General features: G+C 25.6%; 23 protein-coding genes and 1 long non-coding RNA gene across 33 annotated transcripts; 16 read left to right on the forward strand and 8 right to left on the reverse strand.

Moving 5' to 3' along the window:
- Positions 1-35,003: 35,003 nt before the first annotated feature.
- Positions 35,004-36,358, forward strand: LOC129607924 (dihydroorotate dehydrogenase (quinone), mitochondrial). Its single transcript, XM_055519183.1, has 2 exons — positions 35,004-35,212; positions 35,268-36,358. Exons 1-2 carry the CDS (start codon positions 35,009-35,011, stop codon positions 36,216-36,218), a joined length of 1,155 nt encoding a protein of 384 aa, XP_055375158.1. The 5' UTR covers positions 35,004-35,008; the 3' UTR covers positions 36,219-36,358.
- A 61-nt stretch (positions 36,359-36,419) lies between these two features.
- LOC129607925 (histone-arginine methyltransferase METTL23) lies at positions 36,420-37,527 on the reverse strand. Its single transcript, XM_055519184.1, has 3 exons — positions 37,424-37,527; positions 37,135-37,219; positions 36,420-37,055 (listed from the first exon to the last, which is right to left on the reverse strand). The coding sequence occupies exons 1-3, from the start codon at positions 37,514-37,516 to the stop codon at positions 36,553-36,555; spliced, it is 681 nt and encodes a 226-aa protein (XP_055375159.1). The 5' UTR covers positions 37,517-37,527; the 3' UTR covers positions 36,420-36,552.
- Positions 37,528-38,072: 545 nt separating this feature from the next.
- Positions 38,073-40,764, forward strand: LOC129608043 (DNA-directed RNA polymerase II subunit Rpb4). 3 transcript variants are annotated; one of them, XM_055519352.1, is made up of 6 exons: positions 38,073-38,251; positions 38,367-39,156; positions 39,214-39,341; positions 39,411-39,453; positions 39,514-39,746; positions 39,804-40,209. In XM_055519352.1, the coding sequence occupies exons 1-6, from the start codon at positions 38,188-38,190 to the stop codon at positions 40,037-40,039; spliced, it is 1,494 nt and encodes a 497-aa protein (XP_055375327.1). In that variant the 5' UTR covers positions 38,073-38,187; the 3' UTR covers positions 40,040-40,209. The 3 variants fall into 3 exon arrangements, with proteins under 3 accessions (XP_055375327.1, XP_055375326.1, XP_055375328.1); XM_055519351.1 differs by having other exon boundaries at positions 39,214-39,453; positions 39,804-40,206; XM_055519353.1 differs by lacking the exons at positions 38,367-39,156; positions 39,214-39,341; positions 39,411-39,453; positions 39,514-39,746; positions 39,804-40,209 and adding exons at positions 40,258-40,438; positions 40,507-40,764.
- Positions 40,765-42,198: 1,434 nt separating this feature from the next.
- On the reverse strand, positions 42,199-140,178 carry LOC129608042 (PP2C-like domain-containing protein CG9801). 3 transcript variants are annotated; one of them, XM_055519348.1, is made up of 8 exons: positions 140,081-140,178; positions 139,286-139,907; positions 91,635-91,704; positions 57,863-57,938; positions 46,521-46,949; positions 45,144-46,303; positions 44,720-45,037; positions 42,199-44,652 (listed from the first exon to the last, which is right to left on the reverse strand). In XM_055519348.1, the coding sequence occupies exons 5-8, from the start codon at positions 46,694-46,696 to the stop codon at positions 43,670-43,672; spliced, it is 2,637 nt and encodes an 878-aa protein (XP_055375323.1). In that variant the 5' UTR covers positions 46,697-46,949; positions 57,863-57,938; positions 91,635-91,704; positions 139,286-139,907; positions 140,081-140,178; the 3' UTR covers positions 42,199-43,669. The 3 variants fall into 3 exon arrangements, with proteins under 3 accessions (XP_055375323.1, XP_055375325.1, XP_055375324.1); XM_055519350.1 differs by lacking the exon at positions 57,863-57,938; XM_055519349.1 differs by lacking the exon at positions 139,286-139,907 and having other exon boundaries at positions 140,081-140,167.
- Positions 48,158-50,747, forward strand: LOC129608110 (transmembrane protease serine 11D-like). The gene is made up of 4 exons (XM_055519434.1): positions 48,158-48,168; positions 48,788-48,938; positions 49,330-49,486; positions 49,555-50,747. Exons 1-4 carry the CDS (start codon positions 48,158-48,160, stop codon positions 50,745-50,747), a joined length of 1,512 nt encoding a protein of 503 aa, XP_055375409.1.
- LOC129608111 (serine protease gd-like) lies at positions 54,473-56,127 on the forward strand (the record flags this gene model as incomplete). The annotated part of the gene is made up of 3 exons (XM_055519435.1): positions 54,473-54,583; positions 54,724-54,784; positions 54,968-56,127. Coding segments are annotated over exons 1-3 (1,332 nt in total), but the record flags the coding sequence as incomplete, so codon positions are not given.
- On the forward strand, positions 72,235-74,055 carry LOC129608045 (serine protease gd-like). The gene is made up of 4 exons (XM_055519356.1): positions 72,235-72,515; positions 72,578-72,689; positions 72,758-73,394; positions 73,458-74,055. The coding sequence occupies exons 1-4, from the start codon at positions 72,369-72,371 to the stop codon at positions 73,885-73,887; spliced, it is 1,326 nt and encodes a 441-aa protein (XP_055375331.1). The 5' UTR covers positions 72,235-72,368; the 3' UTR covers positions 73,888-74,055.
- Positions 76,984-79,410, forward strand: LOC129608044 (serine protease gd-like). The gene is made up of 4 exons (XM_055519354.1): positions 76,984-77,309; positions 77,836-77,998; positions 78,058-78,619; positions 78,685-79,410. Exons 1-4 carry the CDS (start codon positions 77,091-77,093, stop codon positions 79,106-79,108), a joined length of 1,368 nt encoding a protein of 455 aa, XP_055375329.1. The 5' UTR covers positions 76,984-77,090; the 3' UTR covers positions 79,109-79,410.
- LOC129608112 (serine protease gd-like) lies at positions 80,089-82,359 on the forward strand. Its single transcript, XM_055519436.1, has 5 exons — positions 80,089-80,107; positions 80,600-80,781; positions 81,069-81,209; positions 81,377-81,864; positions 81,936-82,359. Exons 1-5 carry the CDS (start codon positions 80,089-80,091, stop codon positions 82,357-82,359), a joined length of 1,254 nt encoding a protein of 417 aa, XP_055375411.1.
- LOC129608113 (serine protease gd-like) lies at positions 87,947-88,811 on the forward strand (the record flags this gene model as incomplete). Its single annotated transcript, XM_055519437.1, has 2 exons — positions 87,947-88,326; positions 88,394-88,811. Coding segments are annotated over 2 exons (798 nt in total), but the record flags the coding sequence as incomplete, so codon positions are not given.
- LOC129608114 (serine protease gd-like) lies at positions 90,634-91,577 on the forward strand (the record flags this gene model as incomplete). Its single annotated transcript, XM_055519438.1, has 2 exons — positions 90,634-91,097; positions 91,157-91,577. Coding segments are annotated over 2 exons (885 nt in total), but the record flags the coding sequence as incomplete, so codon positions are not given.
- Positions 136,136-140,087, forward strand: LOC129608046 (uncharacterized). The gene is made up of 3 exons (XR_008696866.1): positions 136,136-136,238; positions 139,813-139,880; positions 139,957-140,087. It is a non-coding gene; the product is annotated as an uncharacterized LOC129608046 (long non-coding RNA).
- Positions 140,179-141,152: 974 nt separating the features above from the next.
- LOC129607930 (myb-like protein D) lies at positions 141,153-145,161 on the forward strand. 3 transcript variants are annotated; one of them, XM_055519190.1, is made up of 10 exons: positions 141,153-141,306; positions 141,572-141,742; positions 141,933-142,054; positions 142,112-142,224; positions 142,287-142,599; positions 142,678-142,803; positions 142,860-143,395; positions 143,467-143,596; positions 143,654-143,734; positions 143,791-145,161. In XM_055519190.1, exons 1-10 carry the CDS (start codon positions 141,260-141,262, stop codon positions 145,071-145,073), a joined length of 2,922 nt encoding a protein of 973 aa, XP_055375165.1. In that variant the 5' UTR covers positions 141,153-141,259; the 3' UTR covers positions 145,074-145,161. The 3 variants fall into 3 exon arrangements, with proteins under 3 accessions (XP_055375165.1, XP_055375166.1, XP_055375167.1); XM_055519191.1 differs by having other exon boundaries at positions 142,115-142,224; XM_055519192.1 differs by lacking the exon at positions 141,572-141,742.
- Positions 145,162-148,104: 2,943 nt separating this feature from the next.
- LOC129608094 (uncharacterized) lies at positions 148,105-148,845 on the reverse strand. The gene is made up of 2 exons (XM_055519418.1): positions 148,543-148,845; positions 148,105-148,475 (listed from the first exon to the last, which is right to left on the reverse strand). Exons 1-2 carry the CDS (start codon positions 148,725-148,727, stop codon positions 148,118-148,120), a joined length of 543 nt encoding a protein of 180 aa, XP_055375393.1. The 5' UTR covers positions 148,728-148,845; the 3' UTR covers positions 148,105-148,117.
- Positions 148,846-149,703: 858 nt separating this feature from the next.
- LOC129607949 (ras association domain-containing protein 8) lies at positions 149,704-153,139 on the forward strand. The gene is made up of 8 exons (XM_055519221.1): positions 149,704-149,924; positions 150,020-150,330; positions 150,388-151,054; positions 151,115-151,231; positions 151,302-151,504; positions 151,570-151,726; positions 151,780-151,867; positions 151,944-153,139. Exons 1-8 carry the CDS (start codon positions 149,853-149,855, stop codon positions 152,042-152,044), a joined length of 1,716 nt encoding a protein of 571 aa, XP_055375196.1. The 5' UTR covers positions 149,704-149,852; the 3' UTR covers positions 152,045-153,139.
- A 2,475-nt stretch (positions 153,140-155,614) lies between these two features.
- Positions 155,615-172,413, reverse strand: LOC129607901 (uncharacterized). 2 transcript variants are annotated; one of them, XM_055519150.1, is made up of 20 exons: positions 172,299-172,413; positions 170,919-171,127; positions 167,498-167,734; positions 167,095-167,405; positions 166,419-166,945; positions 166,185-166,319; positions 165,954-166,126; positions 165,681-165,898; positions 165,156-165,604; positions 164,961-165,062; positions 164,767-164,878; positions 164,408-164,687; positions 164,214-164,329; positions 164,027-164,153; positions 163,756-163,968; positions 157,041-157,184; positions 156,792-156,965; positions 156,439-156,694; positions 156,009-156,375; positions 155,615-155,906 (listed from the first exon to the last, which is right to left on the reverse strand). In XM_055519150.1, exons 1-20 carry the CDS (start codon positions 172,327-172,329, stop codon positions 155,726-155,728), a joined length of 4,362 nt encoding a protein of 1,453 aa, XP_055375125.1. In that variant the 5' UTR covers positions 172,330-172,413; the 3' UTR covers positions 155,615-155,725. The 2 variants fall into 2 exon arrangements, with proteins under 2 accessions (XP_055375125.1, XP_055375124.1); XM_055519149.1 differs by having other exon boundaries at positions 165,948-166,126.
- Positions 159,869-162,719, forward strand: LOC129607902 (arginine kinase). The gene is made up of 6 exons (XM_055519151.1): positions 159,869-160,001; positions 160,082-160,332; positions 161,195-161,654; positions 161,823-162,087; positions 162,150-162,275; positions 162,479-162,719. Exons 1-6 carry the CDS (start codon positions 159,993-159,995, stop codon positions 162,706-162,708), a joined length of 1,341 nt encoding a protein of 446 aa, XP_055375126.1. The 5' UTR covers positions 159,869-159,992; the 3' UTR covers positions 162,709-162,719.
- A 2,518-nt stretch (positions 172,414-174,931) lies between the features above and the next one.
- Positions 174,932-180,118, forward strand: LOC129607911 (uncharacterized). Of its 2 annotated transcripts, XM_055519164.1 has the most exons (8): positions 174,933-175,133; positions 176,254-176,507; positions 176,613-176,749; positions 177,435-177,592; positions 178,915-179,056; positions 179,126-179,236; positions 179,328-179,550; positions 179,627-180,118. In XM_055519164.1, the coding sequence occupies exons 1-8, from the start codon at positions 175,102-175,104 to the stop codon at positions 179,902-179,904; spliced, it is 1,335 nt and encodes a 444-aa protein (XP_055375139.1). In that variant the 5' UTR covers positions 174,933-175,101; the 3' UTR covers positions 179,905-180,118. The 2 variants fall into 2 exon arrangements, with proteins under 2 accessions (XP_055375138.1, XP_055375139.1); XM_055519163.1 differs by having other exon boundaries at positions 174,932-175,133; positions 176,254-176,749.
- Positions 180,119-181,259: 1,141 nt separating this feature from the next.
- LOC129608030 (vacuolar protein sorting-associated protein 16B) lies at positions 181,260-183,461 on the reverse strand. Of its 2 annotated transcripts, none has more exons than XM_055519333.1 (10): positions 183,287-183,461; positions 183,086-183,224; positions 182,787-183,025; positions 182,597-182,733; positions 182,496-182,523; positions 182,294-182,441; positions 181,986-182,236; positions 181,803-181,906; positions 181,566-181,749; positions 181,260-181,506 (listed from the first exon to the last, which is right to left on the reverse strand). In XM_055519333.1, exons 1-10 carry the CDS (start codon positions 183,332-183,334, stop codon positions 181,462-181,464), a joined length of 1,323 nt encoding a protein of 440 aa, XP_055375308.1. In that variant the 5' UTR covers positions 183,335-183,461; the 3' UTR covers positions 181,260-181,461. The 2 variants fall into 2 exon arrangements, with proteins under 2 accessions (XP_055375308.1, XP_055375307.1); XM_055519332.1 differs by having other exon boundaries at positions 183,279-183,461.
- Positions 183,462-185,726: 2,265 nt separating this feature from the next.
- Positions 185,727-190,584, reverse strand: LOC129608115 (transmembrane protein 26). Its single transcript, XM_055519439.1, has 7 exons — positions 190,391-190,584; positions 189,094-189,395; positions 188,833-189,013; positions 188,301-188,538; positions 188,098-188,174; positions 187,708-187,917; positions 185,727-185,898 (listed from the first exon to the last, which is right to left on the reverse strand). Exons 1-7 carry the CDS (start codon positions 190,582-190,584, stop codon positions 185,727-185,729), a joined length of 1,374 nt encoding a protein of 457 aa, XP_055375414.1.
- Positions 190,585-198,274: 7,690 nt separating this feature from the next.
- LOC129608116 (enhancer of split mbeta protein-like) lies at positions 198,275-199,054 on the reverse strand (the record flags this gene model as incomplete). Its single annotated transcript, XM_055519441.1, has 1 exon — positions 198,275-199,054. A coding segment is annotated over one exon (780 nt), but the record flags the coding sequence as incomplete, so codon positions are not given.
- A 14,475-nt stretch (positions 199,055-213,529) lies between these two features.
- LOC129608117 (uncharacterized) lies at positions 213,530-220,858 on the forward strand. The gene is made up of 4 exons (XM_055519442.1): positions 213,530-213,553; positions 220,196-220,387; positions 220,473-220,637; positions 220,700-220,858. The coding sequence occupies exons 1-4, from the start codon at positions 213,530-213,532 to the stop codon at positions 220,856-220,858; spliced, it is 540 nt and encodes a 179-aa protein (XP_055375417.1).
- Positions 220,859-222,552: 1,694 nt separating this feature from the next.
- On the forward strand, positions 222,553-224,989 carry LOC129608118 (uncharacterized). The gene is made up of 4 exons (XM_055519443.1): positions 222,553-222,558; positions 224,393-224,584; positions 224,686-224,850; positions 224,963-224,989. The coding sequence occupies exons 1-4, from the start codon at positions 222,553-222,555 to the stop codon at positions 224,987-224,989; spliced, it is 390 nt and encodes a 129-aa protein (XP_055375418.1).
- Positions 224,990-226,675: 1,686 nt separating this feature from the next.
- LOC129608007 (enhancer of split mbeta protein-like) lies at positions 226,676-227,606 on the reverse strand. Its single transcript, XM_055519304.1, has one exon. It carries the CDS (start codon positions 227,467-227,469, stop codon positions 226,792-226,794), a length of 678 nt encoding a protein of 225 aa, XP_055375279.1. The 5' UTR covers positions 227,470-227,606; the 3' UTR covers positions 226,676-226,791.
- Between the last annotated feature and the right edge of the window lie 52,773 nt (positions 227,607-280,379).

Genomic DNA, 280,379 nt, shown 5'->3' on the forward strand with positions numbered 1-280,379 from the left:
ATCCGAATTTAACTATGTTCCCTTCATAGAACTCAAGCTAAGTGAGTCAAGTAACAAAAATTGTACTAAATAAATGCCCACTTTTGTAATTATTTCAGACATGACATACGTTCAATATTCTAAAAAGTTTTGGGTTACTGAGACAATTGAAACCAATTATAAAATTTCTTATGCATTCAACGAAAACTCTTAGCGCTAATAATATGCTAATTTCTTGAATCTTCGATTTTGGTATTTAAAATTCACATTAAAACAAACGTATAATTTATTTGATGTCATTTCTATTATTGTATGACCTAAAAAAATAAAACATTTAAAGCTTTAAGGTAAAAGAACTCCGTGATATACCCTTGTCAACTCCGTGACATACCTGTACAAATAAATGATTCTATGAATTGTATCATAATTGCTATATATTGCTTCCAACAACCATTTACGTTTCTTATACTTTTGCTGTTTATATATAGCTCGCATCCAACTTTATCACTGTATTTGAATTATTTTCTTAATATGATTAAACATCCTTAAAAATTTCATATAATTTCCGAAATATTTATCTAACACAATACAACAGCCTTATTAGTAATTGTTCGCTCAAATTTTTTATACTGAATCTTCAACAATTTCTTAAATATATGACTCTTGAAGTTCATAGTGGTTATACCCGAACTACTGTCTTAATTAAATATTCAACTTGAAAAGAATTCTTGAACTTACTATAATAATAAATTATTTATGAAAATATATTGAATTTAATTCCATTACCTCTTAAGTATACCTTCTACCTCTAGCGATATAATGGAAAGACGAATAGACAAGGCTAAATCAGATTCAACATTCTTCGACATTGATCAAGAATACAGACGTGATATACATACATATTTGTATATATCTGAGACCGTTATTTCTTCGTATTAAAAATATTGTGACAAATTTATAATGACTTTTGAATGTAAAAAATGCCATTAAATGGTTTAAAACCGCACAGAAATTAGAACTTGGAAGAAAAAACAAAAAAAAAAAAGAAGAAAGAAGAGGAAATTACAATTTATCAAAATGAAACTTAGAATTTTGACAATTACAAGAAATTTAAGGTTATGTCATTAATAAATCAATGTCAAAACAGATGTCATCTCTGTTATTTCATGAACGGTAAAAATATTTTTTTTCACCTACTTTTTTTATCTTGTATCTATTTTTGATCATTTCTGTTCTTATTTTTTTTTTCAATATTCATCCAAACATAAGGTGAGTATTTTAAAGCTGTGAAAAATTATTAAATTCAAATTTTTTTATGAGAAAAATTGAAATGAAATTTCGGATAATTCTCTATCAAGGTCATTTTTATCTACTCATATTCTTCCAGTATATAGGTAGTATAAAATTTTATATACATACATTTAGATACATACAAATACAATATGGAAATTTACATTTTAGAGTAACTATACTTTTTATTTTTATATGAAAAAGTACTTTGTAATAGACAGAGAGAGAGGACCTAAATAGGATTATAATTTTCTTTGTAAATGTCTTTTGAATTGAAATTTTCTCATTTTTTTTCTCTACTTTGAAATATTTAACTTTGTGAGAAAACGATTTTCTTGATCTATTTTTTACACTCATAGAATAGGAAATGTAGAAAATTTTATAATAGATCTTCTATTGAAAATTTCCTTTTAAGTCATTCTAAAGATGATTTTCTCTAAATTAAGGTTATAATTTTTTTTGTGTATAAAGTTGATTTAACGTCAAGTAAATATAGAATAAAGAAAAAAATTAGAAAAAAAAAAATGTAAACTTCTTAACGTTTAAAGTTAAATTACACACATACTTACAATTTTTTTTTTTCACAAAAGAAGCATTTTTCTCATCCTTCACATTCAATAAAGGTCATAATCATTTTTAAGGCTTTTTTTTTTACTTCATCATTTTTTCTTCTTTTGCTATATTTAAAAAAGTTATTAAGTTAATTTTCCTCTTATTCAGTTTTGTCAACACGTGCTGGAAAATATTTTATATGTGCATATACATACATTCATACTTGTATGATTGAAACAAAAAAAAATATATTTTCCTCGAATAATACAAAATTTCGTTAAACCATATTATTTGTATATATAGATACAGGAATAATTTTGTCTTTTATTTGATTTATATGAGCGCCAACATGGCTGCTAATACTAGGTATTTAATTTTGAAAGGGAAGAGAAGTAAAATTAAGTAAAAAGGAAGAGTCCATAATTAATATTTTGTATAATTTTAAGATTACGGAAATTAAAATTTATTAAAATAATAAATACAACATCTCCATGGAAAAAATGTGTATGGAAGGGACAAAGAGCCGATGGGAGTGGGTATTAAATTATTGTGCCGAATTGTGCAAATCTATAGGAATCTAGAGAAACGAAAATACCTTGAGCAGATGCTCAATAGATGCAAATGGCTCCGAAATAGAAACATAACGTATGCATCCAGGGAAAAAATATATGATAGTAACCCAATCAGAAGACAAGCAAACTTAAAAATTTCTGAAGCTCTCCAACTAACAGTGCAATAAAAACAGTCATAACCACTCTGAAACATAACAGGACGAAAGGGAGTGATGGCATAACAGCAGATTTTCTCCTGTCGGACACCATAAGTATGGCACTGTTGTTAGAACCAAACTTATCACGAGCTTGTGAATAAATAGTAGTTCAGTCTGAAAGAGTAGGGCAGTCATGGAATCACATTACCAAAAAAGGGCATTTATACTAACTACGATAATTTGCGAAGCATCACACTACTAAATCTGGTATACAAGATGTTGGAAACAAATATCCAGAATCGCCTAAGTGAAAAATTAAAAGAACAAACTGGATTCCAACCGGATATCAAGCCAATATTCTTCGAATAATAGTCGAACAGTCAATAGAATACAGAACACCACTATATAAGCTCTTCGTCGACTTCAAGAAGGCTTTCGACACAATTAAGCACGATGCAATATGGAAAGCACTAAAACGAAGACAAACCCCAGACAATATAAATCGCATGATTCGCTATACGAAAAATCCCATCATAGATAAAGAACAAAGCAGTTATTACTACCCACGCAGGAATCAAATAGTTTTGCCCAATAATTTCGCATTTGCTTTATACAATCATACTAAATAACAAACTACAAGTCCCCTGCTCACAAAAAAACAGGCACAATCTGGAATCAGTAGATGTAGAGAACACTTTTGTTATTTTTTTAACAACGGAAGACGATGATGGCGTAATCTGTTAAAGATGGGTATGGTTTTTTTGCAGCTCCAAAATTAGACTACATGATGTACGAGTACTATAAAGAAAAATTGTTATATAGGATTTTTAAGGTATTTATAAATCAAAACCATCTAGCTATAATAAATTCTTAATATTTTAACAAATTTTCTTTTTTCAAAAATTTCCTATAAATTTTCAATTTTCATGTATGTAAAATAAAGTTTTCATAACATGAAAGGAAAACTAGTAGCAAAATAATATTTTCTTTTTCATTCTTTTAAATTTTTTATTTTATATATGCATAATTCATCAATTTATTTGACCTCATTCTATAAAAATTGATTCTTTCACTTCCTATAAATATTAGTTTTTCTTTTTTATTCCTACACTTCTTTCTTACAATATTTTTTATTATGTGTGCATATAAATACATAAAACAACAATGCAACAGGTGCTTTTTGTTTTATATAAAGCCTTATATTTAAGTGTATCCCATTAAAAATAAAAATTTATTACTTTGATATACAAAATTATATGTTTGTATATATGGTTAACACAACAACTATATAATAATTATATCCTTTGTCACCAATTCTAAATATATTTCTATGAATATAATGTGTACATATATATATATATATATATATATATATATATATTATATTATACCCATTATTATTTAACATTATATTTGTAATTACAATTTACTATAGTGTCTACATCCTTTTATAATACATTAATATAAATGTAAAATAAATTCCATATAGAATATACGCGTATACATATTTATATATTTTATAATGTCCTGCTTTTCAATACAAATGCTTTATAAAACTTTGTTAAGCCCATCATCATCATTATCATCAGAAACATCACTATGATCGTCATCATCATTGTTGTCATTTATCATGATTATAAGAGTACAAATCCTCCCTCTCTGTTTATTATGATGGTTTATAATTTTAAATATTTTTCATTTTTTTGCTTTCATTATATTTGTTTATTTACATTTTATATATTTATTTGTATACATATATGTATATATTAGGTAAATATTTAAAAATAAAATCATATTGTAGAAAAACGATGATATTAAAATTTATATTAGAATTTTACTCATGAATCTTCTAACATAATTTTATTTTTTATTTTATTTTAGTTAAATAAATAGTATACTACATATATATACCTATTTATTTATATAACTTATATACACATTCGTATATACCAGGTACACAATATACTATATCAATATATACTTTCTGTTTATAACATACTCATTTTATGGCACTTTTTTTTTCAGTGTATACTCGCTAATATCTATAAGAAAATGTATTTACCTATATAACACATAATATTTAATCATATTAATTCAGATCACGTATATCATAATATGGCGATTACAGTGCAAGACTTAGACATATCTTTAAATCTCTTACTAAAGGATTTAGAATAAACAAGTAAAATAAAAAGAAGAAAAAATAAAATAGAATCATCAGCGAATAGAGAGGAGCACGTCAAAAGACACAGTCAAAAACATCGAATTTTTACATTTATATATACATATTTTTATTCATATATATATATACATATGTTCATATATCTCAATATATTCTATGAACTGTACAATTACGACTACTCAACTACTTCTTATGCCATTTACACCATATATATACATACTATGTTTATACGTGTTATTGAAATTTAAATAAATAATCATAACCGGGACTGACTTTACTTTTATCACTGAATGAACACCATCCACAGCTATACACATATTATTATAGTCCTTATAAATTTTTTTTTTTCTCTATACCACGTAATCATAAAAGAGTATTTTATTTATTTTACAATATGGCATTTGTGTCACGCTGCCATTAAAGTGTGCGATATAAAAATAAATTAAGTTATATACAAAATTGAAGAAGAAAGTTTTTAGGATGAAAGAAACAAAAATATATGTATGTATGTGCATATTTCTAAAATTATTTAATAACCATATTAATGTATGTAATACAAGTTGAATAACTGATTAATAATATTGAAATCAAATAAGAATAATTCATAGAACAAAAATTGCATACTTTTAGGATGTCAAAAATATTTTACTATGTTATAATTAAAATGATTCATAATTTATGATTAATTATGCTTAATTATAAAATATTTACGTTTCGAAACGTTTACGTTTACCTTTTATTAGATTTAATTTTGTATTCTTGGAAAACTTTACAAGTAATAGCTGAAAATTGTATAAAATTTTAATTTTCCAGAAATTTTCGGTTGTAATCGTTTTTTAAGCGCTAAATTCATTTTTGTCTACTAACTAAAGTAAGTAGTTAGGAAATTGAATTGAAATGAAATAATATTTATTTTTTCACTGTGTAATGAAAGAAAAATTTATTTTCTTTACTTAAACATACTTGAATAATTTTAAAATTTCCTTTTAAGAAGGCAAAAACAAAAAAAATTGAATATTTTAAAATTCGATTTTCATCCTATACTTACATCTATTTATGTCACAAAATTTTCTATAAATTCTCAACTATTTAGAGAGTAAAAAGAATTTAAATATATTGAGAAAGTGAAATTTTGTAATTTTTTTGGAATGGGGTGAATCCTTATCGCTATTTTTTATTATTTTCTTACTAAATTTTTTTCACAGTTTTTGTTTTTTTTCTAAAATATGCAAATTAAACTGAAATTTTTTATAATATTTTTAAATAAAGTGTTATAAAAACGCACAAGAATATAAATACTATTTAGTATCTTAATAATATTTTATTCATAAGGGTGTGAAAATTTGTTTTGTAGTTATCTAACACCAACATCATTATAAAATATAATAAGAATCACAAATATAATAAGAAAAACAAGAAAATTGGGGAAAATGTTAGTTGAATGAACTAAAAATGATTCCATAATGTCATAATGAGTCTGCATTACCCACAATTTGGTTTTTTTTGCTCTTATATCTTGATTCTTTTCTCAAAGAAACTTTTAGTTCAATGTACAAAAATCACGTTTAAAGTTTGTGCTCAAAAAATAACTTTACTTTTATAAAAATTGTTTCTATGGCACCAAAATAAGAACAGAAAATTTTTCTTTAACTTTTGTAATTTTCATGATTTTTTTTTTCTTTGTTTTCTTTTGGTAAAAAGGAATTTTAAAGATTAAACGAAAAACAAGAAAAAACAATAGAAAGGAACGCAAAGAAGAGCAATGTAAAATTATTTGTAAACATGAAATTTATTTTTTTTTTTGTTTTTTATATTAAAAAAGTTCTTAAAAATTAAATCTTAGGGAATGGAATTTTATTTTATAAAAATTATCAAAATTTTTTTCGCTTCAATTCATAATTTTTTTTTTTTTTATTAAAGTATTAACACTCTTGTATAAGAATTTTGAATTTTTTGGATGGTAAAATTTCATATTTTTTTGGAATTTTTGTTTTTCTAACAAATTTTTATTTTATTGTTTTCAACAATTTTAAATTTATTGTGTGCAAAATTATAAATATGAAAAAATATTCTCAGTAAAAGTGTATGTCAACAGCACTAATACACTGTGACAAATGGAGAAAATTAAATTCTTTCCGTTAGTAACGAGAGCCGTGATGAAAACAGCGCTTTTCTAATAGAATAATGACAACTTCAGTTGAAGCGGCTTCAATTGTTAATGCTGACAATTTTACTTTAATGCAATGTTTACATATATACACTTCCAATTAATAATAATGGTATAAAAATGAAAACAATTCTCACGATTTTTGGTCTCGATTAAGGGAATATAATCTATATTACGAGTAAATTAAATTTCCCATTTGCTCGCCCATCATTATTAAACTGATGACAAAAGTAGAAAAAAAAACTGTCTTAACAAAAAATTATGAGAAAGAGCACTAAGAGATCAACAAATCAATTGACATAATGGGATTTTAACCGCCGCCAATTAATACGGTGAAAATTTTTCAGCCGTAGTACCATTACGGGCGCAATTGTGGTCGTTAATCGATATTATTTAATTACATATATTCGCATCAAAATTTGTCACTGTTAACATTAGTGAATGTTGAAATTTTTCATAATTTTCAAACTGAATGCGAGATAAAAAAAATTTAAATATAAAATTTAAAACTAAGTAAAAGTTTTGCGAAATTAATGTTTTTACTCTACTCTACCAACTTCTCTAATTGGTCTCTCATTTTCACGACGGACAATTAAATCAACCAATATGAATTTCATTTAATTAGAAATTTATTTTGCCATACTTTTAAATTTTTATCAAGCAAAATGAAAACTCTAAAACAACTTATTTTATATGAGATTTGTTAACATAACAATAAAATTAATATCTGAAATTTAAATGGATTGCCAATTCTGTTCATATTTTAAGTGAAGAGCATTTGAAGTGAGAGATTCTGTTCATACTTTAAATGAAGAGCAACGTAACAATAATAAGGCATTAAAATACACAAATTAATTCTGTTAATGTACTCGAATCCCGATCCCATTTTTTTTATACATAACTATACTCGTATTTTATTACGAAAATACCCGATTTCATTATGAATTAAACATTTTTCACTTTCATTTTAATTTCTCTTTAAGAATTTTATTATTTTTTCTTAATTGTACTTTAAAATCTTATTTGAAATGAAAAAGAAAAAAAAAGTTTTTACAACTTTATTATTAAAATGTAATTATCATTAAAAACATCTTGAATTTTGCTTTTATAAGCCTACATACATTTCAAGTTCGATAAAATTTCGGAAACAAAAAAATAAAAACTTTTAGTATGAAATTTTCAAATTTTATCTTTCAAATTTTAAATTCCTTTTATATTAATTTCTCTTTTCATGTCATCTACATTATATAAGAGAGAATTTGTAAGATTATCTAAAATTTATTATTTTTTTATTTTTTTTTTTATAAAAAATATTCTTTTATGAATTATTTTCTGAATGTTTCGCTTTTTTTGTTTTGTGAATTTTTAAATATTTAAAATGAAAACTTCGAAGGATATTTTAATTAATCCTGAATTTATTAATTTTTATAAAAAACAAAATGGCCTTACTTTAATTATATTCCAATCTTAATATTGCATATAAAAACTTTTATATTGCCGTATAATTTAGAAAGAAAAGGTTATAGCATGTTACTGTCTTGAAATTTGTCCGAAAATCGGAATAAATTTGATGTTGACCGAGTGAAATCTAGAGAATTTCCTTTAAGATTTATTTCAAATTATTGCCAAAATACTAAAGAGTTTATCAACCACATTTAAGAGTAAAAAAAATAGAATTTTATGTTCTGAATTATTAAACTTTTAACTGGAAACAGAAAAATATAGTAAAATTTTTATATAAAGAAAAAAAAGTCTAAAATAAATTTATAGCTGATTCAAATCCCCGGACGACTTTATCATTCATTTCAAATGCAGTTCTTTGAAAAAAAATTACAAGAGATTGCAATATAGTAATAGAAAATTTTCTATTTCAATTGCATATTCTGTAGTATACGAAGATTTTACGTATACTCTTAAAAAAACACATTTATATAATAATATCCAACTTCAATTGAGTAAATATTATTTTTGTGAAAGTATTACAAAAATTGAATATTGTATTATTTTACTGGATTCATGATAGATATGAATAATATAAACGACCATTGCGATGATTGCATCTTTATTGAAAGATGCTATTAGAATTATACAAAAGAATCATGTGAATCGAGATCTGGAAGGACAGAAGGGCAGAAATCACTTTTGAACCGATTTTAAACGAGAAATATCAATAGTAATAAATGGCAACAAAATTTTATAAACATACTCGAAAAAGAATCTAATACAAGCCGGGTTATGAAATTTAGCTATGACGTTGGAATAATATCGAACTGTCCCCTTATTTATAGTTAGACTGCTCGTTGAAAAATGAGTATGAATAAATAACTTTTCATAGAAATCGGAGCATTCAAAACTAAAACTCTCTAAAGGTCTAATCAGGTATATTATTAAAAATATCTTAAAGCCTTACGAGTTATCAATTTTAAAATTTAAAATTAATTTATACAAAAAATTTCTACTCTCTTGTTTAAATTTTTAGCCACACTATTGCACATGAATGAAATAATTTTACATAATGTCATTCAAGCAACATAGAAAGAATGTAGAATGTGGAATGTTCAGAATTTCCAAAAAGTTAAATTTTTTTTTTAATAAAGTTTCGGACCAGAATCATAAATTAATATTTTTATGTGTACAATATTAAAACTTAAAGACAAAATTGAATTAAAAAAAATTTTTTTTTATTAAAAAATTTTAGAGAAAAACTTACATCTTATTTGAATGCAATAGAGTAGATAAAATTTCGAGAGTATATGTATATATACAAAATTAAAATATAAAATCTGAAATCTCAAATAATGTGAGTAATAGCATCAGATTATTCATTGAATTATAAATCTATTATAATCGAAATTGACACCATATTAAAATAAATTTTTTCATTATTATTTTATAAAATTGATTTTCAAATTTATAAAATTGAATTTTTCAATTTTATTCTTATTAAAGATGAAGATTTATTGATAAAGAAGAATCTGTGAAAAAAAAAAATTTTATTGTTATAATATTCTTTATATACACAAATTATTTGTTGATTTGGAAAAGCTTCCCTAATCAATGCACCATAATATAATGATATAATGACAGAATAAGTAACTATAGTTTTGGTACAATCTGTTGAACAAATTAAATTATAATTAAAGATGCATTATAATAGATTATTCGCATTCATTGTATACTCATTCCAAATGGTCATGTCGAATGTATTGCAATTTTATGATAAATATGTTAACATTGTCAAAGGTTATTCAAGGAACGAAAAGGTATTACTTTTCTCGTTCTTTAATTGATTAAGTTAGGTTGACGAGGCTATCAGAAGATAAGGTTAGGCCAGGTAGGCCCGTTGAGATCTCCATTATAATGGATTATCGCTGGATCTCCATGTCCCCACCGTCACGTGAACCAACCCGAATCCCTTATAAACCGGTTTAAGTCCCTGACATTACATTTGCCAGGTTCGTAACTCGCATAAAGAAATGCGACGCAAAAAATATCCGCCTTTCCTGGGCGAAAGCCGGGCATTGGCACAGAAAATTAGCCACCCTCCTCTCCACCCTCTCATCACAACAACTCTTGCGAAGATCATAAGCGAAGCATCACATTCTCCTTCCGTGTTCTCCAATCAAACAGTACCCAGTTATAGCTCTTATCCGAGCTCCTGTCTTGTATCTCCCCGTGGGAAAGACAAGACCAAAATGCTTTCGAATCAAATCGGTTTCGAATGATTGCACCATCTCATTGAAAAATAACTTGCAATCCCGGACCGTTCAAAAGGCAGGCGTCTTCGTTTTCAACGATACCTACCGTACCGCTACCTGTAAATAAAATAAATATAAGAGCACAACATCAAGAGTTTTAATTTATAATTTGTTAATAGCGGGATTCCACATGTTGTATAGATCGGGACTTTGATAATCTACTGCAACCTTAAACATCTCAGTCTGAAAGCTTTAACCTCAGAAGTGGATAGTGTACTATGAATCATAGATTATCACTAGGTTGCGGTAATGCGAACTATCCAACATTTATGCAATATATGGATGAAATTTTTACAACCCGCATATGGCCTAACACTTTTATATTTTAGATTCTCAAATTTTCTTAATAAAACTGAATATTTTAATAATCTTTGTCTCAGCTTTGGAAGTATTTCTTCACGAACTTATACAGACATAATATACAGACAAATTACGTGTACATATTTAGTTTGACAATAAGATGAAAAAAAAATTAAGATTAAATCATTCTTTTTCTTTCTCTCCCCCTCTTTCATACAGTTTCAAAATTATTTCTTATAAAACATAAAATGACCATATATCATGTTCCTACGTAAATACTGTCGAATTTTTCTATACTAGGTATAATACATAAAAACTGTCCATCGTACAAAATTGAATGAAATCAATTATATTGTTTTTCAAGTTCCATCTTTTCTACCCTTTTCACATTTATATATACACATACACATATTTAGTTTGCAACTGAATACTATTGACCTCAACAATTTTGTGTCGTTCCATGTCTTATTCACGAGAGAATTGTTTTGTTGACGTGCAAACTGAACAAATATGATAGTAAATTTTTAATATAATGTTATAAATATAACTATTATTTCATATACTGTTATACATATTATAAAATATGAAAATATGTATATAAATATAGTCTAAAACTATTTATATACTTTTATTTTATTAAGGATGAATATCAATTTTTTTTTTTCATATTTTGAAGAAACTTAACAAAATTATTTATTTTGTTTTGATATTTAAGAAACTCAGAAGAGATTTCAGAATGAAAGTAAAGGAATAAAATAAAAACAATTTTTTATGTTTTTCCGTACAAAGTCAATGGCCCTTCAGTTATACTCTTATATACGAGTATATGTACATTATAAATACCATAAAATACAATTTATATTCACTTTAAGTTCATTGCAATTAATTTTCTTATATCTTGAACAAATTTCTGTAGCTGGAGTGTGAAGATATTTTCTCAAAAAAAATGCTAAGTAAAAATAAATAAATTGAAAAAAGACTGGACTTGTTTTTTTTTTTTTTTGTTTGGATTTTTATGTTTATGTCTGGAGGAGTTTGTTTTTTTTTTTCAATTTTTATAATTAATTAAAAATTATATTATGATAGCATGAATTTATAAATTTATAGATCATAACGTACATATATAAGAATCCTTTTCAATTTAGAAAATTTAATTGATTTATTTATGTGTAAAAAAAAAATTTCAGATTTTATAATTTTTTTAAATTAGCAAACAGAGAACTAGCTACGTAGATTTTCTAAAATATTTCATCCAAAAAATTTGAATTTCATTTTCAGTTCACGACAACCTTTTCCATGTCAACCGGTTTTTATTCCCAGAACGGGTTTTTGTTCCCGCATAAACACAGTGAAAATGAATATACACAAACATTTTTTATCACGCTACGACCGCAAATGTAAAGCTCTGTGAGCCACATGCGAAACGGCAAGAAAAATGTGACCAAAATAATACCATAGAAAACCGAATGAGCCTATCGCGATATTTTTGGTGGGGACACAACCTGCATCACGGAAGACTGTCGTTGGAAGACGAAACACTGGCCGTTGGAAGACCATGCGGCTATCTTCATACGTGTCACAGTTGCGGTAAATAGACAAGAAGAAAAGGATTTTTCACTATCTCTGCTAGTGTGCGGGGCCAGACTACTGAGGTGGGGCAGGACAAGTCTGACGGAGCTGGATAAAATATCGAAAATTAGTATTGGGTATTTAAATAGGTTTCTCAAGAGAATCGGGTGGTTTAAATGGGCTACTTGCAAACTTATGCTCAATTGCGACCTGATGATCCCCGGGCAGTGATAGCAAAACGGCACATTTACGTTAATTGGAGTGCGATAAAGTGCGTTAACCAAACAGCCAACCAAATCTAATATTAAATTTTAAGGTTTACAACGAACTAATTTAAATTTTTTGATACTAATCTCCCAAATCTTTACCTAAACTTATATTAAAAACTTCCTATACCATTAAAACTCAAACCAGGAAAGACTCTTTGAACTGGTTAAAATATTGACTAATTAAATAAGCTTAAAAAGTCCCAATTTCGAAAATATCAATATATATGTAATTGGAGTATGAGAAAAACCAGAAAAATTAGTATAAATTACTTAAATATAGTTCTTTATAAAAATGTTCGTGTCTACAGAGACTTCGGAGTAATCGATAATTTTATTCCAACTTCTTCTTTTATACTTGCAAATATTATTTTTTTTTACTTATTCTTGTGTAACATCAATTTCTTAATATTATTTATTTTCTAAGAAAAAAGTATTTCCATACAATTCAGCATATAGACTTACATATACATTGCATGTACTTATTATAGTTCTTCATACATTTTCCTCGAACTGAACATTATGAGATATGTGTATGTAATGTTATATAATAAGTTATAGGTGATTTCGGTGGTCAGGAAGGGAAACATTCCTATTTTACCAATATTTCTCTTCGAAAATCTATACAATTGAATGTGTGTTTATACATTGTACGTATGTCTTTTAAGAATTTAAATGTTGAAAAACAACAAATAAATAGAGTACGTAACCGATCGATTTCTAAAAGGTTTTTGTGGTGAAACTACACCATAACTCTTCTATATCCTTTTTTTTCTGTTATACTACTTGTATAACTTCTATACATTGTACAATCTATATATATTTATAACTTATTCCCATATTTCAAGAAAACAAAAATAATGTTACAATTTTACTTTCTATCCCTGTTTCATTTTTCTCTTGTTTATTATTTCGTTATATAACGTATATGGTTATGAATAATAAGATATTTTTTGAGAAAATGTAAAATTCTGCCACGTTTTATTAGAAAGTAGCTGTGCATGTACACTACTTGTGTATCTTTAAGGCGAAACAGGCTTTATACCCCATATATTTTAAAGAGGAAAAACTGAAAAACACTGAAAACCATACAAGTATAGGAAAATAAAATTAGAAAAAAAAAACAAGTATGCATAATTTAAATTGACGTTATTTATCAAAACTTTAATCAGTCGGAAAAGAGGAACAAAATCTTCGATTCGATTTGTTTTTTTTTACAAAAATACTGCCAGATACACTAAAATTCAGACAAACGTTTTAAACAGTTTTGATAAATTATTTTTTCAAATGAAATTGTTTGGTATTTTCTCAACCCCATAGCATAGCAATTACGCACATATTTGCCCTCTTTAAATATTAAATTAATTCAGATTAAATCAATGGCTTGTAAAAAAGCACATTTACCCTATGAAAAAGGGTATAAAAATTGTTGACTTTTCATTGTTAACAATCACTCCCTCTAATCTCAACAACGCCTATATGTACGCTCAAATACACCAACCAATAAAAAAGTGAAGATAGCAGGAGTAGTTATAAGCTTTTATTGCTTGACATGACCCTAATCAAAATATTTTACAATGCTAGATGCTTGAATTTTATAAATACACATAAATGTCAAAAATTTGATATTATTGTGTTATGTCAATACTTTTCACTTTTGATTAGCAGTTTTATTAGACAGCTATGCTCAACTAGCTGCTATCAAAAGTATGTAGTACCGCTAAAATTTTTTTTTTTTATCTATTAAACTCACACAATGATATTCTACCCAGAAGAACATTCTCTTTACATCGTGCATACGTTTTATTGCATATCTTTAGGGAAAAAACAAAAAAATTAATGAAAGTGTTTGGGCTAAAAGTTAATACGATAAAAATACGATATATTACGATATAATACGATATTTTACTGTACGAAGACATATACCGTTATTTCTTTGTTTTTATAATTTGTTTATATAATTTCATAAAGTAACAGTTATAGCAGAATAGGTGACTTGCAAAAAGTTGAAATTTCTATAATTTTGAGAGTTTATAATTGAATAGTCGGTCCGGGAGAAGAAGATGGGATTAATTTTCTTTTAACGGTTTTATTCTGAGAATCAAACTACAGACTGAGTCATAATTATATTTATCAATAAAATTATATAAATACGATATTATATTCTTAATCGTTTTACGATAAAATCATTCATTTATCACTTTATCATTCGCTATTCTCAAAATTAGTCTCACTGATTTTAAAATATTTATTAGTGTCAGCATATATTGAACTTTTTTGGTTTTAAATTTAAAGTTAATTGTTTTACAATGTTTGTATATACTAAAATTAAAATTGAATATTATTTAAGTGTACATTGTAATTTTCCATTTTTAGCACTTTTCCAAAAAAATTTTTTGAAAAAAGTGCTTATTAGTTTCACTCTGTCCGTCCGTCCGTCCGTCCGTCCGTCCGTCCGTCCGTCCGTGGACACTTTTTTTGTTTACAAAACTTCTACACCCTTTAAGATAGAAAGCTGAAATTTCATACGTACATAGATCTTCACTAGAAACTTACTTCCGTAGAACAAAATTTTTACCTATCTCCCCCCCTCTAGAAGTTATACCCCCCCAAAACCCTAAAAATGGCCTTTTTTAAATATTTGTTGCAATGAAACCATAAGCATTTTTGAAATTTTGCAAACGCAGAAAGGCAGTGGCTTGCTTCCCCTAGCGCGATATACTATAGTTAAACTTTAGAAAAACAAAATGGCCGTTCAAATTTACCGTTATCTAAAGTCTTTTTTTTCCAAATTTTTGATGTCATTTTTCTTCTAGACCCCAGCCTGTAGAAGCTTGAAATTTTAGGAGCTTTTAGACATTAAGAAATAGTTCATTTCGTTAGAAGAAAATTTTTTTCCATCTCCACCCCCTCTCAAGTTATCACCTCTTGAAATTCGTAAAATTTGAATTTTTGACACCTTATATTTCCGAAACCGCAAGCTTTTCCAAATTTTTATAAGCGCAAAAAGCTAGCGGTAAATTCCGTGACATTAAAAAATATAATTATTTTTCTTAACTCACACAATTAACCCTTAAAATCGAGCATTATGTTAACCCCTTTTTATATTAATTTTTGCTTTATTTCAAACACTGCATATATGCGTCATCCTAATTATATGCAATTCTAGAAATAGTTTTGTATATGAATGAAAATAATTTTAATAGTTTGATAGGTATACATAGACTGTATTTAAAAGCAGAATTTTCACTTGTTGAAAGGAAAAGTGCTACAATACAAACCATTGGTTTGACCCAACTTTATTAATTTTAAATTAATTCAGTAGCATATTATAAAGATTGTTTTACTTTATAGACAATTCAACTATACGTATAGAAAATTTAAATAAAACAATTTAACAAATTGGACAAATTCAATATAATATGCGTCTTTCGATAAATAGTTTTAAGATAAACTCTATATTCTACCAATATATAGGAACATATAGAAGAATTAAGAAATATATACATATATATATATTTTGTTTCTCCCTCAGAATTACTTTCAAATTGACCTAATCAAATATTAATTTCCTTATTAAATACACACAAAGCAAAAAAAATATCTAAAAAATATACAAATGTTTGTATACTTATAAGCACATATTTAGGTATACATATACAAAATGTATATACAAGTACTTCGGAATGAATTGAAACCATTTTATTAATACAAAATATATTTATGTACATTTATTAACAAAATAATACATTCTATACACAATATGTACATACGTACATTCATGTTATATAGTTGTATATGGTCCTAAGAATTTCCTTAAAGTTAACAAAATTATAAGTATAAATTTTATAAATTCTGTTCTAGATCATGAAACAACAGAATAACAACGCGCTTCATTAATACAATATCGTTTTTTTTTCTTTTTGTTTAGATTTTTTTTTTATTTTTGTTAAGGATATTTTGTAAGGATTCTGTTTTTATTAAATCTTATTTTCGTAAGGGTTATTTAAATACTTATTTATAAATTCAAATGATATTGTACATATTCATATATTGGGTATATGTAGCGTTTATTAAATTGTATAGCTTTATATAACATTGTATAACATTATATGTCTGTATGTATATGGGAAATAATGGTTTAATAACAGTATATATAAAAATAATTTCTTTGGAATTCTTGTTACTAACTTCGAATATACATGCATACACACATGCACATATAGGTTACATTATTGTTGAGAAATACGTAATTTGTCTTGTGATTTTTTGATTTTATTTAATATTGTAAATATAATGTAACAATGTAACGTAAATATACTTATATATAAATAATATGTAGATGTTATTTAGCAGAAAATATGTTAGTAATTTGCTATTGGCTATTTTTTTTTTGAAAAATGATGGTATCAATAGTGTTTTACTCCATTTCATATCAATTGCTTTTTTTTGCAGAAAAACCTATAAAAATGGTTATTATCCTGTGGTTTAAATGGAAGCATAATTTTTGGTCCTTTTTGTTATTTAGTTTTCTTTCTTATTATTTATTGAATTTTTTTTTTCCTCTGTTCTACTCTTATTTTCACTAATTTTTTTTCTTTTTTTTTTTTATAAAAATATAGCAATAATTTTTATGATATAAAATAAAGTTAAATTAGAATTATTTTATTTTTATTACATGTACATATACATAGATACGACTTATACACATGCACTATAAAAGAGTGAAATTTTTTGGTGAGAGCATTTCTGGAGCGGATCTTGAATTTTGAAAAATAAAAAGAAAATTATTTCTTTCTGTGTAGATAAAATTAATTTTTTGTAATTGAAAACTTTAATATTTATTTTAAATATTCTGTATTTTTAATAATAAAAATATTAGAGTAAAAATTTTGTGTTAATTTTAATGTTTAAATAAATCAACAATATATTATTTTTGTATGTTGTAAGAGAATTCTAATACCCAAGACCGCACTAACAAAATTTCTGAAATTTATCAGATTTTGTGTAAATTAAAGCTTCTGACTCTAAACTCTCTAACCTTTTACAAATACTAACTTAACATTCTCTACCGCGCATTTTCCATTATACTGAATAAAATTTATCAATTTAACGATTATTATGATGGGGAAAACTCTACAAATACTATAACAGTGCTACTGCTATAATTGTGATATCAACAACATGATATTTGATTAAAGAAATATTAGGTCGCATTCAATGCAAAATATTTATAAAACTATTTGTGCTTTGATTAATTTAACAACTATTTAAACTTTCTGATTTATATGGTACATAATGCGGTTTGAATATTTCTGCCTAGGATATAACCTAGAATTTCAAGTACATATTTTCATATTTTTACACTCCTTATTGTTATATTCTTGAACAAACCACTGAAAACTGAAAATTTTCGATTTTTAAATTGGTTAATATTTTAGTAAAATTAAGTGACAATTAAAAAGGTCAGAATACCTTAAATAATTCAAAAAATTTTATGAAATAAAGAAGAAAACAAAAACGATTATGAATTGTGTAACAAAAATCATGATAAAAATTTTAAGTACAAATTTTTTGGAAAAATTAATTTCTAAAATTTCTTTTGCATTTTTTTTTTGTTTTTGATTTTGAATCAAACATCAGGATCAAAAAACCGCCAATATACAAGGAAACATACGAGCATTACAAAAGGAGAACTTCACTAACATCTTTTTCGAACTTGCAAACAGCAAACAATCAAAGCAAAAATTTATCAGATAAAAAACAAAAAACTTTTTTTTCTCATTTATTTTCAAAAAGAAAAAACACAAAAGAAAAGATGGAAAAATGAAATAATAATTTTCATGATTTTCCATTGAAATTTTCCTCATCATCACAATAATTTAACTTTAGTACTTTAGAATTTTCTTTTCTTTAATTTTATTTCTTAATTCTTTTCTTATTTTTTTTTTTTCTTGTTACATTTTACTTTTCATCTGTTCTAGCCATATTTTGATTTCTATTAGATTGTACTTATATGTTATTATAGCATTAATTTAATTGAGGGTTGCCAGAAGCACAAAATATTTAATTTTTATAATTTAAAAGTTATAACAATTTTATTAGAGATTTTTTGCTCTTACTGATACTTCTTGAATTAAATATATTTAGACTTCTTAATGAATTTTTCCTTGTCAATAAGCTTTGCCTTATCACTAAAATGACAGTGTCTCACCATTAAGCGGCCCATCTGATCATCACGATCATGTTACATTACAATGTACAATATACATAGAGTTTAGCTGATTGTGCCTGATATTTTATAGATTTTAATAAATTTAAAGAGAAATTCATTAAGAGCCCACTCGTGTTAACATGGAAACTCCTGAGAATACCGGAAATCTTAAGCATGAATAATATTGTAATATTTTAGTAATATGGGTTACCAAGAGATGTTTATCTTAATAAACATTTGAGAATTTTATTAAAACACTAGAATAAATCAATAAAAAAAATGCCTCTTCCTTTCTTCGGAGATTGCCGCCACGCAAGATGGGTACAGTTGTTAAATTTAGTTTGCATACAGTAAATATAGTTTTTTTCAAAGAATATTTTAACATTCTCTTCTTAAAAGATGGCAAACAATACATCGATCTCTTGATCTCTTGATCTTTAATACGTATACTATAATTCAATCTATATGAGAATATATGACAACCCTAGTACCGAAAATTCACATATAATTCTTAAAATTTACTTTGATAATATATATGCGTATGTGTATGTATACAGTATACCATTGAAAGTAACCCATCAAAATTCAAAGAGAAACTTTCTCTATCTCTATTGAATCTCATATTATTTTCCATTACTTTTATTTTTTTTTTATCAAAAGACATAACAATTTCATTTTATTTAAATAATAATGATGGTAACAATAAGATTACAAATGGGTACATACTTGGTAAATAAATGAGCATACAGTGTATTACACAAATAGAACAACTAATTTATCTTAATTATAGACCAGAAATTTATCCTGAAATCTATATAGATAATATAAGAAAAATGTTGGGCATTAAAAATAATTGAAATGAGTAAAATTAAAGTGTAAATTAATTGATTATTAATTGCAATTGTCATCTCTCACCCCATACCTCACACCAGTATACCCATAGTTCCAAATATATTGATAATGGATCTCACAAGTTGACAAAAATGAAATCAAAGTCCGGCTTTAATTATTATACCAATGAAAATTTTTTAATATTATTTTAATTTTTATAACAATTATGCCCTTATAATTTGAAACTGACCAATAAATTTATATGATACACTCTGTGTATGAACATTATATCTTATACTGATTATGTAGATGCTGAATGTCTTTATAGGCTCATTAAGTATTAACATTCAACATATGTACATAAGTATGCATTTTAAAATTTATATTGCGAACAGAAATTATACTTAATATTGTATTAAGATTATGTGAATAAAATTTTAATGTTCACTCGTAATTACAATGATTCCAAATTGGAAAATTAAGGCATAAACAACTTTAAAAATAAATAAAAATTCTTTATTAAATTTAAAAATTTTGTGAATAAGATTTTGAAAGTCGTTATAGAAAAAAGAAAAAATAGCCAAACAAGAAAGAAATTAAATTTTAAAATGTTTACTGTGAAATCAAGTGTTATCTTAATTTTTCACTTTGATTGTCCGTCAATCCACTCATATTTTACAAAACGTTAATGGGCAAAGCTAAAATTTTACATACTAATGAAAATTTTTGCGATTATTCCAGATTTGTATTTTAAATTCAGTTTTTCTTTTTATTTGACAAATCGAAATTTCTGAAGGCAGCAACATCAACAGAGAACCAATCGCCTAAATGCTTGATAATGTGTCCATTATAAAAACTGCTCCAGACTAATACCAATCCAATTCTTAAAGAAAATTTTAGTTAAATCCCTTTGATTCATATTGAGCTACAATATATTTACTTTAATTTCTCAACATGCTATTTACAAATTTAACAAATTTAAAAATAAAAATATAATAAAATAATTTTACAAAACTAATATAAAACTAAAAATCTTGTTTAATGTGTTCTAAGCATGAAAATAATAACAACAACAAAAACATTTTAATATGTATTAATTTTCAACGCATAAATATTGCATACGTGTAGGCGAAAACTTTTTCATTTCTGTAAATACGAAATAGCCAAATAATATATTCATGAGAAAATTATTCACAATTTATCCTTGAAAATAAACGAATAAATATTATTATATTAACTATATGTAAATAAAATCCTTTAATACATCCTTACTTTATAGTTGATTATAAATAATATTAGAAAATTTGATGTGTATTAAGGAAGCTCTACATATTCGTGTAGTTTCTCTCTATATTCAATCTTAAATCAATATATAAGATAAATAAATTTATACATACTCTTGGACTTATTATATAAAATCAACAATATAATATTGTGAATTGAAATAAGAAATTCATTTACAAAAATTCTGTAATTTTGCTTTAATTTGAAATTTTAATAGATTTAGATTGAAAATTAAAAATTCTACTCTACATTCGAATCACTCAGCATAAATCACAATGTAATGTAACACATAAGGTAATTTTTAGATTCCAAAAAATCCAAATCCAAAAAAAACGGAAAGTTTTCCTCTATGCAATCACCAATAGGCCATAAATTGTTGTTCAAGAAGTAAATCGGTTCTGAAATCTTCAAAAAAATTTCATGAAATTTGTGTTGCTTCGATTTTACTTGAGAAAATTTCGGAAATTCGCCAATTTTAGTAGAATACGCACGACAATACTGCTTCAATAAAATATAATTTGGAATTTTCTACGTTTTAGCCATTATATATGGAAGAATAAGAACTCACCAAAAACAGAAATTTATTTATAGCCCACATAATTCAAATTTTTTCCAATTTTATCATCCCTTCTTGTTTAAAATTAAATAATATTAATTATATTAAATAATATAATTAAAAATATCTTTTTATTTTTAAATTATAAATCAGAAAAAAAATAAGCAGCATTTGATTAAAATAAATCAAAAATTGTTGAAAATAATTCGCTTTTATTTATTATTATTATTTTTGTTTCGTTTCTTAATTTTATTTTTTCATAATTTTCATATAAAACACCTGTGAATATCCTTTATCATTTAATACATATATAAGATATGTGCTAATAATATTTATGTGTGTGTATGTGAGCATGAATATTCGTATATTGCAATAAAATTTAACATAAAATCATAAGCACTTTTATATGATATTCTCAAAAAGTAAGACAGCAAATTATATTTGAAATATTCGCTAGAATGTATTCTTGCGGTAGGTGTATGTATAAAGAAGAATCCTTATTTCAAGAAAAAAGAAATCTCAATTTCAAACTCTCATTTATTTTTTTTAAATTCATTTCAAAATTAATTATTTTAAAAATTCAATTATTCTTAAATATAGATGTAAAAGTCTTATAATATTTTTTCTTTATAACTGTAAATTTGTGGTTATTTGCAAAAATTACCAAATTCGATTTCATTCTTTTCTAAATTAGAATTTAATTTTCTTCAAAATAAATCTAAAATTTAATTATAATTAATACAAAATTACAAACTCAGCATTAATTACAAACTTAAATTTTTCCTTAAAACAAGCAGTTATTCAATATGTCCAGCGATTTTTAGCTACACTTTTTTCGAAGTTGAAATAATTTTAAAATAGCCATGATATTAAGAAACCGATCGAAAAATTTTTATATTTCAAATGTTTAAATTAAAATTTTAAATTTTTAAAATTGCATAATTTATGGCGCTTTAATATTAAAATTTATTTATCATGGTGCTATTTAATTGTGTTAATTTGGAAATAATAGAATCAATAAAATAAATAATTATTACTTCAAATCTGTATTAGTTATAAGAGTTTTCAAGACACATAACAAATACATATATGTTTATTAAATACAGGGTTAATTTGTTATACAATATTAATCTACCAAAATTAAGTATTTAATTTAAATGAAAATATTTGAGCCCAATCATTTTGTGTATGGGAAGAAGAAATTTAAGAGGAAATTACTCAATACTTGCAAAAACTTTAGTCATTTTAATCATTTACTTCCTTTAAGTTCCAATATAAAATATTAAATTATATAAGGAAGGATAATCCACTGCAAAAAACAAATATTGTACTTGTTCCATTGCTTCTTATTTATTTTTTTTCCATTTCCTCTTTTTAAATTATTCGAATTGTTCTCATCTCTTGGGACCGATAATAAAAGACTCGCCCCCAAAATAAAACTTATTTTTCTTAATTTTCCCTATTCCATTTTCTTTTGTTTTTTTTTTCTTTATTATTCTTTTATATTTTTTTTTCACTTTTAGATTTCCCTGGCTTTCTTTTCTTTATTCATAAAAAAAAAATTTTCACCTGTTTGGTATTCCAGATAAGTACAAATATAAAATAAAAGTACATATTAATATAAATTATGTATGAATATGTATATATGTATATGTATATGTGTATATGAATATTCATATTTGTATGCATATAGAATTTTTTTTTTGTAAATGTTTCTGTATTTATGTTTTATGCAAGATAAGAATAATAATAAAGAAATTGAAAGTAAAAAAAAATAAAAAATAAAATATTAAAAACAATTTTATTCTTTCGTTCTGTTTCTCTCTCTCCTCTCTCTCGCTCTCTTTCTCATTCCACAATATTAAATTGTCATTTTATTTTCTTTCCATTCTTTCACTGCTTTCTGTTTGTTTTTGTTGTTCATTTTTAGCACTTTTCCAAAAATTTTTTGAAAAAAAGTGCTTATTAGTTTCACTCTGTCCGTCCGTCCGTCCGTCCGTCCGTCCGTCCGTCCGTCCGTCCGTCTGTCCGTGTGTCTGTTTACAAAACTTCTACATTCTTAAAGATAGAAAGCTGAAATTTAATACGTACATAGATCTTTACTAGAAACTTATTTTCGTAGAACAAAATTTTTACCTATCTCCCCCCCTCTAGAAGTTATACCCCCCCAAAGCACTAAAAATGGCCTATTTTAACTATTTGCTGCAATGAAACCATAAGCATTTTTGAAATTTTGCAAACGCAGAAGGGCAGTGACTTGCTTCCCCTACCGCGGTATACTATAGTTAAACTTTAGAAAAACAAAATGGCCGTTCAAATTTACCGTTATCTAAAGTCCTTTTTTTCCAAATTTTTCATGTCGTTTTTCTTCTAGACCCCAGCCTGTAGAAGCTTGAAATTTTAGGAGCTTTTAGACATTAACAAGTAGTTCATTTCGTTAGAAGAAAATTTTTTTCCATCTCCACCCCCTCTCAAGTTATGGCCTCTTGAAATTTGTGAAATATGCATTTTTGACACCTTATATTTCTGAAACCGCAAGTTTTTTCAAATTTCTATAAACGCAAAAAGTTAACAGTAAATTCCATGAAATTAAAAAATATAATTATTTTTCTTAACTCACACAATTAACCCTTAAAATCGAGCATTATGTTAACCCCACTTTATATTAATTTTTGCTTTATTTCAAAGACTGCATGAATGCATCATCCTAAATATATGCAATCCTAGAAACAGTTTCGTTTATGAATGAAAATAATTTTAATAGTGTGGTGGATATACATAGACTGTTTTTAAAAGCAGTATTTTCACTTGTTTAAGGGAAAAGTGCTACAATACAAACCATTGGTTTGACCCAACTTTATTTTTTTTTGCACATCACCTTATATTTTTTTTTTGTTCCTCTTTCTTCTTCTAAATTTTTGCTTATATTTCAACACTTTTTTTATTAGCTTCGTTATTAAAAGGATTATCAAATATTGTCTTTTTTCACTTCCATTTGAATTTCTTATTTTGTTATTTTGCCTAGATATTCTACTGCAGGAAAAAGACAATCAAAAAATGAGATTTTTTCAATATTGAAAATTTATAAAGGTATTTAAAGAGAGGAAATACAATCTACATTGTTTAATAATAATTTTCATATAGTTTTGAATAATATTGCTTACATTAAATCATTCTAATCCTTTAAATAAAATTATAATATGAAAAAGATAAGGTTCTTCAAGGAGCGTTCCTCTAGAGAAGTGAAATAAGACAAGTCAACATGTTTACTCCAAATCTTAAAAAATAAAAAAAAAACTTAACAATTTTCAGCTAAAATTTTGTAACTTTCCAATTATTAAATTATTGTCTATTCCCTCAATTAATTTTATTAAAACTTGTTGAAAATTTCTTAAAAATTTCATATTATTCTTAATTAAAGTAGACATTAAATATGTTTATTTATTTATTTAGGTTACAGTAGAAATTACAAAATTTTTTTGAACAGATCATAAGTCCGTATAAAATATACCACTAATTAGCTTATGATCAGTCCAAAAGGATCTAGATACCACTGAAACAAATTATTCAAGCTTAAAATTTTATTGCACAATACCGTTTCTAATCCGGTTATAAATTTCATTATATTCTAATTAGACAATTGAAATTCTAGTCCATACATTATGTCTAGTGTCTAACACCTTATTACTAAAACATTTCTTAATTTTTCAATAAAAATTTAATAAATTTAAACTTAAAATTTCAAGAAAAATCAAGATTTTAATGAGAATAGATTCCTTAATTTAAGAAAAAAATAAAAAAGAAAATCTTTTATACATTCTTTTATTAATTTCCGGTAATTTCCTTTACAATAAACTTTTGAACAACTTTACAGGAAACAATTCCTTCATAAAAGATTTTGGTAACATTGGCTGAAAATTATCTTTAATAACATTTTTGAAATTTTTCTTTTTCCCTCTAAATTTTATTCTCTTCTTTGTTATTGCTTTGAAAGAGATAACAAAAACACAAAGGATAATTTTATTAACAAATCAATTTTTAACATTAACCCAATTTTCATTCAGAATATTATGTTATATTTAGCTCTATTTTTTAAGAAATTTTTCAATATACTCATTAAAAAATATAACAATACGAGTAGATAATAACAGATAATATAAAACAGAAAATATAACAATATAATAACAGATTTATAATAGAGACATAATTTTGAATGACAAAACTGAAAGGACATATTTTATTGATTCGTACAACAGGGGTAATAGCGCATCGCGACAACGGACAAGGTTCTATTTTGTCACACTCCCTAAGTACGGGGCATGCCCTATAATACACGCTCGAGATCCACCCTCCTGATGATCTAGAGCACCTTGTGAGATCTGCCCTTCCATTATAAAAGTCTTCGTAAACTATGCAATTAATATTAGAAATTAAAATTACTAGATCTCAAGAAATTTCAAAGAAATGCCTAAAATTTTAAATTTTTTTTTAAAATTTATAAAAATATTTTAACAAATTTGCTTTTCTTGTAAAAAAAAAAAAGAATATTATCAAAAATTTATCAAATATCAATGAAATTCCTTTCATATGTCTAAGTATTTACGTCTGTATTTGTTAAATTCATTTTGTTTTACTTTTCAACCGCATTTAGTAATAAAAACAAAAAACTTAAACAAAGCAACAAAATAAACCAAAAATCCAATGAGTCATCCGAAGGAATTGAAAATTCAGTTTATTACGTTGTTTCATACTACTAAAGGAAGACCAGAGTGTATAGCTATTTTATTTAAACACAGGACAAGTGAAAATTTATAAATTCTTGTGGTTAAAAAAAAAGCAAAGTTTTTCATATTTAATTTAAGTAGAGACAAGAATTTAAAGATAGCTACATACAATCGTAGTAGACATGTAAAATATTAGCAGAGTACACACGTTTACCCCGGAAAGTATGCAATTTTATTTTAAAATCAATCAATAAAAATTTTTATTTCTAAATAAATAACCACATAGGTAGTTAGGCATAGGTACTTTAGTAATTGTGGTATTTCTAATTTTAAGTATCAAATATAAATACTATTATTCAAAGTACCCATGTACTTTGTACGAAATTACTAAATTTTTTCAAGGTTCACTATATTAACATTGTTTACAGCATTTAATAATTTACATATTAACACTATTATGGAATACATTAGAAATTAATAGAATTAGTAGACAATTTTTTATGGCTATAATTGTATTAAATATCCTGTGAATAACAAGAGCAACCATTTTCCCATTCAGCAGCATTGCATTGCATGTAAAAATTTCATGGCTTTACCATGTGGTCCTCATAAAATTTATAATTTGTAATATAATTTGTAAAATTTAACTCATAAAGACGATAATATCCCAAAGATTCGTTCGTTTGAACCTATTTATAAGTTTATGCCTCAAAAACTAGAATTAAAGTATTAGTTTGCTCAATTTTCTTAAAGAAAGAAGGTGTCTTAAACAACTTGCCTCAGTGTTATGGAATTATATTCTGTATGAATGATAGAATATAATCCTCGATCATAGAGATAATATAGAAAGCATATGCAGTTCAAAAACTAATGGAAAGCAAAAGAAATCTTTAAAACTCCCCTGATACAGCAAAAATTTATTTCTTCAAAATTTTTCAATATTACTGCATAATTCTATATTGTTATAACTCATAATTACAACTGTAGACATTTTTTTTTTAAACAAAAATTTTAGTTTGATAACTTTTATTTGTATATGACATAAAAATATAATTATAGGGTTTTGTTTTTGGAGACTAAAGAAATTCAATAATCTTGGATAAAATACCAATTTAATTATTAAAAATTTTAATTTTTTATTCAAATATTTTCTACGTATGAAAGTTAATTTGAAGATAAGTTAAAATTTTCAATTTAAGGAAACCCTCTCTAAAAGCTGACCAACCATATTGTCATTTGAATATTATTAATGGATAAAATAAAAATTGTAAAAATAATTTATATAATAAATCTATAAAAGTATTCTGTTACACCCAAATAACAGGCCTGTAACAAAACAATATAAAATATTATAAAAAAAAATAATAATATTTTACAAAGCTACGTACATATGTACTTCATTATATTATGTAAATGCCTATATGTAATAGGTATATAAATGGAAAATAATTCACCTTTAAAATAAAAAATTAATTTAGTTTTGTAAGTAAGTGTGTGCACATATGACGAGTACTTGTATACTTTTTTATGAACTAACATCTACATTTATTTTTTTTTTTCTGTTATACTAATTTATTTACATATACTAACTTTTTTTGAACTATATATTTATTATTTTAACAACATTCTATTTTATTGTCCTTATTGTTATTTTTTTTTTAAGGGAGTGCTTCTAATGTGTATGTATATTTATTGTATTACAATTGTATATTATTTATTTTTATTAGTCGCATATTATAATATAGAAGATTTATAATACAAAATAAACATAATGTTTATATTTAAATACAGTAATGGTCATAAAAATTTGTACAAAATGATTTTCATGTTCAAAATTATTCTTTCTTTTGAATTGAATACAATATTTTAACAAAATTTTTTGAATTTCTGTGCTCGAAATTTCTTCTATGACTCAATTTTTTTCAAAGTAGCCTAACACTTGTGTGAACTAATTAATTTCACAAAGGTTTGAAATAATCGAATTGTAATATAAGTGAAAGAATTATTAAATACACTGAAAAGTAATTGAAATGTTAAATTGATCGATTTTTTAAATAATGTGACACAAAAATTACATGTTTTTTAGTGTGTATTATACGCACTTACATATTTTAAAATTTTATGTCAAAATTTACAATTGTGTTCATATAAATGGACATTAGTTCATAGATTACAGAGTAAATTAGTACAAATAATTTTGTTTGCATTGTCAAAATATAAGGGTCTAATATAATCATTATATAATAGTCTCTATAAGAGAATAATCTAATATAATCTAAAAATATAAGTGTCTATTATATCTACAATTAAAAATATTTAACTTTCAAGGCAAACTTTCGGGCTTTTCTAATTTTTTGTTTTATAGAAGAAGTATACATTAAAAAAAAATTTATTTTTTAAAAGAAATTTCAAACAACATCCGTTTCCAACTCATTTCTTTTAACAATAAAATATTTATAATTCTTACTACTATTAAAATATTTGGCAGTCTTCCTTAAAATTTAAACCTATATTATGATCAATAATATTTCACAATTTTCCCTTCCTAAATTTACTTTAAATATTAAAATATTATTTAAGATTTAATTGAAATTTTCAAAAATATTAATAAATAATTTAAAATTAAGAAATTTATAAGACATTTAAAACAGCATTATAAAAATATTCGTACGCAATATTTGATACGAAATAGAAATAGGGGGCAAATATTTATTCAAATTACTGTATATTTTTTAATATAAATAATAGGCATATTCTATTGTACTTATATACTAAAGTAATGTATTGTGAATATATATGTGTTTACATATAAAATGTAAATATTTTGACCAGCAATTAAATTTTTTTTTGTTTAACATTAAAAATAAGAAAAATTAAAATGAAAATTTCTTATTATTTTGTACCTAAATAAATAAATAAATTTATATTTAATTTATGTAACATTTTCTCATATATATATATGTATGTATATACGTACATGTTCATATTATATTCAAATGAATAACAATTTTCTTTCTATGTAATATTAAATTTTAGTCAAAATTTAAGATGATCAATCAATATATAGAAAGTAGGGCGACGCGCACTGTTATCTTCTTAATTGTGTCTAATAAAAAACAAAAACAAAAAATTACACCAACCTATAAGCAATTTTTTTTCTTCCTTTCTTTTTTATAATTAAAATCACAATGTTAAACAAGAACAAAAAATAAGAAGAGAACAAAAGACAAAAAAAAATTAAAAAACCCCGAAAATATTTTGAATTTTTTTTTTCTTCTTTTTTTTTTGTTGTTTTGCTAAAATTTCCTTAAAACAATAAACTGGGAGAAAATTTTTTAATTTTTCTTACTCTTAATATTTTTTTTTTGTTATTTTTTTTTTTTGTAGTAGAATTTCAGAATTTTTATTTAAAACTTGATTTTTTTTTTTTGTAATTTATTGTAAATTTTTTTTACGAATCATTCGAAAATTTTATAACAATTAAATTATATTTTAAAGTTTATGAAAACTAAAAGTAAAATAAAAAATAAAAAAAAGTTGTAACAAATTTTTTCTTCTCAATTTCAATTCACAAATTTTTTTTTTTTATTTTTATTCAAAATTTTTCATTCGATTATTAATGTTTTCCTTTTCTTTATTGTAAAATAAAAACAATTTTTTTTTTATTTCTTTTTGTTTTTTTTTTTTATTTCATAAAGTTTTTCTATTTATTTTATATATATATATGCTTATATATTTTTATTGTAAGTGTACAACCGCGCACCGTTTATACAATGGAGGCAAATCTCTTAATAAGAAAATCGAAGTGAACGATTTGAAATCTTCTCGGTGACTAACTGAAACGAGAAAAAAAAAACACAGAGAAAAATATTTTGTTTTGTTTTTTTTTTTTTTAATATTATTATTTGGTGAATAATTTTTGCACATAAGAACATTAAATTTCGCACACATATACAAAAAAATAAATCAAAATATAAATGAACACATAGCTATATATGAAATATGTAGGTACATTGATTTTGTTGTAGAAAATAGAATATATAGGAATATGGAACGAAAAATTATGTGAATTGGGAATATATAGACACATATACATATACACATAAACTATAATGCTGTATGTGTAAAGAAAAGGACTAAAAAGGAGCTTTTTTTTAAGTTTTTGCAAAATATTACAAATTTTATTGTTGTCCTCTCGATTTTGACTTCATTTTTTTTTTCTTGTTTTCAATTTTGTGGAATCTAAATTACAATTTTATTCTTAAAAATGAAAATGAAAGAATAACAATTTTTATTTTCTGTTTTTGTTATTTTTGTTTTTTTTCTTTTTCTTCATTAAAAAATTGTAATAAACGCGTATAAGAAATTTTTGTGTTTTTTTTTTTTTTTTTGTAATTTACCTAGGTATTTTTAATATTTTACAATATGCGTGTGTTAGGTACATATTGGGTTTATATACATATACTTGAAAATATAAAATATAATTATATTCATATATATGTATAAATTTCGTATATTATATAAACGATATAGTCAGGTGAGCATGAAAGTTTCTATTAGATTTTATATATTATATAAGTAGGCATATTATTATATATGAAAGAAATATGTTTATGGATACAAATGTTATTATTTGTATAGAAGAATGTATATAACATGGTATATATAGATAAATTACTAGATATAATAAAAAATCTCAAAATATTATGTAACAATTCTGTTAACAGTAATTAAAATTAAAATATTTGCAAAAAGAAGACTAGGTACAAAGAATTAAAAGATACTGTATTTTGTGATTTATATAATAGCAAGTCCTCCAGCCTATTATATGGTTCTCTAATCTCAAAAAATTATAAAGATGATATTAAATTATAAAAATGATATGCACGTATATAAAACTATAAAGATTAATTCAAAATAATTTGAAATTTTATTTAATACAATTATTTTAAATTATGTGCTTTTCCTTTCTGTAAATGAACAATATAATGTTCGCATATTTATTCCTATTGAAGGTTTTGTTATTGTTCCACATTTTATTTCCTCGTATAAAGCTTTTAAATTACACAAATATTTATGTACATATAGAAACTTACATACATCTTACATTAATTATATTCAAAGAAAATATTGAAATTTTTAAAGTAAATAAAAACAAAAATATAAATAATTATTTTAACTAACTGTATATTTATAGATACATATATGTATAATTGAAATAGTGTCAAACATAGCTAAAAAAAACATACATATTTCAAAAATTAAAATTTTTTAAAAATTTATGATTTTTTTTAAAAATCATGATTTGTCATGAATTATCAAAAAAAATTAATAATAATTTTTCTTGGGTTAATTTTTGACATTTTCTGTATATGATTCCGTTATAGTTGTGAATGTCAAATGGACTTTGTATTTTTTTGTCATTCCCAATAAAAAATTTTTGCACACCTCTTCCAAATATATATATATATATACGTTAATATATTAATAAATAAAACAATATACTAATAAATATTGAAAGTGATGGAATACATATAACAAACGTTAATAAATATTAATGCCTTCAGTGTCCAGTTGATCAATTTCGGTTTTTGCAGATCTGTCATCTTTAATTTATTACTTCTGTTCATACATAAAAGGCGATACGCGGACGCCGTTTAAGAAATTTTATCATTACATTTAGAAAATTTTCTAAAATTTCATTTAGATTTCAAAACTTCATGGTGGACTACTGTTCTAATATTAACATGAATATATAGAGAATTTTCAGAAATAATGATCATATTGACTTTTGTTCTCTATGGTTTTGACATATACGATAGTGTTTCAACATTGTTTTACAATTTTAAACATTTTTTTATATATTTTAAATATGCAAACATTTTTCTGTTCTATTGTGTTCGAATTTCATTCTTATGCTGTACAAAGCATAAATATTTTGTATAAATATAAAACAAATTCGCTTCATGAATAATTAAAAATTCACAACGATTATAATACCACTCCTATTACCTAAGCTTTCCTGTCTAAAATTCTAAAATTAACTGTACATAATTTTAGCTTTGAATTATGTATTATACTTCTGATTATATACATATACATATATAACAATTAGATATAAAACAAGCCTTTTTATTTGTTTCATTCCTACATGTATTTCACCATGTGTTGATTAAACATATAGATGGATCACGGTTAGATATATCTAATTTCAAGTTTCTCTTCATTTTTCAATTTTTCTAATATTTTTACGATATTTTTTTTATTATCATTATATATCGTAATTTAAATGATAACATTTAGACATAAGAGCGCATGTTTATGGTCATTTTAAATTTCCTTTTGTCTCATCACAATTATAAATAGAGCTTTATAAAAATTGGTGAAAAGCTAAACCAAAAGCTTTCAAACAATATTATCAATGAAATGTATAAATGATTTAAGGAATTTTTTTGTTCTCAAAAGAATATCTTATAATCTATACGAGTATTAAATAAACATGTATGTAAGCAATATAAGTTCGTATATATGTACATACGAACATACTTATGTATAGAGGTACTTAATTTCATAAAGTGACAATAAAAATTTTATACATAGATAGCCGCAAAATAGTGTATCATATAATAAATTATCTTTATAGCAGTTAGTATTTGTATACATACTTACATTTTATATAATATGCACATATGGACCAAGAAACTAGAAAATACTGAGTAATTCTTATACCTACATAATATACCAGTCGATTGGCATGTTTAGCTAGAAAAAGCTTATCTATTGTAATAACAATTAAATACTGTAAGCCCCAGGAAAATTATTAAATTAAGGATATATTAAGATGTTAATATACTAGTATGTATGTATGTACATTTACAATGTGTATGAGGCACATATGTTAAAAAATATTTATTGGTATTACAGAATTGAACAAAAATTTTTGGTTCAAGCTTTTGTTCTAGTTTGAAAATCATAATACACTGTTCATGATTTTCATAGTTAATATGTATGAAGATACACTTCTTTCTTTTTTTCTTAATGTTAATTATAAATTAGAGATAACAGGTATGAATTGTAAGTCTGGTATATTAGATTAGATTTTGGTAAGTCTAGAAAACCAAAAATAAAAGAGTAGTGTAAGAAAAGGTATAGTTTTGAGTAAATCGCGTTTAAATTTTTTTGCAAAAAGAAAATGAAGTTTCGAATCTAAAACCTTCCGGTCGTCATCTTTGACTATTCTGAAAAGTTATGTTAAACATTTTTTGGGGAATAAATATTTTGTTTGCATAAATTTGATTAAATAAACTTTTATAAATCTTATTAGAGATTTACTCGAAATTTCTTGGTACTTCTTACACTACTCTTTTTGGTATAAATTGTATGAAAAAAAGAGTAAAAAATTTAAACGCGATTTACTCAAAACTATACCTTTTCTTACACTACTCTTTTATTTTTGGTTTTCTAGACTTACCAAAATCTAATCTAATATACCAGACTTACAATTCATACCTGTTATCTATAATTTATAATTAACATTAAGAAAAAAAGAAATTTGTTTATTGTTTTATTTATATTTATCCTTTTTCTATTTTATAACACTCTTTTATACATATCAAATATACATACACATCACAATATTAAAAAAAAAACTGTATACATTACATTTGATATTTACTTTTTATCACAGTATGCCATTTTTTCTCTTTATATTTCTTATGTTATATTTGAATTATATATTTTTTTATTCCATTTTCTAATTTAATAACATGAAAGGGGACAAAATGAGAGGATTTGAATATTTAAGACATATTTTGTTAAAAGGTCACTTTTCTTTATTTTTTGTATGAAAATTGCCTTATTTTTGAAGAGTAGAGGTCGTTACTCTTGGAATGTGCACATTTAGTGGTTGTGAGAGGCATTTTTCCAGTGCAAAATGTACATTTTTGTGCACTTTGGTTTGTGCCCCTTTTGGACGAACTGTATGCCACTCTTTAGAATATAGTGGAATCTTGTACTGTAGCAGAATGCCTCATATAAAAAGTCGCTGAGTTGCTACATGTTATTTGATTTTTAACGCATCGTGTTCGGTGCAGCAACTTTAAGTTAAATTAAGTCAAACTGAACCAATATTGGAACTTTATTGATTCGCTTGATAAAATTAATTTCTAGACTTGACTGTTTTTCTCTTCCTGTTGAGTTGTATTCGGCTCTTCAAAAAATTCTAAAACTTTACTTCTTTATAATTTACCTCATTATATTTTTTAAGATAGCAACCCTACTACTGCTTCTGCATATACGGCGATTTAGTACACCCGGCGAGTCTATATCAATAAAAGTCAAAAATTAAACGTCAAAATAATAAGAAGTAAATAAGTGTTTGTTTATTAACAGGTTTTAGTAATCGAACAGGCTCATTCATAAAAATTTTCATATTTCAACGAAGTTGTTATTCAACTTTATTATTGGACGCAATATTATCTAATAAGACATGGCTAGCAATTCAAAATTTTTGGTAAGGCATAACTTAATATACCAAAAAACCTACCTTTGGTAGTTATACCATTATATGCAGACAAGCATTTATAGAAAAAACTCTATTTAGAACAGTTTGGTTATTTTAGAAAAAAATGAAATCAATTGCGCTTGTAACTTCCGCTGCTACAGTGTTTTTTGGTGGAATAAACATTTATAAAGGCAATGAAAAATTCTATGAAAATATTATCATGCCAATATCACGCATGCTACCACCCGAAACAGCACATATGCTAGCAGTCAAGGCTTGTAAATATAAATTGTTTTATGGAAAAACTCTTGATGATTTGAAAATTCTTGTAAGCTTTACATTTTTAATTTAAAAACTGTATCTTAAATTTAATATTTGTACAGGAAACACAGTTTTTTGGGCGTAGTATGTCGAATCCTATTGGTATAGCAGCAGGATTTGACAAACAAGGAGAAGCTGTCGAAGGCTTAGAGCAAATAGGTTTCGGTTTAGTAGAAGTTGGCTCAATTACACCATTACCACAACCCGGTAATCCAAAGCCTAGAGTTTTTCGGTTAATTGAAGATCAAGCAATTATAAATAGATATGGTTTCAATAGTGATGGACACGAAATTGTTTATCAACGTTTAAAAGAATTAAAAGATCGTAAATGCTTTAAAGGTGTACTCGGAGTGAATTTAGGTAAAAATAAAACATCAGAAAATGGGAATATGGATTACGTGAAAGGTATTGAGGTTTTTGGTCCAATATGTGATTATTTAGTAATTAATATCAGTAGTCCCAACACACCAGGCTTAAGAAATTTACAATATAAGAAAAATTTGGAAGATTTGCTTACAGATGCAATAAAAGCTCGAAATAATTTAACATCATATAAGCCGGTTTTCTTGAAAATAGCACCAGATTTAACAAAGGAAGAAGTAAAAGACATCACCAAAGTTATTTCCAAAAAAGCTTGCAAGATTGATGGATTAATTATTTCTAATACAACAGTAGATAGAACCAATTTACGTAATGAGTTATATAGCCAGGAAGTTGGAGGTTTAAGTGGAGCTCCTCTAAAGCTAAAATCTACAGAGTTAATCGCACAAATTTATTATGAAACCAGTGGAAAAATACCCATTATAGGAGTCGGTGGAGTTTTCGATGGAAAAGATGCTTATGAAAAAATTCTAGCTGGAGCTTCTTACATACAAATTTATACCGCTCTTATATATAATGGCCCACCCATAGTTAACAAAATCAAAATAGAACTAAATGAGCTCTTAGAGAAAAATGGATACAGAAATGTCAATGAAGCGGTAGGAAAAAACTATAAAAAATATTTAAGATAAAAGTTTGTCATATATTATCTAGTAAAACAATAAATTGTAAAACTCCTATTATTTTTTATTGGCCGGCTCCACATTTAAAATTCTGCCATCCAAAAAGTGATTTGTTTTATTAGCTGCAGCATTATATCCATCTCTTGTACTAAATGTAACAAAACCATATCCCTGAGACATAAACGTTTCTCTATCAAACACGACACTGGCTTTAGCAACATGTCCAAATTTCGAGAAGTAATATTTTAACTCATGATTCCCAACAGTCCAAGATAGATTTCCGATAAAAAGTTTGTATAAATTTCTGGTTGTAGTTGTAGCCATTATTATAAAATTGTTTTTTTTAATACTTTACAATTTCTAATAAATGTATTGTATGACCACCTATCAGATCGTTAAAATTGATTCCACTTCGTTGCCCAATATTATCTATATTAATATTACTAGCTTTTAGACCCCACTTTTTCAATAAACCCTCAATAGACCAATCTGCACTTCGCTCCTGATATGAACAAATGAATTTCGAATTCGGATTGTTCTCTAATAAAAAAGAAACTGTTACTAGTATATCTTCAAAAATTGCAGGATCATAAAAGCAATCTGATGCTATTATTAAATCTATTGGTCCTAAATTAAATATGCTATTTAACAAAAGTCCCCAGCTGAGACCAACTATATCGATATCTCGACCTGGACTCAGATTGTTTGCTAAGCAACACTGTCTTATGTGTTTTAAAGTTTTAGGCAACAAACAGTTGTCAGTTAAAGTCACTTGTGCTCCACACTTTGCAGCTAATATTCCAGGTAAAGCAGTTCCACAACCTAGTTCCAATACACGCTTATCAACTAAAATAATAAAAAGTTATTTCTAAAGTATATTTAAAATAAGAAATTAAACTTGTTAATATGTATATGTAATGGTTACCTAAACAGTCTCTTTTCTCCCACAAGAAATATGCTAAGAACGGGGCACAGGGCCAAGTGTAAAAACTGTATCCAGCTTGTAGGAGCTGAAAAGAGAAAATTTTAATATAAAAAAAATTAGCGAGACTAATATTTGTTATTAAATAGCTATGTAAGTAAACTTTAATTATTGCAGTTGCATGTTAATTTTGAAAAGCGTGCAACTATTTTCTGAGACAATTATGGCATAATTGCACGGTTTTCAGGTTTAAACTTTGAATTTTGTGTTTTCAAAATATTAATTGAAATACCTCTGGAATTAATATTTCAAGATTTTCTTCACTTCCCTTACTATTAAAAACAAATTTTTTTATATGTTGCTCTGGCCGAACAATTCCCGACATATCGAATGTCATATTTGTTATGAAACAAAATGTCAAAATTTTTAATGGCAATATTTTATGTTACGTTATTTTACGTTCACATTTTTTAGAACAAATTTATGTACTAAATTAATAAAACACCGTATGAGTGTGCTAAAATTTACAAAGCTACATTTTTTTTATAGAAAATAAAATCCACTTAAATTCATCGTTTGCTACAACAGAATATTTGTCATTTTTTGGAAAAATGTTGTCCTAAGGTCGTGTAATATAAAAGAATAATGGTCATACTCATCAAAAGTGTCATAGAAAATTGTAAGTTTCTCATCATATAGTAATTGATATTTTTGTGTAATTATTAAATGAAAAATTTCTGATTAAATGCTAAATTCTTTTCCGTTTTAGAACTAGTTACGTAAGGTTTCGTTATAGTTATATATTATAGATAAAAAAATGTAAAGCATAACTTCACTTCATTCATATTTGAAGAGGAAACATGGAACTGTCAAAAACTGAATTATCGATTTTCAAAATAAATTTTACCATCCCTGTTTGTCAAACTAAAAAATTAATTTAAACAAAGTGATACCTTCGGCAGGATATTGAGGAGAAAATTAAATTACTATTAAATATTGAATATTTTTACTTTTCCAAAATTTTAATCGGTGTGCTTTTTTGTACTAACAAAAACAATGTCATTTTTAAATCCAAGTGATATGGTGGAAGAAGATGCCGCCGATTTACAATTTCCAAAAGGTATGTAAAAAAATTTAAAGAAAGTAAATATAAGAACTGCGTGGCCTTTCGTCTAATTTATATTACCCCAAATCGCAAATATTTATCAAAAGTTGTTTCGCCTTTAAAATTTCAGTTGCAAATATTCATTCGGATAATGTGGTGACAATTCTTCCTGATTCAAATACAAAATTTTGTACCAATACTTTTGATATTAAAAGTTTTGAGTCACACGTTTTACAAAGCAATTGCTGTAAAAACAACTCGTGTATTAAAGATTTGTGCAGTGTTTGTCAAAAACAATTACAGCTCCCTTATATTAAGTGTGCTGAATGCCCATCTTTTCTATGTGTGAAGTGTTTTGCAAAAGGTAAAGAAACATTGATTCATAATAATTCACACAACTATATAGTGGTCCATGAAAGCCTAGAGTTATTTCCAAATAGCAACTGGACAATAGCAGATGAACGTAAATTATTAGAGTGTTTAGAAACTTGGGGTTATGGAAACTGGGAAGATATAGCTTCAGCAATGGCAAACAAATTCAGCAAAGAGGAATGCGCCCAACATTACCATAAATATTATTTTGATGGGATTTTTGAAAAACGATTAGGCCTAACCAACCAGTATTATTTTCCTGAAAGAATACCGTATTTTTACAAAATGGTTAGTGTCGATCCTCCTAGATGTGAAACGGTTGATTCGTTTCACTTTAATAATATGGATGGGTATCGTTGCGCGAGAAGTGATTTTGATATTCCTTATGATAAATCAGCGGAAACGTTAATCAATGAGATTAACACAAACGATATTAATATTAGTGATAATAAAGACGATGACGACGAAAATTATGAAATGAAAATTATCTCGAAAGCAGAAGAAAATTTGAAAATAGGAGTTGTTCAAGCATATAATAACAGAATTAAGTAAGTTAATCTATTAATCGAAATTTAATATAAATATAATTATAATCAACATTTTAGAGAAAGAAAGCGGCGATATAGAATAATGCAGGAACATGGACTGTTAGTGCCAAATAAAACCCAAAGTTGGCTGTCAAAATATAACGAAGCAATAAAAATGCACTTTAATCCTTTATCCAATAAATTCGGTAATAAGATTGGAAGATTCCCCATCTTAATGCAATTATGCAGTGGTGTTGCTTTTGATACTTTCTTAGAATCTTTACAATATTATATTGAATTGAAAAAATATTTGTACAAGTAAGTACATATTAGCTTTAATTTCGAATTTCAGTTATTCAAATTTTTATTTACTTTAAGCCTTTTTGAATTCCGATCTAATGGAATCAAAACCTTATACGGAGCTAAGATATACAATCGTCTTAAAGCAAAAAGAATAAAATATGCTCAAGAATTAAAATCGATGGAAAGTTTTTATGATTGGAGAATAATGGCCCCGACCGAAGATGGGGGTGACATATCACAACTTGGAGGGGCTATAATAAGTTTAAATGGAAAATCAAGAAAAAAAGCAGGTCCAATTAACATAATGGGTGAGCTTGAAAATAATTTTCTTTTGAAAAAGATATTTCATGAAGTTTTTTTTATAGGTTTTCCAGGATACGATAAACTAACAGACAATGAAAGAAAAATTTGTAGTAGTGTTAGAATTTTACCAGCTTCCTATTTAGAATTCAAGAAAATTTTACAAAATGAATGTTCTAAGATAGGATTTTTGAGATTATCAGACGCTAGACGATTAATAAAAATCGATGTAAACAAAACAAGACAATTATATGATTTTTTAATAGAGAATGGATATTGCAATAAACCTATTGATGGATAATCTAATTATTGTTATGGACTAAAATAAATAATTAATTATAATTATAATTGTTTTTATGTATTGTTATATCCTTATTTGTTTTATAATAAAATTGAAAAGAAAATTAATGCATTCAAACATAAAGAATATTGGTTTTTAATTTACACTATTCAATATGAGAAAATTTGCAAATAATTATAAGCTTATTAAAAATTTTATAAATTATTTTTCTTTTGCAGAATTCGAAAATGCTGAAACCTTATTAATAAGTGAAGTTCATATGTTATTGGATCACAGAAAAAAGCAAAATGAATCAGCAGATGAGGAACAAGGATTTTCAGAAGTTTTTCTAAAAACTCATAGCTATACAGATTCATTTCGAAAATTTAAAAATAAAGAAACAATAGCAGCAGTCAGAAGGTAATTTATCACTCAATTTTATTTATCAAGATTTCAATTTATATTTTTGTGCATTTCATAAATTTTAGTTTATTGATGCAGAAAAAATTACATAAATTTGAGTTGGCTGCTTTAGGTAATTTATGCCCAGAGGCACCAGAAGAAGCTAAAGCTTTAATACCATCTCTAGAGGGTCGCTTTGAAGACGAAGAATTAAGACAAATATTAGATGATATTGGAACAAAAAGAAGTTTGCAATACTAAAACAATTAATTTATATGTAACAAAATTTATATAATACATTCATCTATATATTTTTAATAAATCTTACAAATTCCATAATTGAACTTGTATGTATTTTTTATTGCATTACTGATTTGGAAGGAATTAGAATGGGTTTATATGTATTACTTTATTTTTTTTTATAGTGATAATATTAAGAGCTAGATTAGTTTTCAAATATGATGTTCTATTCACTTTAAACCTGAATATCTTTGAATAATATCCATAACGATATTCTCAAATTTTATTGATGTTTTCAATGTGATAAATCCTGAAATGAATGAAGAAAATGATTTAAACTAGTTTTTTCCGGGTTATATAATTTTAATGTCTCACCTCAAAAAGTATACAATATATTATAGTAATTATAATATTAATATTAAAAAAAAAGCGGATTTCAATAAAGAATTCTTTTTCTAATAAGTTTTTAACTTTTAAAAATTTTCAATTTTTTTTTTTATTATTTTTTACTGATGATTCTTTTTCTCTTTTATATAATTTATATACTTTGGTTAAGAAAATAATACGGAAATATAAAAACGGAATATATTTTACATAATATAAGTATTTTAAATTAACAAGTGCGCGCAATAATACAAAAAATTTAAAAATTGGCAGTAAAAATTTTATTTTTAATTTGAAAATTAAAATATCTATTGTATATTATGTTACATTGAATATTTAATTTTTTTTTGTATAGCAAAAAATATACAGGTCATTAAATTGAAATTAAAATGAATTATATTTAACTTAATTAGCAAAAACAAAAAAAAAATTAAGCGTATCATTTGTTTTTAACGCATTGTAAAACTTTTAGCGCATGTTAGCGCATAAAACATTGCGTATTTGTATTTAATGAAAAAATATGACCGAAAATAAGCTGAATATCTTATATAAATAAATAATAAATTCCCATTATTTTTAAGGAAAATCTATAACAAGTGATGTGGATGTAAAAGTGTATTTGAAAAAAAGAACAAAATCCCCAAAACATAGTTAGTTTGAAATAGACGCGTTAGCTATCTCTTATTCTTAAATAATTTATAATAATTAAATTATTTTTATAAAACAAAGCAACTTAAACAATAAAACTTATTATTGATGTTCAAATCAATAAGTAAAATTTTACAAATTTAAAAAAAAAATCTTAGCTTATAATATCATATTACAATTTTTAACTTATTTTCAGTAATTCTTTTTTTTTCATAAATACATATTTATAATTTTTTTGTTTTAAGAAGCATTTATTACAAAAAAAAATTAAGCAAACAAATTTTTGGTTGGTATTAATTCATATTAATATATATATATATGTACATATATATAATATATATATATATTCAAAAACTTCAAAGTTTTTTTTTTATATAATTTAATATTAATAAATTTTTCTGATATTTTTATTAATATAAATAATAAATTCAAAGTATTCCATTGATATTATATTTAAAAAAATTTTTTTAATTTTTGGAACACTGGTTTAGGTTTTGCAATTCATTTCGTTGTAGAGTATACGGTTTTATTATTGTATAAAAGATTTAATTATATTTTTTGATTTTTGGATATAAAAAGGCATTGGATAATTTTATGTACATATATGCAAAAAAAAAAAAAAATGTAAATAAAAAATTATATAAAATTATCAGGCTTAGATAAATTAGAGAATTAAACAAAAATCAATTTATTATTTTCATAGTTACATTTTCATTACTTAAATATTGTTTTTTATTAATTGCAAATTCAATAAGGCCAAATAATACAATATGTTGTATTAAGAAAAAAAAAAAGAAAATAAATTAATTTTTATTTAATTTTCAATAATTTTTATCTATTGTCCTTATCTTAAATATTATTTTTTTTTTCATACTTTCATTACTCTTTCATTAATATTGATTTCAATCAATTGGTAAAGATTGGATACGGTAAGTTACATTTGGATTTTTCTTGTAAAAATTTAGTAAATTTGGGAAGAGCAATAAAATATTTTTATTAATTTAAAATATAGAATTTTTTCCTGTAAGCTTATAACTATTAATCAATTGACATATTTTACAATATTTTTTGAGTTAATAAGAATAAAAAATTATGATTATATAATTTTTGTTATAAAGTTTTATCAAAGGTTTTTCTTTTGTTTAATTAAAATTATAATTTTTAAAAAAATTTTTCAAAAGACTTAAGAAAGATTATAAATGTATATTGGACGGAGAAGGAAATAGAAGAAAATTAAAATCTATTTTATAAAATATTCATTAAACTTTTTGAAAATATTGAAAATTATAGTGTTCCCAGAGAGTAGGCAATCAATTACTGATTAACAAACGTTATTCTAATATTTAAATTAATTTTACTTAAAAAAAATTAGGTAAACTAAATAAAATTATGATTTTTTGCACTAAAAATGCGTTAAACGCCAATAATTTAATAAAAATTTTATTTAATTCAATTAAAATTTCATTAGCAGTGATCAATGTAAGATTTCTTATTGGTTTTATTAAATAAATTTGCATATTTTCTCACAAAAACTTCTATTAGTGAATGAAATTCAAATTAGATAAAAGCTTTATGCATTTTCGTAAATGATCCTTAGTCAAATTTGAACACAATATGAATATATTGTGAAGAAACCTACTATAACGTCGGCTATTGCACCTACACTGTTGAATTTGCTAAATTCGCTAATGCAATAAACTAAATTAATTATGATTATAATTTTAAGATAACATAGAAAATGATATGATAAAATATGATTTCAAGATATTATTTTAAGATAAACCTTAGCCATTTATGCTATTAAATATGCATATCAACTAAAAGCTTTGAACAAACGGCAAACAAACAAAAAATTGCAACAAAAACCTGTCTTTTCTTCAGTTATCTATTATTTAAATAAATGTGTTAACCTTTGTTTTTTTTTGTTTTAAAATGCATTATTGTTATATTAAATATATGTATAATATTTTTTTTAGTTTAAAAATTTGTTTCCTTAAATTCTTTAGCTTGCAAACCAGATCCAACTGTATAAGCGGCGACAGACGCATGATCTAATTTTCCAGGTAAAGTACTAAATGTGCTACTGTCAACAACACGCTTACGTCCGGATCTGTGTTGTATACGTGTCATTTCAACCTCTCGTTTAATACCATCGGGACCAGTAACCAATTTATAAAATAATTCTCTTTGCTCTAATGTTTTACGTCTAGCTGATGTTATCATACGAACAAAGTCAACAAGTAGATGACAAAGCCTTCTGGCGGACGGACATGGGCATAATTGACCATTTATACCATAACTTAATAAATCTTCTAGACGTAAGAGTGTTAATGCATGCCTTTGGGGTCCAGTTACTAATGGCAGACCAGCTGCAGAACGTGGTATTCTTGAATGATGACTACTTTTTATAATACGTGGCTCTATAACTGTATGAGATCTCATATATTTTGGACGACTTGGAACATTTGATAAACTGGCGGATTTGTCAAGTGGATTATTTGATGCTGATGAAGACGAAGAAGGACTGGAAGATTTTTGTTTAGTTCTTTGTGGGCGTATTGGTACATTAGAATTTTGAGTAGATTTAGCTGATGAGTTCTGCTGTTGTTGTTGTGATGCTTGTCCTGTCGATGCAAGTTTTTCATTACTTTTGTTATGTGTTGTAGTATTTGAACAAACGGCAGCAGCACTACGATTTTGTCTTTTAGGAGCTAATTTTTGCCGTTGTTGTAAGTCATATGATCGAACTTTTGTTTCAGTGGACCATGCTTCCGCAAATTTTCCAACAACTGGATCAAAATTATCGCTGATACCATCTGATGTTAAAAAAACTATATCCCCTGCTTCCACGATTGTCATTGATAGTGTTAAGTTACTTAATTCTGGTTTGTTGCCATCAACAGGACCAAGAGCACCTAAGGCATCACGCATATCACGCATTGAAGTGATGTCATGAGATCCTAAAATTTATTAAAAATTTTTAACAATGATGATGTTTCTAAAAAAATGAAATTTACAAATAAATACCTTGAGTAAATTCTCTTACACCATATTTTTTGGAATATATATAACCCAAAGAATCTCCAACATTACAGGCACAAACAACATATTTTCCATTGTACTGATCACCACTCAGTGGCAAAATAACTGCTATAGTCAGAGTGCTTAATGCCCCTCCAACTTCTAAAATACAATCATGCCCTTCCCATAAAGCCCGAAATAGACTAATAAAAACATCCTTTGTTGAAGTTGCAGCACATTCTTGTGAGAATGCAAATATTGCGGTATCTAAATAATCTAAACTACCATGTACAGCTGACCTAGCAGCTAATCTAGCACCATCACCTGATTTAAAAAAAAAATAAAATAAATATTCATATTAAAGCTTTACCATGCATATACATATACGTATATAGAAAGTTATACAGATATATTGCTAAAATTTATTTACCCCAGTTCACACCATCAGCCATTGCCATAGCACAAGCATTTCCTCTTACAACCATTCCATAACAGTCAGCAATAGGGGATCCCATTGGCTCTTTGGTTAACATGTTATGTTCATACAATGACACTGATATACCATATGCATGTTCTGATTCCATTTTCCAATTAGAAACACCAGCAATTGTGTCACTTTCTGTTGTACGGCCACCTAAAATGTGATTGTTCCAGTTTTCTTTTTCTTCTGTTGATGACAAATTATTGCGTTTTATATCTAAAATATTTGTATTTGGGACCTCATTTTCTTTTTCAACACTAGTATTATTTGTTTTTGTAAGTATATCAGTTGCAGAATTATTTAAGAGCGATGAAGTAATAGTTGTTGTTGTCGTTGATATATTTACATTTTCTGAACCGTATACAACTGTTGTTGTATTAATAACTCCATCAGTCTTTAAAATACTACTATTTGTTATATTATTACTGTTATTGGATTTTAATTGCTGTTGTTGTGATGTTTTTTGCGGAGTTTTTGGTGAATTTCTATTACTAGTACTAATCATACTAACATAAATAGTAGTTGGTTGCTTTTTATTATCATCTTTATTTAATTTTTGTTCGGTGGTAATTATTTCCATTTCAGAATTTTTATTTTCTTCCTCTTTATTTTGTTGGCTAGTATCATGAATATTGTTACTATTAACTGTTGTTGTATTAGATGTTGCATTTGCAGTTGATGTACCAAATGCATTTATACTTGAACGAGAATTTTTTCTTGATCTTGGTGTTTTATTTGCATTTTGATCTGAAGTAACATTTTCAGTACCACTAATATTACCAGTGTTTGAAGTGGCGGTATTATTACTACTATTACGATTTTTTTGGGAATTCGAATAATTAAATTTGAATTTATTGTGATTACTTATACTTTTACGTATTTCAATATCTTGTTCTTGTATAGTATCAATAAAATCTATATCCGAACCAGCACTTAAATGTAATTTTGAACGTTTAATACCAGTTAAACCATCATCTGGTCCAGTACAGGCTGCCGTTATTGTTGATGGACCAGTTGGATAAGGGGCAATTGGTAAATCTGGCATCTCATGTGGTTCATGTCCAGATATTATATCTGGTCCAGGATCAATATATGTTCGTTCTGTGCGACTAAAAAAATATATTATCAATAAATTGAATAAATAATTAAATCTATTATTAAAAAAAATAAAAAGAATCATGTAAAGAAAAAAAATTGAATTTTATCTTTCCACATGAATTCTGGTTTAAACAAATTATTTATTCGAATACCTATAGTACAATTCACTCGTCACTTTTAAAAAGCTTAAGGAAATTGTTTATTCGGAAAGTAAAAAATTATACTTACTTTTCCAAATATTTAATAATAAAATTCCCGTCATCATCGTTAGCTTTCCTTGAACTTAGTAAACCTGATCTACTGCCATGATTGCTACCAGTACCGCCACCACCACCTTCACGAGGATCAGCTATAAAACTTAATTGTCGAAAATATGTTGTAACTTTTTGACGTAAAGAAGGCATATTCAGTATAGTAGTATGAAATTATTTTTGGTCAAAAAAATATTTGATCTTTACTTATTTTATTTGGTTTTTTTAATAAAATTTTTGTATTGTTATTTTAGTTTGATTTTTATTTATAAAAAAATATATTATTTTTATTTATATGAATATAAATTTGTTTTTTTTTTTTAACATTTTCAGTTGACGACACTCATCTTTTATACAAAATTTATTGTATATTTTTTTTATTGTAATTATTGCAATTACAATTTATCTGAAATAGAAAAATGAAAATTTATGATTATTTTTTTTTTTTCTAAGTTTTTAAATATAAAATTATAAAATATGCTATTAAATTGCAAAAGAGTATTGGAAGATAAAAAAAATATTGGCGTTTAAGTATACGAGTATTTGCTGATTGTAGATTGTATAATTAGGGTAACAATGTATCGCGGTTAGCAAACCACGGTCCTTAACGCAACCTTCTCATATAAATTATTTTCTCAATTATATATTATGTATTTGTAAACTACAGTCTGTTGGGAAAAAAAGTACTGAATTTATCCTGCATGTAAATAAATGCTTATAAGTTCGGAACCATACGACATAGAGTAATAATTGGGGGCTGGTTTTACTAAAAACTTCGTAATCTCCAATAAATGTACATATAGTACTTGATTTTCAAATTAACAAATTGATACGGTAGAAAATTTGATATTTTGAGAGAGCAGAGTTTCTAAATATTTTTTTGTCGAAACTTAAAAATGTGTCTGTACCAAAACGTTTTGCCGTCAATTTCAAAAAACTTGAGATAATCTCCAAGACTATTAGAAATCATTAATTTGGTTTATTACGTATGCATAAAAATTGCTATAACAAAATATAAAACCGCGAATTGCTAAAATAGAAAAATCCCCTTTTGTTATACGAAAAAAAAATGTTTTTTTTTTTTGTTTTTGTTTTCTAAGTACATTCATACATGCACACATTTGTATAATATTTTTAATTATTAATTTTTAATTCTTAAGTAAGTTTTTTCCTTAACCTATATTAGGAGGTATACCTATATTGTATGTATATTCAGTGGTTTACAGCAAATAAAAAACATAAACGTTAGAGCTTTCCAAGAAATATTAATTTATTATTAATAAAGAGTCAAACGAAAATAAATAAAAAAAAATAATGAGCAAAATTGATAAATGAAATGATTACCCCCAAAAAAACAAAAAAGGAAGATTTAAAATTTTTATTTAAAAATAGTTTGTTTTGTACAACCAAGAACTTTTAGAGTATAATGTACCATCTATAATGTTATTTACTAATATTTAATATTATTAATAATTTTATTTATTAGAACCAAATATATAAGAAAAACTATTGATAAAGCAATATATGAAACAATTTACAATTACATAACATTGCCTTAAAAAGAAATAAAGATTTCCGACTCACTCTTTTTTCGGGATAACAAACATGAAAAACATGCGACATTAGTAGGTCATATACATCTATAAACAATAAAGGCGAGCTGGTCTTCCCATATAGAACTTCAATGGAGCGCAAAAACAGATACACAAAAGCCCCACACTCCCCACAGTAAAGTCACGCAGTCAGAGAAAATGGAAAACTATAAGAAAATTTTAGTGATAGTTGATAACCTCAAATATATATATGTATGTAAGTAATACAGGGAATTTAAAAAAAAAAAAATTTTTATTATCTTACATAAGAGCATTACGTTAAACTATATTAACAATAGATTGCCCCAAAACATAATGTGTGGTTCATATTCAAATATATGTGTGGTTCAATTCACAAAAACGCAAAATTATAAAGCTCTTGAGCGTGCTTAAAACTATGATACGATCAGTATCGTTACGATCAGCAAAAGGAATTTACACAATACGAGTAGCATAAATAAAGAAGAAACAAAATTGTGGCCGATTGATTAACACCTACTTACATACATACATCTATAAAAATATTGTAAAATAAAAATAAATAAACATAATTTTTAATTTTGTGTATTATTCTATTAAAAATGTTATCAAAAAATAGAAATATATTAAAATTGTTATACACAATTATTATTAATTTTACATTAATTGAAAGTCAATTAAATATTCCTGAATCCCCATGTCCTAGAACATTTTGGTATTCAGAAAATAATGGCGATGTTATAGGTGTAATAAAAGTAAATAATTTTGAATTAAATAAGAAAAATATAATAAAAATTACGATTACAAATGATAATGACGCTGAGGTGAGTGAATTTACCTTTAAGTACTTAGTTTATTAAATAAATCAGTTTTCGGATTAGTAATTATTATGATTGTATTATACAGAATTTTAGGTTATGTTCTTCAGTACTCATTTCTTAAACAACGACAAAATTTATGTAAATTTTCACAAATAAGAATATTATTTCCGGACATATTACGCGCCTATTAGTCACTCATATGTTATTCTTCACTCATGATTTTTCTTTTTTTTTAAATTTTAAATATTAAATTAAATTTGTGCAAAAAAAATTTTTTTGACGTAAATTTACATAAATTTACATAACTTACCTCACCTTTTTTTTGTAAATTATAAAAATATTCCACAACAGGCACATAATTTTTTACTTCTTAAAATAATTAAAAACATTTCAGAAACCTAAAATCATCCCCATACAAGATAAGCAAAGTATTCGTAATGCTATAACAGATGGAAACCCAATTCATTTCAAAATACAACTTCATACAACATCCATTGTTCCAGAAGTTAGCGAAATTAATTCAAATGGATTGACAATATGCAGAAATAGAAGTAAATTCAAATCGAGGAAAAAATTTGCTTATAAATGATTTTATATTCAAATTATTTTTTGCTTTCAGAAATTCTTGCACCAAATCGTTCAACATCAACTGCTATCTATAATTTGGATTTATCAAATATACAAAGTCATTTTTTTCTGACATTTGGTGCACCATTCAATACACAATCAACTAGAAAACCACTTTTTAGTAAAGGTTTCCCTTTCAGTAATCATTTATTTTCAATACCTCAAAATAATCTCCAAAATGCTAATAATGTTTTTCCACAAATAAATAGTAATGGATTTGAAAATATATTTGATCAAATTAATTCACCAATAGCACAAACAAATACACAATCTCAATCAAAATCAAATCAATTTACAATTCCGAGACCTATACAAACATCTCAACAAGCAAATTTTCAAGATTATTTGAGTATAGAACAAAATAAAAACAAATTTCAATCAAATACTAATCCATTATATAGCGAATCATCTAATATATGTGGTACAATTAATTTATCACGCCCCCTTATTGTTGGTGGACAAACTTTTCAATCAGGTTCATGGCCATGGTTAACAGCATTATTTAGAAAATCAACAAAATCTTTTATATGCGGTGGCAGTTTAATATCAAAAACAACTATTTTAACAGCTGCTCATTGTTTTGGTAATAACGTAAATGAAAAAGATTATGTTGTTGGTGTTGGAGTACATGACTTAAAACAGATTAGAGAAGAAGGATCTATATATTTGAATGTTAAAAGAATTACATTACATCCCGAATTTGAATATTCGAGTATAACTAGTTATGCTGATTTAGCAATTGTCATTTTAGAAACTAGTGTCGATTATAATACAAAAGTACGTCCAGTTTGTTTATGGAACGACTCTAATTTAAATAATGTTATAAATAAAACTGGTCTTACAGCTGGCTGGGGTCTATCAAATCCAAATCATATAGCTTCTGATATACCAACAATTGTTTCTTCTCGAATTGTATCTGATTTAGATTGTTTACGATCAAATTCTACTTTTCTTGAAATAATTTCAAATAAAACTTTTTGTGCTGGTGATCGTAATGGAATTGGACCATGTATAGGAGATTCTGGTAGCGGATTAATAATACAAAATAATGGTGTATGGTATATTAAAGGTATAGTGTCTCGTGCACTTTCTCATCCAGATAAAATATGTGATTTAAATGATTATGTAGTATATACTGATGTATCAAAATTTATAAATTGGATAAAACGATATATGACAGATTGACGTAATTGATTTAATGAATATTCATTGTTATTTGAATAATAATATATATATATATAAAAATATAATAAGAGTGTAAGACTGTGTCCTTTTTAATTTTTCACTATAAATAAATTATAATCTTACTAAATTCAAATTTTGTTTCACTAATAAAAAACCACTTCTAAATTCTTCTCTCTACATTTTCTACAATATTATGGTGTTAATTGTAATTTACAAGAAATATGTTTTTATGTTTATGTACATACAACCTACCTTTGTATTATTGGTGGAATTTTAAAGTTAGGGATACTTGTATTATATTTGAGGAACATTCCCTAATCAAATTTTATTAACTCTGCAACTATGGTACACAATTCACCAATTTTTTTATCTAAAACGTGTAAGAATACAATGTTACTGCAACTTGGGTGAGTGATATTAAAGCTGAATCAACAGACTATATCTTTATACATACACTCCATGCAATTCAGTATATACTCATATATATATATATATAATGGATATCATATATATATATATACATATATATATATATATACATATATGATATATATGTGATATATATATATAAATATATATATATATATATATATATATGTTATATACTATATATATCATATATATACATATACATATATCACAAATATGATATATATCACATATATCATATATATATATATATATCACATATATGATATATATGTGATATACATATATATATATATATATATATATATGATATATATAGTATATATGATATATATATATATATGATATATATAGTATATATAGTATATATGATATATATATATATATATGATATATATAGTATATATCATATATATATATATATATATATCACATATATATCATATATATATGATATATATGTGATATATATATATATATATATATATATATAATATATGTTATATATATATATATATATCACATATATATATATATATATATATATATATATATATATAGATTTTAGAAGTATACGTCTATCTATATATATATATATATATAGACAGACGTATACTTCTCTGTGCGAGCAAAGTAGTTAAATTTTTTTTTGAGTAGCAATCAAATTTGCAAACAAAAACTCTTCTAAAATTTTGCAATAATTTGAAAAATAAACTGATCCTTCTATACCATATTTATGAAAATCCATGTACGTAAAGGAAAAAATAAAGTCCACTTCTATTCCAATAACGTGTAATTAAAAAAAATAAATGAAAAATAAAAACTAGTCACGATTGACGCTTCTTCGTTCTTTTAATTTAAAACCGGTCATTTTGCTTCAAACAATGTACTAAAAATGTAGTAGGTAGAAATATATATACTACTGCAATATACCCACATACATATGTATACGTATATGTTATCTACAAATAATTTTTTGTGTACATATTATTTTGTTAATTATTTATTTACATCTCTTTGCATCTTAAATTTTTTTCTATATTATTTTTGTACTAAAACAGGTTCTTTGAAGATCTTAAATTGCTAAAAAGAAATTTCTAAAATCACCTTGTTGAAAAAACTATCTTGTTGACTAATAAATTTATGATTCATCAGGGAAACCAAATTTTAATTATATACAAATTTATATACATATGTAAAAAAAAATTATACAGTAGAATAAAAATCAAGTCGGACACTGAATTTCTTCTTCAACAAGCAATTAATTACAAAATATAAGAGATCACTTAAAACATAAGGACCTTCTCAGGTTTATTTATTGAATTAAAAAAAAAATACAATTATTGTTTCGATACAATTAGAACGGAAACGTAACAAGAGTAAGTTTATATATTGTAAAAAAAATACAGAACCTTATTGATCAATTATATTGAAACATTTTAATATTTTTAAACTATTAAAAATAAGTTATAGTAAAGTTAAACCAAATGCTCTTTAAATGAGTCTATTTAAAACATGATCATCAGATCAAATTATTACCATAATATCTCATTTTTGAAGGGGTCAGAAATATAATCAATTACGTTATTTATTCCGATCATTATAATTTTGACAACTATATTATCTCTATTCAACTCTATACTTTCGGAACTAATCCGAATAATATAATAATATCGGCTATAATTCCGAAATTATTTTTCATATTGAAACTGGGAAACAAATTAGCAGTTAGATGTTAAAAAATTAAAAGTATAAATTGCAGATTATTTTATTTTTAAAAATAAATTTAACTAGGCGTTCCTACATACATACCTCTTACCTACTCTGATAATGAACGAAAAAGGGTTTTACATAAATATATATACGTGTACTCAGAATGTTCATATTTAAAATAATATTTTTTATACGAATAATTGTTAATTTTTAAATTTAATTTAATTATAATCATTAAATTCATTCAAATTATTATTAAATATGTGTGGGATGAATAAAATAAAGGAAATTTAACTACTATGAAGTAGTAATGACATTATTCTGTTAAATAATCTCTAAGTTATAATAAAATCTTTAATATTTCAAGTTTAAAATACATAATTATATAAAAAAAATAAAAAAAAATCATAATACGTAACTATTTTAAGTCAATATTTTATGGCGTAAGTAAATTTCATTCATCTTCATTTGTTCGAAAATAAAACTCTTACTTTAGTACTTGTCGAAATAATTAATGTACTTTTGAATTAGTAGAGAAAGAGAGGTTACAAACATTAAATAAAAAACCCATCGGGAGAATTTTACGATTTTTTTTTTTTTTTAGTTTTTTTTCTAATTATTTTAACATTGTTACATCAAATCGTATTGAAAATTCTAATAGAGTAACAATAATGAAGTATAAATGACAGTAGTAGTTTAGTCAAAAAATAACTGTACAAGGATAAAGATTGTTTAATGAAAATTCAATTACCATTCAATTAAAAATTATTAAAAAAAATTTATTGGAAAAACAAAAAAAAATTCAAAAATTAAAAAATATTTTGATTTACTCAATTACTGTTAATATACTGAGAGTTTTTATTGAATTAATTAATTACAGAGCAAAATATATAAGACAGTAGTAATATTGTCATAATAATTAGAGATTGTCAAATAAAATTTAATTCACAATAATGCATGCATATATTTTTTAATAAAAAAAAATTTAAAATGAAAAGTGTTATAATTTTTATTATAATTATAAATTTAAAAATATTTTACGGTCAAAATTATCCTAAATCTCCATGCCCTAATATATTTATATATCAGGAAAATTTTTATACTGGTCAATTATATGGTTTAGTAAGAGCTTCCAACATACAAATAAATAGAGAAAATTTAATTGAAGTTCAACTAACAAATGATGGATCTGGAATTGCGGTAAAGATTGTTATTTATTTCAATATAATTAGTTTTAATACTTTTGCAGTAAAATTTTGCATGAAATTTATTTTCTTTGTTGTTGAATTTGTTTGCTATTCATTTAGAGTTTGCTATTTAAATAAGTCAGATACATTTTTATGCATAAGTGTTAGTCTCAATTCGCTCAGAAATGTACTTGTAAAGTCTTAATATTATTTTGTTATTACTTTTATGATTCCTGGCTATATCTGCTTTTTATACACTCCTTCACTTACGTAATAAATTTTATTATTACGTAAATGAAGTATGGAAATTAAAATGGATATTATTAATTTCTGAACATATTCTATGAAAATAAAATAAATTTTTCTAAAATAAACACCAAATTATTTGAATAACAAATGCAATATAACATTTGTTCAGCATATTTTATCCGACCACAAATAAGTTATAAAAATATTACCGACATATCCGATGTAAATGAATTTTCTATGAATATAGTTTCAGTTAACGTACTTTATTTCATTATGTATTTGCCTTTTAATACTTTATTGTGAATCACAAAAATATAATGTCTGAGTAAATTTATAATTTTCAATTTATTGTTAATTTAATTTTGACTTTTTAATTTAAAAATTAATTTTTTTTGCAGGATCAAACTTTTGAGTTGATACAAGATAAATATGATATTTTTGATAATATAAAAAAAGGAGGTCATATTGACCTAGGAATTCAATTTCCCTCAAATTTTTTTCAAAATAAAATTCCAGAAGTTCTTCAAATCAAAATAAATAATAATGTAGTATGCAGAAATTCACGTAAGTGTTTCTAAAATCAATGTAAATGAATTAATATGAACGTTTTGAAATAATTTATTATTTTAAATGAATTTTTAGAAATCATTTCACCTGGAATCTCAACAGTTACTGCTTATCTTTCACCAAAACAAACATTTAACGGTATCTTCCTTAATTTTCGGTCAACAAGCAGATCTCACATATTTTCAAATTGGGATGGTATTTTTAATAGCAACCAACCTGACGGAACTACAAATTGGGACCCTATTTTTAATAGTAATGGACTGCAAGTATCTTCAAATTGGGTAACAAACAATGTACAGAAAGTTCCACAACAACCTACAACAAACTTTTTATTAACTACCCCATCAAATTATCAAATAATTTCAGCAAACAATATACCGCCATATAGACGACAAACCCCTCAGTTTATTTCAAGCCAACCTGATATTCGGTCACAACAACAATCGTCACAAAATAATTTAAATCAATTATACAACAACTTAAAGGAAATTTGTGGTACAACTTTAGTTTCTACTCAACTGGTTTTTGGTGGAAAAGAGTCTACAAGAGGTGCATGGCCATGGCTGACTGCACTTTATAAAATTTCTTTGAATAAATTTATTTGTGGTGGTAGTTTAATATCAAGATCAACAGTTTTAACAGCTGCACATTGTTTTGGAAATGATACAAATTTAGAAAATTATTTGATGGGTATTGGAGTACATAATCTAATAGAAAACAATGATAAAGAATCTTTATATTTAAGATTAAAACAAATTTTTTTACATGATAATTATAATCCTTATAGAACACGTATTGATGGTGATATTGCAATTGCAATATTAGAAACTGAAGTAAATTTTAGCAAATTTATTCGTCCGATATGTTTATGGAATAATCCAAATGAACTTATAAATCAAGAAAGTGTAATAGCTGGTTGGGGTTTAGTAGATTATCAAAATTCATCAAATATACCAAGATATGTTGAAACAAAAATTGTTTCACATGTTGATTGTTTAACATCACATCCACATTTTAATTTAATATTTTCAAATACAACTTTTTGTGCTACTGGACTTTATAAATCTAGTGGACCATGTACTGGTGATTCTGGTGGTGGTTTAATAATCGAAAAACATGGTAAATGGTTTTTGAAAGGAATAATATCAGAAGGAATTGCTCATGCAATAAAAATATGCGATTTAAACAATTATGTTGTATATACAGATGTACCGAAATTTATAAATTGGATTGAAAATTTTATGACACCTTAAAAATATTAAAGAAATCGGAGTAGCTAGTTTGAATACATATTTATACTGTTATAATATTTATAAAATTTTATAAATCAAAAAATATTAAAAAGTTGAAATTTTTTAATATTCTGGAAATATTATGTCATCTAATCATGGTATATGAAATTTATATGTTGTAAAAAAATTGTCTTTTATAAGAAATGCACTCAATGTAGTCATGTTTATTGTAAATTAATTGATGTTATATAAAATTTTTATATGGATTATTATTGTGCACATATATCCTTATTAATATCCTTTTTTGGCAAATGTATTATATGAGGCAACAACCCGCACCCTATACAATGCCTTGTGTTACAAGATTTTTAATAGAAAGAGATGTTCTTTTATTATACACAATATTTTTTTTAATTTAAATATAATTATATGTTTTATTTATAAATATAATTATTATTGTAAATTTAAGTAGGTATGTATGTACATACATACATATATAATATTTCGTCTAACAAAATTATGATTCAAATATTGGAAAACCAAAATTTTTTTTAAACAAAAAAACTCACGTTTTAAAGTATGTGTTGAATAATTTTTTTTGGCCTTAAGCTTTTCATAAGTTGTAATTTAAGAGAAAATATGATTATAATGTACTTACATACGTATAAACTTACAAATATATTTAAATAAACGTTTATAATTATGTAAGTATTAAAGCCAGTGAAATACTGACAAAGTAACTATTTAGCAACAGCAGATTTATATGTAAACATTTCGCAAATATGGCATGCATTTTTTTTTTATAAGCTAAATAATAGTAATTTAATATAAGTAAATGAGTAAAGAAAAAAATTAAAATAAGAGAAATAAATCATTTTTCCAAAATAACCTATGAAACTAAAATTTGTGTTATACTTATTTATGTTCTTCTATAAATGCTGAATTGTGTAATTGTTCAAATTTTTCTGGTACGGTAGCCAGTATGTTAATATGAAAAAAATTTAAAATATAAGTTTTAAAATTTAACTTCAGAGATTGGTCTGCTTGGAAGTAACCGAGGCAATGACGACGGATCCTACTGCTGCGCCGTAGATCACGAATGGGTCGTCTTCACTGCACCTCCATATAGTGAAGGAAACGCCGCTAACGACTTACCGATTTCTCTCTGGCGGGGATAGAGCAAGGCAGAAATTGGCCCGCAGAACTCCCAGAGACCTCATTGATGGTAAAATACCACTTGCATAAGCTGGGGAAATCGGGCTCGGACTGATGCAGATTTAGTGGGGACAACGACCAAACCGCCATGAAACTGCCGAAATTGTTTTGAGACGGGTTTTTCGAGCATTCTGGAACTGTGGTCTAATTCCTAATTTGATATCTTCCGCTTTTTATTTGGAATAGGGATATTATAGGCGGGGTAGTGGAGAAGCTACATTAAGTCGGATTGGCTAACGTTCCCTTGACCCATTCGATTCCTTTAAAATCTATAAATCAACAAATCTTGAACACAAAAAGAAATATTTATAGAATTGTAATTTATCTGTATAAGCTAAGCTGTTGAAACTAAATAATAATAGAATGGCAGAAATTATTATTCAAATACTTATAGAAAATTATTTATGTATGTTGGATTTTTCAAGAAATTATTCATCTTATAGTTTTACGAGTATAATATATGTACATATATATTTATAATTAAAAACAAATAAAATAGAGTATAATATTTCTATTTACTTACTTTTTATGTTTTGAATATGAAACATCGACATTTATGAACATAAATGTATGTATGTATGAATATTTGTCATCAATGACTAAAAATTAAAAGAAAATTAATAAGATTAGAAATTTTGTTTTATTTTAAATCAATTAAGTGAATAAAAAATAATTTTGTAATTTAATAGTTTCTTCTATGAATAAAGCTATAATCTGGGATGAAAAAATTCCATGAGTAAATATAATTGTTTTTTGTACCTTAAACCCTTTTTTTCAAATTTTGAAATCCTTTTTTCCAAGGACGGTCAATTGAAGAAAAAATATAAGATTGTTAACAATTTGGCTGCTCTTGCGTAAATTATTTGAAATTAATTGTAAAGTTTAATATGTCTAAAAGTAGCTTTCATATATAAATACTGCTGTATCTATAGGGTATAAAACATGTTTTTCAAAGCTTTCAAACTTATTAATTTTTCTCAATTTTTTTATCTATGGCATTATGTAAAATACGTAGATGTATTGTGATCGCACATAACTTCACATACCCTGAAAACATTTTTTCATAGAGAAACGCAACTTAATTACGGAATTACTCGACACATCTTAACGTAATTAATTGTTAATGTTGTTCGAAAAAATCGCAATGTGCTGATATATTTTGAAACATTAATGCATAATGGTGGTGTGACAGTCGAGGTACAGACACTACGATTATAAGTAGTGATAAATTTTTTCATTGTAGGGTACAAGAAAGTTTATGCTCTAAGCTTCTAAATTGTCAACTCTTTTTCAACGATTTAATTTATTACTTCGCATTTCGCTTTCGTTCGGAAATATATTTCGCAGCGCTACATTAAAAATTATAATGATAAGAAACGCACTGTTCGGTTATATAACTGGTATACGTAAAGCTCTTACCAGACATTATAATTATTTTAATAAAGAGTATTCGATAAAAGAAATATTAAAAGAAAATGCTTTTTGTTGTTATACTTTTGTAATATATAAAGATCATCTAGTTAAAGTTTAATTTAGTACCATAAAAGTGACGGAAGGAATTGGTTGTCGAAATAATTCTCATTAAAAGTTTGTCTTTTTTTTTTACACGAATTAACACGGATATGACAAATTAATTTTAAAGTTTCAACAAATTAATAAGAAAAATAAAATTATTTTATTTTTACTCTATAAATGAAAATAAGTACATTGTTAGATAGTGTTTATAAAATAATAGAGGTTGGAAGATTTGGCAGATAATTTTGTGAAAAGAAATTTATTTTTATTTTACGTTTTCAAGCAGTTAGAGGTAGGTGTTAAATTTTTGTGAGTTAGAGTTGTGTTGGTGTTAAAGAACAAAATGTACACGTAGAAATACAAGTCTTCTCCATCGCAAAGCACTCCAAGATTTCGAGCTCCACTAATAACCCCGAACTGAAACCATAACAAATTTTTATAGTACACAATTAGACAGAAAATTAAATTAAATAAAGAAGTATTAACTTGAATTTAGTACTAGTCAACATCTTTTTTCTTTTTTTTGTAAATTAGGTGTATAGAAAAAATACGGTTGAATTGCAGTGCAAAATAATATGAAAAACGTGAACGTAATCGCTTTTACAATTGCTATTGCATTCGTAAATTTGTCGCAAAATCAAGAGACTTCTAAAGCGAAACATGAAAATATATATATTTACAATAACAATATTACAATAAATTGGATACACCCAACAGCTGAATATGTAAGGCTTTAATAAAATTGAAATGGAATATGCTCTAAAATGTTATAAAATTTTAGGCTCATAGCGAAAGTATAGCATCCACTAAAAATATTGGAAACTATGTCGAAAGTTTGGTTGAACTGCTTTATGCAACAATCAAAGCTTTGCATAGTAATCTAAATGGTAGAAACCAAAAACTTTACAAAACACTTAAATATGACATTTTGTCATTTACAATTATTTAAAACTGTAGTCTTGTTTCCCTAGGTTTCCATTCAAATACGAGCGAGATGTCACCGGTTCTAATTTCAAGTTTGCCAAATAAGGATTTCATTAAACAAAAAACCGAAAAGAAACAAGAACATAATATAGAAATCCAGGAACCCGATGGAAATGACACCAATAAATTAATTGACGTAACGACAATGAAAATCGACCAAGTATCGGATATAGATTTGCCAAAAAGCACCATAATTATAAAACAAAAGGAAAATCTGCAAGAATTCAATATTGAGCAATGTGATATTCCACCGAAACCAATCAATTCACTTGTTAATGCGCCAGTACCACCAGGAGCATGGCCATGGTGGGCACCAATATTAAAAATTTATGGAAAATCGTTATATTATGACTGCGGAGGAACACTAATATCGAAAAATGTTGTATTAAGTGCAGCAGGATGCTTTTACGAAGAAAATTTGGATGTAGAAAAATACCGTGTTGGTCTGGGACTTTCAACTCGAAGTAATTTCGATGAAAAAAATACTTTCATAGCCCAAATCAATGACATCATAATACATCCAGATTATAGTCAAGAAAAAGAAAAATTTGACAACAATATTGCAATAATAATTCTGAAAAATTCTTATGAGTATAAATTAGAAATATGCTCAATGAATTTGTACATAATCAAAAATTTTTTAATTTCAGTTTCAATGATCGAATTCAGCCAGCTTGTTTATGGTCTAACATAAGTCAAAAAGAAATCGAAAATGAAGAAGGTTATGTTGTTGGATTTAAAAGTAATAATCTCAAATCAGCCATGGAAGTGTTCAAAACTAATATAGTGCCCGCGGATATTTGTCAATCAACTGAAAAAGAGTATATGACAAGAATATCAGAAAGAAATTTTTGTGGAGATTCAACTCCACAAACTAGCTGCTACAGCATTTATGGTCAAGGTTTACTGATTCGAAAAAATGAAAAACTATATTTACGGGGGATACTTTTGGGTGGATTAGCAAATGCATATACAGATTGCAATTTAAATGAAAGAATTGTATATACCGATATTGTCAAATTTATACCATGGATAACACAAAGTATTAGGAATATTTAACAACGATGTTAATAACACGTATTATCAATTTTTGTAACTAATTGTAATACCCTTAATATCATTAGAATATAATGTCGATATTTATAGAAAGTGACAATACATAACTTTATTATTTATTATTTATAATAAGCTAATTTGAAATCCATACATATACATACATATAGTACCTATGTTAATGTCATGAAAGTAACACATTAATTTCATAGTCTGCAATTGCTATTGAAACTAAGGTATAACAATAAATCAAATTTGATTATATTACCCGAAAACCGTACTTGAATAAATATGTCAAAAAATTAAAAGTACTAATCATATGAGGGCTTTTGAGCCAGTCAAATCGAACATCTCTCTTAGATATACTTATAGAGGTTATTTTTGAACAAAGAAATCAGCACATATTGATGCTGTGCAAACTGAATTTGAACATTTACAGTTGCTCTACAATCTTAAAGTTAAACTAAATTCTCAAATAAATATTAAGTTCGGAGTCTTTCACTAAAAAATGTAAAAACAGGTTGTAGGGTTTAAGCAAGTTTTTTTTTAAACTTCCAAATTATTAACGTTTTTGAACGATTTAATTTATGATTTCATACGTTCCTTCATTTAGAACTATGAACGCAACCGCTTTAAATATTATAATCTATAAAAATGTACTTTTTGGTAATATTTGAATACTGAAGTATTATTATGTATTTATATATAGGTGCAAGTCAATTCCAACTGTGTAAATTTTGTGATACGCAATAAACATTTCATTGACTAAATAGCTATGACCATGGAAAGGAAAAACCTAAGTTTTATAACCATAATAACAACTGTTGTATTAGTTAATTTATCGCAAAACCAAGCATTTCCTGAAGAAACCTATAGAAATATTTATATACAAAATAACAGCATTTCAATTAATCGGATATACCCAGCAACAGAATTTGTAAGAAATTTGCGGTAAAAATAAAATTCAAACAGTTTAAAATTATAATTAAGTTTCAGGCTCATAGAGGAAGTATTGCATCTACTAAAGTTATAGAAAAATCTCTTGAAAATTTAATTCAACGGTTGTTCAATACAACATTTGCAGCTTTGCATACTAATAATTATGGTAATAACTAGCGAAATTACCCTATAACGCATATAATTAAAATATAAATACTTAAAACTACTTTGCCTTCTTAGACTATCAACGTTACAATAAAGAAATGCCGGTAACTGTAACAAATAACGATTTAGTAAAAAAAACCAACAAGGATACACAAGAAAAAAGTCTGGAAGAAGATAATCTAGACCAATATAGTACCACAAAATCTTCTAATAAAACCCTAATGGATTCCAATCGAACATTGACAAAAGATTTACCGAAACAAATTACCGAAACTGGAGAATCAAATCAGATGATCTTAAATGATGAGGTATGTGGAATTTTGTCAAAACCAATAAACTCAATTATTGGCAGTACAGCGGTACAGCCAGGGGCGTGGCCATGGTGGGCACCAATATTCGAATATAATGATGGCGCGTTGAAAAATATATGTGGAGGTACACTAGTATCATCTTATGCAGTATTGGGTCCTGCAAGTTGCTTCTGGGTAGATTGGTTTAAATCTGGTTCTAGAATTATTGAAAAAGAAAAATATCGTATTGGTTTAGGACTCTCTTATCAAAATGAGATTAATGAAACAAATACTTTCATAGCCGAAATTGAAGAAATAATAATACACCCAGATTACGAGTTTAAAGTTGAAAAGTTTGAAAACAATATTGCCATCATAATTCTACAAAAGTCTTACAAGTACAAATCGTAATTTTTTTTTTTTTGTTTTTGTAAAATAACAAGCCTTTTAATTTCAGATTTAATGACCGAATTAAACCAGCATGTGTCTGGTCCAGTGATGACAATCAAGATGAAATCCAAAACAAAGTAGGATATGCGGTTGGTTTTTCAAATGGTAGTCCCAAAACAGCTTTAAGCATATACAAAATTGATATTCAATCATGGGATAACTGTATTAATGCAAATAATGGAAAAGATCAAACAAGAATTTCAGATAAAAATTTTTGTAGCATTGCATCCATGATATACAGTTGCTTCAATAATTTTGGTCAAGGTTTATTAATTGAAAGAAATGAAAAACTATATTTACGAGGAATTTTAGTAGATTCGCAACCCATTTTATTAGCATATGCACAGCAATACTGTTTTTTAAATGCAACCGCATTTACAGATGTCGCCAAGTTTAACCAATGGATAACACAAACTATTGGTAAACACAAGCGGATTTAATAAATATTGTAAAAAAAAAAAAATACTATAAGTAAATCATTAGTGAAGTAAATAATAATAATTTTTTAAACTTTGAAAATTTGATTAAACCAATTTTTTTTTGGAAATAAGATTTTTGTCGGGAGATTATTAATTTACAACTGAATTTTTAGCGTTAAGATAGAGAGTTTTGACAACGTATATTTACATATATACATTTTAACTAAAAAACCGTAAAATTTTAAATTTATTTTTGTCGAACACTCTGTTAAGTGTTTCACAAATTAATTAACACAAATACCGCATTAATCCTATTTATTTTGGATTCGTTCGAAAGTAACGATTTGAACAACTGCCCAAAAAATATTTCAGTCCATATAGTCCCAATTTCAGTCATATCTTGGAAACTTGTGTTAAAATTTATGTATTAAAATTTTACGAATTTAGTTCACTAAATAATTTATGCTTTTCTTCACCATCCCGGAAGTATTAAAAAAAAGATGTTTGGAAGTGGAAGTGCGCATGAATTCTTTCGTTATCTGAATTCTTGGAAAACTTTTGCGCTGGTATCATAGAGTTGGGATGCGTAACTCCATCTTTTCTTGTTTTTATTTTTGGTTTTACCCGCATTTATACAATATATTTATAAAATTTTTCGTTTACATATATTTTCAAAGCTTTTCAAACCTTGAATCAAATTTTATAACATTTTTGACTTATGTATTTTGACGTAATTTATAACCTGATTTAACATATCAAAAAATTCTAAAGATTCATTATACATCAACTTTTTGTATATACGGTCATTACAATACACCTCTATCATCATTTTTCTTATATGTGATATGTTTGTTTGAAGTACGTTGTATTTAAAACGCCCTTGAAAAAATTTTAGTTTTCATTATCAAGATCCATTAGTTTTTACTGGTAGAACGTAATAATTGGCCAATTATATAACAAAAATGGTATTACAAAAAATTATGTATTTGAAATTGGTAACATAAAGATCATTTCAATGTCAAAATTTATTGCATTTTACTTATATAATTATAGAATTTTACATGTATAGCCCTAACTATTCTATTCCCACAATCTAATACGAATGTACACTATAGCAAATTGAAAAACCAAAGGGTATATGAAATAAAAAAAATTTTGTTGAAAATTTTAAAATTTTTTTTATATGATGATTCACCTTTGTTGGGAATTTGATCAAATCACATTTACATAATTCAAAATTTGCGTAAACCTTATTAGAAATAAAGTTGGGTCAAGCTAATGGCTTTAAAAAAGCACTTTTCCCTTGAATATAATGAGAATACTGCTCTTAAAAACAATCTATTACATTTTAAATTATTTTCATTCATATACCAAAAAAAAATTTCAAATAATTGCAAATTTTGATTATGAGACAAAGAAAAAAATTGAAAAAGGCGCTAACATGGTGTTCGAATTCAAGAATTAATTTCGTGAGATAAAAAAAATAATCATATTTTTTTATGCCATTGTATTTACTTACCGTCAGCTTTCTACATTTATAGAAATTTGTAAAAGGTGGCAGTTTCGAAAATATAAGATGCTAAAAATTCAAATATTACGAAATTCGAGCGGTGATAACTTGAAATATATTATTTATTTATTAGATAAGTAAAAATTTTCTTCTACTGCAATAAGCTTCTAGAAAAGATCTATTTATATGAAAAATTTCAACTGTCTATCTTAAAGGGTGTAGAAAATTTGAAAAGAAGTCAACGAACGGGCGAACGGACAGGCAGATTGAAACCAAAAAAAAATTTTATCATAATTTTTTTTTTTTAAAATTGCTAAGAAAGCAAAACAAAAATTTTTAACTTATAGAAAGACATAAAAAGAAATATGGGTGTGGTAAATATTGGTATAACACTTATTTAAATGTTTTGAAATTAGCGAATATTAAAATAAACCCCGAATTAATTTGTTTTAGTTTCCGAATTTTTATTGTAACGGTTGTACTTTGAATGACAATCAAACATGTTAATAAGAGTTACAAAATTTGAATTGGTTAATTAATTATACTTTATTATTTTAGTTTAATAAATTATAAAAGAATTAAACTTAAACTAAACTCTAAAGAATAGTAGATTGTAGATTACTGATGAGAGATATGGGCAAAGGAATTCTTTTCCTCCGACAACATGGCTTATTGTAGTCCTCCCATACCCCAGCCCCAAGTAAATAGTCGGAGATATCCCTCAGGGAAGTGGACATGGGTCCGCAACACTGAGGAAACCTCGCAAAATCATCTGTACCTTCTGACGAGCAGAGCAAAACAGTCGCACAGAATATGTATGGCCGTCTCCTCGCCACCTCGGCCGAATCTATACAAAAGGGAGTCCAATTTTCCAGATTTTCAAAACTCAACGTAGTAAAACTTAGAAAAAAAAAAATTTCAAAATTCGAATTTTAATTTTACGTAAAAATTTTTGCCTAATCTAGCAGAAAAGCGACATTGTATGTAAGTATATATTAGAAAATTTTTACACATGTATTTAAATTGCAATATACTCAAACTTGATTATAATTGTACACTTATATAAGATTGAACACAATTTCATCAGCTTAGTTGAGTTGAAAATGCTATTGAATCTTTTATAGGTAGATTCATTGGTAACTATGAAGGTATAGTATAGGTAATTAAAATCAAAATTTTTTAATTTTTCAGTTTGGCACAGAAAAAAAATTAAAATTTATAAACCGTTTTTTTTTTCTTGTTTTTACGTTAAAAATCTTCTTATAATTTGTGCCTAAAATTTTTTAAAAATAGCAAAACCCATACAAGTTTAACAACTCAAACTGAATAATTGATATTGATATTTAGATAACTTGAGGAATTGTTAGTTATTATTGAGAACTCGTGGATTCTAGAAAAATCAACGCGGATGGGATAAAATAATATTGAAATTTCAATTATCAAAATTAGCAGAAAAAATAAAAAAATTTTTACCAATTGTTTTTGAAAAATTAAAATAGAGAATTTTGAGGTGAAATAAAATGTGTATGAAAGCAATATAACACTAATTATGCCAGTTATTGTGTTAACGTTAGTAGATATACTTTGGTCGAACTATTGTTAGTAGATATACTTTAATTATAACAGTCGCAGTACATTTAATTGTACAACACCACACGTAATCCAACAACAGGTTTATTTTATATTGCTTAAAGAAATATATACTTACATACAATGTATATATACTTACATACAATGTCGGTTTTTTGCTAGATTAGGCAAAAATTTTTACGTAAAATTAAAAAGTTGATACATTCGAAAAATAGTGTTTTCTTTTTCGCTTTCATAGTAACACTTTATCGCATTCTGTATAAAAGTTTCTGTATAAAAGTTTATTGATTAGTAATTCAAATTAGTTTCAAAGACAACTAAAATGAAAAATCTTAATTTTATTATAATATTAATTACCGTTGAACTAATTCATTTATCGAGAAATCAATTACTTTCTGAAGCAAGATACGGAAACATATACATAAATAATAGCAACGTTTCAATAAATCTGTTTTACCCATCAGCTGCAAACGTAAAACTTAAAAAAAATATAAAATTAGAAGAATTTAAAAATTTTATGAAATTTTAGGATCATAATGGGAATATTGCATTTACTCAAAATCAAGAAAAATTTATCGAGAACTTTGTTGAGCGGTTACATAATACAACAATTAACGCTTTACAAAATAATCATAATGGTGGAGTAACTAAAAAAAAACATAAAGAACGATATTAGAAACTAATTTTCTATTATTTTAGAATTTCAACGTCATAGCAAAGAGTTGCTATATCCTATTCCAAATACAACGTTAAAACCAACTACAGAGGGTAGAAATTTAGAAAAAGATATTTACGATGCTAGAAACTAATTTTCTATTATTTTAGAATTTCAACGTCATAGCAAAGAGTTGCTATATCCAATTCCAAATACAACGTTAAAACCAACTACAGAGGGTAGAAATTTAGAAAAAGATATTTACGATAAACCGATTGACACGAATAAATCAATTGACACGGCTTCAACCAAAATCAATCAAATGACAAAAAAGTTACCAGAACAAAAAAATAAAAATTCACAAATTATTGATGATGAAGAATGTGGAACTTTGTCAAAACCACTGAGTTCACTAGCTAGTGATGAAACATATTTTCCGGTAGTATGGCCATGGTGGGCGCCAATATTAAAATTTCATACAAACCAATCTTTGGAATATGACTGCGGAGGTACACTTATATCATCTTATACAGTATTAACTGCCGCACAATGCTTTGTGCCTATTAATCAAACTGTTACACCTGTACAAAAAGAGAAGTATCGTGTCGGTTTAGGACTTTCTAATCGAAATAACTTTAAAAAAAAAAATACTTTTATATCTCAAATTGATGAAATCATTATACATTCAAATTATGATAGCACAAAAAATACATTTGAGAACAATATTGCTGTTATAATTTTGGAGCAATCTTTTAAGTATGTACCTAAATATTATAAAAACATTTTTAATAATACAACCCAAACGTAATCAAAAATTTTATTTTTCAGATATAATGATCGAATTCGACCGGCATGCTTATGGTCTAGTCAAGATAGAAATGAAAATGAAATAGGCTATTTAGTTGCTTTTACAAATTTTAATCCAAACTCTAGTTTAAGTTTATTCACATCTAATATTTTACCCTTGAATAATTGCGTTGACAAAAGTAATGACAAAAGTAATACAGCAAAACCAATATCTGAAAATATTTGTGGAGATACACCCGAGAGAACTGTTTGCATCAATACTTTTGGTCAAGGTTTATTGACTGAAAAAAATGAAAAATTATATTTACGGGGAATCCTTATAGGTAGTGTAACGACTGCTTATACATATTGTGATTTAAATCAAGGCACGATTTATACAGATGTCAGCAAATTTACCGAATGGCTAGCGCAAGTTTTGGTAGACATAACCGAACATAAACTCATGTAATACATAATAAATAATATCGTACTAATATTTAATAAAATAATTTAATAAAATTTTCTTATATGTTTAAAAACGAATTAAAAATGAAATTTTTCATTTTAATTTTCCGAATTTGCTTGTTTTAAGTCAAGATGCTATTTAACTTTTACACCAAAGTTTATAGTGTTATGATGTAAATTTAATTTAAATTACAGACGGGTTATTTTTTATGATTTTATTGCTATAATGTTAAAAATTAATATTTTCTTCAAAGTTAGGTATTCCTAACAATGTTTAATTACATAATATACTGTTCGAATGTCACAAAGTGTATATTATGCGGAAGGATCGATTTCTTCAAAATTCTAAATGACAACTTAATTTCTTGAATAATTCTAACAGAGTGTAAACTAATGCGTTGTTTACATTGCCGCGACAATGCGACAGTGAGTGTTATACGAGATGTCGCAGAAATCAGTTTGTCGCAATTCAATTTATATTCGCAGCAACAGCAACAGTCATTTATTCAAAAATAATCTAATCATAAAGTGTTTACTGGGTTTATTAATTTTTCAACTTCTTCTCGTTTAAGTTTTTAGCATTGTTTTTTTTTATTTTTTTTTTTTTGTTGAAATTGTAATATAATGACAGTTTTTCTTGCATTTTATATTTCTCAATTAAAAATGATGTTTGTCATTCAATTATCATCACATATTGAAGCGACAAATGTCAATTTTCCGATATTCTGCGACTGTCCCACCCTATTTAAATCAGTAAGTTAATTATATTGACATTCTGTGCGGCTGTTGCTATGGCAGTATCGCAGTAATATGAACAATCCACGATCTTCAACAAAAAAAACCTTTTAAGTTTTTTAATTTTAAAGTGTTTTAATTGACGATTTAACTTTTTCAAAATTACAATATTCATAATTAACATTTCCAAAATAAATTGATCTTGTTCGAGTTTGAAAGATATCTATAATCCAATATCATCTTCCTTATTTTTAAGAACGAAATGATGAGTTTATAATACACCAATTAAAACTAATCAATCCCGTAGAAATATTTCAAATTAATAAAATCTTAAAAACTTTTGCGTAGTTGCAAAATTTCTTAAATCTACACATTATGTATACACATATGTATGCATACAAATGCAAACATATGTAAACAAATACATACATACATTCTTTTATTACATTTTACGGGATCGAGAAATCAAAAAGCTCTTTAATTAATATTTAGAGAAACGAAAACAAAGTTTCGGAATATTATAAATTAAATTATACAGTTTGAAGGTGGTACAAAGATGTACTTTTATTGTATTTTAATTAAAGAATAATTTAATTTACCATTAGATTTTTCAAAAAAAAAACTAAATATTTGTAAGTCATTAATTAATTAAAATAGTGAAAAAATTTAACATTTTAAAAAAAAAAATAATTACTGATACTTTAATTTTTAATTAATTCTATTGCAAATTTGTTTACGTTTACATGACAGCTGTTTACAGTCAAAAGGTTATTGGAAAAATCGATAGAAGTTGATAAACCTTAAATATTAACAATTTTGTTATTTTTACATATTATGCTGCATCTTTTGTTTTTAAACTGACCTCTTGCGAGATACTTTTGATTTGTATTTCATATCATAAAAACAAAATTAATAAACAGAGAAAGAACTTGATTTCTTCGAAAATTAAGTTTCTCTCCACAAAAATGAGAGAAGAGTGTCGTTTAAAATATTGAATTTTTGTTTGTTTTTATACCTATACAGTTATGGAAAAACCGGATTACCTATACTTATTAAAAATTTATTTAATTTTGCAAATGTTGATAAATTACATTTTAAGTCGTTAACAAAGGAGCAACTTAGAAAATATTATACAATTTATTACAAATCTACAAAATGTGTAATATAAAACGAATTAAAATATAGATTTAAACAATTTAAATGAAACTTTAAACGTGTATCAATAAATTTAATGCTCACTCATAAAAACAATGCTACCATTGATTAAAAATTAAAACTAGCACGTAATTCAATTGTATAGTGAAATTTTGATGTTTTGGTTTATACGAGTTTGTAATAAATTTATTTTTCTAAATATTTCAGGTAATTTGTATTAGCCCTTAAGACGATCTATAGAAGAATAACACTTAAAAAGTTATAAAGTTCGTTAAAATGAAAATACTCACACAAGAATCATGTTATAATATAGACATAAATTACTTTTATCTTACAAATTACATAATTAATATCTTATTTTAGATTCTGGACGTCCTCTTAGTGAAGTATCATTAAATTTTTTTTTAAAGCTACCAAAAATTGATTCAAACTCTGTCACGGCGACAACAGAAGAAAAATCAACATCAAAAAACGCTAATATATGTGGGGTTTCGTCAACACCAATAAGTTCAATAATCCAAAGTAAAACTATAAAACCAGAAGCATGGCCATGGTTAGCTGGTGTATATAAAAAAAACCCTGAAAATTTGTTAACATACTATTGTGGAGCGACAATTATAGCAACAAATGCTGTTTTAACTGTTGCACATTGTTTTTTTCGGCTTGATTTGACTTCAGAAATAAAAAATTTTCGTGTTGGCCTCGGAATATTTGATCACAACAATTTAAATGACTCAAATACAATTATAGCTGAAATTAGTCAATTAGTAATACATCCAGATTTTCATACAACAAGTCAAATTCATGATGCTGATATAGCTTTGATAACACTTGACAAATCTTATAGGTTATTTTTATATTAAAATAATTCAAATAGTATACTAAATAAAAATGTATTTATTATAGATATACTGATAGAATACGTCCAATATGTATGTGGATTGGTAATGCAAATCCTAATGATATTGAAAATGAAGAAGGTATTACAGTGAGTTTGGATGAAGACAATAATCAAAAATCTGTTTTAAATATTTACACAATGGAAATTGTTTCATCTGATACATGTCTTAAATCTAATGCTTTGTATAAACAAAGAATATCAGGAAGAAATTTTTGTGCCGGATATTTAAATGGTCAAGGACCTTGTTATGGTGATTCCGGTAATGGTTTAATGATTGAAAGAAACGGTAAATTATATTTACGAGGTCTTGTGGTGGGAAATATAAAAACACCACGAGGGGAATGTGATTTTAGTCAATATACTGTTTACTCAGATGCCGCCAAATTTAGGAAATGGATTAAAGCATATGTTGAATATTAATTAATAATATAATATAGTGTGTATACGTACAATTATATAAGCATTTGAAAATGTAATAATAGAAATTTTAGATTTTAGTTTGAAAATAAAAAAAAAATTAATGCTAATTAAAATAAAATTTCTTTTAAGAGTTACTAAGAAGTTAAAAAAATGTAATTTTCAATATTTAAAAATACAATTACCTTTTTTCATACAATAAAGCCCAAAACTAAGTGGAGATAAAAAGAATTATTTTTCACACAATTCGAAAAATCTTACAAAAATTTGAAATCGAGAGAAGTTTTCATACACGTTTTGCTTTTGATTCAGCACGTCAGTTGAGAACTATTGCAATCATTCATAAATATTGTATATGCAATCAAAATTTGTAGCTTAATTATTTAAAATTAATTGCAAGTTAGAAGACACTAGTATAGCTTATAGCATATGAAAAAATTTCAAAGCTTTCTTGTTATTAGTCATTTTTATATTTATGTCTAGCGTTCACCTTCATTTAAAATTCTATTTAATAGAGATTGTTTGAAAATTAGAATCAATAAGAACGTAGATCTTAATGAAATAACTAATTTTTCTTTAATAAATGTGAAATTTTTCTAAAAAAATAATATTTTATATTAAGTGTTCTGTGTTGTATGTAATTAAATAGTATTTAGTTTTTTTTATCGCACCTTGGAGAAAACACTTGTTTCTCTTAAAAATATGTTGAAATGCAAATATGTTGCAAAATTAATTTTAAATTGAACAGTTCTCGAGTTTTGTAAAGAAAAAACATACGGGTGTAATAAGTTAGTAAAATAAATTATTTATTAAATTAAAAAAAATACTTTAGCCATTGAGATTGCACGGTTATAAAAAGCATATTAAAAAATTTAGCAATTGTATTACCGTTTCCAAGCATTTTCTAGCATTTGTACATACCCAATAATTTTAAATAACGCCCTTCCAGTTTTGTTGTACAACATCAACAAAATTTAATGAAATTATAATTTTTGTGAAAATGAAAATCATAAATTTTATATTGATTATAACAACTATATTCATTGATTTTTCGAAAAGTCAACCAACTTCAAAAACAAAATACGGAAATATAATTGTTAAGGGCGGAAGAAATACAATCAACATAATATATCCATCAGATCAATATGTACGTACGAATTTAAATGTTATACAATTAAAAGTTATAAGGTTTTTTTAAATTTCGTATAGATTCCGTATAATGGAACAGTAGAAATTACTAAAAGTATTGAAAAATCTCTTGAAAACTTTTTTGACCGATTGTATAATACAACAATCAAAGCATTGCAAGCTAATCCTAATGGTAACAATAATATCAAATTTAAGCAAATTATTAAAAGATGCTTTTACAGATTTTTAACTCTTTTTCAGGTTTACAAAGTAATTTTGATGAAACGAAATTTCCTATAAATTCAAGAAATTCAGATAAAGATTTTGGAAGGCAAATTACTGAGGCTACAGATAAATTGGATTTGGAAAAATATGATACTGATAATTATGATACCAATAAATTTAGTAATACAAAACCAATAAATGATAACGATAGTAAAAAATCAACAAAGGACGTACCAAATCAAACAACCGAAATTAAGCAACCAGAAAAAAATTTAAAAGATGTCACAAATTATGATTGTGGTATTATATCGAAACCAGTTAAATCACTGGTTGGGAAAAGTATTCCACCAGGAGCATGGCCATGGTGGGCACCAATATTAAAATATAATTCAAAGGGACTATTGGAATATGACTGTGGAGGTACACTTATATCAAAATATGTGGTATTGAGTGCGGCAAGTTGCTTCCCGAAAGAAACTTTATTCAGTATTAATTTAGAAATAGAAAAATATCGTATTGGTTTAGGACTTTCTGATCGAAGTAATTTCAAAGAATCAAATTCTTTTATAGCCAAAATTACAGAGATAATAATACATCAAAATTATGATGATGAGGCAATAACAGAATCTTATAATAATAATATTGTTATGATGTTTTTACAAAAATGGCATAAGTATATAATATAATAATTCTTAAAACAATATGTAAACTATATCTGAAATATTTTTTGTTTTAGTTTCAATGAAAGAATTCGACCAACATGTATTTGGCCAGATAATCCTAGTCAAAGTGAAATTGAAAATGAGGAAGGTTATGTTGTTGGTTTTGTTAATAATAAACCGAATACTAATTTCAGTATATTTAAAACTAATATTCAATCATCAGAAAGTTGTATTAGATCAAATCCGAATTTAAAATCAAAAATATCAGATACAAATTTCTGTACCAAAGCTAATTCTGAAACTTTTTGCTTTAATATATATGGTCAAGGTTTATTAATTGAAAAAAATGATAAATTATACTTGAGAGGAATTCTTGTGGGTAGTATAGCAACTGCGTATACATTTTGTAATTTGAATGTAGAAGCTATATATACAGATGTTTCCAAGTTTTACGATTGGATAACACAGAATATAAGAGACTATGATTATGAAGAGGAATCTTAAACGAAATGAAGATATGCAATTTCAATACAATTTGAAATTCTAAAATTTTGATTAATTTTGTGAGATTAAATTTTAATAAAATTTATATATAAAGTTTCAAAAAATATTATTAGAAAGCATTTTGAATAAAATACTATTTCTCTTTATATCTAATTCGAATATATCTAATTCGATAATATTGTAATTTTAAAATATATAAAAACATTTATAAACCAATAAACAATTGCATAAATGGATTTTTTGTTATTGAACGTGAAACAATACTTAAATTGTGGTTGCAGTATACTTTATACCACAGAAAATCAAATATGAATATTTTCTGCTATTAGAAACAAAAAAAGCTTTGAACAATGCAAAGAAATATTTTACAGACTTCATAATTATAAAGATTCGAATAGAACCAGAAATGTTTCCAATTATTTTTACCCGTTTAAGTTTTAGATTCAGAAATAAACAAATCTTTAGCTTGAGCAAACTTGATTTAGTTTCACGTTTCTACTACTATATAAGGTTACTTACGTGTTTTGCATTACTACAAATAAGCTTAATTAATAGAACGCTATACGTATTTAATATTAAGTTCTGTGTTAGTGTATCGTATATCCTTGTATATTACACCATTCAATTAATAAGGTAGGGTATAATAAAAGCTCTTAAACAGGTTTAATAGCTTATCATATTTTTCCACGTTTAAAATTATTTGAAAAAATTTCAAGCCGGTTAAAATTCGAAATTATTCAAGATGTAAACCTAAAAAAGAGTTTCCACAGTCATGTAGAAAAGTTTTCATACACTTCTTTAAAAATGCATTTATTTTATAATCTTAAAGTAAAAAATATTCGAAATAAAAAAAATTAGTACATACCTACATTGTATATATGTACATATAAATCCATTTAATGTCACAATAACCACTAAATTAATGACAATGAACAATGTCCACTAAATTGCAAATTTTTCAAAAATAAAATAATAAAGCTAGATATTTTTGTGAAACTTTGAAAGTTCATACTTTCAGCTGGAATAGTCGGACAAATTTTTCAAAAAAAGTAATATAAAAAAAAATTGCATTTGAGTACATATTTTAGTATTTTTTAGAACCTATCTATTATTTTTTAGATCTATCCGAACCTTGTTTTTCATATTACGCTACTTAATTACTCATCGTTCTAATTTTGAATAAAATCATTCATTTTTTAAAATATACTAAATATTTAACAGATAATTTATTGCTCAATAAACTTGACATTTCTTGGAGTTTCCAAATTAAAATTTAAGTACGTAAATCTATTGTATGTATTGTAGTGCTATAATTAAAGCTGCTTAGGCTAGTTCAAGAGCACCTTAAATTTATTTTTAAAAAACCCATTTTCAAATTAGACGTAAGTATTTTTTACGCAATTCGCCTAAAGAATTATGCTGGCAAACAAAAAATTAACTTTAATGGCTTTAGTTTTCGAATTCGACTGGGACTCTCCTATTAAATTAATTCATGAAGATTTATAACAACATTTTAAACAAGGTATAAAGTAAGTTTTTTTTTTTATTTTTTTTTTTTACCTACCTCATTGCATACAATAAGGGAGGACATGTGATGACACCAAATTTCGGATATCGAGTTTTCGATCGGAACAAATTTCTCCATGATAGGGAAGGATAATTAAAGTTTTTTTAGAGAGATGTCAATTTGTATGAGTAAATCTGCATCTTAAATTCAGCTGAAACGATTTATATTCGAGTATGTCACGGATTTATTAACTTTAAGCACACAACAGGCCTCGGGTACCTTTTTGCGTGCGGTTTTACGTGATTTTTGGGCATATAAAGAGAAAAATCAAATAATTTGAAATTTAATATTGAATTTATTTGAAATTGGGAACAATGAACATATAAGTTTCTTGGAAAGATCAGCTATCGGGAACGTTACTAATGGCTGATTTTAAATTTTTCTCATATCTAAGGAAATAATTGATGGAACTTCTTGAAATTTAATATTTGAGTTCTGGTTGTTGCTGAAATCAACTGGCGGACTCTTTAGAGGATTCGGCTGGTACAAAGCGGAACTCTACTAAAAGCCAAATTTACATTTTTCTAGGTATGTTAATTAAAAGTTTACTAAGTGTCCTTAAAATTGAAAAGAAAGGCACTTTCATAGTCTTCCACAATACTTTCGCTAAACTAGACAATTCACATTGCGGTCAGTTATGTGCTGACCACATTCGATTTTTTTTTTTGTTAAAATCTCAAAGCTTTTCCTTTTTTTTTATTTCACTCTCTTCTTTATCTATTTGTTTTGTTTCTTATTCTCTTTTTGTGTTTTAGGAAATGTTTCTCTTTCTTAAGAAATTTTATTAGTGTGTTGTTTTAATATTTTACAAATTGAAATTATTAAAAAAATAAACTTCTTTGAAGTAACATCACATTAATTTTATCTAATAATTCAATTTAATAAAAATAAAAAGAAAATAAATAAATTAGAGTTATTGTTAGTAAACTTAATATAAAAATTGTAATACATTCGAATAGTTATAAGGTTGAAATTAAATAATCTTTAATTTATTGTTTAATTTATAGTGTTAATTTAAAAAAAAAATTTAAAATAATAATTAGATAATAAAAGTTTTAAACAATTATATTTAATTTTCAATTTTAATTAACAAATAAATCCAATTGAAATTTATTTTGCATTAAAGAAAGAGTAAATGAATTTTACTAATTATTCGGAATGTAATGAATAAATTTTAAGAATGTAATTTTATTATGTTATCTATATGCATTAGTCCTAATAATAATTCGTTACAAACATTCATAGTTGATGAATCATAATATTATAAAGAGTTGGGTATACACCTATTTATAAAATATGATAATAAAGTGTTTTTTATGTAAAATAAGCAAAAGTATGCTCAAAAACAAAATAAGAAACGAAGAAAAAGAGAATTTGTTAACTGGTTTAAAATAAAAATTTATTACTTAGACTTTTACAAAAAAATTTCTTTTCAAATTCATAATGTGATAAAATTTTTTTTTTGCGCAAAAAACATAATAGATTTGCGTTATTAAATTAACTGACGTATAGGGTTAAAGAAAGAAAAAAAAAAGAAATTATAATAATAAACAAAACTGGTATATGAACATTTTTTTTATACTTATAACAAATAATTAAATTTACAAATATAAAAATAGAAATTTTTATTAAAATAATGAAATATTTAATATTAATTTTATTAAAAATAATTTTTTTATTTATAAAATTATCAAATAATCAATCGGTACCATCAATACCATGTCCAAATATATTTAATTATTTTCGTAATTCGAAAACAAATGAAATTGAAGGATTTCTTAGTATATCAGATATTAAAACTGGTAGAGAAAATGTAGTTATAGTAAAAATGTCATATCCACCGTATGTTGTAAATGTATGTGATTATTTTTTTTATAAGATAATATTAAGCACTTAAGTTAACTTCTAAATTGCAGTTAAGAATCTAAAAATTATATTATTTTTATATAACAATAACCTGCTTTTCTAAATATGTTTTAAATTTAAAGCGAGAGGCACAGAAAAAATTCACATTTCAATGTCAATGCTGTTCATGACTACTTTTTACGTTATTCATTCAAACGATTCAATTTTAAGACACTTTCTCGCATATTTCAGCCGGAATACTACCATACTGGATTACCAGTTTCTTTCCAACTTCTAAACAAATTAAATTTATGCTTTATGCCGGAAGACCGTTTTATTAACAGTGTTGCACTAGTCGCTCAACAGTGACTCAATATAATATTCTTATGATGTTCGATTTTTTTTTTTATTCTTTTTTTGTTCCTTTGCTCTTTCGTAATTAATTAATTTCACAATTTGGAAGTTGACTGCAATAATAAAATATTTTTTCTCTTTTAATTAAAAAAATATTTTGACAAATTTTTTTTCAATTCAAGGATAATCCAGGGGTGATTGGTCTCGCAAAATCGGAGGCAGCAACGAAAAACGATATTATACAACATCAACCGGTTGCATATAAAATCATTTTTCCAACAATTGACCCTGTACCAAAATTACAAGAAGTAATTTTTAATGGTGCAATAATTTGCAGAAATCAAGGTATAAATTCTTGTACAATTTTTTATTCTATTAATTTTTATATTATTCAATTATTTTAGATTATCAAAGTGGAGACAGTGAAATAACATTATCTTATAATTTAAAAGTACCAAATTTACCTCAAATACCAAGTACCTATTCTGGCATAACAAATCGAGATAGTATCATTCAAACACCAAATATTAATTCATTTGCAACTTCAATATCAGAACCATTAAATTTTCAAACATCACAAAGCGATAACACAATTTCATGTGGTAATTCAATAGCTCCAATACGTTTAATTTTTGGTGGTAGTAAATTTCAAAAAGGTAGTTGGCCATGGCTTGCTGCGATGTTTAGAAGAACATCAACAGGACAATTTAATTACATATGTAGCTCTAGTATAATAGCACCTAATGCTGTATTATCTGCAGCACACTGTGTTATTACTGAGAACGATGTAATTACTCAACCTCACGATATTGTTATAGGATTAGGAATTTTTGATTTAAATATATGGAATGAACCAAATACATTTATATCTAATGTTCGTAATATAGTGCCACATCCAGATTATAGTAAAACAAATCGATATTATGATGCTGATATTGCTATAATAATTTTAGATAGATCTTATCCGTAAGACAAAAAATAGAATCGAATACAATAATGTAATTATTTAATATTATATTTTTTAATTTTAGTTATAACGAACGAATTCGTCCAATATGCATGTGGACTGGTAAAAGTAATGTTAATGATATTGTAAATGAACAAGGTTATGTAGCTGGTTGGGGTGTCGCTAAAGTTGGAGGTAAAACAGAACGTTTACCAAATATTATTGAATCAGAAATTGTTTCCCATGATACATGCCTTAAATCAAATATTGCTTTTCACGAGTTAATTTCAAATAGAAATTTTTGTGCTGGCTACAGAAATGGACAAGGACCGTGTAAAGGTGATAGTGGCAGTGGTTTCATGATTGAAAGAGGTGGAAATTGGTATTTGAGAGGAGTAGTTTCTGGTTCTTTAACTCATGTTAAAACTGTTTGTAATTTAAATGAATATGCTATTTATACTGATGTCGCAAAATTTAGAAAATGGATACGCAGTTATGTTAACTATTAGAATTATTTATTAATACTAGTTATGTTAACTATTAATTAAGTATTTGTAAAAAATAAATTTATGTTCTTTTTTTAGTTTCAAAAAAAAAAACTGTATGTAAATAACTTAATTATTTTCTATTTATATTATTTAAATTACAATTATTACTTTAAAAGTGAAGTATTCTATATTATAATCAAAAGAACGTATTTGAACTTGAGTTTTCTTATAGGTCATTACGTCTAAAATCGTGTAATTACGTTTTCAGAGGAAAAGCATTATGCAACATGGCAGTATAGTTGATTTCGCTGTTATATAGTGGTTTAGGAGTTTAAATGCTAAAACAACAAACACTTTTTACTCAATCATTCTGCAAATATTAAAAGTAGTATTGCCAAATATAAACTGACCAAATATACGTTAACTTTAAAGTTAACGTCAAATTTGTTTAAAACATCTACAGTAAAATACTACATTCAAACATACTCGAATACTGTATTGCAAGCAGTCATACAAAAAATTTTGCAAATATCTTCTGTTTATTCCCTCTTCTTTCCAAGTCGGTGTACTCTGTAACATGAAGAAATTGCATAAAATTAATATTTAATACAAAAATAAATTAAGATTATTCGATCAATGAGTCGTGCAATTTGAATTTTACTCAAAATCTATATTACATAATTTGCAAATTCCCCATTCACCATAGTATATCACCCTTTATATACTACAATACAATATATTGTTCCTTTAGAAGCCTAGCAAAGGTACTTGTAGACTAAGTTGAAATAAATTCAATGAAATAATATCAATAATTAAATTTTGCAAATATATGTATGGGTTTTGATTCTACGATTTTCAATTATAATATTTTACCAACTTTTATTTTCATTTTATGAATAACAAAAAATGAAACAAGTTTTATTTTCAACTAGTTTTAAGCGATTTACGCTATTAATAAGTCAGAAATCATAATGACACCCAAAAAATAATTAATTCCTAAAATGTGTGAATCAATAAACTGTAAGTTTGTATATTCAAGTTTAAAATTTATTTTTTTCTTTTTTATAATTATGCTTTACTATCATATTAAAATTTTTGTTTTCTTTTCGATTTGAAAAATATAACAAATCTTCCATATTTTATTTAAAGTTTAGAGTTCATTGAGACAACATCATTTTATTAAAAATTTTATAATCAATTTATACTTTTTCTTAAAATCAATTAATATCCATGATAGAATATAAATATTAAATCGGACAAGAAAAAAATATACACAAATATATATGTATATAAAATTAATTTTGTTATATTTATTAAAAACAAAATATAAATATATAAATGATTCGTTAATTTAAGTGATTATTTATATTATTTTTAGTATAGTAAAACTTAAAATTTTAAATACATACATATGTATATATTTTATATAAAGAACAGCTGTGAATTAAATAACAAATAAAATCAGTAAAAAAAAAAGAATGAATAAAATAAAATTTATAGTAATTGTATTAGCATTTTTAATTAAAACATCACACAATCAATTTATTCCATCGATACCATGCCCGCAAATATTCGGTTATGTTACAAATTCACGAAATGGTGATATCGAAGGTCGAATAAATATATCAAATATTGAAGATGGTAGAGAGAATTCACTTTGGATTAAATTATCATACCCGCCAAATACAATAAATGTAATTATTTTCTTTTTATTATAATTTCATTATTTTATATTTTAATGGAAATTTGACAAAATCTTATAATATCATTTTGGATTAATTTTTGTTAATAATGTGTTTAAACTCGTGCCAATACTCACAGAAGGCAAATTTAAAAGTTTCTCTTGAAAATGAAATTCGAGAGTCTATTTCAAAATTTTTCAATTTGACCCTACTGAAATATTTCGAGATTTACGAGTTTTTGACAAATTTCCAATAACTTTTTTATTAGAAATATTATTAAATATTTATGAAAATTTCAGAATAATCCCGGAACAATTAATCCAACAAAAAGTAATAAAAATATATTAAAAGACATACAAAATGGCAAAGCAATTATATATAGAGTAATATTTCCAACAGTAAATCCATTACCAACACTTCAAGAAATCATTTTTAATGATGTAATAATTTGTAGAAATCAATGTAAGTAAATATATAAAGCTATTTTTAATTTCAAATGATTTTTTTATATATGTATGTATATATGTGCTTATTTATTTTTATAGACCCTTTATACGATGGTAGTGATATAACATTACGTCATGTATTAAATGTACCAAAATTTAAGCAACCTAATAGATCAACACAACTATTACAAAATAATGGTCATATTAGTTTATCAGCAAAAATTGATGATCCAGAACCAGAATCAAGAATAGAAATTTCAGTGCCAGCAGAAGGATATGAAACTTGTGGTAAATCATTATCATCAATACATTCAATACTTATTGGTGAAAATATTAAACCTGGTACATGGCCATGGTTAGCAGCATTATTTATGAAAGGCAGAACAAATAAATTTGATTATTTTTGTGGTGGTAGTCTTATAGCTCCAAAGGCTGTACTTACTGCTGCACATTGTGTTGTTCAAAACGAAAGTGTACGTAAACCAGAACAATTACTCATCGGTTTAGGTTTATTAGAAATTGATAATTGGAATTACCCCAATACAATTATAGCAAATGTATATAATATAATTATTCATTCTGATTTTGGTTTAACAAATCGTATGTATGATGCTGATATTGCTCTTATAACTTTGGATAAATCATATTCGTAAGAAAAATTATTTAATTTTTACAATTAAAAAAAAAATTTTTTTTCTTAATTAATAAAATTCATTTCAGTTATAATTATCGTATTCGACCAATTTGCTTATGGAATAGATCAAACGATGAAAATGAAATTATAAATGAAAAAGGTTTTATAGCTGGTTGGGGTGTTGGTGGAATAAATTTTAATAATATAAGATTACCAAATATGATTCAAACTGAAATTATATCAAATGATAAATGTCGAAAATCTAATATTGGTATAACAAATTTAATATCAAATAGAAATTTTTGTGCAGGTTATTTAAATGGTCATGATGGACCATGTAAAGGTGATTCTGGTAATGGTTTAATGATTGAAAAAAATGGTACCTGGTATATAAGGGGTATTGTTTCGGGTGCATTAACTGATAAAATAAAATGTGATTTTAATGAATATGTTGTATATACGGATGTTGCTAAATTTAGAAGATGGATACGAGCTTATGTAGATATTTAATTTATAATACATATATAAAGAAAAAACTTAAATTTAAATTCATAAAAAAAAACTAAATAAAATCTTATTTTAATAAACATAGATTTATAAAATTATAAAAAAAAAATTTGTTTTAAATTTTTATGATTTCATAGCGTCTAAAGTTACTACACAACATAATCACCTTTTTCGTATATACCCGAACAATTAAAATAAATTCTAATAATTCGAATTATATTACAGTCAAATGTACTCTATGTAAAAAAGTGGGAACTAGTTTTGGGTTAATCAGAAGGTGATTTTAAAATTTTTATCACGAAAAATAAAGAAAAGAACAAAAATAAATTGAATGTAAATCGTATGTATGTATCTGTAATATTTGCATGTGTATTTGTCTGAAAATTAATTTTAAAACAAAAAAAAAATGTTAAATATTCTCGTCTTAATCTTATCTTCAACATAATTTGGAATATTTCTGTATTCAAAATGAAAAATTTAAAATTTTTATAAATTGCCGAATTAACAGAAAAAAACCTTTATCTTCATTAGAATATTACGCAACGACGATTTTTTGTTATCGTACTTGATTTTCTTCGTAACTTATTATAATAAACTTCAAATTTTTCAAAATTATTAATCAAAATTTACTGAATCTCGAATTTTTGTTTAATATTTCATTGATAAGACGAAACCTTTAATTATCAACGATAATGAATAGTACACTCTAATTCAAATATCTTTTAAATAAATTTTAAGGCTAAAAAGTGTAAATCTGAATTTACAAAAATTCAAAAAAAAAATACATGAATCCTTACTTATAGATCCTCAAAAAAAATCTTACAGTTACTTATGCCTGACTTTATGCAAATTGATGCCATAAATTTCGACTATGACTAAATCTATAAATTTCGCTCAATATAAAATTTACCGTATTCCGTATTGCAAAAAAAAAAATAGGCATCTATAATATTGCATCTTAAAAAATTGTACAACGACACACTTTCTGAATTGTATAAAAATGCCATTTCGAAACGCAGGGAAAAGCTGTTTTGACATTAAATATTTACAAGTATGCGTTAGTTAATATTTTAAATTGACATAATGGTAACTTTTGACGTTTTTTGTTGGCTTAACTATAATATTATATAGTTAATTTTCTAAATCAAATATAATTTATAATATTAATTTAAAAAGAAATGTCAATGTCAAAAAATTTAATTTTGCATGTATCCTGCAACTTCAAAAAAAAAATTGTTTTTGTTTGATAATGCAGTGCCATTGCTATTTAGGTTTAGATTTAAATACTGCTTAAAGGCGCAAATTTTGTTCATAATACGGAATACCGCCATTATATAACTCCAGCTAAATTATATTGAATTCCAATTATCATTCGTAATTTCACCAATTAAAAATTTTTTCTAATTCAATAAATTAATTTGCCATTAAATTCCTTAAGTAAAAAAGTAGTTTTGTTAGTTTTTTTTTTAATTACATAAAAAAATTGTGCGTCTTCGAAATAATAAATTATTTTCTTAGTAATTAATTTTGTTAATTTTGCAAAAACGAAAAAAAGAACTAAATTATATAAATAGACAACCAAAAAGTTGAGTTTTAATAGCATATTTTTATGTTGAAAAAAATATTCTTATAAATATAACCAAAAAAACAGGTTAACATTAAAAATAAAAAAAAAATTTGTGAAAATTTTAAATTAATTAGCATATAAATTAAATAAGCTTAAATTCATTATTAATTCATCTTCAGTTTATAAACACAAAATTTAAGTAGTTTTCAAAATTAATTTTATTAAAAGTTTCAACGTCTTTGTGGTAACATCAAATTCAATTTAATTCATAATTTAGTTCTAAATCTCAATTAGAATTTATTTTAATTTGATTTTTATTTTTATCTATATATAAATTATGTTTAATTATTAGCATTTTTCTCGTTGAAAACATTTTATTAAAAAAAATATACAGCTATATCGAAATTAACAAAATTTTTAGTGAAGAAATTATTGAAAAAAAAATTAGTAGATATTTGTTTCTATAATGTTTAAATATATTAAATATAATTTAATAATATTAATAATAATTTGTGCAATTAAATTAACACAATTACAATCAGTTCCTGCAATACCATGTCCCGATATATTCAAATATGTTAAAAGTTCTAAAACTGGTCAAATTGAAGGAAGAATAACATTAACAATAACACAGCCTGGTGAAAATGTTTTATTATTAAAAATGTCATATCCACCTGATATTATAAATGTAAGTATACATATAACAGTGTTTAATTTTTTTTTTTTCGAGCTCGGGATGACACGCAATTTTCAGTTTTACAACTGTTTGATTGCTTATTTGTTAAAGTGTGAGCGCAATTAATGTATACCAAACTATTATTGCAAAACTATAAATGTCATGCCTACCAGAGGTCTTATAGCATTATATATTTATATGTATTCATGCTTCTAAAAAAACAAAATGTTGAAGATACAATGTGCGTCATAATGTTCGTACAAAAAAAAGAGGTGTGTACTTAAAAGTTATTAAAGCAAAAATAATTTGGAGAATTCTTGTGTTTGAAAAAACGTTAATTATGAATTTAGTTTGTTATCCACACAGATTTAATATCGTGGCAGTTGCAAAATTAGTGTTAAATGACTAACCAAAAAAATTTATAGCTTTACAAATTTTAATTGATTAACTATAAAACACTAATTTTTTGCAATAAATAATTTAATTATTAAATTAAAATATACTTACAAAACTCAAGCAAATTAAAATAATTTTTCACTTATAACATAACACAAGGGAATATTTTACAAACTACGAACCACAACAATATAAAAATATTGTTGGATATTATCCGATAAGGTAGTTAAAATGTACATACTAATGTATATTACCTAATTATTTGTATTCCAACCTTTAAAAACTCTTAAGAAGTTTAAGTTGCAGAATTTAAATATTAAACACTTACCATAAATTTTATTGGAAGACGTTTGGTTAGAACGCTATTTTTCCATTAAAGCACAATTCAGTCAATTTTTAATATTATACTTTCATAAAATTTTAATTAAATCTGACAAAATCCATTTTTGAAACTAACGTTAATATGTTAATAAGTTCTCGCTCTATTTGCAATATTTTCTTTCAATTTTAAAAACATAAAACCAATTTTTTCTTCAAATTTTCTGTAGTCTTTCCACAAATATTCAAAGACGACACCAGATCAAACGAACTACTTTTCAATCAATCGAAATTAATGAGATCAGATGAATTTAAATTTTTATTTTAATATAATTATTACAAATTATTAACAAATTATAAATAAGTATTATAAATTTATAAAAAAAAATAAAATTTCATGGCATTCTCCATTCATCGAATTTTATTAATATTAATATAAAATTTCTTAAGGTCAAAAAAAAAGTGACTATGCTATTTGAATAATGTAAAATTATTTTGAAGACTTTAGAAAAGAAATTAAAATGAAGGTAAATTATTAATTTACATTTCCTCTTTAGAAATTTCAAATTTTATACGTCATATTTACATACTTATTATATTTGGTGTAAAGTCCGAATTATAATCATTGACGTATTATTTATTTCCAATCCTCTCAAAATTCAAAAATTTATTTATTTTTACAAATTTTGCCGTCGACATTTTTCCTTAATTTAATTTAATTAATTTTCAATATTAATTATAATCTCATAAAGTTCTGGTCAGTTAAGTGTGCGCTATCATAAATACACTTAATTAAATAAACAAACAAATATAATGTAGCACGTTTTTGTTTTAAAAAATTAACATTTTTCATATAAAATCTCAAATTTTGACGAAAATATTATAAAAAATAATTTTATCTAAATGAAATCATTTATTATTTCCGGATTAAGTCAGATTAATATATAGTTATCTATGTGTTAATATAGAAAAGGTTTTATAAATTAGTATTAGCGTTAGATAAACAATATGTAAAGGAGAAGACGTTTTTCTGGAGGATCCGGATTTAATGAATTGCACGAGCTCTTGGTGCCCGTTAGAGATCTGCTACACTTTGTTAAGAGAATTGTATGTACGGCAAAGGCCTTCTATTGGCCCGTGGAGGGTTGGCAATGGGTCTTCTATTGGCCTTATATTGAGGTTCCCATCTTCCCTCTATATGACTAAACTAACTTAACTAGATAAACTATAGATATACTGTTAAGTGTTAATCATGTTAAGGAAATTTTGTAATCAAATTTATGTATTCTAAACAATTTTATAAACTTGTACTATAAAATTGGAATATTCTAGAAACAACAACATTTCTTAATTTTCGACAACGTAAAATTATAACTGAAATTATGAGATGAGATTTTTTCTCTTTATATTTTAATAGTTCAAAAATCAAGAATTCAAAATTGAAGAATATTACATTTTTGTCAAATGAGAAAGTCAGAATATAAATACGAGTATTAAGCAAGTTTTTCAACTTTTTCAAAAATAATGTGTTATAATAAATTTAAAATTTAATAAAAATCCTGTATTTATAAAATTAAAGCTTGATGACAATATTTCGATTCACGTGCCTATTTAAAATTCTTCTTTTTTTCTCTATAAATTTTAGTAGTTCTTATATTTGTGTTCGATATTAATCAAAAATTATAACGTTTTCAAACCGGTTAATAACAATGTTAAATAAAAACGTGTAAAAAAAATATTTTTTTAATTTTCATTGGAAATGAATATAATAAATTAATTATAATGTTTTTATTAAAAAAATGTCATTTTATTAAAAAACAATTTTAGGAATATCGTAATAGAATTTTATTTTAGTATATCGAATACGTGCGAGTATAAGGGTACTACATTTTAAATGACGCAATTAACGGTAATAAATCTATTAATGAACAATCCACATAAATTTTTTCCTTCATCTAACACTATGCGTTGAAATTTTCATTTTAATTCCACAGAAAAATAACTACTAAACCACTGGTGTCTAATTTCTACTTATGAAAAGCATATAAGGATTAAATATAATATTTTTGAACATTAATTACAAATGAGTTTAGAACTAATTAAATATTTTTAGAACTCCTATATTTTTAGAGCTAATTAAAAAAATTCAATTTATTTAAGTTATAATTAAATTAATCAAAAATTCTTAATCTAATTCAGAAATTAAAATATGTATAAAAAAAAATTATTTATTTCAAGGATTATGCAGGAAGAATTCATTTAACAAAAAATAATGTAGAGGCGACAAAAGATATTGCAAAAAATAAACCAATTGTATTTGAAGTTGATTTTCCAACAACAAATCCTGTACCAACTGTTCAAGAAATTATTTCAAATAATCAAATTATATGCAGTAATCCAGGTTCGTATATACAAATATTTATTTAAAATCCTAAAATAATTAAAATTATTTTCTTCTTTATTAAAATTAAATTAAAGCTTACCAAAATGATGGCAGTGAAATTATTTTAACACATAAATTAAATGTTCCAAGTTCAATTCAATTAGCTGGAAATTTACAATCATCAAGAAGACCAATTGCAAATCAACAAAATCAAAATTTGGCACAAAATTTACCAACTAGAAATGTTGTTAGTAGCGGTGGTCCTGTTTCATGTGGAACAACTACAGTACCAGTTAATTTAATTTTTGGTGGTAAAAAAATGAAACCAGGTAGCTGGCCATGGTTAACAGCAATATTTGTAAATGATAAAGGACGATTTACTTATATATGTGCTGGTAATTTGATATCACCGCAAGGAATAATAACAGCTGCACATTGTGTTACAATACCTGGAGGAATTCGTAATCCACAGGATATTAGAATTGGATTAGGTATATATAATATTGATAATTGGAATGATCCAAATGCTCAAATAGCCGGTGTTAGTAATGTTATACCACATCCTGAATATTCACGTCAGAAAATATATGATGCTGATATTGCGGTTATAATCTTAGATAGACCATATAGGTAATTATAATTGAAAATATTTTTTTTTAATAATTGAATTAGCATCGTTTTTTTTTTTCTTTTGTAGCTATACTAATTTTGTGCGACCAGTTTGTATGTGGAGAGATGAATTTGGTACAGCGACAGATCGTGAAGGACAAGTAGCTGGTTGGGGTCTTGCTAAACCTAATGGTGGTTCAGAAAAAGAACCAAGTATTGTAGAAGCACGTATTGTTAGTGATCAAAAATGTTTGCGATCAAATGATGCATTTGGTACGATAACATCAGAACGGAATTTGTGTGCAGGTTATCGTGATGACACAGGACCATGTCAAGGTGATTCAGGCAGTGGACTTATAATTGATATTGGTGGTAAATGGTTTTTAAGAGCAACAGTTTCAGGTGCAATATCACACGTTCAAAAAGTATGTGATCTTAAACAATATGTCATTTATACTGATGTTGCACAATTTTCTAATTGGATAAGTCAGTATATAAGATTTTAATATATATGATTGTAAAAAATATAATTTCGGTTTAGTTAGTAAATTAATGTAAATTTTAGAATTATGTTAAGAGAGAGTTAAATTATTTATTAAATAATTAAGAAAATATTAGTGATATTTTAAAATATAATTAAATCAATTAATTTTACAAAATTATAGTAATTTTTTTCATTTGAAGTACGAATTATTAACTTTAAACATAAAGCGTAGCTAATTTTACAAAATTTTAACCGTACTGCATAAATCTCCATTCATTTCTAATATTGTCAAATAATTTTAAATCAAAATATATACATACTCGTATCTGTAGATATACTCTAAGGCGGTGTACAATAAAAATTGTATCCGTAAAACTTATTTGTCACGAAATTTTACTCATTAATTGCTCATCAATTGCTCGTTAATAATGTTGTTGATCAATCATTCATTCTTAAAATAATAAGAAAAAAATCAGTGGCTACACGTGATTTTATAATTTGACAATTAAAATTGTGGTAAACAAAACAATGTGAAAGAAAAAATATACAACCGAGTTTTATTATTCTTACCGCCAAATTTCAAGTTTTTTAATTTTTGTTTATTTTTATTTTAATAGAACAAGTTACACTCGTAACCGGTTATATAGAGCATTAAAATAATATAAATTTTTTGAATCATTCCTATAAATATCGTATTCCAATCAAATAAAATACAAAATTAAATAATTTCTACGTCATTTGAATTTTGAAATTCTGACGACAATCGATTAGATGTACATGTAGTTTTAAACTAAACTTCTAAGGGATGACATCTCCATTGTTAAGTGTTTTTTATTTTTAAAATTATTTTCTAAACTATTAAATCGGATGTAGTATAATACTCGTAAAATAAAAAAGTTTAATATACCATAATATGTTTTACAAATTTATAAAATACATTAAATTTAAAACGAAAAGCAATAAATTTATAAATTATGGTTAAAAAAAATTTGACATTGTTTCTGATAATAACCTTAATAATAAAAATAAATTGTCAACATGTGCCGTCAGTGTCATGCCCTCATATATTTAATTATATTCAAAATCCACAAAATGGTTTAATCGAAGGACGAATTAAAGTGAATGATATAAGAACAGGACCAAATATAGTTGCAATAAGGATGACGTACTCCACGAGCGTTGGTTTAGTAAGTACTTTTCATTATCTTATATTTTAGTAATTTAAACTGAAATATTCATTAGAGTAAATATAACCTGAAACAAAAAATCTATTATACAAAATAAATTATTAAAAAGTTATTTCAAATAAAGAAATTAAAATCGCCTGCGTAAATAAAAGTTAAATATTAAGTTTTTATTACAATTTGACAGAGAATGTCAAATCATTCTTACGTCAATTAGAATTTCTTCAGATATTTGTCAAAATACCACAAATTTTCCAGATTTTTTTTCTCTTCTTAAAGTTGTGTGATAAGGCAGGAAATTATTATGAACAATTTACTTTTGAATTCAATAGACTCTTCTTTATTTTATTTATAAATTTTTAATATTTTAGGGTAATTCTGGAAAAATAAAACTAGTTAAAAGTAATAGCGGAGGAACAATAGCAAGGGAAGTTTATTATCATCATCCAATCATTTATAGAGTTATATTTCCACGATCACCTGTAATACCGATTATAAAGGAAATTTATTCGAATGGTCGTATTATTTGCAGCAATCAAGGTAACTAACGAAAAGATAAAAAATTTAAGAAATATTTCAATAATTTTATTTTAATTAAAAGTACCAAATCGTGGTGTCCGACATATTACATTAACACATCGCCTAAATGTACCACATATAACGCAATTAGCTGCTGCTAACGATCAAATAACGAACATTAGAGGAAATCAAATACCAGCAACACAAAATATTGGAACACCAAGCTCTACCTCCAACAATATATGCGGAACTACAAATTTCCCAGTATATTTGATTTATGGAGGAAAAAAAAATACACCTGGCTCATGGCCATGGTTGGTACCAATATTTAAAAGAAAACAATCGGGAGAACAAAAATACATTTGTGGTGGTAATATTATTGCTCCACATGCTATAATAACAGCTGCACATTGCGTTATTGACAATGGAAGAGTAAATAGAGCCCAAGATGTTCTTATCGGTTTAGGAATATACAATATTTTTAATTGGAATCAACCATATACTCATATATCAAGAGCCAGTAGAATAATACCACATCCTGAATATAGTGTGAAATCTATATATGATGCAGATATTGCATTAATATTTTTAGATAAATCATATAGGTATTCTAATAATTTTAAATATTAAATTTGAAAAAAAAATTTAATATTATTGATTTTAGTTATAATCATCTGATACGACCAGTTTGTATATGGAGTGGATCAAGTGATTTAAATTATGTTATAAATCGTAATGGTAGAGTTGCTGGATGGGGACAATCTAAAATAAGTGGTGGCAGAGTAGCTGAACCAAGTATAATTAATGCACAAATTGTTTCTAGTGAAAAATGTCTTCGTTCCAATGAAGCATTTAGTAGTATTACAACATCAAGAAATTTTTGTGCTGGTTATCGTGATGGTAAAGGTCCATGTAAAGGTGATTCTGGAAGTGGATTAATGATGGATTTAGCTGGTAGATGGCATTTAAGAGGTATAGTTTCTGGCTCCTTACAACATGCAGTAACTACTTGTGATTTAAGAGAATATGTGGTATACACTGATGTAGCACAATTTATAAATTGGATACATTCATACATACGTTAAAAATTTTTCAAGTTTTTTTCTTGCGTTTTATGTAAATAAAATTAAAAAAAAACTTACCATACGGGCACTAAATGGATACTTGAAATTGGGGTATTACAAAATAAATCTTCTCAATTTTCGTCAAAATCTGCAAAAGAATAAAAATATTAAGAGAAATTAATAATTGAATAAATTTTTCATTGATATTCTAAATTTTTAGGTACTTTTATATTTATATTGTAAATCAAAATTTGCAAAACATTTCAAGTTCACTAATTCATTTTTGCTCATTTTTCTCCAATTTAACAAAAATATTTGAATTATTAAATAGTTATAATCCTATTTTTTCCAACTTAATCATAGAAAAAATGTTAAGAATTTTAATGCAATAATAATTTAATGGAGCATTTAATGTACAATATTTTTTAAAATTTGGTAAGACCAAATACTAAATCATTATGAAAATAAAATAGAAGCAAACCTCAAAACAATACTAAAAAGGACGAAAGCAATTTTTTTCATCTTAATTTTAAATACTTAGAGTAACCCTCAATATACAAAAATTATTCGACCAAAGTATTTTAATGAACAATAAAATGAGCCACTTAATTCAATTCTGTAAAAAAAATTTTAATTTTAGGATCTGCTTCTTTTGCTTTCTGTTTTTCGACAAAAAAAATGTGTACGCAATTACACTTCAGTTAGTTTTTAATTAAATTAACACAGGACTCCATCTTAACAAAGAAAAATAATGTGCATAGGTTATGGTATACAAGAATGTTTAAGTGTACAATAATTGTGTACCTTGAAAATGCTTATTTTAACTTCAAAGGTAATTTTGTAATCTAATTATAAATTGGTTTTGAATGATGTGTCTAAAGTTAACCAAAAATTAAGTAAGAAAATATGGGAAATAATTTTAAGAGAAAACATATTATGTTTGATTTAAGGGTTTAATAAATTTCAATAAAAATTAATGAATAATTTTAAAACACAAAACATAAAAGTAAATTATTTTTTGTACCTTATTTTGTAATATTATTATAAAGGTTATTTTTAAGAATTTAAAATATAATAAATCATATAATAAAGACTTTCAAAACTAAATTTTCACAAAATAGAAAAACTATATAAAAAATTACAGGAATTATTGAAAAAGCAGAATAAAAAGCCTTAGAACACTAGGAAAACATTTTAGGGAAAATATTAACCGAATTAAGTTAAGGATGAAGTGTAGTAGAACAAATACATATAAATATTTAAATTAACAACTAAATCACTTTGGTTTACCAGTATTGTACAATTTGTACAATAGAAAGCATTACTTGCGACTATTACATTTGAAATAGGCTTCCATTCGATTAAATATTTTATGCCACCACCTCCCCATGTAGTACCATAAAGTAGGATGCCGCCACCTCTCTATGGATGTCCAATATGTTGTCTACGAGAGTTGCAGAGATTGCTGTGGGGCAGAGCACCCTAAAGATGCGCGTGGCTAAGGGTTACCCAAATGGTTCTATCTGCTAATGTGGAGTTTCGTGGTGGATGGAGCCTTTGATAAGCTGCCTCGTCATGTAATTGGTTTCCATACTTATGCCGATGATATTGTCATCTTCGATAGGGGCAAGTTTGAGGAGACTATTTGTAATATAGTGAAAACGATTACGAGTGGCCCAGGCCTGGTGCGATGCTGTAGGCCTCAAACTTAACCCTAGTAAGACGACCCTAGTGCCTTTCACTAGGAAAAGAAAGCTGGAGCATCAGCGCACAGTTCACGTGTTCGGGGCGCGGCTGTAGAGAGAAAATCGGAGGTCAAATACCTAAATACCAAAGCGAAGGCTGCCATTTTCGGGTTGGGAAGAAATGGAGTTGGAACGATCGGAGCGAGGGATCGAGGTCGTCTGGTCCGGAAGGTTGCGCTCCTATCGATGGCTAGAGACGACATGGTAAGGAGGTACATCTTCGAGAAATATTTTGCCTCGTTGCTGAATAATAGGAGGGACTGAGAGCGTAACTTTCAGGCCGTTCAGGGAACACACGTTATTAGATGGTACGCAGATGGATCAAAAACCAGTATGGAAACGGCTGCGGGGGTGTTTGGGCCAAGAACCAAATTCTCCGAACCTATGGGAACTTTTCTGAGTGTGTTTCGGGCCGAGGTACACGCCATTGAATTGTAAGTGTGGTTCAACCTGGAAAGGAGGTATCGGAACAGGAGAAAATGATTATGTCGGGTAGCCGGCCTGCGATCGGAGCGCTGAACTCGTTTTCAGTATCCTTCGCGGCAGTATGGGGCTGTCTTGAGAGCAAGGAGAAGGGCAAACATACCTCTTCTTGGATCGGAGTCCTTCTGCGGAATTAGACCACATACTATCCGTTGAGAATTAAGGAAAGAATCAGAAAGAAGGCTGGAGAAGTCTTCCGGGACAGCGGAAAGTCAACGAGCTCCTGGGAGGTTAAAACCAGAAGCGATTAAAGAAATAGATCCTTATACGTAGTCGCGGTGCACTGTTACCCCCGTTGCATAAATCTACGAATCTGCAAGTATTTTATTGATTCTCGCTAGGTTAGGTAAGGTTAGGTCGCACGCCCCCAGAAGGGTACACCTTGACCACTAAGGCCCGTTGCGATGCCGCCGGATCCCCCCTCTCTCCCTCACTAGAACCAGCCCGAGTTCTTCAGAAACCGTGGCCCGCTCAAAAAAGTGGAATCCAAGAGACCTCCGCCTGGAGTTTGCGAACGCCGGACAGGAACATAACAGGTGGGTCAGCGTTTCGTCCTCCTCCTCGTCTTAGCAGCTCCTACAGAGATCGTTTGCATGGCGGCCCATCCTCCTGGCATGATCGCCAATCACACAGTGTCCAGCTAAAACCCCTATCACCGCGCCAATATCTTCCCGTCGGAGAGATATTAGATTCTTCGTGCGCCGCAAGTCTAGCTTTGGTCACAACTTCCTTGCCGCATTACATGTAGTTCCATTCGCCCATCTAAGATTGGTACGTTCTGCACTGCGTAGCAGCAGCTTGTGAGTGCTTAGAGGCATGCCCAGGTCCTCCTTTTCAGGTAGAATTCCAAAAGTCGTTCCATGTCTCGCAAACTCATTCGTCTTGCAATTCCCTGAGATCCCACTGTGTCCGGGAACCCAAACCAAGTTTAACTCGAACTGCCTCGCCATCTCGTTAAGAAACGACCTACAATCAAGGAGCGTTCTGGACGTAGAGGTCTCCGGCTCCAGTGCCCTTATTGCAGTCTGGCTGTCCGCGAAGATGCTAACACTGCCCGCGGACACCACATGCTCACCAATCCAGCACAGAGCCTCCCCAATTGCGACCACCTCTGCCTGAAAGACACTGCAGTGGTCCGGCAGATGGAAGGAAAGCTCAACTCCCAATTGCTCAGAGTAAACACCCATGTAGAAATTGACGGAGCCATCCCTGACCGCGTCCAGCCAGCTTTGCCTCGGCAGGACCGATGCCCCGAAATTCCTCACGAATGAGAGCACGGGAGGAACCAAATCAACTGACCCCACTCCGTGACCCGTGGGTCAACACGACCACTGCGATGCGGCCCCAAGGCGGACTGCAGACTCCGCAGCCATCTGCTTGCCCAGTATATCTAATGGCAGCAGATGCAAGAGAATCTCAAGAGTCTGTGTAGGGGCGGAGCGCAGAGCTCCACCAACACACACCATTACCATCCTCTGAATCCTGCTGATTTACCTTAGGTTTAAGGAAGTACGGAGCGCCGGCCACCACATCAGAACTCCGTACATCAGAATCGGTCTCACAACCGCGGTGCACAGCCAATAAACCATGTTTGGTTTCAGGCCCCACCTCTTCCCGATGGCCCTTTTGCACGAGTAAAGCGCAATAATTGCTTTCTTTACTCTCTCCATGATGTTAAGTCTCCAGTTCAGCTTTGAATTCAGAAAAAGCCCCAGGAATCTAGCCTCCCTGCTGAAGAATAGGCCGATTCCGCCAAGTTTCGGAGGAGCCACGCCCGGAATCTTATCTCCTACTGAAAACGACTAGGTTAATAGATAGCCCACAGTCGGTCGCCCAGTTCGAAACTAGGCTAAGAGCCCTCTGTATTCTCGCTAACAATATACTAAATGCACATTGCACTTAGAAAATATATATTTGCTACCATATTGTATGAAAAAATTGATTTCTCTATTAAATGTAAATATGGACATAAAGTGTTAATTCACTCGTTGCGTGGAAATATTTCTGACAATTCACTAAAAAATTCATCCTGGAATGCAATAGAAATTAGAATACACCATTGACGTGTCACTTATGCAGTTGGCTCCAACGATGAGTTTTTTTAACTCTGTTTTTTATTTAAATATAAATTGTACTCAAATGTATAGATTATGGCAAACATCAGCTAATTACTACATATACTTCACTTAGACTCCCTGCTTGTGGTTTGGGAGAAATATAATACTCGTAAAGCATGAAATATTATTATTATTTTAACAAAAAGAAAATTATTTATGAGTATAACATATTTTATAAAAGGTACACTATTGCAATATATACAGTTTCAAATAATATACACACGTTATTTATACTTAAGAAATTAAGGTTCCCAAAATAAAAACTCATCTTCACATAATTCTTATGTTAACACAACTATTCACTTTAATCATATTTGTATCATGTTATATATATAAACTTAAATTGTTTTGCGTTCTCCTTCAAGCCCTTCCCTTTCTTCATCTACAACTTTTGGAGCAAGCAAACATATTATTAAAAAAAAAATGGATCTAATAAAATTAAATTATCATCGCAAAGCAAACATAAAGCACAATTTTCTTTTTGCATAATTTTATCTTTGTTTTCAAAATTTTTATATCATGCAATTTATCTCATGAATAAATTTAAAAAAAGAAATGTAGACGAGATGGAAACAAAAAAAAATTAAAAAATTCTATCTGAATTTGAATAAGACAAGAAAAAAATAATAATAAGATAAGAAATTAATACTTATAGACACTTGCGATGAGTTCACAATGTTTGTGTATCAAAGAGATGTGGCGCTTTATATTGTTATTTATAGTATGTACAGTGGTTAATTCGATAAAAGAAAGCAAATGACCTCAATGTTAACCTAATATTCATCCCCTTTTTTAAGCTAAAATTAAATTTAACGTGTATAATAACTGTTATACTGTACTGTTATAATCTACTGTTATACTGTATGTAGATATTATTAAGGGAATATTTTATGTGACATTATTGGCACAAAATTATTTGTAATTTTCGTTTTCATTTTCACAATTTAGTTTGTTAAATTAAAAAAGAATCTAATAAATTTCTAGATTTCTTATGCCCTGTAAACCCTCTAAATCTATCATATTCGAATAAATAATTAAATTTTTGTTAACAAAAAATTAAAACCATAAGTTGAATAAACCTAGATCCCAAATATTTCGTAAAAAAACTGTTAATCAACAAAACAAAATTGCAATTTTTTTTGAAAATTGCATAAATTTGATATGCTCGTATTTATGAAACATACGCATAAGAACATAAAAAACTGTAATACGGAATATATTTAATTCCATATCCCCAATTTAGTAAAAGAATGTACGTATGCATTACAAGTCGTTTACGTAGTATTCCACATTAAAATGCATGAGCATAATTTCTTTTTTACTTACACCAGAAACATACACTATCAGAATTCTTACATGCACATATGTAAACACATTATACTTATATAGGAGATATATCTAAGTATGTTAATACTTATAAACTCGTCATTAAAACCTCAGACTGCCGAAAAAAATAAATTTCTATTTTGTTTTGAAAATTTTAATCACTTGAAAAAATTACATAGCCTTTGCATTGTGTACAATATATTTTTAATCTTAAGGAATCAAATTCTTGTATATTATCAAACAGGAATTTATGGAACCGATATTAATATCACATATTTAAATAATCATTCATTTTGATTTTAAATTAAGCTTCATCAATAGTATTTTTCATATTATATGTAAATTAATCGTATTCCATTAATTTCATCAATTTTTATTTGAAAATATGCAATAATAAAGAATTATTTTTTTCTTCCAAAAAAAAATTGCATACATTTAGGATAAATCAAAAATTTATTTCTATATTAAATACAATATAAAATTTATCTAAAAAATTAGAGTAGAAAATTTTTATTTACCATCTTTAAAAATTATGTTAGTTAATTCTTAGAAATCATTGAACACATACCAACCAGTTCAATATATATGTATATTAGGTTTATACATACATACAATATGTACGTACCCATATTTATTATATTTATCTGATAAAAATTGAATTTTTCCAATAAAAACATTATTTTCCCTTTTTTCCTCAGAACTTTTATAAAATTTTATGAACCATATTAAGATTTTAAATAATGACATATACATATACACATACATATACATATACATACATACATATCTATGGCAAAGGAAAAAAAAAATTATTCTTTCTAAGAAAGTTCACATGAAAATCATAAGAAATTTTATGAAAACTTTTTCCCCCAACAGAATAAAAAAGAAAGCAAAAACCCCATTAAAATCACAATGTAAATTCTTTACTGTTATAAAAAAGAACAAAAAAAAAATGCCGACAGTTTTTTCCTCTAATATCCTTCGAATTTTTTTTTTTATTATCAAAATTATTTTATAATGCAGCAAAATATTTTTGTATTGCAAAATAATATCTTTATCCTCCTCTTGTAAACACTCACACACATGTACTCGTATATGCACAGTGCTGTAATAAAATATATGTACATCCACAAATTTTTAAGATATTAAGTAAGACATTATCCTTTATTTTTGTGTGTGTTTGTTTTGTTTCTTTTTGGTTTCGTTTTTTCGTTACTACACTTTTACAGTAATGAAATATTAAATGAAAAAAAAAGGAGAAAAAATATTCCAGACAAAATATTTTTTTATTTTCTTTTGTTTTTTTTTTTGTCTTCTCATATTTTTTGGTATTTTACTCATTTTTTCTACCCAAAAACGTGACAAAAATTTTTTAATATTTTTAAAGCCAGTCTGCCTATATATACGTATTTATTAAGTTTTTTTTTTTATACAAAAGGGTAGTAAACTCAAATGATTATCTGAACATTGGCTTCAAAAGAAAATAAAAATCAAATTTAGATTTTAAAATAATTTCATCAGATTAAAAACAATGTATACGCAAACATACATATTATATGTGCGTATGTTTATAAAATTAATATGTAAACATGTTTGTCGCCAAAACTTAATGAAATTGCGTCTAAACAATTTGAAAATGAAGCAATTAAAGATTAATTTTGTTTACTCGGACTATCGAGTCACATGTGATATTTATCGTAAATGTTGCAAAAACTTTATTATAGACGCGAATCTTTTATATGAATTGGTTTGTGTTTACAATAATAATATCGAACTTTTCATGGTAAATATCACTATCAGATAGTGATGCTTCTATCATGTATCTACTCGGAATAAGCCTCAATATATCAATTTTTGTATAAAGCTATACATTAGAATCGCCAAAGGACCAACATTCTGTAGAATAAACAAAACTAAAATCATTTTTTAGCTAAGAATTTTCTTTAAGACCAATTAGCATTTATTATTTTAGCTTTGCCTGCTGGCTCTATACTACGAAATTTTTCAGTATTAAAATCCAAAGCATGTTAGTGAGAACATTAAGATATTGAATGCTCGATTTATCTCAGTGTATATGTAAATCGATATTCCCTTATACGTTTACATGTCCTTTGTATCCTATTATTGATATTTCAGAAATAACACTTAAATATTTTAAAATTGTATTCAAATTAAAAATTAATTTTTTATTATAAGAAAAGAAAAGATTAATTTATTTAATTTTAATAACCTTGAACTTGTTTATTCTCTTTGCTCTGACCGGATTCATACGTTATATATATGTATGCATATATATTGTAACTTTTATAGAAGAGATGGTTATTATAATGTTCAGAAAATTTATACATATATATATATGCAACTACACACGCAATTAAGAAAATAAATTAAAAAATTACATAGAGTTTAAAATTGAAAAAAATTCTTAGGGTTTTTAAAGTTCAAAAGTGAAATATAATATGCAAAAAATTTAATCTTAAATTATATGCAACAGAAAAAAAAAAAAGAAAATGACTACGTGATAATGCCCAGCCAACTAGTATTTCATCTACAAATATACGCGTACATAGAGTATATAGCGCCATCCACAAAATGCCTCATGTACACTTATATTAATAGACACAAGTACGAGTATCGTATATAAACTTGTTCATTAAAACGCATGCAAGTTGTTTACGTAAGAGAACTTGTAAAAGAAAATATAACTGCAAAATTATAAGTAAGTATGTTTGTTCGAAAACATGTATACATAAGTATACATAGTTATAACCATGTGCAATAATAATATACATTTTTATACACACATACATGTATAAAATTTTCTCAATTAAAGTTAATTATGGGCACATAAACCTTTATAATATTTTAAATTCTACTGCAAATTAAGCATTACAAAGGCAGAAAAGGAAAAAATAAAAAAAAAACAATTTACGGTGTGGGTAAAATTAGATATAATTTTTTTCTTATTTTAAAGATTAATTTAAGAAATAAAAAAGCAAAAAAAAAGAAAAAATTACGGAGGATGTTGTTTTTTTTATACAGAACGAAAATAAAAATTAAAAAATAAAATATGATGCGACCAGCACATAATCAACCGCAAAAGTATTGTCCAGTTTCGCTAAAAAGTTGCACAGATTATGATAATGGGTCTTAGTTTAAATTCACTTTAACCTATCCGAATTCCCTGAAAATTTCGCCGATTGATTTAGGTAGCAACCAGAACTCAAATATTACATTTCAAGAAATTCCGTCAAACATTTCCTTAGACATGATAAAAAAAATATAAAATCGGTCCATAGTACGATTCCCAAACCCCGATATTTTCAAAAAAAAATTGCAAGTTCATTATTCTAATTCTCTAAATTCAAATTTTAAGTTTCAAGGAATTTAGTCAATTAACTTCTCTGAGTATGGGAAAACAAATTTAAATTCGGTCGTAGTAAAAGACCAGTTACTGATACCTAATCTCAGCGAAAAGTTGGATGGCCTCTTGTTCTGTTAAAGTCGCCTGAAACTTGACATACTCAAAAAAATTTATCTAACCGTCCCATCCTTGAAATCAGCTCAGATATAAAATTTTTTGAAAGTCAGTTAAGCCAAACCTGAAATACTGATCTGCACAGACAGACTGACGGATAGACCGACAAATATCTCTCTAAAAATAGTTTTTTCGGGTTTATTTACCATGGACAAGTGTATTTCCACCGGAAAAACGACATGCAAATTCGGGGCCGTCACATAACCTCCCTTACTGTCGGTAATTATATGCAATGCGCTCCGTAATTATACATTATTGCAAAGATTATTGAAAATGCAGTATTTATGCAATGAACTTAACTCAAAATACTGATTATCAGTACTCTTACTCGTACACTTATGATTTACTTAATACTTATACTTTCCAATTTCTAATTCAATTTCCATATTTATTTTTAGATTTACTTTAGTTTATTCACTCATTGTATTTAATCATTTAAAATTTTAAAACATAAATTCAATCTGCACATTTTTATTCGAAGTATCTAAGAATGTATTGTGCTAAGTATATAAAGAACATGAAACCGAAGCGCCATGCCGCCATGCAGAGATAATTTCACGGTGTGATTATAATGGAATTACATGGAGCTAAATGAAATAAATATTTTTAAAATAATATTTACATTAATGTACATCAATATTCTGTATATAAATATATGTACGTAAATATGTATACACATACATTATAAAGTACAAGTTCAAAAAGTATTCTAATTATGACGCTTTTATTAGCTTTTATTTTCTAAATAAAAATTTTCGAGGAATAATAAACAATTTTTTTTTTTTTTGATTTTTAAAACAAAAACTGCTTTCTTTGTGGGAATTTAATTAAGATTGGTTTTCAAAATTAATTCTGTTTTTCAAAAACATTAAATTTTATAATTTTTAAATTAATAAAAATTAATTAATAACTTTGTTGTTCTTAGCAACAATTTTCAAATACTTAAATTTGAGAAATAATATTGTATTTTACGGACATTTCTGAAGATCAATTCCTTAAGATATCGAAAGAAAACGCTTGCTAATCGCTATTAATTGAGAAAGACTCATTTGATAATAGTTGAAGGAAGTGCAATTGACACTTGTATTAAATTATTTCAGTTACTGGTCATATGCGTAAGGTTGATTACAAAATCAGATTTACGCAAATATTTCGAATACTAGCTCTTCATTTCTAAGCTAAAATATTATTTAATTCTAGAATTCTTAAAAATTTTTTGATTTCAAAATTATATTTCCATATTTTATTTTTGTAAAATTCTAGGAGTGCTTTGTTGTAATGAAAAATTTATTAAAGTTTTTAAGCAATAATTCAAAATAATTACCCACGTTTTGCGGTAATAACGTTAAGCTGACATAAATGGACATTTTATCTAATGTTTGGCACTAAATATAGAAAACAATGAAAAAATTCAAAATTTTTATTGAGCTTCATACGAAAATATATATGTACATATACATATAAGTACTCGTAACAACAATTAAACGATTAGTTTTTAAGTGCAGCCATACCCCTTCCAAAACTGAAGAATCCCGTTTCGGTATCTTATTAATCGGTAATTATTATAAGCTGAAATCATTCTTGAAAACAGTTTTAAACTTTCATTACACATTTTTAAAGTGAATTATAGAAAATTTTTCATCTTAATAATCTTAATTGTTTTTTAATTTTTTTCAATTAATTTTACAAGTTCAATGCCGCAGATTAATCGCAATTTTCACTTTCTCTTTTGTTTTCTATAAAATTATTATAAAATTTAAATTGAAAATATTTGCGTTAAACATTGCATGAATCAATTTTTTATTTAGTTGAAAATAGCACGAAAATAAATTCATTTTCAATTGAAATTATAAAGAAACTATGAGTAAATTAAAAAAAATAATTAAAAATAAATTATAATATTAAGTATATACACTGTACATAATGTTCATAATTAATTAATTTTTTCATTAAAATTGAAAATAAAATTGTGGAAGGAACAACAAATATTTACGCTTATTGAGCGTAAACTATGTATGTAACTTACATTTTTTTTTGTCATATTTTTTAAATTTAATTAAATGCATCATTCCAAAGAATATCTGGGTATATGTAAATAGGCACACAGATGTGACTAGAGTTTCAGAGATAAGGATGAAATGTATTTTATTACAAAGATAACAATCTGGCCATTCATAAAGCCTGCACATTCACGATAATTTTTTGAATAACAAAAAAATCTTCAAAATAAAGAATATGCCATATTTCTCCTAGAATTTTCCATAAATACTTGGATTTTCTTGTTGAGTATTTTAGTAAAAATATAAATTTTTAGAATTTATTCTGAATTTAATTAGAAATTTTTGACTTCAGACCCATCAAAGCTTCTTCAGGCCCTGCTTTGTAATATAATACCTACACCAATTTTTATATTTTTTGTCAAAATCATTTTTAGATATCGAACGTAAGTTCTTAAGTACGAGTACATACATTTTTTAATTTTTTTTTCGCAAGACTAACTTTAAATTAAGCAAGTCAACTGCCTTACATTGCATAAATTATAATTTTTTTCTGCATTTTTCTTTGTGAAATGTAAATGATCTTTAATAATTTTTTCATTTTATTTTTTATTAATGTATTTTAAAATATAAAATATAAACAGATCATGAGATGAATGACTTTAATGTCTTTATAATGTTTTTTCTTCCTGTCCATAATGTGCAATATTATAATATTCAACTATAAATAGTTTATAGTTCAAAAACTATCTACATTATTATACTTATTTATAAAGAACTGAGTATATATACTCGTATAACAATAACGTACATGTGTATGTAAAGTAAAAGTATAAAAATTCGAAAAAGAAATTGAAAATGAAAATCAGATTTTTTCCTTCTCTTATTCTTTAATCAACGCGAATATAATGTTCGTACATATATATATGAATGTAGCTAATAATTTTTAATGGTCTTAAAATTACTGCTCAATCTCAACAAAAAAAAAAATAAAAAAAAAAAAAAAAAATTTATTTTTCTGTTTTAATAACGACTAAATTAAATTTTGAATTATTAATTTTCCTCGTGATTTCATTTATGATATGCAAAAAAAATATTTTCGATTGAAGTCTGGCAATATTGTAATTTAAAATTCAACTTGAAATCTAGCTAACTTTAACTTAAATCTTCTAATCACAAAGTAAATGTGCAGGTATTCCTTCTGATTTTAGATAAAACGATCGTGTGTTGAGACAGTATCGGCCGCGATCTGAGATTATTAGATCTGAAGTTCACTTGATTAAAAACAAATCTTAATAGCAGGAGCTTTACCTCTTCTAATTTTTTCTGTAGTTCCTTAGTGTCTCACTATTTAATAAAACACTATTAATATCGTATAGACTCTATTAATAAATTACTGTTATATATATACATTATATATGTATGTATATATATGTATGTGTGTATATTTTTACTGCAGTTATTAAAAACTTTTAATTATTTTAAAAATAATGCACCTAATAATTCCAATAAAATTATAACTATTTTTCATTATGACAAAGAACTATACGAGTTTGCTACAAAAGAATCAGAAGAAAAAGAAAATTTTTTTATTTGGCATCCTTAAAAAATGTCAAAGAAATTTTACTAGTAATTAATAATTTCATTTGACAACCAAACAAAATTCATACAAACATTCACAATGCTTAAAATAAAACATCATAAAAAATAAGGAGTGCCATGAAAAAAGTAACTGCCACAGTTAATTAATGTAGCAGTTAGTGAAAAAAAAAATTAAAAAATATTGAACCTTATGTATGTATGTATATATGTACATGCTTATTTTTTGTCTTTTTTACTTTAAAAAATCTTTTTCATATTTAACGCTTAAACAATAAACAAAATGCATCTGACAATATTTTATATAAAGAATAAATTAAATAAGTAGTTAGGAATGTGTTCTATACCCATACACATAGTTATATACGTCATGTAATTGTGTGTATATATACATATATATACATACAATGGAATGAAAATGTTTCGAAAGTAATTAAAAATTCAAAATCTTTTGTCTAGTCTAGACAGAAAAATTGAAAATTTTTGAAGTTTAATGTAAATCACTTCAGGCGAAATGAAAGCGAACAAAAAAAAAACAATGATATCGAGACACAAAGGACGACCATCACTTATATAATAATTTATTTAAAGAAAAACTATTTTTATATATAAAAAGAAAATTATTATGAAAAAATTGTGGTAAAAAATCATTGTTGACACGGTCATCTCTAATGTAAAATTATGAATAAAAAAAATCATTACTCGTATAAAATTAATTATGAATAAAAAATATGTAAAGGATAATGTAATATTGAAGAAATTATAATGCACTTATTTAGAAAAACTATAGAGTCACGTTGATTATACACATCATTGATGATCTACATGACGTCTACCCAACATTCGAAACCCTACCCAAGTACGCCAAACAAAATTTTTAGTAAAGAAATAAGTATAAGTATAAAGTAACTCTAGTTTCGCCTTTTAATATCGTATACATAATTAATTTTCCTAAAAAACCGAAATTTTAATAAAATAGGAAAAAATTGCAGACATTGTGTGAATTTATTGTATATATATACATATCATTATTAATTAATACATAAAATTTTTATTTTGTTAGCTTAAAAGCTATATTAAAAACTACTAATATATTCAAGTACATCGATTAACCTTTAATAACCCTAATAATAATAATAATAATGAAACTAATTTTAATTTAACATGATTCCTATTAATAAAATATAAATATATGAATGTATATGTAGAAGTTAAAGTACCTACAAAATACTAATTATAAACAAATCATTAATTTTCTATGTAACACTTATACGAGATACAAATTGCATATAAATACGAAAATGTGCTATGAGCGAGTATAAAAGCAAAATGTTAAATATAAAATATTATAAATCATCTAAATTAAGATAACAGAAATCAATGATTTTTCACTTATTATTATAAATTTTCCACCACGTTTGTAAACACTAAGAATTGTAGACTTGATTAAATTACTGAAATTTTAAAAATTTAATAAATTTTACAGTTTTTATGTCTTATACAAGGAAATGTTATGATAAGGACCGCCATTGTAGTATAATATTTTAGTATTTAGTATTCACACATATGTTAAGTTCTTACAATAGTTACAATACAACTCCAAAAACAAATTCTTCATATGGTTACATCGAAATTTTTGTAACCTATCGTGTTTAAATTTTATATTCTTGCGACAAATATTTTATTGAAAATTCTTCCAACAATTATTTGATATATTTATCGTGATTTATACAAAAGCCAGTGTGTTCAAATTTGACATAAACAAGTAAGTTTCATAACACAGCTATCGTTCTATAAAACGGAAAAAAAAGTTTTAGTACCTGTCACATACTTATTCAGAAAGTACGTATACCGTAAGTTACACAACTAGTGTTGTTTAGTTTGTACGACGAATTGAACAGAATCAATTTGTTAGAATTGAAAGTCCCTTATGTTTATTAAAATTTGTATTTTGCAAAATCATTCATAAATATGTATAAAATAAATTTTATTTATATATGTATAAAATAGTTATTTAAATATCATTCTTTTAGATGCGAGAATTTATTAAGTATAAATTATCTACTGAATTATAAAGAATGTATGTAATTGGTTTTAAAGCACACAAGCATATAAATGCTATGCACATACTTAAATGTTTAAAATCATTTACATTAAGTCCTCAATGAGAATATATACATATTTATGCATTTTCTCTTTTATTCAATATACAATTTATTTAATTATAAATAATTAAATAACAAAAATTTATAAAAGTATGTGTGTATGTATGTAGGATTATAATAAACTACATAATTTTATTATTAACTACATAATGAATAGAGTAGATTTTACAATAATTTGTTTATCTATAAATTTAATAAACTCTTTATATAATAATAAAAATATTTTGTATATCAAAATTCATAAAATAGATATGGATGTATAAATGTATGTATATTTCTACATATTATGTATTAAATAGATATAGAATACGCAAGTATAGTGTGCGTTTTATTAAGATACTTAATACGCATATTATATTCCTTTATTATTTATTGATTAATCCCTTTTAAGATAATTTAATAAATATACTCTTATGTAGTATTATTATATCGTATACATACATATATACGCACATGCATACATACATACAATTTAATAGAATTTGTATTATGATTTTCAATTTGATTTAAGCATTACAGTATTAAAGTTAACATACGCGATGGTAATAAAATAAATTCATGAATGAAGGAATGTATAGTGTAAGCATAGGCATATTAGTTTTTAGTCAATAATGTAATAAAGAAAATTTATTAAATTAATATATAAAAGTTATAACATAATGTAATGTAATAGTGATAATAATTAACACTACTGATTTTTTTCAAAAGAATAGTAAGAATAGTAAGAATAATAATAAACGACAAGAAATCTCCTCGTAGATACAGAGAAAAGAGTGGCAATCGATAAAGTTACGAATGACGAATTAGAAACAAAATGTCTGCAGAAAAGACACAAATGTACATAGTTGGGAAGAGAACCGTATATGTTCAGTAGATTAGAAGAGCCAAATGTAAAAATATTCTCTGAGAAAATTTGACGTCACACATTCCGATCATTATACCCGTACGAACGTATGTTCGAAGGGTATACTAAATTTGCCTTACCGTTTGTAACGCTAAGAAATAACGGTGTTAGATATAGACTCAAGTGTATGTTTTTGATCAGCGTCAAATTCTGAGTTGATTTAGCTTTGTCTGTCCGTCCGTCCGTCCGTCCGTCCGTCCGTCCGTCCGTCCGTCCGAACGATAACTCAAAAACTAATTGAGCTAAGTTCACCAAATTTTCACAAATGATTTATTGTAGTAAGTGCCAGAACCCTATTTAAATTGGACATGATCGGGGTACCGGTTCGGGTAGCTGCCATACAACTTCAAAATTTATTTGGCTATATCTCAGAAACTATAAAAGTTGTGGTATTGAAATTTCACACAAACGAATATATTAGTAGGGCCAATTTGTCACATAAAAATCGTTGAAACTACTTGGCTCCTTCTGGTACCTGCCATAAAACTTCCAAAATTATTTGGCTATATTTCAGAAACTATTAAAGCTATGATATTGAAATTTCACACAAGTGAATATATTAGTAGGGCCAATGTGCCACATAAAAGTCGTTGAAATTACTTGGCTCCTTCTGGTACCTGCCATACAACTTCAAAAGTTATTTGGCTATATCTCAGAAACTATAAAAGCTGTGATATTGAGATTTCACACAAGTGAATATATTAGTAGGGCCGATGTGTCTCGCAAAAGTCGTTGAAATTACTTGGCTCCTTCTGGTACCTGCCATTCAACTTCAAAAGTTATTTGACTATATCTCAGAAACTATAAAAGCTGTGATATTGAGATTTCACACAAGTGAATATATTAGTAGGGCCGATGTGCTTGATAAAATTAGCTAAAATTTCTTGGCTCTTTCTGGTAGCTGCCATACAACATCAATAGTAGTTTGGCACAACCAGTATTTTGAATAACACATAGTACTGAAATTTTGCATAAATTAATATGGTAATACGGCAACTTAAAGTCATAGTCTGCCCCATAGTTAGTTATGGCACATTAGTTATTCGCACATAGGATAACAAATTCGTACGGGTATCACAGAGTTGACAAGGTCAACTCTATTTTTTTTCTCGTATTCATTTAATTTTTATAGAGTTATTCTTTAAAATTTTAACAAATTACATTGTAAATCAAGTCCAAACAATATAAATTTTTTTAAAATTGTAAATATAAATTACGTAAAGTAATTTTATATCACCACACCATACCGGCCCCATATCAAACCACAAATCCTCTAATGTTTATAATAATTTTCTTTTTATGAGCATATGAAATAGTGTATAATAATAATTTTTATTTGTTTTTATTTACTTTAATTATGTTGATTTAGTAAATATTAATGATTTCTATTGCATATTTATATACCAACTAAGTATACATTGGTACCACATTATTAATAATTGAATGTATACATTATTCGTTTATATTGAGTGTGTATAGGAAAAGTTTCGTGACTTTACTTTATTTGTTCTTAAATTTCTTTACCGAAAAAAAAAATTAATATATTTACAATATAATATATATACATATGTATATATATATATATGTACTTAAGTTTACTCATCTATTTATTATATATACACGTACATTATAATAATTACATATGTATATTGAACAGTTCAACTTAAATAAAAGAAACTCTAAGAAAATTTCAAAGAATTGAGATATTCGCTCCATTTATAATTAAATCATATGCATAACTCATGTTACGTATGCCGAGCTCCGACATCATGAGAAATTTTCTTTCTCTTATTTAATATTTTTTACGTTAACTTCGCAATACAAAATCCTAAAACTGATATTGGTGATTTAGATAAATTCCTCAAAAGAACCGACTGTCTTAAATAGACCACCAATAATCTAACGTTCAGTGACAGCTTAGATGGAGGTCACGGGGTGGTGGTAGCAAAACATTTGTGCTAAATGGAATGCGGTAGACCTGCTGCACTAGCCACATCAACCAACCAACTGTATATGTACATAATATGTAAGTTGCCACCTTATTTAGGTTCCACTGTACAATTTTACATAAATATAGTAACATAATACTTGTAGATGAGAGAAGAAAATGCCGAAGAAACAAAAATATTTATGTAATTTCTTCTTTTAGGTTTCCCCTTTTTTTTTGTTTATTCAATTTACAAAACGAAAACAAAAATTTATTGATTTTTATTTTTCAAAAATAAACATAATGTTTAGGTAACTACGAGTATATAGTGTAAGCTAACAATAATATTTTTAGTCTTTAAAATTTTCCTTTTGATTTCCTCGTATAAAAGTAAGTACATATGTATGAAGTACTTATACTTATGGATAACGAACACGTAATTCTGTTATTAGCGACTATTAAACACAGCTGATTTTCATATAAACAAAATGCATACACAATCACTTACACCCTTACATTGATTGTACAATATTAAAAATTTTTATATTTTTCATAATTTTTTTTATTATATATGAGAGGGGAATAAAACAGCATTTTTAATGATATTGTAATTCCTGTGGTTTTTATAATTAATTAAATTTTCTAATAAAAATAACAATAACAATCATAAATAAACACACAATGTGTTTAATCCCAATATAAGAATATTTTTGAAAAAAAAAAAATATTATTGTAATAGTAGCACAAAGGTTGGACAAGATATTCATTACAAAGTTGATGACGTCACAAGAAAATTTGGTTTTAAAATTTGGTTTTTTCTTAATAAATGACAAAAAAATTCTAAAATAAAATTTATTAAATAATCGTGGTCAATTGGAAGTTATGAAGAAAAATTTTTCATTTAGCTTCGAATTCTTTAGGATCTGGATTACCAATATATTTAGGCATAATTTTCCAAATCTATGGAAAAATTTATTTTTTGATTTCGGTTAAAAATTCTAAATTTAATTTACTAATCCATTACGAATTATTCGAAAATTTATGATATAAAAAAATTTTTATTAAAATGCAAAAAATATTTAATATTACAAGAAAATCTTGTTTGTCCCAATTATGTACTTGCCCTTATATTTAATTTTCATTTGAAAGAGCCAAAAATAAATTGTCTGAATTCTTAAATTGAAAAATATGCACAAATGTTTTCATTGAAAATGTTCTAATACTTCCATTTTTTAATGTAGGCAATAAAAATATAAAAAATTAGTATGTTTTTATATTTTTATAATTTATTTACAAAATTGTAACAAAAGCTAAAAAAAAAACAAATGTACCAGAAATAGAAAAACAAATAAAATTATTTTCAAAAATTTATTAAATAAAGAAAAAAAAACAAATATTTTATTTTTACTTATTCGAAACAAAACGTATGCTTAACGTATAAAGTATATCAAGTTCTAACAGGAAGTTTTACTCATCGTACAATCATTTAAATAAATAAAAACTAAAACGATATTTCTAAAAATATTTTCATCAATATCATTGTCACAAGCCGTATTACATAAGAGAGGTATTGTGATCGGAAATTTCAATGGAAATAGCTTTCTTTAAGTGTAAAGAAATTATTTTAATAGTTTTTTCAGTGGCCGTCTTTGTTTTCCAGTGAACTCTTAAATTTCATTTTCGATTGATTCATGTTTTCGTGAAATATAGTATCTTAATCTGACGTTTGATAACCGAAGTCATATATACATACATACATACTCGTACATATATACATATGTTATCTATTAACAGGATTGGTTGAAAATTATAAATTTCAACTTAATTGCATAACCTTTCGAAAATTATTTAAAAATTTTTTTGTGCAAATTATATCAGAAACCTATACTATGAGAAGATTCGGATGTTGAAAGATTTTTACTTCATTTCAACCTCCCTATATGAAATCTCTCTCATTCTGTCATTCTCTCTTTCAAATTTTTAACTGGACTAGCTTTAAATTTTTATTTCTATATAAAAGGATAATATTATTAAAATAGAAATATGAAAAATTCATTTAAATATTTATAAAAATTTTGTAACAATATCACCATAATTCCAAACCAATTGAGTACAAGTATGTCTGTCGCCAGACCCTATCAATATACAAAATACTATATAATAAATGTGGTTAGTTTAAAATTCTTATACAAAATATTTTTTTTGCTTGTTCAACCAACCTATTAACCTTCTTATCATATTTAATTTTTTTTTTCCTACTTAAAAATAATACAGTAGACATTAGGACTTCTACATGTGATAATATTAAAAGCATCTTTTTTATCCTTATTGAATCGATTAAATGAACCGACAATTTCCTTTCAACTTTAATTCCTCCGTCCCTCTGTAAATACTTATTATATAGTTTCAAAAATAAATTTAATAATATGTATAAAAATATATATTTGAAGCCCATCTATTTGTGTATGAAAAAATAATTTTAGTACATTTTTTTTGTAAAAAAACAAAAAATTAAAAAATGTCCCAGAATAAAAATTCTTGTAAAACTAAAAAGGTATTTATAGAAGAGCGGGACCGGCCCTATTATTCCTATATCAATATTTTTTATTTGCTTTGCCATTTCTAAACTTTTGTTTACTTTTATGCCCTTACTTTTATGTATGTTCAAAGAGTATTATAAATTTACCTTACCGCTTATAACGCTATATGGTTTATGCTATATGCTATAAATAATGGTCTATATGCTATAAATAATGGTCTACACGCTATAAATAATGGTCTGAGATATGGACTCAAGTATATGTTTTTGATCATTTTAAGTAAACTTAACCATGACCGTTCCTCAGTCTATCCTCCCTATAACGATGACGCAAAAACTATTCGAGTTAAGCTAACCAAATATTCACAAATGATCTATGTATAACAACAAATTCCGGAACACTATTTAATAGTGGTTCAGGTAACTATCCTATTACTTCAAAACGTATGTTGGAAGGGTATTACAAAATCTTCACTCCTTTTGTAACAGTTTGTAAAACAAATCCAAAGTTATTAAATCCACAGCTTGTGTCACAACCAAAAATAGCATATTTGTTAGCCTGTGCCACAACCAACTATGGCATATTTTACAAGTTCGTACGGGTAATCACAGAGTTAACATGATCAACCCTATATTTTTTTTTTTTGCTTTTCCTATTCCTCATATTTTTATTTTCTTTAAATTTTTTTTGCAGATCTAAATGCTTTTTTATATTGTAATAATATCGAAATAAAAAAAAAAATACTTAAAGAAAAAAAAGGTGACACCAATTATTTTTCTATTTTTGCTTCTTCTAGTCAATTTTTAAAATATAAAATCGAAAATAGAAGAGCAAAGTACCAGTAGCAGCAACAGCAGCGCCACCAGCACATACAATTTCTGTTTTTTATTAATTTTATTTTTTTTCTACATTTCAGACAAATTGAAAAAAAGGGCTTCTTTGTGATGAAGTTTTTCATAATAAAGAGAAACAACTATGAAATATAAAAAGATGAGTGTTTCTTTTTTACAAAAAAAAAAACAATAATTTTTTTATTATTGTTATTTTTCAGGTCAACATTTCTTTAAAAACGCTTTTAAAATTTCTTTCCAAATAAATAAAAAATATTGAAAAAAAGGACAAAAAAATGTGAAATTTTCTGTTGACAAAAAGTCGAGCCAATTCTCTTTCTTCTAGTACCACCATGCATCATGCATTGAAATTTTATTGCGCAAAGAAAATTGTTTTTTCTTTTTTCTAAATGTTTAAATTATAAAAAAAAAATAAAAAAATTTTCTTTGAAAAAATTTTCCATACTCCCGTCCCGGTCTTTTTTTTAGTTTTTTATCTAATGTTTAATATAAAAGAGTTTTCTTTTTTTGTTTTGCTACTATAAAAGTATGAAATAATAAATTTTTTTTTTCTATATTTTAAAAAAATATTAAAATAAATTTCTGTGTATGTACGTATGTATGTAAGTATATGTAAACACACAATGGACTCTAGTTTATCTTTTAACAAAGAAAATATTTTTCTTATTTTCCTTTTCTGTTTTTTTTTTTTATCAAATTCTTTATAGTTTGGAATTGCTAAGGATATTAGTTAAAAAGGTTATGTCGAATCATTAAATTCATTTATTATTTATGTATGTACATATACATCCAAGTGCACAGATATGTGAAAATATTCCCTTTCAAGGTCATACAAGCGAGAACTTTCAATTTATTAATAAATTCGAATGTCATTAAGTAAACTAAGTTTTAATCAAAAATTAAAGTTTTGGATCCGCTCATTTGTGATGTAAAAGTTTTAAGATTTAATAAAAGTTGGGATTGTACAGTGATCGTTGACTTGATGATGTTATTTATCATGACCTGAGATAGTTATTGTGTCGATATCTAACAATATAGTGCAATTTTTTGAGCATTCACTCAAAATTCGTACTTCTGATGAATGTGATTAGGTTTTCCGAAAAAATATTATGGAATATTTCACGTCCACCTTCGTGTTCTTCTGCTTTTTATGATGATATTTTACATTTCACTGCTCTGAGAAGGTACATAGAGGTTTCGTCCAAATCTCTACAAAAACTATAAAGACAAATTTTATTCTGAAACATTCATTGAGCTTTAAATGATCTTAAATACTTTGCCAAACAGCGTATTAGGTTTGTAACTTAATTACTATTCACTTACATATACTAATGATGGATTTAAATGGCTTCTGATCGGAACAAAAGGAAGAACTAAGTTTAAAACAAAGAAATAAAAATTTTCATTTAAAAGCAAAACGAAAATTCCCAGTTTAATCTTCGATTTAATGGAGAATCATAAACCGTTTCAAGAAAATCATATTAAAAATTTATTTTATATTGCATGTATTTTATTTGATTAAAGTAAATTCCGAATAATTTAAAGATATAGCCCGAACGAATACTCAAGACACGTACTTATGCCGTATCTATCAATTTATGTGTTTTCAAAACCCTACTATTTTTCAACTTCATTAATTTTTTTCATTTTAAAAATATCACATACATACATACACTCACAATAAACAATACATGTATACCCAAATAGATTGGCATCTATTATTAAATGAAAGAAAACAAAAAACAAAAATAATTTTGAAAAGAAAACTTCTATTTTCTAAATGACGTCATTCAAAAATACAATACATACAAAATATTAGATTTATTATTTAAAGGACGAAAATAAAAAATTTTATAATGCATTCTAACAATATAATTTTTATAAACATATATATATACACTAAGTTAACAGATTGAAATACAACAATGAAATTGAAAATCTCTTGCCAAATACAACCATAAACTTTGTAAAAACAATAATGTTCATAAGTGCAAGACAAAAAATTACGATGGCAATAAAATTTGCAAAAATGAAAATCCTCATATACACTAGAGATAAGATAAATTTGTGAATGTGTAAAAAATATACACTTGAATTCACTGCAGAATTAGTGTAATTCTACTGCATCACTTAATTCATAATAATTTAAAATCTACCAATTCTCTTATACAATCGTATGGTTCTTTGGAAAGAAAGCTATAAAAACAAAAACATTGCAGAGAGTATACAAATAAATTTCAAGATAATAATATTATGTTCGTTCGTATAAATATATACATACATACATAAATGCTATGCTATCATTTATATGTCACATTTCAATTTAAATTGTCTCAGCAGCACTTCTAATAAAATTAAAATGAAAATAAATGTTATTTTGAAATGAAGTAATAATAAAAAATACAGGAAAATTCTCTTAACATGTTCATTCCATTTATGTATTATAAAAATGTCAAAAAAATGTCAAAAAAATGTCAAAATTTTTCATTTATATTAAAAGTTACATGGAAGTTTTCAGCCTGACAATCAATGATTTCAAACAACAATCAAATAAAAGTATAGGTATTAAGAAAAAAAATAAATGGTTTATATACTATGTATGTATGTATTTATATAATTGAATTACCTTGTTCAGTATCGAATGAGAAAGTCAAATTAGAATTGTCATTTTTACAATCAAATTACTAATTCTTTCTCAACATATTGCGTAAAATCTCGAATAAATTTATTACTTTCGTAAAACAGAATTTTCCATATTTTCATTACAATTTTTTAGCAAAATCAAATTAAGTATGTAACACATTATATTGACTAAATTTTTTCTCACTAGGTGGCAGATAAAAGTCATTATTACATCATATGTAATTTAAAGCAGTGTTCCTGTTTTGGCACTATTGAGCAGTATTTGAACTTTTTAAGGCATTTTTTGCACTTTTTTTTTCAATTTAAAAAAAAAAATTTAAAATATTGGATTTAATAACCTAATAAATATTAAAAAAGAAATTTTTCCAATATGAACTTATAAATAAATAACATTTTAGAAGAAAATGTCAACACAACACTTTATATTTTCTTCTTGATATGCATGAGTCCGTAATTCTGATCGCAATAACGCTGTAGGAAAATTGTTTCGTTTACTTATTATGATTATGACTTTTATAATTTATTACGATATTGAACCTAAAAAATAAGGTTTCGAATTTTGATTTGAGTTCTGATTTAATTAAAATATGTACCTGATTAAAAAAATATTAATGCTCCATTAAGCTCGGCTCAACTTCATATAGTTATTGGAAAAGTGCAATTTTGCACTTTTTTTGCACCTTTTGAAATTTTCCAACGGGAACACTGATTTGCATTAATAATAAGGGCCTTTATTAATCATTATTGTGCATTTTTATAAAAACTTTATACTTCTTAAAACTTTTTGTTAAACGTATGTATGTATGTATGTATGCATAAATAATATTGTATTAAATATTAAAAAAACAGAAAAATTTCTAAAAAAAAAATTTTTGAAAACAATTTATATTAATTTATTCATTTTGTTCAAATGGGTGTCAATTCTCTGCAGAATAAAATATTTTTTTAATATTTATATAAGCCAAGTAATATATTCACACATACACATACCTCTGTACGTGTATAATTGAATATGAATTTAAATTAATATTCATAAAGTCATTTTTATTTTTTAGACTATTAGGTAAACATTTTTTTTTTACTGTAGATTCTAAGGGATTTTCATTTTATAAAAGCAAAGCATAGCTGTGCATATTTTTTTATATTAAAATGTTTATGTAATCTAGATTGTATTTAGCTTAAGAGTAAATTTCATTTATACTCCAGAGAAAAACGAGAAAAAAATAGAGTTGACCTTGTCAACTCTGTGATACCCGTACGAATTTGTTATCCTATGTGCGAATAACTAATGTGTCATAACTAACTATGGGGCAGACTATGACTTTAAGTTGCCGTATTACCATATTAATTTATGCAAAATTTCAGTACTATGTGTTATTCAAAATACTGGTTGTGCCAAACTACTATTGATGTTGTATGGCAGCTACCAGAAAGAGCCAAGAAATTTTAGCGAATTTTATCAAGCACATCGGCCCTACTAATATACTCACTTGTGTGAAATCTCAATATCACAGCTTTTATAGTTTCTGAGATATAGTCAAATAACTTTTGAAGTTGTATGGCAGGTACCAGAAGGAGCCAAGTAATTTCAACGACTTTTATGAGACACATTGGCCCTACTAATATATTCGTTTGTGTGAAATTTTAATACCATAGCTTTAATAGTTTCTGAAATATAGTCAAATAACTTTTGAAGTTGTATGGCAGGTACCAGAAGGAGCCAAGTAATTTCAACGACTTTTACCAGACACATCGGCCCTACTAATATATTCACTTGTGTGAAATCTCAATATCACAGCTTTTATAGTTTCTGAGATATAGTTAAATAACTTTTGAAGTTGTATGGCAGGTACCAGAAGGAGCCAAGTAATTTCAACGACTTTTATGGGGCATAATGGCCCTACTAATATATTCGTTTGTGTGAAATTTCAATACCATAACTTTTATAGTTTCTGAGATATAGCCAAATAAATTTTGAAGTTGTATGGCAGCTACCCGAACCGGTACCCCGATCATGTCCAATTTAAATAGGGTTCTGGCACTTACTACAATAAATCATTTGTGAAAATTTGGTAGACTTAGCTCAATTAGTTTTTGAGTTATCGTTGGGACGGACGGACGGACGGACGGACGGACGGACGGACGGACGGACAGACAAAGCTAAATCAACTCAGAATTTGACGCTGATCAAAAACATACACTTGAGTCTATATCTAACACCGTTATTTCTTAGCGTTACAAACGGTAAGGCAAATTTAGTATACCCTTCGAACATACGTTCGTACGGGTATAAATATTATGTACATGTTTACAGCTAATTTACTCAAAAAAACATGTTACGTTATTATATGCATATGTTTTAATGTTGATGCTAAAAGGGGGGAGTATTTGTTTACTAGATAGTAGAACTAATGCCAAATAGGTAGAACATACAAAAGGTTCATTTTTGTTTATGTAATAAACAAATAAGTATATATAGTTATTTAAACAATATATATATTAAAATATGTATCTATGTATGTATTATTAACGTTTTATGCTTTTGTAGCTTCTGCTTGTAACCGAAAAAAAAATTGTTTTTAGTCTTTATCCTAGAACTAAATTACTATTGTTATTTATTCACGCTAAAGAGCCGAGCGAAAAGGCGTGTGTCATGGAGGTATACCAATGGGCTTACTATTGGGATGACATTCCACCTCTCTAACTAGCTAACTAACTAAAAGAGCAGATAATTTAATAATGTTAATAAAATAAAAATTTGATGGTTCGATAAATGTCTTTTACGAATAGAACAAACGAAATTTAATCGGAATTTTCGAAAATGTCATTTAAAAGAGAGAGCAAAAGAGTATCTTTTTCAGAAATAGGAAATATCCCATTTTAAAAATAGGAAAATGGGACAAAATTAGTTTACTTAAAAATAGATTTTCAGTATACATAGTAAGTATATATTGCAAAATTATTGTCAAAATATTAAAAAAATATTTATCTACTTTTATTTGCAGAAGCGAAGAATTTTCAAAAGTAAAATCGATTACAAATTAAAACCAGTTAAATCCCTCATACTTCAACCTCACGATAACCAACTATTACTCGTATATTAGCACCACCAAATATAATTATAACCTCTCTTGAAAAAAATAATTTTGAATAAAAAATAATTCATTGCCTCCTCTTGAATAATTTTAATAATTAATTATTTACTTATATATAAATTAAAGTTAAGTTAGAGAAAACAAAACAAAACCCCCCCCAAAAAAAAAAATATTCTCACAAAAACCATTGCGTGTTTATTGACTTTAAAGGAAGACCAAATTAGAATTATTAAATAACAAGGATATTTTTATATTATTAATTCAATTACGTAATAATATCAATTTTAAGGATTATTCTAAACACTAAATTACCTTACAAATGTTTCATTCAATTTTATCTACTATATACATATATAAATATAACAATAAAAATCGATTGCATAAAGATTGATTGAGATTACCTAAATACATACTTATATTTCTATTTTTAAATTCATTGTAAATTTATTAAAGGAAAATCAATATTCAAGTAAGGTTAAAATTCTTGTATTCATCCTTGATATTGATTCATTCATAAAAGAAATATGTATAACAAAATCATTCAAATATTTTAAAAAGATAGAATCCGCATAAGATATTGCGACTTTCCTTGAAAAAAATAAGTACATATACACTTATTATTGATACATGAGATTAATATGTAGATATTCACAGATTTAAAAAAAAAATCTCTTGGATAAGTGTTGAAAATATTGAATTAAAAAACTTGAATAAGACAGAAATCTGTTATATAGAATTCTCAAAAGATTATTATTTATAGTATATCTGCGCGAGATTATACTGCGTTTTATTAATACGCTAACAATTTAGAAATTTCCTAGAATTTTTGCTTATCCGAATAATATGAAAAGTTTGATAATTTGTTTAATTAAAAGAATATAATTTCAATATAAAATTAGTTTAGTAGACTCAAATAATTTATCTGTTTCTTGAACGAACTCTGTAAGCTCTAAAATTTATCTGTAAAGATGTCCTCTTATATACAGAAGCAGAATTATATCAATAAATTTAAAAATCAATTACTTAACTATCATTTAACTTTTTTCATATAAAAATATAAAGACGTTCCCGAAATAAATGTGCTTATGATCAACGAAATAAAACTCAGTCTTCCAATACCAAGCTTATGACCTCAGTCTTCCAATACCAATATGTTATTCTACCCGCCTTAAAAAGGAACATATTAATAATATTGATAAAGAATAATTTTATTTGCATTGTTCTCTCCAAATTTGGATCCGAAAATTGAAAACAATATGCGAACAATTACAATAGATGCGAAAAAAAAAATTTTATAAAAACTATTTGTTTCCGTTTAATTATTAATTTTATTGCAGGTGCAAATTTTAGAATTAAATTAAAATCAAATGTGAGTACTAAACATGGCTAAAAATTCTATTCAGGTATATAAAATTAACATGAAAATAAAACTTTAATTATTGAAGTAATTTCCTTTTTCATCAATTCAATGCAAATATACAGTTTAAATTGATGAGATATTCAATATAGTTTCTTACCATAATCTTTAATGTAATCTTCTATGTGTAAAAGAATGAAGTATTTTTATGAAGTGTCTAGATTGGAAATGGAGAACTTGAAGCCCCGAGCCAAAATGAATCTTGGAGTTTCTTGTGCTAGGCTGGTTTAGTCAAGGTAAAATTTTTTAAATCATATTTCCGGTGGTCGATTATTCTACTTTTTTGTTTCAGTTCGTTCACTTCTTTTATTGCTACAACTGAATTTAAAATTTAAAAAACAAAATGAATTTCAACAGCAATAACTTTGCAAAAGTTACATTTACGGGGTTTGGAAATTTTTGCGGCCTCTAATAATAATTTGAATTGTAATAGCTTGCTGTTGTATACAAATTTTGCGATTCATATACAGAAAATTAGTACTTTCTCGGCGGTATGTAAGAATTTTTTTTATATAATCTGGTAACTCTAATTTTAACAAAGATTACAATATGTTCATAAAAGCACACCATGTCTTATACGTTTCTTAAAATAAATTTTTATTATATAAAATAGCATGTGTGTATTTAGTTGCATAATATGAAATATGCCAACATCACAATGATATCTTTATTATTATTCATGAAAATATTATTAAAAAAAAGAGGTAATTTAAAATCTCAGCATTATACTAGAAATTTTTAAACTTTCAAGGGCTAAACCTTCTAATATAGAAATCTTTTAAACTCATATAAGTACCTACATCTTTGTTCTAATAAAAAAAAAACAAAAAAAAACGTTTTGAATAGATGAATGAAATGAGTGAAATGAAAAAACTGAATGAATGAATGAATACTTGAATGAATGAATTTTGATTTTGTTGCTTAGCGGGAAGAAAAATAAAAAAAAAAAAAGCAAAAAATTAACTAAGAAAAAATGAAAATTCTAATGTAAGAGGATAAGTGAAACAAAAGCAGATATGTATCCCTGTTTGTAAGAATGAGTGAATTCAAAATTTATTTGAAAAATACTTGAGTACACTTATATAAATCAAACAAAAAATATTATGTGGCGCAGATAAATTCAAAATTTTCTTATAAGAATTTGTTTTCTTGGTTTTTTTTTTTTATTGGACTTCAAACCTGGAAAAAATGTGATTTATTTCTTTAATAGTTACATAGATCTTGAAAGTGTATAGGCAAAATATTGGTGCGTGTATGTTTTTACAGTATTATCAAAAATTTCGCGTATTCGCAAACAAAAATTCTTCAAGATCTTTTCTTTTAAAATTTTTTTTAGACTGATTCTTACTCGTAAGTTTTCTTGCATTGATTCCTCAGCACGCCTCGGGCTCCGTCTACTCATTTAAAAAAATTTGAAATTTTAATCTAGAATTCTACAAGCACAAAATATAAAACAAACTTTTCTACAAACCATACATGGTTTCATCTGTCCCCCAAGCTCTTACAGTGCCGGATTTGCCATTTATTTATTGGCTTAATCATCCGTATTAATTGTTTATAAAACTAATATAATATATATTCACACATTTAACAAATATTTTATTAAAATTATAATTATAATTTTATATTTGTTATTTTTCCAACATTTTATATACTTGTAAGTTAAGAATTTTAGAATAAATATTAATGAATTATATGTTATACGCATACTTTTGCATAATTAACATATGCACATTATTATTTTTTTATCATTTTATATGTATACATAATCACATACTTAAATATTTAAGTTCTACTTCTGAATATTTCAACAATATGTATATAGTGGAGTTATACTCTAATTTAATAAAAACAAATTCTGCAAAATAAATTCGTGTGGGTATATAATTAAGGTTAAATGTGGGTATACATACATTATACTAGTAAGGTTTCGTTTACTAAATAATCACACTTTATTTAAGTTGAAATGTTCTCTACCCCCAATAACGTATATATTTTACATATAAGCAAATAAATGAAAATAAAAGCAGAAAAGTGAATTTGTTTTCTCTTTTTGTTTTTGTAATTTTAATGCAAATTATATGCTTTTTTTCCCCATAACAAATATTTCTGTCTATCAAAAAACTTTCAGACACTGATGTTATACATAATATAGTAGGTATGTTAGCATAATTTATGAACATGTGCATATACATACATATATATCATGTTTTATATGATATGATATATATATGCTAATTGTTATATATAGGAAATATAAATTGATAGTATAAAATGTATTGGATTTCGAAAAATATGCCACTGTACATTATTTTGTATACTTAATTGAATTGAGTAAATTGAAAATTTTCATGGTATGGCCGTATATAAAGATAAAACTGTAAAAAATAAATATTCCTATAATATTGTTATACAAAGTAAAAGTAAAAGAGAAATAAAACCATAATTTAATTTTAAGTGCATTTAGTAATTTTTATTTTTTTATTTAAATAATGGAATTTTTCTTATTCACTTAAATTTTTGTGTTTTTTTTTTTTTAACCTAAATACAATTTCAATTAAAAAAAATTTAGTTTTAAAATAGAAAAAAATAGTAAGATTTCCTAATGCATATTTTTACATTAAAAAAGATCCTCTCAATTTTATTCTAATAGAATTGTAAAAATCTATATTAAAAATAAAATACTTACATATTTATTTATAAAAATTACGGTATTACAAAATTAGGCTGCTATTATCTTTTCAATTAAGGTTAATGGGCCGTATATCAACTATATATATTTCTGCAATCTTCTCATTTAAAGAAAATGTGAGCATTGAATTTACGAAAATATTATTTGTGTATAACTTTTAATTTAAAAAAAATTGAATTTTTTTCAAGAACATTTTTGACCTTATTTGGACAACCATTTCTGTATTAGGCACACATTTTAATGGTGACAAATTATTCTTTTTTTATATTTTATAAAAATTTATAAGTATAACAGATTTTTATGTTCATATATTAAATTTATATATTATAATAATAAAAGAATAAAAGAAATCGAATCTGTTATAACCTTCAAAAAATGTTTTTTGTTATCCATTTTATCCTTATATAAGTTTATCGTTTATGCCGCACCTATATATATGGTAGAACAACTCTGTTACATTTAACAAAAGTTTAAAAATATTTCAGGTCAAAATTAAGTAGAATTTTAAAGATATTTCAGAAAACAAGAATAAAATTTGTAAGATGTTCTTGCTTATTGCTATTCACTTCTATAAGAATAAATATAAGAATAGCTCATCAGTTCACTTAAATAAAATAAACGAAACTGTATAATATATAAAATTTTGAAATCTAAATCCTACATCCTTTATGCATTCTTTACTATATATATATCATTAATCTAGTTGTCAAGCTACTTAGTTTTTAAAAATTCTAAATTATAATTTGAAAACAAACTCCAATATTACCCTAACATGTTCTCATTTATACTTTAAGTATTAAAATCTACCAAGTTCCTTTAAATTTCATGTTTGACCCTACATATGTAAGTATATATTTGTGTGTATGGAATTATTTAATAGTATGTAAATGATTTTTAAACATGGAATGAAATTTTACCCTTCAAATTTTAAGAAACTTTTAGTAAAAAAAAAAATAAAAAAATGGAAATAAAACAAAATATAAAAAATTACTACGAAATTCCTTTAAAAAAAACTATGTAAGTATTTGAATTTTTACACATATACATACATACATACATATATAAAAAAAAAGGAAACTTATAAATCTATATTGACGATATGCTGGCACGAAATCTCAATTACACATTTTAAATCATGAAAATGAGTCCGAATAACCCAATTGCGAATTCCGAGCGTTATTAAAATAAAAAGAAAGTAAAAAAGCTAATAACAATAAGGCAACACGAAAAACAGAATATAAAAAAAAAACATAATTTTTTAATTTGTATAATACAAAAATCAGTTTTTGTATTACCAACATTACAATAACACAGTAGAACCAGTTTATAAAGAAATAATTATTCTATATAGGTACTTGCGACGAGACACTTTATTGGTTCGCAATTAACAATGCCACATTTTTATCAGTTCAACTTTGTGTGTTCCAGGAAAATTTTAACAACAATATTTTAGCCACTTATCAATCAATTTTAGCTTGGGTATGATTTTGCACATTTTCTGATTTTTGAAAAAACGTTGATAATGCATAAATAGTTTCTGTTAAAACATAAATTAGATCTCAAACAATTGTTAAAAAATATTTCAACGAATGTGACCGAGTCTTTCATCGCATAACCGAATAAGTCTTATTGAAACCTACGACTTTTATTTTAATGAAATAATCAACTTTCCTGTGGCTTCAGAAAATCATTTAACATGAGTCGTCAAATGAGGCTTAAGAATGCTCTAGAAATACATATAATTTGGAAATTTTATTGGAAACTTCTTTCAGAATTTTCTCAATATTAAAAGAAATTCTTATTAATAATTTTAAATTCTAGGGTTAGGAAATAACAATTTATGAGTTTGGCTCAATTTTCGATCTCATGAGTTCTTTGAATTTTTCTGTAAAAATCGCAATAATACCCAATTGACATACCCAAATTATGTATATATATACATGTGTTTGTACATACTTATATGTCGACTTATATACATAAGTAGACATCTGTTAAATATTATTTCCGTATACAGATATATTGTACTTGTACAATATAAGAATATCTACTTTATGTTTATAGTATATAAGCATAAAGTTGGTAGGAATTTGAAAATAAAAGAGAAAAAAAAACAAGTTAACCCACATAGGGGCAAAATCATAATATAGTAAGTAAAAGTGGTTAGTGAAATATTTTTTGCTCAAAGAAGGAAAAGAAACGAAAACAAAAAAAAAATAATTCAAACTATAAAACTGGAGTGAAAATGGAAAATTAATTATGAAAATAACTTTTCTTTTTTCATCTTTGAATTCAATTTAATTAATCGATAATGTTATTATTACTGCTACACCAGTTGTTGTCAAGACTATATTCCAACTTGTTTACTATGATATTACTATCAACTTGTTATCTATGATACTAGTTTTACTTTGAGAAAAACATCATTAGTTCACATGCCTCGTGCTTTCTTTACAAAACTTGTAATTAAGCTGTTTAAATATGTACACGTAAGTATGAGTCAACTTTTTCAAGCAATCAAAAATTCCATCTTCATATTGCGTTTCCGTAATTTAATTACATTAACATTAAGTTTTGGAGTTCTCTGCAATATAAAATCAATTTGTCAAACATTGAAACAGTTGTATGAGCGGTTTGTCAATAACATACCAAATAAATTTATTACTTTTGTAACAGGCTCAAGGTTTTTTTAATCCCAATATGTATGTTATATATGTTTAAATACGTATATTTGCACTTACACATTTCACTCATGAATGATAACAAATGCGAAAATCGGACAGTGTTACTTATAAAAAGCAAAAAGGCTTAAAGAAATTATAACTCAATAACTTGAAATTTACATAACAGTAAAATGTTTGTTAACATAACATACTACGTAACACACATAACATAACATACATACACAAATTGCATTAATTTTGTTGAACATTTAAGAAAAAATAGTTGAAATGTGGATTACTTTTATCAATAAATTTAGAATAGTTATAAATTATTAGAATATTTTGTTAAAGGCAGTTTACATTACACACGGAATACAAAATAAATTAAAATTTAATCCAACGATAATAATTATTTGAAATCATCTAAAATCATTCAAATATAATATCAATGACCCGAAAGAAAAAAAAATACCTGCCTGGAGCAAAAAAGTTGTATAATTGGTCAAAACATAATTTTGAGAAATCAAACAAAATTTTTAAAATTATCGAGATTTTTTAAGTAAAGTGAGAGTGTCTATGTGATTTTTGTTCTTGTTCTATCAATGCTTTTTCGTTTTTGGAGTTCCGGGTTGATATTTACAAAAATCTTATATTTTTTTACGGGATTTTCTTGCAAATTCCCCTTTGTATATTTATTTTCCGAATTGGAAAAAGCACTTTATGTGTTTTTAACTGCCAATTTCAACAAAGATAATCTGAATTAGAAATTTTTGATTTTGATTTTGTTCTAAAAATACCTAATTTAGTTTGTAATTTTTCCCAAATCACAATTTTATAATTTTTATATTTGCAAATTCCACTAACAAAACACAACAAAATCAAATACAAAACAAAATGTATTTTTTTTTAATTTTATTTAAAAAGAAAATTAAATTTATCTAACCTGTCCATCAGTTGTACAAGAATGAGATTACAAATTTTTTTTTTATTATGTACTTAAATACATAGAGGTTATGTTCCTTACATATTAAATTTTGAATTTTACCATATTTGCGAATACATTTAAAAGAAACACAACTTTTATTAACAGGAAAACTACTTTATTAGGAAAGAAAAACAAAATAATTTTATCGCACTCACCTCTTTCTACTTTTAATTAAGGTGCTTTTTAAAGGGAAAAATATGTTACTATTAAAATGATTTTAATTTCGTCTAGAACTGAATTCTGACATTACAATTGACTAGTTCTTGTTTTAAAGAAAATAGTCGATATTTGATTTGTAATTCTCATAATACGTACGTTATATGTATGAGCAGGAAACTCATTTATGGTTAAAAATATTAAAATATGTGCTTTTAACTGAGCTCGGTTATAAGGACAGCAGAATGTGCTTATATAAACGGATCCGACTGTATTAAGAAATATGCATGTATGTATGGGTTTTACATGTTATATTTAAAAAATAAACAGCAAATAATAAAACAAAACAACATAAACAGAAGAGAAAAATTGGTTTTAACATGCCATCGTCATACCAAACTTTTAAAAATTTTTTTTTTGTATTAAAAATTATAATGATTTCTACTTAACTTATTGCTGCTCTTGTTCTTTCATTTTTTGTGTGTGTTTTTTTATATTATTCAAATTTACATGATTGAAGAATAATATTTTACCTTTTAGGCATAAAAAAATATGTATACATACATACACAAACCTACAAATAAAGAACATATTTTATAATAAATGAAAAATTAGAACACGTCAATTTTTTTTTATATTGTTTTTGTTGATGTTTCTAACGTTAGTTGACGTTATTTTTGCTTTTCCGTCATTCATTGCTTTTTCTAAGCTCATTTCTAATAGAATTAGAAATTTATGCACTGTCTGTTCGTCCATTCATGCATTTGTTGATGAAATTTCTACACCATTTTAAGATCGCAATTTGAAATTCTAAACACAAATGATTTATCGTAAAAAATTTATTTCTCTTATAAGACAACAGTTTACTTCTCTTCCGCCTACCATTCAAATAGGGGGGAGCCCAATTAAAATCCATAACTCCAAAAATTCTTAATAAATAAACCTTATAAAATGATTTTCTAATTTAATTAATATACTTAGTTGTTAGCATTGTATTCGCTGTAATGTACCAATAGCCTGTTGACATTATATTTCCAGAAGAATTTTCTTCTAATAATTCTAAATGCTCTTATTAATTTTTGTATTAAAACATGCCTAAATATTCTTTTATAAAATTCCCATAACGCAATTACAAATATTTAATTTTGCAGTTTATTAGTCCCACTAAATTTGTACAATAATATTTTCCTTTAGTCTTTAAATTTTAAATAGAATTGAAAATTTTTTTTAATATTCTGAATTTGCAAAAACTGCGAATTTTTTTAATCAGAAAGAAATTATCATCATATTTTTTTTTTTGTTTTATTAGAGTAGTAATGAAAACCTTTAATTATTCCCTTTAAAAACCAAATAATATAGACATTTTTAATCAAAATAAAATTTTATTATTCAATTATTATCAGCTATACCCTTAATTTGCAATACAATACATGTATGTATGTATGTACTTAGATACATATGTAGATTTAGTCCTTTGAACTTTAACATTAAACACAAAAAAAAAACATTTCTGTCTTTTTAATCTTTTTTTTCCCATTTCGAAAAATTCAAATATTGCGAAAATCTATACATGTAAAATAAAAAAAAAAAAAACAAAAATTTGGAAATTTTATTTCTGCTTCATTGCAGATGAATTTTACTTTTTCATTTTTTTTTTTTTTGGGATCCATTCGAAATTTCGTGTATTAATTATTCAATGCTGAATGAACCCCACAAAAGCAAAACCTAAACTTAACCTCATAATAAAACACCTCTCATACATTTTTTATTTAAATATGCATAACTGTGTTATTGTTAATAATTATGTACATACATATGTATATGCATACATACATAGATATACATAGATGTTTGTTTGTACAGAATATTTATGTAACAACAGTATGAGGAAGATAATGTGTAAAAATTAAAAATTTCTACAGGCAAACAAAAATTTTTTTTACCATACATAATATTTTTTTTTTTTGCGTTCTCTTTTATTCTGTATGATTTGGTTATGTATTGTGTCTACGTGTGTATGTATACCAACATATATATGAATGTATGTATGGTATTTTGCTGTTCCCGACCAACCTAACCTAGAAAGTTTGAAATGTTACCAATTAACAATCGAATAATCAATATGACTGTCGTATAAACATTTTAGATATGCACATATGTTCATATATACATAAGTAGTCTACATTTGAATAGGTATAGGTATTTATTGTAATTTTGTAAAAAAAAATACTGAACTGAACAGGTGTATTTTCATAAAAAGATAGGTTACATGTTATTTTCATTTTTTTAATGATTTGCCTTGGTGTAATATTCTAAAAAGTTGATTTTGCTCAATTTAAATTGATGATGAACCTATATATGTACATATACATATATGTATACGCAAAATATGAGTAAATGTTAAACATACCTACATATACACATGTAAAAATTGAATAACATACAAAGGGCGGAAGCTTTCTTTTTTTTTCGATTTTTCTTTCTTTTTTTTTTACAATATTTTACTTTTAAATTAGATAAGAGCCTGAGTAAAAATGAAATGGTAAAAATAAAATCTAGAACACCGATAACATGATCCAGGCTGCCATAGGTAGAAAATTCAAAAATCATCGGAGAAGAAAAATAATATCAAAATAACAAAGTGATGCTATTAGAGTAACAAAATTAAAAAAAAAAATCTGATGTGGAAAAGTAATCGGCCACATATTCTCAAAAATTCGTCAGTTAATTGAAATCGAGATATAAGTGTGCACAGACGGCCGGACCAAAATTTCGCTAAGTGCATTCTGTTAATACCTGGTATGCGATATTTGGTACTATCACATAATGTCTCTTGTGTATGCAAATATGAACTGTGATAGGTAAATGTCATATGACATTGTATTTCTCTTCTCTTTAAATATAGCTTTTGAACCAAGGCTTAACATATACGATTAATTTTGAATATATGAGAAAATTTTGTCTCAGCCACAATGACAATGTCATTGTAAAGAAATACTCAATCAAAAATAATTTAGTAATTTCAAAATCAAAAATTTGGAAATTTACGAAAAAGTTACAAAGCGAAAATGAAATTACTAACTTTTTCGTAGAAAATTACAGATGAATGGTAACTCTGAACATGATTTTTAAAATTAAAAAAAAACGCAATATAAATGCCTATATTTAGCACTGATCTTTTTATTGAATTTTAAAATAATGTATGACAATACAATTATTGGAATATTATGTGCATTAAAAGTGCATAATAATAAAGTACAAGTACAAATATATATACCGAAGTATATATGTAGGTACATACAGAAAATAGAACAGAATCAGAATATGTAATGTATATGTATTCTGATAGGAAATAAATTTGCAAATAAAAATAATTTCACTTTAAATAGTATAATGTGCACTGAATGTGTAAGAGAATTTTTCCATAAGAACAATAAATCTATATTTTGTAATAAATGTTTTTAAAAACGAAACGCTTATTAAATTTTATTAGATCTTTCCAATAGTTATGTGATCCATTTATATCAAAGTAGATGATAATTCGATATTAGGACTCAAACACAAAAATTACTCCAAGCGATTTCCATTGCATATACCTCAAATTTCAATTTCAAAATATTAAAAATTGGGAAAAATTTCCATTCTTGTAGTCGCTTCCAAATATCTTCCGGGAGAAAATCAAGATGTCTATTTTTAAAATTTGAAATTAATACACAATTAAATACTCTAATTATAGACTTATGGAAAAATTTTTCAATTCATATTTCATACATAAAAGTTATGTTGATATATCATTGTTCAATAAAATGACCTCATTGCAAGGAATTACTATCGAAGCCTGAATATATGCAATTCATTTTTTTTAACATACATAGATAATAATAAATTAATCTTGTTTTAATGAAAGTGAGGTTCATTAAATATATTTGTACATACATATTATATATAATTGCTGTGAGAAATTGAATAATATAAAAAGTATGGCAAATAATTACAAAAGCAAGGCAAAAAAAAAACCCAAGAAATAATAGAATTCCTGACTGAACTATAAAATCCATAGACATAACAACTTACCATACAAAAAAAAATGCTCTTAATCGTTCAACATTCCAAAAACAAGAAAAAAGGTATAAAACAACATGGAAAAGGCAAAGCTTACTCAAACAACATAATTTATGCCAACTAGTTTTGTTTTTCCTTTTTGCTGCAACAATTCAAATGTCGAACCTTTTGTTTTTATGTAATTTTGCTTTTATTTCTTTTCTTTTTGCATTTATACTAAACTAAAAAAAAAAGAAAAGTTAAATAAGGAGTACATGTTTTAAAAATTTTATCTTATATGAAGAAGAAGAGAAAAAGAAATTAAACAATAAAGTAGAGCAAAAAGAAAAATCCATTCCTTTAATTGCATATGGCATTTAATACTTAAGCTTTTTAGGGAGGAAATGTTGAAAAAAAAGACTGAAACAAAAATATAAACTAAATTTAAGTCAATTATTTCAAAACTAGAATGCATAAACACTAAACATTAGATAACATTGCTAGTCACAAGAAAAAGACAAAAGAAAATAAGTATTAAAAATTCATAAGCTTTCCGGAAAAAATAATAACCAAACAAGTAAAAACGTTTCAGTCGGTATGAACCGATTGAATTATACCCTGCACCTTTCATTGTTGTATAGCAATTACTCAAACCTGTGAAACCATTCTATAGAAACTTCACGGATATGTCTGACATATAACTGAACACACAACTACCAAGTTTCGTGAATCTGACTTTATTATTTTTCCAAATATTTAAAATTAGCTTTTGGAGTTGTATGGCAGGTACCCGAACCTGCCAAGCAATTCCACTAAAACTTCGCTAATATATCTGATCTATTATTGGACACACAACTGCCAAGTTTCATGAATCTAACTTTATTACTTTTCTAAATATTTAAAATAAGCTTTTGGACTTGTATGGGAGCCACTCGAACCTGTCAAGCAATTCCACCAAAACTTCAGAAATATCTTTGACCTATAATTGGACACACAACTGCCAAGTTTCATGAATCTGTCTTTATTACTTTTCCAAATATTTAAAATAAGCTTTTGGATTTGTATGGGAGCCACTCGAACCTGTCAAGCAATTCCACCAAAACTTCAGAAATATTTTTGACCTATAATTGGACACACAACTGCCAAGTTTCATGAATCTGTCTTTATTACTTTTCCAAATATTTAAAATAAGCTTTTGGACTTGTATGGGAGCCACTCGAACCTGTCAAGCAATTCCACCAAAACTTCAGAAATATCATTGACCTATAATTGGACACACAACTGCCAAGTTTCATTAATCTGACTTTATTATTCTTCAAATATTTAAAATAAGCTTTTAGACTTGTATGGGAGCTACTCGAACCTGTCAAGCAATTCCATCAAAACTTCAGAAATATATTTGACCTATATTCGGACACACGACTGCCAAGTTTCATGAATCTGACTTTATTATTTTGCCGAATATTTAAAATTAGCTTCTGGAGTTGTATGGCAGGTACCCGAACCTGTCAAGCAATTCCATCAAAACTTCAGAAATATATTTGACCTATAATTGGACACACGACTGCCAAGTTTCATGAATCTGACTTTATTATTTTGCCGAATATAAAAAATTTGCTTTTGGAGTTGTATGGCAGCTACCCGAACCCGTTGTCCGAATTGGTCCAATAACAATAGGGTTCGTCCTTGGCACAAAAGAAGCAACTTGTGAAAGTTTGGTGTCGATTGCATTATTCGTTTTTGAGTTATCGTGCGATCGGACGGACGGACGGACGGACGGACATGTCTAAATCAACGCAGAATTTTACGCTGAGCAAGAATATATATATATGTCCATACCCCAGATGACTCCTTCAAGTAGTTACAAACTCCATACCAAAGTTAATATACCCTTCACGAAGTGCAGGGTATAAAAAAAATATGTGTAACAAGAAATAAATAAATAAGAAAGAGAGGAGAAGAGGAAATATTTAAACATTTATAAAAAAATCAATCAATTCTTTTGCTGAACCGATGAAATAAATTGGATTCAATTTTAAAAACTGCTCTGATGTGTAACTATAACTGTAATTAACCAGGGCAGTGTTTTAACAATACACAAATAAGTTCTCATTGTCCGTATTAAATTCTAATTAAGTATTAAAAGGTTTGAAAAAATTGTAATTCTAATTGTATTATTTGGCAACAATTAAATTGTCAAGGCGGAATTATAATCATAGCAGTAACAAAAAAGTGACATTATCGCAAATTTATCAACAACAGTTGTTATTATCAACAACAGTTACTATTAACAAACTGAGAGAACAAAATCATTTAAATATTGTCATTAGAAGGCAAAAAGATTCAAACTCTTCAGTATGAATATGAAAACATTGTCATTAAATTGTACAATAACATTGGAAAATGTATTTGTAAAGCTGGACGGATGATTACAAAAATGATTCCATTTTTAGAGTACTTACTCCAGCAATAAATAACTTTTAATTACCATACTCCTATACAATAGGTCATAAACACAAGAAAGAATATTTTTAAAAATTTATTTCTACATTTAAATTTTTTAATTTAACAATGTAATTTTTAAAAAATATGATCCGACAAATATTTTGTTCCTTTTTTTCTTATATTTTGTTACTCAAACAAGTACGTAATTGCATTATAAATAAGAGCAAATACAAAAATATATACGAATAGCAATGAAAGCTGAATGAAATTTATCTCATAATAAATCTCATTAAATTTTTTTTTTCAGATTCAAAAACAACAGATAAGTTTCAATTAATAATAATTCAATTAACACTTAATAAACTTATTTCAGTTATCATACTCTACATTTAATTGAAATTTATAAGTGTATTCATACTAAGTATATGGTATAAATATATGTAACTTATTCCCGGAATACAGCAATTAAATGAAATATTTTAAAACACACTACGTGTACATACTAAGATATAAGTACTATGGCGGGTGTGTGAATTTATGGATAATATCATAGTCTGAAATCAAAACTATCCCAAGTTGTATTTAGAAAATTTTTCAGGATAGAAATTAAAATATTAATTAGAAATTAAATTGCCAGTAAAAATTTGTTAATTTTTTAAATTCAATTGTTTATTCGCTTAGAAATCAAATCCTATAATTCACTTGTTCTTTAGAAATAATAAGTCGTAAGCTAAAAATAAAACAAAAATCTAAAAATTTTAAAGAAAAACAAGTTTTGTTTAAAATTGGACTTATTATAGTTTTGATTTAAGGCAACTGTGTACAAATATAGTACAGTCAATAACCTTTTGTTGAGGAATGAAAGGAAAAAATTACTTTTTTTGTTTTGTATTTTTGTTTGTTGTTTTTTTTATGTTAATTTGATCAAAAATTTCAATTATAATAAATGACATCACGATATTTCTCTTTTTATTTAATTTTTAATTCATTTTTTAAATGCATTTTACATAAAACAAAAAAATTCTTAATACTTAATTTATTACATGAGATTAATCTCTTAAAAAATACATAAAAGAAATGTTTGTTCTTTTTACTACAATGAAATTCTCAATTCTAATTTTAGTAGATCAAAAAAAAAAAATTTTCTTATTTCCATAAGAATTTTTTGTATATGAATAATTCATATGAGAAAATTTTATACATATATAATTTTTTTAAATTTTGAAAAATTTTAGAAATTTCCAATTACTTTGTATGTTGTATACTGTCTAGATTAAAATGTTATTTAACTCATGTAAAATAGACAATATTGAGAAATCATTAAAAACAAAACAAGTTAAGTTGAAAACAGAGCAAAAGCAATTTTCCGCGACGAAATGTCAAAATTTATATAGAATACACATAATATTAATTATATTAATGGTACTGGCCAGAATGAAGTGAAATTACCGTTACGAATTTAATCTACGACAGTAAAATAGCCTAAAATCTTATATTACTACTGGTGATTTCTTTCTACTACTGGTCTGATTAATACTGGTCTTTCCATGTGTGTGTGAATGTTTTGATTTAGAAAATTTTAAATGTCACTCATTTTTTTGCAAAATACATAGCAACTGATTTTGCTATTTCGTTTTTGTTCTGTGTTAGCAACGGAAATCGTTCGACATTTTCGTTCTATGCTTTGGTTCTCGTTTAACACTTGATAAAGGAAGTAGTCCCATAAATTTCATATTAAACATAATATACTCAATTAGCATCGGCATAATAAACCCTAATTGAATAATATAAAATTCTTATTGATTTTTTTCAAATTTTATAATAAATTTAAATTAATATTTAATATTAAATTGAAAAATAATCTAGCCGTGTAAGTGACTATAATTAAACACAAGTTAATAAACACTGAAAACTATCAATTGTTTTTGTAAAATATTCGTTATTAATACTAAAATAGACTCTAATATTTTATTATTTTCTGCAAACAGAAAAAAATTTATTAATAATTATTGTTGCCACAATCCAACAAAAAATCTTAATTACAAGTAGGTATTTGGTTATATAGCAACTTAATCAAATGTAAATATTTTCAATAATATTTATTCAAATATTATTTTGTATCGAATGAAAAATTTAACTACATAAGTACATACATACTTATATTCTATGAGCTTATTAAAACATTATAATATTTTTTTTTATTGAAAAAATATTTAAAATTAATTTAAATATATGTAATTAATATAGTTTAATAGGTTACACACGTATACCTTATATTATTATTCAGTTACATACGGATATGTTCGTTTATATATTAAAGTATGTTATACAAAAAGACAAAAAATGAAATTCTATTAAACTTTTTAAGAACTTTTATATAAGTATAAGAAATCAATCAACTTAATTAAACCATATAACAACCATAAGATAGGTAAATGAATAAATAGTTCTTTTTAAAATATGTACATAATTACAAATGTATATATTTATATACAAGTAAGTACATATTAAAGAAATATACGATATGAAATATACGAAATATACGAAATACTTTCAGTTTTTTATTACAAAATTAAAAAAACAAACAGAACAGTAAAACCAATTGGAATTAAACGGCTAATAATGCCATCTCTAACTACAATAGTTCTTTAACCTTTTTGTTGTCTGGTCTGGAAAATTATAATAATTAAAAACAAAAAAAAAAAAAATAAATGAAAGAAAAATAACAACAAAAAAACAAATAAAAATTGTAATAATAACAACAACAATAACACAAACAAAAATATTTTATTTAAACTTTTTTATATTTTATTTGTACATATAAAAATAAAGACAATAACGAAAGAGCGAATGATATGCCATATTAAAAGTTTGATTAAGGTTTGATTAGGGGTAGGTAAATAACTATATACATACATATATATATATACATAGGTATGTACATTAATATTTACCGTATGTGCATTATTTTTTTTACGTAGCCCAATACAAAAAATGCTAGTGTTGAATTCTCCTTTAAAATATTTTTATTATTATTTTTTTTGATTATAATTTTTTCTGTATTCTACGTGTCTACTAATAGTAAAAACAAAAAAAAAAGCTATAAGTACTCACTCATTTTATTCGTTAGTAATTTTTTTTATTTTGCACGTTTTTTTTATTTTTACTGCTTTTAGTCACAATTCTATACGAATTCAGAGACAGACAGATTACTCATTTAGTTTTAGTTTTTTTTATTTTTGTTATTCTTTATGGAATTTTAGTTTTAGTAATTTTTTTTTTTCGTTTCTTTTTTTTTGCCATTTTATAAATTTATTGTGAATAAACAAAAGCTTAATTGAAATGCTGTTATAACAGTAAGTATGTACATAATAATAATATCTCTTTATTTATTTATCTTTGAAATTTTAAAGATTGCTCTCTAATATAGTGAGAACGAGAAGAATAAAACGAAATAAAAAATAATATTATGAAAAATGAGAAAATTTGGTTTATTGCAAAAACGCTGAAGACATATGATTAAATTAAAATAAATAACTATTTAGTTAAAGATGAATAAAATTAAATGGATACTTGATTATGGCTTATCATATTAGAAAATTAAATTGAAGTACTAAAATAAGAATGAATGTCTCTAGCCGAGCTAATAAATTAAGCAACTGAAATAAAAAAAAATTAATTAAAACATTTAAATCTCCTGTTAAGCCTCTTTTTAAAAAAAAAAAAAATAATAATTAATGGACTCGTGTCATAAATAATAAATTTTCTATTAAATACTTAACGACTCTTTTAATTAAATATATAGTAAGTGCCTATAAAATTATTAAAAAATTAGATTTTACTCTCAGAAAAATTTGAGACAGAACTTTTAAAATTTCCATATAAGTACCTACATATAAATGTACATATGTATATTTATCAGCTTTAAAAACATAAAATACCCAGTCTTTTAAAAATGCAATATATTAGTACAATATCGAATTAAAAAACAATCTGGTCGCTATGAAGTGCTTATTGACTATTTGACTAAGTTAGTATTTATTAATTTTAAAGCTATTGCTGATAGTCGGATTATACGAAAAACAATTATGTATTTTGTTAACCTAAATTTCAATTTAAGACGTCATCAAGTCGGGAGTAACTTTAAAATTAAAAGCTTAAGTTTTTATATAACATAATCTTTTGAATCATTGGATCGTATGGTGTTAATAATAAAGTGGAATTAAAACTAGAATGACTAATGTTGAATGGATTTTAACTAAATATATGAAAAGGCATTATTTAAAATGAATTGATTGTTATTAAAAATGTTATAAAGCTCCTAATTTATTAATTTTAATTCTTCTTGTCAATGAAAATAAATAAGAGGTTTTTCTTTAGAAACTGAATTTATTGATGAATGTAGAATATACCATTAATTTTCTTCTAAAATGCTTACTCAAACCTAAAAACACTACATATGACTATAAATACTTCTATATTAAAAAAATTTATTAACTTCTTATTTAAATTAAAAATTTACTTTGATATTTTAATTAAAAATTAAATTTTTAATACTTATTAAGTATTTTGTTTATAAAAACAAAAAACCAAAACAGAAAACACAATTTACATAATATTGTTTTTTTTTCTACGATATTTCTCTACTATATTTTTATAAACGTGATCAAATATTTTCTTACAATCGAAAAAATCAGATGTGCTTTTTTACTAATTTTTATAGAATGCCATAATTTTTCACACAAAAAAAAAAGATTGAATAATAATACTTATTTTTTGTTCTCTATTGTTTTTGCTTTTTTTTTTTGTTAAAAATTTTGATAGATGAGGTAATTTAAGCTTTAAATTAAAAGGTTTCTAAGTAATGATAAAATTGCATTTAAAATTTTTATTGTTTTCTTCGAAAATAACTACAAAAACATTCAAAATAACTTAAGAATAATTATTTTGTAGCATGTAGATAGTAATTTAAGAATAATGCTAGTATTTATTATGTAAGTAAGAATTAAAACAAATTAAAATTTGATGTGTCATAAAAAGATTTAGTTTAAGCTAGAATAATTTGGAAATATCGAAAAAAATAAAGTATTATTTTCGGTTAGAATTTATGAAATGTCTTGCATAATTTAAAATTTTTTTTCCCTTCTTAATATTTTCCAAGATTTTAAATGTTATTTAAAAAAAAATTTATAGTAGCTTAAATAGATAGATTACCTACATTACAAATTCAATTGAAAAATGTAAGGCAAACAAAATATCAACAAAAATTCAACCTTATTAACTTTGATATTTTTCAAAAACAGTAAAATTAAAAATAGTTTCCCCGAAATTTTTTTAATAAAATTGAAATATCTAAAAAGAAAAAATTAATCAATCCAATAAGTATAATATTGGGAATTGACAAACCTCCAATAACATACAAAGCTAAAACAAATAAGTGAACTTTAATCTCAACTGCAACTGCAATACCAAAACAAATTTAATTACAATACAAAATAAAATTTTGAATAAAATTAATAGTTACCTATAGCTATGTATGTGCATAGGTATATTACAAAGCTTATAATACGTATTGTAATGTACAGACATACTTAATGGAATCTTAACTAAAATTAATACTACTCTCATATTTTACTAATATGTATTATTGTAACTAGTAACATCACTCTAACATTTGTAGTTAATTTTTCGCCAACCAGAAACAAAATAACTAAATGCATACATTATTTATTTAAACGATGAAGCACATATTTTAAAAATTAATGTAAGGGAAAAAAATGTGATATTTTAGGATTAATTTTAATCGAAAAATTCAAAAAAAAAAAAACTGAGAACAAAGTAAAAGCAAAGGCAAGTAATAGAAAAACAAATAAAAAAAATTATAATCAAGGTAAAAAACAGGTTTAATATGTAAGTAATATGAATATAATAGGTATATACCTATTAAAAATTCCAAAACATCAGAGAAACTAGCTAGCATAATATTAAAAAACATATGATCATAACGTTAATAGAGAAAAATATTCATTTAGTAGGTAGGAAGGCAGGAAGGTGCCTACCTATCTTATATTCTTTGAAATATATTAATTTGTTATTGAAGTAAGTAGGATTATAGTAATATTACTAAATGAAATCTCTTAGTTTCTAAAATAGCAACTTGAAGATTTTGAATATAATAATTTAATATTAGAGTCAAACATCCAAACACTTCACCTTCAATTTTTAATTGGTTTGTTTTATGTAGCAAGTGCAAGGTAACTTCAATTTAAATATTTGAAACAGAAATGCAATAACAAAATTTACCTAAAATAATTTAATATAAGTAAGTATACTTAATGTGTATGATTAAGAAATTTATAAATTTTATATAAAAAAACATAATATAAAAAATTTAATAACTTACAAATTTTTGTAGGAATCTATTTTGTTTGTTTTGGTCTGTATCTATTAGGTAGATATTAAAAATTTTGTTAAAAAATTTCTTAAAATAAAATTGATTTTTCAATTAAAACGACACAACTGAATCATCATCATTATAATAAAAGTAGAAAATTTACGGTTTTAACTATTCAACATTATTCTTTGTCTTTTTTGTCAAGGATTCAAGATTATTGATTTTTCTATTCACTTTTCTTCTTTTTGCTTTTATTTTATTTTAACTAAAATGTAAACTTCATCTTTAAAAGGAAAGAAACAAGAAGTCATAAAAAAAATAATCAAAACATAAAATCACTTATATATATGTATGTATATAATACCTATTTATATACTAGGTATATCTTGTTATAAAAAAAAATATTCCACGGATAAATTTCTTTTTACAATGTTTACAAGACCACACGTTAATTCCAACTAAACATTTATGCTTCAAAAAATTTCTCTCTATGCGTTTTTTATGAGATGGATTGAATCAGATGGTTGTATTTTCAGAAATCATCATTGAATTCTCTACACTTCACGACGATTTAAAGGAACTTTACTATGTAACATGTAGATATGTATGTATACTTGAAATATACAAAATACTAAAATGAAAACAAAGTAAATTAATTTTCGCTTATCTATAAATTTCAGATATTTATTACATTTGTAACCTTTATTTTTTAATTCTTTTGTTATTTGTGTGTTTAAAAAAAAATTTTGAAAAACAATCTAAATACTTTTTAATATCAACTTTTTAAAGAAATTGATAACTTACTTTTAAATTAGAAGCTTTTTTTTACATCTTAAAAATCTGTTTTCTTTATCTAGCAATCAAGATTTTCTTTCACAAATTATTTTACATTCATATTTTATTATTAAATTTAAAATTAAATCACATTTTAAATGTAATAAATATAAATTTAAATCTACTAAAAATTATTTTATTTAAGAAAAAGTTATCCAACAAGTTGCATTATTTTTTTAAAAATCCATTCGCACTGCAAATAAACATTTTGCAGGAATCTTATTTTTCCTTCTACTAATTAATTTACAATAATTGACATTTACTCATGATTTTATTGCTATCATTGCCATATAATTGAAATTAATTTAGACTTTGATCATATTTTTTGCAGTGCCATAGAATAAAATATTGTGAATTTTGAAATTTATGTTAAATGTATTAAAATTGATAATCTAATTCACAGCTGACGAAAATATTGATATTTTTGTTACGTGAAGATCTAAACCAAAAGATTTTGCAATTAAGAGTTTGCATAAAGCAGAGTTGGTGTTATTTTAATTGTCATTTAGTTTTCAGAAATGCTTAATTAATAATCATAATGACAAACATAAAAAAATTTTACATTTTGTTTTGTATATATTACTTTCATGTTTTTTAAAAGGATTTTGTGAAATGATATCTATATAACATATACTAATAGGTCTGTCTGGTATAAGAACATTTTTGTAAAAACTTTATAAAACTTTAAAAATGTTTAAAGTTTCCTTAAGTTTTGTGAAGTAAGTGTTTTAAAAATCTTACAACTGTCGAAACAGCTGTTTTTCTTGGTTATATCAGAAGGTTTTATTTTTCAAAAAAAAATTTTTTTATCAACAATAATTTTCTTTTTCAAAACTTTTTAATTAAAAATAAAATAAATAAAATGGATTCCCAAATAGTTTTTTCAAAACCTACTTGCATTTTATGGTTTACTCAGGACTCAAACCTTTAAGGTTTCAGATTTTTGTAACGAAACCCTGCCATAACTTCAACGATGTAAAAAGCAGAATTTCCAGGAAAGAAAAATAAAAAGAAAATGAACAATATGTGTCACAAGATTTGTCATCAAAAGAATGTCAGAAAAATTTATAGAGTGTAAATAAAAAATAATTAAATTTTTATAGTATTATTTTAAATTTAATATTAGTGTTTAAATTTTATTCAACTATAATGGAAACAATAACAGCATGTTTTTGCTGTCGAAAGAAAATACATAAGTGAGTTTTTAATTTTTTAATTTGGATGCACTTATACAACGCTTTGAATGGATCTCAAAATTCCAATAAGTGAAAGTTGCTACATATTTTTTGTAAAAATGCACTATTAATTTTAATTTTGAGCTTAATATTTTTCATCAACAATAATATTATAACATACATTTTGTGTTTTATTTCATATTTTGCTTTTTGAAATATTCTGTGATTTTTCGTATTTTGTTTTTCTGTTTTTTTTTTTGTTATTGTGTTTATTAACATTTTTAAGGCGAAATGAGTTCCAAGGATTAGAAGGAATGGTTAAACTAAAAAACCCAGAGGACAATAATCTAATTGAACCAAACAATACTGAAGTTGAAAATGTTAATAGTACATTGGTAGTGCAAGTAATTGAAACTAGCTCAACAACAACATCTAATGGCGATGCTGAATCCAAAAGGTTTCATTTTTGTTTTAGTTTTTCTTTTTGTGCTTTTGTTTTTTATATTCATTGGGATGCTTTTTATTGTCAGAAAAACAAAAAATTATTATTTGAAGTTGTTTATTTTGTTATATTATCACTTTTTTAACCGCCTGTTATTTAAATAACCCTTAATGTAATAATTTCATGTATTTTAATAATTTTCAAGAGCTAGCAGTGTTCCTCAAAGAAGTCTTCCAGACATTCCCATTACAGAGCCGTCAGGACAAAATGACAACTATTCTGATTTATATGCGACAGTTGCAGACAAAGTAGAAGGGAAACCGAGTCGTAAGTTAAACAATACACATAGAATTATAATAAAAAATATTTTGTTCACAATTATAGCAGCACCGAGCTTAAAGAAACAAACTAGTATTTCTCAACACAGTTCTATCAGCCAAGCCGATGTAAATTCACCTTACGCAACAGTAAAAAATCCCACACATGGTTATGACAAGGTAACGCTTTATTATAGTCTTTTGTTGTAGTCTTTTATTTCAATTTTGATATAAATTCTCAGGTTAGAAAATCCAACGAAGAACATCCATATGCGCAGTTAAATGCCCCAAGCACTAGTAGGAATACTATTATTAGTAATAAAGAGAACCCCTACGAAAACACAGATGAGACTGAGGACACTAGTCTTCCACCAATAAATATAAATCAAAATATTTCTGATAGTTCTTTAACTGAAAGTGAAAATTCACCACAAGAAGTTATTCCAGCAGCGGCAGCTATGTTAGGAATGATATCGGCCAGTCAAGAATTACCTTATATGACACCACCAATAGTACCACAGCCAAATTTTAGTGGAGACTCTCAAGATTCCTCAAGTAATTGAATATAGTTACTCAAATTTAATAAGTTTTTAATTTATTTATTATATATACTATATTATATTATACTTATAGAAGGTTATACAAGTATAAGTGTAAGGGAACCTTTAGCAAATATTATAGCACAAACAAAACAACAACAAAGGCTATCTTCAAAACAGAGGACTGATTCTCATTATGCAACGGTTTCCGATGATTCTGGTATAAAATTATTATCAAAAACATGCTAATTTTTACAAGAATATTTTCTATTTAAGATGAAATGTATGCAGCTATTGAAGATCCTAATAATGTTGGAGATATATATAATAGTGGCTCAGAAACATATGCACAAATCCAGCCAACTAATCAGTTAGTTACTGTTCAAATCAATCAATCGTATCATCAAGGAAATCTTATATCAAATTCTAATCAGACTATCTGTATTAGTACAGTTATGGCAGGAACATCGCGGCGTAGTGGGTTGGATATGGAACATGTTTCATTAAGCTCTCAACCATCTACAGCATTACATTCAAATGCAAGCACAATACACGCAACAGATCAGACACCTGCTCCACCAACGGTAGATTCATTATTTGCAATGCATTCAAGACAAGCTTCTTCTTCTTCAAATGTAAGTTATATTGGAAACATCGGTTCCCCAAAACCAGAAAAAAGACAAGCAAATTCCCCTTTACCACCCACTCCAAAAAATGGAAATAGTTTTTCAAATTTATCGAATCAATCGGGGAGAAATTCGGCGGTAGTAGAAGAAAGTCCCCCTAAAGATATTGATGGAATGTATGCAAAGGTAATTTCAGTTTTTTAACACTAAAATTTTTTTTTTAAAATTACTTATGTGTTCACAAAATTTTGATGCAGGTAATGAAAAAAGGAAAATATCCTAACTCTCCATCACAAAACAATTCGCCAGTCTTAGGTAGACGTCACATTAACAACGTAGTAGAAAAAATATCGGATCTGAAAAGAAGTAACTCTTTTAAACAGATAGGTACATTAATGCTTTTACTCAAACCGAAACTTTTATTAATATGTGTTTTTATTTTAGAAAATTCACGTCCTAGAAGTGATAGTTACGATAAAACAAATGGAAATAATTTAAATATTGTTGAGAATAGAAAATCAGAAGGTAACAATTTTTTTTACACTTATACATACCATTTTCATAAACAAATTCTTTTGAAGGTTGCTCAGTTGTTCGTTCTTTATTTACGGAAACAACAGGAGAAACGGAAAAGGCGGGCATTATAATTGTAGAACCTGGATATGAAAGTTTACCGGATACATCTTCCCTCAACACAAATGATCCTGGTTATGAAACTTTATTAAAAAATCCTCTTCTTTCTGTTGCCAATAACGAAAAAAATAGTAAGCCAAATTCTGATTATGATCCAAATTATGAAGTTTTACAACCATTTAATACTAATAAAATTTATACCAATACATCCGGTGATGATGGGTACGCGAAAGTTTTAGAAAAACGGCCAGCAATCATAGACGATATGCGTCAAGTTATTTGTTCAAATTCAAGTAATGATAATGAAGACGATGATATTTTAGCTGGATATAGCAAAGTTAAAGAGAGAAAAAGTGATGATGACACAATTGCAGGTTACAGTAAAGTTAAAGATAAAGATGATGATGATGTACTAGCAGGATACAGTAAAGTCAAAGAACGTAAGGTTGACAAAGATGATGATGATATTTCTGCTGGATATTGTAAAGTTAAAGATCGGAACGAGATTGAAGATGATGACATTTTAGCTGGTTATAGTAAAGTAAAAGAAAGAAAACCGAATGTTGAAGATGACGAAAATATGCCTGGCTATAGCAGTATAAAGGAAATTTCTAATAAAAAAATTGATCTTAAAGACCATGGTTATGCTAGTATATCAGAGGCTAAACAATCAAATGATCCTATTAGTAGTAAAAATTATAATAACAATAATAACAATAATAATATAAAAATAAGTAATACGTATAATAATAATAATAATAATAATAACAACGAATATAAATTAACTGATAGTTTAAGTAAATATTTAATTAACGATAATAATATCAATACTGATATTAAATGCTCATCAGATATATATTCAACTATCGATCAAAATGATGGAGCTAGATATAATGAAATAAAAAATAATGATGAAGAACATAAATATTCAACAATTGGTACAAAAAAGAATTTATCCAATAAAAATAATTTATATATGGAACAAAAAGAGCAAATTCAAATGGAAAGAGATATTCCACCACCTTTACCGCCAGTTGGTACTAGATCACCAGAATTATTAACTAATAAGAAGTTAGAAAACTCAAATAATTATAAAAAGAAAGAAAATCCATATGAAAAAGTTAAAGATGTATCCGATATTAATTTGACAAATGATAAAGATATAACAAAAACTACAAATGTTCAAGAAAATGGTAGTGTTTTAGTTGTAGATGACTATTTTCATGTTTAATTGATTACATATATATATATGTATTATAATGAAAAAAATAAAATATCAAATTATTTAAAATAAATAATAATTAATTGTGTAAACAGAAGTCAGGCATAAAACATACATATAAATACATATTTATCAATATAAATCTTATATACAACAGTTTTTGTATATATTTAAGAAAAACTTAATCAAATTTAGTATACAAAAGTACTAAAAGTACAAAATATACTAGAATATGAATTAAAAAAAATTAAAAAAAAACGAAATCAAAACTTATGAAAATATATTATAAAATTTCTTCTGTAGTAAAAAAGTGATAATATAGATTTGTGCATTTAAAATGCGATTTAGATATTAAAAAGAAAATGAATCACTTTTTGTCCATCATTATTTTTCAATTTTAAGTTTTTTTTTGAATTGTAGTAGAATCTTTTTTTTACAATATGTTATTATTAAGGACTTTTATTTAAGTCAAAAAAGAAATGTACTGAAATTGATTTGATATTCTAAATTCTTGATGGTTAAAATTTAAAAATTCCAATAATTAAATTCAATATTTTTATTATTATTTCATAGAATAATTTTTGAAATATCTCACGTATTTAATATCTTTATTTAGATTTGCATTTCAAATAATATTTTTTAACAATTAATTATATAAAAATATTACGATTATTATTTAAAAAATTTCTTGAAATTGTTTGACTTCTGTTGGTATTCTAAAATACAATGCATATATTTATAATTTAATAATTACAATTATTATTTTAATTTTTATTTTGTAAGTTTAGCAAGGTAAGTTTTAGTTATTTAGTATTTTTTTATATTTTACTTTTTTTTTTTTTGTTATTATTTTATGTAAATCCTTGATAAATATGATATTTTTTGTTGTCAGTTTGTTTTTTTTTTTTTATTAAATTTTTGCTTAATTTATTTTGTTCCCTCTTTTTTTTGTTTTGTTTTTATAATATTATATTAAAAACACCATTATTAATATTACGATATGAAGCACAATAGTACAACACAACATTTATTTGAAATATTTCTTAATGTTATTAAATATACAAACATACCATTATTTTTTTTTTTATTTCGTCAAAGTATTTATAATAATTTTTATTTATAAGTGGCTAGACTTAAAATTTTTATAATTTTAGAATAAAATGTATAAAATAATCATATTCAAATATTTATATTGAATAACTAATTAAAATAGTTTCATTTTAGTTTTCTGAAATTATTAATTTTTTAGTATTTAAATTTTATTTCAAAAACTTGTGCTATCTTAAAAATATAACTACTACTTACTTTTATTTTATTGCTTAAATTACAAATTTTTGTATAAATTATCTTTTATACAAAATATTTGTATTAATAAATAAAACGATCAAAAATTTTTAATTCAAAATTTTATTATTTGATATTTAATAATTTACCATTGAAGTGTGGTAATAAATACTATATCTTATTTTATTTTATATAAAATTACTTATAATTAATATAAATTTAACAATATTAATTGAGATATGCATACTTACTACATTTATTAGAATTATTAGCTGATTTTATATCAAGGTAATTAAAAAAAAATTCCTTAAAAAAAGTTCCAAAATAAATGTAAAAATCTTTCTTAATTTTTGTTACATTAATTAGAAAATTAAAGTATTTTTTCTTTATTTTAAATTAATAAATTTATGAAATAGTTAAAGTTTTTATGGCGGAGTTATATGAAATTTAGAAAAATTCTGAAATTTTTTTTTGTTCGTCACTAAAAAAAATTTATTATTGCAAAATAAAATTAAATTTAAGAAATTTTTAAAAATTTTTCTGTAAAAAAAAAATTTCAAAGAAAACTCAAATTATTAGTTTATATAAATATTGGATTGAAAATATTTACAAGTTTGTTATATATGTAAAACATTGAAATTTTTCATTTATTTTTTATTTTTCTCCGCTATAAGATGAATTTTATCGAATATTTAGTAAATTTTTACTGAATTCCTAAGAATTCCTAAAATTATTATATTATTGTCTATAAAGATATGTAATAATTTTGTATTTTAAAAAATGTTTTTCATTATTATTCTATTAAAATTAAGTTAATTGTTAAATATAAAAATAGTGAACAGAAAATTGTATGTGATTTATTTTATAATTGGTGTGCGATTAAGCGAAAAAAAAAATTTAATTTATTAAAAAAAAAACTAAAATTTTATTAAAAAAATATAAAATAAGTATTCAGTTTTTAAGAAAGAAAACAAAACTTAGTAAATAGTTAATTCGAAAAATTCTAGATTATATTATATTTAGTTAAATTGTAAATTTAAGAAAAAACAAAAATTAGAAGGAAAACACATTTTAAATGAAAAAAAAAAATATTATAATTTTAATTATTTTATATTTAGCACAATATAAAAACACAATTATATTACAACATATTATATTTATAAATATGTACCTACTTTTTACATATTTAAAATGAACTTATCATATTTTATTATATTATATTTTTTAAAAACAATAAAAAAAATTTTTATTTCCATTTTAAATAATTAATTTTATTTATTAAATTTATAACAAATTTTTAAGTATTTGTGATAATTACTCTTATAAATCGCATCTGTGGAATTCAATTTTCTGTAATTATTCACCCTTATTCTTCATTTCTTAGTATCACATAAGGCGATAGGATGTTATTGAAAAGAATTTTGTTCTTCAGTATGAAATTTCGAATTTTGGAATTGATTTTATTCACGAATATTTACAATTTTTTTGAATAACAATCCATCACATCATGTGGTGCGACTAACAAAATATGGGTGGTTAAAATCATGACTATAAAATTTTAGGTCTTACAGTTTCTGTTCAAAGTCAAACCTAAAGAAACATTTTAAAAAGAACAGGTAGCCAAAGGTTTATTGAAAGATAAAAATGTTTAAAATAATAATAGAAGCAGATTAAAGAGATATAGTAATATTTATTCAATAATCTTGTGTAGGTATGATAGGAAAACAAAAAATGTTTTTATCGTTGAAGAAAAATCAGATCCAAATAGCTCAACTAAAATGACGTATTTCTAAATTATAAGCAATTAATTCCGCTGGTTGGTCACAAAGATTTATAAAACGAATTTGAATTGCTGGTTCATATTTATCTAATAAACTTTGATTAAATATTTTTTTCATATTATCTACATCTAAATTTTCTACTTCAATTTCGTTGGTATCACAAAATTTATTAAATTGATAATAAATATCTTGTAGAGTAACTGGCATTTGATTTTCATTTGGAGAATTTATATTATAAAATACTGCATTTCCATACACTTCTGCCGTTTTTTTATCTGGGATAAAATCTCCATACAAATTTGTTAAAAGACGAACTTTAACTGAACCTTCTGGTATTTCATGTTCTCTAAAAGTAAAATGTTTAAATAAATAACATGTACCTATGTATCTCCAATTTGTCTTTCAAAATTTACCTCCCAAGACAGGACAATCTTATATTCTCTAAGAAATAACTACATTCATCTTTAAATATTTTGCCAATAACTGCACAATTGCCATAATGAAAGTCTAAATAGTTTTCAATAAAAACTAGCTCTTCCACTAAAAGTTTTTTGTAAACATTGCTATATAATTTGGGATTGAAAATCCTACCAGACATTTTTAAATAAATATCATATGTACGTATATTGTATGTACTTAGCAAAATTTGTTTATAGATAGTGAATAAGTTGGTTCATATTTACAAAACAAATCTTTAGTACGATTTCCCCTTAATGTAATTTTATAAAACATACTATGTATACTAATAGAATGTTGAGCTATACATCCAGCGTCAAACGATATATACGTTTTACGTCAAAATTCAAGCAAATTAATTTAGAACTAGCATATGAAAAAATTTGGCTTAAACAAATATCAAACTGGTACTAACAAATCTCAATATGGTACTGAACAAGTCTTTCGATCATTATAATATTTAAAGTTTCAAAAGTGAAGTTCTAAATAAAATTTATTGACACTTTTACATAATACTTATTTGCAAGTTATATCAAGTGAGAATTTACATTATATTGGGTGCAATCGGTGAAAATGTGTGATACGAGTAACATATCAGTTATCACCCGTCAGTACTTATCTCACTTCCATAAATTCGTATTGATAGTAGGACATGTTAAATGATTTTTCCGCAACTGTTGCAATAGTATCGCAAATATTGCAATTTTAATTGTCAAAATACAATTATTCAAAGGCTTTATATTACATTCAATAATTAAAACTTGATAATCAAGTCGATAATTATATTCTAGCACAGCAACCATTCGAAGGTTTAAGCGGGGTTTAAGAAAATATTAAAAATTTTAATATTTTTCTGAGTTTACTTTGGGAGTCATATGAAACTACATATAATTTTGAAAAAGTTTATATAAAGTTAATCAATTTTAGATCAGTATAAAAATGTATGTTTAAGATCAATATGTTTCAATCGTGAAAAAGTAAAAAAACTCGAGATTTAGTGAATACAATAATACATTCATCCACTATCGTGTAAACATGTCAAATAGGTTTTTGTTATAAAATAAAAGTCAATGGATGAAAGTGACATATCACAATTGTTTGACATTTTGGGTTGGGCTGCCATTGTGCCATTGTTGTTTTACTTATTATTATTTCTGTGCTGAAGAGAAAAAACAAAATGACGAAATTATCGATTATTTAGTTAAAATTTAAGAAAAATCCCAAAATAAATAGAAATTTATTATTATTTAAATATTGTTCCGCTATAATGGAGTTTAAAGTATATGTTGAGGGAATACAAAGAATCGTATGCGGAGTTACAGTTAATACCACCTGTCAGGTTAGTCATTTTTATTTACTTAATTTCTACTTGTTCGGACTACTTAATATGTTTTCAAGTTTGAAAAACTTATTTTAAAAATTTTATTTTTCAAGGATATTGTTTTTGCATTGGCTCACGCGACAGGCAAAGTTGGAAGGTTTACATTAATTGAAAGATGGAGAAACAATGAGAGATCATTAGCACCAAATGAAAACCCTTTAAAAATTTTACTTAAATGGGGTGAATATGCGAATGATGTTCAGTTTATATTACAAAGATCGGATCAAATAAAAAAAGATGACAAATTTACTCAGCAGCAGAGAGATACAGCATTAGCTCAGAGTAGTAGTTCAAAATCTCCGGAAAAAAATTCTATTGAGTTTTCTCCTTTAGATCGATCAAAAGAATACAGAAAAAGTTTTGGGTAGATTTAATGAATTTTCTAAAAATAAAAAAAAATTAATATGTACTATTCTTACAGTTCGATTGAAACAAAGCAGGTAGAAAATATTGGAATTGTGAAAGGAATTCCTCAGAAACAGTCAAACAATTTGCAGCAACAAAACCCACATCAATCTCCCAGCAACTCTCCACAAAAAATTAATGTTAAGCATGAAAAGACACCGTCAAGTATTAGTTTACCATTATCAAATGATGATAATAGCATGTTTAGTGCAAATTCTAATGAAATTAATTTAGCAGAAGTTAGAAATTCATTAGATCGCAGAACTGGAAATAATTTATATCAAAATGAATTAGTTCAAGTTAAAAATTCTAGCAATGAAAATCTTTTAGATATGTTAAATGTTAACAGAGTTAATAGTATTACGTCACCATCATCATCTCCTCAACAATTACAACAGCCACAAATTTCATCAAATGGTGCCTTAGTACCACCGCCATATAGAGATCCTCCACCACCTCGAAACAGCCCCCTTCAAAAAATGGATTCCTATAATAACAACAGTAGTAGCAATTCAAAGAAATCAACAGATAACAAAGATAATATGAATCTTGCTACTTACTTTAATATAAATGATTTTGATTTAAATGAAAATGTTTTGCAAAACATCCAATATAAAGATTTGATACAATTAATTAAATTGCAAAGAGATAAAATAAACTCCCAGCAAGCTGATTTAACCAAAGTAAAAAAATTTTTTAAAACAAAATTGTCGACACATTAACCAATTTTTTTTTATTTTAAGTATGACGCAGAAATAGTTTACCTTGAGAGTAAAGAACGAGATCAAGTACAAGAATTAGAATCCATATCTAGAGAAATAAGCAAAACGGATCAAATGTTTAGGCAAGGCAATGAACAGGTATAAAGATTATATCCATTTTTAAAATTTATTTTTATAAACTATTTTTATAAACCAATTTGATTTTAAGCTGCAAACTTTACAATATGTTGAAGAGGAAAATGAGCTTGTTAAGCAACAAGAAAAGACTTTAAAATCCGAGATAACGCTACTAAGGTCAAAATTGGCGAATTGTGAGACTGAATTACTTCAATGCAAAAATAAAATTCGCTTACTTATGGACGAAATTCAAATTGAACAAAGACAACTTAGTAATAGACAAAAGGATAACAGGTATTTTTTATTGTAAAATCACAACATAAATCATTACATACATAAATTTGAAATTTTTTTTGTAGACAAAATGTTGAAAGAAATTTCTTAAGTGAAATGGAACGTATACAAACTGAAATAGATCTTGCTATTCAAAATACAGAATCATCAACCAAAACTACAGAAAATTTGAAAAAGGAAATCATTTTAATAGAGAATGCTATTGCAGAGAAAAAACGTCAAGTAATACCTAATTGTCAGTTAAACATAATTTTACCACATTATTAAAATTCTAGGTTGAACAACTTGTTAATGAAATGAAAGAAGTTAATTTACAAAGTTTAACTGTAACACCATCTGATGAAATACGACATTTACTTGAAGGTCTGTAATTTCAAATGAAAATAATAAATATAATAAATTTAATCTAATTTTGTTTTTAAATTTTTATGATGTTAAGGTTCTAATCGACCAGGAAGTACACGTCGTATTATTGGATCTCCAAGACAACTTGAAAATGCTGTTCCAACAAGCAAAAATCCACATGGTGTTTGGGTATAAATTAGATTTGTTTTCAAATACAAATTGAATAATTTAAAATAATATCCATTTGCTGCTTTTTGCAACAAAAGAAAGCAGTAAATATTCAAATTTCTGCACATTTTACTCTAAAATTAAAAAGTTAGTTTAAATAGAAAAATTGTAGTTAAGAAAATTTTATAGTATTTAATTTTCATTTATTTTTTTTTTTTTATTATTATTAAGTATAAAATAAAAAAAGAAAAGGAGAAAGTGTCACAACAAATTTTTTGGTGTAATAATGGAAGTTTATTTAAATTAAATTAAATAATTATATAGATAAATGCTCAAAAATTAAGTATTGGACAATTATTTCGTGGGGAAATTTCCAAAATGAAAAGCTAATAAAATTTAATAAATTCTTCAATAACAGTTTTACTGATAATGAAAAGATAATAATTTTTCATTTCCACATGAAATAAAATATGCTTAATGAAACCTCATACAAAACTGGAAATATTTTCCAGAAATCTATAAGTTTCTAATGATATATATATATGGTACTTACAGAAAAGCTTGTTTTCAAGCAAAATTGGTTCTTTTTTTTTTACAAATTGTTGCCGTTTTTTTTATAATTTTTTTTTATTATAAATATTTGCATTAATAATTTTTATATTATATTTTAATATTTTTTAATTTTAAAATATTTAAATGTGATAGATATTCTTTCCATTTTTATTTTTCTCCAATATATTTTTTATTTTTAGGTTTAAATATATTATAAATTTTATTTAGATAAGTTTTAAACGTTCAGAAGTACAATTAACATTTTAATTTTTTTAGTTTTTTTTTGCGTGAGACGTATATTTTCCTCCGTCCACAATAATATTATTCGGAATAATATGAAAATAAAGAAATGTTTTGGTTATTAACATTAAAAAAAAAAGTCTGATTTTTCTTAAAAAATTGTAAAATATATTAAATTTAAAAAAAAATTTTCGGAGCTTTGTTATATAATATATTAAAAATATCTTCTGAACGTTAAATGTTAAAATTAATACATACATTAGTTTGAATATAGTTGCTACAACTGCCTTTATTATTTTACATGCAATATTATTTTGTAAAAATGCACTTCTAAAAGACATAATTTTGTTTTTTTTTTTTAAATATATTGAAAATTTTTATTTTTTTGAGTATTATTATTGAAAAATATAAAAAAAAAATTTATTTTTAACAAACATCATATAAATAAGATTAAAAAAAATATGTTGAAGTGTAATAAGAATATTTTATTGAAATTCTTAATTTTTGTTTTATAAATTTTTTGATTTTGTGTGTGAATTTGTGGTTTGTTTTTTAAAAATAAAATTATATTAATCGATTAAAAGATTTATTTTGTTCGTCTTATTACACTTCAATAAATTTTGTTTTAATTTCCAAAGTACAAATCATTTAATTATACTTTGTTCATATTAAGCATTTATTTTAACTTTTTTTTTTTGTTTTAGTTAAAAACTCTCATCAAAATAATTCTTTAAATCATTTTTAATTAATGGCATTCCAAATATAATTTTTACATTCCATTATTTAAAAAAGTTATATAAAAATAATTTTTTTAAAAGCTACAAAAAAATAAATTCTTTTATTCAAATTATCCATCACATCTAGTCTTATAAGATTCATTTTAAAAATATTAAAATTTGATTCGATTTTTCATTAATTATAAAAGAAATAAATGGACCTATAAACCATTTATTTAAACTATGTATATGCACATAATAATTATGTCATAACGAATACAAAATTTAATTGTAAAAATAAGAATTTTATATAATTTTCAACCTAAATAATACAATAATAAAAGTGCTGTTTTTTTTATATAATTTAAATGATGAGCTCCTAATTGAAATTTCATAAAAATTATAAAATTATTTTCCTTATTGAGAATAACCAAATTATTTAAAAACTATATTATATAGTAAGAAACTAAATTTAGCACATTATTTAGAATTTATTGCCATTTTACAAAATTTATAAGTAAATTAATATTACTAATAAAATTTATTATCTAATATAAATGTTATTAAAATTATTTGTCTAATTTTAAAATTATACTATGTAGCAATGTACTCAAAAATTAATAAAAAGAATATAAAAATTATACATACTATTTGAATGAAGTAATTCTAAAATTTATTTGAATTAAAAATTAATTCAATAAATAATATCAAAAAAATAGTGTATTAACATTTTTTAATTTCAAATAATATACCTATAAAATGTTGAATGTTAATTAAAAAATAAATATTTGAATAATATTGAATTTTAACAAAGTGAAAACAAAAAATGTAGTTAAAAGAAAAAGGATAAGTAAATATTATTGTAAAGAAATATTAATGTAGAGAAAATTTGCAAATTATAGTTTGTTTAAAATAATCAAATAAAGACAAAAAATTTATAATTACAAAAATTACTCATGTTTTAATGTAGTTTGGGAATATTATGACCTATTTGATAAAAAGATTTAGTTATTAAACAAAATTGCTGACATAATGTGATAATAAATATTATTGAACAAACCACAAGTACATATTTTTCAAAAGTATGGGGGTTTTCATTTATTCAGCTCTAGAATAGTTTTAGCTTGTAGCACGTTCGAAAATTCACGCTACATACACTAAAAAATATAGATCGTTCGGAAATTACTGGCTGCAATAAAGTGCGTTCGAAAATTCAATCTTTAATAAAGAAATGTAGCGCAAACTTTTAGTTTAAATTTTCTCGCTGCCTCCTGAAACTTTTTTTTTTTCTTTTCAAATTTCAAATTCAAAAAAATTTTAAATTTCAGATTCAGATATTGAAGGATTATTAAAGTATGTTTTCTTTAAGTTTTCAAATCTTTTTAAAATTTCCATATTTTGCAGTGAATTGAAGGGCGAAAATTATTGCGATACTATTTCATAAACAATGTCATTTCTGTTTTTTGTTATTTTCGAACGACTGATTATTTAAAAGTTTCAAAATTTGTAGACTGCGTAAACTAAAAAAACTTAGCTGAAGTTTTAGCATACTGTTTAACGCTGCGGCTTAGAAATTTTAGTTCTAATGTAGAAGTTTCAGCGCAGCGTGCATAAACGAAAACCCCCTATGTTTTGAATGTACATACTTGTAATTTGCTTTACAATATAGACATTCTAGACAAGTAATAAAAAAATATTTTTAGGCCCAGGTTTTAGTAAATAAAATAATGCAAATTTTATAGCAAAAATATTTTTTCATTTAAATTTTTATTAATAAAAAGTATAATTAGTATTTATTAATAAATTATGTTATACAACTCAATTAAATTTTCAAACTACAACTTTTTCATTTTATTTTGTTTTAATTTTCTTAGCAAAAATTTGTCATTAATTTTTTTCAACAAATATAATATACAAATTAAAATAATCTCACATTTTGTATATTTATAAGAATAATACCTACAACTATAATAATAATCAAAATTCAATATTTTAATAAAATATAATTAAAATTTTCTTAATTTAAATTACAATTTCATACATATTTCTTACTAATTCTATATTATTATTTTTTTATAATCGCTATATTACAATTTTAATAGTATTAAAAAATAAAAATATATGTACTTATATTTAGATATTTATATATATATATATATATATATAACCTATATATAAATATTTATATACATGTACACTATTATTTACAATAATGATAATTTTCCATTTGGTATAATGAATTGCCACCGCAAAGACCACACATTTTATCTTTGAAAATATTTAAAACTTCAATATTTAAAATATCTTTCATATCGTATTGTATTGTCGTCCATAACAATTCATTTTCAATAATTAAAATATTCTGTTCATTAATTTCAATTCTAAAAAATGTAAAAAAAAAATTTTATAAAAATTATTTTTCTTAAACAATTTGAAAATTTTAGAATTAATAATTAATAAAATATTATTTTATTTAGACTTACTTAAAATCATAATTTTCTTCACCACTTGGGTAAACGAAAACTTTTTCTCTAATATTTATTTCTAGTTCATCATTTACATTAATAATAACTGGGCTGCCTGGAATTGTATCTTGTTGTTTCACTGTAAAATAATTTCCTCCTACATAAACTTTTATGCCAAATATTGTTTCAGTTTCATTCAATGATGATGACGATAATATTGGAGATGATGATGATTCAGTTAAAAATATTGCCATCTTTGGCTCTGTTGAACAATCTCCAACTAATAATGTTGAGCATGTTTCATTATTTGTATGTAAAAATGGTGTTGCCGAAATTGTATTTCCATCAAATGTACTAACAGTATTTCGAATAATAGAACAGGATCCTAAAAAAAAAATATAAATTTTTTTTTGTCATTTATTGAATCATTTGATTTTTAAAAACTCACTAATTATTCCGGAATCATGTTCAAAATTAAATTCACCATTCTCATAATTTAAATCATATAACATTTGTAAAAATGGTACATGATAAATTTTTGATGTTACATTATTAACATCGATTGTTAACCAATGTTGATCTTTTGGTATATGTACATTAACACTTAATTGTTTATTTAGACCTAAGCTATTAAGTTTCTCTTCTGATAATGCAGCAACTAAATGATCTAAACGATTTGCCCAAAATTCAAAACGTTCTGGCATCTACAATGAAAATATTTACATATATTAAAAAAATTATTAATCCATTTGGAAAAGTTTACGGAAGTTGTAAATTTTTTTTTTTTTCAAAATTTCTTACATTTTGAAATTCCATTTCAATTTTATAATTAATAACTGATGTTAAATTTTTAAAATGTTCACGATTACAAAAATTTGATAATGGTATTGGCATTAATTTTAACATTTCCTTGGGACATAAATCTTTTTCACTTAAATCGGGATTTTGATACATTAAACTGGTATTGTCAGAAGTCTAAAACGAAACAAAAAAAAAAAAGAATTTCGTTAAAATTTTCTTACAATTTTTTTTTTTTTTTAAATTTCTTACTCCAGCTGTTGCTGATAAAATTATTTGTGATGCATTTACTGGACATTCTTCATCATCCTTTAGTAATCCAAAAACCATTTTACCATTTAATGTATGGGGTTTTTTTGCAAATGATAATGGAAGATAATCAATATTCAAACAAGCCTATAATTAAATAATAAAATAAAAATTAAATTTAAAATTAATTTAAAAGTATCAATATTTTTTTAATTAATATTATTAATAATTTATAATTTTTTCTTTTAGGAAATTTCTTACTGTTTCTTCAATTATGTGCAGTTTTTGGGGAAAATTTTGAAATATTTATATTTTGTTCAAATTTTTTGATATTATTCAATAGTTCAGTTTTTCTGATTTTCGGCAAATTTTGTAATTAGCATTTATGAGAGTGCAAGAAGGATGACGGCGTGATTGTGATGCTTAAAATTCTAATTTTGATTTTCCTAAAAATCTTACAAGCACGCTGCGAGAGAATTGATTTAAATGAAAAAAAACCTGTGTAATTCTATACATGAATTTTAGAAAAAATAAATGGTTTCTAAAATTAATTAAGAAAATTTATTCTTAAGTTGAATTCAGCCAAATGGTATTAATATTAATTGCATTATTAAAATTCAATTAATTTAGTCTAATTTCGCTAGACTATTTTTGCATTGAAGACTAAAACTTAATGAATTATTGATATTTTTGTCATTCTAGTTATAAATTTGAACTATTTTAATTATTTGACACACATATAATCAAAATTTCAGATTTAAAATAGTATGTAGAGCTAATATTAAAATTCTAGCATGAATCTTAAAAAATTGATTAAGATTTTTTTTTCGATATGCATACAGTAGGTCATAATTTTATAAAATGAAATCAATCAATTCCATTAAATCAGTCAATATTTTTTTCCGCATTTAATAGGTATTTTGTCAGTGAAATTTTAAATCTTCCCCCAGTTCATAATTATTATTTTGTTAAAAACCTTGATATTGTATAAATTTCATGTCAATAATATCGATTAAGTTATTATTTACTAGAATGTTAAAATTTTCAATTTTAATGTTAAAACTAGAATCAAATTAATTTTTATAAATATTTTTTTTTATTTTGTTATATCGTATACGAATTTCATTCTATCCGTTTTTCATTATAGTCTATTAGAAATATGACCTGGTTTTTTGCTCCAAGTCTAGGGCAAAAATATTTTTGTATTCCTATTATATATAGGGTACTTGAAAAACAAAGAAATTAAAATTAGACAAAACATAATTGTAGATTTACGTTCATATTTATTTATGTCGAGGAAATCAAAATAGGCACGCGATATTTTGTATAAATTTCTTTTTTTTTTAGTTATTCTGTTTAAGTTTTTCCAACTAAATTTTATTTAATGCATCGCGTGTTTATTACTCCATGTAAAAAATACAATGATTTATTATATTCACACACATATACATATGTATTTAAATGCGGAAAATTAACTGAAATATTTTAAATTAAATCTTGACGAGAAAAAGGATAATATTCAAAATGTAATTGGAGAATTTGGTAAAATTCTCAATATTTTCATTAAAATTTAGCAAATATTTCGAAATTTATTTATAAAATTAGAATTTTTGGTATTCTTGCTAAATTTGTTTATTTCAAGCCCTTTACTCTAGCGGTTTTATAAGTTCTTTGTTTAAAGCTTCTCTCTTTTTCTGAAGGAAAGTAGGAAGCAAAAAAAAAAAAAAATTGAGAAAAAGTAGAAATTTCATGAAAATTCGTTAAAATCTCTGCATCTCGGAAATCGTTGAGATTTGACACCTAGTTACAATCAAAAATTTTATCTATTCTTAATGACCTATAAGAATAATGGTATAAGTTCTATATTAGTTAAGGCACTGATTACTTTCCAAACTAGAACATGTACTCCCCCCAGTAGAAATCCAGTGCGACAGACTCAGCAATACAATTTTAATTGTTAAATAAAGCAGAAAAACTACTAATTAATTTATCAGCAGCAGGTAAGTTTTCCTTAAAACCGACGAAATTATTTTATTCACTTAACACACATTGTGTATTTATGTATTTAACTTTAAAAAATACTAATTGCATATTTACGGGCTCTTAATAAATCAGGATTTCGCTTTTTTTTTTCAAATTGTAGGAAATTTTCATTACAACCATAGTAATTATGATAAATTTTCTAAATCTTTAACATTTAATTTTATAATAATAACCTAAATGGATGCCATAAACATATACCACGTGTATAAACAGAATACCTACACAAATTTACTTTATGTTGTGCTCATCGAACCCAAATAATAATTGTGTTTTCAAAACAAAATTTCACGTGATAATATTTATGAACACTTTTTTTTTATTATTTTATAAAACAAATATATAGGTAAATAAATAACTAAATTATTGTATTAAATAAGTAAGTACGGGTACCTACACAATATAAAAATGTTTGATCAATATTTTGGTTTTTTGTTGTTTTGTGTTTCTTATTTTAAATAAGAATTTGGAATAGGTACAACACTTACGGGTATAATAATTTTGTTTTTAAGTACATTTAAATATCAGTAATAGTGTAGGGAGTAAGTAGGAACCTTATACATAGAATAATTCGCATAAATTACTAATAAATTAAATAATGAACGAACATTAAATGTTAAGAACCTGCTAAATGACATTTAAATTATAAATTTTTAAATTATTTAAAAAAAAAAATTATTATTTATAATAGTAGGCTATAATTGTGTTTATTTGACTATTAATTGCCAAAAACAAAAAATTTAATTTAAAAATTTTTAGTTTATTTTTAGTAAAAACAAATATTCTATCTTGCTTTTCTAAAATCTTAATTATTACATAACAATAAATTTCATTTCGTAAATTGGAAATTAAATTAAAAATTTAAATTAAAAAAGAAAACAGGTTAATTTTTATTTAAAATAAAAAAATCAAATAATGGCAACGGTAAGTTCTCAAAAAATTTTTATTAAATATTACTAATTAATTTAATTAATTTAATTACAAAATAAAATTTATAAAATTAGATTGAAGCAAAACGTGAACAATTTCGTAAATATCTTGAACGTTGCGGTTTAATTGATAGTTTAAGTCGAGCTTTAATTAAATTATATGAAGAACAAAATAAACCAGATGATTGTATACGTTATGTAAGAAAATATATGTGTGATTCATGCCCAGATGATGAAGATTATGATGAATTAAAAGAGAATTATGAGAAATTAAAATTAAAAATTGTTGAATTAGAAGAAGAATTAGAAAAATTTAGAGCTGATGTGTAAGTCAAAAATTTATAAAATCCTAATTTCAATATGTACAAATGTGTGTTTGTGCATATTTTTAATATAAATTTTAATATAATTTAGTGAAATTTAAGTACACTATAAAAAATTTTCATTTAAAATTAAAAAATAAACACATTTAGTCCAACAGTTTAAACGATCTACTTGCAAAATATGTTTTGAATATGAAGTGGCGGGGTACGATTATAATCAATTTTCTTGCACGAAGTATGTAACACCAAGAAGGACGCACTTGCGTTACCATAATGTGCATATTATATTCTTGTTCAGAATCGAATTTTAAGTCCATTTAGCTATATCCGTCTGTCTGTCCATCAGCTGTTGACGAATTAATTGTAGATCGCAAATCACTAAAAATTTGAAATTTGGAATACATGCATATTTTTAACAAAACGTTGTAGTGAAAATATTCTAAATTTAAAATGAACAAAATATTTCCCATACAAACACCTAGAATTGGTCTTAAAAAAAATCAATAAATTTGCGGAATATCGTTGAACAGGTCTTCGAAATCTCACCAAGTTTGGTTCGAAAAGTTTCCTGTTCTCCATGGTTCCAGGTCCTTAGAAAGATCTTTTAAAAAATTTGGCTAATAAGGTCATTCTGTGTTAGCCTAAACTTAAAATACTTTGCCATTCGATTTTTATTCCGAAAATTAAAAATTTTGTATAACTGTGTTTAATGAATTTAATTTATCCTTTTATTGTACACACATACATATGTAGCACGATATGGTAAACATAGTGCGAGTTACTTAATTTATTTTAGCAACTTTTAACAAATTTTTTACAGTATACTTATATATAAATGTATTTATTTTTTATTATTTAACAACAGAACACGTACGCCAAGTGAAATTTTATCTCTACTTGAAGATGGTTGGAAAAAATTACAAAGTGATACAACTGATTCACTATTAAAAAAATATTTCACCAATGAAATATTAGAAGAATTAAAAAGTGTAAATACAACAAAGAATGCAACACTTTTAGATTGTTTACAATCCGGTTTGAAATTTCATGAATCAAAATTGGGAATTTATGTTGCTGATCCAGAATGTTATGATACATATAAATCATTATTTGATCCAATTATAATATCATATCATAATATTGAAGATTCGAATGCTGAAAAATTACAAAATGATATTGATTGGGGTAATATTGCTGATATCGGAGATTTAGATCCTGAAGAGAAATACATTTTATCAACAAAATGCCGTGTTATTAGAAATTTAGAAAATACAGCTTTTTCCCCAATTTTAAAACAAGAAGAATTTTTAGAAATTGAAGATAAGGTATATAAGAATTTCTAAAATATTATAATATTTAAGAGTATCCATCACTTTGATAGTTACACAATTCAGCAAATATAAACTCATTAGCTGGAACGTGTAGCTTTGAAGTCAGAGGGTACATATTGTTGTATATCAAATTAAATTGTATATAAAATTATGCATTCACAGGTGAAAAAAGCATGCGAACAACTTAAAGGTGATTTATCTGGAAATTATAGGACATTGAAAGAAATCGATTTAGTAACACAGGAACAAATGATAAAAAACCACATTCTATACAAAAAAGGTAATGAATATTTATCAGCAGCTGGTTGCTACCGATATTGGCCGACCGGTCGTGGTATATATACAAATGAAAAAGAAAATTTTATTGTTTGGGTAAATGAACAAGATCATATGCGTATTATTTCTATGAGCAAAGGAGGAAATTTAGGTAATATCGTATTTAATTGAAAAATAAGATAATATTAAACTTATTTTTATTTCGAATTGAAGGTGAAGTATACAATAGGCTTGTCGATGGTGTTCAAACTATTGAAAATTCAATTAAAGTTGAAAGACATTCAAAATATGGTAATGTAACAATAAATCCTTGTAATTTGGGTACATCTTTAAAAGCAAGTAAGTATTCATAAATCAAAAATAAGGAAATATTAAAATTTGATAATTTTATAATTTAAATTTCTTTTCCAAACATCGGAATTGCAGAATACACAATTTAGCAATAACAGCTTATATGCTGAATTGTGCAGAAATGCAGTGTTATACTAAAATTCCGATATTACGGTTTACAATTTATTAAGTATACACAATATGCTTTTTAGGTGTTCATATTCGATTACCAAATTTATCAAGAGATGATGACAGATTTAAGGAGATGTTAAATCAACTTCAATTACAAGTACGTGATACAGCCGACGTATATACCACTCTTGAAGAAGGTGTATTGGATATTTCAAATAAACGTTGTCTTGGACATTCCGAATTCGAAATTTTACAATGCTTACAAGAGGGCATAAAAGAATTAATTAAAGCTGAAGAAGAATTAGAATAGTTTAATTACAATTATTGAAACCGAACAGATATACACACAATTTATTTGAATTTGTTTAAAATTAATTATTAATAAAATAATTTAATAAAAATAATAAAATATTAGGTGTTTTGTGTTAAAATTATTGCAAAGGTTTAGTTAGACTCAGACTTAAAAAACATTAAAATTAAAACATTTTAAACATTTTTAGGTGTAATTTAAATTCAATCGAAAAAACCTTATAAATATTTTAAATTCACTTTGGAATAAATTCTAAAAAAAATGATGAAAATTGCCAAGAAAACTGAGGTGAGATTAGTTGAAGAATTTAAAATTATTTAAATATCCTTCTTTAGAATCGAATGTATTTAATAAAGCTACTGATTATAGTGGTTTGCATCATGTAATAGATTAGGTCCTGATAAAAAACATATTTTAAAAATCAATACAAATTATGAGTGCAAGAAATATAATTGTTTGTGTTTTCGTACATTGGATAAGGAATAGGAATCTGAATTTAAAGATTTTTGATTCTAAAATGAACCAACAAAAGATTTAACAGAACAAAAGCTATTTTTTAAAAATCCGACCAAAGAGGCAATTATACTGTTGGTTTATATAATTGTCGGTCAACAAATTGTCGTCTTATACACCAATGTTTAAAAATAATGGCAAATTGGATCAATTAACTAGAGCATTTGGAATATGTTTTACAATACAAGGTTGAGATTTAGGTAATTTGAAATATAATTTTGTTTTTTCCATAATATGTAGTTTATATGGAGCACAAATTCATGAATATTTCAAACACAGTAAAACCTTCATACGAGTACAAAGAACACTAAAAATATTTTATTTGTAATACAGACTTTATATGATAAAGAAAATTTGATGTAATCAAGACACTACTTCTATGCAATATTTGCATTTTCTATATAAAATTTACCATTTACGTAATTATTTCAGAAGAATATTGCATATAATAAGATTCGACTCAAATATAATTCAAATTTCGAAAAAACAATTTTTTTCAGAAATTCTTTTTATGTTTTTTGTTTGATTTCTTACCTTATAATTTTCTGAATCATGTGAACTTCTTGTTATTATTCCTGTTGTTTTATACCACTGTGTTTTAGATGATTCCAAATATTTAATAATGAAATTCCAATCATGAAGTATTTTTTCTGATTTATCATTTAAATGTGAAAGACCAAATACTATTTCAAATACATTTTCTCCACCAGTCTTATGATATTCCTTCGTACAAATAGAACCATTTATCTAAAAAAATTTAGTAATATTATTGTAATTATTAAAAAAAGATATTTTCTGGTTTTACCCTGGTCATTTCATTATTACGCAATAGCATTGTAAAATTTCTATCGTATCCTATATGTATTGAACTTAATTGTGCAATTGAAAATAAATACATGACACCATTAATTAAAATATTTTTTGTAAATCCACTGAAACACAAAATAAAAAGAAATATAAAATGTTAATTCAAATAAGATGAAAATTTTTACTTTTCAGTAAAATCCAATTTCAAAAACATTGTTCTATAACTATTAAGATCTTCAACATTTGTATTTACTGATATTGAAATTCCTAAATCCTTTATATCATATTCAAGTAGATTTAACTAAAATTAAAAAAAAATTAATTATACATTAAATATAATTGAAATAAAATATTTGAAATAAATTATAATTTAACTTACTGTATTTTGTTTTCTTGGTTGTAATATTAATTCTTTAAATTGTTTATTATTTGTAATAATACCTTTTGTTATTGTTACAGAACGTGATTTAAATGTTAGACCACTAACTGAATTTGGTGGTCTTGAAAATGAAAATTTTAAGCATAAATCAGTAATATTAATTGTTATTTCATTATTAACTGGAAAATAAACTAAAATACCCTGTTCACGATTAATTTCATGATCTAAATTTAAAAATGGATTATAACTACGTGATTTACAAGATGCATATGAATTATATCTGTAAAATTAACAAAAAAAAAAAAAATTATATAAATATATAAAATGAAAATAAAAGAAACTATGTAATATTTAATAACCTGGCATCAATTTCATGAGATCTTGTTATTGAATCTGTTGTTGTTATTTGACTAATATTGCCACGAAGAGATGTTAATACTGTTTTTTGAATTAATACGTCGCCAGGAGTTCCTATAATTCAATAAAATTAAGTATTTCTAAATTAGTTTTAGTTCTATAAACAAAATTTTAAATAAAATTTTAATAAAATTACCTAGAACAGTAGGAACAGCAAATTTAGTCATAAATGGCCACCGTACAGTTTGCATATTTATATGACTATCAGCCAAAAATAAAATATTTAATCTGCTAATCACTTAAATTAAAAATTTCTCATTATAAAATATAATCTTATTAAACAAATAATATATTATTTATATTTCAAAAATAAATACATAAATAAACTTACAATCTCCATAACTTAAATTAACAAAAGTTTTCTGATTTAAATAATATGATAAAACTGTTTTCCCTTCGATTTGTATTATAAATTCTAAATGTAATGGTGTTGAATTAATTTTTGGTATATTCATTTTTTCAAAAATTTCCACTAAATTTATTAATTTAATCTTTTCCAAATCTAATTTACGAAAACGATTTAAAAATGCATCTGATAAACCTCTTGCTTTTATATAAAGTGCTAATTGTCCAGTAAATTTTCCTAAAGCTTCAGTATCAAATTTGAAATATGCAACAACTGGTAAATCTGATATAGGATCACCAACTAAAAATGCTTGTAACATAGCACCGATACCAAATTTTGAATCACGATAATCAAATATATAATTTCCAGTAACCCAATAACGTGATGCTGGAGCTGGTGGTAAATGACGATGCATATATGATAGAAGACGACGTCTAAAATATGTTAAATTTTATTGTTAACATTATGAAAAAAAATGTTTTTAATTAAATTTAAATGAATGTTGTTTACAAAGGTTGATAGCACGGATATGTTGTTTCCGATATACTTTTAATAGTTGTTCTATAATAATTTATTAAATGTGGATCTGTTTCATCTTTTATTATTCTGTGTATGCTAATTAAACGTGCTGGAGTTGGTTTAGATACTATTAATAAAGTTAAAGCAGCTACTCTTAATTCTAATGTTGCTTTATTTGATTCAAAAATTGGCCAGTAAATTTCATAAATCTAAAATAGAAATTTTGTCTTTTAATGATTTTTTTATACTATTTCTTACATTTACTTTATCTGATCTAGTATAAGCTAAAGGCATTGTTGTCCAAGCTGCTAAAAATTTTAGATCAGAATTCTCTTTTGGATCTTTAATTATAGGATCTAAATAATTTGCAACGTTTCCAAGTTGTAAATTACCAAGACCTTGAAGATATAGCATTTTCTGTTCATAATCATGGCCATCTGTAAAAATATTTATTTTGAAAAATGTTTAATTAAAAATGAAAAAAATTATTTTTACTTAAGTAAAAATTAAAATATTTTTGGACATATTCTTCAAATTCGTCATTGGTCATCTTTTTCGCTACAAATACATTATAAATTAATGTTGCATAACTTAATATAGCAGCCTGACGAACATCAGGACGATCTGGTCCTAAAAATATAATTATGTAAGTAAAAAGTAATTAATTTAAATTAAGGATAATTATTATAGGAATTCTGCACATATGCATATATTAATTAAAGTACTTACCTAACGATAAAAATGCTTCACATTCTCTAACTAAATCAACAGATAAATCATAAATATGAAATGGGAATGAAATTAATAATTGAACAGCTGTTGCTGCTTTTAATTGTTTGACCATTATTAAATCTCTTGTTAAAAGAACTGATGATTTTGTTCCAACTCTTGGTAAAATTTCATAAAATATATTTCGGATCGTTTCTTGCCTATATGATGTACCAATATCAAGTTCATTATATAAAGTTTGTAATGATGTGTAATCTAAATGAGATAATACTTTTATAATATCTGAAACTATGCTATCATATGGTTCATCAAATTTTAAATCAATTGTTTCTAAATTTTCAGCTAATTTATTTAAATATGATGAAGCATTTCTAATTAAATCTTCTTGTTTTGGTTGGAATCGACCAGCTGTTGGATCATTTACATCTAAAGCTAATAATTGTAAATTACTTTCCATTTCCGACATACCAGTTTCAATATCAATTGGTATATCAAAATCAGTTTCATTCAGAAAATTTAATTTAAGTCTGGAAATAAACACAAAATTAAAATTAATTATTTTAAAAATAATACTTTTAAAAATAGCAACACATTATTAGGTTTTTCAACATATCAAAAGTTGGACCATACAAATTGTGAGTTGGAATTTTTATTTTTAGACTAAAATATAACTTACTCTGAATCAACATATTGTGCTTCTCCAGTTGATTCAAATGTATGAATTAATGTGATTCCTTTAACACTAGCTGTTTTCATTAAATATTCATGTTCTGAATGTGGATATAATTCAAAAACAGCATCATTTCCAATTATAACATTCTTTTGAAAATCAAATTCACATGAATTAGCTGGTACATTACTCCTTCGTAAATGAATTCCTTCATAAAATGGAGAACAAGCTTTTAATTCTGGTGTTTTTCGAACAACAAGATGATCTTTTCTATCTGTTATATAATATTCTGTAGGACATTTGCCGTGAATACCTTTCTAAAAAAAATTTTTACATTTAAAAGTTATAAAAAATTTTATAAAATTTAATAATTAATAATAAAATCATATAGGTTTTTTATTTTTCTTACTTCATCGATTGAAAAAGCTGATGATCCACCATTATTTAATTGTAATTGTAATGTTGATGCAATAGCTCTTTTAAAATTTGTAGACCATATTGGATCAGATTCTTTGAATATTAAATGTGATATTTTATTTGTTGTACCATCGATGACTATTTTGAATGGTTTATATGGTGGATGCATTTCTTTATTTTGATGAAATTTTTCTCCTGTATTATCTATTGTGACTTCCTCGATAGCAAGCTAAATATAAAATAAAATAAAATCAAAATTACGTCTTGTAGAATAATATTTCGGACGCTTTTTGTGACAAATAGTAAGACGCGCGTCTAGCAGAATAAAAAATCTGTCACCACACACATTTTTATGTGCGCGTATCTATTAGAATAAGGTTGATTTTAAATTTTTTTACAGTACTGTAATATATTTCGCTTTAAAACGTTTGTTTATTATAATAAATACGTATGTATAAGTAGGTATTGATAAACATTGGTAATTAAATATTGCAATATTTATAGAAATGATCTAAGTAACTAGTACAAAAATTAATAAAATCACAATTTCTTAAAAGAAAAACAGCTGACTGATTAAAATATTTTCATGTGAAAATCAGAACGTGTAAATTTATAATAATTATAATATCATTATCAATTAAATTGTAAAACAAGAAAAATAATTAAAGATAATTCAATTTATATTTTTTCTTTTTAATATTTACAGATTACGATTTAGTAAACGCTATATAGTTTTGGATGAATAAATGCATTCTTATATTTTGCCGATAATTTGAAAACTACATACTATACTCGTTCGAGTATATGTATATATTTCTTCATACATATGTATGCCTGCAAAGTAAACACATTGTACATATGTGTTTATAATAATTCACGCAACTAAGAAAAATGAAAGTTATCATCTTGCAGTTTTCTGTTTTTCTTCTTATTTGCAACCGGAATCATGAATATAATAAAGTTGGGTCAAACCAATGGTTTGTATTGTAGCACTTTTCCCTTCAACAAGTGAAAATTCTGCTTTTAAATACAGTCTATGTATACCAGCTATCACACTATTAAAATTATTTTCATTCATACACAAAGCTACTTCTAGGATTGCATATATTTAGGATGATGCATATATGCAGTATTTGAAATAGAGCAAAAATTAATATAAAGAGGGGTTAACATAATGCTCGATTTTAAGGTTTAAATGTGTGAGTTAAGAAAAATAATTATATTTTTTAATGTCATGGAATTTACCGTTAACTTTTTGCGTTTATAGACATTTGAAAAAACTTGCGGTTTCGGAAATATAGAAGCTTGAAATTTCGGAAATCCCCTAAAATTTCAAGCTTCTACAGGCTGGGGTCTAGAAGAAAAACAAAATCAAAAATATGAAAAAAAAAGACTTTACATAACGGTAAATTTGGACGACCATTTTGTTTTTCTTAAGTTTAACTATAGTATAACGCGTCACGGGAAGCAAGCTGCTGTCTTTATGCGTTTGCAAAATTTCAAAAATGCTTATGGTTTCATTGCAACAAATAGTTAAAAAAGGCCATTTTTAGGGTTTTGGGGGGGTATAACTTCTAGAGGGGGGGAGATAGGTAAAAATTTTGTTCTACCTAAAATAAGTTTCTAGTAAAGATTTTCCGTTTCAAAACATTATCAAATTTATGTAAGAACTCTCAAATTCTGTCTTCATAAATTTTTAATACTATTGTATATAAATGATTAATAACAATAATGTTGTATTACATAATTACATACTGCTAAAATATAAATAGACAAATAAATAGAAAAAAAAATAAATAAATGTAACCATAAAACCGACTCAACCGAAAAAAAATCTTGCCATAATGCTAGTCCAAAAAAATTTCCATGGCTCATTACTGAAAAACTTTAATTTATTAACAAATCACATGAGTGAATTAGATTAACATAGACAAGGGGGAACAGAAAGCGTATGATACAAAAAAAAATGATAGAAAAAAATTTTAAAAGAGATAATTGGCACGGACCTTAATCTTTCATAATTTTTTAATAAAATTTTAAAATATCCGCAAATATGATTTATGTAGACGATCGTGGCTCTTACTTTGCTAACCAGGCTTTACATTCCATACATTCATATATAAGTGTAAGTATAGGAAATTTTTAATTCATAATATGTATAAGCTCTATTAATAGATAAGTGTTATTAAAAAATTGAAATCGAAATTATATAGGAATATTTTGATAACACCCGCAAATTCACACTTAAAACACAAAAAAAAAAACTATGCGACTATCACTCTGTTATCAAGGCGCACACATGCGGTACAAAGGCACACATAAATACCATTTAAATTGTCATTTATATTTCGAATATTCTAATATTGTCCTTATCAGAAAAGATTTTTTCTTTTTATTTTTCTTTCTACTATGTATGTATGAAATATCAAAAATCATTGATCATCGCTAAAAATAAATAGAATTGTTTTAGTGACGAAAATGAGTGAAAATATCACTTTTATTTTATTTATTATTGTTTGTATATATGTATCAAAGTATACACATACGATTATTTCTACATACATTTATTGTCTTCTTCTTCTTTATTTACTATATGTGTACTTTCTTGTTACTTTATAGTAGACATAATTGAAATCAAGTTTAAAAGTTCAACGATCCTTTGAAAATTTTAACAGAAGGTTAACATTCTTGATGGAAAAATTATAATAAAAATGAAATTGGTGAAATTGAATGCTGTTAATTATGTATATACATATAGATTTGTGAATAGACGGTGTTTGCAATTATGCTTTTAAAATTTTAGCGAGCTTTTCAATGTGTCACTACTTAAGGCGAACATTCATTTGTTTTCCATAATATTATATTTAGTGTCGATCACACACAATATATATTACATATGTGTGTGTATGTTACTTATGGATGTTTTTATTCAGCTATAAAAATATTTAAATATCATTAATTGAATTGTTAACATTTGATTCAAGTTAAATTAATTGACAATATATAAGACTATTAGTGGAATATAAAATATCAAAGAAATGCAATATTTTCTTTTACTTATTAAACGACATTTCAAATTAGAAAATAAAATATTTATGGATATTTAAATAAGTTTTTAAAATTTGAGAATTATCTGAAATTATTTCAAAAATTAGTGGAAATTCCGGTAATTTTATTAAAAAACTTCTGAATTATATTAGTTAGTTTTCGGTTAATATAATATAAATACTCAAATGCAACAGGACTCTTAGTGCCGAACAGGTTGACATGTAGTTATCCACATTAAAAAAATATTTAACAAAAATCTGAAATATTCATGCATTATATGTTTAACAGGTTAATACTTTCCCTATATTATATACATTTATTTATATATATGTATCTACATATATGTAAAGAAATTTTGAACTTACTGCAGCTGCTAAAGTATTTTCACTTTGTTTTTGTAATGTTAATCTTCCTTTTACAGTCCAACCGGTTGTTGGTGGTGGTAAAGATGATTTTTCATTTAAATCCTGTGGTGGTTTAGCACCAACAGATACTTTTCCAATATATTCATATAATAATTGTTTAGATCCAATATATTTAAAACCAATGCAATTATCAATTAATAACGTTATACCTATTAATAAAATTTATTATAAAAATATTGCAAAACATAAAAATATAAAAACAAAAAAATTGATAAACAATTCACTTGAATAATTTTCGGTGAAAAAATTTATGACATTATAATATGTGAATACTAAAAATCTTAATTCAAAATAGTTTTTTTCTAATTCACAATATTTTATAATCTTATCTACGCTTTTTTAATTTAATATTTTAAAATCATAGAAATATGAAATTTCATGAATAAATTAATATTAATATAATAAAATTTAATTATTTAATTTTATATTTGGAAATATTTTTTAACTGAATTTAATATATCGAAAATTGATGTAATTGAAAAATTCTATTGTATAATTAAATAATTAATGAAATCCATGTCCTATGTAGCTAAAGATGAATAATTTTAATAATATGGTTATAAAACTATTTTTTCACTAAATTTGATAATTATTATGTTGGAATTTTAATAATAGAATGCACATCCCTTCAATTTGATGTTTTCAATGTCACAAAAAGCCAAAAAAATTTTTTTTTGTAAAATATTAATAATTGTGTGTATAATTTATATGAATATTTTAAATTAATTTATTGATGATAACATTAATTTTCATTCTTAATTTTTTTTTTCGCTTTTTTATTGAAATATGATTTATATTTTTATTAATAAAATAAGCGTAACAAAAAAGAAAAAAAAAACCAAAAACAAAAAATAAATAAAAAAATTGATAAAACACTCAGAGGTCATAAAAAAATTATCACTATTTAATTAATTGTGATTTTCTATCTAAAACTATGACGTAATGAACTTTTAAAAAGAATTGAAAATTAATCATTTTAATTTTACTTATTGTTGCTATTCTTATTATTATATTTTTATATTTATGTATTATTATCATTGTTATAATATCCCTTTTGCCTTTATATTAATATGATAGCGATGCTAGATAGTATAAAATAAGAAATGTCAATTGATCTGATAAATCATATTAATTGTGAATTAAAATATATATTACATTTACAATATGAATAGTGCAAAATGGCGCATTATCGGAAAATTTAATTTATCGTAATTAATAAATACATATATTATGTATAGTAAATAAATACGAGTATAATTATTATTACTATACATAGATATAATATAATTATTTAAATTTATTAAGATATAATTTACGTACACGTAACTAGTAAGTACTGTGTGAAACGCATTGTAAAAGTTTTACTATTTTTTTAGATATACTTAAAAAATTTTTTTTAACTTTTTATCTTAAAATTAATCAGAAACTAAAAATCACAAAATAATATTTTTTTTTTTAATTTATTGTTATACGTTAATAAACTTAGAATAATTATTAATTAATTTTAAGTATTATCATCGAGAGAAAGTATATATTTTAACTTTTATGTATGTATTAATTGATTAAAAATTCAATATTATATTTCTCTGTTTTTCAAATAATTATTAAAGATTTAAATAAGTCTTATTCAAACGCGTTCTCTAGACAAACTGATTCTGATATCATTTTATTTAAATTGAATTTTTTTTTTGAAATTTCATTTTAGTAATTGGTCCAGTGACGACTTGAAAGAATATATTCTGAATATTATTATATTCCGTTAAAATAAATACATACAAATAAATATTATTCGTACTTATCACATGAGTGATTGTAGTAGTTGGGATGCAAAAAAAAAATTATAAAATGAAATAAATTGAAAATATATATTGATAAGAATTCAAGATTTTAGTTTCCGAACATAATTTTGGTAAACAAAAATTTTAGTGGTGTATACTATAGCAAAAATGCTGTGACTTATTGCAAAATGTCAATATGGGTCTGAATTAAGGAGATTTTATTGCTGTTTGATTTTTCGAAAAAGCAAACATTTTTGACATTTCAAACGTGATTTGTTACAGTTGTCAATAAAAGTGTGTTTTCTCGTTTCACTATAAGGAAATTTTTAACAATTAACACAATATTGACTTAGTTACGTCAATTGTTGTAGTTTACAAAAACAACATTATGATAGTCGCAAAAAAATCCGATTATTTGATTGAACTATTAAATATAAAAAGATGATAATTAAAAATATTTAATTTTTAAAGAATGATATAAATAAGAAACTATTTGTGGAACCCAATTATTAATTGCAAAGTTGAAGAATAGCTAAAAAAAAAAATAATAATAAGTCAAATTAATTAAATTCCAATTTCTGAATATGTTTTAAAATTATTTTCTCTTCTTAAAATTATATACAAATATATACATCATATTAAATGTCAACTATATATAATGTATATGTATACATAAACGAGACTATGTAAATTTAAAGAAAAAAATAAACAAAATTAAAATTTGTAATGTTTCGAATAATATTGGACAATATTTTTTGATTTAACCTCTGACTCAAATCAATTAATAAATTCATTTAATATATGTATTCTTAATGTGCGTACATGTATAAAATTTCTATTCTGGGAATGCCTTAATTCATCTTAGTTGATTCTATCTATTTTTGGACAAAATAAATTATTATTGGTTTTTTTTTTTTATATAATGAAGACTTGTATAAAAAATAAATTTTGACATAAAATGAAATTCTTATATTTATACGTTATACGATACGGTGTATGAATACGTTATACGACACGGTATATGAATATAATTATATGCTAACTATATGCAAATATTAATGAAATAAAATCAATATACTCGTATCTTATATATGCATGCAGATATTTCCGTTTAAGATTTAAAAATATTATAGTTAATCAATATAAAAACGGAAGATTATCGTTTCTATTTTACAATTTCACGTGTGTATACTTAATATGGTATTTATTAAGCTATCATTATTTTCAATGCAATTGAAATTTTTTTTTATATTTTTATAGTTAATATTCCGTTTACCAATAGTTTTTACAGCTGGATGACGTTACGTGCAAATTTGTCTAACATAACTTCAACATCTATTTATCAGTATGAAAAATGAAAGAGAAAATTATTATGATAGTCAATAATATTTTATTTGGCCTTTACTTACTTTAAAGAATTCATTGATTTTAAAATTATTATGTTCGCACAACTATATATGCAAATATATATTTGCAAAAAATTAAACAATTATTTAGATCATTATTATTTTTCTTGATTTCAGCAATATTTTTATGTTTTGTGAAATGAACAGGAAACAAAGAATAAAAAAAAGGAATAAATAATATCCGCTATGAATTGAATTATATTTTCTCAAATCTCTTCACACCTTGTCAATATTTTCCAAGTTTTGATATTACTGTGTTTGTGCTCCGTAAAGTAGTGTATATTTTGTTTCAATATTTTTTATTGAGAATGAAGGTTGCGTACAAACATTTAATTTGACTGCGACCACTCGCCATTTGATCAAATATTTGCATTAAAACTTAATAAAAAGAATTATACTAAAACCTTTCTGTTCCGAAATAAAATTTTAAAAAACACATTCGTTATTTTATTAACTGTGTATTTTAATTGAACCTTTTTAATTACTTTAAACTTCACTAGATGTCTCTATGTTTTTTATTTTTCTTTTTTGTCACTCAATGAAAATGTCGCATTGGGAATAAGGAAATTGTTTATTGTTCACAATTCACAATTCACAAATGACATTCAGCCACGTACAATATTTTGAATGAAGAGGAAAAAAAACAGCAGTTTTTGACATACATATTTAGTACAATAATTGTCAATTTCATGTTTTGTTTTTTTATCTCTTTCATCAGACAGCTGTTTTTAGTAATTTTCTTTTGTTTAGTATTTTATATTGGTGTTGGTTGAAAATTTATTTACGTTCTTCTTTATATTTCAGCTTTTAATTAATAATTCTATTTCAGTTTTTAAAACAGGTTTAATTGGAATAGACTAAAATTAATACGGAAAGAAATTAATTAAAATCCCGACGATAAATTAGTATATTAAATAGAATATACATAGTTAAAATAAGATGTCATTTTATATTCTTCAAAAATCTCAGTTGTAAGTAAAAAAAAAAAATTAGAAAATATTTATTTTACTATTGCAGGGTAAAGGGATTTAAAGTCAAATTGTGCTTATTTGGGATCAGCTTCCTGTTCTTTGTTCTTAAATTTTGAGATTACATACTTTTAATATTATTTTGTAAATAGGTTTGTTATTATGTGATGCGTTGTAGATGAAGCAAAAATGACTCATAAAATTGATTAAAAATTAATGTTTTTCTAAAAATTTATAATTTGAATAAATTCTATAAAGTACACATATAAACATAATATGTTTTTTTTCACAGATTCACTGCTAAATTTGGTGAAATTTATTTAAACTTTTACATTAAATAGAATTGATTTGTTATCATCAAAATTAATGACCTCACTTATGATAGAAAATCGGCGGGAAATTCAGTTATAGGATTTAGTGCAAAATAAAATAACATCTATTTTTAAAACTCGAATTTTCTAGAAATTTATATTTAATAAATTTAATTCTTTGATTTGTAATTTTAAGGTCTACTCAGGAGGTATAATTTAATATGCACTTTGCAAATGACCGTGAAAGCAAAATTGTTGAAACTCTTAATGTTATTTATTGCTCTTAATTTGAAAAAGAAAATCTTAAAATTAAATTTATATGAGTTCATTATCAAAATAAACATTTTTCTTTATACTTTTTTTCTTTTTAAAAGCTAGCTGCCTACCTATTTAAATAAAACAAAAATTTAAGGTTACAAGAGTTCTTTAACTTTTTGTTCTGGTCATTCAAAACATTGTTTTATATAAAATAGGAGGGTATATAACAGTATGAAAAATCAAATCTTATTTTAAATGAATAATAATTTTTGAAATTTGATCATTTTTTTTTCTAGTAGACTTATAAACGTTCTATGTATTTATTTTGTTTATGTTTCATTCATTTAAAAAATGTTACATAATTTTATAAAATATATATACATAAGTATAATTCAAATAATGATAAAGTAAGTTTAGATTACGGAGGTAGTAGTTGCAATATCTCTAACGCTTTTTTTTTAGCTTACAGAAGACCTGTTTGTATAATATACATACATATATACATAAAAGAAAATTGTTAGACTTTCATTTTAATTGTATGTTTTTGTTTTTAGTTTAACGAAAGCTTCTCAATTAAAAAAACCACAATGTCAAAGTAAATGGTCAATTAAGTGGACGTTTCGCAAAACCTTATTAGGAAATTCTAATAAAAATAGTTTGGATAGTACGATATCAGTTCAAGCAAATGTAACACGTTCATTTAGTTCATCAAATCAAGGAGGTCTACCAAATGGAAATCAAGGACATCTTTCAAATTCATCTGGTGCAAATACCGGTACTACTACATCATCAACATCCGGAAAAAAAGGTAAATTTAGTAAATTAAAAAGACTCCATTCAAAATGGAGTTGGACAGCTGGTGCTGGTGGTTGGACTATACTATCAATACTCGATTGGTGGTTATTGGCTACAGGTGGCTGGTTTACATGGTCCGGTCTTCTGATGCGATGGACCCCGATCGGTGTTACATTATTTGCAGTTTTAGAATGGCATTTCCACAATCAACGACTTAAAAAAGAGGGGCTACCTTATATAGCATCACCATTTCAAGTAAGTTTACATATAAATTATTTGTGCAAATATATGAATGAATAATGATTTTTACGTTAATTATCTGTAATTTTTCACATTAAATTCATATTTTTTTTTTTACTTTCTTGTAAATACAATAATTATCAATCTGTTTATTTGTATATGCAATACAATTGCTATAGATTTCAATTGACCTTTACAATTAATTAGTCAAAAAGAGCTGAAAAAAAAAATTGATAATGCACTTCCACATAGAAACGGGGTAATGACTATATATGAATAATAATATGCTAATATATATAAGATAAATCTATATGAGACACACGACTATATATTTTAAAATTTTAAAGTTACAATGAACAGAATAAAAGAATTATAATTAAAACAGGACATTATTGAATTTAAAAATGGCAATAAATTCATTTTTAAAATAGAAATGTAAAAAAATTCTGATTATATGGAATGGTAAAATAAATCTAAAATGACTATTAAAATCTTATGGTGTCGTCGGTGGGGCAAAGATTATTAAAAAAAGGAATTTACGTTTTATTTCTTCTGATATAAATTATATTTAAATATTTTATTAATTTGTTTTGATTTAAAATTGCTTTATATTTCTCGTTAAAAATAATAAAAATCCAAATGGAAATATTTCTAGTAAATTATTAATAAAACATTTATTATTTATATTTTATTATTTAAGGCGAATGTTTATTGTTCCCTCCCTCTAAGAATGGTAAGCCGTTGCTGGGGTTGGTTAGCAGATCGTAATGTTCCAGTTTCGCTGCGACCTTATGTATATGGATTATATTCAAAAAAATTTGATGTGCAAATTGAAGAGGCAGAAAATCCAGAATTGAAGTATGTAATAACTTAAAAATTTACTTTAATTGTATAATAGAATGTTGCATGTTTATTTAATATTTTTAACATTTAATTTTCTAACTATTTGAATTTTTAGTTATAAAAATTTCAGCATTGAATCATTTTAAAATTGCATTTTACTTTAAGTTGAATATATGTTTATTATTTAAAACTTAAACATTTTCACTTTACTTCATGTGGACGTTATAATTATTATATGTAGTTTTAGCTCTTTGTTTTTATTTTTTGTATTAATTCATCTATAACAAAAAATTTTATAGGAAACTAAATTGATATGTAAATAGTTTTCTAAGAAATTTATGATAACTTAACTCATAATTTATTTTTAATAACCAAGAATTATGTATTCCATTTACCATTGTCATTTGCAGTAAATAATTGTGTTAAATTTCATTTTTTATAGTTTAAAATCATAATTTTGATTTGTTTAAAATTTATTAGAAAATTCGTCATAAAAATTAGTTTTATTCTAAACTTTTGTAATATTTTGTAAAATTTATTCAATGTGTAGAAAATTTTAATTCTGGTTGAATCGGAAATTTTTGTGTAATATAAAAAAAATTATGATTTTTACTATCTAAAGTCAAATATTAAAAATTTGTATTTTACGTTTTAAATCTCTAATATAAAATTTTTAGCTATTATTTAGGTTTAAATAATGCATCTGATGTAACAAAAAACAATGGATTTAACTACTACTATTATCCTATTTTAGAATCAAAATTAAAATAAAAATTGTAGAATACAGGACTTGGATTCAAAATTGTAAAAATTATAAATATTTAAAATTATTGTATTAGTTAAAGAATTTATTTTATATATCACAGTATTATTTTTATTTTATTAAATTTGAAAAAAATATCAAATAATAATAATTAATATTGCATGCAATAATATTTAATTATTATTATGTTATTATTACGCTTGTATATATTTATTTTTTTTTAATTTAAATTATTAAAACTCAATCAAATTTATTTTCTCAAAAAACCACTAAAAATACTGTTTCCAAAGAAAAATTTAGCGAATTGTAGATTTTAATTTAAATTATTTATGCATGTTTTGGTAGAGATATAAATTTATTTTATAAAAATATTAATTTTAGAAAATTAATAACTACACAAAATATCAATGGTAGAAAAAAAAGAGCACTGTGCAATTAAGCTATAAAAATTTTTAAACAGAAATAATTTACTTCTTATTACGGTTGAAATTTTTATTTCCTTTCCCTCAAAATCTCATATTATCCTTATTTAATACTTTTTTATTTTTCATAATTTAATAAAACAAATATATAGGGATTATCGAAGTTTATCCCAGTTCTTTACAAGATCATTAAAAGAAGGTGTTAGAGTAATTGATAGCCAATCAAATTTAGTTTCTCCTGCTGATGGAAGAGTTTTGCATTTTGGTTCGGCATCGAATTCACAAATAGAACAAGTATAATGAAAATATTAATATAAATTTTTAGAAGAAATATTATTTATGGTTATTAAATTTTATTTGTAGGTAAAAGGCGTTACTTATAGAATTGAATCCTTTTTAGGTCCAGATAATTGGATGGAAAATGGTACTGATACTAATTCATATTTGACAAATATTAAACATGATAAATCAGATGTATGTAATTTAATTTACATTTATATTTAAATTAAAATTTAGTTAATTAAATGTGATTTAATTGTTACAAAATTCATATTTTTTATTACAGAAAACTTCCTTATATCAATGCGTAATTTATTTAGCCCCAGGAGATTATCATAGATTTCATTCACCAACAGAATGGGAGCCAACTTTACGAAGACATTTTCATGGTGAACTATTATCGGTGAATCCGAAAATAGCACAATGGTTACCTGGTTTATTTTGTTTAAATGAACGTGCTACATATATAGGAAAATGGAAATATGGTTTCTTTAGTTTTACAGCTGTTGGTAAGTTTTATCTCAATAATTAAATAATGACTATATATATATATGTATATTAAAATTTATTTTTTAACAAAAATAGGTGCAACAAATGTCGGTTCTGTACAAATCTATTTTGATGAAGATTTAAAAACAAATAAGTATTTAGGAATAAAGCCAGGACATTTAAAAACGAAAACTTATGATGAAATTAAAATATTGAATGCGATAAAATTGAATAAAGGTGATATTGTTGGACAATTTAATATGGGAAGCACAATAGTTTTAATTTTTGAAGCACCAAACAATTTTAAATTTAATCTTCAATCTGGCCAAAAAATACTTGTTGGACAGTCTTTGGGAAGTATAGTACAAGAATAACTAAAGATGACGAATTACATATTTAGTGATTCTCCAATATATTGATGATAAAATATTTGGCTTTGTTTGAAGAGAAACAGAAAAAAAAGCATCCAAATTGTTGACATACATATATATGCACATATGTATATATATATGTATATGTGATCCAAAATATTGAATGAAAGAAAAAAAAAAAACCAAACGATGAAGACTTAATAAATTTTAGTATGAATAATTATTAAAAAATGAAAAAAAAAAATAATATATTTGTGTATGTAGTAAGCGTTAAAAATATTACATGTTCATAAAATCCTAAAATTATTTTACGATCTAATTTTTAAGATAATATTGTTTAATTTGCAAATATTTTGTATATTTTTATAGTTTCATATAAATTCAAGTTTCAATGACTTAACTTCTTGCTTAATATCATTTGGTTTTCTTAAAGTGATTTATATTTAAAATTAACATGAGAAAGTTTTCAAATCAGGATTAGGCAGGGTTTATCTTAAAAATAAAAAAAAATTAGAACTTTACAAATATGCACATATATTCGCCATATTTAAGAAAATTAATTCAAAATTTATTTTGTCAAAAACGTCGATTAATTGCAAATAATAAAATGTAAATGTTTTTTTTTTAACTAGGAAAGTAAATTACAAAAGCTATAATGATATTCTGTCATGTTAATAAATAGTATGTATTATTTTGCAAAAAATGAGTTTATGCACTAAAGAAATTAATTTTAAAATCTTTAAATACTAATTATTTATATGCTAATTTCATCTACTTTCTTCAAATTATATTTTTGTTTCTTTTTATAACAATAGTAGTGCACATTGTACATAGATTTTTTTTTATTATTTTAAGTAACGCCACATAAAAATAGAATGACTGGATTTTAATACAATTTTATAATAATTATATTGTATCAAATGAGTTTTTTTTTAAATGTGAAAAATTAATGATAAATAAACAAAATTTGTTTTAATATATTTTTTTACATAAAAAATTTATAAATATATTATGTGTATGTATTTATAAAACCAGTGGTTTATTTTATTAATTTTTAAAGTTTAAGGTTTAAAAAGGAAGTAAATATGCAATTTTTATTTTAATAAAATGACCATAATTTTACATAAAATTCTTAAAGTGTTGTTGGTTTGTAGTAATATTGAAAAAAGAATTATGCAAGAAAAGTATTTATGATCATCTGTTTGATATATGAATTATGAGTTATGAGTATGATATGTTTGATATCTGTTTGATATATGAGTTGTTTGATATATGAATTTCGAATGTTAAGATATACTATATCATACGAGAGTAATATGAAATTGATCTTTAAACGAAAAAAACTAAATAAAGAACAATTACATTTTTAACAATGTTAACAAATAGTTTTAATGCCATAATACAAAAATATAAATCTATTAACATTTTTATCTTTCATCAAATAATTTAAAATAAAATATCTGTGTTGAAGATAAGCGTATAGAGAGCAGGTTGGTCAAAAATTATATTTTAGTGATTGTGCATTTTTTTTATCGATAATAAATTTTCCTAGGCTTTTGATTATTTTTTCATTAATGGTAAACTTTCTATGGGCCATTTTTTTCCCTAAAAAGAAAAATTGAGTTAATATTGAGATTAAAATTTCTTTTTTGTGTTAAACTTACAACAGATTTTAAAGTATTTTCGCCATAAAAACGTTCTTCGGAACCTTCTGGTAAAGAATTAATATACTTCTGTAGTTCTTCTTTATCTTTTAGAGCAGCAAGAGCATCAATAATTCCCTTTGAACATTTTATTGCTTGTGCTAGTTCTAAACGATCATTTGAATCGTTTACTTTTGCTAAAAAACTGAAAAACAAATTTTTATGTACTTAAAACAGTAATGGTTAAATTTGAGTTACTTTTGTAAAACTGGTGAGGGAGCTTCAAGATCAGCTAATCTCATGATTGCTAAATCTAATGGAATATTAATTTGAAAAGGTTTTGCTATCAAGGATGTCCAACTCTGAAAGATAAAATTTTTTGCAATTTCCACAATTTTTAAAAAAGAAAGAAATAGTTCACTATAATATTATTATATTTACACTCTTTTCAAAGATTTTTTCTAAATCAGGATAAGCTTTAGATTTCCCTCTTTCATTTAATGCTGTCCATTCAAATAAACTACGGCTAATTTTAAAATCATTTATAAATTTAAAAGGATTCGTGCTATCGCTAGAATGAGAATCTTTCCAATTATGCTTTGAACATGCATAATATAATGTTTCTACTGGTGTTTTACCAACCAAATCACTAGACTCCGGAGTCCCTTTAGTTTTTTCCAAAAGTTGCCATTCTGCATTAAAAACAGATTTACATAATTTTTTCATGACATCTTAATAATATTTATTACCAAGGAGATTGATAGCATTACTAACGAATTGAGCTATATGAGGATTAGTACCAGGTTGTGTAAAATAATCACAATAAACTCGTTTTAATTTTTGTCTCTGAATTTGAGGGTCTGAATACATTTTAACAGCGATTTTAAATTGTAACATCTGAAACAAAATATCTTAAGACAAAAATTTTTAAAATTTGATGACAATATTTACAGCAGCATCCAAATCTCGCCCAAGCATTCTTTATGATTTTATATTTGAAAAAAGTCAGAGCTTAATATATTTAATTTATAATTATATTTCAATCAACTTACGACAATATATCTGTAGCTTCATAAATTTTCATTTTAGATTCTAAATAATTTAAATAATGATTTGCAGCATCCGAACGAGTCATTAAAATTTTATTAAACTGCTTTTTATTTAAGGTTTTTTCCAAGAAAATAACAACCTAAAATTTATACTACATGAATTATAAGTCTTAGAAATATATTTTAGACTTACTCCTAAAATGGCACCACCGTTTCCCGTTGCGATTACTTCATCAAGCAAAGCAACTTTTTCTTCTAAAGCTTTATATGGCTCTAACGAACACTTTTTACCAAATAATAATTTTTTCGCTGTTATTTCAGCTGGCGGTGGATGAATACTTTCTTGAATTTTTCTCCTAAGATAACGAAGTTCTTCATCATTTGATATTCCTTTTTTTAACGGTTCAGGATTAAGGGATTGTTCCTCAATTACTAAAATGGTATTTTAATCAACATCTTGAATTTTGTTTCGAAATATGTTAAAATATTTACACATTTTTAAGTTTTCGTCAGAAATAAACTGATTCAATTGAAATTCTTCAGGGGATGCAATACTTTCTTCTGTACTGATTTCTGATACATTATCATCGGCTATCAAGCGGCTCTTTCCAAAAGTTGAAGGCGGTAATAACTATAAATTATTTGGAATTAATTTATTTTATTAATTCATACAAAACATGCTTACGTCATCACTTTCATCAAAACTAAAGGCTTTTGTTGCAGAAGTATTCCAATAGTCATCTTGATCCATTAGATCCACCGTTCTATTATATTTTATTATTTTCAAAAAAGAATTTATTTATATTTGGACGCAATTGTTTTTTTTGTAATTTATAACACAATTTAAAAACAAAACAAATTTACAGGAACATTTATTTACAAAATATCAGCTGATAATATGAAAAAAAAAACAATTAAAAGAACGTCAATTATGTGACGTCTAATTCATAATTTGAGAATTTCCCATTCACAATTACACTGCAAAACGAAAACGAATAAATCAAAGAACTCTCTACTGTCACTGAAAAAATGTTTATTGGTTACAATTATAAAAAATTAATAATGGTACATAATTGAAAACTGTTAAAAGTGTTACGTCACATTACAGTTTTAACATTACAATTATGATTTAAAACAATTCTTTTGTTTTCTTAATTTTTAATTAACATGGAATATTTGTAAAATTCATAAAGTGCCCACGAATTCGTTAAACACCAAGAAAATTATAAATTCAAGAAAATATAGTTTTCCATTTTTCCCGTTTCTTCCTTTCTACTCTCTCGCCAAAAAAAAAATATGTTGCAAATTTGAGACTCTTCTTTCATAATACTCAGAAGATTATAAATTTTTTTGCTATTTATTATTATTTTAACTGTGCGGTCAAAAAATTGCCTGAATTCAGTTCTTATACACATTTTTTTATACTTACCCAAAGCTTTAGTTTTTGTATAAATTTTTCAAAAATCGAAATTATTTTTCAAAATTTCTATAAAAAATTTTTATTAAAAAAATTTAATTTTTATGATATTAATACATACATATAGAATTTTCAGTTTTAGAATAAGTACATATAATTTTGGAAAATAAAATTTAATTTAATTTTAATATTATTATAATAATTTTTAATTTTTTTATGAATTCTACATTTTTTTAATAATTATAATTGGTTTATGATTTATGTACAAATATAAATATATAATTTTTATTAATTTTAAATATTTAGACAAGTATACAAATAATAAATGTTTTTTAAAATTGATATAATAGCATTATATAAAATATAATTTAAAATTAGTGAGTCATTACCTGATATACATATAATACACTATGCTTAAATGCGCCTCTCTTTTCAGTGCTGCAAAAAGCTGACAAAATTTTTCAAAAGTACATTTAAGTTTTTTTCACCTAAATGGGAAAACGCATTTTTTAATTGTTTTAAAATTTTATGTATATAAAATTGTTAGTCGGGGATAACTGTATGTAATTATAATTTTTATAATATAATATAGTCACTTTTAATTTAAAATAAGCTTTAAAAAGTCATGTAATATGCGTTATGTCGTAATTTATACTAAATTTATTATTTTCTATTTACTTTTTAAGTATTTCAAGCATGAAAGTAGTTATGTGTGCATGTATGTGTATCATATTTTGTTAAGTTGACAGACAATAAAATTAGTTGTCGTAATATGTGAACAGCCCCAATATTTATTGATAATTCCTTTTCAAATTTGTTTTAAAATAATTATTTACCTTGACTGAACATACATTATGAAATATATCAATTTAGAGTGTACATTTAAAAACAATACATGCGTTCGAGATTATAGAATGAATTTTCAAAATATTAGCAATAATAATTAATAATTGTCAAAGAATTAGTTTAAATTTTTAGTAAAAAATTATATACCTTTCGTTTAACTGAAAATGTAAGCGACATTTTTAACAAATTTCACATTATGTAAGTGCATATTGTAAATTATAAATACATTTTAAAAATAATTTTAAATTTAAATTCTTTTTAAAAATAGCTATATTTTTATTTATTACAATATATATAATGTATTATTTTATTAAATATGACGACATTTATATTAGTAGTTAATTTACATTCATGATTCAAATTTACAAATAAAGAGAATTTTTTTTTCCAAAAATTCTGCCGTAAATTTCAATTTTTCAATAATATTTTTATTATTGCAAATTACATTTTTTTATAAAATATTTTTTTTTCGTACAATTTCAAATTGATATTAAAAAAGATATTTCAATAGCTTAATGCTCTCAATTATTCAACCACTCAAAATTCATTTCCACTTTTTCTACATAAGCAATAACCAGAACAGCATACATAATTTTTATACACTATTAATGTATATAATTTGTATATGCATTTATCTCTAAAAGTCAGATATTGACAACTCTGTTCCTTTTTTATACATACATATGTATGTATGTATACATATGAGTTGTTCAGTATAATACAATAATCATTTTATTTCACTAATCGGAATCGATCGTACAAAAATCGAATGCAACGAATAAAAATGATTAATATTATAAAAATTTATGTAAATTATAAAATCCCTTTACAATATTCAAATTGTATAAAATTTTTTATAATTGTTTTTTTTTAAGAAGAGCTTGAAGACGAAGAACTGCTACTCGTCGATGAAACTTTTTTCTTCTTCTTTTTTTTCTTTTCATTAATTACTTCATATTTTAAAGATGATGAAGATTCTGTTGTTGTATTGGATTCTTCCATAACAGCATCAAAATGTTTATCCTTTTTCGATGTATATCGTCTAATTATATAATTATACAAAAATATAAACCGAACAAGTTCTTTTAAAGATTTTTTTGCAATCAATGTTTAATTTCTTAAAAATTTTAATGTATAGAATGAATTATGAATATTCAGTTAAACTTTAATATTAATACAATTATATTACGGCTTTTCTTAATTTGTTTTTTTAAATTATTAAAAATTGAATAATTTAATAATTTTATTTTTGTATAGTAAATAAATTCATAATTTATTCTATACATTTAAGAATATGCATGCGCTCGAAATTATCAAGTGATTTTTTCTTAATTGAGTTCTTAAAAATGTAGGAGTGAAATTTTGCAATCTCTAAACTAAATCGATTTTAAAAATTGATTATTGCTACCATAGAGCCCAAAATGTTTATTGGGTTTTTCTGTTACAACACTATCATTTTGATAAAAACGAACGCACGGTTTAATTATAAAAATTTTAATTGTATATTATACTTTCAATGTACACATGAATACAGTTTTGGAATGTTTAGAAATTTATAAATATTAAATATTAAGAGTTGTATTTAAAATAATCAAGTTTACAAGAAATTATTTCAAATTGATTAGTATTAAAAATTAGTTAAAATGCTTTTTTTTCTGTTTGCTTATTTAGTAATTCAGTTATCAATTAACAATAAATACAATATAAATATACAATTGCTCCCTCTGCCAAATAGGCATTAGTGTATTAAGCAACTGGAACTCGTTGAGAAGACAGAGTATTATTATCTCTACGAATTTGGACGTTATTTCTAAATCTGGTGTAAAAATTATGGAAGTATCGCTGGATAGAAGAAATACTGTAAGGATCCAACTCACTAAGCACTTTAAATAAAAATAAAAGCTGCAGAAAATTGTATATACCCTTTAGTGGCAAAATAAGAAAATATAATATAATGGAATAATATAAAACGAGTGTGCTATACCTGTAAAGAAGACCACATGTATTTCTTAAAATTTTGTTTTAGAAGATTTGTAGCCTGTTAACTACTATATCACCACACCGCTGTAACATATGACAAAATAGAATGGATCAAACCATAGCACATTTTAAATTTAATTAAGTGTGAAAGTGAGTTAATACTAAAACTATTGTTCCCAAAAAAAACTAAAATATTATAAGCAAATTATGCTCCATATTACATTTAATAATATCAACACTATTTCTCGGATAAAACAGACTAATATGGTCAGAAAACAGAAATAAATGGTGAAGGAAGTTAGTAAATTATGTATATCATTAATGAAAATCAAGAGTAATAAGTGGCTCAAAGTAGAATAAAAGTATTAATGAGTGCATAAATACAGAACTTTCTTTAACTTGAGCTTTACTTTGGGTTGAATCTTAGTGTATATTTTTTTGCACTTTACAATATTTATTTCATTTAAAAGTTGTCTCAAATTGAATTTTTACACAATTTTTCAATTATTTTAGGTATTTTTTCTTTTAATTCGGATTTATTGTGAGAGATGGTTCTATTAGAGAAGTTTCACTGTATACATGCATACTATGAATATTCGAAAAATTGAATATGTTGCAGCCCTACGACAAAAATTATTTTAACTCAAAAAATTTGTGGTTTTGAAGAAAGCGCGAAATATTGCTCTTAAAAACATCTAAATCAATGAGTGTGTCAAAACACTTAAATTTTAATAAAAACTTTAACAATATGTTTTAAACAGCTCACAGACGAATGGCAATAGTCAATGGACTTTAAAAACTCAAAAACTGAATTTTTTGAGTTAATTAACTTTTAGCGCTAGGATTTGATTTGAAAATATTTTTACCGTACCTGTCATCATCCTTTTTCGATTGTTTTCCTTTCTTTTTAACAACAACAACGGGTTCACTTTCACTATCCGAATTTGAGCTTGCAATATCCAATTTTTTTAATCTTTTATCTTTTTTACGTTTTTGTTTTTCATCTTTTAATTTTATTGAATGTAAATTTTGTGAACTTGCTGTACTATAACCGGTATCTTTACGATTATGCTTTTTATATCTAAGAAATTAAAAAAAGCAGGGATGAACAAAACAAAATTCTATTATTATTTCATTGTTCGGTTGATAATGTTCTTATATTAGCTATTTTTAATTTATTTGTTTTTTTTAAAGTTAGCAATTTCTCAATTTAATTTCTATAATTTATATTTTCTATCATTTTATGTAAATATAAACTAACTTATCTTTCTTAGATTTTCCTTTACGTTCAAATTCATCATCACTATCATCCCGAATAGTTTTCTTATTACTACTACTCTTTTTTTTAACACCATCATTAACTTTACCACCGGATGTTATCATATATATATCTTTATTATTTTGATAATCATCATAATTTTCATTATTATATTTTTTTTTAGATTTTGGAGCATGTTTCATTGCATTTTTTTGTCTTCTAGCTTTCCAATATTCTGAATAGACAACATATAGACGATATAATTGTAATAATATGACCAATGAATTTTTACATGTAAAAAATACATTCATATAATTAATTAAACGATAATGTACAATAATTAGAAGACGGAATGCTAAAAATGGTGCATCTTGTAAAATAACATTTAAAGCAATACCCCAAACATCAATTCCACAACAACAGTCACCGCAACAATCAGTTGGTCTAATATGAAAAAAATAAAATAAAAATTAAAAAATTTTAAATTTTATTTTCATTTCGTTTACTCTTGCTAGTTATGTTATAATTCTGTGGTTACATGCTATAAAACATTGTCAAAATTTGATTATAAGTTTGAAGTTATGAATAAAAAGATACAATAAAGACTTATTTTCGAACAAAATCCAAACCTCGAACATAATTATTTCAAAAACAAATTTCAACAACTTAAGCAGTTTTTCTTCAGGACCACAGAATTTTTATAAAAATATTTATAGGAATTTATAAATTAGAACATACTCATCTGCACCTAAAGATCCACCACCTCTTGGTTTTCTTGATCTAGTTGCTGATAATACAATTGTAAATTGTAATAAACTCCATGACCATATACCAAGTGTTAAAAATACTAATAATTGTTTTTTGGCAATTTCATTATCTTTGTATGAATCAAAAAATTCTATTATATCAGCAGCGGTCCCTTTAAATAAAAATATAATAAATAATTTTTTATTTAAAATAAATTAATTTTTTTCTTGTTTTAATAATATTTTGACTTACCAATATAAACTAGAAGTAATTGTGATAATTGATCTCTAGTTAAATCACCTTTTGGTAATAACCAACGTCCAACAATTAATATTAACATTAAAAATTGTTCAATTAATGTTGTCCATGTTTCAGCATCAACAGCTAATTTTGTTAAATTTGGTGGTAATAAATTACCAAATTGTTTAAAATTTGCTTGAATATCTATATTTTTAACTTCTTCATTACGTAAACGTCTTTCAACTTTATCTAATTCTAATAACCATATTGCTGGTACAACACTCCCCAAATAAAGAAATACTGATGGACAAAACCTAACAGAATTTGAAGTAATACTATTTCTTTTAAATTAAATTTGTCGTATTTGTAATTAGTAAATTTTTTTATTATAATTTTTTGTCTTAATTAAATTGTTGTATATTTTGAATTAAATTTTAAAGTGTTTATTTGAATATTATTAAAATGAAAATTTCAAAAATAAAAATGAAAGCTAGCAAATTTTAATGAATGCTTTCAAATTGAGAGAATTTTATTAATAAAGTAATTCGGTTGACTTCGGAAATGTGAATAGAAACTTAACCTAATTTCAACTTAATCAAAACACATATTTTTTCGGTTAAGAAAATTTTTCGTAAAATCTCAAAACTATACAAATAATAATAAGTCCCCGAAAATTATGCAATATTATTTTATTCAGTCCGGAATAATCTCATTTTTATCGGGAACGTTTTTTTTTTCCTGTAAAAAAATTCGGCAATATTTCGGGAAGAAATGAAATGAAATAAAACAAAATTAAGAAAATAATTAATTTCTTTCAAAAAAATGAAATTAATTATCAACCGCGTTATGTATTTCGGCCTTTCAGCACCTCACCGTTTTTACTGATTAATTTTATTTATGTATCACACCCATTTTTCTGAACTAAACTAATTTTAATCACTTTTTGAACTAAATTGCGTCATTTCATCTCAAAATATTGACTGAATTTGTCAATCTTTCAAAAACAAAGTGAATACAATATGGTGTCTAAATTTTCTAGAAATTTTGAAAAGAAAAAGAAAAAGTTCTTCTCAATTAAAAATTATAATAAATATTATAATGAGCATATGAAACACTGACGTCAAGTGAGGTGAGCAATAACGTATATCAAAATGTAAGTTAATGAAGCCCAATATATTTTTTATTAATAAAATTAATTTTTTCGGAAACCCTTAGAAAAATTTTAAATTTCAAATTTCAAAATTATTTTAAAAAAATAAATAAAAAAAAAATAATATAAAATATTGATTAAAAGAGAAAATATTTTTACCATCTCCATTCTTGATTCTTTTTTATAGCTAATGTAAAAACTCCTTCAATTGCTAATAAACCAATTGGACCGCATAAACACCACCAAATTGGTTCATTTTTATTTTGTGTTACTTGCCATATTGCAATTAAACTATGAGCACTAAATATAATTCGAGTTAAAATTGCTTTAATTGTTGTTATAATTTTCGCCATTTTGTTATTTTAAATGCGATTTTAATTTTTTCTAGATTTTTTTATTTTATTTTTACCTATGTAATTTTAAATTTTTATATGAATTCGTATTTTTATTATCACAATTAATAAATTCTAGAAATTATTTTTTTTAGTATTGGAATTGTAAATAATTTTTGTTTTTGATTTCTTCTTTTTGATTTTTATATAACGTATAAAAAAAAATGGAAGAAAATTTAATTACGCCATTTTGTTGTAATTTTTCTGGTTAAAATTAATTCATTGTTATATAATTTTTCATTTATATTTAAAAGAATAATTAAAATTTTAGATTTTAATCCTAGATTTTTTCAATATAATAGGCTGCATTTTAATTAATTTATTTTTATATGTAATTAGAAATTATTAATTATATTAATGATTATAATTGTATAATATTGTTCAATTATATTTTTATGAAATTAGAATTAAAAAATAGTGAATTTTTTGTTTGCTAAATAATATTTTTTTATATAATTAATGCTACTACCTTGAACATCTAATCAAAACTGATTGATTTAACTAAAAAAAACTTCAATGTTCTTAAAGTAAAATAAAAAAATATTCTTAAATTTTTACTTTTCTTCGTTTGTTTTTTGTGATTTTTCAATTAAAATCATTATATATGTATAATACTCGTATCCTATTATAGGGATATGTTTAAATTGATTGTGTAGTCCTTGCTTGTTAAACAAAAAAAAAGAAAAAAAAATACAAAAAATGTCGATATGTTGACCTCATCGCTACATTTAATTTACAGATATAATTTTTTTTTTATATTTTTCGCCAGTTATAAATTTTGAAAATAACGATATCCGCCCTATTTGAAAGACACATTTCCATATACAAACGTTTCGAATGTGATTTACATTCTATATAGAATTATTTGTTTTTGTTATATATGGGGAAAAACCTCTACCTTAGTCAAGGATTTTTATGTTTTTAAAGATTTTTAACAATGAAAAAAAAAAATAAAATTCCTTATATGCAACGTTCTATTGCGATTTTCTCTTCTCTTTTCTATTTTTTGTTGCTTTTTCATTTTATTTAAACTTATAATGCTTATTTCATTAATAAAAATACAAAAGTCATCATTTCTATTAAAAATTCCAATAACTATATACAATCATAAAAATGGTTATAATTGGAAAATGGAGACAAAATGGAGTATTGTTTACGTTACATAAAAATATTGTTAAATGATCGAAAAAATTTTAACAAGGTAAGAAAATTCAAGAAAAATCATACGATTTTTGTATGATTTTTTTATTATAACATTTATATATACATATATTATGTTATATAAATATATATTGTGTGTATATTATGTGTAATATAGTAGTATATTATGTGCATATAAAGAATATATTCACCTTCGTATTTTAATTTATACTTATACACATATGCTTGTACCTATGTACTATTTAAAATAAGGGTACAAGTACAATTTTTAAAATTAAATTGTACGAAATTTTTTCACAACTCCAAGTAAAGTTTTTAATAAGTTAGATGAGATGATGAGGATTTTACTGTTATAAATTACCATTTAAATGACTGATTCCTCTGAATTTATTCTATATTTAAGTTACCGAGAGTCAACTATGAGTGCTGGTAATGAGAATTTTTTCTAGAAAAATAATTTTTAAACTGAGGTTAATTTAACTGAGATAATTTATTTAAACTTTCTGGAAATGGACTATTAAAATACGAACGGATTTGGCCATTTTTAGTATACAGATTTCTAACAAAGATGTCTTCTTGGAAACGGTGGGGAACAACAGTGGCTTGTTGGTAAAAATCAAATTGCGAGATACAGAATCAAAAATATAGAAAATAATTTGGGAAAATTTTGAAAATATTCAAAAAATAAATATATGGGTGCTATGAAATTCAAATTTGTACTCAATAATTTTCGTAACAAAAAAATATTTCAATTATTTTATATATAGAGTATCAATGCTTTTAGAGTACTCGTATTTATACTAACTAATATTATATAAGCCTAATATTTCTCAAATTTTTTCCAAGTGATTTAAGGGCTTCTTAAGCCTTTTGAATTATAAATTTCGTTCTTAAGTTCCCGTTATATGTTTTTCAATTTGAATTTTATTTGAATTCCAAAATAATTGTAGTTTTTATGAAGAAATTTCTTTCTATAAAACGAATATATTTTCATTAGAAGAATAATAGTAATTTGTGAGCTCGTATAATTATTAGTAAGAATAAAGATGAACAATATTAACAGTGAGTAGCACTTTTCCCCTGATCAACTAAATAACAATGATGTTTTAAAAAATTCGTCATCATCTTTAATTGATAACCTACCAAGATCATATATTGAAAAAAAATTGCATACTTTTTGGAGCAAAACAAATTAAAAGCTTTGTTTCATCCGAAAAGTATGCAATAGCACGATTGTTTTCAAAAACTATGCTAAAAATTTAAAATGCAAAAAGTAAACCGTGTTTAAGATAATGGTTAATTTCAGTGGTCATTTTGAAATGGTAATGCATCTTAATGCTATTTCACGATAATAATAGAAAAAATCGGTACTTACTTTGACTGCGTTTTCGGAATTTAAAAAAAATATTTGTTGTTTCAATACAATAAATGTGGCCAAAATATGGTATTTTTAGAACACTGAGTAGTTTTTGAAGGGGTTGATATGCGTAAAAATTTTATTCTGAAGAAATAGAAGAATCAAACTGATAGATTAACAGACGGACGGATTGGTTTTGTTCGAAAATTGCTAAAATATTCTCCTTAATATTGATATGTAGGTAAAAATTGGCGAGAAAAATAAAAAACCACGATTTTTATATTATAAAAACATTTTTATTAAATCACAAAAACCATCGTAAACTGCAAAACAATATTCTATTTTTTTTTTTTTTGTTGCTGTTTTTCTTTGTATTTTTTTTTTATTTATATCGAAAGGTAAACCAATACTCTACTTAAAAAAAGAAAAATTTAATAAGAAACGTTTTACTATTATTGGAACTTTCCAAAGTATTTCGCAACTCTATAAATTTATATAACGTATGTATTACTTAGACGATAAGAATTCTATTATAGAAGACCACTATGACAATTAGGTCGTCCTTATAATGTTTATGAAATGAAAATGAATAGAAACTTAATTTTCATCGCATTAATATAGGAACATTAAAATGTTACCAATAATTGGAAATTGTTTAACTTAAAAATAACAAAAAAAAGAAGAAGAAGAAAGATATAAAGATTGAAAATTATATTCAATACCATAGTATATAGTGCAAGAAGAAAAAAGAACAACAATAATAATAAGAAAAAAAGGATACACAAAACGATGGACACGTATTTCCTTTAACAGGAAAATACGCTGTAATTCTTTTATTTTATTTTTCTTTTTTCATATAAAACAATATTTAGTGACAATGTTGTGATTTTAAGTGCTGTGGGAGGGTTCCATTCATTCAGAAAAAAAAAAAAAATTAAAGAATTGAAGACTTGTTATAAAAAATTTTTAGGGGAACAATTTTTTACAAGTAGAAATTTGAGATTTTTATTTTTTTTTTTTTTCTTTTCACTAAAAAATTTCACAATTTATATAGGTGCAGCTATCAACAAAATGAGTCAACAAAATCTTTATAGAAATGAAAATTTCTTTTCAAAATAATTTTCTTCAGTTTTATTTTTCTACATTAATTTGTTAGACAAATGAAATGAATTTCATTTTATTACGATTAATATGGTTTTATAGTTGAAAAGAAAGTTCAAGGAATTTCGGTTTGAACATATTGGAAAATCATGTTCTTACACTTGTATTTCATGATTTTTTTAAATCATATGATTTCTGAAGAACAATTTTTTTTTTTTTTAAATTTTGTGCAATATTTAAGGAGTTTTCCAAATAATTTCAACAAATTGATATAGATTGTTGGTACTGCTTGTGGCAGTATACAAAATATTGCAGATGGAGTGGAAGAATTTTTGTTAAAAATCCTGGCTTGCATTTGCTTCGTCTTGTTTCGTTTTGTAATCTATATTCCGTACTGAGAGCAAATAACAATGTTTTTTCAAAAAAAGCAAAACGCTCTATAATTTGTGATGAAAAATCTTTTAAAGTTTCGGTGTAAGGACTAAAAAAAACCAGGAGTTTATGATGTCTGATTTAAGACTTCAAATGATTTTTTTTTTTAATTTATTAAAAAATTCAATATTTCAAAAATTTTTGAAAAATTTATTCCGTAATTAACAATATTTAGTGGCTGAACAGCGAAACAGTTGTAAATCAAAATTTTCTTTTTTTATCCTTCCAAACACATGCGTTACTTCAAACCTTATACAAATCAAGTTCAATTTGAAAAAATTGGAAATCATTTTCAAAATATAATGTCGGGAAACTCCTTTAGTATCACGTATACATAGATGATTTAATAAAACAAAAATTAAATCGAACGCCAAATTATTAAGGATTGTAAAAATTGAGGTTAATATAGTTGGACATTTTACTACAGGATGAAATGAGAAGCATTTTTATATTATTATATGTGTTTGTTTAAAATATTTTACTACATACCTATATACACAAGTCCAAGGTCAAAAAATTCAAAAACCCAAAAATAAAAAAAATAAAATCATTTTTAGCTTGGTCATTGGGTATGATGTCAATGATACAAGCGAATGTACTTGTAATAAAGACATTAATTTTGCTAATACAGCGTTGGGTTCTAAATTTTAGTATTTTTTGAATCAAAATATTTAGTGATTAAATTAAAAATTATAAAAATTTTATATTAAACAGACTTTATTAATTTATAAAGGCATGACTAGTAATGGATGATTTTATTCTATATTTATTCTTAAGGATGTGGCAACTTAAGAAATAATACTCAAATTGCAAATAAAGTAATAGCGGAGCACATCAACACTCATATGTACACATACATAACACAACCAAACTATTTTTACTAGAATCTTCTATAAATAGTTGACTATAAGACGATAAAATAATATCGAAGGTACTTTTTTTATATACAAAATTCTATATTGAAGACCATGCAGAAATCTGATTTTATTATCTTTTATTTTTTTTAATTAAAAGAACAATCTATATGTTGGATATAAGAAGCGTCATCAAAATTATTTTTTAACGTATGTAATGTACAATAAATTTATTTTGAAGCTCTTTCGCAGTAAACTTGTAATAATTTTTTAAATGAATAGATATGAAAAGAGAACAGATGATAATTTTCGGTTATACGAGTATCAAAAATCTTGCTTATAATTACCGTGTCCAGTACTGATTGTATACAATGAGGCGAAAATTGTGATTATACGATATTAGCTTTCATTTGTTGAATTCTCAAGAGAAATGCTAGAAGAAATAAATACAGCTATACCTTCGTTATTTTCAACTGAGCCTTAAAAGTTAAACTTTGAGTACGATCTGATTTTGTTCTTTTGTTGTCCGTTTGTTCGATACTGTTTTGAATTTAATTTTATAATCATAAAATTTTGTAAGGCAAAACATTGTGTGCAAAATATACCTTATAATTGAAGGTACAATAATAAATAAATTTTAATAAAAAAAAATTTTTTGAAGGTATACAAATTGATGCAAAATTTTTTTTCGATAAAAGCAAAAAAAAAAAACCAAAACAAATTTTTCAATTTTATTATTTTCTTCTCTTCTTATACACACAATAATTGTCAAATATCGCAATATGTATATATGTGTAATTGTGCACAAATAAATACTTACATAAAATAAAGGACATCTGTTGTAAAATCTTTGCTTATTAAATTTTTATGAGGACATTAAACTGTATATACACTTTATCAGTACTTGTCATTCATTATAATGAAAAAGAATGAATTCAATTGAGTGCAAAAAGAAAAAAAAATTTAAAAATTAAAAATATGTTTAAAATATTTTAAAAAATATGATTTTTTTATTATGTCACTCTTGAAAAATTATTTAATTAGGATGTCATTTTAAATTAATAAATCATATGAGTGGTGAAAATTTAAGTGTGTGGAAAATATGTGACTTTTTTCAATGTCATTTTTTTTCATCATAGAATTTTATGATTTAAATTGGCGCATATGAATGACAGAACACCTAATTAACGGACTGAAATAATATTAGACTCACAAAAATTTAAAAAAAAATCTGTAACAAATTGTTAGTCGGTCTTATTTGACTCACTAATTTTTTTCTCTTATTTCTCTTTCTTCACATCTGGTGGTAGCATCGAACCATTGTATTGTTTTGTTATTGCACCATGTTGTGGGACATTCTCTTGATTTTTGCTCATGTGGCGCTGTTAACATAAATAATTTTGATTGATTCGAACGCCGCATCTATATTTTCTTTCTTAATTATTAAAATAATAAATAATAATTCGGCACCGTATGTGGCCCGATTTCGCAGAAAGGTTTCGCTCCAAGAAAAGGTGAGCTAGCCTCCATTTCCACCGTTGACCTCTTAATTTTTTTCCATACTCACATATTAGGCTCCCGGCACAGTATGAATAGGTTGTATGAATCCATTTACCTGCATCTATTCGTTGAGCTTCTGAAGACAGCCCCACAATGCCAAGGAAGATACTGATAATGAATTCAACGTTCTGATGGCAGTTTGACTGTCCCCATTTTAAATCTCATCGCAATGTTTTAATGTATACCCCCCCACAATTATTTTCTAATATATTTTAATATTATTTCATTAAATATTAAATAATAATCATAAACTAAAACCCTTTTTTTCGTTCGATATTATTAAAAATTCATCATTAACTGCACGTATACATTGTTTTGCCCAATCATTTAAATAATTTAACTACATATGCTTTACGACCCCTTCCTGAAATTCAATATGTTTTGAATTTCAAATAAGAAATGTGTGCCAAAATATGCACTTTAAAGCACAATTCATTTTAAACAAATGTTTTCATTTTCGAAAATATCGACATAAGATTGTTTACAATAGATTTTTTCATACATATTTATTTGATTAGGGTTTAAAAGAATTTCGAAGAGGTGGTAAATTTGTTTACGAGTAGAACGAAAACTAAAAATTATTTTAATTAAAAATCTAATAAAATAATAAAAAAAATTTTTTCTATTTTAACAATTTTAAAATTTTAATATACTTTTTATTAGTTTTAATTTTACATTTTTCTAATAATTAATTATAAAATCTAAATTTTAAAGTACAAGTTTTCTATTTTTTTTTTCTATTACTTTTTTTTACGGTTTTTTGCGTGAATAAAAAACATCAATCACAGCGAATAAAATCACAGTTGTTTTATTAGTTGTTGCTGTTGTTATCTATTTCATTCATACACACACAAATTCTTTGTGTATAACAACCATAACATAAATTGTGATATTGCAACCCCTTACAAAATGCAGATAGCATTCCCTTTTCGACATAAAATGTTGTCCTTTCACTATATTTTTTATTAAATCACAATTAGTCATGCTTATGTCCTGTTTTTTTTTTTTACTTTTCAGTGAAGAAGATTGTTTTCATTTATGCCAATATTGAAAAGTAATATATGCCATCATCTGTTATTGTTCTCATAATATGGTTTAATATTATGCCGTTATACCATGTAAAATGTTTACCATTTACTGTGTATAATATTTAAATTCCATGTTTGTTAAAATCTAATTCAATAATTCACCATGGTCTCCAAACATTTTCTTTATTACAATTATTATTAAAATTAGAATTATTGTAATTGGTGTTCATTGAAAAGTTATTTTTAGTAGTGTTGTAACTATATTGTGAATTGTAATCAACTAATTTTGATGATGATGATAATGAATCTTCACTTAGTGTTGGTGATGATAAATTGCTATGGTAACCAGATGATACAGGACTTAAAGCTGATGTATTTATTGATATTGGACTAAATGATCGCTGTTGACGATATGATTCTTGTGGTTTTTGTTGATTGTAATAATATGATTTTTGATGTCCTGACGATAATTCTAATTGATTTATATTAGATGTTGTGGCACTAGCTGTGATAGTAGATGTTGGTGTTGTTGTCGGAATTGTTAAACTATTCAATTTATATCCAAGATGACTCATTAATTGTATTCCGAATTTTGTATCGACACCACGTGTTGTTGCCAAAATTTTTGATATTTCATTTGCTGCATAAATGTAACCATTACGAAAACTTTCCTTAATATTTTCTTTATTATCGGTTTTTGTTTGTTTTAAAATATTATTTTGTTTTTCATTTGCTTTAATTTTATGTAAATATTCCACAGTATGTTCAAGTATATCAGCTTTTTCTAATTTTAAAATATGTTCGTCATCTTCTTTCATACATTCAATAATTAAATCCTTTAATTGATCCAAACATTTATTAATTCTTGCACGACGTTTACGTTCAAGCATTGGTTTCATTACTTTACGATATTGTTGAGTTTTTGAAATTTTTGATGATTCCATTTTTGTTTTTTTAATTTAATAAAAATTGAAAATTTTTAAAAAATATTTTTATTATAAAAATTTTTCTCTTTATAACCAATGTTAACTCGGTGATCGTTTGTTAACGAATGATGTTAGTACTGAAATATTCTCTCCTTTATATACTCACCGAATGTACTCGCACACATATTTCGTTTCAATATTTTTATTTTTTATTTTTTTTTGTTTTTGTTATCCTTAAACACATGCAACTAAGTACTATAGAAAAATGCCTTTTATAAAAATCATGGGAAAATATTTTTTTTTTTCTCGTAAAAGGAATTTTTCTAATTGAATGCATCCTGTCTGAAATTTAGTATTGTACGCACATATGTATAGGTTAAATTTTTTTCTCTTTGTCCTTTTTGTTATGTCTGTATGTATATAACGTATGTATTTAGGTATGTAATAAAATATTTGTAGAACATGAGTGCATGTAGTGCATGAAATGGAAATACCATAATATATTAAAGCATTGTTATTTAATACAAGTTTAAAGGATATTTTGTGATAGGTGATGGAAGTTTTGATATTTTTTGCTTTAGTTTTTACTTTATTAGCTTCTGTATTTGTTTTTTTTTTTTTGCAGTATATGCTGTTTAAGTGAACTATGAAATATTAAAAGGTAATGTGAAGGAAAAAAGGTGTAAATGAAATTAGTAATAACATTTATTGACAAATAAAAAAAAATGTTGAATTAAATATTAAATATACGTTTTCATAAAAATAAAATTTAAGTCCTCTTTTTCCGGCTTATACAATTAAGATGAGCATTATTAGTTTAATTCGATAATTCAGTTTGAATTTAATTATTGTAAATTTAGTCATGAGTTGTAAGAATATTTGGTCTATATTAGTTATTAATCCTGAGAACGTACTATAGTAGGCTTCTAATTATCCAGTATTTTCAAATAAAAATATTCTGACAAATTTAGTAGCCACATATGAACAGGTATATGATGAAATTTTAAGAAAAATTACTTAATACACAAAGCTAAAGCTCAAATTCAGCTCAAATATACTTATAAGATTATAATTTCATGATAAAGATCTAATATAAAATCCTTTTTAAGAATTGTATAAGACAGATGCAGAGTCAAATTGCACAATGGGACGAACAAAATTTTTTGTTGCAGCTTAGAACTTATTGTTTATATTACGTAAGGCAAGACTATTAAATTAAAATCATCATATTTTGGCGATTGTAATATTGCGTTATAAATTTTTAGCTCCTGCACTTGTTTTTTTTGGTTTGCATTATTTACATTCGTATTCATGTGTGCATTGTTCAAACAGTGATTTTTTATATGTATGTATACTAAACCAATTATGGGGGGGGGGGGGGGGGAGATTACAAAATTCTGTGAAAATTCTTGAAAAAATTTTACATTAATTATAAAAGCTTTAATTTTCTACAAAATTTTTTTATTAAAATCGAATAATCTGCTTTAATTTTCATAATCCAAAAATTGTGCCATTATAATCTAGTATGTATGTATGTATACATTATAGCGAAAACGTTATGATAAAGGACTAAATTCGTAATATTATAATAAAAACAAAAGTAAGTTAATTTCTTTTGTTAATTTTACATACAACTGATGATAGTATAACTACCAACAATTAAAAGAATTGAAAAACTCAGCATGAAATAAATGCTATGTATATGAGCGCATACTTTAAAACTGATCCGAATTAATATACAAACCAAAACCTTATACCCATTGCATATTATTCTATTTTTTTTTTTTTTTGAACAATATGTTACCTTATTATAAATTGTAAACATAAAGTACACGTATATATATGATTCGAGTATTTAATAAAACATGCATACATACACAAACGCACATGTATAATATTCTATCCTTATTCCTTTTCATTATTTTTATATTATTGTCCTTATTCACAATATTATATAAGGGTATACAATATATACATTTCCATAAAGCGTATACCTTTTTTTTTCTATAAATTATTTTCTTTTTATTTGATATTTGAACCTTTTATAAGCGTCAATATAATATGAGATTCTTGGCTCGTGGGAAACTTGGATGAAGTGAGTTTCCCACAAGTCTAAGACACATGGCCTTTTTTTTTTTAGTTTTCTTCTTATTATTGTTGCTTTTTTTTATTTTTATTTTGTTAATTTAGCTCTTAATATCTTTAGCAACCTTTAAGGAACAGAAGAAAATAAAAAAATAATAAATTTAAAGACAAAAAAAAAATGTGAATTAAATGCAGCTGTCGTTTTTTTATCCTAATTTTTTTCATTTTGTATTTACTTGAAAAATTCCTTAAGTCAGGATTCAATTTTTGTGCTTCTTGTTCTTTTGGAATACTTGAATATTACAAAGTTTTTTTTTTTATTTTTGTTTCTTATTGTACACATTGTACTTTGATAATGATGATGACGAAGATATCCCGAGTTTGAGATTACATTTATGGAATGCCAATTTTTTCTTTTTATTTGTTGCTTTATTTTGGATATTATTGTATGCAAGTGTTTTGTTATTCCCAGGATAATGTTAAGGAGATGACAAAAATGAAAAGTAAATTTTTTTTTTGTCTGATTTGGTTGTTGTTGTAATCGCCTTTGGTTACTTGTCCTTTTTGGTATGTTTTTGTATTACAAACGTTCATACGAATGCATTTTTTTCTCTATATTTGTTTTGCTCATTTTTGGTCATTTTTATTATGATTAGTCTTCCTTTTTTTACAAATAAAATTCTTTTAAAAATTTTTTTTTGATTTTGCATATAAGTTTTATCATAATGTTACAATTTTTTTTTTTTGATAAATTCCCAGGTAGCATTTTTATTTTTAATACTAGATTAATATAATAATGTTTAATGAATGTGTGAGCATTAAAGCCTGTATGAATGTTTTTGGAACAATAATAATAAAAACTTAGACAATTTTGTGTTGAATCGGGTATTTTCGGGTAATTTTTGGACTTTTAGCAACTGTTTCGGATGATTTCCAGAATTCTGGTAATTTCGCCGTTTTCACAATTTCTTCTTCTTTATTGCAGTCTTAATTCAATTTTTGTAAGGTTAGGTTAGATGAACAGGTATATATTTGTTGGGTTCAAAATATTTCGTAAATGATTCTTCGACACCTGTTTTAACCTGTTCTTAATATTTTCTTCGAAATCTCTAAATAAATTCAAATGAAAAATAATAAGCAATACTAAAATAATTTAATTTTATTTTACGTTTTCTGCTTATCGAGTTGACATAGAACTGGATTAGGATAGTTATGGTTTTGTAAAGTATATTTAATTTTGCCAGTGGCAGTTTGCAGCTATAGCTTTGATGTTGTTCTTTTTGTATCAATTACACAAAACAAGTTCATCAATGTTTCAATAATATTTTTACGACCGAAAAATGTATATTATCAATTAAAAGTATAGCTCGGTGTTATTTAATGTAAATAAGAGTAGAATTTTGAATCTTTTAATTAAATAAAATTCATTCTCTTAAAAATATAATAAAGTACTCTTATAAAATGGACGATGTCGAATTGGAAAAAATGAAAAATAAATTTTTTTTGCTACCTGGGATCAATTGAACCTACATTACTTAGATTATAATTATATTCCACAAATTAAACCACATAAAACTTGTTAAACTTAATATTGTTGGTAAAATTTCTGTTATTTTTGTTTATTTTGAAGGGGTCAAATTTACTATATAAAAAGATTTTAGGAGAAAAACTTCCAATAAAAGAAAAATGAATAGCAAAAGTTTATTGGTTTCGGTTCCATATACGCACATATACACAATGAATGTTTAGTAAATACATCCAATACACGTGGTTTTCGTTTGATCATCTTTTCTTTAGATCAATAAAGTTAGGGTTTTTGTAGTACTACATATATGCAAATTATATCGCACCATATACTTATAAGAACTTCCTTTGGTCAAAAAAATTTATAAGAGTCAATTTTTAAATTAATTGGTAAGAAAGACATGTGAAAAAATTTTCATCATATTTCGAAATAAGTGAGAGGGAAAAATATTATAAAAACGTGTTAATTTTTAAAAAATAAGAAAAATAAAATGAGATCAGTAAATTGAATGAAATTGAAAACTACGGTTAGTCGTTTGGTTAATATGAAAATTATAAAGTGAAACAAAAAACAAAAATTAATGAACGGATTGATGGAATTTCATTGATAAAATTTTGTCATAATATTTTGAGAAATTTGAGAATATTTTTAGCAAAAAAGAACTCGTCCAGAGTTTGGGTGTATGCGTTGACATCAGTAGAAATTTGTGTATAACATTTTAATATTAATTTGCGGTTTTCCTAATGTCAGCTGAAGAGGAAGAATTCAATACAATTTTTATTAATCAAAAAAAAAAAATTGTGTTTTGTTAATTAAAGCGGGAAGATAAGAACAATTTTGAGTAATAAAAATGCAATTGAACAATTTCAAGATGAATGAATGAATTTTTGAGTTTAATTCAGATTTTTTTGTAAATAAAATATAAATTAAAGGAGTTTATAGCATTCCATTGTAAGAAATTATTATCCTATATTAAAAACTTTCACAGCTATTGATTGCAAGCATTCAGAAGATATACTTACGCCAGACAGGCCTACTTTGTGAATCAGGCTGAGTCCTTTACTAATCGGTTTAAATGCCCGGCATTTACATTCCCCAGATCCATAATCCGCATAAAGAAATGCGAGCAAAGAAACCTCCGTCTCCCCCGTGCCAAAGCCGGACTCAAGTACAGAACATGATCCACCATATCATCAGCATAGGTGCTCGATGGGCCCCATTCTAATGGCGTGTTCGACAATCAGACAGTGCCCGTTGACTAGCTGGTTTGCTCTAGCTCGGTGCATCTGTTTGCTCTTATACATTTCTTAAATATAAAAATATTCTATAGTGAGAAATGGTATCATACAGTTTTTTTAGGCTTTTTACCATAAAAAATGTTACTATAAAATTACGATTAATAAAATTATCGAGAATTAAAGACGGATTTGAAACTTTAGAGTAATATTGAATTAATTGAACAGCGCTCTGGAACCGGGATCTTTCTACAGGATGAACTCTCATAAAATTTAATATTTGAGTACTGCTTGCTACAGAAACTATCTGACGTAGCTTTCAGGGAATAAAGTGAACCTTTATTAAGGTCACGTGTTTAAAGGAAGATTTACATGATCTTGTGCAACACTTTCATTATACTAGAAAATTGAAGTTGTGGTTGGTTATATTTTGGTTGATTGGTTGGTTATCAAACATTATATTTTTCTTTATATGCTAATCCATAGGTAGATGGTTGATTGTATAAATTGGATAAAAATGGAATGCTATTAAGCACATCGCTACAATACTTCCTCGGGACTCTGGTGAAATCGAGCACCTTGCAATTACTCAGTCGGCATTTTATTTACTCTTATTTTTGATAACGAGCTACTTGAAATTCTTTAGTTGAGGTTTTACTGGCTGTTATTTCAGTAACATTCCATTGAAAATATTTCAGTATATATTACTAATATAAAAGGTTATGTAAAGGGATGTAAAAATTCAACCCAATTGGAAAAATCTTATTAAAATATGAAAATTTTCGTATAAAATTCTTTAAAATATAAAATATGATTTTTTAATTTAATTTAAATTTTTCTTTTCTTTTATTGAAAACTGATTTTTAAATCGATTTAATTAATTTTCGGTAGATTTTCACACTTTTCGAAAAAATATTTTTTTCTTTTAATTTTTCAGCCATATGGCATTTATTAATGCAAATTATATAATCATTCACAATACATGAAGTCCTTTTATTTATTTTCAATTTTATTATTCAATCGGATTTAAAAAGTATGTTTCTATATTTTTAGAATTATTTTAAAAATTTAAAGATGGTTGGTTATTTGTGCGGATATAGGGGAAAGAGTTGTTTTTTTTTTTATTATTGACTTTGATAAAAAAGAATTCATAATTTAATGGGTTGATTCGGTGTCAAATTTTGTCACAGAAGGTCGTTTTAGCATAGGTTTTTTTTTCTATTTATTTTTTTTTTAAAAAAGGATTAAGAAATTAACTTTATTTAAAGGATATGAAAAAGTATTTGTTTGTTGATAATTTAAATAATAGAGAGAGTAGAAGAAATTTTAATAAATAAAAAAAAAAAACAAATTGAGAATGAAAAATGAGATTTTTATAATTCTAATGTTGCCCTTAACACTTATTTGTGTGTTCTTATATGTAGGCTTTGAATGAATTTGATGGAAATAATTTTTGGAAGATTAATATATTATGCTCTTATAATTGAGTAAATTTTCATCATATTGAATTCAAATTAATTATAATTTTAAAATTTTTGATTTCACCAGCTTGTTTGCGATGATATTTTTTATATATAATGTGTGTCTATTGTCCAGTTTTCTTTATGAATTGTGATACAAACAGGCTTATATGCTTTTTCTTGTAAAACAAAGGACGTTCTTGACAGACAATAGACAGACATAGGTTTTTATATTGTGTAAAATTTGTAACTTTTGAAATGAGGTCTGAGTGAAATGAGGCTTAATTTAAGTATAAATTTTTAAAAGGCTCTTCTGACAATCGAGAAATGTCAGAACTGCAGTCGACTTACAAAATGTTATTGTTATAAAGAGTTGAGGATTTAATTGGTGAGAATTAGATTTAACTGAACTAGTCATTTAATTTGTATTCAAATTAAGTAATAGAATCATTGAGATACTTCTGCATTTCCATGTTCTCTGATTCTTATAAACCAGCCAAAAAATTCCCATTAATCAGCTATTTTCCTTTACATTTTCACTTGTAGATTTTAAAATTGTAGATTTTAAGGGAACCGAGTGGGACAAGAGTAACCCTGCAAGCCACCGCAGCCATTCTTGACTTATTGTAGCCCCCCCATGCTCCCGCCTATAATATCCCCATCCCAATCACAAACCCGGAGATATCCCTAAGGGAGTTGGACAACAGTTCCCGAACACTTAGGGACCAAGTCCAAGACAATTGCGGCGCCGAACAGCCAGTGCCGGACAGTCGCAGAGAATGTGCACGGCTGTTTTATCGCCACCCTCACAAAATCTGCACAGGGGGGAGCCCGACTTCCCCAGCCTACGCAGGTGGTACTTCACTAGGCAGTGCCCCGTGAAGAAATTCGCAATAGTGCGAATCCGGCTCTGTTTATCCCCAGCAACTCTGCGGTGAACCCGCTGGAGCACGCCGAAAGAAACACCTTCGCATAACGGCACCATTTCGTGTCCCGCCAGTGACGGCCGCATTCTGCCGCGAGCAGGTAGGCAAGCCTGCCCCCACAGCGGAAGAGGGGAGACCGCAGAAAGGCAGCGGCTGCACAAAGTCAAGCCCAGATCCCCTCCGCGCCAGCTCATCGGCAATGGCCCGGCACCCAAATGAGTGTGAATCTGTTCTCCGACGCCAATTCCATAAGTACAGCAAGGCAGCCCCAGACCAGCTTGGTTGTTACCTGAGCTGAACGAAGCGCCAACAGTGCAGCCCTGATGGCCGAGAACACATTGATGGTGCGGTTTATATACCCTCTTTCTAAATTGATTCTCAGACAGATCTCTATGGCATGTATATTGGCCTGGAACACTGTGCAATACGAGTCAAGGGTTGCATATACACGCGTGTCCGGGCGGACACCGTATACACCCGAACTTACACTCGGCTCCGTTGGACCCGTCCGCATACCACACGCTCGAACCCGACTCAAGTACCGGGCCACCCCGATCCCACGTCCTTCGATTGGGAAACAGAACCCTGTACTTGTGGTCGAAGTTGTACCGCGGCAGACAGTCATCCGACATGGTTATTCCTGGAATCTGATCGCTCTCAATGAAGTCTCTGTGAGTCCTGCGGCTAAAAGCCGAGCTTTCTTCAATATATGGAGGTGCAGTGGCGGCAACCCGTACATCACCTCCAATGCAGCGGTAAGAGCCATCCGCATTGCCCCGGTCGCTCCCAGGCAGACGAGCCTCTGTAGCTTTCCCAGTTTGGCTCGCACATCCGCCTGCTGAGCCTTACGGCACCATACAATCGCATAGGTGACGATGGGCCTAGCAAGGGCCACAGTGCTATCCTGGGACTGATTCCCCAGGTCCTCCCGATGAAGCTCCTACACGTCAACAAGGCCGCCATAACCCTCTCGATAACTCTATCTATATGGACATTCTAGGAGAGACGATTATCCAGAGTTACTCCCAGATACTTCACTTCCCTAGAGTAACTAATACGTTTACCAAACAGATTTGGGCTCGTTAATCTGTCCCTGCTTCTGCGTCTGGTGAAGGCGACCAAAGTGCTTTTGCTTGGATTTATATTTAACCCAACGCATTCGCACCTCCTCTGCACAACACGTAAATTTTGCTGTAGAAGATCAGAAATAGTGCTCTCAAATTTTCCCCGTACGACGAAGGCCACATCGTCGGCGTATCCAGAGCCACTGAGAGCAGCGATTAGATCATCCACTACAATGGACCACAGGAGAGGTGAACGAACCCCGCCTGCGGACATCCTATTGCAGCGGAGATGAAGAGTATATCGTCAGCTATGGTGGACTTAATAATCCTATCCTGTAGCATCCGATTAACCCATCTGCTAGTCGTCGCATCAATACCTCGTTTGTGCAACGACTCACAGATGACATAATATGGGGTGTTGTCAAAAGCTCCGTCTGTATCAAGGAAGCAGCCAACTGCCACCTCCCGCACTTCCAGTGAGTTTTCAAGGAGCCCCACCAGACTCTGCAGAGCGAGTACAGTAGACCTTCCCGACTGATAGGCGTACTGAGATTCATGCAAGGCAATGCTTCGCAGTGCATCGTCCCGTATAAATCTATCACTTTTTCCATTGCTTTCAATAGAAAAGGAGTAAGGCTGATTGGACGGAAAGACTTTGGGTGGTTGCTTGGTCGCTTGCCCGCCTTCCTAATATACGTCACTTTGGCCACCCTCCCTGCCTGAGGGATGTAACCCCACGCATAGCGGGCATGAAAAATTTCCAACAGTGCTCTGGCGATATGTTGGAAACCCCTCTGAAAAATGCGGGATATATCCCGTCGTCTTCTGGAGATTTGAAGGGCCTGAAAGAGAAAACAGCCCATCTGATCCCGGCCATTGTGAAGACCAGACGGGATCGTTGCCAGTCATCCCTCCTGGGCCAGGATACCTTCGGTTCAATGACCGCATTTGAGTGATTCCGAAGAAGAAGGCGCGCACTGCTGGAGAGTTCATCAATGCCCTTGCAGAACGCCCTTCACGAAATTCTCTTCACTACGGTCACCTCCTATTACTCCCCCTCGGCTTAGCGTGGCAGCTTCCATGGTAGACACTAGTAATAGCCGCCGTCAGAGCCTCGCTGGTCAGTTCGATATCCATCACCGTTCTGTCAGAAGCAGGAATGGATCCAATCCTATCCATGAGGAGTGTTTCGAATTGACTCCAATCTGTAGATTGGAATCTGCCTGGGGTCGGACATGGATGTCTCATTTGGAACATGCCATCCACTAACCCTACTGCCGCTAAACTCAGTGCAAAGGGTGATGTCAAGGACCTCTTCCCTAATTGCATTTATGAATGTCGGCCTATTGCCCTCATTCATAACCATTAATTTATTGCTATATATAAATTCAAGTAGGCACTCACCTCTTTTATTTATATTACTGCTTCCCCAGACGGTGTGGTGGGCATTGGCATCACTACCTATTATTAGTTGGAAGTTCCTCCTTCCACAAAAGTCCACCAGATTCTTCAGTTGTTCGTCTGGGTGGGCACAGTCTCTCGGGAGGTAGGATGAGCACACAATGAATTCTGTCCAACCCCCGGAAGACTTCACTTTCACCAACGCAGCTACCTGATCCTTAGAACAGTAATCTTGAATGGGAAAATACGTTAGCCTTTTACTGAACAAAATGCAAGTCCAAAGCCTGCCCCCAATTGTATTATCATACAAAAGCTCATCTGTTAGGCCCCTAACCTGATCCTTCACTATGTAAGGCTCTTGGATAAGGGCGATATCGAGGTGATCCTTCATAAATTTATGAGCTAGAACATCAATAGATGCCCTAGCATGCTGTAGATTTATTTGGATGCACCTCACAGCCATATCATTTCCTCCGGCTCTTGTCTATGGGCTTTGGCACTTTAGACAAAGGCTTTACATGAGCCTTGCTTCCCATTACCGCCTTTTTACGTATCTTGGTGGGCGCCTGCCCTGCCACAGCCTCTGTTGCCGTTCTAGGTGCAACACTAGGATACGGTCCTTCCGTATCCGCCGTTTTCGGAGCGACTTCAGACTTTCCAATGACTCTTTTGGTTGGCTTGAAGTACTCGTCGTTGTCGCGGTGGGCGTTGGGTTTTTATTTTGTCCTGCCCTGCCACCAGCACCTTGAGAGGATTTTCTTCCTTTAACCCAAACGGTAACACGGAAGAAGTTCAGGAAAAGTCGGAACTCCGCTTTCCGTAGATCTTCCAATCTGGAATCATTCACGGAAGAGGTAATGGAGCAGCCCCCGTTCCGTGGGAATAAGGAAAAGGACGGGATTTTGCTTCCCTATCTTACTTAGAAATTTGTCCCCGGAGAGACTGATGGTTGTCTCGTCCTTTGGCACGTAGGTGACGCAGACATGCTGTTTGGGCATGTCGTCGCCATCCAGTACCGTTGCAACCGTAACACTCCCTGGTGTTTTGACTGTTGCATGTTGCGGATATCCATTCATCCCTTTGCAAAGCTGCAGGGAATTGTGGATGAGAATTCACAACTTTATCCATTTCATCCATGTAGCTACTTTGATTTTCTCCATCTGGACTTCGGATAGCCTTTCCTCTGGATGCAGTTTATGAGTGATGGCCACCTTGACCTGTGCTACTGCATCCGGATAAGAAGTCATTTTCGGGTTTTGTTGAGGAATGTTCCCAGGGACCTTTCCCTCAACATTGCCCTTCATCGACCCCTTTTTTGAGGGCCCTGCATCAGGGGTGTTGCTTTCTGACCTTTCCCTCTTCTGGGGATGGTCGGCCACAACACCCGATCCGCAGGCCCTCAACTTTTCTAGCCTTTCTTATTATATCTGCGAGCTTCCTCTGGGGACATGCCATCACTGATATAAGCTGCGATACGCCGCTTGGATGCACCAGAGAAATATTGTTTTTTTCTCCTGATGTCCAACCTTTTCAGGTCCTCCTCAGTTTGCTGGATAATAGGTCCAAGAGGATCCTGATTATCCGTCTCCATCGGAGGTGCTGCCTTTACCTCTACTGGCGTGAGGAGTTCCTCCTCTGTGTCAGTCGAGAGAAGCTCTGGTTCCGCAGACCCTTGAGCACTAACTCTGTTTGTATTAATGTTGTCATTAGTATTGTTGTTGTTATTGTAATTGTCACTGTTGTTATTGTTGTTGTAGTTGCAGTTGTTGTATTTGTCACAGTTGTTGTTTTTGTTGTTACTGTTGTTGTTGTTGTTTACGTTCTCCATCTTGTTCCCATGAGTAGTGCGGGAAAGTATAGTCACCGATGGCAGATTTTCATTTACTACAACGGAAAGATCTCAAGAAAGAAAAATCAAAGAATTATATACTCAGATTTTTTGTTTTGTTTGCAGGTTTTTTATACGTAATATGTTGAATTTCAAACTATATGGGAAAGCGATGGCCAATATTTATTTAAAAATACTCCAAAAATTTTATAATGTAAGTGAAGTAAATTTCAAAAAAAAATCACAATATTGTTCAATTTTTATTAGTAAGGGACGAATCTACAAGAATCTTTTTTCCTTTCTTTGAAGGACATTAATTTATTATGCAAATATATGACATATGTATACACCATTTATGTATACATACATACATATGTCAGATATTTGTTTTTCAAAATAAATACATATAAATTTGTATTACTCAATGCTGGCTATAAAAATTAGTTAATATTAATGATATCAGTAAAATTCTATATTTTAATAAATTATTTTTAAGTTGAACATTGTACTCGTATGCACACCAAAAATATATTTATTTTGGAATTATTATCCATTTTTTTAAGAGCAACTATTTATTTATATTGGAAAACAAAGGTCATCTATTGTTAAATGGGCAATATATATAGTTGTACCTATATATGTAAATACACATTTGAAACAATAGGTACATGTTACGAGTAAATATAAAGAAAAGAAAAAAGGACAATAGCTATTTTGTTAAATTTTTTTAACATTAACAAAAAAAAAAAAAAAAAAGATTTGTCACGTGCCATTTATTTTTTCACTCATCAATGAACAAATTCATTCTACAATTTAAAGGATATTTTATGTACATATTGTAAGGACATATAACACAAAAATTAATACCTACTGTGTTTTACATATTTTGTGTTATACACATGTGTGTGCATCCTTACCACAATAATTATTCAAATTTTTATTATTTTCAAATGCATATTATATAAAAATAATTTATTATCAAAAATATTTTAACAATTTTTCATTTTATATTTTAATTAAATATTTTATTTTGAGGTTATAAATTATTGTAATAATTTTTGAAAAAAAAAAAAAACAAAACACAAAGAAATTTGGCAAATTATTTTTGCATATATAAAGTGGCTTATATAGGCATATAAAAATATTTTTAATATACTTTTGTTATTTCTATTTTCGTTCATAATTTGTTATTAGAATTATTAGAGTTATTAGAATTATTATAAAAAACACAAATATTTTGAAAGATTTTTTGTTATTCAAGTTGAAAATTTGCAATAATTTGTTAATCATGTGAGAAATCACGGGTTCTCTGATGGGACACTGCAGGCTTAAAAAACACCAAAGTAAATTGCACATGGGAACTGACGGACATTGTAGATCCGGTGTAGAATGAGTGGAGAAGGGGTGGAGAACGCAATGTACCTTCTCAATGAATGTAAATTATTTCCCCAGGAAAATTGCTCGGATTCATTAAAAATGTAGGGCTAGAAAAGTTGCTCTAATCAAGACACGGGTCGCACATGGTTAGGGGTGCAATCTATAAGATATCTTAATTTAAAGCACCAACATTTTTTTATTTTATAAATCAAATTTTTATTATTTATCAATATATTTGACAATTTTAATATCAAAGTCCCACTGTTGCTAAAAATTATCCTTTTTTCTAAATATTTTACAAAAATACATATATATAAAATATTTTACCAATAAAGTATAAAATATTTGATTATTTTTTTTTTTCCGTCAAATATTCAATTTTAAAAATTTTCCTCCAAGGACATAAGAAAAATCTTGTATAACAGCAGGCGATATATTCTAATAATCGAATAATATTTTTAATATACATACATACATATGCATATTGATATGCTTCATTGAATAGGGTAATAATAGTTTTGTTGATATTCATAAATTATTGGACAATATGATTAAGTGATATTCAAAAAAAAAAATTTGCAAAAAATTTAAATTTAAAATTTTATTTTTCAGACTTTTAAATACTAAATTGTAATAAATAATAATTTACGATTGTACACAAAGATATTTAATTATAAACAATTTTTTTTATAAAGAAAAAATTTGAGGGATTTTTTTTTGAAAAAATTTCAGTAATTTTAGATTTGATATACATACAAAGACTGTATGTCTTGATTTTATTTTTGCATCGATATTATTGGAATACTTTAAAATTCATTAAGAATATTGAAATATTTTACAATAAATTTAAATTTATACTGAATTCCAGAAGGATTTCTGAATGATTTCTCTACGAAAAATTGATGTCAATAAATTGTATGTCTATAATGGGGCAGGATGTTCTTGTTATAATTTGTAATAGAATTTTGGTATACATAAAAATACAATACAATTTAATTAATTTTACACCATATTACGAAATCTAATTGTATAATATTGTTTGTCGCGCACAGATGTAATAAGCAACTAAATGGTACGAAACTATATTTTTGTTTTTTTTTGATTTTATAAAATAGTTAAATACCAATGGAATTACAACATGCCAATGGAATTAATTTAAAATACGGTTTTAAACACTTGTTTTAAATTAAATGTTATGTACCTATGTACTTTCAGATGATAATCAAACAAGTACAATGAAAATTTTAATTAAAATTGATTGATATTTTTTTGTTAGACAATATTTTAGTGTAAAAACTTTTCAATCAACTTGTTATAAAATTTAAAAGTTAAACTATATGAAAGGCAATTGAATTGCAATGATTTTACAAAAATTTAATTGTATTTATTAAACCGCCCGCTAACCCCATATTATCTGTTTTAGTTACAAAGATAGCAAAGGGACGATAAAGGATATATTGAACTATAAATAAAAAAAGAAAAGGATTTTATCATGTTCAATCACAATTTTTAATCTTATTTATTATATAAGACATATACGTATTATGTAAGGATATTGATTTGGTTCCTGTTTCAACAATAGAAACATGTGTACGCCAAAAATCAAAGAGGTAAGAATCTGTTTTTTTTTTTTTATCAGCTGTCATTGAAATTTAATTAATGATTGATTACTTATAATCAATTTTATATCATAAAAATCAAAAATTTTATATTGATGAATATTGTAAATTCTATAAGTTACAACAGTAACTTATCGTAAGGATAATATTAACATAACGTTAGGATAAACTTTAAAATATTATTGCCATAAGTGGAAAATGCACCGGCGCGGAAACTATTTCTGTAGAGGCTGTTGTGACGAAGAGAAGCGGTTCTTCTTCTACCTTTTAGACTGCTTAATATAAAAAATAATTAAGCAAAATTCTGCTTGCTCTATCGTAAGGGCAAAAAGTATGAACCGGTTTTCCTGGAAAATTTTTCTGTAAATAATTTAATATTAAATAATAATTTTGCTTTAAAATAATAGAATACCCATGTACCCAGCTATGATTCATTACAACTGTATTTTCAATTTTAGAATAAATTTGTAATTTTAGATCGCACAACGTAACCAAAACAAAAAATTCCAGATACATCCTTTTCAACTTCATATAGGAAATTTAATCAAGGTTTTCGTTGCGCGTAATTACTTGTATAACTAGACAAAAGCCTAAACCTTGGTTTTCTAAACTATTCTTCTTCTGCATGTCCATTTCCGGACGTCAGCAGTTATATGCATGAATCTTAACAGCTTGCAGCAACCAGATATTCATATATGTTTCGATCCATCTCCACATAAACGAATATTACGGTTGTGCCGAAGACCTCTCCTGCCTTTGATCTTTCCTTAAATGATTAGTTGGAATAGAAAATATTTAGGGCCGCGTATTAAATAGGCAAATTAAAACAATTTTCTGCGTTTTGTACTCTGAAATAGTTCTCCATTCGTATTCACTCATCTGAGAACTGCTTCGCCTGCAATGTGATCTACACAAGTTATTTTCAGCATTCTTCGCTGCATTTTAAAAGCCTCAAATTTATTTATGTTAATTTTTAATGTCCACATTTCTACAAGCATAAAACCAAGCTTAATTGCCTATTGTATAGCAGATTTCTGTGTTTGATAGATCAGCTTCTTGCTCAATCTTCGTTCAACCAGCACTTAAGATATTTTTAAGATTTTACCCTTTCGTCTGGAATATTTTCGATTTCAATTTTCCATGATGTATAAGGTTTCCTCGATCTTCTTACTATCATGTATTTTGTCTCATAAACCGAAAGCATTACTATGATAACGGTTACTATGATAACCGAAAGCATTACTATAATATGTACCATTGACTTTGATACCTGTACCTATATCACAAATTGCTTTCTCATAGACGGCTTCTGGATATATCCTGTAAATCAATGATGATAACTATTAAATTATATAGTCTCCTCACCTGCTTAGGTATTTACAGAGATGTATGTGAATTCAATGGGAATTAATGTAAATATAACAATTGAGAATAACGCGATTATTATGCACTTATAAAGCTTCAGTTAATTTTTCTCAATTACAATAGCTTTTTACAAATATTTGCCCTACAATTTGCCCTTTTTTTGCCAAAAGATTTAAATGGAAATTTTAATATTTTCGTAAATACTTTACATACACTTAATGTGGCGTCAATTTATTAAACCGGAAAGGATTTAAAGTAAAAAGAAATGTTTTAAAAAATTTTATTTTGTTTATAAAAAAAATGAAGTCCTTACATTCAGCAGTAGGTATACGCAAAAATGAAAGGATTAATTTCTTTTTGCTTATATTTGTTAAGTGGCTAATCTATATTTTTTATATATGAAGATACATTATTGTATACAGTAAAATTTTTAGTGATTTCTAAGCAATGTGATATTTATTGTAATGAAGTACGAAAGAAACTATTTTAGTTCATAGAGTGAGCAGTGAAATTTGATTGGTATAGCCATAATTTGCTTAAACACTTCCAATATTACGAATCGAATGTGCTCTTACACTTACAATCCTTCTTATAGAAGGAGAAAAATATTTTCCAAACACTATAGGTGTTCTTCTGATTACAATTGAAATTTTTCATTCATGACCATGGTACTGGAATTATTCATTTTATTCGACAAAAAGATAAATAATGTAAAGATGTACATATGGTGCAATAAAAATTTTTTTTGTATATTATCTAAATATATACATTGTATGTACATACATGTATGCTTATTTCTATTCAAAATTTTAGCTAGGTAGATTTTCAAAATTAGATTTTATCTTATCTTAGATGAATGACCCTTCGAACTATTTTTAACCTTTAATTTTTAAACATAATATTCGAATATATATTAAAAATTTTATTATCCTTTATTAATTCATAAAATACGTTTATTATATTTTTTTGGTTTTAATATGAATATTTCGGGGGGGTTAAAAACGTTTACCTATATAATATTGATTTACCTGTTATTATAAATAGATGTATGCGTATAATATTTTATTGTATCGTAAGATGTATTCGAGCATTAAATTGTAATCCCATAAAATAATAATATTTTCCTTTGAATTCATTGAAATTTTACAAATGCTATATATAGATAACTAAGGTTATGAAGGGATTTCTGAAATATATCGTGTTCTTTTTTCGTATATATAGCTCAGTTTAACTCAGAATTAGAGAAGTATGTCATTAGAGAGAATTAAAAGTGTTATACTATAGGTAAAAGCTAATACTTGTATATTTTATTAATTGTATAGGCATATAAATATTTTATTGGAAGATTTTTATTATAATATTTTATATATGTATTAATTTTATAATATTGTTTACATACACACATACACAATACCGCTAATTTAATTTATTTTTATTTTTGGAGATTTTTACAATCGAAAATTATGACATATGGTATAGTATAACGTTACGTTTATATGCGTATACGAGTATTACGAAAAAAAAAATTTTTATTTTTGGTATTACAGTTTTGAATTTTGATATTGGTTGTCTATTTGAGTGAATAAATGATTTTTGTTAATGATATTATTATGTATACAGGGTGTCCGGGACTCAATGGTATTCCCGAAGCAGGGTGATAGAATACATGTAGACGAACAAAAAACACCTAGTGACATTTTCCTTTTTGGGCCCTTGTTCTCGAGTTATGGGGCCTCAAAGTTGGAACATCCAAAAACCGGCTTATTTTCACATTTTTATTTATAACTCGGGAAATGTGACAGGTAAATCCAATCTTGTACACTCGTTTTAAAGCTAATGAAATACTCATTCTAACGGTTTACCAGCGGTTGCAAATACTTTTTTAGTTTCAGAGATATTTAAGTGCAAAGTCAAAATTTGTTAAAAATTTTTTTTTTAAATTTTCGTTTAACCGTCATTTACTCATAATTCCTCGTTATCAACCTATCATTTTTTTTACAGGAAGACGAGCCCTATATTCTGACCTTCATTTTGATATGACATAATGTGGGAAAAATTTTAGAAATAACATGTCTATCAGGCGAAAACTGAGGCCAAAACCTTAGAAAATTAACTAAAACAACGTATTTTTCAAACAAAAACAAATTTTTTTAATCTTTATTGCGCAGTATATGCATTATTAACATGCACTTTTTTTTTTCAAAACGAAAGACATTTGCATTACCTTTTTTTCTCCACAAAATATTTCCAAAAGTTTCAGGAATATCGTGTCTACGGGGATCAAATTTATAAAAAAATTAGTTATAATCGATAAATTAGTTATAATCCAAGAAATATTCACCCTTTAACCTTCTTTGTGTTTTGTTATTATTCGAAAAATGTAATTAGTAATCTTCACCTGTAGGTAATATAGAAAATTTTAATTTTCTTATTATTTACAAGAGTGTTTTTTATTAGGAAAGCCAAATTAAAGTGATCAAAATTAACTAAAATGCTATTTATACAAATTTTTCTATTTCATACCCTTAATAATAGTTTAAATAATATGAATCAAAATTAAAAGTACTTTTTTTTAGGTGAAGTTCATTAGTGTTTTAAATCTTGATGCAACAGAAATTTTGCAATTTTTTTGATACTTAAGTTGATTTAAATAAAAGCGAAAAGTGGTTGGAGCAATAGGGTCCAATGTAGTTATGATAAAAAGTATTTAATTTTTTTTTCTGATTAAGAATACTAAAATACTTACTAACTCTACTTTCATGTGAATAAGAATATTAAAAGTACCAATTAAAAGTATTAGTAAAAGTATTATTATAAGGATATATGGATATAAAAAAAGGAAGTTTACTTACAAAAAAACGTTCTTGTAAGTAATATGAAAATTAAAATTTTTTACATTAACTATACCTGAAGATCAACAATTGGATTTTTAGAATAATATCAATATACGCAGAAGATCAGAGGGTGAACATTACTTGGATTATAACTAATTTATCGATTATAACTAATTTTTTTATAAATTTGATCCCCGTAGACACGATATTCCTGAAACTTTTGGAAATATTTTGTGGAGAAAAAAAGGTAATGCAAATGTCTTTCGTTTTGAAAAAAAAAGTGCATGTTAATAATGCATATACTGCGCAATAAAGATTAAAAAAATTTGTTTTTGTTTGAAAAATACATTGTTTTAGTTAATTTTCTAAGGTTTTGGCCTCAGTTTTCGCCTGATAGACATGTTATTTCTAAAATTTTTCCCACATTATGTCATATCAAAATGAAGGTCAGAATATAGGGCTCGTCTTCCTGTAAAAAAAATGATAGGTTGATAACGAGGAATTATGAGTAAATGACGGTTAAACGAAAATTTAAAAAAAAAATTTTTAACAAATTTTGACTTTGCACTTAAATATCTCTGAAACTAAAAAAGTATTTGCAACCGCTGGTAAACCGTTAGAATGAGTATTTCATTAGCTTTAAAACGAGTGTACAAGATTGGATTTACCTGTCACATTTCCCGAGTTATAAATAAAAATGTGAAAATAAGCCGGTTTTTGGATGTTCCAACTTTGAGGCCCCATAACTCGAGAACAAGGGCCCAAAAAGGAAAATGTCACTAGGTGTTTTTTGTTCGTCTACATGTATTCTATCACCCTGCTTCGGGAATACCATTGAGTCCCGGACACCCTGTATATATATGAATCAATTAAAAAGGGGAGATTTGATTAAGATAATTTACAAATAAATAAATACACACATATATATATATATATATATATATATATATATATATAAATAGAGATTTAATCTTATTTTTGATCTTTATGTTGATATGTTCTACTATTATTTAATACAATACTCGTATACTTCGTACAATATTTAGTGGACGGTGCTTCATGTTACTGTTATATGTTAAAATTAACCCGGTATTCTTTTTATAAAAAACTAACAAAATTAAAAGCACAATTTTTATACGGCTGTTAAGAAAATGTTAATGATATTATGCGAGAATTATCAATTTTTTATATGTACTCACTAAAATCATTTAAACGATTGTAGTGAGTACATATTAAAATTATTTAGTTTTTTACGAGTTTAATAAAATTAAATTTTACATTAAGCTGTTTACTAGTTTTCATAAATCACAAAAAAAAAAAAATAATTATAGTTAAGTAAAGGAAAACTCAAATCTAATTCAGAATATTTAACTGAAATTTACAAGAATAATTAAAAATTAATTACTTGCACGTAATATACTACCTTGACGATTAAGCCCAATAATGTTAAAACCTAAAAATCTCCTATAGTTTAATATTTGACTGTCTGTTTATTCACGGTTTCTTCAGCTGAGGGGCTCAGTCATGTCTTTTCGGGCCATTTTTTTAATTCTTTTCCACGCTGCTCTCGGTAAGCTTTTGCTATTTTATACGTCTCCTTTGTTCTATTGCTGCTCATGCTTCTTCTGAGGGTCATTAATTTTTCTCTAATTTGGTGGATTCTAATAATATTTCTTCCGCACGTGAACATAAATTTTGTCTGTCATCAAGTGCTTCTTGTATGTGTGCTGCAAATTCTATTCTATGGATAGTTCCATAGAAGAACTGTTTGTTGGGAAAGAACGTTCACCTTTCGTATTCGAAATAGTCTTTTCTAGACTGACATAAAAGTTTTAAGTTTGAAGCATTTTTCGTTGGGACTTTTCAACATCATTACGTGAACTTCTCATTAAAACGGATCTTGCGTGCAAAGAAAACCGAGTAAAAGAGTTCCATATGGTTGGACAATTTTTTTATGTTTATGCAGTATTTTGTTTTTAAATTTCAGATTGTACAACAAAAATTTAAATGTGCTTTCTTGCAAACTAATCATAATTTTTTATTAGAAATTAATTACTAGGAAAAAAGTTCTATTCAAAAATTTATAACCAAACAAAACTGTGTTAATAAAACAAAAGTGTCATGATAAAACAAAAGCTATGACATTATTTTACATTTACGAAATTGTCGATTGATAACAAAACAGAAAAGTTTAAAAGAAGGAATAAACATATTACGAGTGCACTTCGTATTGTTTGTGTCATTTAAATTTAAATCTTCGATAAATAATTCGTATTTCTCATAATTTTAAATTTGTAATGACTAATGTTCGATTTTTTAAATTGTTATATTTAACATTAATTTTTTTATTCACTTTCCCAATATTTGATGCGGTGGGTTAAAGAAAAATTATTTATTGCTCTTTAATAATAAAAAATCAAATGTTTATTTTCAGATTTTCTCTTATAAATATGTGACAAATATACTCGATGATCGTGTTATATCTCCATGTGACGGACGTGAGGATATTTTTGTTGATAAACTTATGGATTTGTCAAATTTATCATTTTCTCTTACACAGAATGATATAATAGGTCATGGTGTCGTCAAGTTTATAAAAGTTTTTCCGCCCGGTGAAAAGTTTCAGGTAAAAAAAAGATTGGTATTATAATTAAATTTTATTTTTTACATTATTTGAATTTAAAAAGAAATTTTGAATTTTTTTGTGTAAGTTGAGAATTGTACCATATGTAAAAAAACAAGGATTTTGGGTTCGGTGTGTCTTTTCCGTCTACCGTCCAGATTTATGTGCATCTCTTCTTAAACCAAATGAAGTGTGGCATAACTCGGTGAAACCTTTTGAAGAAGAATTAAAAGTGTGTCCTCCTGAGAAAGGCGTAAGTTTAATAAATATATTTATGTAGAAAATAAATTATATATTACTTATATATTTGTTAAGGTCATATTGGATTTTACAAACTTGACTTGTTCAATTACATTTGAATTTAGTGATCGCAATTTGGTTGGTTCATATAAAGTAGTTACAACTTTAGTGGGAAATAAAGGATCAAATTTTTGTGTACAAATTTTAATGGATTTGAATATAGCTTCAGAATAAAATGGGAAATTTAACAAGATGGAAATGATAAGGATTAAATAAAATTAATGATCAGATTCATTTAATTTTTCAACAATATTTAATAAAAATTAAAATAAAATAAATTTATAAGTCTGCGTTTTGATCCAGATGATCGGCGAAGCGTGCTATATTTTTTTAACGATTTTGGTATTATGATTGTTAAATTCGCTGTCGAATGAAAATTCTGTGTGTATGCTTAACGAATGACAACCAAATTTAAATTACAAACAAATGATCTTTCATAAATGTTGCTAATCTAGTTTGTTCATAAACATTACTAAATTTAATAATTAGTATGAGAAGCGCAGTTAAATTTTCTTCAACTCTTTTGACCTTATAAAATAATTGAAAATATATATGTTTACAATTATTGTTTCGAAGTAATGCGTTTATGAAAATCTCTAAACTATTTTCACGTTATGGTAATATCTTTTTTGGTGTTTTGAAGTAACAAAGTGTGAATGAATGATTTGCCGATCATTATTTGAAAAGTAACAGAATTCACCAAATTCATTCAATTCGGGTAGCTGTTCGCTTCACCGATCATTATGAGGACCTTGATTGGTAATATATGTGAACCCTCTACATTTTTTGCGATAAAATTTAAAACAAAAACCTTTACATTAAATTATTTTGTACTGTTTCAGTTTTTGTAGCACATTTTGAAACTTGACTTACAGAGAAAAGTTGGAGATAAATTAAATAACAAACTGCTAAGTTTAAAATTTTTATGTTTTCAATAATTCTTGAATATCAACTTTTTCTAAACGATTAATATTGTCACCTTGTTGTTGCAACGATTCAATCATTAAATCCTTTAATTCATCTAAGCATTTATTGATACGAGCACGTCGTTTACGTTCCAGCATTGGTTTTTTAACTTTACGGTATTGATAAGTTTTTGACATATGATTTAATTTTTCCATTTTGATTATATTTTAATTCTTTTATTAGTTTTATTTTCAAATTTAATTTTATATTTTTTTTAAAAACTTCAACTTTGGTTTAAAAACAAAAAACAAATAAACAAATGCAATTTTTAACTACTTATTGCAGTACATAAGCATTTGCAAAATTTTGCCAACACAGAAAAGCAGTGGCTTACTTCTCCTATCGCGGCATACTATAGTTAAATTTTTAAAAAACAAAATGGCCGTTAAAATTTACCGTTATCTAAAATTAATTTTTTATTTAAAATTTTTATTTAAAATTTTTGATGTCGTTTTTCTTTTAGACTCCAGGTTGTAAAAGTTTAAAATTTTAATAACTTTTAGACACTAATAAATAGTTCAGTAAGTTAGAAAATTTTTTTCTTCCTCCACCCCACTCAAGTTACCGCCTCTCAAAATTTGTAAAGTTTGAATTTTTACACTTTATATTTCCGAATCCGCAAGCTTTTTCCAATTTTCGTAAACGCAAAAATCTAACGTTAAACTCCATTCCTTTAAAAAATATAATTATTTTTCTTAACTCACGCAATTAACCCTTAAAATTCAGCACTATGTTAACACCTCTTCAAACTTTTTTTGCTTTATATCAAAGCCTGCGCAAATCGTTCATGCTAAATGTATGCAATCCTTGTAAAATATTCGAAATGGACCACATTAGAAGTGAAATTAAGTTTCACTTCTAATGTGGCCCATTTGCATAATTGTAACTCTTCATGTGCAAAGATGTCAGTAAGTATTAACAAGCTCATTGGAAATAATGCAATGGTAAAAGTAACTGCAACTTAAAAAAAAATTAAAAAAAAATTGAATATAACCGAAAAATCTAAACTTGGATAGATGAAATTTCACTCCATTGTACATAAATAATTAATAAAATAAACTTCAAAATTAAAATAAAATCATTCGAACATGTTTTTTTTAAATGAAGGTTCAAACTTTCTTTTTCAAATTTCTCGAATTCGTGTTGGTGGCGAATAGAGCAATTTAGCACTCAGACGACGATATTATAAATTTTTCTTTCTTTCAATATTATATTTTCAGTTTAATTTGAGATCTGAACTGTTCAAATTGAAAACAGAGAATGATTTTTTAAAGAGAATAAACGTCTATTATACTCAGCCAAGTATATGCATGAATAACGCAACCCTATATTAAAATATTACCATGTGTATTATGTCTTCGCTTATTGTCGAAATCTCTTTAAAAGTCAATACATGTTGCATATGTTCCATGCACCCGAGTGCTCTATTATATGTTTAAGACTTATATAATACAGTGCTTGCCTGTAGTATTAAAGCCCATATGTTTTTCTGTGCTTGTGGAACTTGACTTCGCGAAAATCCTGCGGTGTATTTTCAGTGATAACCTCTCCAGCGGTTAATAGTTCAGCTGCCACGCCATCAATTCCTTTTCTTCTGCAGGCTTAAATTTTCTTGGACTCTTATTATTTCGCGTATATTCGGCGTCTCTGGTTTATTGTGATGTCCTCTGCAATATTTATTACGTCTGCTTAGTAGACTGTTTCTGCCAAGTGCTTTTTTCATGTGCTAAGTAGGTTTTCTGTGGAGGAACTTATTATGACGTTCATGTTTCGTACGGGTAGTTGCTTACTATTATGAATGTTTGTTTTTGCGTGCTGTTTGAGGTTATCTTGATGTTTCTCTAAAATTTTCTCCTGTCTTTCCTGACCATTCTCTTAATTTTGTTGCAGATGTTTCTGTGATGGTTTCTTAATTCCACACTGGTTTCGGTAAGCGTTTGAAATTTCATATGTCTTTCTTTTATTGCAACTCATTTTTTTTTTTCATCACCACCATCAAGGGTTCTAGTACTTTTTCCCCGACACGTATATTTATATGTATATTTTGCATGTGCTTGTTTGCAATGTTGTTGCTCATCAAGTGCTTGTTGTATGAGTGATAAAAATTCTTCTTTCACACAAATTAATTTCATTATTGCATTTGTTGGCGAGTTGCGGGCTGCCTTTTCTAGTCTGACGTTTCAAGTTTCTAAGCATATTTGTTAAAATTCTTTAACATCATTTCGGTTATCGTAAAATTTCGTTTGGGAATTTCTATTTAAAACGGATCTTGCGTGCAAAGAAAACCGAGTGATTGTACAACAAAAATTTAAATGTGCTTTCTTGTAAACTAACCATAATGTTTTATTAGAAATGAATTACTAACAAAAAAGTTGTTCTATTCAAAAATTTGTAACCAAACGACACTGTGTTAATAAAACAAAAGTGTCATGATAAAACAAAAGCTATGACATTATTTTACATTTACGAAATTGTCGATTGATAACAAAACAGAAAAGTTTAAAAGAAGCAATAAACATTTTACGAGTGCACTTCATATTATTTGTGTCATTTAAATTTAAATCTTCGATAAATAATTCGTATTTCCCATAATTTTAAATTTGTAATGGCTAATGTTCGATTTTTTAAATTTTCATATTTAACCCTGATTTGTTTATTCATTTTTTCAACATTTAATGCTGTGGGTTAAAGAAAAATTATTTATTGCTCTTTAATAATAAAAAATCAAATGTTTATTTTCAGATTTTTTCTTATAAATATGTGACAAATATACTCGATGATCGTGTTATATCTCCATGTGACGGACGTGAGGATATTTTTATTGATAAACTAATGGATTTGACAAATCTATCATTTTCTCTTACACAGAATGATATTATAGCTCAAGGTCCTGTACGGTTTTTAAGAAATTATCCGCCAGGCGAAAAGTTTCAGGTAATAAAAATAAATGTTGTTACAACAAAATTTTTTTCGAACCTTATTTTTACAATATAAAGGTAAAGTTTTAAAAAAATTATAAATTTTTTTTGTACAAGTTGAGAATTGTACCATATGTAAAAAAACAAGGATTATGGGTTCGGTGTGTCTTTTCGATCTACCGTCCAGATTTATGTGCAAGTCTTTTTAAACCAAATGAAGTGTGGTATGATGCTATAAAACATTTTGAAGGACAATTGGCAACATGTCCTCCTGAGAAAGGCGTAAGTTTAATAAATATATTTATGTAGAAAATAAATTATATATTACTTATATATTTGTTAAGCTCATATTGCAATTTAGAAACCTAACTTGTTCATCATCATTTGAATTTAGCGACCGCAATTTGGTTGGTTCATATAAAGTAGTTACGAGTATAACGGGAAATAAAGGAACAAAATATTGTTTACAAATTTTGATGGATTTGAATATAATTTCGTAAAATGGGAAATTTAACAAGACGGAAACGATAAATCCGACAAAGTTAATGGTCAGAATGATGACACTTTTTAATTTTTATTAAGTTGTAAATAATATTTAATAAAAATTAAAATAAAATAAATTTATACCTCTGTGTTTTCGATTGGCGAAGCGAGCTGTATTTTTCATGTATATAAAATTTTGGATTTATGATTAGCTAGTTAGGCTAGTTTGCCTGACCAATGGTACAGTGGTTATTGCACTCGTCTTTTTACAGAAGAGTCTCGGGTTCAAAGCGCAGTCAGGTCACTATAAAAGTTATTTTCAATATTAATATTAATTAATTGCCATATTTCGATAATATCCAAATATAATAGTAAATATCAATAACCTTAAGTATAAAAATATAGTAAACTCCATGACGTATGGTGTTCATGGTTGTCTACAATATCGTACACCAGCCCTATACTCTTCCCAGGAGCGAAGTAGGAATGAAAAAAAAAGTTAGGTTAGTTAACAAATTATCTACTCACAATGCTCAAAACTTAAAAGCTATTCCTTCACAAAATTGTTTAAATCTTTAATAGCACGTATTTGTTCAGGAAGTTTATTAAACAAGCGAACAGAAGTTATGTCAAAAAAGTTGTGGTAATTTGTTGTTCTAAAAACTGGAGTATTAACTAGAATTCTTTGATTATTACGTAAACCATAACGATTTGAAGCTCTATTATTTAAATAACCATCTCTTAAGTAAAAAATCTTTAAAACCCTATAATAGTAAAGTTGTCTAACTGGAAGCATCTTTAACTTCCTGAAAAAATCCATACTGCGAAATAAACGATGCCTGTCGCAAATTTTTCTAATTAGACATTTTTGCAAAATCAATAGCGGAGTTACAACAGTCAGAATGCTTGTTTTCATCATTATAGTCAGTACAGCTATTCATTAAAACATTTTTGCTAGATGAATTAAAAAACATTAATTTTGTTTTATCACTAACAATTAGTCTACGTCAGAAAGACCAATATCTTAATAAGCTAAAATCCTTGTAAAATAAAAATATATTGCCCCCTCTATTAAGCTCAAGTTTTAATAATAATCTTTTCTACTTTTCTTTTGAATAATAAGTCAATAATTCGAGCTGAAAATATATTCTATAAATTTTTTCTAAATCGATTTTGGTGCTTGGATGAATAGAAATTAAAATCTTAAAAAAAATGCTCAGTTCCTCAAGACCTCTTAATTTGTGTTTCACATTACATAAGTCAATAAGTTTCTGCTTCAATAAAAAATTTCTCGGAGCACCTTATTTACGATTGAAAAGTTACCACTTCAGAATTCTTTGAGATTCGTTTAATAAATGGCATTCTTTAAATAAAATACCTAAAAAACCAAAATAAGTAAAAAACAATAGGACATTTTGATTTTAGATTAACAATATTAAAATATTTACTTATATTTTTCTTGTCTTTCATAAATGTTATAAAATTTTCAAGCTATTCTAAATGTTAAAAAGACTATTGTCATTACAATTTATTTATTTATTTTTCAAAATAATAGTTTTTGTTTTTAAAATAATTAATATTTTTAATTAACTTCTATTTAATTTTAATTGTAATTTAGTGCGAATTGAAAAACAATTATGTTATCACAGATATGCAAAATATTTCACAGCCAATTGCCAAGGTACCATTAATATAGGAAATTATTTAAATTCTTATCCCATTTTTAAATTTGGGAAAAATTTACCATGGCCGCCATACATTTTGTTCAACTGAAACAATTTGTTGTTGTTGTTTGTCAACAGAAGTGATTGATTTTGATGAATAATAATATTCCGTATCACTACCATAACCAGATGATGCGGCTGGACTTGACATATTACTACGATAACTATCTATTTGTGTAGAATTTATTGGTAATACAGTTAAAGAATTGATTTGTTGCATTCGATTTTGATGCTGATATTGAATAACAGTTACTCTTTTTTGTTGTTCATCTTGAATTTCTAATAAACGATGTCCCAAATGAGTCATTACCTTTGTACCCAATTTTATATCAATGTTAGGTAATGTTGATAAAGTTTTTGATACTTCATTAGCTGCATGTACATAACCTTCACGAAAACTATCAATATGTGATAATAATGATGATTTTGTTGATTTTATTACTGATGTATATTTTGGTGAAGTCTTTTCTACTTGTATTGTTTTTATTTTCTTTAGATGTTCAACAGTTAATTCAAGAATATCAGCTTTTTCTAAACGATTAATATTTTCACCTTGTTGTCGCATCGATTCAATCATTAAATCCTTTAATTCATCCAAACATTTATTGATACGAGCACGTCGTTTACGTTCCAGCATTGGTTTTTTAACTTTACGGTATTGATAAGTTTTTGACATATGATTTAATTTTTCCATTTTGATTATATTTTAATTTTTTTATTAGTTTTATATTCAAATTTAATTTTATAATTTTTTTAAAAACTTCAACTTTGGTTTTAAAATCAAATATAAATTTTTTTTTTTTTCAATATTATATTTTCAGTTTAATTTGAGATCTGAACTGTTCAAATTGAAAACAGAGAATGATTTTTTAAAGAGAATGAACGTCTTTTATATACCCAGCCAAGTATACGCATGAATAACGCAACCCTATATTAAAATTTTACCATGTGCGTATTTTCTAATGTATTTGTTTATGACGGTACTGCAAGTAATCAGGTTTATGTTTACTCATTTCATTTCATTGCTCTTTATATGTTAGTGTATTGGTGAGAGCTCAAATTAATATTCTCATAAATTTGAACTGAAAATCGTATTGAAAAAAAGGTAAAATGAAAAAATTACAAAATATACATTTTTTTTTAGTTATACTTATGTATATTGTATTAGTAGAATAGTACAACAACAGCATACTCAACTACCCCTATATGTTTGTTGGTTACTACAGAGAAGGCCTTTTTTTTTCAATGCGATATCAGAGAAAAGTAAATAAATTCATGTGATTCTCGCCAAGTGTTTTAGCCTGATGCAAACATCAGGCTGGCCTGTTGTTATACTCATCGTCATTGCTAAAAGGGAAAATAACAATAATAAAGAGACAGAAAAAAAAAAGAAAAGGAAAAACCTTTTTCGAAATCGTGGGAAACAATTTCGAAGTGAGGTTCCCACACGATTTCAAACCACCTGCCCTTTTTTTATCATTATTTTTTTTTTTGTGTTTTTGATATAATATTGTTGATTGGATATATGAAGCAAACGAAGAAGATAACAACAAAATATTTTAAAAGCAAAAAAATAAAAGAAATGTTGACTCAGTTCTCTATAACGTATACGAATGTAAGTAAGTACATACATACATACATACTATGTATATGAGCTATCAATGAATAACTGCAAAATAGGTATCAGCAATTTAAAAGATTGAACTGGTTTGAATATATTTACAATATAATACAATATAAGGGATATGTGTATGTATGTATATTGAAGAAGATAATATTATATTGAAGAATAAAGATTCATCATTATGAAATTGTTTTGGGTCAATAGATAAGTACATACGAATTTTATTCCATCATATACTTTCAATTTTTTGATTATTAACGGACGACAACAACCGGCCGAATTTATATTAAGAAAAATAAGAAAAGAAAAACCAAATTCCTATTCATATACATAGAGTAAATTTTCGGTGTTTATGTGTATGTTTATTAAGGTATTGTAAAAAACGGTTAGTCAGTCATCATCAGTCAGGATATTACGGAAATTTTCTTCTTCTTCACACAATATTAACTTCTTAGCAAAAAAAAAATAAAAATTGAAACGTTTTTTAACGGCAGCAGCTGTTGTTCGTTATTCAATTCGCATCTCATGTTTCTTATTATAGAGGAGGTTTCGTTATTAATTTTTCTCATTTTTTTTTTTTTGTATTAATATTGAATTTTTGTACACTTTTTTAGGATGCCAAATTTGAAAAAAAGAAAAATATTAAATTAAATAGATTTTTATTTAAGATTCAATAATAGGTTTGTGTGTGTGTTTATTAATGTTATACTCAGAAGATTAAGAATTTTGAAAACACAATTTTTTGGTTGTTCTTTTTTCCCTTGTTGCCTATCCTGAGAAAATATATTTTACGCTAATTTAAATGCCTTTTGTATAATAGTTTTTTTTTTATATTAATCATTATACAGAACGGCTTTATTATATTTTGAAAATTTTGTATAATTGTTAAAGAAAAAGAAAGGATAATAATATGTGATAAAGGTGATAAAAAATTAAGGATATTTTTTTTTATTAGTGTTTTATTATATTTTTATTGTTTAATATAAAAATGTGATCGTTAAAATATTATGGTTAGTTAAATCAAAATTATACTGTTATAAACAAAATATGTATGAGTATATTATGTATGTACTCGCATGTGAGGTTCAAAAGAAAACTGGAATACAGAAATTTAAAAAAAAAATAATTTTTTCAGTTCATTTTCGTTTGTATTTAGAGTAGAGAAATAAGAGAATTAAGAGAATAGTTAATTTAATTATAATTATTAAAAATTATCGTTAAAGGGATTATTTTATATATTTGTATAACATAAAATTAACCTATTTAAACAGTAATTAGTTTAGGAATTGTAACACGAATTTCTGTGAAATGAAATTCTCATTAACACGAATTGTTTCATTGCATTTACATAATATATTTTTTCGTCCCCCTATAACGGGAATTCTCTCTAACATGAACTAAATTAGTTTGCAAAATAAAAACTTTGTTGTGAAGATTCAACTGTATATACTAGATTAAGAAATATATTATGTATATATATATATACATAGTATACATTATTTATAACATTATAAAAGAATATGAGCCTAATTAAAATTTTAAGCAAATTTATTCTCAATTTATCACTTTAATGGCAACTATTTTAACAAAATTGATAAGATTATGACAATTGATTCATGTCAAATTTGTAATGTTAATGTTATACAGAATTTTAACAATTGATCTTGGAATTTGTTAAATATTTATTTATGATTTTAATAATTCATTAAATTTTCAAAGTGTTATAGGTATACCTGAAAAATTAGTGTTCAAATTAGGAATTTCCAAAATAAAACATATGTAAAATAGAAATATTTTTTCTTCTTGAATGAAACTTACCTGTTTATAAAACAGTTTATATTATAATGAACATATGTATTGCATACATATTATATACCCTTAATAAATAGTCATATTACTGAACATATGTATTTTAAATTTTGTGTAGGTACCTGTATTTCACGTCAAAAATAATTTCCTGTTTTCGAAAAATTCTCAATTTATTATATCGCAATAAATGTTACCAATAATATTCTTTGCATTTTATACCTGTTGCTATTCTACGTGATTTTACATTGAATGACTTGACTACTTGAATTGATATGGCAGTATCACTGCTGTTGTTTTTTTTCTCTCTCTTTTGTTTTTCTCCTTAACTTCATGTTCATTCATGATTTTAGAACCAAGAATATTGTGTCTTTCTTTTTTGTTCTGTGCTTATCTTATTATTTTCTTTGTTTCTTAATTAACATTTTCTTTATATATGTAGGTAGGTACCTACTTAAATATGTATTTTGCTGCAGGTATAAAATTACCCATTAGCATTTAGGTATTTTTCAAAATTTTTTTTTAAAAGTGCCTTTTAAAAGTAATGTAATTTTTGGTTTTAAATTAATATTTGTAATATGTATATGTGTGCGAGCATTATGAGTATATTTAAGGTAATTGAAAGAATTGTTTTTAATGGTTAATAATATTAACTGGCATTTTGTTGAAAATGTACCTCAATATTATGTTAAAGCAATATTTTTGTATAATTATTTAAATATGTACTTGTACATTATTAATTATGGCGGAACTTTTCTGGACTTCAATACTTACTTTTTTTTTTAACTTCAATAAATTTTTAATTTGCATGATTTGTTTAACGAATGTGAATGATTTTATTTGTGTGAATGTCGTGCATTTATTTTGAAATAAATTTGAAAATTTTCAAAATATGAATGTGTCTGCACCTGTAAGTATGCAATTTTAAGAATTTTAAGTAAAATATTAAAAATAATATAAATTTCAGCAATTATGAATATTGGCAATTACGAAGTAATGAAAATTTTTTCGAAAAGTCGAGCTTTTGCACAATTTTTCGAGTCAAAAAAGGTAGTTAATTTTTACCGATTTTAAAATCTGATGTGAAAAAGCATGAACTCACTTAAGGTAGTAAATAAACATGCATACTTCAAAAAAAAATTAATTGTATATGAAATCACACATGTACATACATATATATTTATATAAATAAATTTAAAACCATTGAAAATATACAAAAAAAAAATTTAAATTTAATAATAAAAAATTAAAAAAAAAAAATTAATCATTCAGCAAAAGCCAGCCTCCCCCCCCTCTTTTATAATATACTTATAAATGCACGCGTATAGCACGCGGACGAATATGACTCAATTCCATTTTTATGTGGTTTTAATTTTTCTTTTAATTTCGCTCATTCGTTTATTACATTTTCGATTATTTTTTTCTTTTATTATTTTGATGATTTAAGTTTTTTTTTATTAAAATATTTTGATGTTATTATGTATGTAGAAATGTATGTAACACACGTAAACAATTTGCTTGTTGCACAAAGAAAGAAAAAAATGCATTAAAAATATTGTTATTGTTGTATATGCATACAAAAATAATAAAATATTTTCGAATGTATGGCAAAACACGAAATGGGTGTAAAGAAGTGGGACAATTGGGTCAAAAATCTCTTGGGGTTTTTCATTCGAAGATCAAATTTTTCGAACATTTGATCAAATTTTTCGAACATAGACCTGTTCGATTTTTAAATAAAGTTGAGCCATTGTACTATTACAGGGTGGTTATTCTAAAAAATTAATTCTGAATAATGTGTCAGAAATGTCGAATGAGGTTAAAATAACTCTTTGAAATTGACATTTTATGATATTTGAATTATTTTTAGAAATGCTCCCGAAATCAGCGACAATAAAATTTTTATTATTGGCTTTTTAGAGGAAGCGGGATTTTCATGGAATTAACAATTTTATTCTAATAATGGGTTTGAATACTTACGTATGCACGTGTCTTGAATAACATCATTATTGCCGGAAATCAGAAAAGCTCTGGCGGGCCCGGTTCAATGATTTTTTAAACAGCCATTACGGCCGGAAATTTTTATTAATCATCTATTAAATGAACAAAAGCACTATATATTATATAATTTCTTAACATGCTATAATTTTTAAATGATTGAATATTTTTTGACAATTGCTATAGATTAATTTAATATTTGCATGTTGCACATTAATTAAGAACTAACGTAATAAAGGTTTTTTTTTTTCAAATTCATATAAATCTAATGAAAGTACGTGAATGTAATTTTTTGATGAAATTGTTTTTTCAATAACACTTGTATAGGTGCTAATTTTCTATAGAAGAACTATAAGTATGAGTACATATTATATAAATATGTAAAAAAATTAATACGTAATGCATGTATGTCACACGTCAGACACACGGCAATACTCAAAGAGTTTTCCAAATAATTTGTATTTATTATATAACAGTCAAAGATTATTACTTTTATATTTTATGAAACATGCACATGTTATGTGTTTTTTTTTTATTTTATAAAGATAAAATCAAATATAAAAAATAAATATAAAGAGTAGACAATCAACAGCATCCACAAGTAAAGTTCTTAACAATATAAAACAAAAATTATATTCAATTATCTGAAGTTGTCAAACTTTAAACAAATAACACAAAATTTCATTTATTAAAATGTTAATATAATTTTCCTTTTGTTTATGATTTTCCAATAAAAGACACGTGTCTTTAATAAAAAAGATAATCTGCAAATTGTTGTTTTACATAAATATAAAAATTAAATTAAAAAATTAATAAAAAACCGCAGAACATTTTTCATTTTATTTTACTTTTCCTTGTAAATGGTATTTTCCCAACATGACAATGCAAGTTGTTGATTAGATAAGTCTATGGTTATCTAATATATCTGTAGAGCATCTTTACTTAGATACAAGTGATTTGAATCTTAATTATTCACTCTTTTTAAAGTCGTGGTCAAACATAATGTCCAGTTTAATAAATTTAGACTTTTTCAGTGATTATTCGTGTTTCTTTGATATTTAATGTATCGCCAATATCTATAACTGATTTTCATATGATAAGTTTGCTCCAGAAAATATAATCACAAAATAAATGTACACAGAGAGGCAAAATATTGAAAAACCATAAAAGTTTTCTTCTAATGTTGAGAGTGAAGAAGAAATCTATAGCAAATAAATTGTTTTCCTTAAAAATTTTCTTCGTCATTTGATATCAAATGATTCAGCAACAAGAAAAAGGATATTTGAAAAAAATCCTAATATTCTGCCGTTCACATGTATCGCACACTTCATTCTTAAGTCATCCATTATCCATTTATATAATGCCACTTCTCCACTTTTTATAATAAACAAATTCAAATCACCTTTGTGTATGCATATCCTTAAAGAAAAACGAATACACAAATATATATTTAATGTAAACAAAGAGTAGCCTTAAATATTTTAATGGAGAGGTGCCTTAAACATTGCTATATACAGTAACAAAAATTGATACAATCATTGCACTCTTAATTATTACAAGAAAAAATTTTACAAAGCCATTAAAAAAAAATTAAAAAGTTAAAGGAAAAAAAAAGGACTAAAAAAAATTTACCAAAATTCTTTCCCACGGTAACGACTAACTCACATGGTAAAAGCATTCAATTATAAGGATTCAACACTCCTTTTAATCAACCTTTTTTTTTGTGCTCATTTAATTCGATATGATCTTTTTTAAACTAACAATAAAAATATTTATATTTTGAAATTTTAGGTAGGCCATATTGTCAAAAAATTTTTGTAAACTACAATTTCCTTGGATTCAGCTGTGTCCCGAAACTAAAATCAAATTAATTTCGAACTGATTGTTAACCATCCTGTTAAGATGTAACTTGCAGTTTCGGGTCATTATAGAAGTAAAACTTTCTGATTTAAACGCCGTAATTACTGCCTGGCTGTTTGTGAAAACACTGATTCCGCTGTAGAATATCACGTTGCACACCAACCAACGCTTAACTTCGCTTATTAGAACTGTTAAAACTGTTAATCTGAATTTCGGGAAGACAGAAGGAGATCTGCACGCAAAGTTGCTGAGAATATAGACCCCCGACCCAACTTCGACATTCGGCTTAAATTCGCTTTCGGTGTGAAAATGGATGGATCCAGGTCACGTGCTGTCTTCTTCCCTCCATGTTCGCTTAGGTAGGATCAAAATACTAAAAATTTTCGTAAATAAAAGGGCCGAAGAGACGTAGTGGACCTTCTATAGTGGAAGTATAATCGAGTTACCCACAGGACCATCCGACCATCATGATTCAGCTCTCAAACGTATAGCCGATTCCAACACCAGTTGCAACCTGGCGCCAGAAAGCACCTCGAGAGTCTGTGTGAGAGTAGAGCGCAAGGCTCTCCCACACACATCATTGCTTTCTCTTTGGATTTTGCTTATCAGTTTTGAATTGACTGACGTATTCAATGCAGGGCCCCACACAGGGTATACAAATGTTACAAACGATGCAAATTTTAATCAAAAATATAACAAGATCCTGGAATTTTCTGTTAAATAAAAAGTAACTAGACAATTTGAACTCGCTCAATTTCAATGAAATAATGAATTTTAAAATTTAAATTTATACAGTTCGGTTGCAGTCGTACATGATTAAAGTTACGGTATATTTAAAATTTAAGCATGTTCTTTTTTTGATAATCCTTAGCACTGGTAACTCTACTTGTATCTGAATATAAATCTAAAAATCTTAAAAAGCATGTTTGGAATACTTAAAATTTTCAATATTATTTATAATGTGAAAGAATGAGACAAAGAAGCTCAATTTTACATCTAGTTACATATTATCATTTCATCTCATTCTGTTTGCTTTTATCTTAATATACAAAACAAAAATGTTAACTATATCATATGGTGTCATATAAAAAAAAAACACAATACTAAATTAAAAAGGACTAAAATTTTTATATTTGGAATTTACACATAGGTTGATAATATGTGAGTATGTGTGTCGATAAACATTTTTTTTATTATTTTCATTTTTTAATTGAATTAGAATTTTTTATAGCATCTGCTCATTTTTTTTTCTTTTTTTTTTTGTATATCAGTACAATGTCCGTTTCATAGCTTAAATTTTACACGAATGATCATTGAATTTTAGTAAAATGTTTCCGAAAAGGATCTCACGGAAATATAGAATTTTATTCCAACATTTTTGTATACATAAATATTCGTTTGTATGTACATATGCGTATAAAAGAAATAAAACAAATGTGACCATTAAATATGTGGTATGAAAAGAATGTTTTGTTAAAGGATTTTTTTGATTTGCTAAAATGTATTTAAACATTTTAGAGTAACATCAATTGAAAAAAAGGAAAAAGGAGAGGAATAAAAAAAAAAAAGAATTAGGGACAAAAATTTTATTGAAATTGAAGAGGTGCGATTTATTAGTTTGCAGGAGAAGATATTTTGAGGGATGATAAGATAGAAAATTGTTAAAAAAAAATAGGAATGTTTTCGAGCAGTTTTTGAATTTTGAAAAGAGTATTATAAAGAGGTGTATTTACAGAATTGTAAATTATAAAAGGTTATCAGCCGTATTAAGTTGCTATTATTTAAGAGACGTACTTCAATTTCTGATTAAAATATGGGTAAATTTGAATAAATTTAATTAGAAATTTTGAAAAAAAAACACTTTATAAATTTAAGAGAATATAATCGTTGATATTTGGCGAGGAGCCGATCAGGATGCACTATTAAATTGGAGACACTGGCGATAATTTTTGTCTTTAATTTTTAATGGAATTTTAAATACTTTACAAATTATAGCAAGTATATATCAGTTTTCTGAAATTATTTTCGGGCAACAATTATGATTTCAAATATGATAATGAATTGAATTATTACGATCTTGCAAATATCAAGCACATTATGCCATGAAATGATGGTAACCTTAGTTTTCCCAATATACGAACATATTATCATTAATTCTGTATAACATTCTTAAATATTCCTTTTCAATTTATTCAAATTTCATAATCAAAATTTTAATTCGATAGAGCATGCGTTGAACACCAAAATTAACGATATATTCAAATTTAAACATTAGAAAAGAAAAGAGATGGTAAATAAAATGCAACAGTATATAACATAATAATTGACACTATATGTAATTATATTAATATATGTGTTCATAATACGTATATATTTATATGTATCCTTGGATTTAACACATGGACAAAAAAAAAGAATATTTTTTACCCTTAAAATAAATAGAAGAAATTTTAAAGTAAAAATTTGAACAAAGGGAAATTTCAGAGCAAAAGGGCAAAAATTTTTTCTGTAATAGTGATATAATATAACAGTTTTTAAATTACTAGTATGTTTATAGGTTTTGTGCATTTAATCTAACATAATTATTGTTTGCGTTCTATTAAAATTATCATAACATTTCAAGCGCTATATTTAAGTATTTTAATTAGATTCATAGCATTCCGAACGGCATAAAACAATAGTCGAGAGAAGCTGTTACGTTTTTATTCTGGTAGATGGCTGTCAATTTCTATATGGAAAGTAAATGTATTCAATATTGAATTTTATATACTAGTTTTTATTCTAATATAATAGAATTTTCATGAAAAATAGCATTTCATTTACAAACATCATTGTTTATCTTACTTAAACCGGAGCCGCTTTAATAAATTTTAGTAAAGAGTAACATTAAAAAATGTAAATACAAAAAAGCACAAATATTTGCTCAGAATTGGTCATCGAATTTGAATTGCAAAAAAAGCAGAAATATTCCCATTGAATTTTGATCATCGCGTATACTTGTAGAATCAAATCAACCCCTCTTATACGCTCACTTCAAATAAAACAAAATATGATTTTGTTTTTTTTTTTATTTTTTAAGCCAACTCAATGACTTTTATTCCAATTTTGATTTCATATACATATATAACATAATTTTTGATATTTACTACTTTCTAAATATATCCTGACGGAAGTATAATAAATAAAACACCATAGATTTTAAGAATTCAAATATTAAGGATGAAATATTTTTGTTGTTGATTATAATAATAAAAAAACAAAAACAAAAAATAATTTTCCTTTTTTTTTCAATTACCGTACTACTGTTATTATTAATTGTTGTGGTTGCTTTTCATTGAATTTATACGCTTGAAGTGAATTTGGTAATTTTTGTTCATATATATATACCACATTTTTATAATACATTTATGTATATATAGGTTATGTAGCGAACAAGGAAGAGTAATTTAATAAAAAAAAAGGAAAAAATTAGCACATATGAATCTTCTGAGATGGGGTGGATTTTTATTATTTTGTATAATTTTTTCACTTATTGTTTAGATGTTTTTTTTTGTCAATATAGGAAATAACAATTGAAAAACCTTGAGATTTTCTATTACACTTGTTTCTCACGAAGAGGGTTCTCAAAATAAAAATCTCAAATTTAAATGGGTAAATGATATTCTTCTCTTTATACACTTTATGTATAAGAGCAAACAAAATCATATATAAAAGGAGTGAATCCAATTGGAATTCTAAACATTTTATATTCGACTATCAAAAGAGTTAAATGTAAGAGTAAAATATTTAAATTATAACCAACCCTGCTAATAAATGTGATTGTGAATTTAATAATTAATTATACGATATTATGAATTAAAACAAAAATTTCATTAATATTCACAATGAAAAAAACAATAATAATAAATAAAAAATCAAAAAAATTTTATCCAAAAATTATTGAACGCTATTTAAATAAATTTTTTTCAAAAATACGAAAATTAAATAATAATAATAATAATAATGTTATTCAAATATCATCATCATCAATTGAATCCTTGGATAATATACGTAATTTAAATTATGAGAAAAATATTTCGGATTATTATCAATGTCAATTATGTCATTCACAATTATTAAAAAATGTAATAAAATCATCATTATCAAATGAATCAACAGAAAATGAATTAAATGAAGCATTAATATCGAAAACTAATAATAATAAATTTATTAGTTATTGCGATAATTTAGGATTTCAATTTAATGATATTAAAATACCACAATATATTAATAATAATTCAATTATAAAAATTGAATTGGAATTTGAAACAAAAATTAATTATATTCAGAAATCATCTGATGGTCAATTTTATTGGCTTAATTTTGGAGAAAATGATTTTGTCGATGATTTAAATCAAGATAATATCATTGTTATACAAAATTGTAAAATAACGAAAGAACAACCAAAATTTCAATATAATGAATTAAAACAACAAATATGTGTTTAATTTTCATTCAAATTTTATGTATTTAAAAATTTTTATGTATATATTATTTATACTTTTCGAAAATATTTATTAAAATGTACGAAATATTTAAAAAAATTTTTTCTATTAATTTTGCAAGAATTTAAAATGGTTTGCTGTGCTTTTTTACGCTATATATTTGAATTGTAAGTTTTACAGTATTTTGAATGAGGGGTAAATGTTTTTGCCTAATTCATGTAGATTATAAGAAAAATATTTTATAAGCTATAACAAAGAGAACATTGTAAATTTTATATTTTATATACCGTATTATAATTTAAAATTCCTTAATTTTAAGTCTAATTATTAAAAGCTAGTCATTAAAATAATTTCTTAATTCTTAATTTATAAATTTATTAAATATTAAATGAAATACTCTTCCGAAAGAGTATATTTAATTTTAAGTATAATTTTAATGGAATTTTTCTCTATACGATATTTATATAAAAAATGTTGATTTAATAATGGGAACAGTTGACTAGTGTGTAATAAAATAAATGAAAAATAAAAATTTATTTTAAAAAATAATAATTGATTTTTAATTTTTTGTTTAAGTATATCATATATATGAATTGCAGTATAGAGCTGCAGCAACGATAGTCTAAACAAGCAGTATATAAGCTCTTATACATAGGGGATTTTTTCTCGAAGTATAAAGAAAATGTGTTTAATATGGGATTGTTGACACTCTAATTTAAAAACTCCTTACAATTGGCTTCACATTTAATTGGAGCTTCGCAATCAAAGCCGAGTGTCTTAATAAAATTTTATACTAATTCAATAAGGTCATTATGAATTTCTATCTAATATCGTTCACATTTTCCAATTATTTTTTTTGGAATTGCATGCATTATAATTATAAAACCTGAATTAAATAGCAATAAATTATGATTAAATACATATGTATATATTGTATAATATAATAAGTACATATATGTATATTAAAAATAAAAACTGAAATAAATCATTAACCTTCCATTGGAATTCAATTTTTTGAATTCAAATAAAATGCAATCTAAATCTTTTTTTCTTCTATTTAGCAATTAAATTTTTAATTATACAATTAATTAAACTCATATCTGATAGATGTTAATTTTTTTAATTATATTATACTTGTAGATTTTATCTAATCATTATATTATATACGTATATATTGTTTTTTATTTTTAATATTATGTAAAACTTATACAAGTGCCATCATAGATCCAGGAAAACAACCTTTTATTGACATGATTTTTTTTTTATAATTTCATGCCGCCGTATTTGAATAACTTCAATTGACATTGCAAACAAAAAAAAAAAAATTAATAAGAATTTTTAATTTGATTACAGTTAGTAATTTTTTTTGCCATGATACATATAAAAATTAATTAATTTTACAGGGTGTTAAGATTATTATATAAATTATTTTATATAACGTAATATAAAAATTTGCCCAGGATTAAAATGTAATGAGGGACATTTCGGAATTGAGATTAAATGCTTCCAAAAGTAAATCGTCCAGCAATTTCCTTAATACATATAAGTTTGCGATAGTGAGACCTATAAAGTTTTAAAATGCAAAGTAAATATTAGCTACGATTTTGTGTGAAAGTTTTAGTAATTGAATTATCAGAAATCTTGTAATCATGGTCTTAAGTTTCTTGAGTCTATCTATCAACTTACTTCAATTTTCCAAATTTTAAAACCAATTGGAAAAATTTGGAAAATATTGCCTTTTTATTAATTGTTATTTGCAATTAACCTTTAATTTTTTTATGCTTGATAATGTTTATGAGCTTTCGATTTATGTATTGTGTTTCAAACTAATTTCATTGTCATAAAATTATTTACTATAAACACCCAGTATTATTATATAAGCATTAATTAAAGTAACCGTATAATATAATAAGTATAATTTATTACATTCAGGTGTCATTCGATTATTTTGTAATTATTAGAATTATTTAGTTTTTGCACTTATACTTACATTATTAAACTAAATCTGACTTGTGTAATAATAATAGTATATCACATAGAAAATTTTCAAAAAAAAAAAAAAATAATTAACTAGTTATAAATTAATTATTTAAATTTCGTTCTTAATTAAAAGATCAGTTTCAACTTGAAATGAAGTTAAAATGTTGTTTGACATTAGTATTATTTGTTGCAGGATGTGAGAATCAAGTTAATTTGAGTGAGAGTCACAAAGAAAATTAAAATATTGTTTATTATATCCGATTTCATTTAGTAGCAATGATACTATGTATCGAATTTTTGGATAAGGTTTACTAACACGTATAAATATAATTTTAAATATTACAAACTTATAAAGTGAGTACAAATAAATTTTCATGTAGTTTTTATTTGATATTTTATAGTTGAGTGATTTCCATAGTTGAGTTCAAGTGGTTGGTCGTTGAGTTTTAAAAGAGGAACTTATTCTACAACTTATTGAAGAGAATAAGTTATAGAACCCTTCATTGTTAAAATCTCAATTGTCGAAACTATTCAGGTAAGTAATTTATTTTATTTTCATATTTTCTTTTCATCGCCTATAGTTCATTATCAATAAATTAACCTAAATAAGTGATTAATATTTTTTTACAAAAAAAAAATTATCGATTTCCAGGTTCAATCCGAATAATAAATGAACATAAACGATAAAAAAAAAGAAAATGTGTATATATATAAAAATTTTAACCTCTATTATTATTTAATCGCGTTATAATGTCGAAGTCAAAAACTCACAGAGCAAAGCTCAATTATTATCTCAATTATATTTTTGTTTTATTATTTTTCTTATTAATTTTTTCTTTCCCATTCCTTATATTACGAGTATGTTTATACCTCACCTTGTCTATATTTATTTAAAATGTCATAATTATTTTAAACATAAATAATTACGGGCATAGGTCTATTATTAATTAATTTATACGATAAAAAATATAAAAACAAAATTTTACCTTTAAGAGAAATAGATTTGAACTATTATAAGAAGTATAAGATGTATAACAATTATATAATAGATGAAAAACAATGATATAATCTTGTATTTGTTTATGTTCCTACTCCAGATACTTGCTTTAACCTATATGAAGTTATTGAGGATAATGATGTGCCAAGTTTAAGTTATTATGCAATATTAATCAGTATTCTAATAAAAAAAATATTTTTGTATCTGATTGTTTGTGTTCGTTTTAAAGGCATATTACACTTCTAACAGCAACGACGGCATAATATAAAATTATATTCCCCGATTTCACCGATAGTTTTTATAATAAGTACAATATTTCCAATTAAAATCCCTTTGAAAAGTAGCATAATGTTCTGATTATGTAATATGTATTTGTTATACATAGTCTTAATATTAATATATTATAATTATTGCATACGTTTAGGATGAAAACAAAATTAAAAGAGTATAGTTATACGGTCGTTTATTTATTTGAGTAATAATTATGAATGGTCAATTAATTTTGTTTAGGTTAGTTAATAGTTAGTCATCTCTTACAGTTTACCTATAATATAATTGGCATAAACATTTCAAAAATTATATTTTCATTAAATATAATATTCCAAAGAATACTTAAGATTCATAAATGAAATTTTTGAAATTTCTCTTTGATAGCCCCTATTTGCTTTTTATGTATATTTAATTAAATACCTTTATTGATTTAAACTATGTAACGAACAAAACACCAAATATTCTTTGGCTATATGAACGCATATAATTGATATAAAACTATTATAATTTTATATATATTTTATAAAGAGTATCGCAATTTTTTTTTTCAAACTATTTTTGCTATCATAACTATTATATTCTGTTTTACGTTCTTCTTTTACAAAAATATATACATGTATGTATATATATATGTATATTCATAATGTATTGAATTTTATGATAAATGTAATTTAACTTAATTCAATGCCTTTTTGATTTTATATATGTATATTTTGCTATTATACTACTTTTATACTATTACTAGTAGTTTCAATATATTTTAAAGTTAAAAGTAATCAAGAAACAATAATAATAATAAGTAATAATAATAATGGTCAGATATATAACATATATATATAACATATATATATATATATATATATATATATATATATATGTAAGTATATGTATAACAATATAATAAACGTTCTTGATTTATACCATTACTTTTCTGTATATAATAATGTACGATATTATCACTATTATAATAGCTATAATATCGTATATAACAATTTGTATTCACATTTTATAATGTGAAATATATTTTGTAGATACTTAAAGAGAAGCTAAAGATATCATACCTTAAAACAACAATTCTGTACATACATATATGTATATCAATATACAATATTATTATATTCCATATTACATTTAGTATAGATTTAGTAAGTAGCATAAATGGCATATATACGAGAAAAAATAGTAACAAAAAAAAAATAATGAAAACAGTAGAAATAACTTATAAAATTGAATGGCTTGTAGATACAACCATAAAGGTATTTTTTTTTATTTAAAAAGAAAATAATAAAAATTGAAAAGTAACAAAAAGTTAAAAAAAAATTATAACATGAAGATAACAATAAAAAAATGAAACATAAAAGCAAAATGAAGTAAAGAAATACTAAAAAAAAACAAAACAAAAAAGAAAAACGAAAAGAAAAAAAATAAAGGCAGGTGTTTCAATCGCGTGGGAAACACACGACAAAATCGGTTCTCACGGTTTGCTTAAATGCCTGCTGCTGCTGTTGCTTCGCTGCTGTTGATAATAATATTAATAATGATTATAATTGATGTTGATGATGATGATGATCATACATATTAATGATATTGATAATAATGATATTGATGATAAATATTACTTGTAAATTTATACATACGTGTATACATACAAACACAAATACATATATTATATGAATGTTAAAGAAATACCATCATGTTTTTAAATTATTATACATTTATGTTTGTGTATATATGTGTGCATTAACATAATATATAGCTATTATACATGATATTTTATGGTATGAAATTTAACCTATGTATGTTGGATTTAGTTATAAGTCGCTCCATGTATTTTATGTTTATATGATTGAATACCTTATTGGTATACTTATCACCTTTATGATTTTTATTTTGTTATTATGTTTTTAAACTCTTTTCATATTATGTTGTGTGATTATGTGTGTACATATATAGATGGAGTATGTGTGTTTATGTGTATATTAAAATAATTTTAAAAGTTGACTTTTTTTGGTTTTTGAATCTATGGTAATCTTTAAGTAAGTATAAGTTAAATAATATACTTTTAATAATATTATATATGGGATACAATGAACTATCTTTGTGCAAAAAAAAATTTATCGTAAATTACAACTATAACTTTGTTTTTTTTTATATTTTGTATTTAAAGCTACGCTATTGAGAGCGCGAGAAGGATTAGTTGATATTATGCTTTGAAGTTTAAATAAAGTAAATATTTAAGAGAATGTGTTTGTGTATTTGTTTGAAAAGAGTACGATCTTAATACATATACGAGTATGCGATACATGTGTGAATAAGTATATCAGGATACTTAAGTATAATATGCGCATATATGTTTGTGTGTATTTAATGATAAAAGAGATAAAGTTACTTAAAAAGTAAATAAAGTTTATAAACAAGAAAAAAAAAAATAAATGTTGCTTTTATGTTTGGTCGATTTACAATTACTTGATTACTTTGTTTTCCTGTTTATTTTTTGTACTGAACAGCAAACTTTTGCAGTTAATTGAATGCATACGAATAAAATAGATTTTGCGGTTAAATTTGTAAATATGTATAAATAATTTTGTTTTTATATTTACTCAATTATATCGGTGTGCATTAATGTATGATGAAACTCAATTAACATTGTATATAAAGTTTTGTTCGATGATGTTGATAGTTATAAGTTAGCACGTTTTTAGTCTAACAACATTAATCGAAAATAAATCATCATACTTATATAAAATGCATATATATCTAGTAATATATATATAGTAATAATGTACATATATATGTATATATGTATATGTATGCATTAATATTGGTATATTTTGTGAGAGCCATAATTTGAGGCTTTAATTATTTTAATTTTATTAAAAAAAATTGAGGTTACATTATTGGGTTAAAATTCTTATGAACTGCTAGATGAAATGTGACTAAATGAAATTTGGTATGGTGTCATTTTATGTTTTTTTCTTGATTAATTGACTCTGAAGAATATTTATTAGAGTATAGATTAGGTTAGGTTATTTTGTGGCTGGATCTCTTCCCTCCCGCTCCTCATGTGAACCAGTCCGAACCCTTTAAAAATCGAATCAAATTCCTAACGCTTACATCCGTAGCGTACCCGAAGAAATAAGACCCAAGGAATCTCTGCCTGGAGTCCGCCAGTGCCGGACACAGCAACTCCTACAAAGATCATTTGCAGGGCAGCCCATTCTCCTTGCATATTCGACAATCAGACAATGGCCCGTCAGTACTCCTACCACAGAACTGATATCCTCCCTTCTGAGAGAGATTAGATCCCTTGTGCGACGTAAATCCAGCTTTGGCCACAAATTCCTTGTTGCGTTACACGTTGCTCCATTAGCCCATCTAAGGTTGGTGTGCTCCACTGCCGCGTTGCGCAGCAGCAGCCCTAGGGTTCTTAGAGGTATGCCCAAGTTCTCCTTTTCAGGTGGAATCTCCAGAGTAGTTCCATGCCTCGCAAGCTCGTCCAGGGACCCAGACCAAGTTTATTTCGAACTGTCCCGCCATCTCGTTGGGAGACGACCTGCAGTCCCGGACAATTCCAGACGTGGAGACCTCAGAGCCCAGTGCCCTTATCGGGGCCTGGCTGTCAGTAAATATACTGACGCCAGCAGCCGGTACGACGTTGCACACTAGCCAGCGCAGAGCCTCCCCAATTGCGGCCATCTCGACCTGAAATACACTACAGTGATCCGGCAGACGGAAGGAGAGCTGAACATCTAATTGCTCAGAATAAACTCCCCCATCCACCCTGCCATCGAGTTTGGATCCATCCGTGTAAAAATGTACTGATCTGTCGTCAGTAACTCCCTCGTTCAGTCAGGTTTCCCTAAGCGGAATCGAGCTCCCAAAATTCCTCGTGAATGAGAGCACCGGGTTAGCGGAATCAGTGCATTAGCGGAATCGTTTACCCGGACTTCTATGTGATTTGCCACCCAACAAAATGCAATTATTTTTGCAGCTGCCAACTCATACAGAACCACAAGCCACATAAGAAATAATCTTACTAGTCCGAAACTCATAATAAACTGCGGTACCAACTGAAACCGAAATTAAAAGTAAAATTCGGTTGTCCAACCGAATCTGGCCAGTGGTACAGTGATTTTTTGTAAAATGTTAGTATAAAAGTAATTGCTCACATATATCAATAATATACGATATCCAATACCAGTAATTAATACCAATAACCTTCAATATATAATATAAAGAAAAACCTACGACTGAGCTGATCATTGCATATTTAACTCATTGACTAATGAAACTGATGCTTAACTCTAACTAAAGTGAAGTGGAAGATTATAACGCTCCCAAGTAGAGTAAAGAAAAAAAAATGTCTGAAGAAATAAGCATTATTAATTATTTACAGCTCAATTACCTGTACCACGGCTTGGAATGCCGTCTAATGGCCTTCTAGGCTGGCGTGGATATCCAGTTTAAATTATTAGCATTTTTCTTAATATTTTTATAATTTTATTGTATATCAATTTCTCTTTTTTATTTTAGCGGGTGAAGTTCATTCCACTTATTTTGTTTTCATAAAATTGGCGATTTTCATATATAATTTTTTCAATATTTTGCGAATGCACTTTGCAAAAGTGTGCCAATATGGTCACGTCTTGTTAACTGTTCAATATACAATATTTCTAGTAGTCAGCAATTTGAACTAATTTTCTTTTTGTTTTATCCTACTCGTATATGCATTTAATTTATTTACGATTACCATCTGGTTTGAATTATTTTTATTATTGAACTTAATTTCCAATATAATGAAAATCAAATTTCATTCTGATTCATTGAAATGTAAAAAATAATCAACAGAGGTCAGTAACATGCACTTAATATGAAATTACACTACATAATGTCACGATAATGTTGTCAAATATGGTTTAATAAAGTTTGAAATTATGTCAAATGTTTGGAAATAGAAATTTTAGAGTTGTGCCGTGAATTTATTTTAAATAAGTACTTTTTCTCAACTAGCATGTTATTTTTAAAATTAATTTTATTGTGTATGTATTTTATCGGAATTAAATGTTTGAAATTATTTGTGTAAAGAAGTATGCAAAATTTAAGACCGACAATGATCATGTGCGAAAATGTGTTGTTAGTGAAAATATATAATTACAATACTTATGCACTACCGCGTTAAATATTTTTTTGGAAAACATCAAATTTAATTCGCTGCTTTTTATTGGCACATTGCGTATAATTATAGAGCGGTCATGTGATCACATAAAATTTCAAATGTTTGTAATATAGAAACCTAAATAAACCATATTTTATTTGTCGAGATATCGGTTTGTCGGTTTTTCCGTCAACTTGCCTGTGCACTAGTGTATTTTCATTTCGGCTGAATGAATTTCAATTTTGCCATATCTAATGAACTATTTGAAGCCATTAATTCCTTAATTTAATATATTAAGAGTGTAAGTGTCAAATTTAATATTGAGGTATTTTGTTCAATGAACTTAAAGTCTAAAGAGATTTTTTTGCAATATAAGGTCGTCATACTAATTATAATCGGTTCTCTTAAGTTTTCTTTTAACTTTTAATTTTTGTTTTTATATTTTTTTTTAAATTGTCGAGTTCATACAAGTTCAGTTTTTGTATATATAAGAAGCTAGTGAATTTCTTTTTCCGTTTGTAATTTTTGTAAAAGGTATCGCTACCCTATGAAGAAATAAAAATTCTTGTGAACAATTAATTTAGAATTCTAGAACTTTGCAAAAGTATAAGTATTTCAAATATAGATCTTGCACCTATTTATATGAACCGAGTTACAATGAACAACAAATTATTTTACGTTATGTAAAAATAGGAAATATTTCAGCCATTCGTCCGGTAACCGTAGAGTTTTCTAGATCAACTAAAACGTTTCTTTTATTTCATGTACAGAAATATACTTAATAAAGGCGGTATTGTGATCACATCAAAAATTTGCCATGTTGAATTTTAAACACAAAGAAATGCAAATGAAAAACCATTTGATTATCAAGAAGTGAATATCCACCATAACCTAATTTTACATTTCTATGTTCTATGGTTTTGTCGATTGTGTGCTGGCCACATCAAAATTTATTTTTATAAATTTATATTATGAAAATCGTGGGAAATTTTAGTTGATATGTTTTTATTTTCATAATTAATTTTTTAAATTACAAAATATATGAAGAAAAATAATAAAAAGTCTGTGTCAAAAAACATTCATAAAAAGATTGTTTTCGGTCACTCGAAATTTGACACTAAATTTTGTTCACGCTTCCGATGTGTGCTTTTTTTTCTGATCAAAATATTTTTGTCATACTTTCATTAAACAAAATAACGGTATTTCTTTTTATTTATATTTTGTAGGTATATATTTAATTGCACATACAAAATGTAAACAAAATATTTCTAAATTGGTTTTAATTTGATTCATCGAACTGAGTGCACATTTACGAGTATAGACGAAGGATGTAAACGTTGCAAATTTAAAAGAATTTTGTTTTTTAATTAGTTTTCTTGGAATCCGAAGTTTATTTAAGTACATTTTATTAAATTTAAAGTATGCATGCGTTCAAATAAACATAGAGACGGGAAATAACAATTAAAAGGGTGGAAAGAGTAGATTTTCATATCGTATTATTATTATTTGTATAAAAGTGAACTATATTGACCCTTTATTTCTTAAAAATAAAAAGAATAATAATATTTTTTGTTCAATTTGGATATATTCAATTTATGTTTGATGTCACATATTCATGTGTTATTTAGAACGTATTTAGAACAGTTCATTTGCAATAAACAGTAGCTATTAAAAAAAAAAAATATTTTGAAATTGTATACGCACAACGAAGGTTAAAATTAAAAATTTGCATTTGTTCTTTGATTAAAGAATTTTAACCTTTTATATTTAGAATTTAATAACCCCTTAATTAAAAATTTTATTTGGAGTTAGAGATTTGTGTTATATATTACTTAAAATGTTATTAGATACTTATGTTTACAGTATATTTTAAGTTTTACGCAAGTCACATTTATACAAATATTTTTTTTTGAAAATCACGTTATTAATATTATATTTACGTAACTTCCATGCGTCAACTTATTGTCACAAATTGCGCTTTTTAATTGGAATTGAAAAAAACGAAACAATAATTTCTGTCTTTAGGATCATATTGCATTAATTCAAATACTGCAAGCAGTTTAATATTATCTATTTAAATAAAAGGTCATTGGTTTCTAATCTATGGTAAGAATAGTTGAACTGAAACGCATCACAAAATATCGTCTAAAATTTCAAAGTCTTAAAATATATTTTAGCTATAAACTGAATTATACCGGAAACGATAAAGTAAACCGCAAATTTTGCTGTAAGCACTTTCACAGCACTATCACGGCGGAATCGGTAGTTATGCTTAAGGAAACTTATTTTTTGTGTTCTATACATGTGTTCAAAATCTCTATACATCTTGTATTTGCTTAGCACAACCCCTTAGCTGTGTACCATACGTCCATATGGGTTTTATTACTTAGTTAAATATTAACCCTTTCTAATAGGAATTTCTCTATATTTGTGTTGTTATTTAATTTTTTCCTTCCTGGTGTTTTTCTATTTGAGTTTGACATCCGGAGCCTTTTTTTGATATTTTTTTTAGTTTTGGATTAATACTCTATAGCACCATTCAAATTTAATTGTGGCGGGTTTACTAATTTTTTGTTTGTGAAATTCCATGCACAGATTTACTTTTATTTAGCTGTCAGACAATGTAGCCAAAGTTTATTTTCCAATTCAGGCTAATCACTTGTATAAAGTACGTATAACATAGGAGCCAGAATAAGAGTGGAAAAACTTCTGTTTTAAATTTTGCCGCCGTCATCGTAATTGTGAGCGGCCGATATGGTTTATCTACTAATAATATTTGCATAATTTCGTAATTTTATAAAAAACAATTTTATTTATGAACATTTTTTTAATTTTCCCACAAACTCATTATTAAAAATAGAAAAATTGTTCAAACTGCTCAAATTGTCACATAAAAGGAACAGTAAGAATATAATTTAGACTGATTACAAATTGGATAAATTAAATTTACATTTTTAGATAATATTTTCGATTGTCAAAATCAAAAAAAAAAAAAAAATACAATTAAAAAATTAAACCTTATATGCCATGTGCAAATATCGAAACGAATATCGATACATCGAGGACATTTTACTTCTACTTAATATTGCATGTAAGATATATGTGCGAGTTTAGCTCTACATTAAACATTAAAAATACTCTTTAATTTTTTTTCTTAAATATAAGCAAACAACGATGAATTCTTATGTCAAACATTTCTAATAAACACAAATAAAATAAATAAAAGTGATGTAAATTCAATTATTCTATACAGTGTTCACCTTGGACTATCATCGCATCGTTAGTAACTGAATTTATTTAATATAAATGGTGGTATAATAAAAGCACATCAAATTAACAAAAAAAAAAATAACAGTGTTTACAATGTTACCCGCAAGAGAAAATTAAAAATTATCTGCAGCAACTGTAGGATCAAAATTAAGTTTTAGCAATTAATAAAAAATTATTTAATTGATTTTAGATAATATTAATTTACGTACTGTAGCGGTCATTATTATAACTAATATAATAATTATATTTATCGTAAAATAATATTCTCGCGGCATCCCTACGAATACCGCTACGCCTAATTCTAGTTATAAAAGCAATGCACTTCTTGTTCCTCTCTCTCATTATTAGTGTGACAGTTAAGAATAAGTAGTATAGATTGAAGTGTCATTATAGGTGCAGTAAAATATAATATACTTAAATAATATTAAATTTTAATACTTTAATTTTTAGCACACATAATGTAATTAAATCGTTGAGTTTTAATAAATAATTTATTATTATAAAAAAGTATTCTTAATAAACAATTACATGGTGGCATAAGGATCAACTTTCATAACCACCATAGTGCTACATATAGGACAAGTCTTCTAATGTTGATATTTTGAATTCGGAAAGAATGCTTTTGGAAGCTGTTGATGATAACTTATTATAGATGCTTTGAAGGTACGTATAAGAAATTCGCTCAAATTGTTGACATTTAAAATATTTTTCGAAAAAAATGAATTGCGAGTCGAATTGTTTTTGAACCTTTATATAGCACTGGCAATATTGTGTGGTACTTCATATTATGATTATCATATATTCACAAATTAATTTTAAAAATAGTTAAAAGATCGTATCAAATAGAACGGGACATTCCCAGGTTGAGCTAGAATTACAGAAATGACCAATTCTGATTTGTCGTTTTTTCCTTTGTAATAGCATGACAAGCGGATTATCAAGTACATAAATAGTACAAAATCCTACAATTGTGTTAAGTATTTCAATACTTACTTGTAAAGTTCAATATGTAATATAAAAATAATATAACAAACATAAGACCAAATTTATAAAATTTTACAATAATAAGTGAGCAAAAATAAAATCGAACATAAAATTTTGCATAATTTAATTTTTGTTTTTTTTTGCTCCTTTGCAATATTGCGATTTTTTTTTTCATTTTAAAATTGAAAACAATCGATAATTTAACAGAAAACAATAAAAACAGAACAAATGTAATAAAATAAAGAGGAAAAGAAAAAAAAAACCACATATCTCCTGTGGTTTTCTTCTTATAATCCTCTAGGAGTAAAACATGCACATATAACGTTTGTGTTGTGACAGTACGCGATGATTAACTTTAAAAATTCGATTTTCGATATTGAAGTTTCCATTGAAGACAATAAACTGATGAAATTTTGTAAAATAAACGAAAAAATTACACTACATACATATATATTTAAAAAGCGTTATTACGATAGTAAAGTGAGCACATATTTAAACAGACTACATGCATGATTGTATTCAATATTGGCATGCAGCAATACCACATATTGACAGGTCTTATTACTCAACGATCAATTCAATTTTTTATTGTTATTTCTATTTGTCTTTTTTATTCTGGTTTTAGTGTTTTGTTTTTTATTTTTTTTAAATTTTCGTAATCATGTTCATTTTAAAGAAGTTTTGGAATTTTTAAAGTTTTCAAATGGCTAAAAGTAACTTCAGATTTTCACTTTTTTATTTATTTTTTTTTTTTCTTAAATTAAAGTAACAAAATTGCTGAAATTTATTTAAATATTTAGATTATATTATAATCAATTAGTTTGCATATTATTGTTGAAATTTCGTTTGAAATGTTGTTGAAAAAATTTAAAAAATTTAGCTTTATGTAAAGCTGTTATGGCGTGATAGTAGAAGCTATTGAATAAAGCATACATTTGTAATTTGATAGAGATTTGCTTCAATTATTTTTTTATGTCATTTACTGCGACAGTTTGAAGTCGGCTTCAAACGTAGCGGATTTCGAGCTTATATAAACGCCATTTGATTTGAAATTTTTCAATATTTTTGCATATGCGCGGAATTAAAAGATTGAAAGTGACATATTAATATGCATACAATGGTTGTCAGCTAATTTCAAACTCAAGTCGATTTCTAGTGCTATTATTCAAACAGGTATAAAATGTATCTAAACGAAGTAATTTACATTTAATTTGTAAAGCACCTTTGTGCATTTTCCAATTAATAGCCGCAATTAATTTTTTATACTTAAGATATATCGGTCAATATTTTTTCATGATAACTCGTCTGTGCTAATCAACGATTTGACATAATAATTTTTTACTACAAAAAAATAAAAGCTTCTATTGAAATAAATTTTCGTGATGTTCCCTAAACGACTCTCCAAATTTGCTATTATAATTTAAAAAAAATTCCAAATATTTTATTGCCAACATATACATTTAGCATTACAGCAATGGATTTTTTTTTTATAAAATTTTTAATGTATCTCAGAGTTTCCTGAAATCATATTAAAATATCGATTTTCTTAAAATAATTGTCTATTCTTTGTTCCCAATTATCGATTGGCGGCTAACATAAAACTGAAACCTATAACAGAAGAATCATATTGTAGTATAAATAAAATAAATATACAAAAGATTGGAAAAACTCAAAAAAAAAAAGAAGTAATCATCAGTAGAATAATGGTAGCTTTAATATAATTTTAAATAAATAGGTTATAAAACTATTCACATCAATAATATTATGCAATAATATACATTTTAAAATAACTAAATTGAAAATTTTTCTGAAAATGTTTTTTTTTTTTATAAAGTATTGTAATTGGTAAAATGTTGTTATGTTTAGTGATTGTACAATGGTAATAAATTCTTAATTTTTTTTTTGTATATTTTACTTGTTTTATATAATAAATTGAAGGACGCCAATAATTTATTCTGTCCATCTTCCATATAAAGTGAGAAAATCACTTGTTAATTTAAAGAATTTACGCTCTATTTTTCGTTAGCTAGTAGCATTTTATTATTAAAAAAATCTGATGTGGTCAGCACATAACCGACCGCATTGTGTATTGTCTAGTTAAATGAAAGTGTTACAGAATATTATAAAAATGTCTGTTAAATACTTCTTTCCAATTTTTAGGACATTAGTAAGCTTATAGTTAACATACTTAGAAAAATGTAAATTTGGCTCTTAGTAGAGTTTCGCTTTGTGCTACCCGCAAATCAAATCGGCCCGCAAATCAGTTCTCGAGACCTGATCTTTCCAAAAAAGTTATATGTTCATTGCTTTAATATGAGGAATTCATATATTAAATTTCAATGAAATCGGTTGATTATTTCTCTTTATATACACAAAAGTGTATGTTTGGCCCGTAGTAAACGTCTAGTTGCCGATGCCTGATCTTTCCAAAAAATTTACATGTTCATTGTTTTAATACGGGGAATTCATATATTAAATTTCAATGAAATCGGTTGATTATTTCTCTTTATATACACAAAAATGTATATTTGGCCCGTAGTAAACGCCCAGTTGCTGATGCCTGATTTCTTCCAAAAGTTAGGAATTTTTGCGTATGATCGAGCAAAGCTTATATATGAAATTTCAAGTAAATCGGTTGAATACTTTCTTCAAAATGGTGAAAAATGTAAAATCGGCCCGCAAATCCGTTTTCGAGCCCTGATCTTTCCAAAAAATTTATATGTTCATTGTTTTAATACGAGGAGTTCATATATTAAATTTCAATGAAATCGGTTGATTATTTCTCTTTATATACACAAAAATGTATATTTGGCCCGTAGTAAACGTCTAGTTGCCGATGCCTGATTTCTTTCAAAACATACGAATTTTTGCGGACGGTCGAGTTGAGCTCATATATAAAATTTCAAGTAAATCGGTTGAATAATTTCTTCAAAATGTTCAAAAATGTAAAACAGGCCCGCTAAAAAGTGCAGTTCCCGAGGCCTGATATATACCAAAAGTTGATCGATCCGTGCCATGATGGAAACAAACTTACATATAAAATTTCATCAAAATCGGTTCAGCCGAACTTGAGATACACGCGTGCACACACAGACCGACAGACGGACAGACCGACAGACCGACAGACCGACAGACCGACAGGTTGCTAAAAATAGTTTATTTACACTTCCCTACTATGGAGAAGTACGTTCCCACCGAAAACTCGATATGCAAAATTTGTTGCCATCACATAACCTACCTATTGTTTACACAATACGGTCGGTAAAAATTAAATAGAATAATATATGTTTTAAAATTACACTGAGAGAAAAAAAAAAACAATAAATATTATAGGTATCACACGTAGAGATTTAATTTTTAATTGAAATCGAGGTCACTTTTGTTCATATACACATTTCATGTACTAACAGTATATGTGTGTACTCGTATATATTGCATATGGAGCGTATTATACACACAATTTACACTAGAAAAGACATTGTTTTTGCCTTAAGGAGATTATTTATAGCACATACAGTAAATGAACCATATAATCGCGGTTCACTTAATCTTATAAGTTATAAATTTTATTTTTTAAATTATTTTTAAGAATTTTATGCTAGATATTTTTAATCATGACTGTTCAAGATTAAGTCAAATTTTAATCTCTGATTGAACTGATTTGATTCACACGCTTTTACTAATACCATTTTTTTTTTTATTTGCAAAATTATAATGTACAATAATTTATAATAAAAGAAAAAGAAAAGGAATGTATATATATATTTTTTTACAGTCTATTAAATTATTTAAAATTTTGATAATTTTTCGCAGATCATAAAATCTTTATTGAGAAAATTTAATTGTACATGTAAGTATATACGAGTATTTAAAAAGAATTTCAAAAAATATTTCCTTGCCGATATTATAAAATGCTACTGAATATTGGCCAAGAGTAATATTTTAAAATTAGCAAGTATACTGACAACTTATCTAAACTGCAAAAAAGATTGATAAATTTGCAATATTATTTTTGCTTACAATATTCTATACATGTATATAATGAAAAACTTTATGAGTAAACAGTATAACGCATAATATATATTTATTTCATGTACACAACGATGATCCGGTGAGTCGGAAGTCCAACAGTTTTCGACAAGTCTGCATTAGTCATGTCTGTTTTTCCTATTCCGCCTTGCAGAATTTTTCGACTTGGTTCTTCTCTATTTGTTGACATCCTACATGCCGCATAACCTTTGTATATGTCTTTATTTGTCATTCGGTCATATTTTGTACAGCCATAGCGATAGCTTTTAATGATTGCATTTCTGCGACTTCCATTTTATTTTGTATCTCTAGTGTCTATACTGTAGAACTGACTTCACACAAGCCTTGTAAATGCGGATTTTACTAAAGTACACTACTCATGCTTCGATTGGCATACTGAAGAATGACAGATATTCGTTAATCGGATTTTTTATGTTTCTCAGAATATTTCACATCTTCTTCTAAGCGCCTCTTCTCATTAGAAGAATTTTTCCAATAAGTCTATTGTAATATTTAATGTTACGCACTATTTTATACTAGTTGTATGTTGCTTGGTGATATCTAAATTTTAGGTATGCTTTACGTTTTTTAGACGCTAGATTTTTTACCTTCTAGCAGAACCACGGTTTTAAATTATTTCCATTCTTATTATTCCATTATTAATATAACAATAGATTTTGCAGATGCTTCGAGTACATTTGTTTTAAGTTTGCTCCATCCAATATTCACCCTATCTTGCTCATTAATTTTATTTCTATCAATTTTTGCTACGGGCCGGCTTTTACATAGACTTTTTGTAGATCAATTGTACGTCGAACTTCTCAGCTATTTGTTAGATCTTTTGCACAATTTTTCATTAAAGCCAGGTTATGATGTGATACCTTCCAATATTTGCTGAAGATCGAATTCTCCCGACAATTATTTCGAATGGAGTGATGGAGCTGTTGCCGTAAATGTAATCTATAGCATATTAGGGACCTTTAAAATCTCCGGATATGTATTTGAGCCTTATTCTAGTTGTCGAAGTAGAGCGACAATTGTCGTCACGACTTGAATTTGATATTCTAAATGGCGATTAAAGTGACACGTGTCGTGGAATAGCGGGAAAATGTGTTTCAGGTATATTCCAGTTGTCGTTGTAGAGCGACACATGTCGTAGTGAAACGACGTTTTTTGTCGAAAAGTATTTAACAAGTGACAAGCGAGATGGATACACCAAAAATGTAAGTTTAAACAAAACAATTTAATAAAAATATAAAAAATAATAAATTTTGTAATTTAATACATAAATTAAACCATATAATATATGGTTTGAAAGTCTGTAATAGCTTATAAATCTGTGAATAAAATAAAATGTTTGTAACTAATGTATTTGAAAAAATTATTATCTTACACTCCATTTGGCAAATCCAATGGATTAGAGCTGTCCCTAATCTTAAATCTTTTGATCTTTAATTGTTGTTTTTTTTCAATTTCATCACTCTCGGAGTCTGATGAATTCATAAACCATAATGTAAATGACGACATTTTTTATTTCCCTCGTATTTAAAAAAATAAATATATACACCGAATTTTTTTTTTTAGTTTGAACTTTACTCGCCAAAATTTCTTTTTAAAATGTATCAATTTCACTTGAAACGTTTCATTTTCGTTTATTTCTCGCAGTCACGTCACTCGACAACTAGAATACCACATTTCAAATGATGTGACAACGACAACGACAAATGTCACGTAAGTGACGCGACAACTAGAATAAGGTTCTTTGTGTTATAACTTGTGACAAAAAGAAGGCACAGAACTGAGTCATTCTCACCGTTATAGTTCATCAAATATTTATTTACTCTAAATTTTACCATATTGACAACTTTATATAAAAGAAAAAAGCCTGTTTAACTTCTTTTTTTAAACAAACTTTGAAACGTAAGATTTCAAACTATGTGCCCCTATATCTTGTATCTGGGGAGCAGTTCTATATAAAAATATGAAATAAATATTGAAGTTGGCCCTCTTTTAAAAGTACAGAAACTTGAATTTTTCGATTTCATAGTCAGTCGGCCCATAATCTGAAAATATTTTTTAATTTAAAAAATTTATTTTAATTTTATCAAAAAAAGAAATAATTTCTCTTTTAATATGTAATCTTTTTATTTATAATTTAAAAATTATTTTCTTAATACTAAAAGAATTTTTTAATTTTTACAATAAAAAAAAAATTAAATTTATTAAAAATATCACAAATTTTTTAATTATTTTTCTGTTGTTATTGCCATAAAAATAAAATTAATATTTATACAATAATTATTATTTTTAATTAACTGGGATCAATTAATTTTTTTTTTTTAAATTACAATATTTTATAAAATTGAAAATTTAAATTTAATTAAATTTTAATTTTAATTAAAAATTTTTATTTAATTATTTTTGTGGTTGAATAAGTTGATAATATATTTGTGGTTCCATGTAAATATTATCATCATTATATAAATCTTTATAATTACTGTTATTAAATGGATTTTGTGATGACGATGATGATTCTTGATTTTGTGCTGTCCAAAAAAATGTACCAGCATTTGTTCGTATATAATTAACTGGTACAACAACTTCATCTTGTATTGATTCATCATAAATTGGTGCAAAACCTATTCGACAATAATTAATATCTTGTATTTTAATTTTATTTTCATCTAATAAAATATTATTTGAATTTTGTTCAATTAATGTTGGTGTTTTATAAAATATTGAACTATATTCATTATTATTATCTAATATAGATGAATTTTGATAATTATTATTATTATCATTTGAATTTGTAGATGTTGCTGTTATTGGTGTTGTTGATTCATTATTAATTGAATATTGATAATAATGAAGTGGTTGATAATCATCATTATAATTATTACTATTTATTGTTGTTAGTAATTCAGTTTGATTATAATTATTATGATTATGACAATTACATACATTTGCAATTTCTGGTATAATTTTAATATATTCACTTTGTCTTTTAATAAAATTCTTTTTGTTTTTTTGACATCTTTCCGGTACAATTGGATAATGAATTGGTTCAATTTCATAATAACTTGGTAAACGATGACTTTTTCTTGATGATTCAGTTGATGATGATGATGTTGATGATAATGTTTCCGATTTATGATTAATTGGTTCACTATAATCCATTAATTTAATATCATCTTTATTTGGAGTTATTGTTGAAGTTAATACATAATTATTTAAATTAATATTATTTGGATGTTCCATTTTAATATCCATTTTCTTATTTGATTTATTCTTAATAATTTTTAAGAATTTCAAAATACGTTTAATTGATACTGGTTTTGTTGTTTTAGCTTCATTAATATTCTCCTTTTCTTCCGGTTTATTTATGACATCATAATGTCCACAATTTTTAATATCCGTAAACATTTTCTTAATATTTTTTTTATGGTTTTTAAATTTTCAATGTCGACAACACGTGATTTATCCAATATTGTGAAAAAATTCTACAGAGATGTTTTCTCGTCAAATTTCAAATTTATTATGATTTCATGATCATTTCATCCCTCACTTTATATACTCGGATATGATTGAAAGTAAATTTTTATTAAATATTTTTTTGTTCTTGTATTTTTATCGGAAGATTCGTATGCATTAAAACAAAAATACAACAACTATAATGAACAAAAGAAAAAAAAAATTTCAGCAAAGTAAAAAATCATATATTAAAGGTAGTAAGATCATATTCCTTTTAAGGTCCCATATTCTGACAAAGTATAATATAAACAAACGTAAAAAAAATAAAAAAATGAAAAAGCATAAAAAAAATATTTAAAAAACGATCCTTTTCCCATAACCTACTCATGTATAAATCCCTAAAATTCATTTTTTTCTTCATGCTTTTTTCATAAGTTTTGTTTTTAGGGTCAGATTCACATACACGTACAAGAAGAAAAACAATAACTTATGAGAAAGAAAAGTACATTGATTATTTTTTTTTTTGTATTTTTTTTCTTACAATATGAGAAAAGTGTGTGAACCTTTGAAAAGGGAAATCCAAAACAGGTGGATACGATAAAAAATTCCCATGATCACAGAAAGAGAGAACCAAAAACAAAAAAATTAAAAGAAGAATAAAACTGTAATGATCAAAAGTAATTTGACTTCTTCTTATAACCATGTGGCAGTTTCTTGAAAATCATAATTTTCGTGCCGTGTTCTCTTGAAATAGGTTGAGTTATTTTAAATTTTTCATTAACATTGCACACTTAATAAATTATGTGAATTTAATTTTAATTTATTAGGTAAATTTTAATCGATAATAATCGAAACTGTAATTATTATTGTAAACACAAACCAATTTTTACAAATGGTTTTTACACATAATAAAATTGTGGATGATTTTATAACAAAATAGAACAATAAAAATATAACAGAAATATAACAAAAGAAATCAAGCAAGAGCTAAACAAACAGGACTTAAATAGTTACATTCGGCGCTTAAATGTGATATGTAAGAAACCTTTAAATTTTAAGGTTCCTAGTTTCAATTTGGATATTATATAGTTTCCATATGGCTTATCATGAACACGAACCATATTGTATTACTAGTTTTTGTTTATGATAATAATTTTTAATTATTTACAATTGGTTTTCAATAATTAATGACCACTTAACTCTAAAAATAAAATTACAATTTTATTTGTACACAAAAATTATTATTTATTCGAATCATTTTAGGAGTTACCATGTTACCATATTACTTCCTCGTAGATATAAAGAAACTAAAAAATATAAAATAAAAATTTCAGAAACTTCAAATATCTGTTGATTTTCGGTTTAATATTACCTTTATATTAAAATGTTGTTTATCATTAGTGTTGTTGTTGCTGTTTGTTGTTTATTATTGTAGTTGATTATTGTTATTGCCTTTTGAATGAAGATAAAGTTAAATATTCCAGTAATTGTATTATACTGATATTCAAGATTGGGACATATTAACAGTTGAGATCCTATATAAGTTTAACGTTACCAGGAGTATACTACATTACTATATTATAGTAAAAATAATAATAAAAAGAGAAAAAAATGAACAGCCAAAAAAAAAAATGGAATTTAATTCTGAATGAACGAAGGAAGGATCGTTGAAAATGATGGTTGAATACAACGTGAATTTTTAATATGAATGCTAAAGTCGTTGAATATATGAAATAAGAGCCTGGTTTTTTTTCAAGTATGTTTTTTGAATGCTTTTTTTTCAGCATCCTAAATTAAAATTTCTAATTTGTAGTTGTTGTTGTTGTTGATTTTTTTCTCTTTTGATTTCAGTTATTAAGATTTTTTAGTACCGTGGGAATATGATCCTTTTTTTTTTTTAAAGAAAAAAAAAGTTTAAAGAAAAAAATTTTTTTTTGTAAGGAGAATGAAAAAAATAAGAATTATAAATGAAAAAAGGATCTTATTTTTAAAGGAAATTTTTTAAGAGAATTCCCACGCAATTTCGTTGGTGTATTTTGATTTTAATTTTTTTTTTTAAGGAAACAGAATAACATCTTATAAGGAAAAGAATAACATTATTATTTTTTTTTGCCTTTACTATTAAGGATCTGAAATTACATTCTTATTTTTTTTTTGTTCTGTGTTTTTTCTTAAAATTGAATATAATATAGTGTTCGATTTTTTGTTCTATGGATTATCAAGTGATGATGATCACGCATAGTTAATAATAATAGAATCCTAATTGGAAAAATGAATGTTAAGAAAAATAAGGATGAATTTAATATAAGTGATTACAAAATTAGAATTGTGATACAAAAAAAAAAATAGATAAACAAAGAAATGAAAATTTTCTCACGCATTTTATTTATATAATGTAGATATCTAGGTCATAATGTTATGAGAACATTGTGCATATGATGTCATACAGGTGTTACAATAATGTACTGTTTTGTTTTGGATATTATGTTATTACAGATCGTAAAACTGGTTTTAATCTACCATAGATTTTATATTTTATTTGAGTGAAGAAATAGGTTAATACACAAAATGTTTCTGCGTGTATACTTTTACATATAAATTTTTATTTTAAATGAAATGTTCAAGTTGTTCTTCTTATGGTGTTATAATAGAGATTTTCTTATTTTGTAGGTGACATTTTCTTAAATGGAAATGAATTTTATTTTGTTGTAAGTATATGTAATGTTTATGTGGGTATGATGTAATCGTTGTTTATAATATGGAATATAAGAATATAATGTAAATAAGGAGGTTTGCATTATTAAACTAGTTCGGATAAAATTCACATAATTTTATCATCATAGTTAAACATGTTTATGTGCACACCAGCGTTTAGTGGCAGTACTTGTACTCATATAGATGGAACTTTAGTTGGAACAAATGGAACGAATTTCAGTTCTTGGAAATAATTAACATAGGGATCCTTTGTTCGAAATTCGCCTTGTCTCCAAGTTCGAAAAAGTGATAAAACCACATGTTTAAATTGGAAGAACTATACTTAAACACTTTTTTTTTTCATTTAAACTTTTCGAAAATTCGAATAGAATTAAATGTCAGAATTTGCCTATAAATATGCAATATTATATATACTAATTTTTTAACGTATTTGCAAATGTTAAATGAAAATGTAGCAACCTAAACTACATTTTAATTTAACAGATAATTTTTAACCGAAATTTTAATCATCTACTTTGTAGTAAATTTCACGTTACAATATTCAAGTATTAATTTTCATGTATAAATTTTGCCCATTATTATGCAATATTTCACTCTTTTCATATTTGTAATTCTATTGCACAGATTACGCTAATTTTTGATAATAAGATAAGTTTTCTTAGCAGTCTTAATCATTTTTAAACTAAATAAAATATAAATTAATATTATAAAATTAATAGAGGAAAATTATTAAACAATTATTTTCCAAAAGTACTTGAAAAATTTTTTATCAATATTAATTTATGACATTATTTCTCTCTCCATCAATATTAATAAAGTAAAATCGCTTTGATTTGCTTCCGTTTTTATTTATCTGGTCATAATGAATAAATTAAATAATATAACTATATAAAATCGAGTTTAAGAGAACTGACAATCAAAACAATTACAAATAATGAATTCGAATAAAAAAAATAAATGCTTATGAAATTTTTCTCAATATTTTCATCTAATTTAAGATTCAATTTCATTCTTTTCTTTGGATGCTCTTCAATGATTTTATCTTCATTATATACACTATATGTGTACACTATATGTTGAAAACAGAATTATATGCATAAACACTGAAATAAAACAAAACGGTAGTATGACTTAATTTAAGCATAAAAAAATACCAGCAAAAAAACAAACGTACACAAAATTACTACAGCAATTTTATTGTGTAAACGTTTATTATATGTGAAAGCGAATATAATATTTTAATTCCGTGTATTTTCCGTTCTATACACTGTTATACTTCTTTTCCCTTCAAACACATATTAATAAATCTCTTATAAGAAGCATTGGGTATAAGCATATTTTCTGTTTTACTGTGGTGAATACAATTTACTATTTGCCTTTATGCTCTCTTATACCAAATTATTTTTACTCTCCTTTACTGACAATATTCACAATTCAGTATTATTATATGCTTTTCATTTCATGTTTATTTTCTCATTCATGCCAATATATTGTGTACGCAAAAATGCTATTCCACATTGAACAAGTTTTTTGAAGAAAGCTACTCTTCAATATAAATTTTGGAAAGCATTTAATTTCTGCTGGTTTGCAATATCATTTAACATTATGTTGCATCATCCTTTGCGCTATATACATTTATTTATGTACATCAATTATTATTATTATTGCTATTATCATTATTGGGCTCGAGAATGACTCAAGAACTAGTTTTTTTTCTTTTAACATCCTCTGTGATGCAAAAAAAAAAAAGCAATATTAAAAATTGAAAAGTCGCAATACAAAAAAAAAAAATAATAAAAAGAGCGAATTAAAAAGAAAACAGAAAGCCACTTTTTTTTTTTTTTTTGAAACCGTGGGAAACAGATTTGTCGTGCGATTCCCACACGATTGCGACCACCTGCCCCTTTTTTTTTCTCTGGAATTGAACTAAAAAGCTAAAAAGTTAAAAAAGAAAAAGTAAGAAACAGAAAATAAACGGCTTTTTTTTTTAATTATAACTTGAACTACAAGTATACACACAAACTTACTTGTACAAATATTTTGCGCTTCAATGATGTTAATTCATTCCTTTATGTTGTTATTTTCATTCCGTTGCTTTAATGTATTACGAGTACGTACATACTATACATATATTGTTGTTTATTTGTGCGAAATACTTATGTTTAATGGAGTAATTCTCTTCTTCTGAACTTTCGGTTGGTTTCCTTTCCTCTCTAGCAATTAAATTATGTTGGATACCCTATAAGAAGGGTCATACAAATTATAATTCATTCAAGAAAATTTTTACGTTTTATAGTTTTTTTACTTTAAAATTTTATGATCGTATTTACTATACATAGTGTATACTTTAAGATTTTATCCCACAGATCACTGTAAAATGTTTTTTATTCTTTGTAATAAAATGTGTTGAGTTGATGAATTGTTGATGGTGATCATGGAGGATTCTTTAATGATTTTGAGGAAGTATTGCTTTACATAAATATATATTTTACGTTTCTGTTATTATTGCAGTATATTCACAATACACCTAGTGAATATGGTAAATAATATTCTTTTAGAAATAAGAATATAAAGTAATGAATGAGATTAAATTTAAAAAATAAAATTTAAAATGATTGTAATTATTAAGGATGAGGAAAATGATATAAAATATTTTTTAGAATATGTAGTCTATAATGATAATAATAATTATAATAATATGATTTTAATAGAGGTATGTATGAATGCACACGCAACACCTTCTGAAGGCCATAGATATTAATATACTACTTAATACTTATACTGTATATAACATAGATAAGTAGTTTAACAAGTATGTAAATACTATGACTGCAGGTGGGAAGCTCTGTTCATATGACGGACAGTTAGAAAAATGTGGCTAAAATAAGACTTTAGGAAAGCGGGCTGGCTTCAGGTGAAGTCCCGCGGAAGCATTGCCGGTCTGACAACAGTCTATGCGTGTAGCAAAACAACGCATTTCGGCCAATTATGGTGCACGTGCAGTACATGCGTTGCATCGGCCACGTCAACCAACCAATGTATATACTAACAGTACATAAATATGAACTCTTTTTTATTAAAATACGAAAATCTAATAAAAGTGAAATAAAAAATAGGTTGACAAACATAATCACATTCCGTCATCACAGTTATCATGCAACCTACCATCAATATTATTGCCTAAGCTAGATCGGGTATAAGCAACCGGATTAGAACTTGTTAATTTTCATAATAAACAAATATTAAATTATTAACACCGTTATTTGCAGATGCAAATTAAGATGCATACACAATCATACACACTATAGTATCAAAGAATAAAAAAATTCTTAATAAAGTCTCAATATGCTCAATAACCCCTACATATATATGATTTTTTATCACTATTTTACTTTTGTTAGCTAAATAATTTGGTACCAGGCATCTTTGAGCATATACATGCTATAACATCAAAATCTAAAAGCCAACTGATGCGCAAATGTGAAGTTGGAAGTTTCTCTATGATCAGTTAATCTCCCATTCTCACATCTTTCTTTATTTAATGGCACTAAATTGTGTCTTGTGACTTGTTTACTAGAATACTGTTATACTGTAACAGTTATACTGTACTGTTACAGTACTGTAATACTGTCATTGTACTGTAAATCTATTTTGTCAATCATAACAGACATTATTTTATTACATTAGATTTCAAATAATACACAGTAATTTTTTAAATTTATTACACATTGAAATCATTAAAATTAGTAACTTAATAATTTTAAAGATGACCTCCACAATCTATTTCAAATATTATTGTGTTCGCACATGTACATACAATAATCATAATAATCATAATGAAAATAACAATGAAATTGTCATATTAAAATTTAGCCAATTGACGGAAATAATATTGGTCAGTTGATTGACATCCAAAATATGAAAAAAAGAAATTTCAAAAATTTTATTAATCATCATTATCATTATTATAATCATTATCACTAACATGATTATTATCATTATTATTTTTACACATCATTCACTCACTGCCAACCGTCAGAAATCGTCATCAGTTTCAATAAAGAAAATTATTATTATAAAATGTAAAACTTAGTACTTTTATATGTATTTATGTATAACATAATATGTATAAAATATACTTGATATATTATTGTATAACAAAAAAATACAATGTATATAAGAACCGGAGAAGTTTAATTTACTTAATAATTGTCAAATTATTACTTACGACATACAATTCAATCTTATTGCTCTGTATAGAGGCCTGAGCGTATATATGTTTATGGGTGTATTATTATTGAATGAAATGATGAAGATTAATACAGATGAAAATAATAATGTATATGTATGTACCTTTATATACTTTCAAATAATATGAGAACGTTAAGGAACTTTAAGAAAAACTGCAAAATTATTTTGAAATATAGGAGTGGTTTTCATTTCCAATGAACTGTTTGTAATTTTGTGCCAAACAATAATAATAATAATGTACTTATATAGTGATTAACTCAATAAATATTCACACAATCTGAATTTCATTTGCATGTATGACAGTTAGTGTACATATGTATGACAATTTTAAATTTAATGTCAAAATTTGTTATGTATACTTAATAGAATATGAATAAAAGAGAAGAATAACAGAAGTAATATAAAATGAAATAAAGAAAACAAAAATAAAAACAAAAATTAAATGACAGATATGACAAGAATCAACTAAATTAACCAAAATTGGAATATATGTACGAGTAGTAATGGGGTACTTAAGATGGGTCCCGTAATTTTCGGTTTTTGAATTGGTCAATATGTTAAAAAAAAATTAAAGTAAAATAAAAGCGAAATATAAAAAAAATGTACATAAAATTTAAAAAATTTTTGAAGTGTAATTGATGTTGATGATGATTTTTATTGCCGAAATCACATTTAATGAGGTTCAAGTAGGTTCAAAGTAACAAAACGAAAAAAAAAAGGAAATTAAGGTAAATTAAAATATTTAGTTTTTAGTTTTTTACTTTTTATTCGTTTGTCTCTCATACTTTAATTTTATTTTCTCATGGTTTGTCGGCATTTAATTGTGAAATTTTTTATACTTTACAGCTATATATTTTGAAAATTGTAAAATGATGTGAAATTTAAATGATTCTCCTTTTAAAATGGGTAGTCATCCATTATGAAAAATAAGTTTGTTCTTCCGATTTTATTTTCTTTTTGGGAAAAATTATGAAAAATTAACTGCAATTTCGTAAAATAAAAGTACGTTATACGCAATATAAAATTAAAATACTTGATACAAAAGAAAATTTTTTGATGAAGAAGCTAATCAGGGAGAGGACATTGTCATTTGTCATATTAAAAAGTTGTAGTCAATGAATTAAACGATAATTTTGGAATTAAGTGACTCTTGCGTTTGCATATATTGTAAAAGAGAATAGGGTAGAACAACAACAAATATATAGTATATCAAATTCATAATTCTGAGTTGTTCGGCATTTCCAAAATGTGCAGAAAACAATTCACATTTAGCGCCATATTCACTTTCTTGTTATTTTGTTATGCTGAATGGCCAAGATAAGTAATAGAATTTCAAGGGTAGTTCTATTTTCCAGCTTTCATTCCAAAAGCTTATGCATATATGATAATCCGGGGTTGCGCAGAACCAATCTCAAGATACGTCACCAGAAAAAAGCTGTAACTTAATAAGAGCATGTTAATGATATCCGGAATATTTATAAATTTATTACGAAGTGGAATTCTCTCTCTTATGCAATAAGAAAATGTTCAAAAAAAAAATTTGTAAAGATTCAAACCCCTGTAGAAAAATAGATGAGACTTTTTCATCGGCATATTTCGCAACTATATTCTGCTATGTTGCACAAAATCATTGTTAGAAAACACTCCCGAACAGAATTAGTAAGACCTGTCAAAACATTTTTATCGCTACACCATTCAATTACACTTGATCATCAAAATATGTTTTGGAAGGGACATTTCGCACTGGACCTGAAAACGCCAATATGTAAATTATTCTTTGGAACTTCGTTCACTTGTAAATGAACTCTTCCCAATCTTATAAATTTTCTTTTCATTCAGTTAAGCCCTAATCCGATTAAATTTAAAGTATGTCAAAATTTTTTTAATTTTATCAACAATAATTAATATTTTATGGTAAACTTCTATAAGGTAATCCTATAAAAACTTACGTACAAAAAAATTTGATTAAATTTCGAATATATTTTTCTGCTACTTATTCTAAAAAACTTATCGCACTTCAATTCCAATTAGTGTTTATTACCGTGGGATGAAATTAAAAGTTACAATGTTTCCATATATATAAATATATATATAAAAAAAACAATTCAGAGAATGGCTCAACTCACTTGTATAACATTTTATTGCACATTTTGCAATTAATTAAAACCAAATAAGGTTTAATATCAATCAGTGATTACTATGTAACATTAAAAATTAGTGTTCGATCGTTAAAAAAAAAAATTAAATGCTAGAAACATAAACCTGTTACACTTAAGAATATTAAAAATCAAAAACCTGTAAACCACCAGGTTCCTAATTAAGTACACATATTTACATTCACATAATGCCATATAATTTGCATGTAGAATTCAATTTAAAAACTAAAAAAGAATATTAAACCACAAATTTCAATTTCTCACTGAAAATTTAAGTGAATTGGTTTATATATAAAATAACGAGAAATGTTGATTCCACATAATATTAAAATAATATCTTTAATAAAAAAGCAATAAATAAAATAACGAAAAACATTAATATAAAAAATAAAAAAACAAATGGAAAAAACACTTAAGTTAATTAATTTAAATTAAATATTCAGGTCGTTATCTTCACAAGACAAAACAAATTTTATAGCCCTCTATTATGGTGTGTACCATCAACAACAATTCAGTTATTGTGGTTTCCAATAAAATAAGAAAAACAAAAAAATCAAAAACATTTCACTTTATATCTTCACCTCACTACCGCTTAAGGCTTAGGTTATTGGTAACTTAAATAACAGAAAAAAAAAAACAAAACAAAAATAAATGTTATGCTGCTCGGCTTATGGTTAACTTCTTGCTTAACATGCATGCACAATAAGTTTTCTTTCACTTCTTTTTTCTTTGTTTACTGTTGTTGTTTTATTTCACTTTAAAATTTTTATTATACACACATGATTGTTTATCCCTTATTACTTTTCCTTTTTATTTTATTTTGATTTTATTATTTTTTTTTTTTTGGATTATTATATTTATACACTTTTCATACATGCTGTGCTTTGTGTACTCATTTTAATGTGAATGCATTTTTAATGAAAAGTTTTTAAATATTTTCAATACCTTAATGACCTTAAAAACAGTAGACAATCTGTTATATATATAATCACTACCAATTTTATTAGTTCTTATATAAAATATTATAGATTTAGTGTTGCCATCTTACAATAAAGTTTATCAAAAACAAAAATATTTAAAATCAGATTGTCAAGGTATTAAAATATTAAAATAAAATATATGTAACTTATACAATTACCTGATACATACAACACATCACTGAAGCTCGCTCCATTATTTTTTGCAACATTTAATGTGATCTCCTTGAGTTGTATAACAGGTACACGAAACTATTGTTCAAATTAATTCAATTACAAAAGCAGTTGCCCATGTTAAAAATAAAATAATTTCTGAAAGTTTGGTGGTGATTAGTTTTTGAACTATCGCACGATCGAACGGATATGTCTAGATCAACATAGAATTTTACATTGAGCAAGAATATGTTCATACAGAAGACAACTCCAATAATACCGCAGACTATTATATTTATGAACATTTTCGACCGTTTACTACGGGTAGTACTTAAAAACTAAATACCTTTCATGTTGTTTTGAGGTATATATAACATAACCGAAGAACGAGGCGGGAGCTTAGGAAAGTGTAAGAGTGCAGAAACTTAAGTACATATACAATCAGCGAATTAACTTTAAATTTTTGTGCGTTACGTTAAGGTAGTTTTAAAATCGATTGAATATCTTAAGAATGGGTAACATTAAGTAATTTTAGGGAAAATAACAAAATTTCTTTTGAAGTTATATGGCGGCTACTAGAACAACTATCTCGATTGCATATAAATTAAATTAGGTTCTGGCATTAACCATTATTGTAAGGGTTCCAATTGTAGGGTTCACAACTGCGCCCTTCAATACATCCTAGTACGCAAGCATATATAAAAGTATTGATGACAGAAGTATTTACGAACATATTTTTCGGACAAATGGTTGCTCATTTTGATATTATACAACATCAATGTCAAATTTTCAATATTTAAGTTTATAGATTACTATTTAGCTCTTATGAAGTTTTGTAAGCTTGAGTCATTAATCTTTAATAAGTTATCTTCGGTACATTCGAAAGGACAGGCTTAGCTAATATGACTCAGTATTCGACCATGAATATATACATTGTCTATATCTTACATTATTATTATGTTACGGATAGTAAAGATGGGACTACGTACAGTATATATGTCAGTTAAAAGTTATTGCACGCAATTTCGGACAAATGGTAACTCTAATAAATGTTACATTATACATTATAATAACAAATTATTAATTATATATTACTAATATCATAATAATATTTGTAAATACATATATATATATATATATATATCTAGATACTTGAATATTGATATATACAAGTAACAGTCCTCTCTTGAATGGATGAATAAACAAGAGAAAAAAAACAAGAACAAAAATATTATATTATGGAAAAAAATTGTAAAGACCTCTTGCCGGACACGTAACAATTAATATGCATCTAAATACATGAATCTATATATGATATGTATGTGCTATTATTTATATGTTGATATATTGTATATAGTAGTATAAAACAACAGTAACAAAATTCAATACAATTCAACCATTATCATCCTATTAATGATGATCATCAAAAGAAGAATAATAATAAAAAGAAAAATATCAAAGCATAACATGACAAAAAAAAATAAAAAATTATGTACAATGTGCACATTTGTTGCACTATGCAATAGTGGAACCGTGGGAACGTAAACCAGACTTAAGCATTTTATTATTAAGTATGTATTAGTTCTTTAATAATATTATTGTGTTGCCTTTATTTTATTTTTTTTGTCTTGTATTTTATGGTTTAATTTTATGTTTTTCATTTTATCGTTTTTCTTTATGTTTATAATTCAACATACATATGTACATATACATATGATGGTATATATGATCGTATATAAAATCTGATCTTGATGAAGATTTACTTTAAGGTTTTTAAGGCTTTTTGTATCTTTTATTTTGGTAACCTCTTTTTGTTTTTCAATTTTGTTTTTTTTTGTATACAAATATTTATTTGGCATGTATAACAAAACAGTTTTATTTTTTTGTTGTTCCTCATTTTTTTTTATTAAAATATTGAGATGATTAAATTGAAAAGTAATTCATTGAATATTCATGATTTAGTAAATATTTATAGGTTGTTGTTATATATGTGTCTTTATAATTGTATATATACACAGGTATATTTTAATATTAATGATTAAAAATGTAGTTTTGTATCAATAGAGTTGTCAACATCTGGCTTTAATAATCTTTAATATTATGGGTTATGTACAAACAATTTGTGTTTCTTTCTTTCTTTTTGTATTTGTTTGGATTATTTCATGGGTTTCATTAATATTAAACATTTTAATTAAACATCAATATTTTTATAAATTAATTTGTATGGTTTTCCGTTCTCAAAATATTTTTATATAATTATTAATTTTGTTATTGAAAATTTTCTATGATACAGAATATGAGAACTGTTTTCAGAATACTCTTTGTGTAATTGACATATATGAATAAGTTCAAATGTATATAAACAATAGGAACATAAGAAATGAAGCTCGAATTTTTCTAAAAATATGATGATATATGTATGTGTTTCTGTGTTATATTCATAATTTTATTAAATTTTGGTACTTGGATACCACATGGAGTGAAGTAATATATTCCAGTTGTATATGTGTACAATTTTATATCAGCCGTGGAACTGTTTTAATAGAATTAAAACAGTTCCACATAGACTACTACTTTTTATGGGACCTTCTTAAGACCAAAGTTTATGTGATTAAGACAAAACGATTGTGCTAATGCTAAATGTTGCTAAATTTTTTTACTATTAATTTTACAAAATACATTTAAGGTGTATTTCTGTTAATTTGTAAACTTTTTGTTATGATTACTCGTAATTGTGAATTAATCTCATATTTTCTAATTTTTTTCAAATGATTTCTTCCAAATGATTTTTAGAGCGTTGTAATACCTTAAGAATATTAATAAATGTTTCATTTTCTTTAATTTTTATTGTATAAAGCAACAAAATTAATATATTAATTGAACTTAAAGAACTAATGCAAATTCAACTAATTTTTTGCGATTTCAATGCATAGCTACGCAGTTATTTTAATTTGAAAATGATAAAATTTTCAGGAACAGGTTCATTTCACATTAGGTTTATTAATCAAATTTTGGGTCGTTTTTTCACATTAGTCCACATCCAATTTCCAAAAATGGAAATTCCATATTAAATTTACAATATCGATTTGCTATGTTAACACATTTTAAGTATTGTTGAAAGTAAATTTATGAGATGATCGTTTAAATTTTATATTATACGAGTAATCTTATTTATTATTAAATTATAATTCGATTAGAAATAATTCGGTTATTCGATTCGATTGTATACTTATTTCGATTCATATAACATTAAGTATTTGTTGTTGTTAATAGATTACTCTTCTTATGTGTATATTATTCAAGCTATTTGTATTTAGTACCCTATACAAAGCCCATGACTATCTGTCTGAATAGAAATTCCCATATTATAATGAAATTTAATTTAATGTGGCGTTTAAAAAATTCCTCTTTTCTTTAATGAAATCGAAAAGAGAAGGCAAGTAAAAAAATCATGTTTTTTTTTTGGTTTTTCTTTTTTGAAGAGCCAAAGAAGAAAAATTCGATCAAAGAATGGGAAAATTAAGAATAAATAAAAAGCTAAGAAAAATTATGATGGAGGTGTACATATTTGTAAGTATGTACGTTTGTATATATGTAAAATAAAAATGAATATTGAATGGAATGGGACTTGAGTAAAAGAAAACTATACTTATATTTTACCAGACACACACATTATATCTGCATATTATTTTTAATAAACATAGGTAACTTTAGTTTCATAATAATTTTTTTTTAGATACAAATATGTAGGTGTGTAAATGCGTTTTTATTTTTTCTTCTTCTCATTTTTTTTTTCATTTTGTCTTAAAGAATTGATCACTATCGTGCTTTAAACACGCGATTGGCACGGGTTTATTTTTATTTTTTATTTTGTATAAAAATACTTTTGCCGTATTGCTTATTTTTTCTGTTGTTATGTTTATTTATTTCTTTCTCAACGAAAAATTCATATTGAAAGGCAAACATCGAAATGTATTAAATCAATATGTATATATATATTTTATAAAGCTATTATAATTTGTATACATATATAAAAATTTATAACATTTTGTATAGTAATGGTTATAGTAAACGGGACTGCCGATTCATTAAAATTTTATCATAATTTTTACTGTGACTTTTATTATTTTTAATTCTCATTTCTGTTATATATGAGTTTATGTGAAAAACTATGATTTTTATACATATACTCGTACATATACATACATACATTTGAACAAATATTTTTGTTAGCTTCTGAATATTTTACCTCTAGTTATAAAGGTAACATAATTTATATTGCTTTTAAATTTACAGGTGTGCATATTTTATTTAAATTATTTTTCTTTTTTGTGTTTATTATTCCTTTCTTAATTGAGTACTAGATTTTTATATTTTAAATATTTATGTTATGATTTTGGTGGGTGTACTGTAAAATTTTCTGTGTTTATAGAGAAAATTTGTTGCAATTTATTGTTTGGAAACATTGATTATAATTGTAAAAGAAATTGAAGAGACAAGCTGAATATATAATTAGAATGCAATTGGTTCAATATTATTCATTTGAGATTTATGTACAAAATTAATTTAAATTAGAAAAAATATATGTGAATATTTAATTAAGATTTACTCTCTCTTAATATTTACTCGTATTAAGAGTAACTACTGTAAATCATTTCAAGATTATGATTTATATATCATTTTCGTATTGTCACATAAAAATGAAATTAATTATTTCAAGTTGTCTATCCCTATAGATTTTGGTGTTGGTATAATTTTAACAAATGAATAAACTTTTTCCTAGCCTTGATACTCGATACATTAAGGAATGATAGCATTGCAAATGTAGTATCCTATAAAATAATGAGCTCAAAGCAATAAAAAATTGGTTTCAATTAATTGATGTGTATGCTATAAGGATCACAGAATTAAAAAAGCATGAAATTGTTATGCCATTTTTGATAGCCGTATAAAGCGTAACAGAAACTCGATGACACTCCCAAGGTAATGTGACGGAACCAATCAATATTTTTCTCTTTTGGGTCTATTTTCTTCTCGAATTATGAAGCCTCGAAATTAAAGCTTAATCGAAAACCGTCGAATTTTTCTCATTTTTTTTTATAACTCAAGAAATATATTTATAATACTGAGGGCATTTAAGTACACAATAAGGAAGACCTAACGGAGGTCTTGGAGGCTACTATCGGGGGAGCCTGGTTTTGTTAAAAGAGATAATGGTACTTGGGCTGGCTCTAGAATAAAAACGCTGGAGGAGCTGGTGGAGGCTTACTTTCCGCGATCAATTCCCGAGGGAACAGGAAGAGCTAAAGCCAGAGGGGTTCCGAGGAAAGGAGCGGAGACCGTACGAGTTTTGGGTAAAGAAATTTTCACGGGGGAGAGGATACGGTTGACTATTAGGTCTTTTGGCTCCTATAAGTCTCCGGGAACGGATAGGGTGTGGCCTATTATGTTGTGGAGGGCACCGAGGGTTATCATTGATTGGTTGGTGGTAATTTTTCGTAGCTGCTTGTATATGGGGTATGTCCCTAAAGAATGGAGAGAGGTAAGGACGGTTTTTGTGCAGAAACCTGGTAGGAATGGTAATGTCAGCGCGAGGGATTTCCGACGAATCAGCTTGTCGTCTTTTACTGAGGACCATGCAGAGGTTATCAGATGGATATGCCCTATCCATTTTTCTAGTAGTAACCATTTGCCCAATGGTTACTACTAGAAAAAACGCTGGTGCCCAGCGATGCTTTGGGATAGGTAAAGGAGGAATTTGGAGGGGGCGCAGCGTATGGCGTGTGTTGTGGTGACTGGTACAGTGCGTACTACATCCACTTTGGGTTTGGAAGTTATTTTCGACTTGCATCCGGTGAGTGAGCAGCTGAAATGGGTGGCTGCGGGGAGTACACACACAGTAGGATTCTGGGAGAATATGGAATGCGGCCTATGGATATTAGGCGTGACTTTGTGGTGCCATATACCGAATGGAGGGTTGATTACAGGGTTGTGCTTCCACAGAGAGAAGATTGGAGTGCGGAGGGGCTATGCGTGCATGAGGGTTTGTCCATCTATAACGAATGGTTCTTGGACAATGGATGGTACGGGGGCGATTGGGGTCCTCGCGTCCTATTCGGTTGGTCGGCTTTGGTGGGTCGATGCGGCGGGGCTTTGCAATATGTGCAGGGTGACTGTGTGCTGGGTTCACGGTCACAGTGGGATACGGGGTAATGAAATGGTAGATCGTCTTGCGAGGGCTGGAGCGAGCGGGGATGCTGACATTGTGGATGGGTCGGTGCGTCTCCCGGAAGGAGCGTATCTTGATGTTATAGATGGTGAGTGGAAGAGGAGGAGTGGGGTCTTGTGGGCGAAGGCTCACAATGTAAAATTTTCATTTTACATACGAACACCATAAACACTAATGGTACTTGTACAAATACTGCTACAAAAAATTGTATTCGATATTAGAATTTAGTTTCGGTTTTTTTAAAAAGCACGCGTATTTTTTGTAATTGAAAATTTTAAAATATAGTGTACTAATTGCAGGTTAACTAGTTTTAAATTACTTTCTCTTTCATATTATACGTTCTAAATGGATATTATTGTTTAATAATGTTGACATCCTGATGGCAATATTATGTTTTCAAATTAATTTTATTCTGAATTTAATTTTGAAAAACTTAATACAAATATTTAAAATGTATATTATATAAAAACTATAATTTTTCACTAATAATTTAAGTTTTAATTTTACTTCGAACAAAATAAAACAGAAGTAATATATCAATTAGACATCACCATTATCTTGCTCATCAGAGTTCAATATTTCACATTTTGAACAACTAAACCAGATATCAAATTGTCTTTTTGAAGGTTAATATACATACATAATTTATATTGTAATTATTCAAAATGAATAAAATTATGTTGAAATAATATAATATACACAGTGGAATTCTACATTTTACATATTTATAATTTAATTACCCCAGGTAACAAAAAAATAAAAACGAAATACAACTAATTTTGCTCTTATAATATTTCAAATGTCAAATACTGGTTGACAGTACATTTGTTTTAATTTCATTCACAATAACTTCTTCATTGACATCGATTTTTCACTTAGATTCCTACACAATTGCACATACGATCAAGAGATTAATTAAAAACAAAAAAAAAACTACTTGTTCTTATACGATATGCGATTAAAAATAATCATAACAAGAAAAGAAAAGTAAAAAAAGAAAAGCAATTCGTATAACAGCAATAATATTGTTATTTATTAAGATGCTTCGTAATTGAAGGTTACAATGTTTTTGTTGTTTTTTGTAGCTAGAATAACTACATACACCGTACTCTAATATTTTGCTTAATTGTAATTTGATTCTAATGATTTTGATTGTAAAAAAAAAAATTAAAAAGTTGTTCTTTATATTTTTATATATAACTATATGATAAGAAAATTAAAAAGTTGTTATACGTACATAATATAGAGCCGGATGAGATGAGTGAATTTCTTACAGTTATTTTATTATTTTTTCGTTGTTGTTGTTGTTATTGTATATCCATTATATTGTCATTTTATATATATAGCATTAAAAACAAGGTTTTAATTAACTGTTATACAATATGTTAGTTACCATGTTATACATATAATTTTATTATTATTATTAAATTTTTTTTCTCAATTTTAAATATTGGTTGTATTTCATTGTATAACTATTTCAAAATGATTATAGAAAATGAAGAGATGTAAAAGAAATATGTATAACTTGTTGCAAATTCATTGCATATAAATTGCATGTTATTGCTATTCTTCTATGCTATTTCTTCTATATATATATATTACAATAGTTCTCTATATTACCATGTGGTAATGGGCGTGAGAATGAAATAAATTCACATTGGTTTTTGTGTTTTTGTTTTTGAATTTTTTTTTGCTTATAATTTTTTTTTTTTTGTAACATTTTTATTATGACAAGGTGAGAATATTGTAAGAAAAAAACACACGGATATTGATTTTAGTAATTATAAAAAATCGATGTGTAATTTAAAATATAAAGAGCTAGTTAATATTAATAATAATATAAAAGTAATAGTACTAAAAGAATCTTAATGCATGTATGTATGTTCATTTAATGTAAGTACATTTGATATTTTAAAATGAAATTACTACTTGTAATTTAAATTGAAGCGGATCTAATTTAAGACAAACTGCAAACTGAGATTGAATGAATGAATTTATAGTGTTATTAATGAATGCATTCATATTTGAGTAAATCTATAATTTATTTTTTTTTTTAAAAAGAAGGTTTGCTTTATATTAAATAAAATTTTTTTTAAATGGTTTTTAACTTTGATTTTTAATTGATTTTTTTTTTTTTTTGCATTATAATCGTAATTGTGCATGTAAAAGGCTCATAAATTTCCCATTAATAACAACACAGTAAATTTTAATTATATAACAGAAAAAAAATATTATATCTAGATTTAATAATAATATAGAAGTGATTGTCATGTATACATATAGGATGATTATGGTTAATTCTTATGGAGATGATGTTTTGGAAAATTTTTAATCCAGAAAAAAAATTTATAACAAAATGATTTATTGTATCCGTTAATGCATCCTTCTTCTTTTTTAAATTTAAATTATATTTTTCAATGTTAAATTAAATTATTAATAAATTAATATAGCTATTGATTATTGAAAAGTTTGATTTCGTATTTAATCTATACTAGATTATAATCAAATTGGATTAACTAGAATTTATAAATTAATTTTAATAAAATTAGTAATATTAATTTAAATTGGCATCATATTAAAAGAGTCCCAATTTGTCTTGAAGTTAATGAAATACACTAAATTTTCATAATAAATATACCACAAAATTATTTCATAGCTGCATTTCTTACCTTTATGGGTTTTAATCATGTTTTTGAATGAATTTTTATTTAATTAATATTAAATTAGGCCCTTGTGGCACCGGCGGATCTCCCTCTTTCCCTTCAATTAGAAGCAGTAAGAGTTTTTCAGAAACCGACCAAAAACCCTAGAATTTAAATTCGCTAAGTCTGTAGCTTGAAAGAAGTAAGACTTAAGAAATCTCCGTCTGGAGTTCGTCAGCGCCGAACATGAGCCCTACAGGTGGATCAGAGTTTCCTTCTCCTCTTCCTCACAGCAGTTTCTACAGAGATTGTATGCGTAGCGGCTCGTCTGCCTGCAATGTTCACCAATCAGACAGTGTCAGGTTAAATTTTAACATCCCAATTCATAGCTAACCCATTAAAGTGTTTAAAAAAGACTCGTATAAGTCATGCAATTCCAACAATTTTCAATTTTGAAACTCAAAATTAATAAAATTTTTCAATTAATTTTAACAATTTTTTCAATTTAAAAATAATATTAATCAGTACTAAAATTACTGAGTACAAGTAATATACCAATAAAATCTTGAGTCCTCACAAATATTTGCTATTCATACACAAATATCATATGTAGACCAACTTAAATCGTCATACTATTCAAAAGCTTAGAAAATTTTTATTCGACTTGCAAATGCATGTAAAAGGATTTATGTTGTTTATAAAATTAACGACGTGATTTCTATACAATATTTTTGACCTATAAAATAAAAAATAAATCATTGTTAATAAATTTTTCGCTGTAGGTGACAAACGAATATAAGTAAATAAAAAATTGTGTTAAAAAAAATGATCAATCTTTTCTTGCTTACCTTATTATTCTGGTCAAAATCAAATAAATTTACTTTCAATATTGTTTGTATTCCAAATTCAAAAGATAAGTGAAGAACTAGAAATTTCTTAAACCCAAAAATAAAAAACCTGAACACGTGTTTATATGTAAAATAAAATTTATTTTAAAGTCTTCAATTTCATAAAAGAAATCTCCTTAAAATAACAAAACTATATACATACATACATACAAGAATTTTTTAAACAAAAATCCAATTAATAGGAAAATGGTAAAATGTACGAGAAAAGAAAAGAAAAGTGGAACAAAAGATCACCGAAAAGGATCAGTAAATCTTGTAAATATAAAAAAAAAAATTTTTTCAAAAGGATTCTTATTGTTTACTTATAATATTTCTGAAAAATTTTATGGAGGGGATGACTTCATTCACTTGTATATAAGCAGGTATTAAACAAGTTGTAGGTATCAGTCTTTATTCGATTATCCTTGTGTAAGGAACAAAAATTTAATTTGAAATTTTTTCAAAAATCTTAAATAAATAAAAAAATGTGCTCAAGAATGCAAAAAGTTATTGAATCATCAAATATTGGTGTTTTACCAATTAATAAAAATAAAAAAACAACAACTTTGGAAAAATTTTTGAAAATATTTTTCAAAAAAACTTCATTAAAATTAAAAGAAAAATTATCAAAACAATATTCATTGGAATCACTTGAATCATTGGAAAATATTAAAAATGCACAATATGAAATTGAAAATTTCCAATCAGATGAAATTGATCAAAATGAATTAAATGAAAGAAGATCAGTAACAATAGCATCAACAACATCAACAACAGCGACAACCTCAATTACCAGCTTAAATGATTTAGATTATTATACAAATTCAGAATATCCAACAGTTCCAGTACATTTTGCTAAAACAGAACATGGAACATATTTTTGGACAACATCAAATAATAATAATTATTCAATGAATAGGATGAATGATCGTTGGGCACAAGCATAAATATTTTTAATTAATTGTATACAAAATTCATTGCATATTGAGTGACCTGACAATTTGTGATATCCGTAATCCATAAGAAGAACGTGATGTTGTAAAGCTTTAATTTTATTTTGCTACTGATTAGAAAGTAATTTTGCATTTTTGTAATTTTTTTCAATTATAAGAAAATAATTATTAAAGTCTTCCATTAATTTTAAGTTTAATATTTTAATTTTTTTTTGGAATTTTGAATAATTTTTTTAGATTTCAAATGGAAAATAGCTTTCTTTTAAAATTTTAAGTAATAATTAATAATTGTGATATTTTTTTTTTGCTATACATACGAAGTTTTTTTTACATAGCCCTTTTTGTATATTGTAGATTAAATGCTATAATCAAAAATTTGGAATTGTATAAAATTTTTTTTGTCAAATTAATTTTGTATAATAAATTGTAACTTTGTAATTTTAAGTTTTTTAAGACAATAAAAATTGAAAAATAAAAAAAAATTACGTTTTTGACATTTTTGTAAAAGAATTTTTAAAACACCATTTAGAAAAATAATTTCTATTTTCCAGGGTTGTTATCTATTCTGTAATGGCTATTAAATCCTATCATGAATTTTAATTTGAATTTCTTGGCTTGAATTTTAATTTGAATTTCTTGTGAACTTAGTTGTACACCTAGCCAAATCATAAAATACAACAAATTTAAAATATCCAAACTAATTTTTCGATAAT

This window comes from Condylostylus longicornis, unplaced genomic scaffold (genome assembly GCF_029603195.1).
Source record: "Condylostylus longicornis isolate FDR11 unplaced genomic scaffold, ASM2960319v2 ptg000030l, whole genome shotgun sequence".
NCBI lineage: Eukaryota > Metazoa > Arthropoda > Insecta > Diptera > Dolichopodidae > Condylostylus > Condylostylus longicornis.

What these genes read in the sequence shown, in the direction of transcription:
- LOC129607924 (XM_055519183.1), top strand. Translation starts at nt 35,009, where the DNA reads ATGAAATCAATTGCGCTTGTAACTTCCGCTGCTACAGTGTTTTTTGGT. An exon ending in TTGATGATTTGAAAATTCTT is followed by an intron (nt 35,213 to 35,267) that starts GTAAGCTTTACA and finishes ATATTTGTACAG; the next exon opens with GAAACACAGTTTTTTGGGCG.
- LOC129607925 (XM_055519184.1), bottom strand. Translation starts at nt 37,516, where the DNA reads ATGTCGGGAATTGTTCGGCCAGAGCAACATATAAAAAAATTTGTTTTT. An exon ending in TTGAAATATTAATTCCAGAG is followed by an intron (nt 37,220 to 37,423) that starts GTATTTCAATTA and finishes TTCTCTTTTCAG; the next exon opens with CTCCTACAAGCTGGATACAG. An exon ending in GGAGAAAAGAGACTGTTTAG is followed by an intron (nt 37,056 to 37,134) that starts GTAACCATTACA and finishes TTATTATTTTAG; the next exon opens with TTGATAAGCGTGTATTGGAA.
- LOC129608043 (XM_055519351.1), top strand. Translation starts at nt 38,188, where the DNA reads ATGTCATTTTTAAATCCAAGTGATATGGTGGAAGAAGATGCCGCCGAT. An exon ending in CGATTTACAATTTCCAAAAG is followed by an intron (nt 38,252 to 38,366) that starts GTATGTAAAAAA and finishes TTAAAATTTCAG; the next exon opens with TTGCAAATATTCATTCGGAT. An exon ending in AGGTCCAATTAACATAATGG is followed by an intron (nt 39,747 to 39,803) that starts GTGAGCTTGAAA and finishes TTTTTTTTATAG; the next exon opens with GTTTTCCAGGATACGATAAA.
- LOC129608042 (XM_055519350.1), bottom strand. Translation starts at nt 46,696, where the DNA reads ATGCCTTCTTTACGTCAAAAAGTTACAACATATTTTCGACAATTAAGT. An exon ending in ATTATTAAATATTTGGAAAA is followed by an intron (nt 46,304 to 46,520) that starts GTAAGTATAATT and finishes ATATTTTTTTAG; the next exon opens with TCGCACAGAACGAACATATA. An exon ending in GGCTGATGGTGTGAACTGGG is followed by an intron (nt 45,038 to 45,143) that starts GTAAATAAATTT and finishes TTTTTAAATCAG; the next exon opens with GTGATGGTGCTAGATTAGCT.
- LOC129608110 (XM_055519434.1), top strand. An exon ending in CAAATGATAATGACGCTGAG is followed by an intron (nt 48,939 to 49,329) that starts GTGAGTGAATTT and finishes AAAACATTTCAG; the next exon opens with AAACCTAAAATCATCCCCAT. An exon ending in GACAATATGCAGAAATAGAA is followed by an intron (nt 49,487 to 49,554) that starts GTAAATTCAAAT and finishes TTTTGCTTTCAG; the next exon opens with AAATTCTTGCACCAAATCGT.
- LOC129608045 (XM_055519356.1), top strand. Translation starts at nt 72,369, where the DNA reads ATGAAAATCATAAATTTTATATTGATTATAACAACTATATTCATTGAT. An exon ending in TATATCCATCAGATCAATAT is followed by an intron (nt 72,516 to 72,577) that starts GTACGTACGAAT and finishes AATTTCGTATAG; the next exon opens with ATTCCGTATAATGGAACAGT. An exon ending in TTTTTACAAAAATGGCATAA is followed by an intron (nt 73,395 to 73,457) that starts GTATATAATATA and finishes TTTTTGTTTTAG; the next exon opens with TTTCAATGAAAGAATTCGAC.
- LOC129608044 (XM_055519354.1), top strand. Translation starts at nt 77,091, where the DNA reads ATGAAATATTTAATATTAATTTTATTAAAAATAATTTTTTTATTTATA. An exon ending in ATCCACCGTATGTTGTAAAT is followed by an intron (nt 77,310 to 77,835) that starts GTATGTGATTAT and finishes TTTCAATTCAAG; the next exon opens with GATAATCCAGGGGTGATTGG. An exon ending in ATTTTAGATAGATCTTATCC is followed by an intron (nt 78,620 to 78,684) that starts GTAAGACAAAAA and finishes TTTTAATTTTAG; the next exon opens with TTATAACGAACGAATTCGTC.
- LOC129608112 (XM_055519436.1), top strand. An exon ending in ACCCGCCAAATACAATAAAT is followed by an intron (nt 80,782 to 81,068) that starts GTAATTATTTTC and finishes TGAAAATTTCAG; the next exon opens with AATAATCCCGGAACAATTAA. An exon ending in AAGAAATCATTTTTAATGAT is followed by an intron (nt 81,210 to 81,376) that starts GTAATAATTTGT and finishes CCAAAATTTAAG; the next exon opens with CAACCTAATAGATCAACACA.
- LOC129607930 (XM_055519190.1), top strand. Translation starts at nt 141,260, where the DNA reads ATGGAAACAATAACAGCATGTTTTTGCTGTCGAAAGAAAATACATAA. An exon ending in AGACTCTCAAGATTCCTCAA is followed by an intron (nt 142,600 to 142,677) that starts GTAATTGAATAT and finishes TTATACTTATAG; the next exon opens with AAGGTTATACAAGTATAAGT. An exon ending in TAACTCTTTTAAACAGATAG is followed by an intron (nt 143,597 to 143,653) that starts GTACATTAATGC and finishes TTTTTATTTTAG; the next exon opens with AAAATTCACGTCCTAGAAGT.
- LOC129608094 (XM_055519418.1), bottom strand. Translation starts at nt 148,727, where the DNA reads ATGTCTGGTAGGATTTTCAATCCCAAATTATATAGCAATGTTTACAAA. An exon ending in AGATTGTCCTGTCTTGGGAG is followed by an intron (nt 148,476 to 148,542) that starts GTAAATTTTGAA and finishes TTTTACTTTTAG; the next exon opens with AGAACATGAAATACCAGAAG.
- LOC129607949 (XM_055519221.1), top strand. Translation starts at nt 149,853, where the DNA reads ATGGAGTTTAAAGTATATGTTGAGGGAATACAAAGAATCGTATGCGGA. An exon ending in TTGCAGAGAAAAAACGTCAA is followed by an intron (nt 151,727 to 151,779) that starts GTAATACCTAAT and finishes TTAAAATTCTAG; the next exon opens with GTTGAACAACTTGTTAATGA. An exon ending in AATACGACATTTACTTGAAG is followed by an intron (nt 151,868 to 151,943) that starts GTCTGTAATTTC and finishes TATGATGTTAAG; the next exon opens with GTTCTAATCGACCAGGAAGT.
- LOC129607902 (XM_055519151.1), top strand. An exon ending in TTTTAGAAATTGAAGATAAG is followed by an intron (nt 161,655 to 161,822) that starts GTATATAAGAAT and finishes ATGCATTCACAG; the next exon opens with GTGAAAAAAGCATGCGAACA. An exon ending in GAGCAAAGGAGGAAATTTAG is followed by an intron (nt 162,088 to 162,149) that starts GTAATATCGTAT and finishes TTCGAATTGAAG; the next exon opens with GTGAAGTATACAATAGGCTT.
- LOC129607901 (XM_055519149.1), bottom strand. Translation starts at nt 172,329, where the DNA reads ATGCGTTTCACACAGTACTTACTAGTTACGT. An exon ending in CTAGATCAGATAAAGTAAAT is followed by an intron (nt 165,899 to 165,947) that starts GTAAGAAATAGT and finishes TTTCTATTTTAG; the next exon opens with ATTTATGAAATTTACTGGCC. An exon ending in TCTCATGAAATTGATGCCAG is followed by an intron (nt 164,688 to 164,766) that starts GTTATTAAATAT and finishes TTAATTTTACAG; the next exon opens with ATATAATTCATATGCATCTT.
- LOC129607911 (XM_055519163.1), top strand. Translation starts at nt 175,102, where the DNA reads ATGTCATTTTATATTCTTCAAAAATCTCAGTT. An exon ending in CGAATTCACAAATAGAACAA is followed by an intron (nt 179,057 to 179,125) that starts GTATAATGAAAA and finishes TTTTATTTGTAG; the next exon opens with GTAAAAGGCGTTACTTATAG. An exon ending in TTAAACATGATAAATCAGAT is followed by an intron (nt 179,237 to 179,327) that starts GTATGTAATTTA and finishes TTTTTATTACAG; the next exon opens with AAAACTTCCTTATATCAATG.
- LOC129608030 (XM_055519332.1), bottom strand. Translation starts at nt 183,344, where the DNA reads ATGGATCAAGATGACTATTGGAATACTTCTGCAACAAAAGCCTTTAGT. An exon ending in ACGGTGGTGCCATTTTAGGA is followed by an intron (nt 182,734 to 182,786) that starts GTAAGTCTAAAA and finishes TATAAATTTTAG; the next exon opens with GTTGTTATTTTCTTGGAAAA. An exon ending in TAATGCTATCAATCTCCTTG is followed by an intron (nt 182,237 to 182,293) that starts GTAATAAATATT and finishes TTTTTAATGCAG; the next exon opens with AATGGCAACTTTTGGAAAAA.
- LOC129608115 (XM_055519439.1), bottom strand. Translation starts at nt 190,584, where the DNA reads ATGGCGAAAATTATAACAACAATTAAAGCAATTTTAACTCGAATTATA. An exon ending in AAGCTAGAAGACAAAAAAAT is followed by an intron (nt 188,175 to 188,300) that starts GCAATGAAACAT and finishes GTTAAAAAAAAG; the next exon opens with AGTAGTAGTAATAAGAAAAC. An exon ending in TCGAAAAAGGATGATGACAG is followed by an intron (nt 185,899 to 187,707) that starts GTACGGTAAAAA and finishes TTATATAATTAG; the next exon opens with ACGATATACATCGAAAAAGG.
- LOC129608117 (XM_055519442.1), top strand. Translation starts at nt 213,530, where the DNA reads ATGTGTACGCCAAAAATCAAAGAG. An exon ending in GTACGCCAAAAATCAAAGAG is followed by an intron (nt 213,554 to 220,195) that starts GTAAGAATCTGT and finishes GTTTATTTTCAG; the next exon opens with ATTTTCTCTTATAAATATGT. An exon ending in CGCCCGGTGAAAAGTTTCAG is followed by an intron (nt 220,388 to 220,472) that starts GTAAAAAAAAGA and finishes TTTTTGTGTAAG; the next exon opens with TTGAGAATTGTACCATATGT.
- LOC129608118 (XM_055519443.1), top strand. An exon ending in CGCCAGGCGAAAAGTTTCAG is followed by an intron (nt 224,585 to 224,685) that starts GTAATAAAAATA and finishes TTTTTGTACAAG; the next exon opens with TTGAGAATTGTACCATATGT. An exon ending in CATGTCCTCCTGAGAAAGGC is followed by an intron (nt 224,851 to 224,962) that starts GTAAGTTTAATA and finishes ATTTGAATTTAG; the next exon opens with CGACCGCAATTTGGTTGGTT.
- LOC129608007 (XM_055519304.1), bottom strand. Translation starts at nt 227,469, where the DNA reads ATGGAAAAATTAAATCATATGTCAAAAACTTATCAATACCGTAAAGTT.